The sequence below is a fragment of the Halichoerus grypus genome, chromosome 10 (genome assembly GCF_964656455.1).
Source record: "Halichoerus grypus chromosome 10, mHalGry1.hap1.1, whole genome shotgun sequence".
Classification (NCBI taxonomy): domain Eukaryota; kingdom Metazoa; phylum Chordata; class Mammalia; order Carnivora; family Phocidae; genus Halichoerus; species Halichoerus grypus.
The window spans coordinates 31,088,750-31,377,107 of NC_135721.1; the positions used below are offsets into that span (position 1 = coordinate 31,088,750).

General features: G+C 37.7%; 2 protein-coding genes, 1 long non-coding RNA gene, 2 other non-coding genes and 1 pseudogene across 10 annotated transcripts; 3 read left to right on the plus strand and 3 right to left on the minus strand.

Annotated features, from left to right (window-relative positions):
* Nucleotides 1–6,385: 6,385 nt before the first annotated feature.
* CDKL4 (cyclin dependent kinase like 4) lies at nucleotides 6,386–58,738 on the minus strand. Its single transcript, XM_036067872.2, has 10 exons — nucleotides 58,636–58,738; nucleotides 44,803–45,026; nucleotides 41,448–41,569; nucleotides 29,208–29,280; nucleotides 23,175–23,265; nucleotides 22,054–22,251; nucleotides 20,558–20,640; nucleotides 18,436–18,492; nucleotides 13,682–13,816; nucleotides 6,386–11,481 (listed from the first exon to the last, which is right to left on the minus strand). Exons 2-10 carry the CDS (start codon nucleotides 44,968–44,970, stop codon nucleotides 11,380–11,382), a joined length of 1,029 nt encoding a protein of 342 aa, XP_035923765.2. The 5' UTR covers nucleotides 44,971–45,026; nucleotides 58,636–58,738; the 3' UTR covers nucleotides 6,386–11,379.
* Nucleotides 58,739–62,281: 3,543 nt separating this feature from the next.
* Nucleotides 62,282–243,376, minus strand: MAP4K3 (mitogen-activated protein kinase kinase kinase kinase 3). Of its 6 annotated transcripts, none has more exons than XM_078056216.1 (35): nucleotides 242,936–243,375; nucleotides 179,187–179,244; nucleotides 152,108–152,198; nucleotides 139,293–139,357; nucleotides 133,363–133,418; nucleotides 132,719–132,766; nucleotides 128,601–128,643; nucleotides 127,006–127,078; nucleotides 124,424–124,555; nucleotides 124,144–124,206; nucleotides 123,977–124,058; nucleotides 123,775–123,885; nucleotides 121,039–121,117; nucleotides 117,877–117,935; nucleotides 116,532–116,594; nucleotides 107,101–107,159; nucleotides 105,045–105,077; nucleotides 101,033–101,071; nucleotides 100,742–100,795; nucleotides 98,670–98,712; nucleotides 96,668–96,827; nucleotides 95,705–95,817; nucleotides 92,230–92,271; nucleotides 90,148–90,232; nucleotides 88,694–88,773; nucleotides 83,827–83,887; nucleotides 83,626–83,743; nucleotides 79,192–79,250; nucleotides 78,081–78,184; nucleotides 74,065–74,236; nucleotides 70,831–70,899; nucleotides 70,651–70,743; nucleotides 67,563–67,633; nucleotides 64,591–64,646; nucleotides 62,282–63,715 (listed from the first exon to the last, which is right to left on the minus strand). In XM_078056216.1, exons 1-35 carry the CDS (start codon nucleotides 243,029–243,031, stop codon nucleotides 63,628–63,630), a joined length of 2,718 nt encoding a protein of 905 aa, XP_077912342.1. In that variant the 5' UTR covers nucleotides 243,032–243,375; the 3' UTR covers nucleotides 62,282–63,627. The 6 variants fall into 6 exon arrangements, 5 of the variants coding, with proteins under 5 accessions (XP_077912342.1, XP_077912344.1, XP_077912343.1 ...); XR_013441660.1 differs by having other exon boundaries at nucleotides 63,636–63,715; nucleotides 67,563–67,658; nucleotides 242,936–243,376; XM_078056218.1 differs by lacking the exon at nucleotides 116,532–116,594.
* LOC118525500 (small nucleolar RNA SNORD43) lies at nucleotides 220,884–220,951 on the plus strand. The gene has a single exon (XR_004912179.1). It is a non-coding gene; the product is annotated as a small nucleolar RNA SNORD43 (small nucleolar RNA).
* An 11,904-nt stretch (nucleotides 243,377–255,280) lies between the features above and the next one.
* On the plus strand, nucleotides 255,281–255,355 carry LOC118525501 (small nucleolar RNA SNORD59). The gene has a single exon (XR_004912180.1). It is a non-coding gene; the product is annotated as a small nucleolar RNA SNORD59 (small nucleolar RNA).
* A 20,111-nt stretch (nucleotides 255,356–275,466) lies between these two features.
* On the plus strand, nucleotides 275,467–277,602 carry LOC144379341 (uncharacterized). Its single transcript, XR_013442165.1, has 2 exons — nucleotides 275,467–275,654; nucleotides 276,895–277,602. It is a non-coding gene; the product is annotated as an uncharacterized LOC144379341 (long non-coding RNA).
* LOC144379309 (large ribosomal subunit protein uL1m pseudogene) lies at nucleotides 275,930–276,843 on the minus strand (annotated as a pseudogene).
* Nucleotides 277,603–288,358: the final 10,756 nt, after the last annotated feature.

Sequence of the window (288,358 nt, forward strand, 5' to 3'; positions counted from 1 at the left end):
TACAGAGGAGGAATATGCAGATGCCTTCCTTTCCAAATGTGATGAGATCTACCCAAAAGAGACAACACCTTGTTACAGTTTGGGGCTAGCCAGTTAGCTAAGGACACATGTTTCTGCATGGTTACTTTAGTTAGGACTGACCTAGCTAAATTACAAATATCTGGATGTAAGGATTTAGCAAAAATGGAAAATGCTGCAAAGCAAAGGACCCGGCTTCAGATAACTAGTGCTTATCACCTTTAAATGCAAAAATAAGTGAAAGGTTTGGTGGAAGTTTTCCGAAAATTTTAAAGCCGGCCCTGCCAATTCTGGGCTACCTCCCCGAACCTGAGATTTCTTACTTGTAAAATGTGGCTAACAATACCTATTTACTCACGTGTTTGGGAGAGTCTGTGAGAGAGTAGTATAAAGCATCCGATCCAGTGCCTACATCTGAGGAGGGCTTACTCTAATTTAGTTCCCTTGGACCAGTTAATCTACCAAGAGGTAGGTCTGATGGTCTAAAGGTCATCAGAAAAGAGGTGATGATACATAATGTCATACATGATATGTGTATAAGTCAGTGAAATTAAGGATTATTTGAAAAAGCCATGGGGCATTTGGGTGGCTCAGTCAGTTAAGCGTCTGCCTTTGGCTCAGGTCCTAATCCCAGGGTCCTGGGATCGAGCCCAGCATCAGACCACCTGCTCAGTGGGGAGTCTGCTTGTCCCTGTCCCCCTGCCCCTCCCCCACCCACCCTCTTGCTCGTGTTTGCACACACTCTCTCTCAAATAAATAAGATCTTTTTTTTAAAAAAAAGGAAAAGCCATAATTTGCCTCCATAATGCATCGATGATTTGTATTTCAAGTATGATAGCTGCTTTATATTTAGAATATTGATTTAAAATATTTCTTTCCTTGCTACTACACAAGGCTTGAGATTTCTATTATTACTTAATGCTTCTCTCTTGCTTTGATCCTATCAAATTTCCTAAAATATCCAACTGCTTTGGTCATTAGTGCTCCCTTGTGGGTTTAGAAATTCTGAAAATTAAGGGGTGCCTGGCTGGCTTAGTCAGTAGAGCACGTGACTCTTGATCTTGAGGTTGTGAGTTCCAGTCCCACATTGAGGGGTAGAGTGTACTAAAAAAAAAAAAAAAAAAAAACTCTTAAAAAACCCCCAAATTCTGACAATTAAAAAACCAAACAAAAAACACTTTGTAAATTTGTGCAAGACAGTGTCTAATGGTTAACAAGTTGAGATAAAAATACTGTAAAAAATGTTCTAGGATTTTATATATTGAGAGTCCTGGAAAATCTCCTAGCAATGTAACTAGATGGAGTCTTCTTGGGGATCTTGGCCAAAGATTTACTTTAATCCTTAGGGATTGTGCAATTTGAAAATTGAAGTTTCAGTTTCACTTGTACTTAATGGCTACCTTTCAGCCATATGTATTCTTCCTTGTCGATGTTTTTGATCAAAGGGCATGTTGTGCACTTATTGGGCAAAAATGATATTCTTCCTCTTCAGAGTGGCATCCAGCTTATCTATTTATGGTATGCTATAAGCTGTAGCAACAAGGACTTTAAAGTGTTTACAAAGGCAAAACAAAACAAAACAACAGCAATAACAAAACCAATACCATGCCCAGTGTTGAATAATGTAAACCCTCTAGTACCTCTTATATATTTTTGGTTTGCTGAAAAATTGACAGCTGGGCTCTTGCAAAGCAACTGCACCCTCAGGATTTTGCACTCACCACCATGGAGCTGGCAGGTTGGAGAAAGGAGATCTTAGAGTAGACCAGGAAGGTGGGAGGACGCAGGACTAGTCCCTTCCTTGTGAAGCAGACAGAGCATGATCCCTAGCTAGGCTCTTGCTCTGTCCTCACCTCTCTATTCAATCTGTAACAGACCTGCGAAAAGGACGGAAGGAGGACACAGGTACAGCACAAGAGAATAATGACAGTTGTTTGTCTATACCATTTCACAAACTCTCATAGCCAGAAGGATCCTTAAAAACATCGAGCTTGACTACTCCTTATTACTGACTGAGAGGCCAGAGAGACACAAGAGAACATGTTTAGCACAGTGCAGTTTGCAGTGGGGTTGGCTCTAGAACCCTGCCCCATGCTATTTCTCCTTGCCTGCACAGCTCTGGTGCATGCTTTTTGTAAGAAATGATGGCCGGGCTTGGCACTAGTACATTGTTGAAGCCCACAGTTTGCTGTCGGCCTATTTCTACCTCCATTTCTTACCCCCTGTGGTGGCCTCCACTCCAAGCCCTGAAGAGAGACCGGGGCTCTGATGCTGCCCTCCAGCCAGTCAATAGTGCCCCCCATGGCAGCCCACACGCCCATTTTCTCAGCATACTGATGACGAACAGCTCTTGGGAAAGCTATTCCTTTAAACAAATTCACATAAAAATCAGAACTGGGACTTTATCTCCCTAATCTCAGTGGGATTACTCTGGAACCCAGATGCATTTCTAAATGTTAAATATTTCAAGTAGAATGAGGAAGAGATTTTTATCTCTTCTAGGCCAGTCAGCCTCTGGGCAGAATTAGTCATGGTCTTGCTCTATTTCAAGTGTAAAGGCTCTAGATGCAGGGACAGGCAAACTGGGGAGTACCAGGGCAAGAGGGAAGAGGTCCTTTGTCCTGGTTGGAAGTACTAGGAGTTGTCTAGATGTTAACCCAACAGAACTTCCTGGAGTTTGGGGCGACAGTAGCCCCGAGTTACATTATAAAATCTGGATTTGGAAATGAAGAGGGGACTTCCAATGGATCTCTTGAAGCCAACTCATGGCTGAGAACCTGTGATTTAGAGGGAACATTTGATGGAATCAATTTTGGTGAGGGATTTTTCTTCTAAATGTGATCACATTAATGGAAGAACGAAGAGTATGGCATCTAAAGAGAAGTCAGTCTCTAAGACAAATGTGTGTGTGTGTGCGCGTGTGTATTTTTTTTTTTTTAAGTAAGCTCTACACCCAATGTGAGACTTGAAGTCATGACCCTTAGATCAAGAGTTGCATGCTCTACTGACTGAGCCAACCAGGTGTCCCTCTAAAACAAATACATTTTAGAGATTTATTTGAATTCAATCTAAGATTATTTTCAAATTTAGTTTATATAAGGTAGGGCTGGTATTTTACAGGGGTTCTTATATTCGTAAGATTAAATACAGTATGATTTTCTCTGACCTGAAAATTTCAGGTAGTAGAAAGGAGGATAATTATGAAAGAGGAAGGGAGGAATGGTAGAAAGGTGATCTTGAGATGGGGATGGTGGCAGGACAAGTGACAAATGCCAATTCTTCCCCTAGATGCATTCCTGACAGTTCCTCTCCTTTTCTTTTTTTCCTCTCACAGCAAGCATTTCTCCAAGATTAGGACTGACTTTTCTTCTCACTCACAGCACTGCCCCACTGCCTCACAAATACAAATTGTTCATAGGATTTCGGTTGCCAGAACACGCACATTAAGACTCGTGTCTCTAATATACGTCTCTTGCTTTTTTCTCTAGCTGAACTTCCAGTAGCTAATCATGCTGGACAAACACAATATTTTTTTTTTTTTGGACAAACACAATATTAAATTTGTTTTGTGTATTCCCATAACGAAAATGTTTTTTCATCAACATTTAGTTGTACCTCCCCAGCCAATTCTTCTATCTCTGATGATTCCAACCCCTCAGGAAATCTCTTGGAGTTATGGTCAGATTTTCTCATGATGCTGATGTTGGTGTCTTCTCTAAATTTTCTGGTGAGGTCTTAATTTGTGGCCAACTCCATCAGGCTGTTTCTTCTTGGAGGCTATATATTCCCTTGAGGGCTTATTTTCTTCTGTGTCTACCCAGAACTTGGTGAGTTGATAGTGTTTGCTAACAATAAGCAAACATTTTCAATAATATCAATAAATTCAACTGATACAGAGAAAAACTTGACATTCTTGTCTGCTGGAAGATAAGGGCCTTTTCTTGTTGGAAATGCAAAAGTCATTACATAGAAGATATGAGCAATTGAGGAGGATGAGGTCTCACACCTTTTTGGGAGGAAACATGGCAACCACTGTATTAAAAAAAAGTCTAGATGGTTGCCAGAGGGGAGCATGGTGGGGGATGGGCAAAATAGGTGAAAGGGATTAAGAAGTACAAATTTCTAGCTACAAAATAAATAAGTCATGGGGATGAAAAGTACAGCATAGGGAATATAGTCAATAATATTATAATGACTTTTATGGTGACAGCTGGTAATACACTTATTGTGATGAACATTTTGAACTGTATATAAATGTCGAATCACTCTGTTGTTGTACACCTGAGACTAATATAGTATTGTACGTCAACTATACTTCAATTAAAAAGTAATAAATAAATGAAATAGTCAAACTAAAAAATACTCTATGGATTTCCTTCAAAGGACCACATATTAATGTAAAAGTTAATATATTCCCAAAGTTCTAGAGGGTAATAAAATAATCAATCATTATATAGCTCTTTCTATTACAAAGCACATTAACATCATCATTTCATGTAATACTTTTAACAACCTCAGGTGTTAGGATTCTCATTTCAGGTAAGTGTTATTATTCTCACTGTAGAGTTGAAGACACTGATGATCAAAGGTCATGACCTGGAAGTGGCAAAGCCAAAATATGACTTGTGGTCGGATGTCTTTCTGGTTCAGAGAGAGGGAAAATGTGGAAAGACAGTGAAACCAGTCATCCTGAATACTCAAAGGTGCTAGAGACCTTTTTGAATGAGGAGAAGCTCTCTTCGTGCAATTAGATAAGCCTTTTCCCTAAGAGCACAGAAGATGATCACTAGCCGATGTCTGCTGAATGGGAGGGTACGTGAGGAGCACTGGTTAAAAACACCCACCAGGACCCAAACTGACTGATTCTTTTTTTGGGCAAAAGGTAGAAAACGAATAGTTTGGCATCTATCCAGTTATCTAACACAGACATGAATATTTTTTCCTTGCAGTTCCTCTTAGGCCACTTTAAGAGATCAAGTAAATTTCCACCAAGAATGTACTCATGTATTTGGTAAAATCCAATGTTTGGATCATTTCTTCATTACGGTGTTTTAGATTTCCTGCATAGGATAGTTACACATGTTTTATGAGGAGATGATGTCCTCTTTGGAAGGATAGTAGCCTTGACTAAAATAAATAGAATCCAAAGAAAGAGGCCAATGTGTGGTAGGGAAGAATGATTTTCAGATTTCCTCCAGTGTATAGTTCTATATAAAAGAACATCAGATCCCTGCCTAACTTTAAGTGTGATTATTGTTTGCGAACATGCTTCTCAACTTCAGTGGTATGCAACTGAGAAACATACTCTTTTCAGTTATCCACTGCTACAAAACAAATCATCCCAAAACGCAGTGGCTGAAAACAATTTATTCTCATAATTTTGTGGGTGGGCTGGGCACAGCTGGGCAGTTATGCTGGTCTCACTTATTTGGCTATATTCAGCTGGTGGCTGCACTGAGTTGGAACGTCCAAGAAGGCTTTACTGGCCCCTTGGTGTTCCTCCTGTGGCCTCTTTCTCTTCATAGGGTATCTTGTCACCTGGAGGTCTAGTCTAAGCTTCTTTACAGCATGGTGGCTGGCTTCCCCAGAGAGAGAAAGCAGAAGTCGCCAGGCCTTTCACGACCTAGGCCCCAAAACAGCACAGCGGGACATCTGCTGCATTCTCTTTGTCTAAGGAAGTCCCTGGTCACAAGGTGAGGAGAAGGGAGGGAGACTTCACCTCTTGATAAAAGGGATGGCAAAGTGTCATTGCAAAAGGCCTTGGGATGGGAGAAACCCTTGCAGTCAGCGTTGGAAAGAATCTACTATACTCTCTCAACACAGCACTATTAAAAATAATGAAAGCAGAAAGGTTAGTTCAAAAGAAAATTAAAAAAATGAAGCATCTTTAAATAATGACCTCATCATTATTTTACTAATTGTTTTTCTCTCTTTTGATCATTGGTCTAAGTTTGGTCTTTGAGACTCTTCAACTTTTTAAACCCACAACAGAAACTATTGTGACGATTTGGAATCGAAGTTGCAAGAAAATTTCATATTTTGTAGCTTATGTATTGGGAAGGGTCAGAGAAATATTTTGATGAATTGAAAGAAAAAAATCTTATAGCCTCAAAGTAAATGTTCTCAGGAATAAGCATCTATTGGGTTGGACTGGAAAAGATTTTCTTAGTTTTTCCATTTGTGAAAATTGCCAACCCAAGGCACAAGAAGGAAGAGTTGCTATACCAACTGTTCAAATAGTCCAACTGAGAGGAAATGAAATAACAAGTTCTGAAATTTATATGTGAATATGAGAGTTTTTCTCATTTAAATACAAAGTATTAGGCAATGGACTAATAGGTGAGTTGAACAGAAATAAGGAGACAGAAATATTTCTAACTTTTATTAAAATAAGCTAAAGAACATATTCAGGTTGAGTTATATATACAAATGTAAGGTCACCAAAGTATTTAAGCCCATATTTAGGTTTTCTAAACATCTTCAGCTAAATTTTTAAAATATTACGTATATTTAACATAATAACTAAAACTGCTTTGTAGTGAATTGTTTCTGCGGTATAAGTTGTCGTTATGCTAATTATTGTGTGCTAATTAATATTACAGCTACAATTTCATGCGGTTTGAAATAGACCTGCTTCTCTACTAATAGATTCTAAAATCTTCAATGTGACAGTATTGAGAGACATGGTCAGTGACTAGTGTTCACAACAGAAAAGAAAAATTGTAACTTTAATAAATACAAGTTGTTTATACTCCTGTTAAGTACTGATAACCAAATCTCAGCTTGAGTAGATTACAGGTTAAATATAAAGTAGACTGAAACTGAGTCTCTGCTGCTCAAATATAAAACTGGTATAATTCAGACATATTTGTAGAATTCCCTTAAGTTACCATTTACTGAAAGCATTAAAAGTTTTGCTGAAGTTAGAAATGTCCTCAGTGTTCTTTGCCTTAATGGATATCTTAAATTAGTATTTCACAGCATATGTGTCATTTCCCAGCTAATTAGAGTTATATATTAAAACATCAAAGAATGATTACATATTAATCTGCATTTTAAAAGCACACCTGTTTTATTTAATTAAAATTTAGTGATAATTAGCTTTAAAATCCACTCTAGTTTATAAAATTGAACCTCCATTAGACAGTTGTCTGCAAACTACTATTGACGTGATAGAACTAGCAGGGAGTGGTTGTGTGTATGTGTGTGTGTGAGTGTGAAAGCAAGCAAGCGAGGGAGAGATGAGAGATGGGGAGGGAGAAGGGGAGAGAGAGAGACAGAGAGAGAGAGATCTAGCTCCTCTCTAGAAAGCCTCTTCTAGTGGGAGAAATGTCCAGGACAGAAACGCCATGTGCTATGGAGAATCACAGAAGTCCACAGCTGAATGGGAGCCCTAGAAATCACCTAGCTTATCTCTTCCTTTATTTTTCAAATGAGAAAATGAAGGCACAGAACAGTTAAACGTTGTGACAAGGCTACACGGAGAATTACAAGCCAGTCAAGAACCTGGTGTCCTAACGCCCAGACCAAATGATAAGTCTATTATTCTTTAACCTACCACTGGTAAAGACTTTGTCTTCTACTAAAACAAGAATGAAGTTGATGAGTTCATGATTTTATTAGGAAACAAACATCCACACTCACACACACATACACACACACCCAGAACATTACTTTATTGTGTGTGGCATTTTATCTTTATGTCTTAATTGTATGCATCACAAATTTATATGTAATGCATACGTATGCATTATAAATCAGAATCTGTGATTCAGTTAATACTTATACTGACTCCCCAATTTTTTCAAGATTTTAAGGTTTGTGCAGTCGTACGATCATTCCTCTTCTGGTAGTATGTTTTAATTAACAAAAAAAAGTTTTTTGGTCTTTTTGTTGTTGTTTTGTTTTGTTTTTTCTTTTGAGAATTCTGTGCCATTCAAGTTGTTCCGAAACCAGGATTGGAAATCATTGGTAGTGACAAATGAATAAGAAAGTGCCATCTTTTTGAACAACTGTAATTCCAAGGCAAGTAAGCTAAAGAACCACAAAAAATCTTCAGAGTTGAGAATTTTTTCAAAATAACTTATTAATTTTCTTAGGTCTTGTAGTTTGGGAGATCTGCAGAGCAATGAAGAGCCGTGATATGGCTGACTTAGAAGGGGGATAGTCTATTCTCTGCTCACCTCTTTCTTTCCTGCCCGAGAGCTTTGTTTGCACCCCTTCCTCAATTATCTCCCTAATCCAAAGCATGCAAAAACCTCTTGAATACAATTTTTTAACAATTCAGTCTAGTTAAAATAATCCCCAAAAAGTGACCCCCTAAAAGGGCTTTGTGGTTGGGGGCAAGTTGGAACAAGTGCAGTCAAATATGACCAGGACTGAAAGGAGCCCAAAGGCAGAGTCCAAGCAAGTAGACTCCCAGGGCTGATAAAGGTCTAATGAAACGTCCTTTTCTATGATGTATTTCCTTCTTCCCTGAAGCAGCAGCAGGAGCACAAAGAACTAAAGTCCGCATTTTCAGTTCTCTGTAAAGTGCTCTGCAAACCAAATAAAACGAACTGCTTGGCTGCTTGGAGATTCTCAGGTACGATGTGGAAAGTCTGAGGAAACCAGGGTGCGAAGAGATCATGCCTGGGAGTGGAGAGAAGGGGAGCATTCAGGCGGTGCCGCTCACCACGATGGCTCAATACTTGGACAGCACCAGGAAAGAGCTATATACATAAATTAAAAAGCTTGAAAGCTGGCATGGGTGAGACAAGTCACAGGTGAGCCAGAAACCTCACAAGAATGTAAAGGAAATGCGTGGTTACAGAATTGTGTGGGCTTCTGTGAAGAGCCCGATGAGTTTTACAGAAGTCATTACTTAATTTGGGCACTACATGCTGAAGCGCAACTATCTTCCATGTGGCTGAGAAATGCAAGGGAGTATGTGCAGCACCGAAGTGAGAAACAGGCACTTAAAACAGAAAAGAGTTGTAGGTTGAGGTCTGTGCGCCTGCGTGATTCCGAGGCGGGTCGCCCAGGGAAAGGGCCAGTGTGCAAATGTTACTCGGATGATTGTTTTTCTTCATGGTAAAAGGACTGCAACAGAGCACTTTCCTAAGCATTAGATGCTTTCTCCTCTTTCCCCCTCCCCAGTGATCTCTAAATGATGGATTTGTCTATGGAAAAAAAAATTGAGAGAGAAAAACGCCAGTTTGCATTAATTCTTAAATGTAAGCAAAACTAAGAAATGACAGTCACCCTATCAACCGTTTGAAGCATGATTATAAGCAAAATGGGAACTGGAGTTGTGTGCTGTGTTCTGAATTTCCGAGTGTGTTTGTGTGTGTGTAATGTAATGTAGATATTTAGGAGAGCTGGAGCAGGATGAGTAGCTTGGCAATAAGGCTTACATGAGGGGCGCCTGGGTGGCTCAGTCGTTAAGCGTCTGCCTTCGGCTTGGGTCGTGATCCCAGGGTCCTGGGATCGAGCCCCACATTGGGCTCCATGCACCGCGGGGAAGCCTGCTTCTCCCTCTCCTACTCCCCCTGCTTGTGTTCCCTCTCTCGCTATGTCTCTCTCTGTCGAATAAATAAATAAAATCTTTAAAAAAAAAAAAAAAGGCTTACATGATAAAAACACTATGGAAGTTAAAAAGAAATCTTTCAGCAAAGTTGCTGTTTATCTTTTATTTCTCATTTTCCTTGCTCCTGTGGCATCATTTAATTAAAAACGCAAGAAACATACAAATCTGAAGAGGCACATTCTTGATGATAAGATGGCAAGAGGAAGACCAAAGAAGCTTAGAGTCACATTAAGCATGTTAAATGGCCAAATAAGCCCACTTAGAATGTCCTTCCAGTGAGCAAGAAACCCCTGTTGAGATGCCATAATTCCTAAGTAAAGAGATGCTCCTCCCGAATAACTGAACAAGATTCTCTAGCAGTTTCCACAGCCATGTTTATAAGTGCAATAAACTTTTAGAGGTGAACAGAAGATGTTAGTGTGTTTTCCTAAAAACAATTTATGCTTGGTGTATAGTGCCAGATACATGGCATTTCTTAGAATTATGTGTATTTGCAAAATTTGACAACGTTCAGGTAAGCATGCCAGACCCAGGAACAGAAAAGAGTTAATGAAATAATCTTAATATTTATTGAAACATCACTATTTTGTGCCTTTATGCCAGGCAGTGATAGACAACCCCATGCTATTATTTTACATGAGTTCCTTGCTAGCAAACGAAAAGCCCTTTAAACAGACTGCCTCATTCTTTGATGTCTAGGATAAAAGGCATCTATCATGATGTTTCAAAACTTATAAACATATATGTATATATGTGTACATATGTATGTATTTAGGTGTATCTGTCAAGTGTACTTGGGAAAATATCCCAATGTAAACGGGGCTTACCTACTGTGGTGTTTTGTTTGTTTGCTTCCTCTTTTTGGTAGGAGACACAAAGAAGTTGACTGAATGACAATCTTTCTGTTGTTGGAAGCACTTACAAACCTGATCTGCTCATGATACACAAGTTTAGGGCTGCACAAGTTCACACAGGCTATGGATTCAAAGGTTTGGAAGAATATCGACTGTGAACTAAATATTTAGGACACGCACCCAACAGGATACATCTAGGCACTGAGATGATCGAGCCAGGAAAAGAATAAGAAACCATGATGTTGCAAAGGACAGCATTAGAGTCAGCAGTCGGTTATCATAGGGCATTATGTCATGAGGATGGTAATTCCTTGTAGTTCCTTATTTGCTATGTAAATGTATGGAATTTTCTCTGACTTCCTCTAAAATTAGAATCGTCAATGTCTCATGAGACAAAGTAGAGTCTGCCCTGGAATCGAGGGATAAACCCACATGACATTTCAAGGTTCCCTTCCTACACCAATATAAAATTCAGCATTACTCAACAGACCTGGTTACAATAAGCGTGAATTAAAATGCAGAAACATAATGTCATTCCTTACACAAAAACAGCTAGGCAAGCTATTTGATAATGCTCTAAGACATTATGTGGTCAGGTAAACCAAAATGACATATGTAAATCTTTTCCAACAATCAACGTACAAGCCCACAAATTCTCACTATAAATTGCCTCAGGAGGGGCTGCTCTGATGAAATGGAAATGTCTCCTCCATATGTGCAGTTTCAGACTCTATAACATTTAAAGAAAATGTTCTAAAAGATAAAGTTGGCATGTAAAAAGCACGGGCAGAGGAATCAGTAATGATCAGAGCAAAACAATTCTAGAAGGCATCTTAATTTTCATATGGCTCATTTGCATTTGAAACACTGAGAATTCCTATCTCTTTTGTACAAAAATGTGTACATATTAAATTACTTTCCACTTGAAAGAACATTTTCCTAAATGTTTGGAAGATGATCAAATTTTAACTGGAGGACTTGTTTTCTTCCATCAGGTGTGGGGGAGATGTGGCTTCCTGGTATGAGAGGCAACAGTTGATTCTAATAGCAGAACAAGACAAAAATAAGAAAGTAAATGGAAAAGAATTCCTATTTGTACAATTTGATTTAAAGATGGCAAAACAAAAAGGATACATATGATACAAAGATGTCAAAAGACATCAATTTAAAATCAAATAGGGTTACCTTTCCAAAAATTGTGATATTCTGATACTTGAAAATTAGGTTCTATTACTTATTCTAGGATTCTCATGGATGTCGTTGATTTATTTCAGTATGTTTATCTCTGAGTATCTAGTCCGTGTTTAAAAGTCAGATGCCCCCCAGCTTTTAGACAATAATTTCAAGAGTCTACATTCTACCTATCTTAAATTTTTAATTTTAGGATATTAATTTTAGGATATTTGACAAAACAGTAAAGATTTAAAACCTCTTTACTATCAATTTTAAACAATGTTTAGTCTTAAGGAAATTGTTGGTTACTCACTCAGAGATCTAGAAGTTGGTATCCAGGGGGAAATTTGAACTCACAAAGTGAAACCACATTGAATGGAAAGATCTTTTTGAATTTTTAGTTTATTTTCTGATACGATAAAATGTTTAGGGAAGAGGCTCATGTTCAGAAAGAAAACCAGAACCTGAAAGACATCCCTGCCTTTCTCCTGGCCTTGCTCTCCAGAGACTTCACCTGGTGGCGGGAGATGCTTAGCCATGGTCTCAATGGTGGGGGCTCTAGTAAGGCTTCCTCCTGAAGTGGGACAGGATGCAGTTGATGAAGGACTGAGAACATGACCTGAGTTCTGTAAATGAGATTATCTAGGTCTATGCTGCTCTTTGTGCTTCTTTTCCTTTTGGAGAAATAAAGTCCCCGATCTGCATCAGCTGGGCTATGGGGTATGAAGGAATGAGGAACACAGCTGTGAACGGGAGACTCCCAGGGAGAGGAGCATTGGCACCTCCTCAAGGCGAGGCTGGTAAAAGCGCAGTCAGGAACCGAGGGCCAGGATGGGGTACTGCTGCTCTTCACCCTCCCAGGCCAAGCGGGGGGAATCTGTTGACATGTTTTTTTTAAGGAGACAGTGTTTTTACACACAATTCACCCTGTATTTCAAACTGCTGCCTCAGACTTATTTGAGCAAACCCTAATCTTTTGGTTAAGTAAAGTGCATTGGGCTTGACTTGCAAACGCAGAACTTAAAACAGTAAAAGATAAAATGGTCTATGTAGTAAAAATTTGAAAATCATCCTAACATGTCGTCTTGTTGGTTAGTTTGATCTTTCTCTCTCAACAAACTTTGATTTTAATTATTAAAATGGTGAAAAAAAAAACAACCACCACCTGCTTTCTTCCTTTATGGTAGACATGCTAATGAGAAGATAAATGACCAATAAGTAGATCAAAGGTGGAAGCTGAAGCAAACATAGAATGGGATGATTGTCCGTCTGGTAACTTGAAAGTTACATCTTTGTTTATTAATAAGCAATGTTCAGCTATTTATTTATTTGGATAATATTTACCGGGTACCTTCTATAGGTCAGACACTGTTTTAGGTGCTGGGGACACAAGATGAAAAATAAACCCCAAACCAAAACAAACCTACTTCCGTGGGGTTTATGTTTTAACCTCAAAGTTTTTCTGAAACCAAGTAAAGCAACAGTCACCTAAGAAACTGCAAAATCAAGGTTTGTCATATTCATCATATTATTCTACAATACGGGCACATTTTAGGATAGAATTTGGTTCTTAGGCGTTTGAGTTTCATCTCTTAGTATTTGCCAGAGCTTGTCCTTGGTTTTGAGGAAAAGCCTAGGGAAGGTAGGCTTAGGTGCCTGCCATTGGTAATAAGACGGGAAGAGTTGAGTTTCCTTTATGGTGTGTCTGGAGGCGAGAGAGGGTCCTGGGCTTTCCTTGGTAACGTTCAAACTCAGTCCTGCTGTAATCAGGGTTTTATTGTATGAAGTTGTTGTATTTTGGGTATATGAACTATCCAATCAGCATGGCAAAAAGTTGAGCAATACTTTGATTCAAGTATATTTGGAATAAGATTTTGCAACAGATTTGGATATTTTTATAGTTTTATGGCTTTATTACATCAATCACCAAAATTTATTAAGATAAACAAATACAACTAAACCAGTGCAAAGAAAGGTCTTGGTGTCTACCTAGTCTCACTTTGAAAAGTAGAAAAAGAAAAAAAAAAAGAATTATTTTTATAGCACTTTAACTTTTGAACAGAGGTACCTGCTGGCGTCTTCTGTTTCTTCCTTCAGTACGTGCTTTTCTTTTAATTTGGTCCTCGTGAAAAGAATCAAAGTAGGGGCTCTCCAGGAGTTGGGCACAGGTTAATCTGTCATCAGGATTCATCTTCAGACACTCCTTTGGAAGAAAAGAAAGTATTAAAAGGGGGGCCTGTTTTGTTACTGTGACCTGAAACTGAATAACTTGTTAGAGCAAATACGAGTTTAGAAAATCTTCAGGTTTGTATATTACCAAGTACTTGAAACTTGTTAATAACTAGAATTGCTTTTCTTTTGCCATTTCAAAGTCTTGAGGGTAGAACTGAACATTCAGTGTCCCTGGAAGGGGGCTACAACTAGAGCAGGTGTTTCTTTTTTTCCCCAAAGATTTCATTTATTTGTCAGAGAGAGATACAGAGCACAAGAGGGGGGAGGGGCAGGCAAAGGGAGAGGGAGAAGCAGACTCCCCGCTGAGCAGGGAGCCCAATGCGGGGATCATGACCTGAGCTGAAGGCAGACACTCAACTGACTGAGCCACCCAGGCATCCCATAGATCAGGTGTTTCTACCAATGACACCTCTTCATCACTTGTCAAAGCACATAGTTTGCGTGACACTTCAAGTGTGATCCCAAGCGTGATCCCAGGACCAGCTGCATCAGCATTACCTGGGAACTTGTTGTAAATGCAGTTCCTGATCAGTCAAAAGCACTGGGGGAGGGCTAGGGCTACTAGAGGCTACTAGAAGCCTCTAGCTTTGCCTCCAAGAGAAGGGAGGACTCTGGCAGCAGCGGGGCTGGTGGAGTCCCGTCACAAAGATTTTCTTCAAGAAGCCCTGATGCTCTTTGGCCAGAGAATGGGGCTTTTCCCATGAAGAAAGACAGATTATGATCCATAAGAAATTAGAAAAGCCTTAGAACACCCAGGCACAGGAGACCTGAAATTTCCTGCCTTACGGCCATGAAAGAAAAGTAAAACTTATCAACATAACAGACTTAGTTTGAGGCATTTGGGTGTCCAGATAATTATTTTGACTGAGGCTGCCCTGTCGTGTCCATTCCTCCCTAACCCCAGCTGACCCCAGGTCTCTGAGATCCCTGCAAATGCTGCCACCCCTATAGTCTCACCTGCTCTTCAGAGCCGTGTCTGATTGGACCTGGCTTTAAGAAACAACCCTCCTCGGCATAATCAGCATAATCAGATTCACCTGTCCCTCCAGAGCATCACCTGCTCCAAGCAGATCCCACCCCACCCTCATGTTAATGATCCGTACCATAATTAAGTCTAACTGCTATTGGGGGTCTGTCTCCTCAAAGCCTAACACTGTCAGGACTGTAACCAGCACAGAAAAACTGATATTCCAGGATTCTGAATATAAACTGTGGTGGTCTATTTCTTCATCACTTCGTTCTGGCTTTTGCCTCCATCATTCCACTTAAGTGACTCCTGTTGTTCATACCTATGACTTCCATCTTCACAAATCCAATAGGTAGACTGTGTTCTCATCTCCAGTGTCAGACGTGACTGACCACATCCTCCTCCTTGAAACGTCCCTTGGCTTCTTGATGCCTCCCTTCCCTTCTCCTTACCTCGTGACCACCCCTTCTCAAACCAGCCTGTGTTAGTTTACCTTCTCCACAAGGGGTGGGTGGAACTCCTCCAGGCTCAGTCCTAGGCTCTCCTTTCTCCTCTCTGATTCTAGCTAATTGCACTGATTCTTAAGTCTTCAATTATTAAGGTTTATCAGAGACTTCCACATGTATATTTCTGGTCCAGACCTCTCCTTTGAACTCCAGACCCACATATGCAGCGGCCTACTTAACAGCGGCCTATTTAACAGTTCTGATTTGTCTCAAGGGCACTGTTACGGATTGACTATGTTGAAATCCTAACCCCCAATACCTCATCATGTGATCTTATTTGGAAATAGGGTCTTTGCAAATGTAAATGGTTAAGATAAGGTCATACTGGAATAGGGTGGGCCCTAATCCAATGGGATGGTGTTCTTACAAGAGGGAAGACCCTACAAAGACAGACATCGAGAAAACACCAGAAGACAGAGACAGAAATTGGAGTTCTGTCATAAGCTCAAGAATGTCTGGGGCTAACAGAAGCTGGTAGAGTCCAGGAAGGATCCACCCTAAAAGCTTCAGAGAGAGCATGGCCCTGTCAACATCTTGATTTGAGTCTTCTAGTCGTCAGAATTGTGAGAATAAGTTTCTGTTGCTTGCGGCCACCCAGTGTGTGGCACTTTGTTACAACAGCTCTAGGAAACTGGCACAGATATCTCATGGTTGCCGCCCTCCTCTACTCACTCCCCAGATCTGAATCCTAACGAAGTCCTATCAGTTTTATTTCCAATCATATGTTGAATTCATTCACTTCCTTTAATGGGCTTTCAATCTATTGAAATCTGGTCTACTAAATACCTATGGGTTTTTAGTTTAAAGAACATTTTTAGATTCTAAGAATAAGCTGCTAATGCTGAGCTGTTCCTTGGGCCTGGGCTAGAACTATATCCTATTTTGTTAGTTCTAGGAGCAGTGAGATGAATTGGGTGGAGTTGAGGCTTCTGAGCTGTTGAGCCTGGATTAATACCTTTCTATACACCAAGAGGCCGATGAATTCTCAGAGGTGTTCCCTGATCAGAGTGTTCCCAACCCAGGAAAGGTTTTTATGATGAGGGACAAGAAATTGGAACTGCAAAGTACATGTCAGGATCCTTTTCTTGAAACTTCAGATTTCATAGAAAAGCCTTAAAAATATTTCCAAGAGCCTACAGACTTCTTCTTTGGCCAGATTAAACTAATACAGTGATAGGATGTTATGGCTATGAAAGCAACTGAGAAATACATAATACTGTGTCTGTTGTCTCAGTTAAAACCGAATGAGGAGAAACACACAAGCTCTGCCATAGGTTGGCTACTCCATGCCACCACTGACTTTGGCACCGTCATTGGCTGGCACTTCATGCATTTGAGCCGGTGCCTGCATAGATGATGGCCTAGTCCCATGGGATGACTACCTATTATAGTAGCTGGTTTTTATTTGTTATTAAAGATGTCTCAATTGCAATTAGTGAAAGCAAGCCTTCCTTCATCTAGCCTGGGGCAGAAGTCTAGGAGAAAGGGTGTAACCCACGGAACAGCACAATCCTTGATGCACTTAGAGAATCCTTGGGTCTCAGGTCAGACATTACAGGTATAAATCAAATGGTTGAGCGACAAAACTAGCTTCATCCAGAACTGGGCAGGCAAACAGGCCACTTCACCTTTGGAGCTGAGGACAGGGAGTTTGTCCTATACCTTAGAGTTTTTCTGCCCTGGAGTTGCCTTCCAGGAAGTTTTCTCTCTCGTTAGTTAGAGAAGTAACTAGCAGAAGGCTCGGCCTACACCTGAGAATGGGTTGGGTTTGCGGTGCTTGACAGATACCCTCCCCGCAGGAGGTCTTGCTAAATTGCAGGTGGGTCAGAACAACCTGTCCAGAACAAGGTTGGGAAATTGAAGTTCTAGGACAGGGCCTTCAGGGTGCTGGGCTAAGGCAGGTCAGAGCAGGGAGACAGAGAGAAGGCAGCGGAGGGCCAGTGAAGCACTGGTCAGTGCAGTCTGAGGGCACAGAGGTGTCAGGCTTTCAGGAGGACTCAGACCAAAGGAATCCAGCACCTTGGATAGCACCTTGACAGTGACCACCATTAGCACAATGGCAGGTCTACACAATTGACTCTAGGTCATCCAGGTGGCTCTGCCTTCTAGATCAGATGACTTCTGAGCTAGGCTGTGTACCATAGTCACCTAGAGGGATGTTTAAAGATACAAATTCCAAGGTCCTATACAGAGAGATTTTGCTTCTGTAACACTGAGGTTAGATACTGGAATGTATATTTTTAAAAAGCTCATTCTGATGAGTCGTCATTCTGATGAATAGTATGGAAACCACTGCTATAGATAGAACTTAATTGGTTGCTAAAGATAGATACCTTTACTGATATCTCCATCCATATTCCACTAAGAGCTTTCAGTATCCACAGTGGAGGTAAGAGTCACATCTTCTAGCATGGGTCAGTTGGTCAAGCATGAATGGCAGACTAGTCACAGGTGAATTTCTTCTGCTTTTTATTAGAATTTGTCCTTTGTCTGACTATTTCTTTTGGGCCTAGTGAAAGAGCTATATCTGGTGTCTGCATGTCTCTGAGTTTGCCTGGTCTACTAATTTAAAAAAAAAAAGATTTTAAATTTTATTTAACCCAATGTATCTAAAACATTATCAGTTCAACATGTAATTAATATCCTAGAACTTCTTAGTGAAATATTTAATATTCTTTTTTATAGTAATTTTCATAGAAATCTAGTACATCTTCATTCAAATTAGCCGTATTTCAAGTGTTCAACAGTAATAGGTAGCTAGTGACTACCATATTGGACAGTACAGTTCTACACCTTCAAACATTCATCCTCATAAATTTCCATAGTCTGAATATACTGACTTAACAGTCAAATTTCCTAATAAATGCAAAAGAAGTAATGGTGTTCATCACAGCAAATGCTAATTATACTCTTCTGTCTTTGACTAGTTTTAATGGATATGTTAGAAAGATTACTACTTCAACTACTAATGTTCTTTAACCATAATTATTTTACAGTTCCTTATTATGTTGAATGACTACTTGGCATTATTTGCCCTACTGTCAATCCCTCCCAGAGTTACCAGCTTCAATTATTACAATTTGCTGTCAATAATGGTTATAATTAATTCTTAAGTACCTGCATGAAATTCAAAGACATGGGATGAGCATCTGAGAACTTTTCTTCAAGAGTTTCCTAGAAAACAAAATAAAGAATTTCAATGTTACATAACAACAAAGTTATGTTTATTTTGAATATATTAGAAATAAGAACACTTTGGAGAAAGACCTCCCCTAGTAGGTTAGATAATTCCTTTTAAGGACTTTTTTTAAAGTCCTATTTTTATATAATTTTACACTATAGTATAAAGGTTTAAAAGACAAAAACTGGAATTATTTTCTTAATTTCACAATGTCTTACATGTCTTGCAATTGATGCTTGGTGAATGTGAGTTCCAAATATCCCTGAAATCCTACAACATTATTTTATTTTTCAAAGATTTTATTTACTTATTTAACAGAGAGAGCGCGCGCACACAAGCAGGGGGAGCTGCAGGCAGAGGCAGAGGGAGAAGCAGGCTCCCCGCTGAGCAGAGAGCCCAATGTGGGACTCGATCCCAGGACCCTGGGATCATGACCTAAGCCGAAGGCAGATGCTTAACTGACTGAGCCACCCAGGTGCCCCTACAACAGTACTTTAATATCTGTGCAGATGTACTTATGGGGATGCTTTGAGCATTAATGAAAATGTGTTGAACTACATGTGTATGAGCACTACAGAAAGCAAGAGAATGATAAACACAAAATTCAGAATAGTAGGGAAGGAAGAGAATGGGATCAAGGGAGGAGCATATAGGGAAGGGGAAGCTCCAAAGATAATGGTAATAGTCTCCTTTATGTTTTTTTAATTTTTTTTTAACTTTTCTTTCTTTTTTTTTAAGTAGGCTGTTCCCCCAGTGTGGAGCCCAACGCAGAGCCTGAACTCGCAACCCTGAGATCAAGACCTGAGCCGAGATCGAGTTAGACGCTCAACCAACTGAGCCACCCAGGTGCCTGGGTAATAGTCTCCTTTAACTAGGCACCAGGTACTTGTGAATTTGTATTTAAACTAAACTGTTACATAAATATTCTTTTGTAATTCAACCTCTAGCCTTGTTAATTCAATTTTAACCTTTTGTTATATTTGTTAAAGCCTTTAACAAATATAGGGGCGTCTGGGCAGTACAACTGGTTAAGCTGCTGACTCTTGGTTTCGGCTCAGGTCATGATCTCAGGGTCCTGGGATGGAGCCCCGGGTTGGGATCCATGCTCAGCATGGAAGTCTGCTAAAGTTTTTCTCTCCCTCTCTCTCTGCAACCCTCCCACTCACTCATTCGTGCCCTCTCTCACTCAAATAAATAAACCTTAAAAAAAAAAGCTTTAACAAACATAAAAGAAAGAAATTTATAATATATCAACGTATTACATGAAATACCGAATTTAAAATGAACAAGGTGTCTAGAAATAGTTGGGATTGTTCGAACCTCGGATTGTTCCCACAGCCATAAATCATGATGTGGCTTTACAGACTTCCCCATCCCTGCTCCACTCTCGTACCAACACACAGCCCGAATGTGGGCACACACCTCTTCTGACAGTCCTTTCATTCTATAGGCAGAATTTAGACCACCTGGAGCTTTAAAAATCATAGCCCACGCTTAGGTGACACAGACAGATCAATGTCTGTAGAGACTAAGATGGCAAGTAGTCATGGACACATTCCCAAAGAAAGGCAAAGACCACAGCAAGAGCATAGCAATGATCAGTGTGGTCTGGAGTTTTGATTTGGATACAATGAGGGTCATTTTGTAGAATGACTTTCCACATGAAAATATCCGCTGTGAAGAAATGGTTTTTATGGACTTGGGCTTTGTTTTACAAGCTGAAAAAATAGAGAAGACTACAGTAAGTACTGTTTAACAATAGATAATTATTTCAGGGGAAGGTGCCGAGCGTTTTGACTAAAAGGATCAAGGTATTTATGTAAGGAACTAAATATAGTTTCGCTTCAAATTTAACATTAAGTTAATCTTTGACTAGATAGGGCAAGTAGACTTTTAAAGCATTCTCTTGGTTAATTTATGCCGTTTTATATAACTTCTTTGATCTGTCTCAGTGTGCCAGAAGGAAAACAGGAGCCAAAAGTACAGATATTGTGAAAAATACCCTTTTAAAGAAAGTTGCAACACAAATAATAAAACATCCAAGATTGAGCAGTTTACCATGTCTTCTGGCTCAGGAATACTGATGCCATGGAAAAACTGGTTACTTTTGAAGATAGATTGATGTCTTGGGATTAGTTTTCCTGCAAAATACAAACCATGTACCTCATGACAAATTTAATAAAAATAAAAGTGTTTAAATGGTTAACTTCTGAGGTCCAGATACACAAGAAATACTGAGCCTGATCATTCCTTCCCGATTCGGGAGGAGCGAGTCGCTGCAAAAACAGGCCTCCTCAGGGCAGGGCAGGCCTCCCACGCAACTCGCTTTACCACAGGCGGCTCAGTCTGCCACTCAGCCCCCCCGCCAAACGCAGAGGTCAGAAAACCGTGCTCAGGGCTTTACACATGTGATCGCATAACTCTCTCACAGCAGTTGCTATTTTTAATGAGCAAAATGAGGCTCAGAAGTTCAATAACCTGTCTAAATTCGCATGGTGATTAAGAGACAGACGCAGGATTCACCCTCAGGTCTGTCTCATGTCTGCTGCATGTAAATTTCCACAGTCCTTCTGGGAAATCAATCAAACAATATATACTGAACGCGTGGCCTGTGGTGCTCCTCTACCCTACATTTTTCATGCTGTAGAATTCTCCGGAAGAATGCATTGGAACCAAACAGGGGCCTGCATCAGACCACACAGCAGTGCTTCCATCGCCCAGCAGCCGGGCTGCCGGGACAGGCCAGGGGCAGGAATTAATAAACACCCATCAGGTGTGTAGACATGTCGCTTTCCTTGTGTCCATGCTGCTTCGTGTGAAGCTGCAGCCGACCTTCTGGGTCATGTCCTCTTCCAACTGCCACGGATGCTGACACATGGTGGAAGCTTATGAGAGAGGCCCCCTGAGTCCCATTCCTGCTCTGCATGTAACTTGTAGGACTTCAGGCCAATCATGGAAGCTCCCTGAGCCTCAGTTTCCTCATTTGTAACATAGGCACAATTAAAAATGTTATACTGATCTTAATGGGTTTTTCTTAAGACTGGAAGAGATGATGTGTGCGAAAGTAACTTGTAAATTCTCAAGTGCTGTACGAAGGAGTAGAGTTGAGGAGTTGCAACGGAGACAGTATAGCCTACAAAACCTAAAATATTTATCATCGGGCCCTTTATAGAAAAGTCTGCTGACCCCTGCTCTAGAGTAAAGGGGGGAAACCCCTCCTTTGCAGTGGGCAGAAATGACATTTGATCAAATATCTCTTAGAGTCTGTTCTGTGCAGATGACTCATATCCTTGTTCCTATCTTAGCCTGACAGGGAAAGTAAGTGGATAGTTTATCCAAGGCTAATTGACTTGACTTGGAAAGGCACCTGAGAGCTCCTCACTGAGCAGAGTTACGGCTCCACATGGAGAAAATGGCTGGACTTTGGTGACAACCCAGCACAAGCAACAGAGTAGCACTTCGGAGAAGCAAGAAAGCTCTTGTTGTTCATTACAGTGATGTCCTATCGCTGTAACAATCGAGCAACTCTGGAAGCCATAAAATGCAACTCCTACCCAGTGTTCTGATGATCAGATAAAGCTGGTCCACATCTGATTTTCCAGGCCAGAGTGGCCGGCCCGTCAGAAGCTCTGCAGAAACGCAACCAGTGGCCCACACATCTACAGAAGAACCGTACTGCGTATCTCCCACAAGAAGTTCAGGAGCTCGGTACCATCGTGTCGCCACGTAATCGGTGTAGGCGGCTCCTGGAACTGCAAATGCGTCAGTCAGATCGGGGTGGGGGGGGTCACATTCCCGTGACACGTGACCTACTCCCGGGAGCAGGTCAGGCATTCGGGCAAGCTACAGTAACTCCGAGGCCCCAATACTCCTCACTGTTGTGGCAGCGAGGCACCAGCTGCCCAAGTACTTCCGCTGTGCGCTCGGACAGTCAATTCAACTCCCAGGGGTCCCTCGTCTTAGTTAACATCAGTCTCATCCCACACAGAGGGGGGCGGGAATGAGGATTTCTGTAGTGGAACCTCAAGTTGAAACCAACTTCCAGGTGCACTGTGAAGCTACCTGCGTCTGTCCTACCAGGAAACTGGTTGTGTGCACACCCACCTTGCAGTGAGTTGTTGCTAACGCCTGTTGTTGCCTGCCGCACAGTTCTAGATTCAGGGAGAAATCGTGATCTGTTCCCCTTTCCCTTTGGTTCCCCCTGTCTGGGATGACTTCCTTTTTCTTAGCACTGTCTCTGAAGCCTCTCCTTAATTTTCTGTTTACTCTTCCAGTCTTACCAACCCCATGGGATTTTCCCGACCTCTCTGGGGCACAGTAATGTCTCCCTCCAGGGAACCATCTGCACCCTCACTTTGGTACTTCCCTGCGAACCATCTCGTATTATTCTTTTGTTTCTTTTACTTCAGATTGTAAGTGCATGAAGAGCAGAAATGCATCTTATAACTCTTTTCCTCTACGAGGCAAAGCACATAAATATGACATCCAATAAATTGGAGTGGAGTGGAGCGGAGTTGCAGTGCACACTAAGGTACTGGCTAAAAGGTAAAACTGAACTTTTCCTCTTTGAATAATCACAATGTCTGTCACACTTAGCATCCGTTCAATATCTAAAGTAAGAGTTTATATCATTTCATAATCATCTGAATTGGATAAGTGAAAAATTGCTACTTACTCAGAATTCGTGCAAACCCAAAGTCACAGATCTTGATTATTCCTTGCTTAGTTATTAGAATATTTTCAGGTTTTACGTCTCTGTGAATACACTGTAAGATAATATTTGATTATTTCTCTGAGTCATCAAAATGACAAAGCATAATAAACATTAAATATTAGTTTAGATGATAAACATATCTTATGAGATAAAAACAAATATGCTCTTCCTTCATTTTTCTAAAAGAACTTTAATTGACAAATTTTCACTCATAAATCTTATCACACCAAAAGAAGAAAAATCAAAATGCTGCTATATAAGCAAAGAAATTGAAATTATAATTGTTGGATAAGAAAACTTTTTTTTCTTTTTGAGAAGGTCGTGTCATACAATTATTTCTTCCACATTTTACTGGTCTCTACTTAAACTGCAAGAGGTAAAGCCCTAGATGAGATTAGACTCGATGTATCTCTGAAAAGAACTGCCGCCCAAGAATCTCAATTCAGGTTGAATAAGTATTGCAGATTTGAGAAACTGGAAAAACATTTGAATGATAACAAAGAAAATTTGCTTAAAAATTGGCCTGTAACTAGAGTGACCATATTATTTATCGCCCAAATTGGGATGTATGAAAGGAGCACTATTAGTAATTACGCCAGGAAAACAGGACCAAACCACAACTGTCCTGGGTAAGCTGGGAGGTACGGTCACCTACTTCTCAAGAGACGCTGAGCCTTCAGCATTGGGACGAGGACCACTGCCACTCTTCCTCAGCACTAAGCTAACCTGGGAGGATTAGCAGGTCTCCTGGGATATGACCACACAGCGCTGTCTGCTGGGGTCTGTCCTGGGAGAGCAGGACACCCCTGTGAGGCGTTCTCCCCTCACAGAGGCTCCCCTTATTCCTCTGTAGGCAGAGACCTTACAACTTGCTGTATCACTGTAAAGACCCTGAACGGAGCACGTACTCCTTGCTGGACGTGCGAGGGCCACACTGGGGTAAGGAGGCAGGCAGGCTGCATGAGCCGCACTCCTTGTTCTTCCAGAAATGGCTGCTCCATGGTGTGGAGGCCCTCCAAGAATACAGCTCAGGCCCTATTCTTCAGCACTTTATCTTTCCAGTCCTTCCTCCCAGACAAGCCAACGGATAAAACTGATGCTGTTCTTCTGCAGCTCAGCCTTCCTCTAGAGCTCCGTCCTTTTCAAGTCCTTGCACGTGAATTATTTCATTCCTGCCACAATCTTGTGACTGCAGGTGGCCACTGACAGGGTCTCTGGATTGACTGTCAGAGTAATCCACTCCTTTTGCCTCATTCCTCTGCTGTGCTATCAGTCCTTGTATATATTCCTGCCACACTGACAATTCTGAAGTAATTTTTCTTTGCTTCTATGGTAGCTATCTGGGAAGATAAAAGGCTGAGTCCTAAATTCATTTTAGGTCACAAAAATGGCAGTGGTAACAGAAGCTTGTTCCTAGTTAGTCTCAATTATTGTCAACTCTCTCATAATTTGTATGACCAACAGAAGAAACTTCTAGGCCTCTTTAGAGTCCTAAGGCCTTTGATATTAATTTTTTTAAAAAAAGACATTGCTATAATATAAACCAACATAGTTTTGAGGTCCTACCGTTTAAGCAACACATTTATGAAACTTGGATTAACACTCTGAGTCCTAGTCACAATAGTTGGTGATTTACTAGGATTAGGTTATGTTCCTCAAAAGAGTCTGCATTAAATTCTAAAATTTCTGGACTACGTGTGGCATCATCAGGCAAATGGACTTACACTGACACTTGTCTTTTGGTCTACTTAAATATGATTTTTGGACCTAGTGCAAATCCATGCAAAATTTTTAGCAATTTATTTTCCAACCAAAAAAATACCAAGGCAAATGAAGTACTGATGTGTCCCAAAGAAACAGAAAACTTACTGGTGTAGATGCAGGTAAGAGAAGCTACTAATGAAGAGGAAGAGGATACTGAAGAAAGCAAAAGAGAGTAAAAATGCCTGGAACAGTAGGAAGTCAAGCACGGAGAACGGAAGCCGCTTAATCCTACAACATTCGCTTTCTCTGCTGCAAAGCCACACTCTGTGCACATTCGGCAGTGCCTCGAGCGGTCAGCTTGCTTTCCACCAAACACCAAGAAACCTGCAAGTCAGTGTGACACAAGCAGGGTTTTGTTTGTTTGTTTGTTTTTAAATAACTTGGGTTGCATACACAGCTTTTAGAAAATGTTCAAGTTGGGTTACTGTGGCTAATGTGTAATCTCATTTTTACTGGCTCACAAGTCAACAAGAAGAGGTAGCGGGACCCTCAACTTTAAGAAACTCCAGAACTTTCACAAATTGCTTCTTGTAATACCTGATCAAATAAGTTTTCTTTTTTTTTTTTTAAAGATTTTATTTTTAAAGTAATCTCTACACTTAGTGTGGGGCTTGAACTCACGACCCCAAAATCAGGAGTTGCACGCTCCACCAACTGAGCCAGCCAGGTGCCCCTAAATAATTGGTCTCTATTATCTGAGAAGGTTGTCCTCTTGAGGTTTAGAGATGGTTACTGATACAGCAGTGAGGAAAAGGACCTCCTTCTTCACAACCAGAACATTAGTATAAACAAGATGATGATGGATGTTGCAGCCTGATACACATATCTTGGAAGTCACTGTAGTTTTGTCATTTTGCAATGGACTTCTTTTTGTCTAATATATCAGGTATATAAAAATCCACGAGTTCATTATGATACTAAATGGGTCACTTTAGTTAACTCATTCTAGCAATATTAGAGGGTAAGAAAAAACAAAATGAATAGGTACTTTCTTAAATCCAGTGCTTGTCAAAATTTAATGTGCACATGAATCTCCTGGAGATCTTGTTAAAATGCAGATTCTGATTCAGTAGATCTAAGGTGGGCCTGAGATTCTGCATTTCTAATGAGCTCCAAGGTGATCCCTATTAATAAGGCCTTAATCCCTTATAACTTTAACCTTCCTTGTCTTGGTTAGGATCACCACTCTGGAGATAATACGGTAGTCATGGTCTCCATAGGTTGAAAGCTGTGAATTTTCAGCAACACCATTGGGTCAGATGGCCTTTTCTATTTGAGAGTATCATAGGGTTCCTTTAAAAATAAGGCGAGGATAAAGGTTTTAGATGTAGTATTGTAACAGCTTACATATGACCTAAATTTTTTCCTTTGCATGCATTTTAGTAATAGATAAAAAGATACACAAAGGCTTACCATAGCATAAGAAAATGAGATAACCAGAATTCAGAAGTAATTCCCATGTTGGAGGAGGGAAGTTTGAAAAATTATCCATTTTTAATAGAGGTCATGGATTATCAATTGGAGGTTTTAAAACTTAAGATACAGAACGTGTTGTTCTGAGCAGAGAAATGATGGCAGTTGCATTGAGCTATAATAATGTTTGGGTCTGCTGGGAATAGTAAGTCACAATCAGTAGGTAAGTTGATTGACTGATTCATTCATTCATTCATTCATTCATGCATGCATGCAGCTATTCAATAAATACTTATTGAGCAAGCACCTTTTATATAAAAAGATCAATGCTAGGTGTTGAAGAGATACAAAGATAAATCAGCCCAGACGTTGCATTCAAGTTTATAACCTAGTACACAGGAAAGTGTCTGACTATATAGAGATAAAGGACAAACACTTATGGTAAACAGAACTTCAAAAAATCATTTTAATTACCCATAAGACTCCTACAAGAACCTTAGGTAAACTTTAATACCTCTGATAGCATGGTAGAAAGTAACAGAGACATGGTTTTATTTATTTATTTTTTTAGTTTTTTTTAAAGATTTTATTTATTTATTTGACAGAGAGAGTGAGCACAAGCAGGGGGAGCAGCAGAGGGAGAGGGAGAAGCAGGCTCTCTGCTGAGCAGGGAGCCCAATGTGGGACTCGATCCCAGGTCCCCGGGATCATGACCTGAGCCAAAGGCAGACACTTAACTGACGAGCGACCTAGGTGCCCTGGGATGTGGTTTTAATTCAGCAACATCTTTAGTAAGTATTTGAAAGCATTTGCATCATGAAAACCAGGCTTATGTATCTTGTGAACAATATTTCTCTATATTTTTTATTTTTATTTTTTTTAAAGTAGGCTCCATACCCAGCATGGAGCCCAATGTGGGGCTTGAACTAACAACCCTGAGATCAAGACCTGAGCTGAGCTCAAGAGTCTGATGCTTAACCAACTGAGCCACCCAGGTGCCCCAACTCAATACTTTATTAATAGAAAATATAAGCTTTTGATTGATCCTACAAACTCTTCTTTGACTTTCTTAAAACTAAAGGAAGCTTCCTCTAAGTATTGAAATTTATTTCCATGATTTTGCATTCTTTTCCAGCAATCCTATACTATGACAGACATTATGCTGGCATCAAAATTTACCATGTGGTAGTCTGTATCCTTGCCTAGGCACTGCCTCTGTCTAGGCACCAACTCAAAAGGTCTAGAGTTATTTTTTAAAAACTATCATTATAAAATCGGAGGGGGAGATGAACCATGATAGATGATGGACTCTGAGAAACAGACTGAGGGTTCTGGAGGGGGGGGTGGGAGGATGGGTTAGCCTGATGATGGGTGTTAAGGAGGGCACGTTCTGCATGGAGCACTGGGTGTTATACACAAACAATGAATCATGGAACACTGCATCAAAAACTAATGATGTAATGTATGGTGATTATCATAACAATAAAAAATTTAAAAAAAAAGAAAACACACACACACAAAACAAAAAACTATCATTATAGCAAAAGTTCCCAGAAGCCAACTTAAAGAAGCTCCCACTGGCCCAAGATGGGATAATTTGAACATCAGAGAGAACTATCATTGCAAAGGACTGAAACACATCAAATATATAAGATCCGTGAGTTTGTAATGATGCCTACGTTCCCCTAAAACCTTCATTGTTCATTCTTGGAGGTTGCTAATATACCAACTTATCACTCTGAGTATTGACAAACAAGGGAAATAATCACACCTTTATCTTACTGTATTTTACAGTAGCCAGAGTCTGTGAGGGTAGGTTCTTCTTCATAGAATTCAAATTAATAAATGCAGAAGAAATAATAGAATTTGAAAATCACCATCTTTTAACCCTAATGAAATACTAGATCTAGGCAACTATCATCAATGAAGGCTAAAGCCATCAAGTAAAAAGGTTGACCAGGAAAATCATAGTGGAGAGGATCAAACTAAGCTCCCGAAGCCACTTATCTATTTCAAGATGATCAAAAGTGGGACAAGCTGACATAAGCCTCATGATGTTGATGCAAGAAGACATGTACAGCATTACATATGAAATATTCTTGCCTGAAAAACTGAACCTGAAATGATCGAGTTTCTAGACACAAATACCAATTTACCGGAAATACAGGTGAAAGAACAAGTTAAGTGACACACAGGAAGCAATCAGCCACAATGATTTCTAGAACACAGTAGTATTCAAAGTGTGTTTCTTGGACCAGCAGCTTCAGCATTAACTGGGCAAATGTTAGAAATGCAAATTCTTGGGGCCCTACCCCGGACCTATGGAATCAGAAACTCTGGGGGTGGGCCCAGAAAACTGTATCTTAATAAGACCTCCAGGGGGGTTGATGCACGCTCAAGTTTGAGAACTATGGGTCTAAAAAACTAATGCTAAAAAAATTTTTTTAAAGGGATACTGGAAGGGGGCCTCTTAAAGAATAAAAGACTCAAAAAACATAAAAACAAAATTAAATCAAGTGCCATGGGGAGTTACACCACTGCTATCCAGCAAACTTATTTAACCCAGTTTAAAAATGATCACAGGAATCACCAGTAGGATGGCAAAAGGAACACTGAGTTTACACAAGCTTTTAATTCATAAGGAATTAATAATTTGGAATGGAATTCAAATGGAAATTTGAAAAAAAAGCCATGGATTACGTTTCCCATATTCTGTGACTTTCTTCCTTTCCTTCCATCTTTAGTTCTTTAAGGCGATCCCTGAGCTATTTAGAAGAAAAGAAGAAATTGACAAATATGTTGGAAAATGTTACTTACGTTATGTTTATGACAGAAATTAAGAGCTTGAAGTGTTTGCCATAATACACTTTTGATCACTCCATCAGCAACTCTGGGGGAAAGAAAATTAAAAAGGAAATGAAAACTCCTAAGATGGGGGGGTCAGGAGAGGGAGCTGGGACCAGAAAGGGAGTGGGTAGGGCTTGCTGTGGCCAACAAACATGGTGAAAAGGGTGTGCTGGAGATAGTTTTTTGAATGTGTTCATGAAAATTGCTTTACTATGTAGTTTTCATTATAGATACATAATTTTCTTTTGTAATTTGAAAATTTTAGATCTGTAGAAATGGCATATGCTTATCACAAAAATCCAAGCAGTATCGCAAAGTAAAGGAATAGAAAGTGTTGACTCAAAACTTGCTACCCCAAACTACTTGCTGTAGTGTAAGTGGCTTTCTCTTCCGGCACCTCTGTTTCTTTCCCTCTCTCTGCCTCTCTCTGCATTTACTTTTTTTTCCTCTGCATTTACTTTTTAACTTTAGTTTTTTTTTTAGAGAGGGGGAGAGAGAGCAGGATTGGGGGAGGGGTAGAGGGAGAGGGAGAGTCTTAAGCAGCTCCGTGCCCAGCACAGAGCCCAATGTGGGGCTCAATCTCATGACCCTGAGATCATGATCTGAGCCGAAATCAAGAGCCGGATGTTTAACAGACTGAGCCACACAGGTGCCCCTTTAATTTTAAATAAATGCATTCATATGGCTCAAAATTTGAAGAGTATAAAAGTATATCCATGAAGAACTCTTTCTCATACCTGGCTAGTCATACATTTCATTCTCTGCAACTACTCCCCCCTCTTTCAGGAAGCTTGTATGCATAGAGGTACAAATACTAATGCTTTCACATCTATTTCGTGGTCTTATTATATGGATGTGTCATAATTTACTTACTTAGTTCCCATTGGTGAGCAATTAGGTTGACTCAATTTTATTCCTAGAAACAACATTTCAATGAATATCCGTAATCGTCCATCTTACCACAGTTGTGCAATTATCTTTTTAAGGCAAGTTCTAGAAGTGGAATTTCTAGGACCAATGGTAGGCACATGTTACATTTTGATCCTGCAGATACGACCTTCAGGTAGACCTAAAACCTGGTTTTGCAGGAAGAAAGGCATACTTGAAGACTGACTTCCAGCAGTTATGGTGGTAAACACACTCAAGTACATGCTGTAATTGTGTAACAGTTTCTTACACCTGGTGAGCAGGCAGGTACGCAGCCAGGGGAGGCCAGGAGGAACACATGTCCCATGAGAATGAGAGGCTGGGTGCTTTTTGTCCCTGTAGGATCCTGGAAATACTGGAAGGTATTTTCCATTGCAGAACTGGGGATCTGGGCAACTCACATCTTGTCTGGGAGTAGTCTACTTTGTGTAACCATCTCTATAAATTATAGCAATTACATTCCCTTTAACTTTCTGTTGATGTCTTTCCATGGCTCACATCACTGTCCCATGATGGCGACTTCAGTTGCATATTGCCCACCGAACATCTGTGCATTCAAGTCCCTATCTCCTCATTGTCTTGCCAACACCCAGTTTTGCCAATGTTATGTTTGCCAAAATGTGGTTAAACTAAAAAGATAGCTCATTTTGGTTTTCATTGGCATTTCATTAACTATTAGTGACTTTTGTTTTCACATGATTATTGGACATTACATGTCTTCTTTTCAGTATTTCCTGTTCATGGCCTTTATGTCTTTTTTGACTGGCCTGTTTACCCTTTTCAAAATTGATTCATGGGCGCCTGGGTGGCTCAGTTGGTTAAGCGACTGCCTTCGGCTTGGGTCCTGGGATCGAGCCCCGCATCAGGCTCCCTGCTCCGTGGGAAACCTGCTTCTCCCTCTCCCACTCCCCCTGCTTGTGTTCCCTTTCTTGCTGTCTCTCTCTCTGTCAAACAAATAAATAAAATCTTTAAAAAAAATAAAACAAAATTGATTCATGAAGACTCAATATATACTGGAGTCTGCATTTGTGCTGCAAATATTTTTACCCATGTGTTGTTTGTTTCTCAACCCTCTTTGTGGGGATGGGGTGGCTGTTTGCAGAGTTTCGAAAATCCGAGACACAAGATGTCTTTTGCTGTCTACTGTAAGACTTTTTTATTTAAAAAATTTAAAATGATCGAATGTTCCAAACATACCCATTACCTGGCCTTAATGTTTTATCATACTTGGAAATTTAAATCGTATGTTTAGATCACTTTTAAAAACTAAACTCATCCTGCAGCTGTTGTGGGTCTTACAGAGGGGTGGGACAGCCTCTGTATGACTCAGGCATCGAACCAGCTACAAGACCTCACCATGCAAAGCTGCGGTACATGCCGAGAAAGAGCAACAAGTGCGTGGAGGTATTTTTCTCAGGGCAGTTTTCTAACTTCAGGTGACAGTTATGACAGCACATTCTTGATATCCATGGTCTGGTGGCGGCCCTTTGGCTCCAACTCTTCTAATAAGTATTATTAATATTGTGAAAGCCCCTAATTCTCAATATTAAATCCCATTCTGCTGGAAGTGTCTAGAGCCATTTCTATTTCCTGCACTGAATTTTTTTTTTTAAGGTTGTTTTTCTTTTATTTATTTGACAGAGAGACAGCGAGAGAGGGAACACAAGCAGGGGGAGTGGGAGAGGGAGAAGCAGACTTCCCGCTGAGCAGGGAGCCCGACGCGGGGCTCGATCCCAGGACCCTGGGATCATGACCTGAGCTGAAGGCAGACTCTTAACCAACTGAGCCACACAGGTGCCCCCTACACTGAATTCTGATATAAGCTGATCTTTCTCCCCTCTTTGCCTAGAGCCACGCTGGAGACAACACTGCTTAAAGGTTTTTATAAGAGACAGGAAGAATAGTACAGCCATTTTGAGCCCTATGAGGCAGGGTTCAAATCCCATCTGCGCTGCTTCCAAGTTTTAGAAGCCCAGGCAAGTTATTTGTGCCTGCAGTTTTCCTCATGTGTAAAAATGGAACAATGCCACTTAAGTTTATTAGGAAGACTATCTCCTAAGAGTCTGGGCTTTCATATCTCCATAGGTTTAGAATGAGGGTCTGAGATCAGGTGAGGCCAGTGGATGGGCCAGTGACCGTGTAGAAAGAAGAGCCCCAAGAGAACAGCAAGAGGCCCCGAGGTGAGAAGGAACAGGGAGGGTAGAAGAAACAATTAGGAGGCCAGTGTGGCCAAAATGAGTGAAGAAGTTGGTGAGGCTGTTAGATCTCTAACCGCCAAGGGCCTTAGAGATCTGGGTAAGTAGCTTGGATTTTACTCTAAGCCTAGAGGAAAGTCATTGAAAGGACTCAAGAAGGCAAGTGGCGTAATATGGAGAGTGGATTTCTGTGGGCAGAATGGAGACAGGGAGGTTGATGAGGGGGGCAGATTTAATAATGCAGGTGAGATCTGGTGATGTTGGTCAGAGAGGTGGCGGTGGAGGGAATGGAAATGGACTTCAGGCCTTGCAAGGGCCTGCAAGAGAAACACGTAGACATGGAATGCTGGGCGGGGTCTAAGCACCGCAGGGACGGGGTATCAAGTCCTGGAATCGGGAAACAAGATAGGGGCGAGGGTTCAGAGACTGGTGGAACTGAGGTTTCTAGCGCTGATAACATGGATCCGGGCACGAATGAATGCCATAGCAAAGTCCCGAGCTCTTGCTGTGGAAGGGGAACGTTTGTTTCGTGGCATCTCATGGGAATGGGTCATGGCTCTGCTCGAAACAGAACAGCTCCGACTCCGAGAAGGCAGGTTCCATTGTAGGCAACACAGTGTATGTACAAAATACCAGCTACAAACACATACCACCGATCTTACAAAGAGAAGATAGTTATCAGAGAGAAGACAGATTCGCACAGGGCTCATTCCAGAAAGATAGAGGATTGCAACATGATTCAGCCACAGGCAGCATGTTTCAAAGTGCTTTGAGGTGAAATAAAACCTTCAGAAGAAGTCAGCTGACACTCGGTGTTTAAATATTATAGGCTGGGTGAGGGCAGAGACAAATACTGCAAGGCACAGTGAAGGCCTGAGAGCAAAAACTAGCCATCCTAGCTCAAGACTGAAGAAGGGTGTCTCGAGGTGGGAATGCCGACTCGACTGCTGGGGGACTGGCTCTCTCCGTCACTCAGAGGGGTCCTGCTGTGGACATCAGGACTCATCAGCTTTGCTTTAATTCCTTACATAACTTCACAGGGGGAAAACCTGAGTTCACTGTCAGTACCCGAGACTAAGTGAGTCCTCAGTCAACCCTTGCTATCCGAGACTACAAGCCCATCTCGACTCCGGTCTGCCATCCCCTTCACACCGCCACTTCGGTTAACCTCTTCCCCTTCTGTCTCCTCCCGTATTCCCACAGATACTTCACCCCGGCCCCACTGGTTTCCACCATTTCCTGAGCATGCCCGGCTTGTTTGCGCCTCCAGATCTTTGTGTTCATTGTTCATTCTCCTCCCCTCCCTGTGCTTTCCTTCCATTCAGGGACTTTGTCTTGTTCACTACCGTGGCTCTGGGGTCTCGATGGTACCTGGTATCTAGGAGGTACTTAACTAAGCTTGTTTCTCTGGCACTCTTGGAAATTTTATAAACTAGCACCCTGTCCTAAGTCCCTTTCTGCTTAAACCAGCTGGAGTGAATTCTGTTGTTGAACCCTGACCGGTTCAGAATACACTACCAGAAGCGGATGTGGGCCACAGACTAAGGCCTTGGGAATTGGGGACTGGCTATCTGATTTAATCGGGTCTAAAGGCAGGAGAACCTGATTACCATTAGTGACTGGACTAGCTGGTAGATGGGTACCGAGATGAAACAGTTGTTAAATCATCACCTGTGGTCATCTGGAATAAAATGCCTATTCAAGGCAAGCCTTTGCCTGACTGAGTGTGACAGAATAATACGGGAAACATAAATAATACAAGAAAAGTGGGGCGGGTTGGCTCTAACTTCATGAGAAATTTTTATAAAGGACAGAGATAGGGCTTTAATATCTTCATTCAAGGCAGTTAGGAAACCAGAAGTTTCAGTGCTTGCACTAAAAGAACCCGTTATTACTGTATCTTTAGGACTCACTTCATGGATCTATAGGAATAACATGAAATGACTGAAGAATCAAACACGGAGAATAATCCTGCAGGATGCTAAGTGACAACATAGATTTAACTTATGTGAGGTTAATTAATTTCTCAGTTATAATTAACTGAGAAAGAGCTACCTATACTTCAAGAATTGAAATGTGGCACTCAGGAGTATTCATATAATTAAGAGCACCCCAACTTCCCACCAAACATCCTGTCTCAGGCAAACTAGCCCCCAAACTCGTATGATGAGGCTGGTTTTGCCTTGACGAGAACCCTCTAATGTTCTCACTTGAGGTAGCTGTGTTGCATGGGGATGCCAATTCTTCTCAGACCTTGAGAGGTCCCTAAACCTTAACTAAAGTCAGAGTTCAACATATCCCATGGGGCCTATTACAAAGTCAAACAGAGGAAAAGGTTTACACAGCAAAAGAACTATAAGATATTGCTAATTTACAATGGGGAATGCCTGTGAGCATGGATTTCACTGATGTAGGACCAGAGGGAAGAATCAGAATTTTCAACTGGGCCGATTATAACAATATGGGCACACTTACTAGAGATTCCAGTTTCACCAGACGACCTGGAACAGCTAGGAATGAGTCTAGCTGATTGCTAAACTGGTTGATTGAAACCTGGCTAAAGGATTGCCTATGGCAATTGAAGTTGAACGCCAGAAATTCATTAGTAAAATGAGGAGGAGGAGATCCAAAGATCTGAGGCAATAGAGTGTTGGAGAGGATTTTTCATACGCAACACACTCATCTACCTCCCAACTGTGCCTCCTCAAAGTCTGTAATGGCAGCGCCAAGCTGTGCTCTTCCCCAAACGCGTAGTGGGTTTCCAGTTTTCTATTTTGGTCAAGAAGCAGCAGCATGCCAGCCCTTCTACTGGGCTCTTCCTACCACAGTGTTCACTCTGTGGACCAGTCAGCTGGCTCTTTCTCCATCTGCTAGTGTATCTGTCTCAACTATCCAGCTAGGAAATGGAGAAATAATCTCAAGGTTGGATCTGTGGACCTACCAGGACTACCGTGAGATGGATTTGAGTCAAGATTGCATTCACCACCAGACTTAATGCTTCCTGCTCCCCATCCCCTCCAAACTGACCGCAGGGGCTTTCAAGGTCATTGGTGCCTGGTTTTCCCTCAGAGACTTGTCCATTAATTCCTGAAAGATAGGGTATTTCTCTTTTTCTAGCACCTGACTGTCCTGGTAAATGGCTACAGACTACTTTGGGGGCAGGCTAAGAGGAAGAATTAAGAACAGATGTGTGATGTTATTGCAGGGCATTCCTCAAGGAAAGCCATCTTCCCTTTAGTCACAGGCCCTGGTTCTGTGAACTGGCTACTGTGGTGACTCAAGTTAAGCCTCTAGTCACCAGTTTTTATTGAAAAATAGAACCTTAGTGATCGTCCCATCTATTTTGGTTCGAGAGAAACTATGGTCAATTAAACCATTTTGATCATCACTATGGCTCTGTTGCCTGTTACCGCAATTCTGGAAATGAAGAACTACCACTTGGCCTCTTGTCCAGGGATCCCATGATCCCCACGGAAATCAGGAAGCCATTTCAAAGAAAGGATCTCCTCACTCCATTATCTGGGACATGACGCTTGTGCAACCCTCACCAATGTATTTCTTGGTACTCATGATTCACGGCCATCTTTCCAACAAACCACACCCTGTCTTATGGGAAATTTTCTATGAACAGTTAACTGAGAGAGAAATTCAAACCTTTTATATGTCAATTATACCTCAATAAAGCTAAAGTTAAAAAAAAAAAAAAAAGAAATTGAAGCCTGACTCGTGGATGTGCATAATGTGTTCCTATCAGCCAGAAGGGGAATGGACAGCTGTAGTTTTGTAAACCCGTTCGTAGTTTTCTAACACTATAACCATTATAACTGTTCCTTTGTATTTCAGATTCCTCATTAGACCTTAGGCTTCGTGAAGGCAGGATTATTCCATTATACATCATGCAACGGGAAGGAAAATCCTTCCTCTGGCAGGGAGGCAATTTCTATCCCATTACCAATTAACTTACCCATTGTATTTAGTGTAGAACACAGAAGGGTCTTAGAGAAAGGAGAATAGATCGTTTTAAGCTTAATCAGGTGATGCCAATTTCGGCTGCCTCACATACATGTAGTTTCTTTACTTGAGCAAATCCAACACAGTCTCAGTACTCAGTATTGATGCAGCTATTGATCTGACAAGTGCTTTTTTCTCTATCCAAAATGTAGAGGACACCAAAGGCTTCATCCAGCAGAGGAAGCAGTACACTTTCACCATCTTAGTGTGAAATCAGCTCTTCTTAATGATATAAGTTAGTCCTCGGGTCTCTTGATCATCAGCTCACCATCCCACAGCTCACCCACACGTCCCCTCTGTTGATTGCCTCATATCCACACACCAGTTAATTCTCCAAACTGAATTTACCCTAATAAACAATGGCTCAAATAGGGTTGGTATGTATGCGGTCTGGTTGTTTACCTCTGTTTGCTATTCGCTGGTTTTACATTCTCTTGGCTGTTATTTAAGTAGGTTTTAGGAAGGGAGTGAAGGTAGATGGGTGTTTTAAATTAATCACTGTTATGTGGAAGTACCCAGCATTTCATAAAAAGACTGGCGTGTTTTGCACTGTTCCTAGGTGCATTCCCCTATGTAGATCCAAGTCTCAGGGTGGACCCAAAGCCCGTGTATACACTGGCATTGCTAAATACACTGATAAGACTTAAAAGAGTGGAAAGTAGGTAGTTCAGCGATCCCTGTGGGGGCGCCTGGCTGGCTCAGTTGGAAGAGTGTGAGACTCGATCTCAGGGTCATGAGTTTGAGCCCCATGTTGGGTATAGGGATTACTTAAAAACAAAAAAAACAACAAAAAAAACAACAACTTAGACAGAGATATCCTTGTGGTTGCTAAATACATACTGAATGAGAGGTTGCCTGTATATGCTTTGCTCCTTCTTTCTGCACATTCCTCCAAGATTGTCCATCCGGCCAACTCCTCCCTTTGTAAAGTCTCAGCCTAAACCCGTCCTTCCCTGATTCTCCAGGAGGGGCAGATGTTGCAGTTGTACCAACATTAACCCAATCAGCATTGCCATTTGTAACTGCTACTCTGAATGTCTGTCTCTTCATTCGATTTTAAGCTTCTTGAAGGCAGGATTGTGCCACTATATCTTTGTACCCTCTGCACCAGCAGAAGTACTCAATAAAATACTCCTGAAGTGAATGAAAGAATGCTGTACACTGAGGAAGCTATTAAGATGAATTAGGTATGAATTCTGCACTCAAAATACTTACAATCCAGTAAGAGAGAGAATGCACATAAAAACACATAAGGCAGAAGTACCAAGTACCATAACAGGGATAAAAATCAAACTCTGTGGCTATGCAAAGGAGGGAAGCAATTCCACCCAGGTGGAGGAATCTCTGAGATGTTGAGAATATCTAGGATTTCCCATTTTATTTATTTTTAAAAGATTTTTATTTTTTTTAAAGAATTTGTTTGTTTATTTGACAGAGAGAGACACAGCGAGAGAGGGAACACAAGCAGGGGGAGTGGGAGAGGGAGAAGCAGGCTTCCCGCTGAGCAGGGAGCCCAACACGGGGCTCGATCCCAGGACCCTGGGATCATGACCTGAGCCGAAGGCAGATGCTTAACGACTGAGCCACCCAGGCGCCCCTAAAGATTTTATTTTTTATTTTTTTAAAGATTTTATTTATTTATTTGACAGAGATAGAGACAGCGAGAGAGGGAACACAAGCAGGGGGAGTGGGAGAGGGAGAAGCAGGCTTCCCCGCGGAGCAGGGAGCCCGATGCGGGGCTCGATCCCAGGACCCTGGGATTATGACCTGAGCCGAAGGCAGACGCTTAACGACTGAGCCACCCAGGCGCCCCTAAAGATTTTATTTTTAAGTAATCTCTACACCCAACACGGGGCTCGAACTTACAACCCCCAGGTCAAGAGTCACATGCTCTACCAACTAAGCCAGCCAGGTACCCCTAGGATTTCCCATTGTCAAGATGCTGATAGAGATAGGGAAAATGGAGTTAGAATATTCCAGGTTAAAGGAAGAGCATCAGTTAAGTTCCACAGGCAGGAAGGCTTATGGTACATAGAAGGAAGAGAAAGATGGTTAGTTCAGTTAAACAGGTATGTGTATTGTATGTTTTATTTTCAGGGCCTTGAACAATACATGAAGTTTACATTTCTAACTTTATGAAAATGTACATTAATTTATAAATTAACTTACAGGATGGCTGAACAATCTGTCCTCTAAACCAATACAAATCCTATTTAACTCATAATAAAGCTGAACTATGAATTAATTTATCATGTAAACTGGTTTTTAAATTTTTATTTTAAAAGTAAAATATGTGCATTTGCTGGGATATTGGGACAAATTCAAAATAAATTTCAATTACACTGAACATTCTACTTTCTAACTTCATTTTTTTCACATACCATTTCATGAACATGTCCCCAGGGCATGAATTATTCTACAGCTTCCTTTTTAATGGGTTGGATACACAGTGTTCCATCGTATGCATATAGCAAAGTGCATTGAGTCAAATCTTTACTATTGGAAAATTAGGTCAGTCCCAATTTTTTGTTGTTATTGTAAATAATGATGTGTTGAACATTGTTATGTATAACTTTTTGCACCTGATTATTATAAATTTCTCTAAATGGAATGTCTTGGTCAAAGGATTAAAACCACTTAAAGAATTTTCATACATACTGCTAAATTTCCATTCTAATTATATACTCTCTCCAGCTGTGAATGAGGGTGCCTGATTCCCAACTTTAACAATGCTAGGAATTTTGGTTTTTCAAAATTCTTTGCCAATTTGATAGGCAAGAAATGGTACCTTATCTTAAATTTTTGAATTTGTAAGTTAGGAACTTACATGCAATTCCTACATGAAAAAGCAAATCATAAAAAAGAGGAGGGAAATGACAAATACACCTTGGAGAATATGTTTATCCTCCCTATTAATCAGAAAAATTCAAAAAATGAGAGAGAGAGAGCATGAGAGGGGGGAGGGTTAGAGGGAGAAGCAGACTCCTTGCTGAGCAGGGAGCCCGATATGGGACTCGATCCCGGGACTCCAGGATCATGACCTGAGCCGAAGGCAGTGGCTTAACCAACTGAGCCACCCAGGCGCCCCTATATATATATTTTTAAAGATTTTATTTATTTATTTGACAGAGAGAGACACAGCGAGAGAGGGAACACAAGCAGAGGGAGAGGGAGAAGCAGGCTTCCCGCAGAGCAGGGAGCCCGATGTGGGGCTCGATTCCAGGACCCTGGGATCATGACCGGAGCCAAAGGCAGACACTTAACGACTGAGCCACCCAGGCGCCCCAAATGAATATATTTTCTAACTGGGTGTTAATCTTTCAAAACATTTGATTTGCAAAATCTGCAAATGAAATGATATTAATTCTTCATCTGGCAAACAAATTACCTAACTTGCCACTTCTTTTTTAGTTTTGTTTATGGTACTTTTTGTCAAAGGGAATCTCTAAAACTAATTGATTTAATATTTGGCAGTTAAAAAGTCCCTTTTCTTCTTTTAAAAAAATTTATTGATTTAGATAACTTGATTTTCAAGTTAAAAAAATCCCATTGGCATTCTGATTAGATTTTTGAGTAATAAATAAATAAATTGGAGCAGTATCTTTATAATAATGAATATTTCCACTCAGAAATATATGTTCATTTAAAAAAAAATCATTTATGTACCTCAGTTAAGGTTTGTAAGTTGTCTTTATGTAGAGTCTGAACAATTCTTTTTATCTTTATTTCTAAACTTCTTTGTTGTTGGTATTTGAATGAGATCCTCTCCACTAGATTTTCTAGAGTGCTGACTGATACAAGAGCTGTTAATTTTTGTGTGTGGAGTTTGGAGGGCTGTAGTCATTATACTGAATTCCACTGGTTATAATGACTCTTTAGGCAATTCTCTTAGATTTTGTAGAATACTATCATCCAGATAAAGATGATTTAATCTTGCTTCCAAAGTTATATATTCTATTTGTTTACATTGGCTAGAGCTCTCAGAACAATGTTACATTATAGTGGTGACAACTGACTTCCTTGTTTCTCATTTTAACAGTGGTTCCTCTAGCATGGAGTATAAAGTTAGCTGTTGATTTGAAGAGGGTGTGTGTGTGTGTGTGTGTGTGTGTGTGTGTGGTGTGTGTGTGGTGTGTGTGTGTGTGGTGTGTGTGTGTGTGTGTGTGTGTGTGTGCGCTACAGAGGTATCTTAATCCTAGTTTGCTAAGGTGTTTTTTTTTTTTAATAACCAGGAAAGGACGTTGAATTTATCAACTGCCTTTCCAAATTTTATCAACCACATGTATTTTTTTTTCTCCTTTAACCTGTTAGTGAATTTTATGAATTCTAATACTGAACCATGGTTCATTCCTTGAATTCAGAGGGCATACCTTATTTTATTGCCCTCCGCTTTATTGTGCTTTGCTTTACATTTCACAGACATTGTGTTTTTTACAAATTGGAAGTTTGTGGAAACCCCATGTGGAGCAAGTCTACTCGCGCCATTTTTCCAATAGCATTTGCTCACCTGAGTTTCTGTGTTTGGTAATTCTCATATTTCAAACTTTTTCATTATTATAATATTTCATGCTGATCTGCAATCAGCGATTACGACTTGCTGAAAGTTCAGGTGATAGCATTTTTAGAGCAATATGATATTTTAAAATTAAGGTATGTACAATTGTTTTTTAGACATAATGCTGTCGTACACTTAATAGACTACAATATAGTGTAAACATACCTTTTACATGCACTAGGAAACCAAAAAATTCATTTGACTCACTTTATTGCAATATTTGCTTTATTGCAGTGATCTGGAACTAAATCTGCAATATCTCCAAGGTTTGCCTGTACATAAGTTAGCCTCGAAATGCACTGTGATTTATATTTGCAGTTGATTTGTCTTCCTAAATATTTTTACTCTACGTTAATATTTATTTCCCTCTGAGCACATCCTAACTAAGATGGGAGAAGGGTAGCCAGCAGATGCATCTTGGCAGAAAGAGGAGTGTGTTTCAGATCTGAAATTTGCCACAGTTAATCCCACATATAATGAAACTGAATGGCCATACAGAGCCTCAGTTTCCAGATTACTTACCCTTTGGGGTTTCTTTCCAGCTCGTTTAAAAGTGTGTGATCACAGTATTCAAAAACTAAATGCATTTTCCTTTTTCTCCTGAACACCTCAATGAGGTTCACAAGGTTTGGGTGTTTTAATTGCTGCAAAGGAATTGAAATCAAAGTTCGGTTATTTGTTTCTCCTGATAGTTTCTCCCCAGATCCCTCACAATTTAAACAACAGAAGGCCTTGTTTATTATTCTCTGTGTATCTCTTGTGGATAATTTTATTAAGGTTACTCACAAGAGAAACTACTTTAAGGTTGAAGAAAAAAAGAAGACATTTTTCTTCTTCTTCTAAAGTACCTGTAACAGATGGTAATTAAACTGCCTGAATCTCTCCAGAGATAGCAAATAAAGTACACAACATAAAATATTGGACACTGATACCATAAATACTTTACGGATTTTGTGAAAATTCTAAATATCCAAGTCATAAAGGAACCTGGATAAAAGACAGAGGAGATGGAATTATTGAGTAAAAGGTTATAAAAATTATCAATCCCCATTTAGCTTGCATATTGCCATGGATTTAATATAAATGTCAGCCAGATTTATTATTTATTTTTAAAAGATTTTATTTATTTATTTCACAGAGAGAGGGAACACAAGCAGGGGAAGTGAGAGAGGGAGAAGCAGGCTTCCCACGGAGCAGGGAGCCCGATGCGGGACTCAATCCCAGGACCCCGGGCTCACGACCTGAGCCGAAGGCAGACACTTAACGACTGAGCCACCCAGGCGCCCCAATGTCAGCTAGATTTAAACGCAGTCTGAATTTTAGTGTTGGCTCTCAGAAATACTAGAGCCCAACTTTCAAATCTGATTAAACTTCCTATTGTAGGAGTCCCCACAGTGTGTTTTTAATTTATCATGTTTTCAGCTCTGTTCTTTGATTCTATTGTTTTCTCTTATGCTTAGATGTTTTATGTGTTAAATTCTATCTCAAGCTGAAGCATTTCACAAGGCAGCCTCTGTTTAATGTTGTAAACCAGAGGAAAAATTCTAATTAAGTAAGATAACCCATCATAGAGTAACTATATAATTTATCATCCCATCAGGGTAAGGAATATAAGACAAGACTGTCCCAGGAAAACAGGCAGATACGGTTTCCCTGCCTATAACTGACCATATAATTAAGCATGCAAACCAGGATGCTTTTGAAAGAGGGTGCTAACCAGACTGGACTCCGGGACAAAAGCTATAAACCAGGATATCTGATCACTCCCACTTACATATAACTCATCTTCCCTGTTTTCCCAGTATATTAGATACATCACTTTTCAAACCCTATGCCACTTACTCAGAAAGATACCTATATAGAGGGAACACAGGATTTTGTATATAGCAGGAGCTGCAGAAATATTTTGCAGGCCCAATAGCGATAGCATCCTCTACTTCAGTATCTGTAAGCATGGTTTGAGGGGGAAAAAAAATCACCCTGCAACTATGTGCTCAACAGTTTGGGAAAAAGGACTCTATTACATATTAAAAATATGTCTAAATATGTCTAAAGCACAAAATCAATTTGCCATTGCCTGAAAGAGCAGAGAGGCAGAGTGGAGGAAACAGGCCACACAGGTAAGCCAGCTTTGTGCGACGCTGAAAGCCATGCAATGGAAGGGAAACAGTGGCTTTACCAGGAGAGTAAGGGATTCATAGAAGCTAACCTGGTCGAATCTGTCTTTGGGTAGATAAGCAATTTATATCCCCTTTGCAAAGGAAATTAACTTAGCTCAGAAAAACAGTGACTTGTATAAGTAACATAGGCAATAAGGAGGACAAATATCAAATCACATTTAAGTAACAGGAGGATGTGAGGAAGGTAAGGTAAGTTTATCGTGGAAGGAATCTGCTCCCGGTGCGCGGAGGGCAACACATCGAAGCTGGCAAGAAGTACATTATGAGAACCATCCCCAGACACCAAGCTGAGGTGGGATCTGGCTACTTCTTACCTGAAAGTCCATTCCTAAAATTTGGGCATTGTGACCCAGGAGGTACTACCTGAGCGTTAACCTTCCTTGCAGACATGAGGAGGAGGGAGGTGGTGGATAAAAAGCATTACTTTTATTAGACAACAACTCGCAGTTCCGACACACCCTGCAAGCTTAGCTCTGTGACAAAGCCGCTGGCTAACCAGCGCCTCCTGCCGGCTGTGAGGTAACAGTGAACCGGTTTTTGCGATGGATGTAATCTTGAAAACTCCGTGTGTATTAACTTATATTTTAAACTATTAATAGTTTGAGGAAACCTGCTGTAAATAATACTTGAAAGGACAGATAATATGATAATTATTATATTCCTCTAAAACTGATTTCTGGGGTTTTCCTAAAAAAAGATGACCCGTGTCAAAAGTAAACGTCAAAAAAAAAAAAAAAAAAAAAAGTAAACGTCAGCTGTGTGTTCTTGAGGAAATCACACTTTTATTACTCAAAGTGTGGTCTACCAAGCACCGTCTGTACCATCGGGGAGTTTACTGGAAGTGCTGCATCTCAGACTGACCACCGAGCTTTGACTCAGAATTTTGTGTTTTAGCAAAGTCATCTGGGGAATTCCCACATTAATTCTGCACATTAATGTTTGAGAAGTGCTGTCCCGTGCCTCAGTTTCCTCTCTGATAAGATAAGGATGCTGGATGGGAAGCATCCCTAAGTTCTTTTATGGTTCTAAAACCAGAAGAGTTCTAGGATAGGAAAACACTTACATTGAAGACTTATGAATCTTACATGTCAAATCCTTTCAGAGTAAAAACAACTTTAGGGACGTCTGGCTGGCTCAGTCTGTAGAGCATGTGATTTGATCTCTGGGTCCTGAGTTCAAGCCCCACGTTGGGCATAGAGTTTATTTAAAAAAAAAAAAAAAAAAGCTAACAAAATCTTTGTGGAAAATGTGTATACATAGCTGGGGCAGATACTCAATATGCCTAAGAACCAGTGGAGAGCAGGAAGGACTACCCCATATCGATGCCTACAGGGGCATGGGTCCAGTCCTGTGGGCTCCTGTGCCAGGAGATGTTCTTTTAGTTGCTGGTTTGTGGGGAGAAGGATTTGGGAGGGGTGTAAGGCAGAGCAAGGCCAAGGCGGGGGAGGGGGTGGGTAAACACTGGGCCGAAGGACTTAGGACAGTGGATATTTACCAACCAGAATGGAAGTACTTCAATATCAGAACTGCCAAAAGTCCAAAGTAATAATCAATTTATTTTCCATAGTTGCTGATACCAAGAAATTAAGTCCAATGAGAAAAAAAAATCACTTTAAAATTCATTCAAATTGTAATGTTGGCATACATATTTCATCCAATACCATGATGTTATAGATATACAGAGAAAGTGAACCTACCTTCAACATACGTATTTCTCTTAGTGCTATTTTCTTAACAACTGGTTCATCTTCAGATTCCACAAATTTTTTAATAGCTACCACTTGTCCAGAGGTTTTGTTTCTGCATTTGAATACAACCCCATAGGACCCTTCTCCAATCTTAGCTAATTTTTCATACTTTTCCATTATAGTTGAAAGGACTTAAATTACTGTATTGATTGACTTGCAGCACAATGTTACACCTGGAAAATAAGATGACTCAGCTTAATCAAGTGATCTAGGACAATGTTCTCACAGTCTCGTACATAAAACCGATTTACTCAGGATGCCAAAGATTTATTTCCACCAATTAATTTTAAATACACTTAAAAATATTTGAACATTATTTTGGTAATTCAGTTGTCTTAATGTGGTTCTTCCAGCTACTGCAAAGATTTTTATATTTCTTATAATGGATCTGCCTTTACCTCAGTTGAATTAAAGAATTTGTGGAAAGGAACATTATCTAGTCTATTTTCATTATCCTCAAGTAAATGATGAAAATATGGTGCTATAAAATCCAGCTGAAGGAACATTTCATACTCTTGCGTTCAGTGTTTATCTTTTCCCTCCTCACCCCTTGGACTAGGGGAACTAGGAAGAAGTGAGAACAAGACACGTAAAAAGTGCTATACTTCCACCTGGTGGAGAGAAGAAAGAGTAGATGTGGACTGTGGAACAAAGCTGCCATTACAAACAGTGACATCTTTCTGTCGCATCATTTATTGCTCTTAGCTTTTGTATGTATGAAGGAACAGATCCTTAAATTCTTAGCTCCCAAAGAAAATAAAAAGCACAAAAAAGAAGACAGGTCTCTCTAATTTTTCATGAATGCTTTCTTTTATCTTCATTTCCATGGAAATATTTAATTTTTCTGTCCTGCCTCACCCACTTGTGAATTTCATAGTGATTGGGATTACATATTAAATAACAAATAAGGCCAACATTATTAAATAAATCAGTCTAGGAATTAAAAATATAAAAATTCGAATAAGTCTCAAAAATCCCACCCCACTTTATCCAGCAGAATCTTAATATAATCTAATAGTGATAATAGTTAGCACTTAAGTAACATTGTCCTATGAAAATTACATCTTATGTGTACAACCATTTTATGAAGTGCTATTTTTATCCAATTATGTGGATGATAAAACCGAGACAAAATGAAGCTAGTATGGAGTTAGAACCCAGGCAGTCAGGTTCCAGAGATCACAATTTGAATCACTACGCGATACTGCCTCTCAGTTAATTCAAAAGAATGCAAATCCAGGCCTTAGTAATAATAAAATGTCAAGTGAAAGAGTTGACCACTTTATAAATTTCTCATGTTTCAAATGAGTACCCTTCTTTTCTTTTCTTTTTTTTTTTTTTTTTACTTCACTAACATCTTTTCCATCCACAGATTGTCTCAATGGAGAAAGAAATCATCTACACTTTCTTGCCACCATAGAAATACACAACTGGGAAAAGTGTTTACCTGGGTAAATGACTATTACTAAACTATTCTACAATGCTATATTTTTGGAGATTCTATTCTCTTATGAAAGGGAGAAAATGGAAGCAAAAACACTTTAAAAACATGGAAAATTCATCACAGATCATGTTCTGAAAACTCTGTTATACTGAATTGTTACATAGATATTATTATCTTAAATGTGTTTAGATACAAACATGCATACATTTGTTCTTTAGCCTAGTTATAGGTGATACGGAAGAAAACAGTAGATACTAGGAGTTTGCTTTAGAAAGTTATTGGTATAAATCTTTGTGGATTTATGAATTTAACCTGCTTGATAAGCCCTATGGTTACTGGAATAAACTACAAATATGCCAAAAAGCTTAATTATGGTATTTAAGTCAGTATTATTTTATTTCCCTCTAGGTAGATGATTTGATCTATTGATCTATGATTTTTTTTTCCCCAAATGGTTTAATAGTGATTGAGTTCTCAGACTAATATTTAGACCTCTCAGTCACATCAACCAAACTTCTGAATATGATAAAATAAAGCACCAGAAAATAGTACTTTATCTGGTAACCTCTCAATAGTATCTGTTTTCTAAAGCCTTTACATGTTCATGGAAGATGAGTCTGAGCATGCAGGCAGGAGTTAGACCAAGGCAGAAATTCCTCAAAGGGATTTATGGCTCTAATTCCAGCTTACTAGGAATTCTTACTCTACCAGAGTAAGAAGCAGTAATTCCTAATATCTTACCTGAGGTACAGACCAACTATCTGTTTGATGACTATCTCTACACAAATAGAATCATCTCGAAATCAGTTTGTTTTAAATTAAATGCCTTCTTTCCTATCCTCTACCCCTACCCAAAGTTCTCAAACCTGCTCCACATTATACCTAAATGGCTTGTGAAGACGTATATGGTGGAGAACTTTGAGATAGCTGAGGATAATGGTGGCTATCTAAATCAAATCTCCTCACATAGCTTTCTCGAAGCTGTAGAAATCAACCAGAACAATAAAACCACATAAATGTAATGCTTCCAAAATAACAGGAAGACAGAGGAATTTACAAACTTACGTAGAAAAGTAAACTCCAAATTCTGGAAGAGATATCTCTTAAGGTCCCACTATAAGCCTTTGCAGAGAGCAAATACAGGAATGGGGTGGGATCTGGAAAAACTGAAGAGAGAAGAGGAAACGAAGAGCCTAAGATAGACTTAAAATCATCCCCCCTCCATCCCCTGAAGAGAAAATACATCACAAGTGCAAAAATATTAAGTGTGTCCTGGTAGATCAGAGTATTTGCCCCAGGGAAGGGACATAAAAGTCATGGATACTGAGGGGGTATCAGTCAGTGTGACACTACTCTTGGGCAAGAGGGAAGGGAGAGGCTTATCAATCTCTGTCAGAGACTGGATAGTGAAGCAAGAAAAGAAAAGAAAAGAAGCAAGAAGGATAAACTTGTGCCCCTGCAAGACAAAAGAGAACCCCAAAACTGAAGGACATGAAAATCTCTTCACCACTAATTAAAAAAAAAAAAAAGTGCTACTCATTAAAGAAACTGAACTTTGGTACAGTGACAGAAAAGAACTCTCTTGAGCTAGGATTACTGTCAATTATTACAAGACAAAACCTGCCCAGGAAATAAAATAGAGAAAAGCAGTCTCCACACAAACCTATTATTGGAAGAAAATAGAAATGAGAATTGGACATTTTCGCTGATGAAAATCATGCCAAAAAAACCAAAACCAAAAACAAAAAAACCCTAACAGTGAAGCAGAAGAAAACTAACACAACACTCCAAACTAATTTAAATATCTTCTAACATTCATCTGGAGATATGAAAAGCACTTTTTAAAAAAGATTTTATTTATTTGAGAGAGAGAGATAGGAAGAGAAAGCATAAGTGGGGTGGGGAGCAGGGGGAGAGGAAGCAGGCTCCCTGGGGCTCAATCACAGGACCCCAGGATTATGACCTGAGCTGAAGGCAGAGCTTAACTGACTGAGCCACCCAGGTACCCCATGAAAAGCCACTTTGAATCAGAAATTCAAATAAGACTAGAAGTGAAAAGGAAGAAGGAAGGAAGGAAGGGAGGGAGGGAGGGAGGGAGGGAGGGAGGGAGGGAGGGAAGGAAGGAAGGAAGGAAGGAAGGAAGGAAGGAAGGAAGGAAGGAAGGAAGGAAGAAAGACAGTTGATTGAACTCAGGAAAGAAACAAAAGAAAAAGACAAAATCATTTCACAGATAAAGGCTAAAAAAACACAAGATGCCAATGAAAATTTAATAAGTAGAATTTTAAAAAGGCAGAACAACAATTAAGAGAATAAAAATGAGAAAAAAAGTAGGAGAGTTTAGAGAGAAAGTGGTTGAAATGGAAGACAGGCAAAGAAGACCCAACATGTTCAGAGACCCAACTAGAGTCTCTGAAGAAAACAAAACAGTGGAACAGAACCAATAGTTTAAACTATAAACTATGAAATTTTTCTGGCAACAAAATAAGATCGGAGTATACATATTGAAAAGGCCCATCAGTAGTTGGGAAAACTGAATCAGATCAACTCAAAGATGTATTTGAATAAAACTATCAAAGAAAATACTCTCATAGCCTGCAGGCATAAAGACTAAACTGAAGTGTAGGAGAATGAGAGTGACATCAAATTTGTCAAGAGAACACACCATGCAACATAAAAATATAGCAGCCTTTTGAAGAAATTCAAGAGAAGAAAGTGAAAGCCAGGATTTTACACTCAACCAAGATGTCCTTCAAGTAGCAAGGTTATAGACGGATACAGTTTGAAATATGCAGGACCTCCAGGAATACTGTATTCATGAACCTTCTCAAAGAATCTACAAGGCGATAACTTTCACCCAACCAAGAGCTGACTGAGAAAACTTCAGGAGATTTACAGTAAGCATTTAATATATTTAATTGAAGACTATAGCAAAGGTGAGGAGAAGGGTGGAAGAATAACATAAACGTTAGAAGTGCTGACAGTGAAGAAAATAATGCAATTAAAAATATGTTTAAGAAATGGAAAGGGAAAGAAGAAAGCAGAATAAACTCATTGATAACTGAAAAGATGGAAGAGTAAAATATACCATTAAGAACAGACAAACCAGAGAATAGAAGGTTAAATAAGAAAGCAGGGACTAGGAGCATTAAGAAAATATCCAAAGAAATGTAAGAAATAAAAATCAAACACAATACATAAAGAAAGAAACACAGATTAACATTGTACACATAGGGCGCCTGGGTGGCTCAGATGGTTAAGCGTCTGTTTTCGGCCCAGGCCATGATTCCAGGGTCCTGGGATCGAGTACCGCATTGGGCTCCCTGCTCCTTGGGAGCCTGCTTCTCCCTCTGCCTCTCTCTCGTTCTGTCTCTCATGAATAAATAAAAATGAAAAAAAAAAACCTTTAAAAAAATTGTACACATAAAAATTATAATATAAAATATGACAGAGAAAAGACTAATATCAGTGGTATCAATAAACAAGAGTGAGCTTAACTCATGTATTAAATGAAAAAGATTTTCAATTTGGCTCACAAAGCAAGATCTAAGTATAAGCTCTATGCAAGAGACACATCTAAAGTGACTCAGAAAGGTTAAAAATAAAAAGACAGGGCGCCTGGGTGGCTCAGTTGGTTAAGCAACTGCCTTCGGCTCAGGTCATGATCCTGGAGTCCCAGGATGGAGTCCTGCATTGGGCTCCCTGCTCAGCGGGGAGCCTGCTTCTCCCTCTCTCTCTGCCCCTCCCCCTGCTCATGCTTTCTCTCCCATTCTCTCTCTCAAATAAATAAATAAAATCTTTAAGAAAAAAAAAGACAAGCAAAGCTATTCAGGACAAATGAAAACATTAAGAAAGGAAATTTATGATCCTGCTATCTGATGAAGTAGAATTAAAACTACAAAAAGCATTAAATACAACAAAAGGGGGGTATTTTTAATGCTAAAGCCACAATTCACAGTGAAGATATAAAAGCCCCCCAAAAACATTGCAATTACTGTTATAAAGCAGAAACTTTAGGACATGCAAGAAGACATGTACAGAAACACATTAATAATGAAACTTTAACCCATCATTCTCAGGAAAAGGCAAGACAAATGAACAAAAGATATGTAACTATGTAGAAGACCTAAACAATGTAACCAATAAGGTAGACCTTTAGGAGAGAGATACATTGACTTTTGTACTCTGATAATTTAAAATATACCTTCTTCTCAAGCACACATGGAATATTTATAAAAAGTGACTATATATTAGGTTACAAAGAAAACATTAGAAAGTTTCATAAACTAGAAATATTATAAAAACATTCTGATCACAAACTATCAAACTAGAAATTAGAACAATTTAAATATATATATTTAATACATATATAATATAAAGACTTTCTACCTAGAAACTAAAAAAGCCTTCAATTAAATACCTGTTGGGTAAAGGGGGAAATACAAACTGAAATAATGGAATTAAAAAATAATAATAATGAAAATACTACATATCAAATCAATGAGATACATTCAGAGCAAGGGTTCTCAACTGGGGGTGATTTTGGTCCCCAGGGGAATTTTTCAATGTCTGGAGATATTTTTGATTGTTATGAGTATGCAGAGGCCAGGGATGCTGCTAAGTACCCCTCAATGCACAGGACAGAACCCCACAATACAGAATTTTCTACCCAAAATGTTCATAATGCCATGGTTGAGATACCCTGATATATAGAAATCAGGAGAAAAAAAAATCCAGAGATCAAAAATATATAGAAGAAAAAAGAATAAAAATAACAAAATTAAACTCAACAATCTAAAAAGAGAATTACAAAATAAACCAAAACAAAGCACAAGAAACAATAAAATTGAAGCAGAAATGAATAGAGGATACAAAAATAATAGGTCTTATTAATAAACCCATATCCTAGCTCCTTAAAAATTTTAAAACAAATCTATAACTAGCTTAATCAAGAAAAAAGGGAGAAAGAATAAATATACAAAATAAGGAATGACAAGAAGTAATATCAAAAGAGAACCTTTTTTTTTTAATCATGAGGCTACTTTGCAGGCATCTATAAAGATGAATCTGAAAACTTAGATGAAATGGATAATTTTCTAGAAAAACAGAGTTTACAAAAACTTACCTAATTAGAGATTGAGAATTTAAAGTAGTTTCTGTATAATAGTTTGTTTTTTGTGTTTGTTTTTTTTAATTCCATGAAAAAGCACCAGGGGTCAGACTTTGACTACTGTGGGGTAAAGAAGTTGGTGAATCCTCCTCCTAAAACATAAGACTAGGCAAAATTTTCAAAAAAAAAACTAAAACCAAAACCAAAACCAACCTGTAACAATTTGGGGGCTCTGGAAATCAACCAAAGGCAAAAAACAAATTGAGAAGTATTTATTCATGATAAGTTAGAATTTCACTAAGGACAATGGGAGTCTGTGGCTTCTTACCAGAGTCTGCTGCCATTCGTCCTCTACCCCCGTCCCCTAGCTCAGCAGGTGCGGCAGTTCTACCACTGTGAACTGGCCATGAACCAGAAACCTTACTCCAAGAGAAAATGTGCTTAACATGGCTCAAACCTGCGACAGGCTGAAAACCTGTGACAATACTGTCAGTAAAATTCTTACAAATTCAGTAGGAAACAAATGGGGGAAACCCCCACAGCTTTGAAAGCTTAAGGATGTGGTTCCAGTAGGGGTGAGCTGCAGACTAGCCAAAAATTTATGGGAAGATCATGGAAATGAAAGACCAGTAGAAGGGTTAGGTTGGCTTTACATATCTCTGGCTAACTGAGAAACTATGAGGAATGCACAGGGAAGGTAAGGGAAGGCCCTGAGGGAAGTTAAAGTTGAGGCAGATTTGAGGACTGACTGAACTATGAATGCACTCTCCAACATACACACTGATCCTCTGATCCACTTAAGAGGGTGAAAGACTATGGCTAGAGTTGTTTAAGTCCCACTGCTGCCCAAATTATTGGTGACCACTAAACTATGCAGACAATGGTGAGTCCTAGAGAGCCAGGCTAAAAAAATAAAAAACTGAACACAGATATCAACAGTCACACACTTGGAAGGAGACAGATGCTGGAATACAGGCAGGTTGCAAAAACAAAAACAAAACGAACCCACAAATAAAGCCCTAGGAAGAAAACTGGAATCCAGCATAGATATATTATCTAAAGTGTCCACTTTTCAATTAAAAAAAATCATGAGACATGCTAAGTAAAAGGAAAGTGTGCCTGATATTCAGGAAAAAAAAAGGGGGGGCAATAAAAATGGATTCTGAATGGATCCAGCTATTTTATTAGCTGACAAAGATTTTAAAGCAACAATTATAAATATGTTCAAATAATTAAAGCAATATAATTTATAGAATTAAAGAAAAATAAGACAATGACTTAATAGGAAATCTCAACAGCAAAATGAAAAGTAAAAAAAAAAAAAAACTGAATGGAAATTTTAAAGTTGAAAAGTACAACTGAAATGAAAAATTCACTAGGTGGGCTCAACATCAGATTTGAGATGGCAGAAGAATCAATGAATCTGAAGACAGATTAATAGAAAAAGACTAGTATGCAAGAGAGGGAAAAAAAAAACTGAGGATGAACGAGCCTCAGAGGCCTGTGGTACAAAATCAATAGTACCAACATAAATGTAATGACATTCCCAGAAAGAGAAGTGAGAAAAAGGGGAAGAAGAAAATATTGAAAGAAATAACAGCCAAAAATGTTCCAAGTTTAATGGAAAACATTGATCAACAGATTCAAGAGCTAAATAAATCCCAAGTAGGATAAATACTAGGAGATCCAGTTCTAGATACATTATAGCCAAACTGTCAAAAACCAAAGATAAAGAGAATATCTTGAAAACAGTAAGAGAGATCCATTCACGTACAAGGGAACAATATGCTTAATGACTGACTCCTCATCAGAGAAAGCAAAAAAAAATCAATAAAACAAAAAGTTGGTTCTTGGGATGCCTGGGTGGCTCAGTTGGTTAAGCATCTACCTTTAGCTCAGGTCACGATCCCAGGATCCTGGGATCAAGTCCCATATTGGGCTCCTTGCTCAGCAGGGAGCCTGCTTCTCCCTCTGCCTGCCACTCTCCCTGCTTGTGCTCTCTCTCTGACAAATAAAGAAAGAAAAATATTAAAAAAAAAAAAGTTGGTTCTTCAAAAAGTTCAACAAAATTGATGAACCTTTAGATTAAGAAAAAAGAGAAAAGTTATTCAAATCACAATCACCTATAGAAATTAAAAATGGTTAACAGAATAATACAAATAGTTTTATGCAGCCAAATTAGACAACGTGGTTGAACAAATGCTTTAAAAGACAAAATATCAAAACCGACTCAAGAAAAATAAAATCTGACTATGCCCATAACAAATGAAGAAACTGAATAATAAAAAATATGCCCACAAAGAAAAGGGTCAGATGGCCTCATAAGTGAATTCTACCAAACATTCAAAAAAGAATTAATACCAATTTTTCACAAACTAGTCCTAAAAATAGAAGAGGAGGAAACTTTCATTTCCTAACTCAATCCATAAGGTCAATATTACCTTGATATGCAGTCAGACTAAGAAATTACCAGAAAACTACAGATCATTATTCTCATGAATATAGACACAAGAATCCCCAACAAAATAATTGGCAAACCAAATCCAGACACATATAAAAAGGATCATATACCATGATTATGTGGAACTTATTTGAAGAATGCAAGGTTGGTTTAATATCTGAAAATCAATAATGTGTAAGAGCATCATAACAGAATAAAAGACAAAAACCACATGACCATCTCAATAGACATAAAAAAAGCATTTGACAAAAGCCAACACTCATTCATGATAAAAATCTCAACAAACCAGGAATAGAAGGGAACTTCCTCAAGGGCATCTGTGAAAAATGTACAGTTAACCTGATTAAGGGTGAGAGACAATGCTTTCCCCCTAATACTGGGAAAACAACTTTGCTTTTACCACTTCTATTTAACATTGTATTGGAAGTTCTTGTCACTGCAACAAAGCAAGAAAAAGAAATTAAAGTTATGTAGATTGGAAATGGAAAGCAATGCTGTCATTTTCTGGAAATGTGATGACACTGTATGTAAAAAATCCTAAACAATCTATAAAAAAAACAACTTGAACTAATGAACAAGTTTGCAGTGTAGTAGGATACATGATCAATATACAATAATAAATTGTGTTTCTATGCACTAGCAACAATTTGAAGAGGAAATGGAAACAATTCCACTCATAACATCAAAAGAATAAAATATTTAGAAATGAATTTAACAAGTGAAGTGTAAGACCTGTATACTGAAAATTAAAAATATTGCTCATGAAATCAAAGAAGATAAAAATAAAAGGAGAGAAATATCATGGTCATGGATTGGAAAACTCAATAAGATGTCAGTTCTCCATAAATTCACTGACAGATTAAATTCAATCCCTATAAAAATCCCAATAGACTTTTTTGGGGGTAGAAATTGACAAGATGAACCTAAGATTTATATATAAATGCACAGTACCCAGGACAGCCAAAGCAACCTGGAATAAAAACAAACTGGGAAGACTTATAATACCTGACTTCAAATTTTACCATAAAGTTATAATAAATCAAAAGAATATGGCATTGGCATAAAGATAGACATATATATCAGTGAAAGAATAGAGAGTCAAGAAATAATCCTTTTTATTTATAGCCAATTGATTTCGACAAAGATGCCATGGCAATTCAATGAAGATAGACTATTGTTTGCAACAAATGATGCTAAGACAATTGGTATCCACATGTAACAAAATAAAAATAAAAACAAAAGAACTTAGATACCTAAATAATATACCAAAATTAACTCAAAATGGATCACAGACCAAAATATAAGAGCCACAACTACTACTGACTTCTAGTAAAAATATAGAAAAAAATCTTTCTGACCTTAAGTTAGGCAAAGATTTCTAAGGTATGGCACTGAAAGCATGATACATAAAAGAAAAAATTGATAAAATGGAATTCATCAAAATTACAATCTTTTGCTCTTCAAAAAAACTGCTTCATTAAGAAAATGAAAAAAACAAACCACAGACTGAAGAAAATATTAGATAAAGGATTTGTATACACAATACATAAGGCACTCTTAAAATTCAACAGGCAGCCGGATAACCCAAGTTAAAAATGGACAAAAGATTTTTTTCAAGTAAACTCTACCCCCAACATGGGGCTCAAACTCACAACCCCAAGATCAAGAGTCTCATGCTCTACCAACTGAGTCACCCCAAAAATGAACAAAAGGTTTGAAGAGACATTTCACCAAAGAAGATATATAAATGTCTAATAAGCGCATGAAAGGATGTTATTAATCATTAGGAAATGTACATTAAAACCAAAATAAGATACTACTATCCACACACCAGAATGGGTAGAATCCAAAAGACTGACAATATCAAGGATTGATAAGGATGTATAGAAATTGGAACTCTTACACATCAATGGTGGGAATGTTAAACGGCACAGCTCCATTGGAAACAGTTTGGTAATATCTTAAAAGTTAACCATAAATTTAACATAAAAGTTAAACATAAACAGCAATTCCACTCTTTGGTATCTACCCAGGAAAAATAAAAATATACGCCTACACAAAGACATGCATGCAAGTGTTCATAGTACCATTATTCATAAGAGCTTCAATAGAAAACAAACTAAATGTCCATTAACCAATGAATGAAAATCCATGCAATGAAATACTTATTCAGCATTAAAAGGAAAGTACTGGTACATGCTATTATGTGATAAGCATAAAAAAACACAACTGAAAACATATGCTATGTGGAAGAAGCCAGACAACTCTCCCCCACACATATTGTATGATTCCATTTACATGAAATTTCTAGAAGAGGTAAATGCACCACTGAGAAGGACCCAGCATCTCCTCTGTGGTACTGTTGCCCGAAATGCAAAACCTGAATCGAATCATGAGAAAAAAGTAGACAAAACTTTGGCATCCTACAAATAACTGGCCTGTGTTATTTAAAAAAATGGTAAGGTCATAAAAGACAAAGGTCAAGTACTGTTCCAGAAGGAAGGAGACTAAAAAGATAGGAAAATGAAATATAATGTGTGATCCTAAATTGAATCTTAGAATGGGATAACTGTAAAGAGTAACACTGGGATAACTGGTGAAATATAACTATTGACTGTGGATTAGGTACTAAATTTCCTGATTTTGGTAATCTGTACTGTGGTTATGTAAGAAAATGTCCTTGTTCTTAGGAAATACACACTGAACTACTTAAGGGTAAAAGCACATGATGTCTACAACTTACTCTCAAAAGGTACAGAAAAATTAACATACATGTATTTATACATGGAGAGACAGAAAGGAAATGATAAAATAAATGGAGCACAATTAATGAAGGTAGATGTATGGGGGTTCATTGTACTTTTCTTGCAAGTTTGAAATTATTATATCAAATCAAATCAAGCTATTTAAAAAACCTACATATGGGGCGACTGAAGGGTCTTAACTCACTTTTCTTCTGCATATCTATTTCCGTTACACCAAAAACATCTTTCTCAAACATCAGCATAGTCATATATTGTCCTTCCTCAAAAATGTCTATGGCCTCTGATGCCACAGAATAAAGTTCAGATTACAGGAGGATACTTATAGTCCTTTACACTCTGGTCCCAATGTACCTTTCCCATATTGCTTCTCAAATTCTTCCCCAAACACTTTCAGATCTGTCTCTGCTTATGCCACTGCTGGAAGTTCTGACCCCGGAATCCTCATCTTTTGCAGTTCAACTCAAATGTCTTTTCTTTTATCCTTCCCCAATCCCTAAAGGCAAGCTCTTTCTCTGCACACATCCTATGTTCACAATTTCTCCCGCTCCTTTTTTACACTTTATTCATTACACCTAACTTGCCTTCTTAGCCCATTGGCTGGCACACGGCAGGTGCTCAACCTCTTGAAGTCCTGTCATACTTTTATTCTCTAACCTTTCTGCTAAATATCTAAAATAATTTTCTTCTTTAAGCAAAGGAAATAATCACATTTTGATTGTTAATACAGTATCTGGGCAGGAAATCAAGATCAAGCAGTGATATAGCCACCGACAGGGAACAGATGAAACCTGTTGAAAATATTTTTCATAGTCATTAGTGACTTCAACTGAACTTACATATCTCTTGGCTAAGGGGCCTCCTGACTTCAAAGTTTACCAAATACTTGACTGTTAAATTAATCAAGTTCTGTGTATAAAGGCAAAAACAGATACAGACTTGGGCCCATTGGTAAATATAGAAAGATATTTGAGTAGATAAGATACTTGAGTGGATCATTAAATTCTTTGAAAGTTTCCTGTTTAATTTCCTTAGTCTGAAGGAAATGATGCACATAGAAACAGAGGAAACACTGGGAGGCAGATTATTTTCCATGATTGTATCACAAAGCAGGTCCTGAGGGCTCAAGTAAGCGTATGGAATGCACTGGGGGAAGCAAAACAAAATTAAGAAAGGGAGAGTAATGGGGTGAAAAAAATATTTATTAATCTCCTAATCTTAAATTTATAGGAAACTGGTGTAAACAGCAGTGTTAAGGAGGGAAGCAAGGAGACTTTTTCAAGACCAGGCCAGCCCAGTTAAATTCTGCAGGCTTAAAGTCACAATGTGCTATGTTGTTTATTGTTTCCAATGCACCCAAACTTGTAGTATTCATATTTAATAGAACTGGTCAGGAAGATGGGCTGCAAACGCATTCTGCATCTGTCTTACGAACATAGCACTGAATTACAGAACTTCGAAAGTACACACACCTGTTAATAAACGTCTTGGTGATAGTACAATCAGGTTAATTAAAAGCATCTCCAGGAAACCAGAAGACCATATAATTTGTATAACCCAAGAAACTAATTTTGTTTAAAACATCACATTTCATATGTTCACGTATCTGGAAGCTTGGCATAGTCCACTTTACCTCCAGGCCTCTAAAGCCGTCTCGACCCTTCAAAGGCAGGCCAGCTTCTTGGCCACACCTGGGTCTCCCAGAGCGCAGGTGCGCCCCGCTGCCCCCTCTGCCCCACCGGCCGCCCTCCCGCAGCAGCTCGCCTCCCCAGGGCCGCACCTCCCTCTAGCCCCCAGGGAGCCGCAGCGGGTGGGGCGTGCGGCCGGCGCGAGCACCCTGTCACCTCTAGCCCTCGCCCCCACCCAGCCTGTCCCTCGGGAGGCTACCGGAGGGGAAGGCAGCCCCGCTCCCCCGCCCTCAGCAACTCTCCCTTTTCTGGGAGCGTGCATGCAGACCCCGGTCCTCTCTCCCTCAGGCCCCCCGCCCGCCGCCAGCACCCACACTTACGGCGCGGACCCGTGGCGCCCGCCACGCCGCCTCGCGCAGCCCGGAGCGGCGCCGGCCCGGCGGAGGTCGCTGTGCGCGGGCCGCCACCCGCCCAGCAACTGCGGAGCGCAGCGCCGCGGCGTCTCCGGGGCAACCGGACGCTCAGGGCGCGCGGGCCCGGCGGCTTCCGGGGAGCTCCTCCGGCGCCCGCCGCTCGGGAAGCCCGGGCCCCGCCGCCTCGTCTGAGGGGGCAGCCTCCGGGCAGAGCCATAACGTCGGGGGTGCAGACGCGGCGGCCGTTTCTGCTCCAGAGCCCTGAAGATGCCCTGAGCAAGGCGCTCAGGAAACATTTAAACTACTTTTCCGCGAACGCCGTGATTGTAGGAAGTCCTGTTCCTTTCCAAGGCCTCAAGCGCACTTAAAATGAAGCCCGTGTAAACGGTGAAATGAGGCCGCTTCCCTGCCTGGGCCGAGACCTTCAGTTTGTCAGATCCTCTCTTATTAGTCATTACTTTTCAGTCTTGCTTTACTGTCCAAAGAGCTTTTTAGCAAACTCGTGGAGGCCTTCCCGTGACAGGCGGCTCTCAGCTGTGGGGCGCGCTGCTGCCGTGTTCACAATCCAGCAGGCACTGTGGTAGGATCTGGAGCGGGTTCAGAATGAGGCAGATTTGCCACCCAGGGGGAAGCAAGTCAAGCAAATAATGCGATGAATGCCATATCGAAGTAAATGCATTAACGCTGCACAAGATCATTTTTACGAAAGCTTACCCTTCTTGTTCCCAAATACGAACTTAAAAATACTACGTTAATAAGCACATACATACTTGTTTAGCATCAATAAAATGCTCCCATCATGCCGGATTTAGGGTGGTCATACTTCCCCTTCTTCCTTCAGGTGACTGTACTCTTTTCTTCATCTTCAGTTTTCCATTTGCTTCATTTGCTTCGAAAATAAAACCAGAGACAACCTTTTATCTCCTTTCTCTTTCAAGACCAAGCATTCTCCCAATAAACCCAAATCTACATAAACTCACATCGACTCATTTCTGCCCTTATCATGCTACGGAAAATATTCTCCGTAAGGATACAAGTGATCACCTATGCACAGCTGCCTGTTTTCATGGGCGTGTGTCTGATCGCTGCAGTTCTTAAGTGGAGCTTCTAGCTCCTTTTCTCATTAGGAAGCTCCACAGTCAGGCTCAACCTTGTTTTCTAGCTTTGTGCCTGTTGCTGTGCTCCAGGTTCTCTAAACCAAGCTCAGCTGCATTTATCGTCACTACTCCAGGAACCTGCAATCAGAGTCCTTGAAGCTTAGTCTAGCCTACAGCTCACCACCCTTTTGTACTGGACTTGATAAACCCTTCATCTAACAATCTGGTTTATATGTAACTTTCCACACAAAGGCTTTCTTTTCCCCAAAGTATAATTAGGCGCAGCCTTTTGTACCTTTAAAAAAAATTTTTTTTTTCATCCAAGTGGGCTCCTTGAATACTAGAAATGATGCCTTTTCCATCCTTTTTTCCAGCGCCAGTGAGGTGCCTGGATACACTCTAAGTGATGTGTAAGTTGATTAAATAACGGAGTTATCTCACAAAAGTAAAAAAAAAAAAAAAAAGTCTTTGCAATGAGTTTTGACTAGACTTACTTAATAAGCTTTAACTGTAATTTTATGCAAATCCTTTTATTCTAATACAAAACACTTTGAATAAAGAAAATTCAAAATTCTTCTTGGTAAAGCCAAAAAATTAAGATAGGAAGTTGATTTCTCTTGTTGCAGAGACTGTGAAAATCAGAACTTGAAATCCAGCTCCTGGAGAAAATCCATCTAATTTCTGGGGGAAAAATGCTTCATATATTTTAGAGGGCAGTGGATATACTGTTTGTATTCTGTGTAATACATACTTTAGTATAGTAGTTAAGGGTATACACTTTGAACCAAGTGGCCTGGATTCAAATCTTAGCTCCACCACTTCTCAGTTATATTCTTTGGCAAGTTATTTAAGCTTTCCGTGCCTCAGTTTCTTCATTTGTAAAACAGCATTAACAATACCTACCCACTAGGCTGTTTTGGGGCTTCCATGGGACAATCTGTGTAAAGCATGTAGAATCACACCTAGCACAGATACATGTACTGGGGACTTACTATATTCCCTCAAGTAATACTCTTAGTGCTTATCCATTATTTTGTATATAGACACATTTTCATCTTTTGTTTCTAGTAATGGTGAAAACTATTAAACCCGTTCTTTCCCAATCTCTCCTGAAATCAGTGTAAGCTGAATGACAGCCAACAGGCCCAGAAACTGATCTCATTCTTCTCAATACTACTAAGAAACTAGCTAATAAGATAGATAGCTTGAACTTAAATGAAGATGAAATATATTCTCTCCAACATTTAGGTGAGTGGCTCTTTTCCTTTTGAATGAATAAAGATCCTTAATCAAAAGTTACTAGAGCTACGAAATTTGCATTTTTAACAGTCATCAAAGATTATTCTGATGCATGTGATCCTTGGACCACCCTCAGAAAACTGATTTAAATTCAGGTCAACCAATGTTTCCCACATAGAGACTGCACATCTGAATAATCTGCATGACTTTATAAAAATAATAGGTTATTGGGCTTAGCCCCCAAAGATTGATTTCAGGGGTCTATGTTTTTAAAAAGCCCACGAGTAACAGACAAACCAGTTGTGTATTTTCTGGAAATAATTCCAAGTGTTTGACAGTTAAATATGATTGTTAAATTTTTTGAGATGTGACCGTTTATATAACTTATAGGACTTGGAAATTAGAAAAAACAGTGGCCCAGAAAAAGGATCAACAACCTGGTCAATAAATGCCAAGAACAGAATCTTGATTTCTTGAAAATCTTTTCCATGAGTCTCTGTTTTTCAACAAGTCGACAATAATGTTATACTGGCAAAGATGTGTTTTTAAAAGTCATTATTCAGTCATTAATGCTAAGATCAGTGACAATGTATTTATTTGGGAAAAGTGATACATATACACAACTGCTAGGACTATTAACACCTATATGATTTAGAAGTCATGTTTTTAGGTAAGGAAACTGTTCTAGAGTCAATAGATTACCTAAAGTCACAGAGAAGGGTAGTGCACTAGCAAAGGTAGAAATGGTGCCTCATGATCCACCATCCAGTTCTTCCCACCTAACTGTCCCCTTCTTTAGTCTCTAGAACTGCATTCCCCAACACTCTCCCGTTCCTTTCTGTAACCCAGGAGTCGGCAAACTTGCTCTATACAGGGTCAGATGGTAAATATTTAAGGCTCTGTAAGCCATACGGCTTTCTTGCAACCACTGTAGCGCAAACACAGCCAAAGACAATACATAAATGAGTATGTGGTGTGGTGTTCCAATAAAGCTTTATTTACAAAACGGGTGGTGAGCAGGATTAGGCTGTTTGCCGACACCGGCTCCATTAAGACTATGAATGTTTAATTGGTTTTCCTGATCAGAAAGTTGAATATTCTATAAAAGATACCCCTTTATGAAACTGAGATGACAGATCAAACAAAAATATGATCTGAGGGACCAGAATGGGTATGTAGGATTCAATGCAGAGTAATTAAAAAATTGTTTTTCTCCTTAATATATTTTAGTCTTACTCTATACAGATTAAGCCAGATGACAAGCTACTATACAACCGCATGTTAAAAAACATGTTTATTTTACACTATGTACAATCAGGAACATATTTAAAAGTATTATCAATTAAAATAAATGAAGACCATAAATCACAATTTAGTTTGTTCCTAGTGTATATACCCACATTAAAATATAAAGAACATATACCAAAAAAGAGCCAAGGTGTGCATTTTGCTAAAACTTGGTATATACATATTCCATTGGAAAAAAGCAATCAAAAATGACTTTAAACCAAAACTAAGTTCCTGTGATGTGTAGTAACCATTATATTGTTTATATGAGGTAGTAACTAAATTATTTTGGCCGTGTGTTAATACTCTAAGTCAAAAGAAATATGAAAATGATCATAAAATAAGGCCAACCAAAATAAAGATTTCACTAGAAATTTGAACCACTCCACTCTATGGAATGTTATAGTTCTTCAATGTGATTCTATGAAATGTTTAGTGTGGACTCTTTAATGATGCTAATTTATTCCTTGTGCATACTGTAATTCAGACAACTGCAGTGTTATGTTACATCACGGTACCGCTATTCTGTGATTCAAAATTTTTTCAAAGGTATGTTTTTAAGCACAGACAAACAATCTTAGAGGATTCTGCTTAATTATAAAAAGACCAGTTACTACAACAGGTGGTTAATTGGTTTGTTTCACATAGAAAACAATCCAAATACATTTAAAAAACATGTTGTGGAGCCAAATGCATATTGACAATGTCACAGCTTACCTTTGTGACTTAATACATCACATATCAATACTTTGTGCAAATATAAACACCAGTGTACTTGCATTAAAATTAAAAACAAGATTATAAAATGATTATAGCCTCCATTACAATTTTGAAAGTTACAAGATTTGTATTCATATTACTAAATTACATATAATAAAAATACAATAGTGTTAAATGTATGGGTTCATCGCCAGCATCCCATTTTGTAATATAGCCACACCCAGGAATATACCAAGAATTCTTAAAATATTAACCCCAATTGCATTTTCATCAACATTTACATCTGTACAGATAAGACACTTACTTGTACATCTCATAAAAGTACATTATCTACATAAATTCTTAGTGTATGTCTTCAGCAATATGAAGTTTCACAGAAAAATACCCCTGTATGTACAAAGATTACATAACAATGAGTTAAGCACTTGTGTGGTTCAATATGCTAAATATATCCCTACCACTTAAAACAAAAATCCTCCCCATCTCATCTCATGCCACAATAAATTACAAGTGACTGAAGCCGGGCACCGCAGCTCCGGACGGCTGCAAGCATTTGTCCCTGTTGCAGCAGTCGTGTTCGTTCTTTCTCACACTAACTGTTGAAGCACAGCCGTCCTCAGTAACTGTTCTCATGGCCCGCCAGGATGTATAAGTTGCTATTTGCTGTGGGGTTATCAGTTGGCCTACTTTCCAAAACCACGACCCTAAAGGTGATAAACAAACAAAGTTATTCTTGAAAACTAATGTTAGCAGAAACATTTTCCATTGCTTCTTCATTTTCTGCCTCTATAAATGCTGTTTATTTGATTTGTGGGCAGAAAATGATTTGCAAATCACTATGATTAAAGAACCAGTTCCAGCTCCAGCTCCAGGAAGTTACTTTCGCTGCCCACCACTCTCTAAGCCAGTGTTGTTCGAAGAGTCAGAGGGAGGGAAAACCCAACCCGTATTTGGAATAATTTGGGGGAACTTAATTCTCATAAAGTATAAAACAACCTGTCGTTCAAGAATCAGAAAGTGTGGGCGCCTGGGTGGCTCAGTCGTTAAGCGTCTGCCTTCGGCTCAGGTCATGATCCCAGGATCCTGGGATCGAGCCCCGCATCGGGCTCCCTGCTCGACGGGAAGCCTGCTTCTCCCTCCCCCACTCCCCCTGCTTGTGTTCCCTCTCTCGCTGTGTCTCTCTCTGTCAAATAAATAAATAAAATCTTAAAAAAAAAAAAAAAAAAGAATCAGAAAATCTATCAGAATAGAACCCAAAAATTCTATTTGGCACTAAAACCAAAAAATTTTATTTGTTAGTATATGGTATTTCCTCTTTCTTGTGCTGTAAATCATCCTTTAGACAGCACGTTTAATGCAAAATTAGTACTGATAGATCTATATATTCCTGTTACTTGGAAGATCAGGCGCATTCTCAAAGGCTTTATAACTTCCTGACTTGTGAATTCTTTAGTGTGAAAAATACAATATTGAATATATTACTGTAGAAATTTCAATTCCCTTGAAAAAGAAATCAGTTTCATGCTGGATTTATAAAACGCATTAAGTACTATGTATTTAATACAACCCCTTCCCATACCTGTCAGATCCAAGCAGTCGGAAAATTCTTGTGTTATCTGAAATTTCTTGTGTTACCTGTTCAATTAAAATATAAACTTAATTTCTGGAATTAAAGGCACAAAATTTTATATGGGCATTTAATTTATAACTCTATAGAAAGGAAATGTAATTCCTAAGATGAAAATAGATCCCTGCATGACTGTTAGTTTAAGTCAGCACATAGATACATCAGTTTGTTAGTCTAGGAAAAACGTGCCTAATTTTGAATTAATCATAAAATAGGAGAGTAGGAAAACTATTTACTTACTAAATTACAGACCTCAAGGGAAAAACTGAAAAGCAAGCACGCAGTCCATTTACTTATCAGAACCCTGTCAGTCACGTTAATGCTAACAGCAGGGCCACGGCGGCAGCAAGCCACTTAGATCTGGTCCTTTTACTTCAAGGCTGCACTGTGGTATGATGGGACAAACTCAGGACTGGAATTTGAATCCCGGTTCTCCCACTTAGCAGCTATGACACTGGGCAAGGTAGTAGTTTGCTGAGAATGGTTTTGCCTTCTGTAAAACAGGAGGGAAAAGCTCTACCCTGCAGCAGTGCTGTGCAGTGTTCTCAGAAGCAGTAGCTAAGGCAGTGCTCAACAGATGGTTTTTCTTTCCCATAGCTCTCCCAGTCTCCTGAAATAGTATTTTCTGATGGCAGATATCCTTTAAGAAGTCCTCAGTGTGACCCATTACCAGTTGGGGAATTAAAGATTACGTCTACGGGAGAAAGAAAAACCCACTATTTGTTGCTTACTGAATGCAAAACATTCCAAATTATAATGGCAGTAACTTCTCCCCACAATTTTGTAGGCTGAAAAAACAATTTGATTTCCAAACTACATGTATTCCGTTAGTACCTCTACAATTAGTTATTCTGGAAACACCAGCGATTCTCAACCTCTTTCAGAACCCAGCACACCTGAAGGATACAACATGCTCACTACAGTAACAGTGGCTCATCATGACTGATCTTCAATGTGTTTTGGGGTTTGCCTACTGGAAGGACGTAACATTTTTGGAGGAGCAGTATTAAGTAAGGGCTGCCGGCACAATTTGAAAAAGCCCCTCAGGGATGGCTGGGTGGCTCAGTGGGTTAAGCGTCTGCCTTCGGCTCAGGTCATGATCTCAGGGTCCTGGGATCCCGTCCCGCATCGGGCTCCCTGCTGCCTGCTTCTTCCTCTCTCTCTGCCCCTTCACCTGCTTGTGTGCTCTTTCTGTCTCTCTCAGATAAATAAGTAAATAAAATCTTAAAAAAAGAAAAAGAAAAAGCCCCTCAGGTGATTTTTTGGACAATCTTCTTTTTCTTAAACTGCTCTCTGGTATCTGGCCTATAGTGTCTGTCTTTCTCTGCCTAGTGTTTACTAGTTGTTGACTGTTCTTATCTTCCTGCTCAATTCCCCCGGGGTGATTTTAAAACATCTTCTGGAGAAGCCCTCTTGTGGGAATAACTACTAGAAACATATTAGCTACGAAGTTTCTTTTCTTTTCTTTAAATATTTTTAAGTAGTCTCTACAACCAAACTGGAGCTTGAACTTACAAGCCCGTGGCCCAAGGTCGCATGCATGCTCTACTGACTGAGCCACAAGGTGCCCCCTGACTTTTCCTGAAAACTCACTATAAGCCAAGCATTACGCCAAGCACATCATATGCTTCCTTTCATTTAATCTTAATAACCCAATGAAGTAAGTACTATTTTGTTATCCTCAATTCAAAATGAGAAGTATAGGCAAAGAGAAGTTCAGTGATATGCCACAGCTACGGTTACAGAACAGCAGGGCAGAGACTTGAACCCGGCGTTTCAACTCGAACTCATGCTCATGGTTGCTCTGCTAAAATGTCCACTTGGTTAGAAGAAATACTCTGAGCTTAGAATGACAGTTTGGGACACAAATGAGCTACTTTCTTGCTTGAGGCACCTAAGGTTCTCCTTTTCCTCTAATGCTAAAATGAAAGTTACACTACTGAGATTGGTTTGGGAGTTCTGGGGGAATTTCTGATGATTTCACTTGCCTATGATATTCTTGGGGGCAAGTACCACATCTTGCTCACATTTGTAACCCCAGTGCCTTCCAGCAGAACTGGAAATGCTGAGCAGAACTGAGTATGTCCTAGGACTTGGGAGTTAAATTGTTCCTGGAATTAAATTAAGGTAGGAAGAAACAGGGGCGGGGCGCCTGGGTGGCTCAGTCGGATAAGCGCCTGATTTTTGATTTCAGCTCAGGTCATGATCTCATGGTCATGAGGTGGAGCTCGGTGTTGGGTTCTGCGCTCAGCTCAGAGTCTGCTTGGGATTCTCTCTCCCTTTGCCCCTCCCCTGCTCATGTTCTCTTTCTCCTTCTCTCTAAAATAAATGAATGAATGAATGAATGAATGAATGAATAAATAAAATCTTAAAAGAAACAAACCAATCAGAACATACAACTGGCATGTCTCTACCAAACCATCTATTAAAAAGGGGGGGAAGGCGAAGAATCTTACAAATGTCAAGTGAATCAGGGTAAGAGAGACAGGAGGCAAGGTGGCTAAAAAGGAATGTGCAATCCTTTACTTATAAACCCACTCTGGTCATTATTTCTGAAATACAAAGTAGAAAGGTGCCTCAAGACAGAGAGAGCCAGCATCCACACTGTTGTTCCAAGTGATGGTCTGGGAGAGTTAAAAGGAAATCACTTTTAGCAGTATTAGGAACTTCTTGTTCTGAGCCTAAGAGTTATCTGGCTGCACATAAAATACGCACTGAAGTTGTCTGAGTGAATGGAGAAAGAGGCGCTGTGGAGTATGTGCTATTAATTTAATTACCAGGCTGAATATAGTAATTAATAAAGTGAGCATATCAAGTATTCCTTGTATCATTTAAGAATTTTCCAAAGTTAAAGAAAATTGTTTGAATAGAATTTGATAGTTTCATGACTATTTAATGGACACAATTTTTAAAAGATTACTTACCTCATTAGATCTAAAACTTCTACCTTGCATTCCGTGTTTCCAGAAAGCTAGCACACTGTCTTGTAGGCAAACTAGCAGGCAAGAACAGCTCAGTTACTGTTAATAGTACAAAAGTTCAACTGATAAGCATCAATTTTGTCCCTCTATCTTGCATAGCAATACTTCATTTAATAACTAATGTCAGCTATTCCATATTTACATGGCATCTTTACTTTTGAAATTAAAAATATACATATACCAGATAGAACTTATTCAACTTTTTGGCAAGAAAAAAAATTCTTTGAAAATATTGTTTTGTTTATTGACATTTTTGTTTTGATAAAATGACAATATTTGAGATAAGGTATTTTAAACATATAGAAAAATATGAGAATAGCACAGAAACGTATGTATTTACCATCGAATCCTAACATTTTGACACATTTGCCTTTTGTTTTAAGTAAAACCAAATATAGCTGGCATCCATATACAACCCCCTGTAATCCCCTTCCAGCCCCTCCTGCCTCCCTGACATAACCACTATTATAAATTTGGTGCTTGTCATTCTCATGCCTGTTTTTACTATTACTACACAATATCAAACTTTATATTGAATGTTTCCAACTTTCATACATGTGATCTAATGAACATAAAATTGTTTCTAGTTTTTCATTACTACCATCTATAATAAACATTCTGTGCCTCTTTTTGAATATATGTGCAAATTTTCTAATTCTAGAAACAGAATTACTGGGACACAGGCATATGTACTTTCTAAAAATATTAGTGTTGTTTTTAATATTTACATATTTAAATACATATTTTTGTGTGGATTCAGTGAGGAAAATATCTAATTTTCTTTCCTGAGGATAACCCATTGTACCAGCATCATTTGCTGAACGTCTCCCATTTTCCACCGACATATTATGCTATAAATTTCCATTTACATGTGGGCCCATTTCTGAGTCTTCTATTCTAATGCCACTGTTCTATTTATTTATCCCTGTGTTGATCCCACACTGTCTTAATCACTATGGCTTTGTCAAAGTTTCAATATGGAGCAGGGCAAGTATTCGTCAAAATTTATTTTACTGTTCTTGGCCTTTGGTTCTTCCATATAAATTTTCAGATCAGCTTATCAAGTGGCACAAAACATCTTATTAGGATTTTTATTGTAAATGTACCAAATGTGTGGTTTAACTTATAAAGAACTGAAACCTTTCTCATATTCAGTCTTTCTATCCATGGACATGGTATAGTTCTTCATTTGTTCAAATCTTCATTTATGTTTTTAAACAATAATTTGGAATATCCCTGATAATGGTTTTAAACATGTTTTGATTACATTTATTTCCACATATTTTATTGCCATTGTCAATGAGATCTTTTTTCCTATCAAAAATTTCATAATTACGGGCACATTGAAAAGCTATTCATTTGTGTTAGTCACATCCAGGAACTGAATTCTCCTACTGGCTCATTAGTTTACTCAGAGAGCTATACATTCTATATAGATAATCATACCATCAGCAAAAAAGGATCTTTTACTTTTTTCTTTCTAATCCTCATAGTTTCCTTTTCTTGTCCAGTGAGATAATGTTGAAATGTGATGACAGCAGGTATTCTTATCTTGTTCTTGACTTCAATGGGAGAGTTTGACCATTGAAATATGAGTATTTTTAAATAAGCTTTGCTAGATGAAGAACATTTCCTTCTATTCCTAAGAAGCTGCTTTTTTTTCTTAAATCATGAATGACTTGTATTCATTTTGTGTATTTACTGAAAAATTACATGACCTTTTGCTTTTAAAATTTAATGTGCTGTATTACATAAACAAATTTTCTGATGCTGAATGAACCATCCTTACTTTCCTGAGATAAAGTCTATTATTTGATGATGTGGAATTGTATTTGTTAGTACTTTAAACTGTTTAGATTTTTTCAAAATTTATTTTCATGAGACTGGATAATTTTGTTTTCTGTACTAATCTTGCTTGATTTTAGTAGCAGTGTTAAACAGTGATTTGTTCAGCATTCCTTCTTTGTCAATAATCTGAAATAGTTTGTATAGGATAGGGATCATCTCTCTTTTTGAAGGGTGGATAAAATCTCCTAGAAAGCCATCGGGCCTTAGGTGGGGAGAGTCTTGGTTACTATGCTCCTCAGGCAAGGACCCTGGTTCTGGCTCCCATCTACTGTGGGATACACTTTTAGTCTTCTTTATCACCAGGAGCCCAGCACCTCTGTTGGCTTCAGGCCTGCATACTGCTTAGAGTTTCTGTTCTTTATCTTATTTTTGGCCCTGGCTATGTGTTTTTAAGCATGGATTCCATTTTAACATCTTGAAGAGATTTCCCTCATTATTATCATCAGCATTTGCCTGCTGGCAGAGAGACATTCTAGTTGGAGGAGAGAGTAAAAACAGAACTAGGAATAAGACAAATGAACTATCTATCTGCCCTTGGCCCTACCCTCGACCAACATATATATGTGCAAATATCTTTCACTGATAATGAAGACCAAAAAAATTGTGTCTAGTTAAATACTGAATTAGCTCTCATTCATTTTCCAAGCACCATCTATGATCATTCTTACCTAATTTTTCTGGAATCTAATCATTTTAGAATACTGAGTCTATAAGAAATCCTTTTTCAGAAAACACTCTAGTCAAGCAAAATGTGAGAATGACAAGGAGATTCCATGATCTCCTTATGGAGATGCTTAAAATGCTCTGATCAGCAGATACAATAGCAAAAATACAACAGAGTACCCTAAGGCCTAAATTTTAAATACTTATAGGGAAACTCTACAGGAGTTTGGAGGAAATGGGAATTCATAACTGTGTTATGAAAAATAATATTTAATTATTTCTTTTGAAATGTCAAGCCTCTAAGGAGGGTAACATTATTTATAGATTATATCAGTTATTAAACTATTTCAGAGAATGTATAAAAGTGAAGACTGATACTGACCTCATATTCATTATATCCTGTATTTAAAAAAAATGTGTCCTTAGTAAATATGTTTCTGTAATTTCAGATAATTATCAGGTAAGTTATTTTAAGCAGCTCTTATTGCAATCAAACAAGAAATACAAAACTTTCACTTACCTATTGATTCAATCTGGAAATCAAAGGTGAGTTCAGATGATAATTTTCTGCTAGATTTTAATCTTCCTTGAAGATTTACTATTTTTATACAACCTAAAGAAGGTGGGGAAAAGTCACTCAGAAACTAAGATTAAAAAAATGTGTTAAAATAAAATAAGATGTTCATAAATAAAAACTTACAGTCCAAGCATACAAGAATGGTATCTCTCTCCAGTTGGGTTACATGAGTAACGCTTGTCTGTGGGCTATCTGTAACACAAACAAACTCAATAAACTTACACAAAAAAAGTAATATTGAAAGCACAGAGATGTAAAAACAAGAATTCTGAACATCATTGAATTTGAAATGGATTTAAATTTTTAGTTATACATATGTAGTGGTTGAACCAGGCTGCTTGGGTCTAAACTAACGCAGTGCTAAACGAAGTGAGTGCTCGGTGGAGCGCGAACTCTGGTCCTTACTACTGGTGATGTCACTGTTTCCATTTATATGTGAAATAAGGAGTCTAACCTTCTATATTACGGTTATGAATGATTTTTGCTTTTATGCTCAGAAGGCCAGGGACTAGGCTTTGTACATCATTATATGGTAGTGCCTAGCACCACATGAAATAAGTATTTATTAGGTGAATGAATCAGAGAGTCAAACAAATTATTTCAAGTACAAATGAATTAAAAGAAATACTGAAATATTTTGAGAAGTATGAAGTATTACCAAAATGCAAAGACGCATAATTTTTATTATAATGATTTATCAAAGTTCTTACAAACTGAGAATGTTTAAATGATGATCTGCCATAAAGTGAAAAGTAGGATACCCCAAACTTTGTATGAACATCAAAACTGAAATTGCTGAGCTATAGGCCTTTGTTTCTGGCCTTATATTTCCTGCAGAATGAGTCTGATAATGTATAGTCTACTGTTTTCTACTTCCCATAGTATTTAGTCATAGGCCATCCAAGCACTGCCATATTTCAGACCTTCAAACGTATTTTAGATTTGGTACTTCTGTAACCAACCAGGGTTGAAAGAACATGGGGGCGCCTGGGTGGCTCAGTCGTTAAGCGTCTGCCTTCGGCTCAGGTCATGATCCCATGGTCCTGGGATCGAGCCCCGCATCAGGCTCCCTGCTCCACGGGAAGCCTGCTTCTCCCTCTCCCACTCCCCCTACTTGTGTTCCCTCTCTCACTGTGTCTCTCTGTCAAATAAAGAAAAATCTTAAAAAAAAAAAAAAAAAGAAAGAAAGAAAGAAAAAGAACACAGAATAGGTCTCCTGTAAATCAGATCTTCGTAGCTCATACACATGAGTGAAAGTTAACAATCTGAACATATCTATACAATCTACTTCAGTTCAGGAAGCCAGTCTAGCATTACTAGAGAGAAAGTCAGTAAAGTAAGCTTTTACCAACTGCTTGTATCAATTAGTCACCACTGGAATCATCTAGAGATCTTTAAAAAATACTGATGCCTAGCTGCCACCTCTAGGTTTTCTTATTTAATTGGCGGTGTGTATGACTTGAGGTATTAGGAATTTTAAAAGCCTCCGAAGGTAGATTCTAAACTGCAGCAGAGTTTAGGAAACCACTGGCTTAGAATTTCATGATTCTAAAGTCTAACTATACTTTCTCTCTCAATTTTTATCTCATCATCTCAAAACCAGAGATGAGTTATACTTACCATATTTAACCTCTAATAAAGGGATTTCCTTACAGTAAGAGAATGAAGTAAAAAGTTCCAAAGAAGGAAGGTACCCACAGCTGTATAAAATTTTTTTGCGCAGAGATTAAGCTCTTCATTTAACAATTGGTAGAAAAATATTTAAAATTAAAATGCTTGGGAGAAATAAGGCGTTAAATGAAATTCACTAACAATAAAGTACCAGTCACCCAACAATGCCTTCCTGTTAAATAGGGAGGAAGAGATCAGGAAAGCAGAAGTGCACCCGCTGTCTGAAAGGGAAGATGGGTGTCTAAGGGAGAATGCAGTACAAGTTGGGGGAGCCAGAGAAGCCACATATGTTGCCAGGGGCCAACCATGTTTTCCTTCAACAATGCATCCTTAAGGGAAAGCTGTTTCAAGTGTCCTGGGCTTCAGTAAGTCATGTAATTGTCTCTAGGTTTTTGTGAATATGTTTGTGATTTTTTTCACTGCCAAAAACACCTCAACTCTTAATTTCTTTCCTTCTGTGAACACTCAGGCTTCCAACAAACTCCTGACTAATCAGTATTTATTGCCAAACTGGCTTCTTAGTATTTCCCTAAGAACCCAAAGACTCTGACAGAGGGCCTCTGCAAGACCTTTAAAAATTGCCTTTTAGGGGCGCCTGGGTGGCTCAGTTGGTTAAGCGATTGACTCTTGGTTTTGGCTCAGGCCATGATCTCAGGGTCATGAGACTGAGCCCTGCATCGGGCTCTGCACTGTGCATGGAGCCCAGTTAAGATTCTCTCCCTCTCTCTCCCCACCATCCCTCTACCCCTACCCCCGCTCTCTAAATAAGTAAAAAGTGCCTTCTAAAATGGCCACTGTCTATTTTACAGCAAAACACTGTACAATGTTATTTTTTAAGGGAAAAAGAGCAAAAAGAGCTCCATAATAAACACAGTGCTTTAAAAATAAGAAAAAAAGATTGTTCAGGTCACTTTTTTAAAGTGTAAAAGTTCAACCAGATTTATTTACCACGAAACAAGTTTTACTAAATTTGTACTGACTGCAACAACAAAATTGAAGGTTTCAAACTATAATCAAATTTCCGTAAAAAACTCATTAATTGGAAATATTTCCTAAGATACTAGCTATGAAGGAAAGATCTGCTATGTAACTGGACAACACAGATCAAAATTTAAGGAAACAATTTATATAAAGGAATTATTTTCAAATACCCTCTAATATTTCAGAAGGAGCTGTTTAGTTATAATTTATATCCTAATTACAAATCATTAAACATTTATTAAAGTTATTGCATAGTACCTGTGTATCAATTCAGGAATACAATGGAAAATAAACTATACTCAATGCAGTTTTTCCTTTTATGTAAGTCAACTTTTCTAGGCCTGACGTATGTGTATATGTGTAGTTCTCAAAGTGTGGCTGCCTATCAACATCATCAGTGCCGCCTGGGAACATACAGAAACAAAAATTCGCAGGCCCCGCTCCAGATCTACTGAATGAAGAACTCTGGCAGTGGGCGCCAACAAGCCTCTGGGTGATTCATACTCAGGCTGGGGAATGCATGATGTTTTAAATGTCTCAAACAAATTCACTATTTTAAAGCAAGCCATCTTCTCTTTTTCCAGTTTCATAAATTATTCTAGATTGGATTTTTATGCACTGTTTTTGCCTAATGAGAGATATGGTAAACTTATTATTTATAAAATCAAATGTATTGGCCTTAATAATTCAATAAAAATCACAAACCTGATTCTGTAAACCACGAAGAGGTAGAGTTTGGATTGACTGTCTCAAATCGGACCACCTGGTTGAAGTCTCTCCCTCTACTGACACCAACACAGACTAAAGGGTACTCCTGCTCCGGGACTACCAGCATCTCAAACATTCTAAGTGGACATGGTATAGGGAAATCTATGTGCTAGAGAGAGAGACGAAAATACATTAAACACAGGAAACCAAAAGCCAAATAATTTCATGAGAACACAATTAAGAATTTTTAGTTTTATGAAAATATAGAAAATAACTGTCTACTAAAAAGACTGCTTCTTGTCACAGAAACTTTGGATATGCAGAAAAATACAAATTATAAAGTATTTGATTTTAGGTTTAGCACCGTAAAATTCTTTATAAAGTTAAAGATCATGTAATTTTAGGACATTAGGGCTGGAAGGGAACTTACAAATCACCTGTTCAACCCTCTCTTTTCAGAGGTGGAAACAGAGACCCAGAAATTTAGTGACTGGCTCAGGGTCCCCCAGCCCTTTGTGGCAGAGTCTCCTGCCACCCAATTTGATGCGCTTCAGTTATCCTCCCTGTCTTCTTATCCAACCGAGCAAACATGGATAAGACCACTGAAATGCTAATTAGCAAGAAACACTCCTCTTGTAAGTGGACAGAAAAAAACCACAAATAAGAGAAATTTAGCCTTATAGCTCAAGTGACTATTCATGAACTCACAGTTATGATGTAACCAATTTTAATTTTATATAACTTCAAAATTATTTTTATATTGCTACAAAGAGACTAAATAGATTCATACTTTGTAAGTTTAGAAAAATAGACGGAGAACATTAACATCATCAGTAATCAGGAAATTAAACTACGAGAGACTATATATATCCACCTGAAGGACTAAAATGAAATGATTGACAATAACAAGTGTTACCAGGAGAGGAGCAGACAAATGCTCACAAAGTGATGGGAACATGACCTATACAGTATGGCCACCCTGGTTAACTACATCATCTGTTCCTGCTGAAGATATGCATCCCTTTGGGCCCTGCAATGATGCTCTGGCTATACGTTCCAGAGAGTATGAATATGCACGTGCATAGGAGGCATATGCAAAATGTTCACAGAAGTATTGTTCAAATAACAAAACTGGAAGTAACCCAAATGCCCATCAACAGCAGACAGATAAAACGATAGACCATTCGGCATATTCACACAATGGGAAATTACAGAGCAATGAAAATGAATGAACTATAGCTATATCCAACAACGACACAAATATGATGCTGCACAAAAGTCAGACATGAATGAATACATACTTTGATTCCACTTACATACTGTTGAAAAATCAGGTAAAATTAATTCTAATGTTGAGGGGTACGTTTATACAGTAAAAATGGAAAGCAAGGGAGCTGACTTGGCAGGGGGTACCATGGGAATTTCTGAGGTGTTAGCAATATTCTTCACAATAAAAGGTTGTTTTCATAAAAATATCGGTCTTATACATACTTTAGTAAGTTCACTGTTAATATATTTATATTTTTGTTGCTCTTACAAATGGGCTGTATTTTCATTTTATTTCCCAAAAGGTTAGCATTACTAGTATTTAACAAAGCTACTGAATTTATTTTTTAATCTGGCAACTGGTAAATTCTAAAGAAAATAAAGTCTGGAGAAAACAAACAGGTGAAATGGGGCTACCATAACTACTATTCTTACAGTGTTAGAAAACCCGATGTGGTCCTTGTGGCTAGAAGGTGAAGCTGTCCGTGCACCTGCTGTTCCTATCCAAATCCCTTCTTCCCTGGGACTGCCAGAGCGCCTCCACCCCATGGGTACAGACACTCCTCATCAACACTCTCCAAACCCCCTCTCTAGAAGCTTTCCCATTACCTGGGGAATAGGCTTTGACTACAATTGGTCAGATTTTTAATATGGCAAAATATTTAAAATAATTCTCTTTGAAATGTGATAAGAGCAATAAAGCAGAAAACAATGCCTCTGCTTAATTATTTTGTCAGCAAATAAGAAAACCAAGAGATTCTGAATAATTCTATTTAGCTTCTAATAATGTTTTTTAAGTCATTAACAGAAGAGGACTGCTGTCTAAGAGCTCTAAATCCAGTTGCTATTGGTATTGGTCTTTGAGGCCAGTGACTATATCTTACTCATTTTTGTCTAACTAGTTAAAAAGCACTGTGCCTGGTTTTTGTAATAAGTACATAATTGTTTGCTGGCAAGGTCTTCAATTTCTAACTTTTATTTATGATGAAAATGTAGTCTAATAAAGCAAAAACTCTGTCAGAAATGTCATTAAGAGGAAGGAAGACTATAGAAAGGATAAAAATGTTTTTGAACACATCTTATAAGACTGTAGAATAGAAACACCATAAATACTAATCACAATAAAGTCAAATACAGAAACAAAATATCCACAATATCTTGAAGTAGAGAGACAGGGGAAGGAGAGTTGGGTTAAGATTCAGGGTAAGAGCCTACAGAGAGCTCAGGGAGTTTAAGGAAAGTGGGAAGGCACGAAGTCTTGAGGGAGATTGTATTCTAAGTGCAGTATCTTAGAACACTGGCAACAGGCCTCATTAATTAGTCAGGGCCAGGCTCCCCGGGACTAGAGAAGTCGTGGAAAAGAGAAGATGTGGATGGATAATTTTTACGCTTCCCATGTCTCCAAAGTATATATTTTCTCCTGCATGTTCTTCACACCTAAAATTCCTTTAATAGAGAAAAGGGTCTTTCGTTATGTTAGGATAAGTGGTATAACATATCAGGTAACACAACAAATTCATTCATCCTAAGGTTTAATCAGACTGTATCTCTGAACACTGATATAATGAAACTATTTTTCATTCTGATAGGGGTTAGGAATGAAAGGAATAGAGAGGATGTATCTAAAATGGACTAAAGGGGGAAAGGTAGGAAGAAGACAGGGAAGGGCAGGGCTGCAGAAAAATCAAACCACGTACACTTTAGCACTCCCTCTAGAAGGCGTGCTTTTGTCAAATAGGCAAGAACAAAGAGGAGCTAAGAACAAAACAGTTTTTGCCATAAATGGGCTGTATTCAGAAGTTCTGCTTTAGACCATTTATAAGGCTATTTTTCCCCTTCAACTTTTGGTTTAAACAACTTTTGTTTCAGTGATTTGTGGCAATAGCACCTCAATGGGTTCAAAATTCTTGAAGCTATTTTTCTATTTCTTTAGCCCTACTTAATGTTGAGGTTAATAAATGGTGATATGAAATTAAAAATAGATTCCTTAGTCACTTATAGAAATTTAAGTAACAGGAATCCAATGCTTTAAATACCCTAATGCTGGATTATAAAACTTAGGAAGAATCCACTCCAATTATATTCTGACCCCAAGTTCTAGGGAGATCTCAAATGTTCAGGAAATAAGGCTACTTAATTTATATAAAATAGCAAAGAAAACAGCTTTAAAAATTCATTTGGTATCTCCCTGGTGTGAGTGAACCACTTTATTAGTTTTTCCTCCAATTTTAAGTTACAGCTGAGTAATATTAACTATTTTAAAGAATATTCATTAAAGATGCTAGAGAAATGTAGGCACAAAAAACCATCCATGGGAAGGCCTGGGCAAATTAACACCTAGGCATATAACCCAAAAGAAGTTGTAAGTTCCCTCTCTCTATGGTTATTCCTAGTCCTCTTAGGCCAAATGCCAACCTGTGGGTTGTTTCTCTGCTGTGACGGAGCAGGTCAACCTTCTTAACACCTCCTGTTCGGGACATGAGACTGTATGTGAGAGGCTATTTCTCGCTCCTACTGCCATTTCCTTGAACTATTTCTCTAGTCTCTTTTAAAACTTTTATCTGGCCAACTGACTTCCTTACAATCAGGCAGATTTTCACTACCCTGCCACATAATCCAAAATCATGAAATTAACTTGAGAAGAAATGGGAAAAAAGAAAAAAAAATTTTTTTTTTTGAAAGAACAGGAAAATAGACTTAATGAAGCTTTTATACTAAGAATGACTTAGATTGCTTTTCATGCTTACCTTAATTAACATAAATTTCTGCATTGGTTCAACCCATTCTAATAAAACAATGCTAGTCTGAAGTGCCCCACATAGGTACTTATGGCCTGTGTAAGGATTTCGCACTGTCAAGGCAAAAAAGTATACGTAAGTTATCTTATAATACAAAGTCCTAACAATAGTAGTTGCATGCTCTGAACACAAACAAAAGCTGGCTGCCAGTTCAGTTTCTTAATTAGACTGCAGGGTGAAAACACTTTCAGTAAGAGCTGGAAACTCTGCCATCACGTGCAGGATTTTTGTCTTATGCACAAATGAAACTGGTGGTTGTTATGGGGTCTGGCGGTGGAAAGAAGGATTTTAGGCCTCATGGTAGCAGGGAGATTAGGTGAGGCAGCAAGATCCCAAAGGAAGGGTCCTAAGTAGATCTGGGAGAAGTTGCCAAATGGACAGACTATAGCACATTTAGGGACAGGTGACTAAGGGTGCGTTTGGTAGTAATGTTCAGAGGCAGTGATGCTTTGGTTCTAGCAACATGAAGACATTATTAATCAAATCTCAAAATACAGGTTTACAAGTAATAAAGCCTCAGAGGTTTTAAAGGGAAGGAAAGGAAACTCTTTTTTGCTTTTGCTATATGCAAATAAAACAGCTGGTTGTGATGGGGGTGGAAGAGGAATTTAGGATCGTGGTGTGTGAACAGGGAGACTATAACTTTCACTTCACAGGCATAAGGTTTCACATATTAAAGGCATGAAAATATATGCTGAATGAGTAAATGCAGTCTCATAAGCCACTACTGAGCAGCATGTGAATGAAAAGGAACAGGCCCCCTGGAGAACAGGGTATGATAAAGTGCTGTAATAAAAAGTCATCCTACTTTCTCCATTTATCCAGTCAATAAATTATCTGCAAAACAACTGTTATGTGCAAGGTACTATATTAGGTTTAGTTTACATGGAGACTGAATGGCCAAGACATTTGTTTTACTTAAGGGGGAAAAATAAACTATTACTGGCAGAATGCCCTGGAGAAGTACTGTTTTATACTAAATTTAAAAATGAGCCTCATAGAGTTTTCTTATCTACTCTGCAAAGCAGGAGAGCTATGTGTTATGGAACGGTTTACTTACCAACACAACATTTCTGACACCACTTGGTTTCAGGGATTTTTGCTGATACAGCAAATTTCCTAAATGTAAATGAAAATGAATATATAATACATGTAGGTGAAGTTAGTATATGATAATGGTATCATTACAGATCAGTGGAGAAAGGATGAGTTGTTAAACCTACTAGGTCATCTATTAAAAATAAGAATACATTTGATCCGCTTCTCATCCCTCCTCCAATCAATTCCAAATAGATTAAGGATTTATCAAAGTATGGAAAAACAAGACTATAAAATATTTAGAATAGACTTTGGGATTTCTTTTAAAAATGCAAAAAGAACAAATTATACAGGAAAATATTAATAAACTTTGACACTTTTTCACGGATGGATCCCTAGCACCTTAAACTACAGGTGGTAATTTGCTGAATTTGTTGAATATATTATTAATAACTTTGGTTTACCAAAAGATACCACTAAGAAAGTAAAAAGATAAGCCATAAAACTGAGGAAAGATATTTTTAGCACATATAACAAATTTAAGCTATGTAAAATGTTGTCTTACCACTAAAACAATTTTTAAGAACTTTTTTTAGACATTTTTATTTCTCTACTCAGGAAGAATGGGATATAGATTTTCTGGCAAAGGTCCTTTAGGGATTCTGCAAACATCTGATTCAAACTTAATATGTAAAAATCCATTTAAAATTATTTTTTAAAATTAAAATTTAAAAAATACACATAAACTCAAATGTCTTTTATAATGAAAGTTGATAAAACAGACTGTTAGTGCAAGGTTGTGCAAACGTCAAATTATACTTCTCCATTTCTGTACACATATTTAACCTTCTTTTACATGTATAAACGTGCCACAGATTAGATGTCATTGCTCTGCACGTCTTAAAAAAAAAAAAAGAGTTGTGTCTTGCTGGTAATAAAACAGTAAAGCCTGCATGTGATGCTCAATACCATTCCAAACAAGCTCAGAATAACCTTTTTTTTAAAAATTATTTATTTATTTGAGGGAGAGTGGGAGAGAGAGAGAACATGAGCAGGGGGGAGGAGCAGAAGGAGAGGCAGACTCCCTGCTGAGCAGGGGGTCTGATGCGGGACTCGATCCCAGGACCCTGGGATCACGACCTGAGCTGAAGGCAGATGATTAACCGACTGAGCCACCCAGGCGCCCAAGCTCAGAATAATCTTGATGGATGTTCCTGTCACTGTACAATTGGAAACTGAGTAATAACAAAACATATAATGCTGAGGTATTATAATTTTAGCTTTTAATATGTTTTATATGCTGATGTTTGTATTTGTAAAAATCTTTAATAACTATTGCTAACATTTACTAGTAAGACCATACTGTTTGCCATGAATTTCACATGTTCTATGTCAGTCCCTCTGATAATGCCATGAGATAGGTCATAGCACAGAAATCTGAGGGTTAGATTTAATAATTTCCTTAAGGTCATACAGTTAGCAATTCTAGGAAGAAAGAATTCTAATCTAGTGTCTTAGTCTAACTGTAGTGTTCATAGTGATTCAACTTTGAAAAAAAAATCTACTTCTCTTTTATGATTCTGGATCAGTTTCACTAAAAAGTATTCTGAGCTTGCAAGAGAAGCTGTTAAAATTTGTTACCACTTGTAAGTACATTATCTGTATGAATTAGAATTTTGTTAATATTATGGTACCTAAACAATGACATAGAAATTCGCCAGATATTGAGGCACTAAATGACAATGATGATCTAGAATACCGTGATTTCAAACTTTGGGTTAAAGCACCTATTGTTTCCCTCACCTACGTTCATACTGGGAAGAGTTTTACGTTCCAATTCATGCATTACATTAATATTTATAAAAATACCCCTTTCATATACAGTGAAATTTCATACAGCTTAAAACAAAACAAAAATTCCCCACACCTTTAAATTAAGTAAACCGCTTGAACCAAAGTGCTTTTTAGAGTTTAAGAAAACCTGAATCAATTTCCACTGCAACAAACTTAATGTTCCTGGTCCACACTTGTGAACTTGTCCCCTGGGTCCCAAGGTTACTTAGGGGTCAATCTACTGAATCTGACAAAACCCAGTAGGATTAACTGACTGCAAGGTTCTGAAAGATTGTAAAGAATACTACCCAGTCAATATGAGATGAACCACTAAGTACAGCTGAGGGTTAACAATAATGAAACTACTCAAAACAGTTGTGAGCAGCACACTGAAATGTTATGAAAGTTTAGAACTTCCTACAGTGATCTATATAGATTTACCTTACTTTTAGTTATGATTTTACAATAAGTAAGTAAAATTTATCTGCCAGCACCCAGTTAACTAGAATCTTAAGTGAACCAAAATTCTCAATGTAATTAATGTAAGATATTTTAGGGTACATTACAAACACAGTTCAATTTACCATGCCTAACAATGACGACAACAGATCTACTTATTAAGAGCCTACTAGGTGGCAGAAACAATGGTGGATACTATACATACATAATTTATCATTTTAAAAACAACTTTACAAGATAGGTATATTGGTTCCATTTTTTAGATGAGAGGTTGTGTAATTTATTCAAGGTTCCAAACCTAGTAAGTGAACAAAGCAGGATTTAAATTCAAGTTTACCTAGATTCCAAAGCTTATGCTTTACTAAAGAAGTTTTACAGTTCAATACAATGAGTACCTAGATTTATAATGAGAACCATGGGACATTACAAGATGCTCAAAGGAAGTTTCATTTGTGCTCACTTTACAGTAGAACTGGTACTAATACACATACAAAATCTTATCATGCAAAAAAGGTTCTCAGATTTCCTGCCAGTAAATAAGAGAATTAAGAGTAGATTTTATAATAACTGACTTCTTGATAACAAAACTGAAGAAAGTGGGAAGGACCCAATGGTGAGTGCTACTAACACTGAAGACTGACTATAACAAAGTTACGTGAAATAACAGCCCAGAGGTAAAGTACTCTTAGGGGTAACATCTTCCTCTATAGAAATTCCTTAAAGGAAGAGGTAATACGTTATTCAATTTTGTCTCATGTATATACTAGGAAACTTTCTGCGCATCTGGTATATTCAGTAAAATTTGAAGAATTGAACACAGCTACAAATAAGCTCAAATGAGCTACAAATGTCTCTATTCTGACAAAATGATATAAAAATAAGTGAATACATTAAAATTTATGTGCTTTACATTCCTTGGAGGGCTCTTGTACCTTACATATATTTTTATTTTTTTTAGAGATTTTATTTATTTGACAGAGAGAGAGAGCATAAGCAGGGGGAGAGGCAAAGGAAGAGGGAGAAGCAAGCTTCCCATGAGCAGGGAGCCTGACGTGGGCCTCAATCCCAGGACCCTACAATCATGACCTGAGCCGAAGGCAGACGCTTAACCGACTGAGCCATCCAGGCGCCCCCCCTTACATATATTTTTAAAGCTTGGTGGTCAAATTTCCATGGCCAGAGGAATTTAGGATTAACAAGTTAGACAGCTAGATGGAGATGTGCTATATAAGAAGACAGAAAATCAACAGCACCAAGTGGCAGCTGGGAGAAAAAGAAGGACAGATAAACTCTATGTGAAGAAAGAAACTCCCTGACCCCATTCTTGGGGCTGGTAATAGCTAACTCCAATTGTAGATATTATAATGTAGGTATAATAAATCAACCTCATAGTTGCAACTCTGAATCATCATGAAAAGGTCCAGTTAAACTCAATGTAATCTATCTTAAGAAGATAAAAAAGCATGTAGTATAATTTTTAAATGATTTTCATCAAAAAGGTTAATTTTTGAAGTCTTGCACAATGGGGCAAATTTTAGCTCTACTGTGAACTCAGCAACTGAGAACAACAGCTTTTCAAGGTACTTGAAAGCTAAGGTTGTACATTAGTTGCTCTACAACTGATAGTAAAGGAGGAATGGCTATAGTACAATGTCGTCATAAAATACAATTTATACTAGACACAGAAGACCTTTTGGTCGACAAATGAGGTGCAATATAATAATAACCAAAGGAAGAGAGAGTATAATGAAAAACTCCTCAAAGTAGAAAAACAAAACCCCTCAATTCCTAAGTAATTATCTTCTAATGTAAAAACCTTGATTTAATAAATCATTTTGATTTTCTAAGTTTAGAAACTACCTTGAAAAAAATTCACTTTATTCAAATTAACACAAATATGTGGGAAGCACTATATGTGATGAAAAATTACTAGCAAATCATAGAAAAAAATTAGTTTTAACCTTGTAGAAAATACGAATCAGTTTTAAAATTCCAGAGGCACCTTCAGTTCTTGTGAAAATATATTACCTCTCACAATTTTTTCATTACATATGATTTCTACTAACCCAAACTGAGTGTTTTTTTCAATTTCTGCAGTATAACTATTATTTAGAATTAACTAACATATTACCTCTAAGGATGAAACGTAAGTAAATGTAGTTACCTCGGTAGTATCCTGTCAGGGAGTCTGTGTGCTGGGATGGCCACAGGTAACTTCTGCATTTGTCTTGCATAATCAAAAAGCCCTGGTAAATTATGGGAATAAAGCTGAGAAGCTTTACCTGTAAAGAAAAATAACCATGATATAAAAGCTAATAACATAAATAGGAACAATTTTAAGATATGTAAAAACTAAAAGACTTACCAGATATTGATAGTAAGCAATTGTTCATTACATATAACCATGTGCACCTTCGGGGGAACAGCTGGTTTAAAAAAAAAAAGTGCAAAGTTTACAAAAGGTAACAGATAAAATAGTAACATAAATATGTACATAATTACCATGCAAGCTGTCTTATCAGCTAGTTCTTAAAAAAGAAACTTATTTTTAATAGAAATTCATTTTAGAAGACATTTAAAACAAGATGATACATATACACATACATTTCTATGGGAGAAAAATAAGTAAATTAGCAATGTAATTTCATTACCTAAGTCTCAACACGATATGATTAGTTTAAGTCCCCCTTATGGTTAAGAACTATAATAATCCCAAACTGCAAGGGGACAAAGGCCATTTTCAAACAATTTCTATTCCTTTATTTTGGTTCTGGGGTTAAATAATTAACTTTTCTGTGTACTTCTCCAAATACATTTGTATCTAGGCATATGAACATGCATGGCTTCTGGAGCAGAAGAGACAGAAAAAAGGATCATGGTTCAGTGGAACACAGGGTATACAAACACTAGGTATGGAGGAAAAAAAGGCTGAGGGAATATGATGAAAATGTACAAATAATTAAAAATATAGATATGGAATTCATTTCTGAAATACAGTCCATAAGAACGGAGAGGCACCTCTGGAAGTTTGAAAGTGGTTAGTATTTAGGGCAAAGAAAAGGGAATCCATGGAACATGGTCCATATACTTCGAAGGAAAAACATAACTGCTCTCATAAATACATTTTATTATGAAGCCCAGTGGTTCTCAAAGTGGTCCCTCCATCCACATCAGCATTATTAGCATCACGGGGGCATTTGTTAGAAATGCAAATTCTTGGATTTCACCCCAGACTTACTGAAGTAGAAGTTCTGAAAGGGGGCCCAGCAGTTTAGGTTTTAAGCAGCCCTCCAGGTGATTCTGATGCATACTGAAGTCTGAGAGCCACTGATGAATGTAATTAAGCATTCTCATTTAACAAGCCCAAGTGCTGGGTTTGCTCTGGCAGCTCCTACTCAGTTACTCCAAACTAGACTGGAATGTGGGCCGGAACAGAGAGAATGAAGGGACGAATGAAACTACCAAGGCCTCTAAGGGCTTTACTTTATTAAAGCACAAAGTCACAATGATGGCCCTGAATAACTAAAGGAGAAAAGGTAATAACAAAAGGGAAAGAAACTAAGTAAAACCTACTTTACAGAAAACCTGATTGTTTATTTGCAAAATATACTCCCATGAAGGATCTAATTTCTCCAAACAAATAAAACATGGCGATAATAGTTTTAAAAAGATTGAAATAGAGTTGACATACAATATTAATTTCAGGTGCACAGAATAGTGATTTAACAATTCTATACCTTATCCAACACTCACCACGGTTTAAGTGTAGTCACCATCTGTCTCCATACAATGTTATTACAATATTATTGACTATGTTCTCGATGCTGTATTTTTGCCACAGTTTTTAACTTTGAAAAATGTGCCTATAGCTGTGTCTCAGACCGAAAGGACATAAACATTTCCTATTTTATGCTCGTCATAAAAAAATTCACAACAGAATTGGGAATTCATTGGCTATACTGAGAAAATTAGGCAGAAAGAGGGGCAATGACTTATTATAAGCCATATAGCAGTATATTATCAAAGTAGCAAAAAACTGATTTTTATTTAATACTCTTGAGCTGGGTTTATCTTCATAAAAAAACTTAAAAAGTATTTCTCTAGTATTAAATCTATGGCTTATTGTGAGATGATATATTTGTAAATGTGAGTTAGCTTGTTTAATACAAGCATACACAAAGTATCTGGGCAAGACACGAACTCCTCGCATAATAAATTATCAACACAGGGACAATGAAAAAACATTTAAGCAAAGTTTTATTAAGTGGATTTCACATTGGATTTTTGTTTTTAACCACATTTAATAAAACCCTAAAGCTTTTCTAGATTTCTAATGTCTATTTCCTTTAGCAAAGTAGGCTCTGGGTGAAATAATCCATTTAATGAAAGTAGACAGTAGTTAAGAGTAGGTTCTGCAGTTTGCATAGACTCAGAAAGCTGCCTTCTCAGTGACTGTGCTTGGATAATGTGATCTCTGCGAGTCAGTGCTCTTATCTGTAAACTGGAGCACCTATACCTAACAGAGTTGCTGTGGCGATTAGACAAGAAAAGGGCGTGGAAGACTGGCACACGCGGAGCACGCAGTGAATGTTAGCTATAAATAATAAAAGCAGATAAAAAATTTAAAATCAGGACCCTGTTTGGTGTCATTTCCTCTCCTTCCAGCATCTTCCCCTATCTAGCAGACTCATGCTACCTGGTCTCTTTCCCCTAGAGGACAGAGAAAATCCACCTAATAATTTCATAGCAAGATGAAAAAAACTCAGGATCTCACATATTCTCATTCCCTACTCTCAAAGGCTTTCTCTTCGAGGGAAAAGGTTTCATTTTGTAGGACATGTGTAGCTCAGAATATATTAATCAAATGGTGTAGTTTCCAATGCTGAAGCATCTCAGGAGGGGACTTCCTGAAGACTGGGACCGGGTAAGGTTGGTGGGCACCTTCACTTAACAGTCCCTTGAATTAGGTGGATAAATGCTTACCCCACCAATGCATGAAGTTGGTCTTGTTCTTATAATTAATATTTTTACCTGTAAGGTGATTTTTATTTTTTTTTAAAGATTTTATTTATTTATTTGACAGAGAGAGAGAGAGGGAAAGCACAAGCAGGGGGCGCGGCAGGCAGAGTGACAGGGAGGAGCAAGCTCCCCGCTGAGGAAGGAGCCTGACACAGAGTTTGATCCCAGGACCCTGGGATCATGACCTGAGCTGAAGGCAGCCGCTTAACCAACTGAGCTACTCAGGCGCCTCTCAGGTGATTTTTAGATATCTCATTATATCTAAAAAAAATATCACTACCTTTGAGTTATTTACTGATTATTATATGTAACAAGACCCTTTTCATTTTTCTCTAGTTTCTAGTATTTTTCAGCCATGTCACTATATACCACTTCCAGATTGAAAGATTTAAAGTATATCATACAGTTTAGGATCTTGTTGGAAAATCTAATTAAAAAATGCTACAATGAGGGGCGCCTGGGTGGCTCAGGTGGTTAAACATCTGCCCTTGGCTCAGGTCATGATCCCGGGGTCCGGCATCGAGCCCCACATTGGGCTCCTGGCTCAGCGGGGAGCCTGCTTCTCCCTCTCCCTCTGCCTCTCTCCCTGCTCATGCCCTCTTTATCTCTGTCAAATGAATAAATTAAAAAAAAAAAAAAAACTTTAAAAAAATGCTGCAATGAGAAAAGATGGAAATGTTTGGTTATGAAGAAAATACCATTAGTTACAGATTTTTTTCTCTTCATTGTATTTGTAATCAATTTATATTGATAATGGACAGTTATACATCCCACAGGCACCCAAAACTCAATGTGACCAAACTGCATGCAGTATCATGCCCTTCAAATTTACTTCCCCTTCTGTATACGATACCCTGACAGGTGGTACTGTCATTCACTCTAGCTGGAGACCTGGAGTCAACCTAGACTTTTCCTGAGCCTCCATGTTGAAGAGGTCATTTAATATGGCCAATTCTAGCTCTTTAATCTTTCTCTAGGTCTGGTGTTTCTCTACAGGAGCCATACAAGTGGGAAAGGCAGTGTGGTGAAGTAGTTAAGGACACGGACTCTGGAGCCAGCTGGCTGGGTTCATATCCCACCCAGTTCAGCTACTTAATAGTTGTGGGATCTCTGAAAAGTTACTAATCCTTTCTGTGCCTCAGATTTCTCATCGGAAATGCAATCCATGATGGTATCTGTCTTTGAGAGCTGTTGTGAAGATTAAGTAAGTTAATTATGTAAAGCATTTAAAAATAGTGTCTGGCAGGGGGGCTTGGGTGCCTCAGTCCGTTGGGCGTCTGACTCTTGATTTCAGCTCAGGCCATGATCTCATGGGTCATGGGACTGAGCCCCGCTAATAGGGGAGTCTGCTTGAGATTCTTTCCCTCTGCCCCTCCTCTCTCTCTTTCTCTCTGGAATAAATAAATCTTTAAAAAAAGTTTAAAAACAGTATTTGGCACACAGTAAGTTTTATATAGGTATTAGCTTCTAACACCATCATTATCATTTCCCAGGTTGTTTAGCATTGCTGGCCCCTGGGTACTAAAGCCAAAAGCTTCCCCCAGTCACTGGGACAATAACAAATGGTCCCCATATAATTCCAAACCCCACTTTTTCCTTTCTGTCCTCTCCACTTCTGCCCTGACTCAACACTTCTTCACCCTTTGACCAACATCTCTCCTGCCATCTCTCACTGCACTGCAAACAGGTAGTTCTAAAACCTGGACCTGGTCATCAGCATGGTACACGAAGCTTGGGGTTTTGGCAGTTGCCTTCCCCACCCACCTCCATTTACTGTTACTATTCTGCACTCGTTCTGTACTCCAGTCAGAATGTCTGTTCGTGATTCCCCATCCTTGCCATGCCGATTCACAACTCCGTGCCCTCATATTCACCCTCTGTCTGTCTGGGAAGCTTCTACTCATTGCCATGAATGGTGTCTTTTCACCTGCCACAGGAGGTGCTAGTGACCTGCAGTCTGTGGCCTCGACCTCGTGCTCGCTCCTAGCGCGACTGCTGAGTGTTGCAGGAACTGCTATGTCTCCTTCTCTGTTAGATCACGAGGTCCTGCAGGGCAAGAACTGGTCCTGCGAATGTGTCCTCAGGACCGACAAATACAACATGCTCTATGATGCTCTTAACGGATAAAAGAGGCAGAAAATCCTAGAACTGAAACATTTCTTGTCTAGTATCTATATATAACTTTAAAAAACGGAAAATACAAAATAACACACCTGTTCCATTGATGTTTCATGAAGTTCATTAAGATTCAAAGTATAAATCCCTTCTTCAGCACCAAATATCAAGTACTGATCTGAAATGACAAAAGTAATTCCCCGGTTTTGATATGTAAAATACTATCAAAAAGAATTTATACAGAAATTAGGTAAATATGTATTAACATGAAGAATTATTGTGATTGATAAGCAGTAAATATATTTTAATACAAATTAAGTGGCTAAACACTCTACCTTAATGAACTGAGCTATATGTAAATGCCAGCCTCAAAGTAGAGAGGAAAACTTTTATGTAAAAGAGGTTTTGAAGTCTGGAATGATAGGGTTCCTCACTCATCAGAAGGTGCTGAGGACTGGCAGAGAATCTGTAGCTTCTTTTCTAAAATTCCTTTAAGAGAGGATCATGTACAATTGATGTATAAAATATAAATAAAGAAGAACTGATACAGATTTAAAATATTTTTGCAGATGGGCTACCATTATAAGCAGCAACATCAAAACACCAGGATCTAAAAAAACCCCCAAAAAACAAAAAAACAAAACAAAACAAAAAACCCCAGGATCTGGCTACTGCCTATTCAGAAAGTTAACTAAAACTTGGATACCTGCTAGGGTTCTCAATATCTGCTAGAAGATGGTAGTTTAGCCACGGTCCTGTCTGATCTGCTTTTGATAATAAAAAACAACAGGTAAAGAACTTCTCCAGACTGAACTGAAGTATGCTGAGAACAACTTAGAATGCCGAGAGCATTCCTAGACTGCCCAGTATTTAGGATTAGTGCTGGCAGATTAAAGGCATAAGCTTTGTGGTCTGACAATACGACTGAGCTGGGTTCCAAGTGCAGCTCTACCCCTGACTGGTGATGAAACAATGAACCTCTCTGAATGTCATTCTCCCTACTTGTGAAATACAAGTTCCTCCACCTCGGATTTTTAAAAGATTTAGTAAGAAGATGTGAGGGCACGTATTCATGTAGATCTCACATATACAGATACTAAGATACACAGTGAGAGAATGCTGGTGGTCTTTAGTCAGTGACTAACGACAACGATTCTTATTATGATCCCCTTTAAGGCGGAGAGGTCCTTTTAAGTGTTCACTACACCCTGGACCCTTGGCAGTTAAACTCCTTTAAAACAACAGCTGTGCCTAAAGCACAAAGATACTGAATGTGCAGCTACAGAAAAAAAACTTTTCTGGGGGAGATTAGGGTGGCAGAGAGTATAAGGTTTCACTCTATTGATAGGGGGACCATACAGTGAAATTTTAGTGTTACAGGTCACCTCTAACACTGCTAATAACACAGAGAAACATATTTACCTTAAATAATTTTTTAAAATTATAACAAAAAATTTTTCAGAAAGGTTTTCAGAACATGAAGAAAACTGAATGCTTTCATTGCCTCAAGTTAAAAAACAATTAGATAACAGATAAAAACAAATAGTACTACCTCTTGTATCTGGGTTTATCCATGATGTTGCACAGTGAATTTTTAAGGGACATCCATTAAAAACCTTCGAAAAACATGCACCCATCTGGAAAAACAAAGAATAACCAAATAATACAATATTCCCTGATAAGAAGGAAATCATAACCTCTATAAAGGTGAAAAGTTTATTTCATGACCTAAAATGTTTAATGTTAATCATTAAATTTAATATTACAACATGAAAAAGGCATAGTTGATTACAAATTCATATTATGTACTTCAAAACCTGGTCTGTACCCATTTAAAAAAAAAAAAAAAGCAATGTGCTTATTCTCCCTGGATGGTCAATAAAAAGCTTTATTTCTTTATGTTAATATTTATCAAGCCCATTTACAAGTCTTTCATATAATAAATACCTTATAAGGAAATACAGTATCATTCATTTGAACGTTTTTTTTGATCTTCGAAGAGTAAAATGTTAATTTTGAAACTGTTGTTCAGATTAGAATAAATACAAGAAAGCTTATTCATTTAATCACTTTTTCTACTAACAACTTGGGGGGAAAAGAATACAAAAATATTTGATGAGAAGAGCAGTGCATCATTTTATAGCTGGAATATTTTCTTCACAAATATGGAGACAATAGCCAGGGACAGAGTGCATTACTATAGTTGATTATAAGGGATTAAAAATATTAACATAAAAAAATAAAATCATAAACCTTAAGATTTCCTTTTTCGTCAAAGAAACCTACCAACCAACATTTTTAAGATTTTAGTACCAAAAAACAACAACAACCTGGCAATACCATCAGGTGGTAGGAGACCAATAAAAAATGTTTTTATGGTGTAGGGCAGAAATTGTATCATTTAACTAATTCCGATAATTATTCTTCAAGATCACTGCCAAAGTTTTGTATGTGGAGGTGCTACCTAATCCCTAAAAATCCAAATGACAGAATGAGGTGCCGAACAATCAAACCAACCCCAACCATAAGCTAGCCTGGACAGCTGATCTTACCAGGCTTCGCACTGCAGCCAAACAGGAAATCGTGTCCGGCTGTTTAAGTGTCTCTGCTGGACTTGGGAGCCCTTTACTCTCAAAACTTTCATTTTGTAAGACAAGGTATATTTAGATCTTTATACTAATTACAAAGTGGAGTAAGAAACTAAAAGGGCTAAAAAGAAGAGTCAAGAGGTTACAGACTAGAAATGCAGCGGATACCTTCTAAATTAGCGTCAAACTACGTTTTAGGTTACAGGTTTGCAGTAGTGAAAATGCAGTTCTATCTATACTGATGCAACTCAATTACACTGAGCTAATATAATTTTATAATATAATAATATAATTTTAATCCTAAGGTAGCATGGTCTAATAAAAAAACAAAAAAACCAGGACAGAGTGAAAAAAACCAGAACACAGGAGTGTTATCTAGGAACTGGGTGGAGTTCTGTGATCTTGCAAAGATTCTGGGGTCTCAGTTTTACTCATGGTCAAAACAGAGTTTGGGCCAGATGGTCCTTTAATGCTCCTTCTAGTTCTAAACTTCTGTTTTTGATAATTGAAAACGCTAGGAAAAAAATGTGTCATATCTACATTTTGTACTTCTATTGTATCCATGTGCCTTTTCCACATTTCTTCAAAAATATCTACAAAGAAGATATTAACAAATTTTGGAATAAAGGAGTTTTAAAATGTATAATTTACCATAATTTTATTTTGTAAAGCTACTTTTCAGATGTAACAATATTTAAATTAGTAATCTTATTTTTATTAATAAAGGAGATTCTTTTCTTTTTTTTTTTTTAAGATTTTATTTATTTATTTGACAGAGAGAGACAAACTGAGAGAAGGAACACGAGCGGGGGAATGCGAGAGGGAGAAGCAGGCTTCCCACTGAGCAGGGAGCCCGATGTAGGGCTCGATCCCAGGACCCCGGGATCATGACCTATGCCAAAGGCAGACACTTAACAACTGAGCCACCCAGGCGCCCCGAGGAGATTCTTTCAAACAGGTAAAAAATCTAACCAAAGATACACAGTCAAGCAATTATCTTTCATTGTATTTAGCTTGAGAACAACCTATTTGATATTTATACTTACATGCACTTTAGGTGTTGGGGGTAGACCATTACTAATAGGCTTCTAGAAAAAGAATACATGCATGAATACATTTCTTTTGTTGCTATTTGGTATAACAATACTGTATTTCAAACACATGTATCAAAATAAAATACATGAATACTTTCTTTTTGTAAAACAAAACAATACAGATAAGGCTGAAGTTCCCTATAACCCTTCTATAGTACACTTATTCCTGGTACCTGCCCCCCAAAAAAACTGGTTTAGTGTATACCCTTCTAAGCCTTTTTTCTAGACAACTGTATGTACTCATGTATTTGTGTATATTTCCATACCTCTTTTGTGTGTGTGTATATATATATGTGTATGTGTGTGTGTGTGTATATATATATGATTCCCTACAGAAAACACTGTGTGTGTGTGTGTGTGTTTTATAACATAAATAGTTATGCACTGTTTTATCAACCTCTTCTTTGCCTTAACGTTGGGTCTTAGATCTTTCTATCAGTACACATAGATCTGGTTCATTTGTTTAACTGCAGCACAGTATGAATATAACATACTTTTACTTAGCTATTCCCTAATTATTACTGGATATTTAAGTTATTTTCCATTTTTCACTATAACAACAATACAGAAATGATCACCGTTGCATATACCTTACTATGCAATGTGTGAATGATATTTTTAGGGTACGCTGTGAGAAGAGAAACTCCTGGAACAAAAGGGCTGAACCTTTTACATTCTGGCAGATACTGACTGCCAAACTGTCTTTCCGAGTGCTCATTTCATATCATACCCATCAGCAATGTAGGAGAGCCCTGGTTCCTTCTGGTCTCACAGACACTTAATATTATCAAGCTGATGAGTAAAAAATGTTTTCTCCTTAATTTGCATGGCTCTGATTGTTAGGAAGATTGAGAATATTTAAAAAACAGTTTATTGGCTATTTGTATATTCTCTTCTGTGAAGTGTCTTTTCTCATTTTTTTTACTGAGTTATTTTTTTCTTACGTATTTGTTGGAGTTCTTTATATAATCTAGATTTGAATACTTTTTTTAAAGATTTTATTTATTTGTCAGAGAGAGAGCGAGCGAGCGCACAAGCAGGGGGAGCGGCAGGCAGAGGGAGAAGCAGGCTCCCCGCTGAGCAAGGAGCCCAGTGCGGGGCTCGATCCCAGGACCCTGGGACCATGACCTGAGCTGAAGGCAGACACTTAACCGACTGAGCCAACCAAGCGCCCTAGATTTGAATACTTTATCTACTAAATATATTACAAATGTCTTATCCTAGTCTGTAGATTGTCCTAACCTTGTTTACAATGTCAATTGAAGTTTTACATTTTGATGAATTCAAATATATCAATCACTGGACAAAGTATACTGATAATTATCAGGAAAGTAAAAATTGCATAATCATTCACCTCCAAGATGCTCAAGAATACCAGATATTTCTCCAAGGGGCTACATGCCTGGAGTATATGATTTGTCCTCTGGAGAAGGAATCTCTTGGAGAGAGATGATTATTTTTTTAAATGTAGTCCTTCCTAATTCAAGATTAAAAAAAAAAAAAAGAAGTGCCCGAGTTTAAGACTTTATTCATTTATTTGTCAGAGAGAAAAAGAGAGAGAGCACAAGCCAGGGGAGTGGCAGGGGGAGAGGGAGAAGCAGGTTCCCCGCTGAGCAAGGAGCCGGAAGCAGGATTCAATCCCAGAACCCCGGGAGCATGACCTAAGCCGATGGCAGACACTTAATCAACTGAGCCACCCAGTCGTCCCGAGATGATACTTTTTAAACATATATTTTATGAAAGTCTAGACTTCTCTGGAGGTTAATCGTAATATTTTAAGGAATGACATCCTAATTTTTTCTCAATCTAAGTCAAAATTATCTAAATGATGTGACAAAAATTAACTAAAAAGCTATTAATTGATTTCGTATACATGATACAAATGAAATATTCTATGTAGTACTACTTCTGTAACTACTAGACACTTTTGAAATAAAGACCATTTGAAATTTTACTTTGTAGATATGTGTATGAAGATGTATAGCCTATTACGGCCACTAATTTCTGATAATGTTTTTCCATTTTGCAAATAATTCGTGTACTTAGTTTTATATTGATGTCCTTAAATTATGTTAGATCATCTACTTTGGCAAAACATTTTTAATTAGGGAGCTCTGAATGTTGTAACTGTCAGATTTACATTAAGTATTGACAGAACTGGCTATAAATAATTTCAAGCTGCCGAAACTGTAGTCATGTTTCAATATGTCACGGATACTGTTTATCCTATGATACAATCATGGACATATTTCAGAATTACTGAGACTGTTAGGTTTCACTACTACAGAACAGTAGTTCCTTATCCTAATGAAGGTAACAGAGTGAATTAAAAATGCACACATAAAAAATGTATACATCTCTCAAAGGTTCTTATGCCGCACTATAGTCATTAGGCTGTATTTCTGTACTACTACATTAACAGGGCTGCTAAAATTTAAACTGACGAAAACAAAAAGGCCTTCCTCAGTTGGACAGACTTCATAAAAACTTATTCTTGAAGGGCATTTTACACTTTTATAACAACGTCCTACCTAAATTTCACAAATTATGATGGATAATCTCAGTTAAGTGTTTTAACTGAAAATAAAAAATGGTATGTCATATTATGTCATGAAATCTTAAAAAAAAAGTTGATATAGTACAAAAGCCTCTAGCAATGTGCTTACTACATAAAATCATAGCTAAATGCACATAAACATTTTAAATGTACTATAAATATCTATAAAAATAAATATTAGTATACACAAAAACTTTAAAAAAATACCATCTCAACTCATGATCTCATCTGCTGAATTGGGGATTTTAAGGATTTTTTGTTATTTTAAGTTCTATGATGACAGACAAATGTCTTCTGATGATGAAGAGCAAATTCTTTACAAATGTTAAAATATTTTAGTTCCCTGATAAATAATATTTATTTATCTGTAACAGGAATAGCTGTTAAAGTTAACTTCATCTTTCCTGAAGTGATAGTTTTACATCTACTAAAAAGTAATTTTTCCTTGTTATTTATTTTCTTTGAGTAAGAGTAGTAATACCATGAATTATGTAATCTACAGTTAAAAATGTGTCCTGAGTAAATTCTAGCTTTCCTTATCTGTCCATGTCCTTCTTTCCATAACTTCTTGAGACTGAAAAAGGAACTTTTTAAGAATCAATCTCATCACAATAAGAATAATAATAGTTACCTGTATACAGAAGGTCACATTTTATAATACACCTTTATAACCAACTGGCCATCATTCAAGTTTGCCACAGCAAAGTTACTTTTTTAAAGATTTAAGCAATCTATTATCATTATAATTAATATATTAAATACCATATTGTAAAATATATCATTGCTACAGTTTCATTAATTATAATAACAAAACTAACCTAACAATGAGAAAGAAAAATACAAGTAGAGGTTATAAATATAAATACCTACTGGTACATCCTTCTTTTCTTTCCTTGAAGGGTTTGTGCCTCTGTGTTCATTCTGTTGTTGATACAATGAACCATCTCGTTCACCATTTAACTGGAAGGAACTCACTCCATTTCCTTCAGTGAGATGTTTAAATATATTTAAAAAGGATTAATTTTCATGAAAACTTTCATTCAGAAAATTATCAAGTAGGAAAGAAAAATCCGATCTCTCAGATGGTTTCTGCCTTCACTTGGGATCACCCAATCAGAAATATTTAGTACTCAAGAAAGAAGTCTGATACACATGTTCTGCTACTTATATCTCTATTTTCATATAGACAAATTTAAAATCAGGTTATGTCTAACTAAGCACATGTATTTGTGTAAAAGACAAAGAAATACTGAATATATAACTACTTTCAGGAAAGGGGTAATTTACACTATGTTATCCAGGAAACTTTAGTTGTTCTTTTTTAAATTGCTTCTTATGCATAATATGCAAGAATATAGTATTAAAACAGCATCTTCTAGTATTAATTTGGAGGCAAATACCTAGTAATGGAGACAATCACTTTTCTAAAAATGATAAAATGAAGAACTTAGAGTACCCTCCTCTTTTTCTAAAACACAAGTAGCCTATAACCAAAACACACTGTCCTTGTTTGTTCAGAGTTCAGTTTCTTCTGCTGCCACGCTAAGATAAATGATGAACTGAGCATTCACAATTCTCCAAGAGGGAAGAAGTTAGATATGAAATGAGAAACAAGGACATTTGAATCCCAGAATGGGTCACAGGTAATCCTGTCATATAAACACTTCAAACCATGTGGCAAAAAGCAGAAAACATCTCTGTGGTCATTGTCTTCCTTCTCTCCTCTCTCAAAGGAATTTCAAATACGCTCTTAAAAGAAAGATACCCTCCATTTTTTTCACACAGTACTAAACCCTGGTAACATGCTTATCTCACCCTCCCTTCCCCCATTACCTAAAGCAATCGGCTTTTGTGGAGGTAATCTGGGCGGTGGTGGTCTAGGTGGAACTTGGGATGGTTTTGCTGGGCTCTCTGACATGGGACATCTCTTGATGGTTCCTTGATTATCATCATCAGTAGAATGAGTTTCCTGTGGTATGAATATGGACTTAGGCTGAAATAATACAGAAAAGGAGACCAAGGATTAAACATGAAATTATTCATGTTTCATTCAAAAGGAAAAATATTAAACATTTTCCCTGAAGTAAATACCATTATATATCAGAGGCTTTCGAACTGTGTTTACTAGCTAAGCTCCAAGGTTGTTCAACTATCTGATTCAGATTATCTTACATACATCCTTAAAATGTGCAATAACGTGTTTTCTCAGGAAAAAAAAAAAAAAAGGCCTCTTAATTCCTTCACAAGCCTTCCTACCTAGACTTGCTAAATAAAAATATTCTGGTTCTTCTGATCTCCAATTTAAATGAGTCTCTCTTTATTTTAAATATTCAGGCTAATCAGATTTCAGTTCTTTATAAGGCTAAACTGTCTCTTTTAGATGACTCAATGTCTTTTATGTTAATGCTTAATCTCTCAGACTGGGGCAGGACAAGATACCAATTAAAATTTTTATCATACTGGAGAATATTAACACAGCAATATGGAATGGCTAAGAAACTTTCTGTGCAGACAATGAAAAAACGTCCAGTCAGCTGACAGTTTGGCGAATTTATAAATTTTTTTTTTTTTTTTTTTTTAAAGATTTTATTTATTTATTTGAGAGAGAGAGAATGAGAGACAGAGAGCATGAGAGGGAGGAGGGTCAGAGGGAGAAGCAGACTCCCTGCCGAGCAGGGAGCCCGATGCGGGACTCGATCCCAAGACTCCAGGATCATGACCTGAGCCGAAGGCAGTCGCTTAACCAACTGAGCCACCCAGGCGCCCCGAATTTATAAATTCTTATAAATGTGTCCCTTATTAGGAAATTGCTCAGCACTTACCTTTTTGAAATTCTAATGTAAAACTAAACAAGCAAGTACAGTATTATTTACCTGCGTGAATCATGATTTTTTCAAAAGTATAAAATGAAAACAAAATATAGTAATACATTAGATGCCAAGACTGGTCAGACTCCAATTGTCATTTATAATCCCTGATTTCAAACCTTAGAACAGCTCATTTTATAAAGAGTTCAATTTTATAATTAAAATTTACTCTGCATATAAACTTATAAATTTTTATTACCTATATTAACTCATTTTATCTTTAAAAAAACCCTTCAGTTGGAATAATTTTAGTATTTTATAATGCTTTTTTTTTTTAATTTTTTTTAGATTTTATTTATTTGAGAGAGAGAGACAGAGATAGTGAGAGAGAGAGCACAAGTGGGGAGGAGAGGGAGAAGCAGGCTCCCCACAGAGCAGGGAGCCCGATGTGGGACTCGATCCCAGGACCCTGGGATCATGACCTGAGCCGAAGGCAGCTGCTTAACCGACTGAGCCACCCAGGTGCCCCTATGATGCTTTTAACAAAAGGATTTTTTGCTAAAAAATTTTTGAAAATTACTGTCCTATTTTGTATTTTTAATGTAAAAGTACCTTCTATGATAGTTAATATCTATGATGATAAATCCCTATCCATTAACCATTCTCAAGAAATCAATTACTAGTTGATCATGTATTTTGAAGGAAAAAAAATCTTACAAAAAATGTGAGATATCTAACCAGGTGAAATAATACTAACCCATTAACTTAATCATTTTCATGCACAAATTTCTAGAACTTATTTAGCATAAATACTAAGTGACAAGTTGGATAATTAAAAAAAGACAAACAAAAATAATCACAGTCATCTATATCATGGTTAGTCACTTGTTCATGGTTTTTTTTTTTTTTTTGGGTGGATCCCAAGTGAAAATAAGCTACAGAGAAACTATTAATACAGTACTAAAGTGGCAGAACAATCACACACACACACACCCACGTAATTCAAGTTGAAAAACAAACCTGCTTACCTTTGGTGGCAAAGGAGGTGGAACTTTCGCTTTCATGGTTGAACTATAAAAACATGAGCGTTTAGAATCAGAATTGAATTATTACTAAAATATAATTAATTTTTCAAAAATATGGAACAAAACTTGCATAAACAAGTTCCCTTTTCTGAGATTATGAGTGTTTTCCAAAATATTCTGTGAAATGTTCAAGTTATACTGAATGAAGTTTTATTCAGAAGTAATTAAGGAGATACGCTTTCTTGGTTTCAAATTAAAACAGGAAAAGAGAATTACAGTTCCAGTTTATATCAATTGGAAAGTAATTATTATAAAAACATAAGCAGCAATTAGTTTAGGGAAAAAGAGCAAAATGATATAGTATAAAAATATATTACAATGTAAGCTTCATTTTTACTACTGTTAGATATGAAATATCTCTGATGAAGCTCATCAAAAGCTACATATATTTGCTGGAAAATTTTAGGTAGAATTTATTTGATTGAAGCTAAAATTCATTACAACTCAGGACTGGCATTTTAGATGTATAAAAAAATGAAAAGATGATCGAGCATTAACTCTCAGATGAGGAAAGGGAGGCCCAGAGAGGCTAAGTGACCTGATTCAAGGTCACAGAGTAGTGAGGTACAAAGGAAAACCTATGCCTCCACGCCTCCAGCTGCTAGTCAGGTGTCACTCTCCCATGAAATTGCACCTTTCTTCAAACGGGGAAAAAAAATCTAAAAAACTAAGTATCAATGCTTACATAAGTGAAAATATTCCCTCTTGAAAAATAGATTTATATCCAATGTAGGTGTTTATTTAAAACATAGCAGATGAAATTTAATCAACCAAGTACAAGCCTCTTTGTTTGTAGTTGTAGTAATAATTATAGCATCTACCAATTACGAATTTATGACATTTCAAAATTCTTTGTCATGAGCCAGTGCTATGAACTGAATTTTGTCCACCAAAATTCCTATGTTTAAGCCCTAACCCCTAATGTGATTGTATTTGGACACAGGGCTTCTAGGAGGTAATTAAGGTTAAAGAAGGTCCTAAAGGTGGGGTCCTGATCCTACAGGACCTTATAAGAAGAGGAAAGGAGGTTGCTCCTTCCTTCTCTCTCTGTGTATACACTGAGAAAAGACCACTTGAGCAAGAAGGCAGCTGTCTACAACCCACAAATAGGGCCCCCACCAAGAACTGAATAGACAGTTATTTTATCTTAGACACCTGAGACTCCAGAGTGTGACAAATTGCTGTTATTCAAGTCACGCAGTCCATGGTATTTTCTTATGGCAGGCCGAGCTAAGACAGACTTGTTTGGTACCAAGAAGTGGGGTACTGCTATAACAAATACCCAAATATGTGGAAGCAGCTTTGGATCTGAGTAACAGGTAGAGGTTGGAAGAGTTCTAAGGTACATGCTAGAAGTATGGACACTAAGAGTGATCTTGGTGAGCAGCCAGAAAGAGGAGAGCTACAGGAGAGTTTCCATCTTCTTAGAGAATACATAATCCCCAACAGAATGTTGGTAGAATGTGGACGTTAAGGCCATCCTGCTGAGGTCTTAGATGGAAATGATGAACATACTATTGGAAACGGGAGGAAAGGGGATCCTTGTTACAGAGAGGCAGACAACTTGGCTGAATTGTGCTCATATTCTAGTGTTTAGTGGAAGGTTAACCGAGGTTGTAAGAGTGAGGTCCTCATCGGATAGGAAAAGGGGAAGAGATTTCTGCCTCTGCATGCATGGATTGAGGAAAGCCCACATGAGAACATGGTGAAAAGGCAGCCATCTGGCAGGCCTGAAAGAGACCTCTCACTAGGAACTAAACTGGCCTGCAGCTCGAGCCTGAACTTCCCAGCCTCCAGAACTGTGAGATCAATTTTTAAACCACCAGGCTATGGTGTTTTGTTAATGCTGCTTGAGCTAACACAACTAGAATAGGGAAAGAGAAAGAAACTGTGGTATAACCCATAATACTATGTTACTAATGATATTAAAATTACTGGCAATATTAAGCTGTCAGATTTATGAAATCAAGTCAAATGACACATTTTCTTTTATCAAAAACAGAAAAAGAACTTACTGTTTAGATTCATCATCATCCCCTTCATCGTCTTCTAAATGTGCCACATGCCCTCTAAGGACAAAGGATAATTCCACTGTCACTAAATGGACTTTACCAAAACGGCTTAAGAGTAAATTTTAGAAAATGCAGGAAAGGCCACTGCAAGACAGAATTTTATTTGCAGATTTGCAGGATTCAGAATTAAACAACAACAAAACAATCTTAGGCTACATGACAGAGAAGGGAGCAAACAGACTTTACTCATCTATGATATAAAGCATTTTAGGCTTAATTAAAAATCAAAATTACCGCTGATGTAATTCTTCTTCAACAGACTTCAGAAGACTCCTTAAAAGAAAACAAAAACAAAAACAAAAAATAATGTGAATAAATAAGCAAAGGAATACCAAGTACATTTTCATCACTTTAACCTTACCCACAAATTTTAAAATTACTCTTTACTATTTACTAACATCTGCTACAATGATCTCTATACCACAGAACATCAAGTTATATTTAATAATATATCTGTATTTTCTGTTGCTAATGTCTTTATACATGTATTTGAAATGAACAAAATAAATCCTAATGTTTAGTGAAAAATACCAATTCAAACAGAGGACAACCCACCATGAAATGTCACAATAGGACTGACAAAACCATAATTGCAGGGTCATAGCCAGGGGTTTCCAGGATTCAAATTTTACCTGGAACATTTTACCTGACACCTGAAATTATATTTTCTTTTTCTTAAAATAAGGAAGGTGACACACTTTAAAAAAACATGCTCTCAGGCAATCCTACAAAATGAAACTCAACATGTTGGATCTCTGCAAAAGCATGCATGCATGTGATGTGAATACATGAATGTAGCAGCACTTTGCTTTCACAGAAGACACTCACTTACCTGACGTATCTGTTCTCCAGTGGTGTACTGGCAAACACATTTACACTTTTGGGAGACTAAGCCTGTATCAGACCAGGTGCGAGGATTTTATCATTAGGAGCAATTTATGAAACTTTGATATTCAGGAATGTAAGAGAGCACTCGTGGCATTCCTGAAGTTCCCTTACTTCTTTTCACTGCAAGTTCATGCAGCGTATCTCCTATGTTACACTCTTCAAGCATAAAAACTCCGTAGCTTTCTTAAAGCCAATGGGATAGGGAGAAATATGGTTACTAATAGATTACTGAGGTAAAAGTGAGTCAACGGAAATTTACTCTCCTCCAAAGTTCTAAGGCAGTACCTTCTAATCATTTTCCCCCTCTGATATATATATTGGAAAAAACTGCCCTTAGAATTATCAAAACATAAAACCAGAGAAACTGAAAGGTACGGTTTAGCTGGTATATGCAATTAATAGAATAGATTTTGGTCTTCAAATATTTTAATTAGCTTACTGACAACTTACTGACAACCTAAGTATTAAAAAATGACAAAGCTCTAACTCAAGTGTAAATGACATGGGAAAGCCATAAACTAACTGCAAATCCTATTTTGTAGATAAAAAAATTGAGGTACTTCAGTCAAATCTATCATCTAACTCACAAAGCTCTTCAAGGGCTAGCTCAAGGAAGGCAGGACTTCTGACTAGAAGCCGGATAGCCAGGTTATGAAGCAAAGACAGCCTGAATCTGAAACCTGCCTCTGTCCCTGTAAGCTGTGTGGCCTTCAATAAGTTACTTTGCAATGCTTCAGTTGCCATGTCTATAAAACAGGAATTATAACAGTACCTACATCAAAGTGTTTATCCAACGATACACTGAATATGGGTAAAGTGCTTAGAACAGTAATTTAGAATATAGTAAGTACTCAATTAGTATTTTCTTTATTATGATTGACTGAGCAACATTTCTTTAAACTAGCAATTCTCAGTGTGGTCTAGGGATCTCTGAGGTCCCTTGGTCTCCTGTAGGAGGTCTGCAAGAACAAAACTATTTTCATATTTAATACACATACTACAAAAAAGCATTTACCTTTTGCACTCTTGTTCTTTCATCGAGAATGAAACTCTGGAGTTTTCCAGAGATTACAAAATGCATGATAACACAACAGATTAGTAGCCGATATGAGAATGCAGCTGTCTTCTATTAAGCCAGATATTAAAGAGATTTGCAAAAAATATAAAACAATGCCACTTTTCTTACTATTACTTTGTTTCAGGAAAACAGCTGTTTTTCATAAATAAATGTTATTAGTGGGCCTCAACAAAAAGTCTGTTGAATTACACTGACATATATAAAGACTATTATCACAATTATTTGCTGCTTCTAAGTTTCATGAAAGGAATCAAGTGCTGTTACAAGGAAGGTATCATAAAGAGGTGGCATTTAAATTGGTCCTTAGTGATGAGTAATTTTTTTTAATACACACACAAAAAATGTTATTTTTAACATGTAATGAATATATTACTATTTTAAATAAGTAAATATTTTGAAAAGTTCTTAGTGTAAATTTCCAATACTATAAATATTGACAATTATAACCCATATAAACAAAAGCTTACTAGAGTCCTCAATAATTTTTAAGATTGTAAAGGGTCCTGAGACCAAAAATTGAAGAAGCACTGCTTTAAACTATTTTACTATTTTACTAAGTTAAACACAGTATCTCTGAGGTGTACAGTGGGCTTTTATATCATTTTGGAAGATATGAAAAACACTTTTTCTTACACACATGACAACAGTTTTGGGGGGGCACCTCTTTTTTCAGTAGAGAATATTCAAATTTGAAAATAAGAGGGAAATTCAAAATGTACTTTATTTTCAATTACCATATTTAATTGGATTTACATGGCATTCCACTTTTTAAAAAAGAATCTTCCTGAGAGTGTTAGATTCTCCAAGAATAAGAGAGAAAGGCTTAATAAGAACACAGAAAAGCAGCTAGCCTATGGCGAGGGACTCACGTAAATTTTTATTTATTTACTTGTAAATCTCCTACTATGTTACAGATATTTTGTTAATAAAGTTATAGAATTCACAAAGTTTTAATGAAAAGTAGGATATATGATTTGCTTTTCAGGCTTTATAAAAGAGAAAATGAAACATGGCTAAATTTGCTAAGAGGTTCATTTACAGTAAATATTGTATCTTGAGAGCCCTAGAGAAATATGTGACACTGATTTAATCACCAAGATTGGGTGCTCTACAATAAACAGTGTCACTATTCACTAGTCCATGTGGATTCTTCTGTTATGGAAATTTCAGAAAGTGACCAACAAAATAAAACAAAAATGATGCCCACAAATACTGAATTACTAAGTCAATCTAAAATAATTTGGAAATCTGGATGAAAAGTTAAAAATGGAACAATATGCAACTATAGATTTAACTGGTGAAGTGAAGAAACTGATACAGGGAAGTAAAAACCACAGCCAAAATATTTAGCATATTCAAATTAGCTAAGAAATTCAGGCTGCTGGTTACTAAAATCTGAAATTGCCTAAATGGCTCAAAACAATCTTTTAAGTATTGTCCTGATTATATCTGAAGACAAAACAAAAAAACTTCTTATGTCTTTAAAAGCAAAGAGCAGTTTTATTCATTCATATTCACTTGCTCTTACATCAACGATTACCTCCTGAGTAAATACTACAGGTAAGGGCAATTAGTAAGTATTTATTAAACCCCAACTGTCCTAAATGCTTTGCAATGATTACTACCTTTCACCCTTAGCACCCTACAAGGCAGGGACTAATTATAATCCCCATTTTACCAGAGAAAATTGAGGTAAATTTCTCAAGGTCACATAGCTTACAGGAAGAGGGCATTCTGATTCCAGAGCTGGCATTTACTATTACTACACTCAATTGTGCCAGGAACTGTGTAATTCAGTTACTCTTTTCACCATTATTTCAGTCTTCAGAAGAGACTTTATCTTTAGAATTTTTGCTCTACATTAAAGACAAAATTAGAAATAATTGTTTTCTTTTAAAAACAGTATTTTGTTGGTTTTAAATGATCAGAAAAGTTGATCCCAATAATAACAGCATTCAAAAGAAAAGAAAACCCAGTAAGTCAAAATACATATCATTCTGTTAAAACAAAACAAAACAAAACAAAACAAAACAAAACAACCAAACTATCTTAGTTCCTGTTTGGTCTGGAATAGGTAGAAACCCATAAATGGAAATCTGTCTGCCTGATCACCTATGGAGAAAGCAGGAAATCCTGTGAGTTTTAAAACACTGCCTAGTCACAAGAATAAAGCAGACATATCAGTACAGTAAGAGAAGTGCTACATCCATGCTCATGTCACATGTATGTATATACCTGTACATGAAACACAGCCAAAGGTCAAACTTTTGGCCAACCTACCTTGCCAGTGATTCGTTATATAGAATACAGTTCCTTAAGCAGGGATCCAATTAATCAAAAAATGAAGGTTGGGCAAATTATTAACATTTTACCTAGCCAAAGTAACTATATACTATGAAAATGCCTAACAATCAGAAATTAGACAATGGGAACTAAGGAATCTGGAAAAGCATTTAGTGATGGGCTACATATTTTTTTGCATTTTTGCCTGTATATCACTCAAAAATATATTTAAAATGAACCAAAAAAGGATAAATGAAATATTTCTCCAAATTATCCACTGTCTCTTAAAATACACCAAAATTTGCTAACAAGGTCCTTAAAACCAGTGACCTTAAATTTAGACAAAACAACACAAAAAGCACTTCAGAATTTTTATTTGCTAACCACTATGAGACAAACTCTTTGCTGTCCATCAACAAATCAGGACAGATTACAAATAGCACACAGTTACTCTTTAGATAAAATTTCATTTTTCTACTAGGGAAATTTTATGCTTATTTTCCATTTTAGGAAACCTAAATCAGGTTAATTAAAAAAAAACAAAAAACCTCATCGTATTTAACTGAAGTTCAGCTTAAATCAAAACTAACGCATTTCTCTAGGTTGTCATTCAAAATCTTTTCTCTGTGTTGAGAAAAGATAGTGTATTAAACATTTAGTCTATAAAAAAGGAGAGAGACATGATTTTGCATTATCTTTAAATCCGAGCTACTCGTCTTTAGTCACCATTTCTCAACTGCTTAAAGTATGGATGTATGTATACTTCTCAACGCTCTAATGTAAGTGAGATCATATGTTGAAATTTTAAGTTGTTCTGATTACTAAGATAATATCTACATTGCTGGGAGATTTTGGCAACTTAAAAAGTATTTCCTTACAAATTAGATTTTAAAATGATAATCTATTCATGAACTCAGGAAATGAGAACCTACTGGGAACAGCAGAGTCCTGTCTCCTTACCCTGCTGACTCAGGACTGCGAGCAACTTAAATTGTTAGACCCTGTAAAAGCTGCCTTTTCACCCCAGTGGTGCCCCACCCAGACAGTGCCTAGCGTAGGGGAGGCCTTTAATAATTGTTGGATTTCCTTCTTGCATGAACTGATAATTCTTAAGACACTAGACATATTTTAACTACTCTCTACTTTCTGAAAAGCTCTTAACAACTAAAAAGTCAGGGTAGAGATTTCTAAACAGTGTGAATATTCCCGGCTATTTTAAGAGCCAACACACCTGGGACATGTACCAAAGCAAGTTTTATAAGGAATAAATAGGTCAACTTTAAAAATAAAAGAAGGGTGCCTGGGTGGCTCATTTGGTTAAGCGTCTGCCTTCAGCTCAGGTCATAATCCCAGGGTCCTGGGATCGAGTCCGCATCGGGCTCCCTGCTCAGTGGAGAGCCTGCCACTCCCCCTGCTTATGCTCTGTCTCTCTCTCTCTGACAAATAAATAAATAAAATCTTAAAAATAAATAAATAAATAAATAGGGCGCCTGGGTGGCTCAGTTGGTTAAGCCACTGCCTTCGGCTCAGGTCATGATCCTGGAGTCCCGGGATCGAGTCCCGCATCGGGCTCCCTGCTCGGCAGGGAGTCTGTTTCTCCCTCTGACCCTCCCCCCTCTCATGCTCTATCTCATTCTCTCTCTCAAATAAATAAATAAAATCTTTAAAAAATAAATAAATAAAAATTAAAAAAAAATAAAAGAAAAAAATCCTGAAACATATATTATCTTCAGTTGGAATGTACATTTTTTCTAATAAGTAAGGTTAGAAAAAGTAGCTTGATATAAAAAATTTAAGGTGATTGTCCCCATTATGACAATTACTGACTAAATGATTAGCAAAGTAGTGATGAAGAAAAGTTAAAAGCATATTATAAAACATATCTACCAGACTAATACAATTTACTTCTGGAAATATTAAAATATATTTTACATATTAAATATTATATATAATAAAATACACAATAAATATAAATACATAATACAGTGAGTATACTAAAATATAAAGTAACTTAATTATTCTTGAATTTAAATTTAAAAAGAACTTTACTTACTTGTTTGCACCCAAAAAGTAACTACTTTGGTGTCCTTGTGCATATTCTAGCTGTAGATCCTAATAGTATAAAATAACATATTTAGCAAAAGAGTAGTATATTACAAATCGTGATACACAAATATATATATTTTAAAAGAGAAACCCCAGACTGCAAATAAATCTGTATTGCTATATGTTCTTTAACAAAAAAAGGCATAGTAGGACTTCCAACAATAAAAGATGTCAGAAGTTTGTAGTTGTGGTTTACGTATTTATTTAAGTTCAGTATTTTTCTGGAACTTGTTTGAGTAATATGTGCAAGTTTCATTTATGGTTATTGCTTTTGTAATTAAAATTTATAAAAATCAGTTTTTAGAAAGAAAAACGCTCAAATAAGATACTTGATACCAAGCTATAATGAAGCAAAAATGATTACAGAAGAGAACAAGCAACAAAAATCTTGACCTTGTATATAAGATCTGCAATAATTATGTATATATACACATTCACATATTTCTACTATTGCTTCATGCAGATAATAATTTTTTAAAGATATAGAATAGGGTGCTCTTTTTAAGTAAATTATATAGATGAACATGCACAAGGTTGTAAATTACACTTAAAGGATTTTTAATAATTTTTTAAAGAGCTGAGTAGCAAAACTTCAAAAGAGTATTACTAAGGTAGTTCCTTAACTAAACATTTCCACTGAACGCTACAGGTTGTAAAGAGTAGAACTGAAATTTAAAGGGACTAACAATATATATCCTCAACTCAAATGTCTTCTTGAGGAAAAAAAAAAGTTTTCTAACAACCATAGAAAGTACAAAGTAAAGCTTTTCTTCCTCCCCTTCTTAAGTAACTGTATTCCAAGCATGGTTTTAACAATAAAGGGGGAATATTTAACATTTTAAATGAATTTTATTTTCATTAGAATATAGCGTACTTAAAGTGTTTTCTAATTATACAAGATATTGCCAAATGCACAATCAGGATTTAGTGCAAAAGATACCTCCTTTGAGTAGCCTTCCAAGACTGTGCAGGAAAAGGTGCAACCTTTTCCATGTCTCTACAGCATTTAATACACAGTTCTCCTCTAGCACTTAGACTACCTTTTAATTAATTAATTTACCAGTCTATAAAAATAGGAGCCAGGCTGTGAGCTCCTCAAACCAAGGGAAAATGTTAAACCCATCTTTCTTCCCTACAGCCCAGCTAGTACTTTTTAAATAAGGAATAAATAGGTCACTAACTAGGCCCTTAAAATAAATGCTTGTTCAAATGCCAATAGTTTATTTTCCTGTAAAGAGACAACTAACACTTCAGCCTCATTAAGATACACGAATTCTAGATCACAAAAATACTAAGCCTTGGAATATGAGGATTCTAAGCAATACATTGCAGTTAAGTGAAAAGCACTTTAACATTTAAGTATTCGAGCACCTGTCAAAAAGATAACTGATGAAATACAGAATCAAAATCCTGGTTCAGACAAGACTCAGTTTTTGTCTTCTTCAATATTTCTGTGCTTTCATGCATAATAAATATTCTTACCAGTGACAAAAAAGATAATACATCATAAACAAATAAGATTAGTCAACTCTCACACTGGTATCACATGAAATTCTAATGAAAAAGGATACCTGTTCTAATTCATAATAATATATCTTAATAGGATGACAGCACTATTATCATAAGACTGCCACACAATTATGCTGCACAATTTAAGTGGTCATGGCTTTGTACAGGAACCTTTAAACTTTGGCATTCAGTAAAGAGAAGGACTAAGCTCAATGAATGCACTTCTAAATTCAAGTTTGTTTTCTTCAGCTGTAGGTAACTACACCACCTCTACCATACCAGCAATCTCTTTAGCCAATAGCATCTCTTAAGTCCTTAATCAAATTTCGGCTTCTAAAATGTACATTTGTGTGGAGTGGCCATGGTTTCTGTTATATAAACACAGATTTGGCTATTGTAGGAATGGTCAGCTTATGATACATGACAACTACCAGTTTGATACAATGATTTTTAAAAAAATCAACTGAGATTAGCAGCTACTTAGGAAGGTAAGAGAGGAATCTAAAGTAACTAGTGTAGTATTTTAATAGAAAATTGAACATAGGTTCATATGCAGAATAACGTTCAGGCCAGGAAGAAGTTGTAGATATATCCAAGTCAGATGATTAAATGTGTCATGTCTCAAGCCCTACCAGGAAAGCTAAAATTAAAAGGGGCTCATTCTTTATTAATTCCTTCTCCATAAATCAAGTTATGTTTTTAGCAACCATGGAACAAAAACAATGTGCTAGGAATGTCATCGAGTACAATAATTATACTAAGTCCTTTTAGTAAGTATTGAATCTCATTTAACTCAACTATTATTTACTTAAAACCTATTATATGCCAGGAATTCAGACAGTAAATCATTCAAGGAAAAGGAGAAGAAATAAAAAGGCAAGGAAGAAAAGTAAAACTTGGGCAAAGTTAGTAGTTATTTATATATCTTCAGAACAGTCTAAGAAAGATTGATCTAAAATGCTTGTTAAAGAAGTACTTGGAAGCTATTCTGTAATAGAAAAATGCTACCAAAATGATGCTTGGAAAAGCACTCAAGATAACCCTAGATGATGGTAAAACACAGCAATCCTTCGTAAGCTAAGTAAGAATACATTTGAACATGCCCGCAGAGACATAGAAAAAATTAGTAGCACAAATGAGACATCAACTTATTAATGAATGACAATGTTTAACTACACAGTAAAGTCAAATAAGAAACAAGGACTGAAAACACACAATAGCCTTCTTGTATAGATTCAACCTGAACACTCAAGCAAAAATTGAAGGTGGTCACTCCAGCCCAATGAAAATATCTTTTTGGGTCAGAAAATCCTAACTTCAGTTTTAATGAATGCGGAAGCACAGAACAGCAGAAAAGGAAAATATATCATCAAGAAAATCTTATTACTTTTTTTTTTTTTTAAATAAACCCCTTGGGAGGTTGCAAAGTCTACACCTGATGAAAAAACAGCAGGAAGTTAATAGAACTGATATAGCAGGCTACAGAAACATAGAAGAAAAAATACTCTGGCAATACATTTTAACCAACAGAAAAGAGAACAGCACAAGAGGAGAGTTTTTACCTCATCAAAAAATGAGAAAATTATAATATGAATAAAGTCATCTTAAGATACCTTTTAATATGGTAGATAATTTATAAAGTAAAAAATAACTGAATCGTGGACAAATCAAAAAAGATTTTATTTCTTAAAAAAAGTCAGAGAAGCCCGTGAGGTCAGAACACTAACAGATGAACACTAAGCAGTATTCATGACTCTTACATGGCAAACTTGGAAAATAAGATCAGCAGGGTAGGTTTGCCATTCCAGAAAATGTCCTATCATGGTGCAGCTATGTAATGAATTCTCCTTAGAACTGTCTTATGTATTAGGTAAGAAGAGTAACCACACCACATAAACTTAATGATAAGTAATAGTTTAACAAACTTGAAATAAACAAAGTCGGCATTTACTGTTTCTTTTTCAGAATAAATTTATTTTTAGACTTTATTCAATTTTGACCTAATTAAGGGGTAATCTTAAAGTACTTTTGTTATGTTTACTGATAATGATCAATTGGGTGTATCTTTCTGATGTTTTTAGTTATAATTTAAATATGTATTCTTACTTTTTCAGGCATACTGTAAGTTTCTTTAGAGCAAAGATTATGTTACTATGTTCCTCCACAGCAATTAACATAGTGTTTTGCGTATAATTAACTTTAATATATTTTTCATTGGTATATGGGCTAAAATAGCCAGTAAAATTAGGCAAATTATAAAAAAATTGGCCATCAGTTAAACAGATGTATAATCTTTTAATCTGGAGACAGCTTCTTTTACATCAGATAAACCCATTCTATGGTTATGGGCCAAACTCTTACTATTTTTTATTTTTTAAAGATTTTATTTATTTATTTGACAGAGAGAGGCACAGCAAGAGAAGGAACACAAGCAGGGGGAGTGGGAGAGGGAGAAGCAGGCTTCCCGGGGAGCAGGGTGCCCGATGTGGGGCTCGATCCCAGGACCCTGGGATCATGACCCGAGCCAAAGGCAGACGCTTAATGACTAAGCCACCCAGGCGCCCCTCTTACTATTTTTTAAATAATACATTTTACTGAATCAACATATCCAAAGCATTATTATTCCACCATGTAATAAATATAAAAATGATTAAGGATATGTTTACATTTTTTTTTTTTTAATTGGAAGTATAGTTGACACATCTTATATTAGTTTCAGGCGTACAACATAGTGATTCAAAACCTCTATACATTATGCTGTGCTCCCCACAACTGTAGCTCCCATCTGTCACCATACAATGTTATTACAACACCACTATATTCCCTATGTTGCACTTTTATCCCTGTGACTAACTCATTCCATAACTGGAAACCTGTACCTCCCAACTCCCCTTCACCCATTTTGCCCATCTCCCACCCCTCTCTCTTTTGGCAACCACCAGCTTGTTCTCTATATTTATGGGTCTGTTTCTGTTTTTTTTTTTTTTTTTTTGGCTTGTCTGTTCATTTGCTTTGGTTTTTAGATTCCACATGGAAGTGAAATCATATGGTATTGTCTTCCCCTGATTTATTTCACTTAGCATACCTTCTAGGTCCATCCATGGTTTTGCAAATGGAAAGATCTCATCCTTTTTTTAACTGCTGAGTAATTAATATTCCTGTGTGTGTGTGTGTGTGTGTCTACCACATCTTCTTTAGCCCTTCATCTACCTATGAACACTTAAGTTTCAATGTCTTGGCTATTATAAATAATGCTGCAATAAACAGAGGGGTCCATATATCTTTTAGAATTAGTGTTTTAATTTTCTTTGGGTAAATACCCAGTAGTGTAATTACTGGATCATATTGGTATCTCTATTTTTAATTTTTCTCAGGAACCTCCATACTGTTTTCCATAGTGGCTGCACTAATTTACACCCCCACTTAGCAAGTGCACAAGGGCTCCTTTGTCCCATATCCTTGCCAACACTTTTATTTCTTGACTTTTTGATTCTAGCCATTCTGGCAGGTCTTGAGGTGATATCTCATTGTGGTTTTGATTTGCATTTACCTAATGATAAGTGATGCTGAACATCTTTCCACATGTCTGTTGGCTACCTGCTATCTTTGGAAAAATGTCTATTCAGGTCCTCTGCTAATTTTTTAACTGGATAGTTTTTTTTTTGGTGTTGTGAAGGGTTTTTTTTTTAGATATTTTGGATATTAACCCCTTACTGGATATATCATTTGCAAATATCTCCCATTCGATAGGTTACCTTTTCGTTTTGCTGATGGTTTCCTTCTGTGCAAAAGCCTTTTATTTTGGTGTAGTCCCAATAATTTATTTTTGCTTTTGTTTCCCTTGCCTTAGGAGACATATCTAGAAAACTGTTGCTAAGGCAACAGAAGAGATTACTCCCTATGTTTTCTTCTAGAAGCAAAATTCTTACTATTTAATTATTGTATCATAGTGAGGTTTTTTAACTTTGGCATCTTCTCAAAATTTGCAGACTTTTTTTTACTAACAATTTTAGAAATCAAGTTCTGTTCTCCTGGTCTCATACATTATGATTATCTAATTAAAAAAAAAATCTCTGGGGGCGCCTGGGTGGCTCAGACAGTTAAGCGTCTGCCTTTGGCTCAGGTCATGATCCCAGGGTCCTGGGATTGAGTCCCGTGTCGGGCTCCCCGCTTGACAGTGAGTCTGCTTCTCCCTCCCCCTCTGCCTGCCGCTCCCCCTGCTTGTGCTCGTGCTCTCTCTCTGTCAAATAAATAAATAAAATCTTTAAAAAAAAATCTCTGTACTGTAATAATGAAAATTGAGATGTAACAGTCTCAATTCATTTACAAGATTATAAAATGAATACCCTTAGCACTTAAAACAATAAGAAATCACTGATGATATGGGACTTTTAAGCAGCAAAGTCTTTAAAGTGGTAAATGTTTTGGGGTGCCTGGGTGGCTCAGTTGGTTAAATGTCCAGACTCTTGGTTTCAGTTCAGATCATGATCTCAAGGTCATGATCTCGAGCCCCACCCCCCCCACGGGCTGCACTCAGTGTGGAGTCTGCTTGAGATTCTCTCCCTCTCCCTCCCCTTCTGCCTCTTCCCTTGCACACCCTTGCACATGCATGTGCAGACTAATAAATAAATTAAAAATAAATAAATAAAATCTTTAAAAAAACAAAAGGGGTAAATGTTTCTTCTGGGTCCCAAAAGATTTACAGTTGTCATCTTGGTGCCAAGTGCCTACTAAGATGACAGCCAGACACTTTGGGTTCATCAGGTTTCTAGTGGCAACAAGTATTTGCAACAGTTGGAAATCCTGCTCACAGTGAAGTTTTAGGACTGATGAAATTAGACAATTGAAATAGCTATGGACACTTCACACCCATTAGGATAGCTGTTGTTACACACACACACACACAGACACCCCCGAAAATAACAAGTGTTGACGAGGATGTGGAGAAATTGGAGCCTTTGTGCGCTGCTGGTGGGAATTGTAAAATGACACAGCTGCTATGGAAAGTGGCATGGCATTTCCCTCAGAAATTAAATGTAGAATTACCACATGATGCAGCAATTCTCCTTTTTATATGCCCCAAAGAGCTAAAAGTAGAATCTCGATAGATATTGCACACCCATGTTCATAGCAGCACTATTCACAACAGTCAAAAGGTGGAAGCAATCCAACTGTCCACTGATAGATGAATTAACCAACAAAATGTGGTACAGACGCGCACACATACATACACACACACAGAAACATCATTCAGCCTTAAAAAGGCAATTCTGACACATGCTACAACATGGATGAATCTTTAAAGATGTGACATGATGCTAAGTGAAGGGAGCCAGTCACAAAAGGACAAATGTTGTACGATTCCACTTATATAAAGTCTGTCAAAAAGACAGAAAATAGAATGGTGGTTGCCAGGCGCTGGAAGGAAGGTGGGAAGGGAGTTATTGTTTAATGGGTAATGAGCTGCAGTGTGGGAAGATGGATAGTGGTGATGGTTGCACAACAATATGAATGAACTTAATGCTGCTGGACCATACACTTAAAAATGGTTCCAATGGTAATTTCTGTGTTATATGTATATTTTACCACAATAAAAAAATAACTATGGAACATATATATGTTGAGTAAAAAGAGAGATCATGAGTGCAGGGTCAGTATTCATGGGAAAAAACCTGATGACATGGGGTAGAGGTAACATGGACAATGGTTTAGGTTTGAATTCCTGAGCCAGGCTGCCCCAATCAAACCCCACCTCGGCCATTATTTAGCTGGGTGGTAAGACCAATTTCAACTTCTTTATACCTTAAATCCCCTCATCTGTAAAACAAGGATTTTAAGTTAATACATTTGAAGTGTTTAGAATGCCTTGTGTTTAAAAACTCGTAGATAAATGTTAGCTTTTATTATCATCAGAAGTGAACTTTTAAAGGTTGATTTTATAAACTGTAGAATCTGACAAATATGTCGTTCATCCCTCTTCTGCCAGAACTATCTAACAAGTTAACTATCCCTAAAGCCCTCCGTCCTAAGAAACTCCTGGTGACTTGCGGATAGGGGCAGTTCTAGGGAACAGAGCCAAGGTAACTTATTCAGATTACTAGGTTAGTTCCAGAAACAAGGGGCACAGAAAAGAATAACTGTAATTCTAAAGACTATGTTTCTGGGTTTGTTGTTGTTGTCTTTTCTAGACAATATTAATAAGTCAATTTAAACTTTTGTTTCTGTGGTTTTTTATTTCCACAACAAATTTCACTAACTGTCATTCTAGCCTACATATGTGTAATTCTGAAAAAATCTTTAATCCGAAAATCACTGACTGTTTTCTTCAGACATTTCATCTTTCTTGCCCCTTTGGACAGTTAATTCTCAATCCTTACACTTTCTGGTCCTCTCTGGACCATCTGATGCATCCTTCTTTCTTTTGTAACAGTCCATGTACTGACTCTTCCAGCTTTTCAACTGCTTCTTCCCCCTCTCCCAGGTTGGTTCTACCTTTGACTGCAAAACACAGGGATCACCCCTCGTGGTAACCAGTTTTCTGCATTCCTTCCTCCTTCAGCCCTAATTAGCGAACACACACAATCTCATGGTTTCATCTATCCTTTCTTCTTTGATGACTTCAATCTTCCTCTTCTGAGCTAATTCCGTAATTCCAGTAGTAGTATGACCATTTGATAATTTCAGCTCTTTATCTGCCTTCTCTCAAAACTGTGGTCCATGCCAATGATCATTCCCATAGCAATTCCCACGAAACACTGGAGACATCCGCCCTTGTCTTCCTGAAGAATCTACAATGGTTCCTACACTACAATGAAATCAGTCTTAGTCCCTTCCAGAAGCCAGATAAAGCCACATTAACCCAAAAGCTTTTCTCCTCTGATTTCCATAGCACCTATTTCATATATTAGCATCTTGTCATTAACAGTCACCACCTGTTGGCAATCCACTATATATTTTGCTGTATGGCTGAAAGTTTCTATGTCCGAGTATTTTTTGCCCATCAAGACAGCAACTTCCTCCAAGAGGAATTAGGCGTAAATAGTCTCTTCCATGTTCTACAAATATTACAGGGCATAGATTTAAAGAATTTATATAATGACTTCAACCAACCAGAATTGAAAGAAGTATGTTATTAAGGCAGAGAGAAAGGAAAGAGCAGGAAAATTCCAATGAAAAGGCAAAAAAGTACAATCTAGGAGTAAATCTGGAAGCAACCTGGAGTCCTGGCTAGCTACAGAGAAAAAACCATTTTATAGCAACTATTAAAAGTACTATTTATTTAATATTTACCAGGGTTAATTTTCCTCTTTTTTTACCTAATGGTAACACAGCCTTAATATCTATAACTTCAGGGAGGTTTTAAAATCCAAATTTCGGCCTGAGAAAACTGGATATTACCTAATGCTACAGTTAAAATTTCATCTGAGACTCATTTCATTATTAGGGATAAGTTATTTCTTAAAATTATATATGCATACATTTATATGTAATATATAAAAGTAGTTTAATATATATGAATGTATATGTATATGTATATATATATGGTTTCTAGTTCATTAAAATAAGTCACATTAAAACTGAACATTTTTATAGGAAAATGTAATTTAAAAATACATTTGAGAAAATTAAGTACTTTTCATAAAAAATTATAATAAAAAATTAAAAATTTCTTGAGTAGATATATCTATTTAACTTGTTTTAGAAAAAAATGGCTACAATCAATATATAGAGGCTTGCTAAATGGCAGGAACTTATAAAACAATGCTTAAACTGGTTCATTAAAATTGGACAAAATATTTGATCAAAAAAAACCCAAAAACAATTAAGACTAAACAATGCTGACAAAGAAAATCAGAAGATGAGAAATACCAGATTAGATCTTGCAGTGTAGTATATTTCTTCTGAACTGTCCAAAAAACCATCACTGTCGGGCTGTTTAGCAGAGACCAAGAAACCCAAGTTATTTACACTTAGACTCAAAGCCACAAATTCACAAAGGGAAACTGTCACAAGTGAGGTAAGTCCTGCTAACATAATTTTATTAAGGCAAATGCCAAGTCAAATCGTATTAAGGAGCTTCTAAAATAGCAATAATGCAACAACTTTGCTCTGTGATGCAGTTATTAAATTAGCACAGAATTTAAATACATGCAATGCCAGCTTAAAATGAGCACAAACTCCAACTGCCTTAACAAAATACTATTAGCATTTATAAACATCATGACTAGACTACTTTTTGTTCTTAACCTTCTCCATCCTCTATGTAAATGTTGGGCTTAAGTATTTTAATATAATCATTTTAAGAATTTTTATTTAACACTCCTTTCCTCCATACTGGTATACTGAATTAGAATAACTCCATAATTTAAAGGCTAAAGATTCACTTTGTATGTATGCCTTTAGTCAAGTGGGATAAAATAAGCATTAAATTTAAGAAGAAAGTTCCCATTTCAATCCTTAGTCCTTATTAACAGTTACTTTCTTCTCATTACTGAATAGAAAAGAAAAAAGTGAAACATATAATCTGGAGCTGCAGGAAACTAATTTCATTAAGATTAATTTTGTTTTTTAAGTCTTATTTTTTTATTCTTCCATAGAATATTATCATCTCAAATACTTGCAAAACATGTTGCTTCTAAAAATATATTATCATATATCTGGAAAGGCATATATAAAACATTAAAAAGAATCATGAAAAGAACATTCATATAGTTATTAGCAAAGCCTTAAATGAATGACAGATTTGATCTAGTATGTATGCCTAGTCTCTCCTGAGTTTTAGTCCAAACAGATTTGACTCTATCCTGATGTTTAGAAAACTGGCTTACACTCTTAAAAGGCTGCCCATAAATTCAGTGAGATGTGCTTTTATTGGTCCAACATTCTAATTTAAAATGGTGGCATTTGTCCCAATAAATGCATATACAAAAAGCCCCTCAAAAGCTGAGAAACAAAAATGGAGACAAAAAAAAAAAGGCCAGCATTAAAAACATGTAATCAGAGAATGGTAAAACTAGTTTCTCCTAATTTTGAGAATATTCAATCTCAGCAACACAGATTTATTTTTTTTATAAATTTCAGAATTACTTACCTTTTTATTTCCCCAAATGCTTTTGAAAATATCAATAACTAGATTTTTTGTCAGTACCAATATCACAAAGACTAATTAAAATATTTATATTCAGTGTTAACATTCCAAGACTACACTACTTACAAGTTCATGATGTGGTTCTGTTTCCTTCCTTAAGGGTGGATCAAATTTTACTTGGCCAACTAAAAAAAGAAGTAAAGCCATGATCTGTTTCTATGTTCTTAATGATGTAATAATTTTAAGTTACTCTATGACAAAACATTTAATTTTATCATCTACCATGATTTTATCATCTACCATCTACCATACAGTGATTACAACCCAAAGATGTAGATGAAAAATCTGTTGGCTGAAAAAAGACCAAAAAAGTCTAGGTAGGATATTAAAGCTTAATCTGTTAATCCTAGACCTCTTCCATAGTAAAAAAAAAAAAAAAAAGATGATTAGCAAAATTACAGTCAGGATCTAACTTGCTACTTCACTGTGACCCAGCATTAACTAGAGGTAATCTTAACTCAGGATTTAGGAGGGTAAACAGCAAATGAGGCAGAGTATGTTTGGAAGCCGGCCTTTAAGATGGCCTCTAATGATTCCTGCCCTCCTGGTGTTTATAAATGTGTGTAGTCCCTTCCCACATCACCACGGTTGGTCTATGTGACCAAATGAATATGGCAGAGTGATGGCCTATCACTTCCAAGATAAGGCTTCTTCAATAGTGGATTCCTCATACCTGTCCACACATGATCATACATCAAGGACCATAAGGTAACTTCAAGTAAGGTATTAAAATTAATATATATATTTCACCTTGATAGAGGCCTAGTGAACAGCTCTCACCTAGATTTGTCATCAACTAGGAAAATTAAATCTGTAATAAAGTTACATAAGGATAGTTTGTGCATCTATCTGCCTTGTGTTATTGTCACATGTGAAGAGGCCTGTTTCCCCCCGCATGTATTTCTTAAAGCAAGTTTTTGCTTATCATATTTAACTGAAGGCAGAAAGGATTCCCTAAAGGGAAAGAATAACACCTTCTCTGCAAATGTGTCCATTTTCACATGTATGTTGCCTACACACCATTTAGTTTAATAAGAGAAAACCTTGGCTGCATGGAGAGATACCATGTAACTGTGAACATAAAACATTGTCAACAGGAACAAATATACACAATTATTAAACTAATTTTTCCAAAGCCTGTCTTTATTGTCAACAGCATTATTAACTATTCTATCACATCTCACATAAAATCATAAAATATTCTAAGAAAGCAGATATTAGAACTTGTGTAAGTTTTAAAAGCCTCAAATATCAAACTCGTAAATTATTAAAAGTTGTGATTGCTACCTCAACACAATAGAAGGATATGACACCGTTCTTACTGGCAGATGGGGGAAAAGGAAAGAGGTCCATCATACTTTACCTGCTCCCACCAAATGGAGGGCATATCAGAATCTCAGAAAAACTGGGATACAGCATCTAGTTTCATATAGCATATATAGGCATACGCAGTTAGAAGCTGAGAATCACTAATATAAATTTGTAAAGAATGATTCAGAAAGAACTGCACTTTGCAATAAAGAGCCTGATAATATAATTTTTTTAAAGAACTGGGTAACAAGAGAAAAGTACTTTAAATTAGATTTCCAATAGTACTGAACATAAAAAGTTTTCTAAATCAACAACAAAGATATCGCTGATCACCATTTGTATTATTAAAGAAATGATAGAAACATCTTGTAATTGTTTTTTGTATATTAAAAAATAGGAAATGTTTATATATAGGTTATATAAACTATGTAAGTATAGTTTTATATATATACTAAGGTTGTCATTTTCAGAAAAATATGTTTGGAGGAAAATTAGCAAATTTAAATCATCTGGCTTCAGATGGAGCTTTAAAAGGTTATCTTATATATGGTCACACAACCAACTGCTGGCAAACAAAGTACCAAATCCCAGTCCTGGGCTTTTCGTACAATGCACGGTGCTTTCTTTCAAGAGTTTCTTTCTTTTAAGTGCACTTTCAATTAGCCCAGCACAAAGCTTTTCTAAGAACTTAATACACAGTGTATGGTCCAGCCAAAGTTTCAAAGGAAAATCTCAAAGAACCTGCAGTGTAAAATCCACAAGGTGTGATGAGGTGGTTTCTGAAACAGAGCAGTGTTGGTGAAAGACCACTGGGCTGGAAGTTGAGAGATCCAAGGCTTGTTATTAACATGCTGTATGACTTTATCCCACAGGCAAATCTCTGCATCTCTGCATTTCTTTTATTTTTTTTTCTATTAAATGGTGACAGTGTCTGCCACTACTTATTTAGCTTTTCAGACAAAGAGATGGTTTCATCTTAATTAAAGTATGAAATGTACTGTTATTATCATTACTAACCTAGCCAAAAATTGGGGAGAGTTTCTTTACAGTAGTTATCTTACCATGTTACCTAATTTCACTAAAGTCATTTTGGATATCAGGTCCCTCAGGATAATCTTTAACCCACAGAAAACTGTTACCAGAAGCCTCACTGCACTGAATTAGCGTTCTAAGTCATAGAGAATTAATGCTTCCAAGAAGAAAAAAGTTTAGGCACTACTACTGCAGATTCCTGCTGGCAGAGTTTATCACTGATGAGTTGACAGTACCAGATTCCATATGAATGAATGGTCTGTCTCAGTGGGCCCATAACGCAGCTGTCCATGAGAAATACCTGGAGGGTTCTTTTAAAAGACAGATTCCTGGGCTGACCCAAATCCCCAGTGAATCAGGATCTATGGAAAAGTGGGGCTGGAAACCCACTTTTAAAGGTGCTCAGGTCACTCAGATGCTAAGCCAGTTTGCAGATCTCTACACCTCTCCTTGCCATTCAAAGTGTGGCCCTGACACCATAAACATCTACGTAACTTGGGAGATTGTGAGAAGTGAAGAACCTCAAGTCCCGCCGCGGGTCCACTGAATTGGAAACTGCACTTTAACAACCTCTCTAGGTGAGTTATACACACCTACGAGTTTAGGAAGCACTGCCTCAATTACTTCTGTCCTGCCTGGTTGAGGAATTTTATTCCTCCTCCCAAACAATGACAACATAAATACATCCCCTCTCTTGCCACAGAAAATTCCCCGGGAATAAGGTAAAGAAAATTCTTACTGCCTTAATTAAACTCTACCTTTAAAAAGATTTACTAAGAAAGACTATTTGGAAGAAAATGAAAACAAAAATAATTTTAACTAAATTACAACTTGAAATCTTATTTCTCATTGTTAAATTATGAAGTGTGTCTAGTATATACTTACAGTTTATCTCCGAGCGTGTCTTTTCTTCTCTTACATTTCTACTTGTTGAGTGAATTCTATGTGGTACAGCAACAAGGGGCTAGGAAAGACCAAAATCAACGATATGTGGCATTTGATGAATCAAGTCACAGTCTGGTCCACAAAATTACTCAAATGTGAAAGAGATACTCTATTTTATACAAAAATGGCACAAAATATAATGAATCTGTGAATATTTTTTTCAAAAAGAGGCAACTACAAACTGGGAGCTTCTAAGATTATGGATATATTTTATCCACAGCAGGTTCCCAATAAATGTTCTCTGAGTTGAATATATATAAATATATAAAACTGAGTGTTTCAATAATTCAACAGCTGTTCAAAAGCTGCAGCTTTCCTTGTTTCACAAGAGAATATTTTAATTAAAAAAATCGCAAGTTCTTTTATCAAAAAGAATGAGATAAATAAAATAAAATGACGCTAAAGGTATTCATGATTTGTGGGCCTTTTACTTAGTAAACATAATTTTCCCCCCTTTATGTATTTTCTTGTAGGACTAGTGCTCTATTTTCTTTCCTTTCACTGTATTAAACTCACTCTGTGTAACGCCACACTCAGAAACATTCGGGGGTGGGGAAGAGGAGGAGTGGTGATGCGTTCTTACTGCTACATCACGGACATTCCTTCAACCATCCGGGGAGTACAAGGGGCCCTATCTGTAAAGCCTCTGCAGCTCCATTCCATACACTCTAAGGTCTCACCTTAAGAGGTGATGCCAGCATCTATTTCATGTACCAAATAGGTTTTTTTCTGTGTGTGAAACGCTTCCCTTGAAGTCATTACCTTTGAAGGAGATACACTCTTAGGCATGGGTCTCGTGGAAAATGTAATTCATAAACACTGGAGCTCAAATGATCAGATTTGAAAGGCAGATCAAGAACAGGACCCAAGTTAACTATTCTTAGTACAGGCACATCTCAGGAAATAAAGCCATATGAATCTACAAGACCCCAATTACTGAAATACTGACAGTAGTAAAATAGTAGCATAAGTCATTTCAAAAATGAAGTATTTAAACTTCACACGTACACAGTGATTTGTAGTTTACAAAGTGCTTTCATACACCTGAGCTCATTTTGTCCTCAAAATAAATTTATGAACCTAGTACTATTCTTGATTTTATAGATAAGAACACTGAGACTCAAAATTAGGGTGCTCAGCTAATTAGATGCAGAGCTGGGGAACCCTGTACTTCTGATCACAATATATAGTAGCAAAAATAGGTATCATGTCAGGTTAGTCACAGAGACTGCTATCATCAGTGAACATGAATAAAACCTATGATTGCCTATGAGAACAGTTTTACTTTCCCAGCTTAAATGGTATAACTATAAAATTATTAAATCTTAGAATGCTGCACATAGTAAATGGGTTAACATGTAGGAGAAGAAACTTATATCAAGTAAATAATCTGTGGAAGTTTTTTTTGTAATCAAATGAAACACATTCATTCTCACTGGTTCTAATATTTTAAGTAACAGTGCACTAGGTAAACATTTGTTTTACTATTTTTTCACTTCCTTATACATTTAAAACTGACAGTAAGAGAATTTTTAATGTTTTGACAAAAATTTTTTAAAGTCACAGAACAACTGTGGTTTTCCCCGCTGATGATTAAGATCACTTTGCAGGGTGTCCCAGCTTACAGGGGCATTTCTACAGTCCTGCGCCACCATGCAAATTCAGGACTGCCTGTACGGTGAATGACGGGAGAAGAGTTTATAAAACCTAAGTTTTTAAAAAGCAAAATTAAGCAAAACAACAAAAATAATTTTTCCCTATTATAAGGTCAATAATACTTCACGTTCCTTAAGTTGTTTTCAAACTCTTTTACAGACCTTGAACAAAAAGGCAGATAGCTGATTTAATTACAGCTGTGTAATGATGGCAAGCTAGAACAATGGTGAATTAATAGAAAGGTTCTCTCTGACTTAAGAGGATATGCAACCATCTTTCTGACCACTGAGAGCTATCATTCCCTCAATATCATCAATAAAATTTATACCACTTTAAGTGCCTTACATAAAGCCAGTCAGGGTCAACGCTATCCACGTCAGTTACAGACCCAATAACAAAATTCTGCCATGTCACATTTACTAAGCTTATGTTAGGTGCCACAATTACTAGCTTAGCTAGGAATGTTAAATATGCCAACAGAAGGGAGGCTTCCTTTGATATCAATGCTTCCATCATATTAATTATTCTCTAACAACTACGCTGGCTCATTTTTAAACATTTCCATAGTGGATAATTAGGGTTTTAGTCACTAACAAAAGCAATCCTATACTTTCTACTAAACACTAATAATTCATGAGGTACTGTACAAGGATTTTTTTAAAGAGGAAAACCGAACAGAAATTTTGAGTATATTCTAACATCTGGTTTAAGTGCTTCCCATTTGTGTTCTCTCTTTTATAGTGGACGATCTATTTGGCAACTTCATCTCAAGTGACTACTCTGAAAGAACTACAGTAATTTCACTGAGTGGATTAGATGATTGTGTCTTTGCCATTTTAAGAGGCCAGTAAGAAAAATCCTGCACATGACTTCCCTAAGAGAGACCAAGTCAAAGAGTTAATTATTCCCTTAAGAGATTTTTATTTAAACTAGACCCAGAACTTCAAAAAACTGATTCTGAGATGCACATACCTATATACATATGTGTTAAATATACTAGCTGGTAAAAACAATTCCTACCTCAGGATCATCATCATCAAAATCATGGTAAGTGGAATGATCTGGATTATTCACTTTATCCAACAGTTCAATTGCCAAAGACCGTGTCAAAGGTTGTGTGACAAACGGGTGCTATATAAACAATACAGAACACTCATTAGAAACCTGATTGGATGGCATTTTATTTTTTGAAAAAAGACATATTTCAGGGCAAAAATAATACCTGTAGTAACTTCTCAGCAGTAGGTCTTTTTTTTGGATTTTTGGTAAGTGCCATTTTCACAAAATGATGAAAACTATTTGACCTAAGAAATTTTGAAAATTAGATTTTTAAATTTTAATTCTTTTTTTTACTCATGATTATAAAGTAAATAACAGAAAAATACTTACCACTTCATTTTATCCTTTAGTTTAGGAGGCTGAAAATTACTTTTTGTCATTAGAAACAATGCTCTGAAAAATCAACAACAAATCATTACACAGCATTTTAAAGATTTCATATTTTAATATATAATATAAATAACTCTGTTACTATTAAGTAATTCTATTACTACTAATAAGGTAGAGCAAGACTAAGAATATTATTTGTTCATGATGTAATAAATACTGGGCAGGGGGAAGGGATTACCCTTAATTTAAGCATAGAGTTCTCCAATTATGACACACTGACCTCATTGGGTGTAAGTCAAACATAGGCGGCTGAAGCTCAGCGAGTTCTATGGCAGTGATTCCTACTGCCCAGAGATCACAGAGCTGATTGTATCCCCCTTTCCTCTCAACGGCTGCAACTTCTGGAGCCATCCTGAAAGAAATATTCCAGGAAAAAAACAAAAACAAAACAAAAAAACAACTTCTATTTATTGTATTTTCTTTCATATTCCCACCAGAGGCACTTGGAACTATATCTAAGTTGAGGCCTATCTAGGCCCTGATATCTGAAAAATATGTAGTATTTCAAAGATCTCTTCCAAGATCTTGACTTTGTAAGATTCTCCATCCCAAGACCCTACTGGTGACTCCTTGGCTCCTTTGCCATACTTACTATAAAGGTTTATAGAACTTTGTAATTATAATATAGCAACATATCCCACAGTTGTCCATACTCCATCATTTCCTCTGTACAATTCTGCAGAATTTTACAGAGAAATAACATCTTGCAACAAATGATCTATAATTTTTAGCTCTACCTGCTTATACCAATAAACTGCAATCTGGCCTCTGTTTTCATGTGACCAAAACTATTTATTGGGGCATCAATAATCTTCATTTAGTATTTAACTCATATTTACTATAAAGTTAATTGGCAGTTTTTCAGTTTTATTATAATGGTGGAAGTTATAAAAATGAGTGTTTGCTTTTTAAAACTGTTTTGACCCAAACTTAGGTTTTTTTTTTTTTTAACTTTCCTATATAGTCTTATTCTAATTATTCTCTATGAATTTGTATTTGACTGATTTAAATGATTATACTAATTTTCAAATATAAAAATTTTAAATCCTAAACAACAGTTTTAAAAATAACCAACCCTTACATATCAAAAGAATGATTTAAATAAGTAGCTTTACAAATTCACACTTGTCTTCCTAGTATGATTTCAGGCAAGTCAAGTAAGTCAGTCAAGTTAAACACACACAACACACCAACCCTCTAACTTTCAAGATGCTTGTTCTTAAAATATTTCTAATCTTAAAATACTCCTTAAAAATATTCAAATTATTCTAAGAAAAGTAATTTTAAAGTTTGTCAGTTATTACTTTACTGATGGCTAGATTCCAGCTTGCTGGTGGAAATGCACTAGCAGAGAATCAAAGTGCATAAAGCTGATATGCCTGGCTTGCCATGTTAGGTGATGTTTTTCCATTTCTCTATAAAAAGATGAGTGAAAGTATCCAGCTAGTGTACTTCTACTTCTGCCAGTTAGGCTGTATGCTTACCACTGTCAACTGAGTTCATCTCTGAGCCCGTTTATTCATTATGTTACATATCTTACTTTATAATACTATAAATAATATTTAAATGTTATGAAAAAACTGATCTTGTTATGAAGTTAAAAGAGTTATGAAAATTAAAGTGAATTCTTCCAAAAACCTTGTTAAAGACAAGTTTCTAAAGACAAAACCAAAAAACCTGGCAAATTAGGTAAGAATATGACAACTGTAAAAGACCAGGAAGGCTATAGACTGTATAATTCCATTTGTATGACATTCAGGGAAAACGCAAAACCGTAGAGACAGAAATCAGACTGGGTGTTGACAGAGGGTAGGGATGAGGGAACAGAATTTACTAAAAGGGGACAAAAGAACACTTCCTTGGGTGCTGGAAACCCATCTTTTATATTGATTATGGTGGTATTTCTCACTACCACAGCATACAAGTTTCTCAACCTTGGGAGAACTGCACACCTAATAAGGCTAAATTTATACGTCATACGTCTGACTTTAAAAAAAAGTTCACATGCTTTGTACGTCCAAGTTCTCACTGCACTTTACAGAAACACAACCCCGAAATATAGCTGAGGCATTGTGGGTATAGTTTATATTATTAAGACAGAACTCTAATTAGTGAGCCAGTCAAAGAAAAGGTCTTGGTCCTAAGGCAAAGAAAAGAAAAAAGTACACTCATATGCCTTAAATTAAAATAAAATGTTTAAGGTACACATGTATTAATTTTGAGTTTGCCATTGAACAGACATTTTTTATTAACTGAGTAACTGCCAACCTAGTCACTTTGGACAAGAGATTCCATTCTGTTCTACATCCCTAGAGTTCATGTAGGAAAGACATGGTACTAGAAAGACAGATGAAGTATGAGAATGTTCCCAAAATTTACTTTGCCTAATTCACAATTTCACATGCTCCCAAGATAGTTCCTACTTTCTTATAAGAGGAGTAACATTAGCTTTTAATCTCTGAAGCTGAGCTGGAGATCAGTTATCGACAAACATTTACTAAGTATGTGTAAAAACCATGCTGGACCCCAGAGAATCAATGAGAGTTCCTTTATATCGAGGTTCTCAAAAGCCATTATCCACCTTTTACAGCCTTTTTCACTTAATGAAAATAAACATGATAAAATATTCTTTGGCTGTGTAATCCATCCACAAGTGTACATCCTAAATTGCTTAAGCTACTGATTATCTTCTTAATCTGTTTTAGTCCTAAAAATTTTGACCAGTCTCTTTTTTTCAATAAATGCTATATTCAGTAATGATAGAAAAACAAAAAGTTAAATTGTCAATTAAAATACAATTACCAATATGGTGTACCAATGAAAGACTTCCGTTTGGCAATTGTAGCTGTAATCTGTGCAGATACTCCAAAATCAGCTATTAAAAAAATAAGAAACATTTAGAAAAGAAAGCTGAGGGAAAGTAAAATTTACAGTAACATGAGAAGAAACTTTTAATAATTCTTTTCATTAAACCAATTTCACACAAATGAGATATTCTTAAACATCACATTAAAATTTTTAACTTTTATGGGTTAGCACTAAAATATCACAAAGTAGTCAGTATGTATCACAGCCAAATAGATTCCTATATATCCCTGCATGAATCAAATGACAACAAAAGTCAAGATCAAATGATTTTGGTGAGAAAGAGACAGCTGAGAAAATTTAAGCTGCCAGACTTAATAATATTATAATTTCAAATTCCCAGGACTTGAAATTCAAGGAATATCACTGGAAGGGACCATAAGTTATAATATATTCCATTCACTTCCTGCCACACTCATGATGACTGACGTCAAACAAACTAATAATCTACTGGCCAGTCTACCCTAGCTTGAAAAGACATCCAAACAGAATATTCTACAAAATCTCACCTCAGCAATACATTCTAATACCAACACCAATCACTACCAGAAAATCTGTTTTTACGTAGGATTTGTTGCTATTCTTTACGTATGTTGAGTTCTAAATATTTTCTAGTTTTTAATGGTCATTTCTAAGTCCTTATCAACCAAGATATATATAGGATGTCTGCCAGGAAGGGACACAGTATTAACACAAAATATTAAACTGCTGACAGAAACTGTTAGCCATCAATAGTTAGATAAATGCTTTTTTCATCTTTAGAGGTGGTTTGGAAAAATTTTATTACATGTTAATTTTCAGATACATACTTTTAAATCCGATTAGTCGTAGTGTAGGCTATAGTTCAAAATAAGTTTTATTTGTGCTTTTACAAATGTTTTTTGAATTCTGATTTATCTTATAGTAATATGTAATTCAAAATAACTTTATTTATTAAAAACTTCACTTAACACCTAACAGCCATGATTTTATTTATAAAAACTACTATACTATATATGTTTCCAGTCTTAAACTTTCAAACTTATTGAGGGTTTAAATTCTATTTCAGTCATAACCAAAAGTTACAAAATAAAAGGTACAGTTTGAAAGAAAGCAACATCCAGCATCGATATTACATTCTTATATAAGTAATACTGTATTTTATTTTAAAAGCTAATGTAAAGGATGTAGGATTGCTGGTATAATTGATTTTTTGGCTTTTGTTTGTTTACCTTGTTTTTTGGTTATAAGGTAATTTTGTACAGATTATTCTTCCTAAAAGTCACATCCCTCAGGTTACAGGTAAAAGAATCTCTAAAGAATTATTATTTTATTGTATCTTTACAACAACTCTGTCATATGTGAAGGGCAGACTTTATCCCCATTTAAGAGAAGAGGAACCAGATACAGAGAGGTTATATATGCCCCACAATGAGATTTTCACCTAAAAATACAGAAATGCTGAGGGAAAACCTAGCCCTAACAGAGGAAAATATAAACTTACTATGTTCTGGAATAAATTTGCACAAATGACAAAATTTTAATTTACTTACCCAATTTTACATGACCATTATCCGTTAACAGAATGTTAGCTCCCTTCAAAGTGAGAACATTTTAAAGTAAGAAATATTTTTTTCAGACGGCACATATAATAGATCAAATATACATGCTTAAAATAATCACAAATGGCAGCCTTAGACCTAGAAATACTTAAAATTTAAAGTATCCCCAATCAAAGTGTTACATCATTATATTCACAGGAAAACTTATCAAGCACATTTTAGGCAATTTGACTATTCTTATAAAATATCCACCCTGCAAAAGGCTGCTATTAACACAATATGAATGTTATTATAAAAATGATGTATTATTTTTCATCTAAATGTTATTTTCTTACTGATCAAACACTGTGACTGCACTAAAATGTGACCTTATATTGGCATTTTCAATTCCTTGTATTACATTTTAAACTTGTTATTTCCTGTTCAAAAAACCCGCAAATTTCCCTTTCTAGGAATTGATCATTGATGAAAACGGTGCTGGTGTGTAAGACTGAACCTTGCTGCTTAGTACATGGGGCTGTCTATCTTAACACGTCTGCCCGCAGTTTAGGCCCGTTCAGAACATAAACAACTAGCCATGGGCCAACCAAATTAAAATGTCACCTGTTTGCATGACTGAGAGATAACAGAAAATATAGATTGGTTTCTACCCTGGTTTCTGGCACAGCCCTCTGGAAACCCTGGTAATTTTGTAAGTGACAAGAGCACTACGAGCACCTTTTGTTCTAATATATGATCTCAGACCCTGGTTCTTAACACAGCGCTCTTGAAACACTTGTAATTTTGGGGGTGACAAGAGTATCTTCTGTTCTAATGAAGCAACTCTGGGTGGGCTCCTGCACAGCTCCTGGATGAGGGATGGTCACCGGAAAGACCAAGCCATGATTGGAAGCTTGGAATTTTCGGCCCTGCCCCACATTCTCTTGAGAAGGGAGAAGAGCTGAAAATGGAGTTAATGACTGATCATGCCTAAAGAGGAAGCCTCCATAAAATCTCAGTAGTATGGGGTGTGGAGAGCTTCCAGACGGGTAGAGTTTCCAGGAGAAGGTCGTGTCTGGAGAAGGCAAGGAAGCTCCACACCCCTTCCCACATACCTTGCCCTATGCATCTCTCCCATCTGGATGTTCATCTCTCTTATCAAATCCTTTAATAAACTGGTAAATGTAAATAATTCCCTGAGTTCCCCCAAGGAAGGGGGTTCAATTAATTAATTCTGATCTATACAGCCAGTTGCTCAGAAGCACAGCTGATAACCTGGGCTTGGAACCTATTAACTGGGGTGTATGTGTGTGTGTGGTGGGGGAAGGGACAGTCCTGTGGGACTGAGCCTGTATCTGTGGGATCTGATGATATCTCCAGGAAACAGTCTCAGAATTGAGTTAAATGGCAGGACACCCAGTTGGTGTCACAGAGAACTGCTTGTTGTGGGGGAAACTCCACACATTTGGTGACCACAAGTGTCAGAAGTGAAGTGTTCTGTGTGAGTAAGTAAAGGAGACTCAGGAAAGAAGCACACAGTAGGGAAGAACTGGGCTTTTCCCTACACAGAGAGGAAAAAACTCAGTTTTTTCCCATTACAAAAATGACCCAGTAACATTTTAGCCACCCCTACTTCCTGACCTGAGCCCAAAGTAACCACTTCAATAAGCTCAAAGCTTTTGGAAGAGGTAGAAATACTGTCTCCCAAGATGTATAGACTTTTTAAATTTTATTTTTTGCCTTTTCTATAACTTTTAAATGAGCAAGCAAAAGTAAGCAGGCTCTTTAATCAAAGGTGTCATCAATCATGTAATTATACGCTTAAAGGAAAAATACTAGGAAACCCCTTTCCACTCAAAAAAGAGGAAGCCATAATATAAGACTGCACCCCCTGATATTACTGCAGCACTATGGAATAATGGGAGAAACGAGAAAAAGGAGGGACAAGGGACTACAGCAGGGATTTTTTTTTTTTTTAGGAGGGAGGAGGGGGGAGGAGCAGAGAGAGAGAATCTTAAGCAGGCTCCATGCTCAGAGCGGAGCCTGATATGGGGCTCAATCTCACAACCCTGAGATCATGACCTGAGCCAAAATCAGGAGTTAGACGCTTAATTAACTGACTGATACAGCAAGGATTTTAACTTGATCTAGGCCCCAGCTATCCAGATGTCTGCCATAATGCTCCGTTTGGTCTTTCCCCAGCTCCAGGTTAATTTTCCTAAATTATAGTTTATATCACATCACGTGCATCTATGGCCTTTAATGCTTCCTTCCTTCCATTCCTCTCTCCCTGAGCAACCAAGTGCTATTTTAAGCTTTAGGGTTATAGTAATAAATATAGTAATAAATAAGAATAAGCTCCAGCTCTCATGAAGTTTACATTGAATAGGAGAGAAAGAAAATCTAAAAATGAATACACACACACACACACACATGAATGAATGGACACAACAAATTATTCAAAGTCAGTGAGAGATAAGTACTTTAAAGACAGTGATATCTGAGCAGAGATCTGGATGAAGTGAGGGTGCAGAGCCATGCCAAAATCTGGGAGAAAAACATGCCAGGAAGAGGGCACAGCAAATACAAAGCCCTTGGTGCCAGAATGAGTTCTACATATTCCAAAAACATCAAGTTTAGTGTGGCTGGAACAGAATGAGTAAAATGGAGAGGAGTGTGACGTGAGGTCAGAGAGAAAAGCAGGGGTCAGATCACGGATAACCTTATAGGCCATGGTAAGGAAACACCTGGATTTTACACTGAGTATGGTAGGAAGCCAAGGTGGTTCATAAACAGAAGAGTGATAAGCTCTGATTTAAAAAGATCACTCTGGTTGCAAGGTGGAGAAGTGACGACAGAAACACTCAAATAGAAACACTCAAGAACAGAGCAGTTAGAAGGCTGCTACAGAAGTGCAGGTGAGATGGAATAAACTGGTGGCTTAGACCAGGGTAGAAATAATGGTGATGGGCAGAATCTCCCCAGTTAGGGTCAAACTCTGAAGTTTGGCACACAACTCTTTGTGTAATGGAGCTAAGCCCATTTCCTGTTACTCTCATACCTTCTCTTCTCTTCAGTAATACGGTGCAGCTTCTATCCTCCCTAAAATGCTGCCACACTTTCTGATGTCTGTATCTTTGCTTACGTTGTTCCCTCTGCTTGGAAGGCACTCCACCATCTACTTCTGACAAAAATCTATCAGTCTTTCCAGATCATCAAAGTGCTGATGACACAGAACCTTTCTTGATTTACTTATGTTATGATCTCTTCTCCCTTTCAACTCCAAAGCTCTTTGCTTATGTCTTTTAAGTGGCTCACAAAAAATAAAGTAAATGATCTCAGCAGGTGATCCGACATTCCACTGAAATTTCATGCAAAATATGAAGGCATGTACATAAGGACATTTTCTGAGAAGAGAGTCCATGGCTTTCATCAGAGACTCAAAGGATACCCCCCAAAAAAGTTAATAACCTTTATGCTAAAGAAAACTATTTCAGAAAACAAAAGGGAGAAAAGAAGTAGGAAAAAAGATGAATGAGGAAGAAGGTAAAAGAAAAATAAATGAAAGGAGAAAATAACTAAGTTGGGGAGATGGCAGAATGTTTAGAAATAACTTCAGGAGTCCTGCCATAGCACCTAGTTTACCACAGGGCTAACCCCGGCACACCCAGCGAACCTGCTCTCCTCTGCCAGTTAAATCAAAGACCATCAGAAAATGTTACAGTTGAACTTGTCCATTTTGAGAAATTATTAATGGTAGTTCCTTAAGATTGTCAAAGTTTACTATAATATTCAAAAGCATGAAATGTTCTAAAAACCCCAACTTAATGGAAGCTGATGACCTAATTTGCTTTTTACAAATAAATAACTACAGATAAACGAATATGGGGTATTACAACACTAATCCACAAATGTATCCTTTAAAAGGGTAAATTTTATGGTATGTGAATTGTATCTCAATAAAGCTACTTTAAAAAAGTAATAAAACTCTTAAAAGTACCACTCAATTTTACTATAGTAACATATTTCAGTTAAGAAATTCATCAAATAGATTAAGACAATTGCTCAACAGTTTGAGCCAAGTATTTAAAAATGAAGAGAGGCCATTAGGTTAAACATATGATGTATACCTTTATATCTCTGTGCATTTTTCCTTTACTGTGAAGATAGTATAATCCCTGGAGTTTCAAAAAACAAAAAACAAACAGAAATTAGTAAGACTTTACTACAGAGCATATTTTGGGATGTAAAGTGATTAACTAAATAATAGTTTCTGTTTTTTATTTACTCATTACAGAAAGTCTAGTGGTAATCATTATTTTACTGAAACAGCCTAAAAGACAAAAGAATCAAGAAAATGAAAAAGGCAAAGCTCAGCAGAAACCACTAACTTTTAAAGACAAATACTTTTCACTAAACTCTGCAAATAGTCTGAAATAACGTTTAAAAAGTATAAACGCAATTAGTATTAGAATGAGTTTCAAATTCCTATAAGGGTGCTTAATTTTCAAGCCTTTCTTTGGTATTAAGAGGAATATAAAAATATAAAATAACAAATCCATAGCACTTAAAATTTAGGAGGTCATATTATCACACTGAGGCTTTATAGTGTTTATTTGCAAATATAATTTGAGTTTACTACACAATTAAAAATGTGTTAAAATCCAAGAGTTTATCAAACTAGAATGCTCAATCCTTACTTAACAGATAATGCACAATAATTAAACACTGAATCTAATAAAGAATGGTATTTTTTAATTAGCACTGGATTTACCTGTAGTGTTTCTCTGCTAACATATGCAATTTGCAGTTCTGATAGAGGTCCCGTTACTATAAGAGAAGAAAATTAATATTAATGAAATTAGTCAAAGCACATTTTTCAGTAAATGACAAATTTTTACTAGTTCCACTAAGCAATAGCCTTGATATAACTAAACAACTGTACTAAAACGTAAGCTCCATGAGGGCAGGATTTTTTAAATCTGATTTTCTCACAGTTGCATCCCCAGTGTTTAGAACAGTGCCTGGCATGGGAAAGCTGCTAAATAAATGTTTGTGGAATGAGTACCAAGACTGAAATAGTCTCTGAAATTAATTATATTTTCATTTTTGCAACTCGCTGATCAGTACTACCTTTTAAATGTTAAAAGAAATGAATCATGGCCAACAGGCTTAGCTAGTTTTTATCAAAGCTTTTCTAAATTGATATGTAATGCATGTATTAAGGACTTTTTTTTTAAAGAGGGGTGGGCAGAGGGGTGCCTGGGTGGCTCAGTTAAGCATCTGCCTTCATCTCAGGTCATGATCCCAGGGTCCTGGGACCGAGCCCCACGTCAGGCTCTCTGCTCAGCAGGGAGTCTGCTTCTCACTCTCCCTCTGTGCTCTCTCGTGCTCACTTTCTCTCAAATAAATAAGTAAATAAATCTTTTTAAAAGGGGGGGGCAGAGGGAGAGGGAGAGAGAGAATCTTAAACAGGCTCCACACCCAGCGTGGAGCCTGAAACAGGGGTTGATCTCACAACCCTGAGATCATGACCTGTGCCAAAATCAAAAGTCAGACAGTTAACCCACCGAGACACCCAGGCACCCCACATTACAGCTAGTTTTAAGTCACTATTTCTTCCCTAAAATTATTAGCTTTATAGCTATAAAATTAATTATGTTCACTATAAAAATCCAATCAATAGACAAGTTTGGAAAGTGAAGGCCTCTTCCTTACCCAAACTATTACTCAATAATAGGCAATATCAATAATTTGGCCTATAGCCAACCAGATAATTTTATGTAAAGACACATTTTAAATGTATGTATAGATCTCACAGAAGAATACGAATGGAATCATATTACATACACAATTCTAAAACCTACCTTTTTTACTTACCATGGACAACTTTCTATATCAATACATGTAATTCAATCATAATATTTTTCTGTGTGCATCTATCCACTACTGAGACATTTACGTAGTTTTCTCTTTTTCCCTACAAAATCACTTTAAAGTCTCTCTACATTAGGTGGGAGAGACTATTCTAAAAATTGAATTAAATTCCAATGATGGAATCTTTTGCTAGATAGTAACCTCTTTGTAAAAATGTTTACTCTGGGGTATTTGTGGTATTTTACAATTGTGGAAGAGAGAAATCTATTTCATTTAGATTTTGTTAAGGACAAGTCTGGGTTTGAACGTCTGAAGATAAGCCATATAACCAATTCTTGTGGTCTGTAAGCGCCTCTTATTCAGTAAAATGGGACTCCCTTTATATTTGTTTCCACAGTATGGCAAACACCCTGAAAACAATACCTAGAAATGACAGAAAAGAATATTCTAAATAATCTTTTAAGTGCCTAGCTAAGTTAAAAAGTAAGAGACTTGCCCAGGAGCCAAAAACAAAAGGGGAAATGAAAATCAAAATGGTAAAAATGTGAAATATTCTAAGAGAAAGGTCAATCTTGGTAAGCTGGGGCTTTAGTTTTATCCCCTACATGGGGAATAGAACAGAAGAAAAGGCCATTCATCTGTAGAGGAACAGTTAAAACAAATATGCCCATAAAACCAGAACCTTCAAAGGGCTACATCCTCATCTTAAAAGGATAGACAAGGACAAGGAGAAGACTAAGGATTTTGTATCATGGCCTGGGGTCTGGATAGGGGAAAATATCTTCTAGATTCTGTCACACAGGCCTCTTCTTCACTCAGGTTTAGGGTTCAAATATATTGGATACACCGAGGTCTTAGGATCACAGAAAGAAGATTAAAAACAACACCACCACCACCACCACCACCACCACCACCACTATGGAAGGACCCACTCTCAAAAGCCATATGGAATTCCTGCTGAACCTGATCTCAGAATTCAAAATTATTAAATAAGTGGAAAGCAATTCACCATAAATGACATAATAGAATGTGGAAAACTGTTAAAGAACAATATTAAACAGAAAGAAAATGTTCAATGGAAAACGGGGAAAAAAGCATTATATTGGAACAATGAAAGGTTCCAATGTCAGTTCTTCAAAGAAAAAAATAAACAAAAGGAGAGAAGAAACTCATGAAAAAATATAAATTCAAAATGTATCCGCACACACATACCTGTGGTAATTTAAAACATGTCTACAAGTGTTGGAACTTAATTCCCTTCCCGAGTATGGGCTGGACAGAAATGACTTGCTTCTAAAGAACAAAACATGGGGGAAGAGACAGTATACACCTTGTGCAACTACATCATAAAAGGCTTTGGGGCTTCCTCCTTGCTCTCTGAGACTGCATGCTCTGGGGAAGCCAGCTGCCATATCGTGTAGACACTCAAGCTGTCCTACGGCCAGATCCACATAGTAAAAAACGGAGACCCGCCAAGAGCCATCAAGGACCTGAAGCTTTCTGCCAACAGCCATGTTAAGTGAATCAAGATGAAAGTGAATTCTCGAGCCCTACTCAAGCCCGCAGAGGACTGCAGTTCCAGCCAAATAGCTAGACTGCAACTTTATGAGAGAACTTGAGCTAGAATTGCCCAACTAAGCCATTCTTGAATTCTTGACCCTCAGAAACTGGGACGTAATATTTACTGTTTTAAGCTGCTAAATTTTGGGATTATTTGTTATATAGCAATAGACAACTAATACAGTTCCCTTTTGTAAGATTTAAAATTTTAAAAAATCATATGGAGTGATGGAATTAAGAACAGTAAAACAAAATATAAAAATTGGTTTAATGATACTTTAGAAAGCAGAAATAAAAAAAGAAAGAAGTAACGGTAAAAAGCAGGCTTTGCAAATTTTGCATGACAGATCAAAATATACTGTGCATACACATATAAAAAAGCAAAATCCCACAAGCATTAGGGTTATTAGAAAAGAAGAACTTCTCTTTCACTAGGTGAGGTAACCCAAGTTAGTACACTAGTCCCACAGAATGACAATGTGATAAAAGAGAGAAGAGAAAGAGAAACAGAAAGAAACGGAGGTATCTATCTTATGAGGCTGTGCAAGTAGAGAGCCCTACAGACTAGCCAAAGAGGAGTATACACATCGCCATGAGGAGGTCTCTTGGTGGCAATCAAGATGCAGTCAAGAGTGAATAGGGAGGGCACCTGGGTGGCTCAGTTGGTTAAGCAACTGCCTTCGGCTCAGGTTGTGATCCCAGGGTCCTGGGATCGAGTCCCACATCAGGCTCCCGCTGCTCAGCGGGGAGCCTGCTTCTCCCTCTCCCTCTGCCTGCCACTACCTCCTGCTTGTGCACTCTCCCTCTCTGTCAAATAAATAAGTAAAATCTTAAAAAAAAAAAAAAAAAAAAGTGAATAGGGACTGGGGTTTTGTATAAGCATGTAAATCCCTTGCATGTATATTTGAGAATATCCAGGGTGTTGCAAATTATCATTTCTTCCATTGACCAAGTTGCTGATCAGTATAAATAAATCAGTATTAACAAATTCATATTACTTTGTTATTTCCAACATTTGGTTGAAATGGAATGACAACAATCATGGCAAAACTATTTCTGTAACTAAACTGGCCTTCTTGCTTCTTCATGAAGAAAGCAGAACCAGACACTTAAGAGCAAGCATATATATCTGATGGAATTACTTAACAATCTGAGAAAGACTGAAAAGTATGCTTAAAAAACTAAAGATGTAAAAGAAGGAGTGAAAAATTACAAGAGAATAAGACACAAATATAAAATGAAGGGAGACTTGAAATAGAACCAAACACTTTCTAGAAATGAGAAAAACAGTCACCAAAAATTAAAACCTAATGGATGTACTAACCACAGCTGTAAAATCAGTGAACTATAAGATGGTTATGTGTATCCTCAGTGCTCTACTGAGGGATTAAAAAGTGCAAAGTATACAGTTGAGTTTAAGAGACACAGAGAAGATCTAATGTATATCTAACTGATATTCTAAAAGGAGAGATCAAAGAGACTGGGGTAGAAAAGATTTTAAGAGATAATAATTGATAACTATCCAGGCTTGATGAATAAATTAAATCCTCTCTGGTAAGCACTTTAAGTCCTCAGCAAGAAAAGTAAATGTAAATCCATGTTTAGATACTAAAAACACCAGAAATTAAGAGAAAAAAATGTTAAAATCGATTAGAAAGGAAGATTACCTGAAAAGGATTAACACATAGTTAGAGCGACAGAAGATACCAACAGCTATAGAAGCTAGAAGACAGTGGTCTAATACATTCAAAATGCTGACAGAAAATATCTGCCTATACTACACTTAAACTATGACTGAAGAATGAGGGTCAAAGACTGAGAGTGCACCCCTAGAAGACCCAGCTGAAAGAACTTCAGGACAAAGGAAATTAAATGAATAAATACGAGAAAAAAATAGTAGATAAATTAGTCCAAATTAAGACAAAAAAAGGGAAATAGCCTTTTGAATTTTGAATAGCTTTCAGAAATACTGTGTATGTCCTGCAATGCAAAATAATGCCAAATATTTCTCAACTTTCACTGAATCTTGGAAATCAAAATGTCATTAATAAAAAATTCTCAAATATAAAGAACAGCCATACTTAATAAAAAAATATTCTCAGAAAAGAAATAACTTTTCATAAAGCAGAAATGTTCTCATGTTCTTCCACCTGGCTTTCAAGGCTCTCTGTATCCGACCCTACCCCCCATATATAGACCCTACACCAATGAGAGTGATCTCATATGTCACACCTTCATGTCACTGTATTGCTGTTTCATCTCCTAGGATGTACTTCTACCTCTTCTTTCTACCCAGAGTTTATGTATCTTTTAAAGAACAATTAAAAACCCATTTTCTTCATTAAACCTTCAAAAACAATTCCAGAAAATCTATCATTTCCTTTTTCCCACTCCAACTGTAGTTAGTAGTACTTTAAAATACTACTATGTCAATCTTTATGGTAAGTAAAATCTACACCAAGAAGATACAGTAAAATGAAGTGAATGGAGAGAGTAAAATTCCTATCCGAATAGTCTTTTAACATCTGCTTTATTACAATCAGCCGCCAAAATTACTTAAGAGGCCCTAATGGGAAAATCTGAGCCCAAATCCCCTATCAAGAAACATGAAAAAAATTTCCAAAATATTTTCTCGTAAAATTGACATGACTTATTTTATTTTACATTAATCAAAAAGCACAGCTCCAGTAAAAGAATAAACCCACTCTGCAGTTTGTGACAATAACCCATTAAACAGAACCAGAATGGGACAGAGAGAGAAAGAAAAGACTGTAAACACTGTTATTATACTTTACAAATCTTTCTTACATACTCCACTGAAATCTCAATAAAAAAGCTTTAATAATTTTTAATTCCCCAGAATCTAGTATTTAAAAAAGTAAACAATTTAATTGATGCTTCTTGAATACACGAGAGCAAAATCAATTCTTTGTATTAATACTACTCATGTATTAACTGGATATTCTTCTGGCTTAGTGTTAACCCTCAAAGCCTTTACATGTTTCTTACAAATCTGAGTTTGAAATTTTGAACTAACTATATATAATATGTCTTCTTTAGAATTAGCAAATAGTTCAACTGCATATAATTTTGCAACTTATAATGCAAATACTCCTTTCATCCATATAGATCTTAAATTCTTTTATATATCTAAATAACAACAATAAAACATACTTTCCTCAAAACAACATTAATGCTTTAATATAGTAAATAACTATATTTTAAGAAATTCTATTTAATGTGTATAAAACATAACTTTTGTCTTACCATGATAAATATCCTGTAAAGAACCACCTCCACAAAACTCCATGCAAATCCAAAGTTTATCTCGCCTGTAAGGAGAAAATAGCATGTATCACATTGTAACAAGTATCTTTTAAGGTTGTATCCTATGACCTTGAAAAACCACATAAATGCAAAGTGCTAAGAAAAAAGCTAGTTAATCTCTATGAGTAAAAGAATTACTTAGTATGTTATAACTCAACCCAAGGTTTTAATCCTTAAAAATACACCATTTGTAGGATAGAAAAATGTCATCAGCCACATCCAAATGAGAGGAAATTTCTCTTTCCTTAAAAGCTTCCCCTCCCTTATAGTTTACCCATCTACCCCAAGATAGTATTACAAAAGTTAAATGTTAATTAAAATGTTCATACCAAAAACTATGCAGAAAATTCATTACAGAATATGTCTCAAAGCATATCACTTTAATAGTGCTGTCATCAACAAAATAGACAAAATGTATATTTTACCCTCACATCTAGATTCAACAAAGGTCTTTCCAAAATAATCTGTTAAAATTTATCACTGTGTTTAGATAGCATTTCTCTCTCACACTCACTTAAGATACCATAATCACAGTCACAGGAGAAATGATTAGCAAAGATTTAATAGCTTATTCCTTGTTCAATCTTCACTATTTCATCTCAAAATGTACCAGGAAATATACTATTCTTAAGGGACAGAGATGGAATAAAAGTCTTTGAACTCAGCAAGTTCAACTGAATGCAGAAGATTCTGCCTTAAGATGTCGGTCTTTTTCACCACTGCATTCACAGTACCTAGAAGAGCCAGCAAATGAATATTTCATAAATGAATGAATGCAACAGTGACTGAAAGAATAAACATATGGATTAGATCAAGAGTCAGCAAACCAGAGCCAGTGGGCCAAATCTAGCCTGCTGCCTGATTTGTACTGACCAGGAACTAAGAATGGTTTTTATATTTTGAAATGGTTGGGGGGCAAAAATCAAAAGAAGAATATTGGGGAGGGTATGTGATATGGTGAGCGCTGTGAATTGTGCAAGACTGTTGAATCACAGATCTGCACCTCAGAAGCAAATAATACATTATATGTTTAAAAAAAAAAAAAAAAAGAAGAAGAAGAAGAAGATAGCAGGAGGGGAAGAATGAAGGGGGGGGGGACATCGGAGGGGGAGACGAACCATGAGAGACGATGGACTCTGAAAAACAAACTGAGGGTTCTAGAGGGGAGGGGGGTGGGAGGATGGGTTAGCCTGGTGATGGGTATTAAAGAGGGCACGTTCTGCATGGAGCACTGGGTGTTATACGCAAACAATGAATCATGGAACACTACATCAAAAACTAATGATGTAATGTATGGTGATTAACATAATAAAAAAAATTTTAAAAAAAGAGTATTTCTTGACACATAACAATTACATGGAATTTAAATTTTAGTGTCCACATAAAGTTTTATTGAAACACAGTCACACGTATTTCTGGCTACTTTTGTACCAAAGCAGCACAGTTGAGTAATTATGACAGAGAGAAACAGACAAAGCCTAAAATATTTACCATACAGTCTTTTACAACAAAGACCCCTGGATTAGATTATAATTTGATTAAATACATAATCCAGGCATGTATAAAGTTCTATGAGAACCAAAAGGTAAGAACACCTAGGAACGTCAAGGGAAATCACTAGGGAGGAGGTATCATTTGAGTTGGGTCTTGAAGTTAAAGTAGGAATTCATCAGAGACAGGAAAGGGATCTGAGCAGAGAATGAACATTTGAGAGAAGATGCCACACATGAGAGACTGTGGGTGGTTTTAGTGTGAGTGGAACACAGACTCGCTGAAGAGACAATGGCAGGAAAGGGAGCGAGAGCAGGTTGGTTTGTACACTCCTCAGTTTAGTTACCTTCATCTGGATGGTCTCTACTTTGTCAATGTCTTTTAAAACATGGCATCCAGAATCAAGTATTATTCCAAGTGTTGCATAAACAGTGCAGCTGTTATCAGGAGTAAATCACACATGGTGCTGGTGGTGAGATGAACCAGACCTAAGAGGTGAGCTGACCTGGGCGAGTGTGATGGGACAATGCAGCATGTAACAAGAGAACACAAGTATCCAAGCATGAAGGTCAGCAAACTTAGGGTACAGAATGAAAAAACACCGTGATTCTAGAGACAAAGCTGAATATCATGAAGACCAGAAGAAATCTGAAGTCACTCTAGTATCTAAAATTCACAGGTGGTCCACATACCAATGAAACGAGGCATGACGGTATGGTGCAGTATGAGTTAGCTGCCCAGTGGCCTGGTTTTAATAACTCTTAAAATGGATGCCGAGTGCTGGCAAGATGTGTGGCCTTATCCAAAAGGATGAAGGCATTTATGACTGGTGATTGCTACACAGGGAGAAGTCTAACTACCTCAGAGAATCTAACAATTATCTCCTTTATTTGAACACTTATATTTCTACTCACTTGGCTAAAGGCTATCTTCAGGTTCTTAGCAACTGCTCTAAAAACTGCTGGTTTGCAAGGCTGAAGTTTAACTAAAACCTCTGGATCTTTTTTGTGTAAAAAGTAGTCAGATGATTTTCTCCAGTTCCACATTTACCTGGTTCATTAAAAATATGCAGAGAACTTCATCCTGATTTGTTAAATCTCATTCTTTAAAAAAAAGAGTCTTGATCCACAGATTTACTTCTGATGTACACCTTACTAGCTCTCCCACTGTTTTACTTAAAATACTTGAGCACAGACAGCGTGACACACATTTCCAATTGGAAACACCCCTCTGTGCTGGTGCCCACAGGCCCCCGAAGTGGCTGACTGGCAAGACCCTAAGCGGGAGTCTACCTTCCAGAGGCAGCTACAAGGGCTTTGCTTTTAAGCTACTTTGATCTGTGAGTGATTGTACTAATGAGCTTAAGGAATGTTAGAAATATCTTTTTCATTAATGACATAAATGCTACTCTGTATAGATGGCTTACAATTACCATTTGGCACCTCTCTGCCTTTGTTTAAACTGAGGTGTAAGACTGGCAAGTCCACCAACCAGTAAACTTTGGAATGCTGCTTCGGCTCCAATTTGATATGTGTATGTGCAAGATACCCCAGCCTGTTCTCTCTGGGTCAGCTGAATCCTTCCTCTAAGAACAGTGATTCTCAAAATGTGGTCTGGGGGTCCCTGAGGGGAAAGCCTTTCAGGGGGTCTTTCAGGGGGCCAGCAAGGTCAAACCATTTTCAATATAACACTAAAAAGTTATTTTCCCTTTGTACTCTCATGAGAATCCAGAGGAATTTTCCAGAAACTAGACAAAGTGATGATGATGTCATCCCTCTGACAGCTACTGCATATGTGCTTATGTATTCCTGGTCCAAAATTTTCTGAAGTTTTAATTTCTAATATAGTGAATAGCAATAGATATAACCCACATAAACAAAAGCTCTGTGTGGTACTCAATAATTTTTAAGAGTGTAAAATAAAAGAGGTTCTAATACCAAAATGTTTGGGAACCACTGCTCTAACATATTTTCACGTCTGCCCCAAATGACTCTTTCATGTAAAATACCTGTCGCGGGTGCTTCAGGAACAGGTACTGGGGACTTCTTACACATCTTATAAAAACTGGGGGGATGGCTGTTTTGGGGTCTGCTCAGGATAAAATGAAATAACATGTAAATTGCTTAGTAAAGGACCCAGAATATAAACCCAATAAATGTATGCTGTTTTCTATTCCTTCTGTTATAATTCATCTTGTAGTATATTTATGTAAGTCACCTAAGTTGCTCCTGGAACTGAACCAAGGTATAAATAAATAAAACTGGCGCTTTCTTTTTAAGGAAAAAAAAAAAGAAGAGAGATGGGACTGACCGACATGACTTCTTACTAAAGTCATGCTAATCACCACTTCTTTCTTTTAAGTGCTCACTAATTATCTGAATAATAATTTATCCTAGTGGGGGCTGATGACTGACATCAAGTGTAACAGTCTACTTTGTAGAAATCACCTTTTCCTTTCCTTTGCAAATTGGTCATTGCTGATCACTAATATTTTGGTACCTCTCCTATTTGTCAAAAGACACTCAGTGATAGTGGGTACCAATCCCATCTGCTAACTTTTCAGTATAAGAAGATATAATTTATATAAGTCTAAAAGCTTAGATTCATTTAAAGTGTCTAGCTGTTCTATAATTATCTCCTCACCTATCTCATGATTCAATTCCTTCTTAATGTTTTTTTTTTACCCTTTCCAATTTTTTTTTAAAGATTTTATTTATTTATTCATAAGAGACAGAGAGGGAGAGGCAGACGGAGAAGCAGGCTCCCCGCTGAGCAGGGAGCCCGATGCAGGACTCAATCCCAGGACCCTGGGGGATCATGACCCAAGCCGAAGGCAGACGCTTAATCATCTGAGCCACCCAGGCGCCCTACCCTTTCCAATTTGAAAACAATTCTCCTCGGTAGAGAAAATGGACACAGGAAATGAGTTCTCTGCTTTCTTACATATTTCAATATTACATCATCCTCCACTTGATGCTGTCCTATCCCCTTTCCTATCCTGCTTTAAAACATAATTTTCTAGTCATTCTATGAAAAATGACTCTCTAAACTTACAAAGGAAAAAAAATCAGGATTTGAAAAAATATATACTATATACATACTTTACTTTTTAAGATGCCTAAAATACTTTGTATTTATAACATTCTATTTAGTTAAGTCTGGAATTATCAAAAAAGGTTGAATATTCAGAGTCTAACAGAAAAAGGATTTCCATCTATTCCATGAATGTCCATCTTTTGATGACAAATCTGCATCTGCTAGGGCGCCTGGGTGGCTCAGTCATTAAGCGTCTGCCTTCAGCTCAGGTCATGATCCCAGGGTCCTGGGATCGAGCCCTGCATCGGGCTCCCTGCTCCGCAAAAAGCCTGCTTCTCCCTCTCCCACTCCCCCTTGCTTGTTGTGTTCCTGCTCTCGCTGTCTCTCTGTCAAATAAATAAATAAAATCTTAAAAAAAAAAAAATCTGCATCTGCTTTTGGTCATTCACCAAGCCATCTGCCTAAAAGGAAAAGGACCTAAGTCAATCGGCCATTTTATGCAGGCCAATACATTCTAAAATCTTTGTCCCTAGATACATGAATTGAAACAACCACTGAGGTAAATATTCGGGGTATCACTATAGGTATCAAATCTCCTTAGAATTCTTCTCTTATTCTGTAAAGTTGTCTTTTTTTTTTTTTTTTTTAAAGATTCTATTTATTATTTGACAGAGAGAGAGACAACACAAACAGGGGGAGCGGGAAAGGGAGAAGCAGGCTTCCTGCCGAGCAGGGAGCCTGATGCGGGGCTTGATCCCAGTACCCCGAGATCATGACCTGAGCCAAAGGCAGTTGCTTAACCAACTGAGCCACCCAGGCACCCCCAAGTTGTCTATCTTATAAGGAATAGAAAAATAAATAAGGGGGGGGAGTTCACTACTTTAATCTTCTAGTTCAATGTTTACTAGAGCATATAGGAACTAACATTCTAATATTAATTCTATTTCACTGAACTGACAATATTATAATTTCTAAAACATACTTTTTAATCTTCCCATACTTTGTAACACATCAGACTTAAAACCAATTAAACAATATAGAATTATTTATATATTTTGCCCAAACATAACATAATTTAAAAAGTAAAATAAAATGTGAGCAAGGTCACCAAGAATCCGCAGCTCTAGAACGTCTGCTAGAGACTGGCATATACCAAATCATTTTCCCCGAAATGGGACGGCTAGCCATGGCCCCACACTGTAGTGCCCTGATCCCGTACTTAACTGTGGGTTACCTTGCTGAACAAAAGCATCTGCCAATAGCTACTCCACCATATTCAGCAAAATAATTCAATTCCTAACCAGAACTATCAATGTGAAAAATAAAAAGTTTAATAACTGCTAGCTGTTTTAATATAGGATAACTTATTTAATGTGAACTGAATTTAAAATGTTTTGGTGCATTTTTTAATTTTTTAATATTTTATTTATTTATCTAGAGTGAGAGAGAGTGTGTGTGTGCACGTGAGCAGGGGGAGAGAGAGAGAGAGAATCTCAAGCAGATTCCCCGCTGAGCATGGAGCCCAACACACGGCTTGATCTCATGACCCCCGAGATCATGACCTGAGCCAAAATCAAGAGTCGGACGCTCAAATAACCCACCAGGTGCCCTTGGTTCATTTTTAAACAGACATGCAAAAACTACTACATTTCAAAGGTTATAGGTAATTCATCTATCTGCTTCCCCTTTAACAATGAGGGATAGTTCTGTATTCAGGGATACAAGGTGACCTACTTATCTGTAATTATACCTAACATCCCCCAGTTCTACCTACGAATTTTCAAAGAATGGGTGACTGGACAGCAAACCTATGTGAAGTATACTTCCCATAAAAAAAAAAAATCAATGTACAGTTAAACCAGTTTTAGAAATGTCACATACTGTAGTCTTCTCTTGGAAATTAACAATGCCACTGATATATTAAAGGCTCTAAGAAATCCTGCAGTGAGGCAGGGGGAGCTGACAGAAGGAAAGAAGGAAAAAGTGGGGTGGGGAGACAGAAGAGAAGAAAGAAAGAAAGAATGGGGATGGAGAAAGCTGGTAAGTGGAGAAAGGGGAGGAGGAAGAAAGAGATAAAAAAAAACAAAGGAGCAGAGAGGAAAGGGGAGAAGAAATAAAACTTCTTTAATTTTGTTTAGTTCACTACTTCCCCAAATTATTTATTCCATAGACCCATTTGTTTCAAATCACATATGAGCATCCCTCAGAACTAATATTCTGTAGGAAACACCCTAGCAATACTGGTATAAGAAGGTATTCTCATAGAGAGTTCCACCAAATTTTTTGCTTAAAGCAGTGGTTCTCAACTGGGGGTGATTTTGCCCCTCAAGGAATATTTGTTGAAGACATTTTGGGTTGTCACAATTGGGGAGATGCTACTGGCATCTAGTAGAGGCCAGGGACATTGCTAACTATCATATACACGTTTGAAGGAACTGCTATTACTACTACTCCTACTGCACTTGAAGGAAACAAATGATGTTTATGGCCAAACATCATGTATAACCAAAAAACTTAAAAACAAAATAGGAACACTGGTGGAAAACTGGTGAAATCAATATGAAGTATCTTAGTTTGGCTAATGGTATTGTACCAAAGTTGATTTCTTAGTTTTGACAAATATATCATGGTTATGTAAAACGTCAGCTTTAGGGGAACAATGAGAAGAACTCTTTGTACCATCTTTACAACTTTTATGTAAATCGAACACAGTCCAAAATTAAAAGCTTCCGTTTTTAAAAAAAAGAGGGTAGCTAGTTATAAATTAAAGTGAACTTAACTATAATCTTTATTTCCACAGTGTAAGCATTCAAAAAAGCATTTCCAATTATTCGGATCCTGTGGTTTCTTTCTCTCTCCAACCTCACCTGTAGCTCTAAAAAAAAATTTCTCCCAGTTTCTATGTAACTCAAGAGACAACCATGTACTGTAATAAAATGAATTTACTCTCGGTCTCAATCCCCTACACACTGGGTCCATCTTCCACAGAACATATCACTCTGTCTTAAAACCTTTAGCAAGTATGCTCAATACCTACACATCCTAATTAAAGGATAAAAGGTTCCTTTTGGCCACATCTCCACGGCCTTACCTACTGCGACGATACCCTTTCCCTTTAAGCTCTAATATGAAACTATTAGTTGTCTCCCAAGTACCTCATGATTTTTTTCACGCAGGCATTTCTGTTGCCAGAAATTAAGCTTTTCTACACACATACACATGCTACTAATACTTTAACACCCAATATTTAGGAATCATATTATTCATAGAGTTTTCTGATTCCCTTACTTTGACAAAATTGTTATTTTCTACCATCTTCACCACTTTGGATCTTTCATGGAAATTATTATGGCACCTAGCATGTTATGTTGCAATTATTTGCTCATGTGTATTTCTTCTATTAGATTATGAACTCCTTAAAGGCAAGGGCTGTGTTTTATCTGTCTTTACATCTCCAAAAACCAATACAGCACTCTATACATCCTGAGAAATGTAAAAACACTTTGTGAATAATGGTGGTGATTTACAAATGATGAGATAAATTATGCTCATCCAAATTAGTACTCTTGATTTCAAAGGTTTAAAATGTCTGATCCAGGGGCGCCTGTGTGGCTCAGATGGTTGAGCGTCTGCCTTCGGCTCAGGTCATGTTCTCCAGGTCCTGGGATCAAGCCCCGTGTGGGGCTCCCAGCTCAGGGGGGAGTCTGCTTCTCCCTCTCCCCCTGCCTGTATGCTCTCTGTCTCAAATGAATAAATAAAATCTTTTAAAAAATAATAATAAAATATCTGATCCAAATGAAATTTTTTACTGTACGGTTCTGATCTATTGGCTTATCTTTTGAGGGGCATTTGTTGTTTTTCAACTGCAGGTTTAAAAGTCAAATTGGAGAGAACTGTCTCAATTTTCTTGATTTGTTCTGAAAGGGTATGTTGGGCTAGGAATGCTTAGAAGGAACCTAAAGTTAAGAGTCATTATTCACTTAAAAGAAGCAATAGTTAAGTTCTACTGGGAATAAAGGATAGGTCTATGATGATTTAAACTGTTGTTTTATAAATACACACAAATCTACAGAAAAAATATACACCAAACCAGGACTATTTACTTTTGTTAACTTCAGAGAGAAGTTTTATCTATCCAGTCCTTGTTGTACAGTTTAGGTACTTAGGCATTTAAAAGACAGAAGCTTTTAATGATATTGAAGAGAGGAATAGGGAATTCCTTATTAAGAATAACACTAGTGGGGACGCCTGGGTAGGCTCAGTTGGTTAAGCATCTGCCTTCAGCTCAGGTCATGATCCCGGAGTCCTGGGATCAAGTCCCACATCGGGCTCCTTGCTCAGCAGAGAGCCTGCCTCTCCTTCTGCCTGTTGCTCCCCCCCTGCTCGTGTGCTCTCTGACAAATAAATAAAATCTTAAAAATGAAAAAAAAAAAAAAAAGAATAACACTAGGTATTCTGTTTTTCAGGAGCTCAGTTTCAGTATTTCTTCAGGAAATGAGCATAGCTACCCTATTATAAAAGAGGCTTCTGAGCTTAATTATATGCTGGTCATCTATTCAGTAAATTCATAGGATAAGTCTGATTTCCTGAAGGGGAAATTTATTAATAGTAAAACCACATTAGCTCAATTTCCTCATTTTTTTGGTCTAAATTTGTTATAATAGGCTATGACAGCAATAAAAAGAAAGTTGCTAAGAACAGTATATATTTTAGGGGGTTTGTATCAAGTTCAAAAAAACAAGCTCATTGTCTTTTGTAAAATCATTTGGTAATGAGAAGGAATCCAAGAAACTATGTTCCCTTTGAGATGAAATATGGCCTTCCCAGGCTGAGTAATATGGCATACCAAAAAGATAGCCAACCAGGGATCTTTAGAGCTTGGTTTAAATCCTGGTTTAAAACCAGACCCTGGTTTAGATCCATCCATTTCTGGATGACCTTTAAAGAAGTCATTGACCCAGGACCCCATTTTCTCATCAGTAAAAAGAGTGGGCCTAGTGACAAGACCCCTTAATTCCTTCCAGCTCTAATACCTTGCAAGTCCAATCATTAGTATTCCACACTCTAAATTTGGCTGAGTCTGGACTTTAATTAGGAAAGAAGGGAAGAATCACTATAGAAAAAAAAGAACTAGAGAAAGAGGATTAACTGCTGTTCTGTGTTATACTATTGTTTGCTTTCCTATCATTTTCATCAGCTATGCCAGTTACAGAATAAAATCATCTATTTAAACCAGCATTTCCTATGTTAGATCATACAACTCCAAACTAACACAGATAGCTCTATCGAAAAAAATGACTCTAATTTTGTCTCTTTTACTTTGGTTTCTGGGCAATTTTGCTCTGCATATTCTTGTATTTGGATTAAAAATACCCTTTAAAAAATTCATCTAGCTACACACAAAACATGAATTTGTGCACCTTCTCTATGTACATTATGCTCCAATAAAAAGTTTACTTTAAAAAGGATAGTCAGAATATAGTCAGAATATACATTTCCTGAAATCTAAAAGTAAATACAATTTTTGTTCAGCATAACCTAACTGGCACTCTCGTAGCATGTCTAGAAGTAAAAGTTAATGGGTGTGTCACTAAAGAGTTGCACTATTTTGCCCCAAGCCAAAACCAAGAGTTATCAATAAAAATGGATACAAACTCAAGAGGAATTCACATTTTGGTGGGTAACAAGAACAAATTTTTTGCTGCCTAACCTGTGTAGGAAGACTTGTCTCTAAGTAACCCAGACAGTCAAATGTCCAGTTTTAGTTTAGTGTTAGGGTTTTTTTTGGGGGGTGGGGGGAGTTGGCAGTTTATTTCCAGCTCTTTGGCAAGGAAGAGAAAGACTAAGTCAAAAGCCATGTGATCCATGAGCACAATATGACCGAAAGAACTAGTACTCTGTCAATAACTCGAAATTAGACTGTAAACTAAATACTTGATATTAAACTCTCTCAAGCATCTTATTTATAAAATGGAAATAGTATCTACCAGAGTAATATTAGTAACAGCGTTGTTGAAAACATCAAATGAGACACTAACATGATAACACTTAAAAAGAGTTAAGAAGCAGTAACAGTAATAGCAAAAGTAGTAGTAATAGGGGTTAGTGTTTATGGAGTATTATATTTTAACCACTGTTCTTAACACTTTACATGTATTTACCCATTATCCTCATAGTTATCATGTCATGTATCTATTATTATCCCCATTTTATGGATGAGGAAATGGAGGCTCAGAGTGGTTAAGTAATTTGCTATAAGTCATTCAAAATATAAATGATGGAGTCATGACTCAACCAACCCAAACAATCTGACTCCAGTACTCAAAAGCTCTTAACTATCGAATACGCTACTGTCTCAAAGGCAAAAAGACCAAGGTTGCCATATAAATGGATGGGGCTTTCCCAGAATAACAGATTAAGCTTTGAATGGTCCCATAGCTCCAGAAGACTCAGACCATGCTTGAGAAATACTCTTAGATCAAAGACCTTTTTGCCCTTGGGGAAGAAAAACATTTTGTGATGCTTCTCAATTGAGTATAAGTAGGTCATTTTGTTAGGACCAACAACAGTAAAATTGTTTTGAAGTGATGATTTTAACATATTGGCACAATCAATTATTTTTGTCACAAACTTAACTGATTTTAACAGACTGCTTTCGGGGTGCCTGGGTGGGTGACTCAGTCTGTTGAGCACCCAGCTTTTGGTTGAGGCTCAGGTCATGATCTCGCGGTCAGGGGATCGAGTCCCGTGTTAGGATCTGCTCAGCACAGTCTGCTTCAAATCCTCTCTCCCTATCTCTCCCATTCACTCTCTCTCTCAAATACATAAAATCTTTATAAATAAAAAAAGAAAGAGAGACTGTTTCTTTGACCTGATATAGTAATTGCCTGTGCTGGATCTGTCCATAAAATAAAAATTGATGCAGAAACTGTGTTAGGTTACTGTTTGAACCACTCACCATTAAAGTGGTTTTAAATTGGCTGTTACAGAACCCATTCAAAATGTATTAACAGTCATTGACCTGGCAGTAGTACCTGTCCCTATATTAACTGAAGTCTCCATTAAACCCACTCTTCAATCTTAATGAAGGTGGGGCAATCAAAACTGTTCAAGAGTGGTTAGAATCTAGAAGAGCTGGTCTGGTTGGCTTTTTGCAAGCTGGAAAGAAGAGAGGGCAGAATTGCCCTGTCTTCTTCCATATGCTGTGCCTACATCAGAAGGGAGAAGTTTTTTGTTTTTGTTTTTTTTTGTACCTGGATCATAGGACAATGGAAGCTGCAATAAGCTACTTCCTTATATCTCTTACAGTATATCAGAATAAAATTTTAAGAGTTTTTTTAATACATAAGAAAACAGTTGGGGCGCCTGGGTGGCTCAGTTGGTTAAGTGACTGCCTTCAGCTCAGGTCATGATCCCGGAGTCCCAGGGTCAAGTCCCATATCAGGCTCCCTGCTCAGCGGGCAGTCTGCTTCTCCCTCTGACCCTCTCCCCTCTCGTGCTCTCTCATTCTCTCTCTCTCAAATGAATAAGTAAAATCTTAAAAAAAAAAAAAAAAAAACATTCGCCAATCCTCCTTTTGGGAGGAACCTTAAAAACAACTAGGTCACAGCATTCAGCTCATAACTGCACAAAGAAGTGAACGGAAAAACAGGATTTGACCTCGAGGTCATCCCCTATGGACTATGAGCTGGGGAACCCGGCATGGTCCTGCCAAACCAAAGAGGCCGCAAATTCATGGTCTAAGTTTACTTTACGACCTGGGAAAGAAGTCAGTGAAATAATTACAGTTCCTTGTCCTTTGGACAAGATGAAGGGAAGGGATGATGCAGTACCCTGAGGCTAGAAGCACAAAAGAAGGAAAAAGTCTCTACTAAAACCCTAGCAGTCAGAGGTGCTCCTGACTTTCTAAATCCACCCAAGTCCAGAAATAAGGGGCAACAGAATGGCATGTTTAGATCTCTAGTCCACCATAGGAAGACTAACCATAAAAGTCAATTTTTACTCGCCAGCCTCCTCAATGAAACCACATCCAGAATTCCCAAGAGGACAAGAGACAAATCACAGACTACAATACTGGCACAAAATTAACATAAATAGGTCGGAAATAAAAATTTCATTCACATGAAAATATTCTGTATCTTCAAACCATGAAGAAAATTACAAGATACGCGATTAGAGCTCATTTTATTTTGTTAAATGTATCAGGTGACGGGAAACAAACAATGTACCTGAGATAGCTTCCAAAATAAGCAACAATATTTGGGTGTTTACAGTCTTTCATCATAATAATTTCTTGCTGTACAACTGCAAAATCTTCTCCTAGAATAAAAAACAAGCATGTTGAGTAGTTAGTAGTAAGTTTCAAAATGTCAACTTGTTTCAAAACATAATAAATCATGTTACATAATAAATAATGTTTCCCAAATATGATGATGTTATATTTAATTACAGTCTCAGTCTTGACAGAAAGTACAGTGATTAAAAGTGTGAACTCTGGTCCCAGACTATCTAGATTCAAATACTAACTCTGTCCCTTACTAAGCTGTGTGAGTTTGAGCAACTTACTTGGCCTTTCTGTGCCAATTTCTTCCTCTGCAAAATGGGGATAAAAATAATAATAACTTGTCTCATAGGGCTGTTGGAAAAGTTAAATGGGCTAATATATGTAAAATGCTTAGAACAGCGCCTGGTACAGAATAAGGGCTATGTAAGCATCTGCTATTATTAATATTATGCCTTGGACATAATCATCATATAATTCACTAGAAAACATACATGGCTTTGTTCCTTTATTAACAAATAACACTTAATACAATTTGAGCACAAGGAAGTAATTCTTTTTTAAGTTAGGGCAGGAACCCTTATCCACCAGGAGTGTCAAATACACCTCCACAGGCTCCAGAGCGGAGAGGCCTACACGCCAGCAGTGCTGGATTACCAGATGGCCCACATACACAGGCTTCTCCTGGATTCAAGGGCCTTGTTCACCAGCTGTACTGGGATGCAGAATGGGATTCTATTTACCGTCGGACTATTAGTAAGTAGGCTCTCTCCTTCTACTCCCTTCTTGCCCAAATTCTTCAAAATAAGATCTGGCAATCCTATAGCAGTGTCACACGCTCTGGCTCCTGAAAGAATACTTGTGATAGAGAGAAAGAGAACTGCAGTGAATGCAAATGTGGTGAACCAGAGACTGTGCAGGAAGAACAAATGGAAGTACTTACATTCAAATGAAAGTAGTTGTGCATTTCTAATTCAGCTTCTTATTGGTGGCAAAGTAAGAAACAGGTTTCCCAAGTTACAGCTCAAATCGTATCAGGTCATTATGTCATCAAGCCCTGGCATTTCTTGCCTTGGCATTTTCCTACTATAAATGTAACTGAGACTTAAAGTAGCCTAGCCATGAACCACCTGAACCCAATGTCAAAACCTACCCTATTGCCCCAGTTACAACGGAAGAAGTAACAGAGAAAAGAGTATGTCAGGTTCTTAATTTCTGCAATGAAGTGAGTCAAAGATTTCCAAAGGAAAAACAGGAAATTTTTATGCTTCCAAAATTTCAGAAGAAAATCACTGAATTAGGATCCTCTTCTGAGTTTACTTCATACCATTAAGAATTCCTGATTTTCATTATATTAAGAAAAATCCAATTAGAAATAATAAATTTTAAAAATCTAATTAGAAATAATAAAACCAAATAAGACTAATACCAATTTTCAGGGATATACTAAATACTTGGAAAGTTCTAAATTTTGCTTTTTCACCTCACTCTCCACTGTACTTTCCCCAAACCAGTGAAGGGATTACATGAGATCAAAGTTGATCTAGTCAGAATGAACCCTAGGACTTTAGTTTGATGGTTAGAGGACAGCAGCTCTCTTTCTGGGGGTAGTCATTGCACATCTTCAAAGGGAGCCAGTTTTAGAATAAAGTTGATCCGTAGAAAGCACTGAGGAGAAACAGGAAAACAGCGGAAGGAGAAAGGCTTACTTGAGCCTCTGTAGCAAGCCTCATCTGCCTCTGTAAGCTTCCAATATACCTGCACATGATCAGTAAGTTCCCTGAACTGTTTAAACTACCTTGAGTTGTGGTTTCTGTTACTCACAAATGTAAGCATTGCATCTTCTACTGTGATCTTTGTATGTATCATAGCCCTTACGACACTGCATCAACGTCTGAATGTCTACGTTCTCACTAGAATATTATATCCTCTAGGACAGGATTATGCCTTAATCATCTATGTATCCCTAGCGACTAATATGTGATCCATAAAACTGTTGCCTGAATGAATCTATGATATGACATAATTCCTCTATGTTGACTCTAAATCAAGAATGTCTCTTTTTGGTTTAATTTCAACCACTTATTATGATATTTTATACAATTAATTGCTTATTACTCCTTTGTTTTACAAAAACCTGTGAATGGTTTTAAGTCTTCAACTACATCTTTCCCAGAAAATGGTGTTAATCCAAAGTGCCTCCTTTTTCCTATGAAGTCATTTTCTAGTGATTATGAGAATGGCCAAGTGAAATTCAACATTTTTGTGGGGAAAAAGAATTCAAAGAAAAAAATCCACCAATTCAATTTTTAAAGGTAACTGAAAAAGCCAGATTTGGGCAGGAAAAAAGAAGAGTCTCTATACAGCAATAATCCAAAAGAGTCTAACAGATTTAAAGTACTTTCTTCAAAGCTCCAGAGAAATACAATCCAAAGAATAAACAGGTACTCCTACCCCAAATCCTAGCATACTTAATTGGATACTGGTAGACCAGGATGGTTAGAATAGATAATCTCTAAAAATTCTTTCCAACTCTGAGAGTCTAGGATTTTTGATAAAATTTTTAGACATTAAAGTGAAGAATACATCTTCCAAAAAAAGGCAGGCAGGCAGGCAGGGAGGCAGGAAGGAAGGAAGAAGGGATGGAGGGAAGGAAGACAGAAGAAAGGAAGAAACCCTAATTGAGAAAAACAGGCAAGCCTACGAGCAGAGCAGATCATGAACAAACCAAGTAAACAGGCAGAAAAATACAAAGACTTGAGAAGTTCTCAGAATAAACATAACACATATTAAGTGTTCAATAAATGTTAACTATTTGCAGCAGGCTGAATAATGGCCCCAAAGGTAGAAAGGTCCTAATCCCTAAAACCTGTGAGATCACCTTATATATGGCAAGAAGGTTTTTGCAAATATGATAAAATTAAGGATCTTGAGATGGGGAAATTATCCTGAATTATCTAAATGTAATCACAAGTGCCCTTGTAAGAGGGATTCAGAGGGAGACTTGAGTTTAAGATAAGAAGCATGATGCTATGCTTTGAAGATGGAGGAAGAAGCCAAGAATTAAGGAATGCAGGCAATGGAGCTCTAGAAGCTGGAAAAGGCAAGGAAACACATTCCCCCTTAGAGTCTCCAGAGAGAATGCAGCCCTGTAGACGCGTGGATACTGACCCAGTGAAACTCACTTTGGATTTCAGAATTCCAGAACTCTAAGAGAATAAATTTGTGCTTTTCAAGCCACCAAGTTGGTGATAATCTGTTACAGTAGCCAAAGGAAACTAATACACTGTTACTATCAACATTATTATTATTGTGACAGAGCTGGCTAGCCATTCACAAACAATCTGTGTTCTCCCTTCCATTGCATAGAAGTTATTGGTGGGAGGCAATCATCTAGTCAAAGACAATATTTCCCTCAGGGTGAAACTAAGGTGCCCAAGAGACTAGTTCTTGCCAATGCAAAGTGAACAAAAGTCATGTGTCCTTGTCCCACTATTTATTTCCCTATCAGCAAACTACATTGACACTGTGAGGCCCCAGGAAATGCAAGAAGTCCGGGTCCCTGAGTCACTAAAAGGAAGAAAGTCATCCAACACATTGAACATCTGCACTGCACTATTACATAAACTTGAAATAAAACTTGATTATGTTAAGCCACTCATATGTTCTAGTAATAACTAAACTAAACTTAATAGAGAGAGAAGAGAACCAGATTATAGGCATTTGTCTCTATTTTGTATATAATGCTTTCCTGTAAACAGCTATATTTAGTCCTATGTGTGAGAACAAAAGAGGAGACTTGAATGTCATGGTGGGTCCTTCCCTGAAAACTATGATAGAACACAGAATCCCTAATACCTCCTTGCCTTTTAGATACAAACTGACAATCACTGTATTTCCAACATTTCACAAAATTCTTGACTTTTCCTTCAACAAAATAATACATAAGTAGAATGCATATGTAACTGACTGCCATTTTGGTATGTCTAATTATTTTCACTGGTGTAAACTGGGGACATTTATAAAGCCTACTCTTCTTACATTAACATAAGCATTTTGAATTAATAAACTATCCACTTACTTTTTAATAAAATTATAACTAAAAATTTAATAAAATAATTATACAAGTACTGTTGTTTGGATAAATATGGTGAAGCTGTCAAAACAGAACTAATGGTGGGAGGCAGAGCTGTCATTTTGCTCTGCGTAACAGCTTATGCATCTAATTCCAAGTCATTGTATGAAGGCAGATGACATGTCTCTCTTCACACTAAAGAAGTAGAGGTTATTTGAAAACCACACCAGGAAAATTTAAGGATTATCTGTGTTGAGTGGTGAACCAACAGACCAGTATTCAGAGAACCAAGTCTATTTGTAAACTGTGTATCCTATTTCCTTTCTGTCCCCTGTGAAGTAAACACAAATTTACAAGTCATCCTCAAATTCCCTTTGTTTTTTTACTTTGTTTCCTATTTCCTGTTTTGTTTCTTTGCTTTCTTATTTTCCTTTTGTCATCTTTATGTCTCTCTTCTAAATGTTTAACATCTTCATAACCCTAATAAGCTGACATGGTTTGACAAATGTCCTTATAATGAAATAATTCTTTGCATTATCAACAGTAATTTAGCACAGCAACTAACAACAGAGCAAGTCAGAATTAAAAATGCTTTTAATTATCATTTCTTAAGATTTTAAAAGCAAGTTTTCTCAACTTGTTATACCTTCCAGCTTATAACTCTGTGAAGAGTGAAGAGTGTACATTTGTGTATATATGTTATTTGTGAAAATATTTAATGCTTTAACTTGGATAAAGGTGAAAAGTTACTCTTTGTATAGTCTCTCAGTCTCTCCTGAGAATATATTCAACAACCACAATACACTGAGAGGCAAATGTGATATAAAAAGAATGTGCTAGAGACTGGAGGTAGAGTTCCAGAAATGAACAAGACTTTCCTTGACTTTAAGAAACTTGGGGGGGAGGGGGGCATAAAATTTGTATATATTAACTATAATAGCTTAGAGTCAAACCTTAAGTAATTCCCTTATTTCTAGAACATCAAATCTGTACTTGGCTACTGGACTCACCATATCTAGCAATTCACCATATCTAGCACAGTGGCATGATAAAGGATATGTACTTTGGAATCAAAATATTGATCTATGAAACCTGATTTCACAAATTTCTAGTTGTATGATCTTGGGCAAATTCATTCATATTCTTTTTCTGAATTCAGGTTCCTCATAAAAAGGAGATAATAGTGCCTCCCCCTCTTAAGGTTATTTGTAAGGATCAGATGAAAGAATACTTAAATACTTAGAACAAGGCTTCACACATGTTCATTACTATTATCTGCTGTTATTACCACCCAGTAGGACTTGTTATTTGTAATTCTACATTATTTCTCCTACTATTCTCCCTCTTCACTCTACTTCAGCCACACAGTCCTCTTTGCTTTTCCCTGAGTACCATAAACTAGCTCCTGTCTCTCAGCCTTTACACTTTCTATTCAGACTACCTAAAGCACTCTTTTCCTGCCAGATGGCTTGCTTCCTCACTTCTTTCAGGGCTCTACTCAACTGTTGCCTTCAAGGTGAGACCTTCTCTAATGTCCCTATGTAAAATAGCAACCCACAATCACAACTCCACAAACACCCTTACTGCTCTGTTTTTCTCTATAGCATTTACCATATCTAATATACTGTATGTCTACTTATTCACTGTGTCTCCTAACACATGATAGGGACATTGAATATTAATGAGTCAATTAATTATTCTATAAGTTCTAAGCAGCTGAAATCGACAAGAGGAAAAAAAATAAGGTGGATAAATAGTAAAAATACAAAATTCTCATTATTTGTAGTATATATGATTATGTTCCTGGAAAGCAAGCAAACCAAAATCAACTGAAAAAACAACCAGAAACAATTTTTAAAAAATCCTTAACAAATTAGAATATATCAAATTAAATTATATATCTAAGGATAAGCTTTAAAATTTGTAGGCCATAAAGTATTTTGGGAGATAAAAGATAAAAAAAATGGAAAGACACTTTACTTTTTTTTTTTAAAGAGAGAGACCGTATGTGCACGTGAAGGGGGTGGGGAGAGGGAGAGAATCTCAAGTGCAGGGCTCAATCTCATGACCTTGAGATCATGATCTGAGCTGAAATCAAGAGTCGGACACTTAACTGACTGAGTCACCTTGGCGCCCCAACAATTCACTTTTGAATAGAAGAACTTACTATGGTAAAGACTGCAACTATCTCATGAATTAATGCCTGAATTAATGTAATACCAATCAAAATACCAACTGAATCTTTTTCTGAACATTAAAAAATTAAAATTATATTCATCAGAAAAAATAAACATGGGAGAACCATTTTGTAATTGGTATTTTAAATTGGTACTTTAAAACAAGTAGCTCTCATTTAAGAATTGATATACCCAGAAGAATTCTCACCTATTTTAATTCTTTATCTACCCTGGATCACTCTAAATGCCGTCTGCCACAGAGATAAGGAAAAGAAATAAAAAGCATCCAAAGTGGAAAGGAATAAGTAAAATTATGTTTGCAGTTGACATAATCTTGTAAGTTAAAAAAAAAAACAACCCTAAAGATTCCATAAGACAACCGTAAGCACTAAAAAATTAATTCAGCAAAGTTGTGGGATATAAAAACAACATACAAAAATTAGTTGTGTTTACATACCTGAGCAATGAATAATCCAAAAAGAAAATTATGGAAAATCTCAATTATAATCTCATCAAAAAGAATAAAATACTTAGAAATAAACTTAACCAAGGAAGTGAAAGACTTGTACACTAACAACTACCAAATATTGCAGAAAGAAATTAAAGAAGACATAAATAGAAAAATATCCCATATTCATAGACTGGAAGGCTTTATATTGTTAAAGTGTCCTTACTACCCAAGGTAATCTATAGATTCAATGCAATCCTTATAGAAATCCCAGTGGCATTTTTTGCAGAAATAGAAAAAAACGACCCTAAAAGTCATATGAAACCACAAAGGATCCTGAATATCCAAAACAATCTTGAGAAAAAAGAACCAAGCTGGAGACCTACTACAAAGTTACAGTACCTACAACAGAATGGTACCGGCATAAACACAACATACAGACCAATGGGACACAACAGAGAGCCCAGAAACAAACCCACACATATATGGTCAACTGACTTTGAACAAGGGCACCAAGACTACAGAATAGGGATAGCACAGTCTTTCCAAAAAATGGTGCTGGAAAAACTGGATATCCACATGCTGAAAAATGAAACTGGACCCTTATCTTACACCATACACAAAAATCAACTCAAAATGGATTAAAGACTTAAACTCAAAACCTGAAACTGTAAAACTTCTAAAAGAAAACACTGGGGGAAAACTTCATTACGTTGGTCTTGGCAATGATTTCTTGGATATGACACACAAAGAACAAGCAACAAAGGCAAAAAGAGACAAGTGGGACTACATCAAACTAAAAGGCTGCTGGCACAACCAGGAAAACAATCAACAGAGTGAAAAGGCAACCTACAGAATGGGAGAAAATATTTGTAAACCATGTATCTGATGTTAATATCCATAATATATAAGGAACGCCTACTTCTCAAAAGCAAAACATCTCAAAACAAAACACCCTGATTAAAAAAATGGGCAAAGGACTTGAATAGACATTTCTCCAAAGAATACATACAAATAGCCCACATACACATGAAAAATGTTCAACATCACTAATCATCAGGTAAATGCAAATCAAAACCGAAATGCGGTATCAACTAACACTTGTTAGGATAGCGAAAGAAAGGAAGGAAGGAAGGAAGGTAGGTAGGTAGGTAGGGGGAGGGAGGGAGGGGAGAAAAGAAAAAAAAAATGTTGGTGAGAGTGTAGAGGTATTTGAGTACTTGGAAACTGTTGCTAGGAATGTAAAATGAAACAGCTGCTATGGAAAATGGAGTAGAGGTTCTTCAAAAAAAAAAAAATAGAGCTACCATACGATCCAGCAATACAACTTCTGGATATTTGCCCAAAGGAACTGAAATAGGATCTCAAAGAGGTATTTGCACTCCCGTGTTCACTTCAGCATTATTCACAATAGTCAAGAGGTAGAAACAACCTAAAAGTCCACTGATGAACAAACAGATAAAGAAAATGTGGTGATATATACAGTGGAATATTGTTCAACCATTAAAGAGAAGAAAATCATGTCATGTGCAAAAACATGGGTGCCCCTTGAGGATGTTATGCTAAGTGAAATAAGCAGTCACAGGATGATTACGGCAAGATTCCACTTATGTGAGGTATCGAAAGTAGTCAACAATCACAGAAACAAAAAGTAGAATGGTGGTTGCCAGGAGCTGGGAGAGAAATGAGGAGTTACTGTTCAATAGGTATAGAGTTTTAATCGTGCTAGATGAAAAAGTTCTAAAGATCTGTCGTACAGCATTGTGTTTATAGTTAACAATACTGTACTATAAACTTAAAAATTTGTTAAGAAGGGTAAATGTTTTTTACCACACCCATGTATGCACACATGTGCACACACAATGTCCTATGGCCAGAGAGAAAAATTTAAGCTTAGACTATGGGAAACAAGTAAGATTTCCCATGCCCATCTTATGGGTACTTCATTCACAAACCTTCCTGCTTCCATTCTATTTTAAGCACAGAGAAGTAGGAATGTCCATCTATGCTATATGTAAAAGTATTTCATAGCTAATTTTAATTTCCCTTTGATATCTGCTACCTTTAAAAATACATAATTTATAAAACTGCATTTCATATTATAGAAACAATAAATGGAATTAACAGTATTTCAGTAATCCGTGGCTCACTTCCCAGAGCTGTTATTTTCTTAAACAAGCTGTCAACCACTGTCTCAAACTACCAGAGTACCAAGAAGTACCAAAATCCAATTACTATCTTAAACTACCAAAGGACCATGAAATCCAGCGGCTGATTTTAAAAAGATAAGAAACTGACTTTAAGTAATTACAAAATAAAATTATAAAATAGTTTTTTGTAAAACCACAGAACTAGTAACCAATGTTTAGTTTTGGGAGGAATACTCAAATCACAATTAGTACCACGCAGAAGTATAAAGGAAGTATTTAATAATCCTATGGACTTCTTGATATTCCAATATAAATGAAAAAATTAATTATGATAGCAGTATTAGTATTCTTAAGGATTGCACATAAGAAAATGACTCTTTAACTATATCATCTGATGAAAATACCTTACAGTCTATTTGTTTGGCCATCTTTTCCTAAGTGTTCATGATTAACAATGCTTAGGATAAGTATCACTCAGATTTGCATAAATTGTTACAAATCAACTTTGACCTTGGGTTCAATAGGATCAAAAAGAAATTTCTTTGCTGAAACTAAACGGTAAAATATCAAAATATCCTGATCCACATACCAAGAGTTTCCAACAGATGATTAGGTTTAGTTTTTGGTTTCAAGAAAACAAGATTTCCACTCTTTAAAAAAACCAAACCAAACCAAACAAATCCTAACAGTGTTTTTCAACCTTGTTTTCCTAATGGCCTCTCCCAATAAAATTTTAATGCCACAGATACTGTGTGTGTGCGTGTGTGTGTATCTGTGCCAAATACATAAAAAGAGTAAGATTTTTTTTTCACACCCAAAGAACCAAATTCTACTCCCTTTTCATTTAAAAAAAAATATTTGAGAGAACATCCCCGATGTGAACAGACGGTCTCCAGGCAGTGAGGTTAGAGTGGCTTAACCTGAAATTTCCTGACTAACCTGCTAGGTCTCTTTTTCTCTTACCTGGATCCAGCTCTTCTTTTGAGAGCCTGGTTTATCAATGTAGCCCTGATGGAAGATTCAAAATAAAGCAGGTACCCATAACTCAGAAGTGAATTCTCAGTACCAGTCCTCTGGATTATATCCCTCCCACTTTATTAAAAATTATACCAGCATACCTAGAGTTTCTTTATGTAAAGTAGGTCTGTAGTAGGCTCGAAAAACATTCTGGAGTAAGAACAGAAAAAGGAAACATAAATCATGGTATAGTTTTTAAACTAAAACTAAAGAATATAATGGGCAATAATTTCTCTACCTTTATCATGTTTACCAACAAGAAACTCAATCCTATTGTTAGGGATAGTTCTAAAACTTCAAGATGCTTCAAGCTCTCTGACGGTCTGGTTTTCTCTCACAGGCTTGATTTAAAAATACAATTTTCTAGTGGCTCCTGGTCCTGAGGCTATTTAGGCATAAACCACAGCTGAATAAAAGAAAATATCAGTCCCTAAAATCAAAACAGTAGAGCAAAACTATTCTCCCCATAACCTCAATTTAGATGTACACTGTTCTTCTCCCTTTCCCCTAGCAACCTACCAGTCATGTTTCAGTCCTATTCTTCCCCCCTAAAATCTCATGCAGTCAGCCCTGCCTTCCATGCCACTCAACTGTGGATGCTGTAAGCGTAATAAGTCTTCTTACCCCCAGGGTCTCTCTTCTCAATTTGTACACTGACTGTGCTACTAACCTGTGAAAAAAAAAAAAAATTCCCCAGTCCACAGGGTAAAGTCTAAATCTTTGGGCTACTACTTACAGTTCTCCATAAACTATCATCAATCTGCTTTTCACATCTTATTTCCCACTATACCCAGACAGAGCATATCACTCTAGTCTTATTTCCCAAACAGGTCTAGTACTTGGCCAACACCACCTTTGCTTTCACACTATCCTCATATGAAATACCCTCCATTCTCCTATAGCTAGCAAAATCCTAGCCAGCCTTGGAGGCTCAGCTGAACTGTTCCTTTCCTAATTATATCAAGTGAAATGAACCTCACAAACTCTATGGAACCCACCAAATGAATCAGGATATATGAGCTACTCAGTCCTCTTAGTGTCCTCTCATAGAGCATCTTGCCTAGACACTCCTATCTAGAGCATTTCACAGAGTAAACAGTCAAAGCCTGATATTTATTGACCTGGGAATGGATTAAGTTTTTCTAGTCACAGCTACCCCCATTCCTTACTGCCCCAGAATTCATATACACACACTCTTGGCTCAACGAGTGACTCCTTGTAGTTTGGATGCTACATAAACACTCTAGTTAATTTTCACATTGGGTAACAAGCTCCTTGAAGACAGGAACCCTGTCTTTGTATCTTCTATTCTAACTAAACTGAATGCTAAATAAAGATTCATGCAGTTAAATCCACTGAACAGACACACAGGATTGGAAATGAGGAGGAAATGGCAGATATAGTAAATAAAACGTCTTTTTTTTTTTTTTTTTTGAGCATTACCTTCAATGTGTAAATACCTAAGCAGTCCAGTATGGTCAGCCTCAAGCCCACAACGTGCCAGAATATATTCAAGAGTCGCTAAGCAATCCATGATTAATCTTTGAGAAGTAATTATCATAAATGATGTAACAATGATTCTCTTCATGATGGCCATAAACACAGCCAGGCATGGAGTAAACAACTGGCAGTAAGGGACCTACTACAGCGCTCCAGGGAGGAGGGAAAAGGAGCCAGATCAATCATTCCCCTGGTGTCTTCCACTCTATGATGAAAATAAAGGGGAGAAAGCACCTCTCTTACCTCTCGGGAAAGAAAAAACTCATGTCAAAAGGAGACAGGAAAGAAAATTTATAAGACGCAACTTCAGAGAGCCATGAAAAACTAGTGGAGTGAGGGTCTTCCCAGTGCTGTTCACACTTTCAAAATTTTGCTCTACAATTTACTAAATGTTGCTCTCATGGAAACAAAACAGAATACCCTATTCTTCTTACTATGAATTTCCCTGCTCATCAATCTCTCTACTTTTCATTGTGTTGGAAAAGGAATGAGTTTCCCCATTTAGAAGAGTTGCTACCTAATTAATCAGTGTTATCTGCATTTACATTCTACTTTAAAAACTAGTGCCGCAAGCAATACCACAAATGAGTAATTAGAAGTAACTGTAATTAAATCCTATTTTTTAGTGTGAAAAACTAAAGAATGGGCCAAGAATCAGAGGAGTCAGATCCACAAATAAGATGTGTAAGTTTGGGCAAATTATAAATGCGGTGCCTCCTTTTTCAAAGCAGGAAATGTGAGAGTCAGGCTTAAGAGACTGTTCAAATAGTACTTCCCTGTCACATCTTTTCTATGACAAAAATTTTCAAAGTTGTGAAACATCTGACAACCAATGAGAAAGAAGACCTAAAAAGTTCCTTATGGCTCTAAAATTGACTTTAAAACACACAAAGAAGAAAAAGACACCCAAGAGACCCACAACACAATGCAGGTAGTTGTAACACTTTCTAAGAACTGGATAGCAAGCTCTGCCATGAGCCCTCATCCTGATTCATTTTTAGTTTTCTTTTAAAATAAGTCTCCAAGAGTTGGTAGTGCGCTAGCCCAACCAGCTTAAGGACCACAGGAACAAACCTGTAGTCTGATACTCAGATTTACTGATGCACTGCAATGAAGAAGAATGCACACCAGAGGAATACTGAGCCATCTCACAAAACAAAGGAAAAGATAACAGTTATTGTAAAATTTGGGGAGGAATGGAGTTTGGGTGAAATTTACATGTAGTAGTGCTGTGACAGGCTTAGAGCAAAGCAGAGCTGTATGTAAAGGGGTCTACTTCAGGACTGGACTGCAAAGTGAACCCAACGTCCTCTCCTTAGCAACTACCAAGTTAAGATATATGCTGGTGTTGTATCCAGAAACCCCTTACCTGAAGCTGTGCATCTCAGCTATAAATCAAGATTGCTTCTCTATATCAAAATGACTTAAGATTCTCCAGATAAGAGTGGGATGTTTTGCTCTTGATATAATTACACATAGCCATGTTTCTGCTGGTCTATGATTTTCAGAATAGTTTCTCAGGATATTAGCAAGCCACAGTCACTCAAAGACAGGGTTTATTACAACACTTTCCAACTGCACCATTCTTGGGAGAAATATTAAGGCTTTATCTGTGTGGATTTTCCAAGTGGAAAAGCTAAGTCATATGTAACTAACAATTTTGGGGAGTTACCAAACTATTTTCCAAAGTGGTTACACCATTTTACATTACCACCAGCAATGTGTGAGGGTTTCAATCACTCCATGATCCTACCAACACTTGTTACTGTCTTTTTTTAATTACAGCCATCCTCATGGGTATGAAGCGGTGTCTCAATGTTTTGTATTTTCCTAATAACTAATGCTGCTGAGCATCTTTTGAGCATGTACCTACTGGCCATCTGCATTCCTTTTTGAGGAAGTGTCTATTCAAATCCTCTGCCTGTTTTTCAATTGGGTTGCTTCTTTTTGGGGGGGGGGTTGTCTCTTTTTTAAATTGAGCTGAAAGAGTTCTTTATATATTCTAGATATAGTCCCTTATCAGAAATATAATTTATGAACATTTGCTCTCATTCTGTACATTATCTTTTCACTTTGTTAATTACCAGTCATTTTCTAGGACAAAAGTTCTTAATTTTGATATACTCTAACTTATTTAGTTTTTCTAACCCAAGGTTGCAAAAATTCATTCCTATGTTTTCATTTAAAAGTTTTATAGTTTTAGCTTTTACACTTAGATGTCTGATCCATTTTGCATTAATCTCTGTGTATGGTGTGAGGCAGGAGTCCAACTTCATTCTCAGCATCACTTATTTAAAAAAAAAAATTCTTTTTCCCATTGACTTGTCTTGGAGACATTCTCACAAATCATGACCATAAATGCAAGGATTAAATTCTGAATGCTCAGGGGCGCCTGGGTGGCTCAGCTGGTTAAGCGACTGCCTTAGGCTCAGGTCATGATCCGGGAGTCCCAGGATCGAGTCCCGCATCAGGCTCCCTGCTCAGCGAGGAGCCTGCTTCTCCCTCTGACCCTCCCCCCTCTCATGTACTCCCTCTCTCTCTCATTCTTGCTCTCTCAAATACATAAATCTTTAAAAAAAATAAATTCTGAATGCTCAATTCTATTCCACTGATCTATAGGTCCATCCTTATGCTAACTGAGACCACACTGTCTTGATTACTGCAGCTTTGTAATAACTTCTAAAATGGAACAGTGTAAGTAAGCCCTTCAACTTTGTTCTTTTTTTAAGACGACTTCAGCAATTCTGGGTCCCTTGCACTTCCGTATGAATTTTAGGGTCAGTTTGTCAATTTCTGCCAAAAAACGAGTTGGGATTTTGATAGAAATTGTGTTGAATCTGTGTATCAATTTTAGACGTACTGCCATCTTAACAGTCTATCTATAACTATCTATAGTTTCTATCTATAACTATGGAATGTATTTCCATTTAGATCTTCCTTCACCAGTGTTTTGTAGTTTTCAATGAGCAAGTCTTGTGTTTCTTTTGTTAAATTTATATCTAAGTATTTTAATCTTAGTTTTTAAGCATGTAATTTGATGCTATTGTAATTAGATTTACAATTTCATGTTCAGAATGTCATTGCCTGTGTATAGAAATAAAATTATTTTTGAATATTGATCTTGTAACATGCAACCTTAGTGAATCTGTTATCAGTTTTAATAATATTTTAGTGGATTCCTTAGGATTTTCTAGATACAAGATCATATCACCTGCAAATAGGGATAATTTTACATTTTCCTTTCCAATCTCGATGCCTTTTCTTTTTCTTGCCTAACTGTCCTAGGAAGATCTACAATGATGAACAGATATGGTGAAAATGTACTTCCTTGTCTTGTCCCTGATATTGGAGGAAAGGCATCTTTGTCTTTCATCATTAAGTGTGGGTGTTTTATACATGCACTTTATCAGGTCGAGGAAGTTCCTATTTCTAGTCTGTTTCATTTTTTTTTTTAATCATGAAAGGGTTTTGGACTTTGTCAATTGCCTTTTCTGCACTGTTGAGATGATTTTTCTTCTTATTTTATTAATATGGTATATTACAGTAATTGATTTTCAGATGTTAAACCAATTTTGCATTCCTGGGATAAATCCCATTTGGTCATGGTATACAATCTTTTCTATACATTGCTAGATGTGGTCTGCTATGATTTTGTTGAGGTCTATAGTTTTCTTGTGAAATCTTTGTTTGGTTTCATATCAGGGCAATACTGACCTCATTGAATGAGTAGGCAAGTGTTCCTTCCCTTTTTAGGGGTGGAAGGGAGTTGAGAAGGACTGATATTCTTATTTAAACATTTGGTAGAATTCACCAGTGAAGCCATCTGTTCCTGGGTTTTTCTCTGTGAAAAGTTTTCTGATTACTAATTTAATTTCAATTTGTTATGGTCTATTCAAAATTTCTATTTCTCCTTGAATCAGTTTTGATGATGTGTCTTTTTAAGAATTTATCCATTTCACCTATGTATCTGACTTGTTGGCATTCAGGTGTTTATAGTATTTTCATAATCCTTTATATTTCTATAAGATCAGCAGTAATGTCCCTCTTTCATTCCTGATTTTAGTAATTTTAGTCTTCTCTCCTTTTTTCTTGGTTGGACTAACTAAAGAGTTGTCAATTTTGTTGGTCTTTTTAAAGAACTAATTTTTCAGTTACACTGATTTTCTCCATCATTCTATATTTTATTTATCTCCAATCTAATCTTTATCATTTCTTTCCTTTTGTTTCCCTTTGGTTTAATTTGCTTTTTAATTTTTTTTTGTTTACATTTCTTAAGGTAGAAATTAGCTTATTAATTTGAAACTTTCTTTTTTGATATAGGTACTGACAGCTATAAATTCCCCTCTAAACACTGCTTTGGCTACATACCATAAGTTTTTATATACTGTATTTTCATTTTTATTCCTCTTGAAGTACTTTCTAATTTCCCTGAGTCATTTCTTCTGAGTCATTAGTTAACTAAGAGAGTGTTGCTTAGTTTCCAAATATTTGTGAATTTCCCAAATTTCCTTGTGTCACTAATTTCTAACCTTAATACTACTCTTGAAGAATGTACTTTGTATGATTTTAATTCTTTTAAATTTATTGAGACATGTTTTATGACCTAGCATACGGTTTATTCTGGAGAATACTGTATGTGTGCTTGAGAAGAATATGTGTTCTGTACTATTGGGTGGAGTGTTCTATAGATGTCTATCAGGTCTAATTGCTTTACAGTATTTCTATTTCCTTGTGAATCTTCTGCCTAGTTGTGCTATTAATTACTAAAAGTGGGCTTTAAGGGTACCTGGGTGGCTCAGTTGTTAAGCGTCTGCCTTCGGCTCAGGTCATGAATCCCGGGGTCCTGGGATCAAGCCCTGCATCAGGCTCCCTGCTTGGCAGGAGGCCTGCTTCTCCCTCTCCCACTCCCACTCCCCCTGCTTGTGTTCCCTCTCGCTATGTCTCTCTCTGTCAAATGAATAAATAAAATCTTTAAAAAAACGAATAAATAAATAAAAGTGGGCTTTAAAGTTTCCAATTAAAAAAAAAAGTTTCCAATTTTTATTGTTTGTCTATTTCTCCCTCCAATTGTGAGTTTTGTTCCATATATTCTGGGGCTTTGTTGTTAAGGGCTTTGTTGTTAAGTGCAAGTATTGTTTTCTACTGTTTTTCATAATATATAGAATTTACATTGTGAGCTAATTTTGTTTCCTTTTTATTATACCCTTTTATCAACCTCTCCCTATTTCCCCACCCCCATTCCCAGGCAACCACTCTTCCACTCTGTGTTTCTATGAGTTTGACCTTTTTTTGTTTTTTAAGATTCCACATGTAGGGCGCCTGGGTGGCTCAGTCGTTGGGCATCTGCCTTCGGCTCAGGTAGTGATCCCAGGGTCCTGGGATTGAGCCCCGTATCAGGCTCCCTGCTCCGCATGCTTCTCCCTCTCCCACTCCCCCTGCTTGTGTTCCCTCTCTCACTGTGTCTCTCTCTGTCAAATAAATTTTAAAAATCTTAAAAAAAAAAAAAAAAAGATTCTACATGTAATTGATACCATGCAGTATTTATGTTTTTCTGTCTAACTTATTTCACTTAGTATAATGCCATCAAGGTCCATCCATATTGCTGCAATGGCAGCATTTCCTTCCTTCTGGTGGCAGAATAACATTCCATTGTGTATGTATAGACTACATCTTCTTTGTCCATTCATTATCAACAGACATGTAGGTTGTTTCCAAATGTTGGAACAGCCCCGTCACTATAACTAGTCAGTTTCTTCTTCTGTTTCCTACAGTGGATCCTAAAACAACAATAAAAAGTCACTTCCATTATTCTTCAGATATCCTACCTACCTGCCTCTACTTCACTCTCAGCTAAGGATGAAGCTTCCTCCCTCTGAGAAAATGGAGGCCCCATTAGGAGATCTTTCACTACCCTCTCCTCAACCTTAAAGCTATTTTGTATTTGTGCCCACTCCTGGCCCTTTACAAAGATGTGATCCCAAAAGAGGTACTCTCTTCCTTTGCAAAAGAGGTACCGTCTGATCCTATCTCTTCCAGGCCCTCTCAGAACCTTGCTTCATCATTTATATTCTCTTCGATACCTTTATCTCTACCACCACTCCTTTGCTTTCAGCCTACACACATGCTCAAACTTACTTCAAGGTAAAAACTTTCCCTTAACCTTCTCCCCTGTTAAACCTGTCTCTCTATTGCTTTTCACAGCCAAAGTTCTTCAAAGAGTAGTCTCAGCTTGGTTTCCTTTCCATGACTTCCAACCATTCCTCAACCTACTACAATCTATTTTTCACCCCAGGACTCTGCTGAAATTACTCTTGCAAAGGTCCACGTCATTCTTAGGCCCAAATCCAAGGCCTCCTATCAGTTCTGAAGCAGCATTTAATACTAGCAACCCCTTCTTTCTTTTTGAAAACTCTCCAACTACAACTACTATCTGAACAATGATTTTCAAATCCATGCCTCCTGCCAGGTCTTGGAGCCAGGTCAGCTCTCTCCTGAGCTCCAGACCGCTAGATCAAATTGACAACTGTACATATCTACACAATCTCTAAACACTTCATAATCAACATGTCTCACATGAATAGAAATATATTCTCTCTCTCTTCATCCTACCTCCTAAATAACTCTCAATTCCTGCCCCACTATAACTATCTTGGTGCAAATCCTCATAGTAACACTCAAATTGCCTCTTGGGGTAGACTGCTATTTTTGCCTCCAATAGCCATTCTTTCCTCCTTAGACATAGAGCTGCCAGGCTAGAGACCACATGTCCCACCCTCTCATGAATTTGTGTGACCATGTAAGCAAGTTCCCAGCACAGGAAAATGAGAACTGGTGGGTGACTTCCAACTTCACTTGTTAAAAGAAAAGTTGCTTGCCTTAAAATAACTCTGTCTCTCTTCCTACCAGCTAAAGACAGACACACCAATGATTTAGCTTCAGAACAGCAGATGAATGTGTGCACTATCAGGTGATGGCATAAAATGGAAGGAACACACATCCCTGAATGAGCTCATGGAATAGCAACCTGGGCTCACCTCACAACTGTTACATGAGAGAGAAATAACTGTCTATCTTACTTAGGTCACTTTATTTTGGAGCTTCTTTGTACAGCAGTTAACTTCAACCCTAACACCCTTCTCCATATAACTCTTAACTGGTCTCCCTATTTCCAGTATTAACTTACATTTCAGTACATTTGCCATATTATTGCCAGTTATCTTTAAAACATAGGATAAGTATTAGTCTTCTCCCTAATAACCTATGACTCACAGCTCCAGACGTTTTGGCATAGCACAGAAGGTGTTGTGGTACACAATCTGGCCTTAATATCTTTCTAGCTTCCACCCTTTATGACCCACTCCCATCCCTGACGACACCCCCATTTCCCTACACAGATACTTTAAGCTCCAGCATCATTTGACTTCAACTTTCTCCAGTGTTAGAGAAAAACAAAACATAACCCAAAAGCTCTGCAAAATGAGAGAAGAGGTAAAGAAAATTACTTGAAAGTCTGATGAAGCAACCAAAAAAATGTGCGAGTAGACAAAGCATACTTTACACACACTGTCATTAAAATGATAAAACTCAGGGTTTCTTCTTTGTAGGAAGCATTTGAAGATGCACTGCCCATTCCATGGGCTGAAACATCAAAGCACCAACATCCATGAGAAAAAATAAGTGGCTATTTTAATTATATGGATAATACAGATTTTTGAGGTGAAATCCATATAACAAAGTGTACAACTCAGTGGCATTTAGTACATTCATGATGCTGTGCCCCCATCACCTCTATCTAATTCTAGAACACTTTTTATCATCCCTGAAGGAGACCCTATACCCTCAAGCAGTTACTTCCTATTCCCTCCCTCTTCCCCAGCAACCACAAATCTGCTTTGTCTCTATGGTTTTACTTAGTCTGTATATTTCATATAAATGGAATCATACAACATGAGACCTATTAAGTCTGACTTCTTTAATTTTAGCATATTTCTGAGGTGCCTCCTTGCAGCATTTATCAGTATGGAGGACATAAATTTTACAAGCAGTGTTATTTGTAAATGCAACATACTGGAATCAACCTAAATGCTCACACATAGGACATTGACTGAATTAACTATGGTACATATATATGATGGAGTACTATGGAGAATGAGAAAGATCTCTAGCAACTAGTGTGGAGTGATTTCCCAGACATGCTGCTAAGTGAAAAGAACAAAATTCAAAGAGGTATCTATAGTATGCTACCTTTTGTGAAAGAAAAAAAGAAAATAAGAAAATATTCATGTATCTCATTTGGGTAAAAAACAATAACAACAAAACAACACAACAGAAAAACATGGAAAGGAAAACCTGAGACCAAAGACAGTGGTTAGAATAGGGTAAAAAGGATAGAAGTAGAATACTTCCCTAAATATACTGTTTTGTATAGTTCTGCCTTTTAGAATCATGTCAAAGTTTCGCATACTTTAAAAACACTCTAAAAGAAAAGAAATAAAATCAAAGATGAGGGAGGCATCCCCCAAACGAATACAAACAAAAACAAATGAACTGGCTATATGCCATGGGTTGAACTGTGTCCCCCAAAAAGGTATGATGAAGTCTTAACCTCTAGTACTTGTGAATGTGACCCTACTTGGAAATAGGGTCTTTGCAGTAATCAAGTCAAGATGAGGCTTTTAGGGTGATCTCTATGACTGGTGTCCTTATATAAGGGGGAAATTTGGACACAGGAAGCACACTGTGTGATGATGAAGGCTGAGACTGGAGCTTTCTACAAGCCAAGGAATGCCAAGCATTGCAGGCCATCACCAGAAGCTGGAGGAGAAGCATGGAACATATTCTCCCTCAAGCTCTCAGAAAGAACCAACGCTACTGACACCTTGATTTCCAACTTTCCACCTCCCAGAACTATGAAAGAATAAATTTCTATTGCTTTAAGCCACCTAATTTGTGGTATTTTGTTATGGTTGTCCTAGGAAACTAATACACCATAGAGATATTAAATGAATAACATAAACACTTCTGAGAGGGTAAGGAAGGTGGGGAACCAGACATTAGAACAGTGTATGTTCTAAAGATAAACAGAACTCTACGGGCGCCTGGGTGGTTCAGTCGGTTAAGCGGCTGCCTTCGGCTCAGGTCATGATCCCAGGGTCCTGGGATCGAGTGCCGCATCGGGCTCCCTGCTCTGCAGGGAGCCTGCTTCTCCCTCTCCCTCTGCCTACTTGTGTTCTCTCTCTATCTCTCTGTCAAATAAATAAATAAAATCTTTAAAATAAAAAAATAAAAAAAATAAAGATAAACAGAACTCTAAACAATGATCTCTAGCTAGTATCTGATTTCTCACAGAGGCATGGACTAACAATTCTGAAATTACTTTTGTGTTCAAGGATAAAGCAAAGAAATATTCAATATACTGTGGCTAATGGAAACTAAGCTCCTCCCTATTGGAGGAGAGAGTTACAAATATGAAAAGGAGAGAATGAACCCTGTGGTGTTAGACTAGTATTGGTTTTAGACAGTCAGATGGGTAGAGGGGCAGTGGAGGCATGGGTAAATGTGTATTTATGTGTGTATACACAGGATGTCTATCCCATAAGGCAGCCTAGTAATAAGGATGCTTCAGCAGCAATAACTACACCTAGAATCCAAAACAAAGGCTCAAGAACTCTCTTAGATTAAAGGAAACTCAAGAGACCGGCAACTGAATGCAACACATGATCTTGGATTTTCTTTTGCCTTTAAAAGATATTATTGGGGTGGGACGCCTGGGTGGCTCAGTCAGTTAAGCATCTGCCTTTGGCTCAGGTCATGATCTCAGGGTCGGGCTCCTTGCTCAGTGGGGAGCCTGTTCTTCCCTCTGCCTGCCGCTCCCCCGCTTGTGCTTTGTTTCTCTCTCTGACAGATAAATTAAATTAAAAAAAAAATCTTAAAAAAAAATTTTTTTTGAAAAAGGATATTATTGGGGCAACTGACAAAATCTGAATAAGGGTTAAACAATAGCATCGTACCAGCATTAATTTCCTGACTTTGACCATTGTACTGTTATGTAAGACAATGACATTTCATTGTTAAATACACACTAAAGTACTCAGGGGAAGATGGTTTCTTTTAGTGTAGGAAAGAATAAAGTAAAAAATAATAAATCGAGTACTGAGAAATCTGGGTGAAATACTGAAATTCTTTGTACTATTCTTTCAACTTTTTTCTAAAGTCTACAATTACCTTAAAAAATGTAAGAACTTAAAATTTAATTAAAAATTAAAAATAAATGAACATGGGTTCTATAGTAGAGAGGCAAACTTTCAAAGAGCATTGCTGGAGAACCAGGAATTATTCTAAGCATTCCATGAAGCATCTGTAAGGCAATACACATAATAGCATAGGCTCTAGAAAAAACATAAACCTGGCTTTGAATTTGCTCCACTGTTACACAGCCCTAAGGCAAATGGAGCTTTTCTCCATTTTCTCCATAAAGTAGGGTGGGTAGCCTACAAAAGGCTAGAACATTACCTTGTTCCACAAAGTATAAGAATTCTAGCAACTGAACTCATAAGTGTTTTTATTTTACACAAAAACTAGGTTTTGTGGCTGATAAATTACTCACTGCACCGACCACCAGTGTGGACCACTTCTGTGAGGACTTGGGGACACCCTGGGGAGCTGTGCCCATTCACATGCATTCTTATTTATCCTTTGCAATGCTTGTTCCCTGGTTCAGTGGTAGGCAAGCAAATTAAGCTGATCTCAGTAGTATATCCTTGCCAGTCTCTGAACTCCAACCAGCCCTTTGTGGTCTACATAATCATGTGTGTCCCCGTATGTATATGTACATATGGATGTCTGTATATAAGCATACAAGAAAATCTGGAGAAAATCTCCAAAAGTTGACAGTGTTCATATAGCTGGTAGAATGATGATGTTTAGTTTCCTCTATTTAATTGTATTTTTCTTACTTTTATTATAATGATCAAACATAATCTTTGCAATTTAAGTTTAAAAATGTTATAAACTAAAAATTACACTGTACGTTAACTGGAATTCAAATAGAAACTTAAAAAAAGTTATAGTCTGTTGGTTAATTAAAGGATGATTTAGACAACCAAATATAAATTAAATTCACATGGGGGTACCTGGATGGCTCAGTCAGTGGAGCATGCAACTCTTGATCTTGGGGTCATGAGTTTGAGCCCCACATTGGATGTAGAGATTACTTAAAATAAAATAAAATCTTAAAAAAAATAGTAATAAAATAAAACCACATGAGTAAGATTGGAAGTCCCAGTGACATGTGGACTAAATTCACATTTAAACAAAGAATTTTGTCCTCATGTCTGAATAAGTTTTTGTTTACCTTCAGGTTCAAATTAGATATCGATTGTTAAAAAAAAAAAAAAGGAACAAAATTTGGATGCAAATTCTTCATTACATTACACTTATGTATTTCAGATTTGGTTTTTTCAAAAAGTTGTAGACTGGCCATCAGAATTCTAATTTAGAAAAATCATGAAGCAGTCTCCTTCCACCACATCCAAATCAAATCTAAATCTTATCAATCTTCTGAGGCTAACTACCAATTCACAGAAGAAGAACATATTAAATAATACCACAGGGAGGCAATTAGCAAAATCCAAACTGATGGAATAATTCTACACAACAAATAACCAAGTTTCTTCAACAAAAAACTTCAAGGAAAAAGAACAGATTTAAAAAAAGAGAGAGAGAGAGAAGATAAAGAAAAGGAACCTACAAATATAAAAGAAATTTGAGACACATCAACTAACTGCAGCATATGGAACTTATTTGTTGTTGGAAGCTACATTAATACTGTTGAGATATAGCAACGGCATGTGCTTATATATTTTTATCACTTTGCTAAGCCATATTTGAAAATCATGTAATTCATCCAGATCGAGTGTACAATTCAACAGGTTTTTTTTTAGTAATTTACCAAGTTGTGCAACCATGACTGTCAACCAGTTATAGAATATTACCCCAATAAGATCCCTCATGTCCATTAATTGTTAATCACCACACCCCCACACACACCAGTCCACTAATGCACTTCCTGACTCTACAGATTTGCCTCTTCTGAACATTTCACATAAACAGAATCATACAATATGTAGTCTCTTGTGTCTGGCTCCTTTCACACAGTGCGTTTGTAGGTTTATTTATGTCCCTGCCTCCATCAGCATTTTGTTTCTTTCCATTGCTGAATAACATTCCATTGTATGAACATATTTTGTCTTTTCCTTTACCAGCTGATAGGCAGTTGTTTCCAACTTCAGACTATCGTGAATAACGCTACTACAAACGTGTGTGACAGCTGTGTATGCAGAGGCACAAGATGGAACTGCTGGGTCGTTATGGTAAATTAATGCTTAACTTTTTAAGACAATGCCAAACTGTTTTTCCAAAGTAGATGTACCATTTTACGTAAGAATTCCTGTTTGTGGTTATACTTTGATTTCTTATCCTTTATGCATACATGCTGCAAGATTAAGGGCTGACACTCTATGATATTTGGGATCTGATTCAAAACTATGAGTGGTAGAAGGAGGGCAGTGGGTATAGATCAAACAAGGTTGGTCACATTTTGAAAACTGTAATACACTAGTAGTACAACTACTTACTGCAGCAGGTACTATAGTACTTTGTTCCAGGCACTATTTTAAGTCCTTTAAATATATTAGCTCATTTAATCCCTACAATAACCTTAAGAGGAAGCTACTATTATTACTTCCATTTTAGAGATCAGGAAACAGAGAACCAGAAAGCTTAAGCAATGTGGTCAAGCCAGGACTACAATCAAAGTAGCAAAACTTTAGATCTGTACTCATTACCACCAGGCCATATACTTCAAGCTTACCAACAAGTGATATGTAACATTAAAGCAAAGAAATTAAATGCTAAAATTCAGGTGGCTTCGATGAAGATTTAAGCAGGGAATCCAATGTTAACTAAATTTAAGGATATATCTAATAGCATATATATAATAATAACCCTTGCTATCTCTGGATGGTAGAATATGATTTTTCTTCTTTTTATTTAATTGTATTTTCTACTTTTAAAATAATCAATACATGCATAACAGTGTTCAAGATTAACATCATAACAATACAAACGCTGCATTAATCAGAAAACAAATGACTTGATGAACAATAAGATTTTTCAAGTTCCTAATTTTTTAAAGGAAATATTAAGAGGTACTGAACAACTACTATGCATCAGACACAAAGTTCAGTGCTATGGACACAAACTTGATGAAAGCCTAGAAACAAAGAAAGGCAATTGCAGAATGACAATACAGCTGTGGTAAGTGCTATAAGGGAGCTATTCCTGCAGAGGAGTCCTTACTCAGACCAGGGGTAGGGAAGACCTGAAGGAGAAGGCACTAAACGGACTTGAAGGAATGATGTATGTATAAACTACTTCTAATCAGAGACAATTTCATCAAATAACATAGCCACTTCTTAAAGATTACAAATGAAGGCCCTACTTCAAATGCCAGATCTTCCTTTTTTTTTTTTTTTTACCTCAGATTTCACCAACTTCACAAATGGCCAAGAGACACATGAAAAAATGGTCAACATCACTCGGAATCAGGGAAATACAAAGCAAAACCACAATGAAATACCACCTCACACCAATCAGAATGGCTGAAATTAACAAGTCAGGAAACGACAGATGTTGGCGGGGATGCGGAGAAAGGGGAACCCTCCTACACTGTTGGTGGAAATGCAAGCTGGTGCAGCCACTCTGGAAAACAGTATGGAGGTTCCTCAAAAAGCTGAAAATGGAGCTACCCTACGACCCAGCAATTGCACGAGGGATTTAACCCAAGGATACAAATGTAGTGATCTGAAGGGGCACCTGCACCCCAATGTTTATAGCAGCAATGTCCATTATAGCCAAACTATGGAAAGAGCCCAGATGTCCATCAACATATGAATGGATAAAGAAGATGTGGTATATATATACAATGGAATATTACTCAGCCATCAAAAAATTGAAATCTTGCCATTTGCAATGACGTGGATAGAACTAGAGGGTATTTTGCTAAGCAAAGTAAGTCAATCGGAGAAAGACAATTATCATATGATCTCATTCATGTGGAATTTAAGAAACAAAACAGAAGACCATAGGGGAAGAGAGGAAAAAATAAAACAAGACAAAATCAGAGAGGGAGACAAACTATAAGAGACTCTTAATCACAGGAAACAAACAGGGTTGCTGGAGGTAGCGGTAACTGGGTGCTGGACATTAAGGAGGGCAGGTGATGTAATGAGCACTGGGTATTATAAGACTGATGAATCACTGACCTCTACCTCTGAAACTAATAATACATTATATGTTAATTAATTGAATTTAAATTAAAAAAAACAAATCTTCCCTTTTTTACCTCAGATTTCACCAACTTCAAATATCCCCTAAAACATAAGAAATTCAAAGAAAAAATCTGTCTTATATGTGAAAGTGTTAGACTATACAAAATCTGTAAATATGTATAACTGAGAAAGTATTTTTTTATTCATTATATTTGAGTGTGATTTGATCACAGTCCATCAACATATCCTTAAATTTCATCTTAATGGCACTTGTAAAAAGTCTACTGATGATCTAAATCAGGGGCAGGCAAACTACAGCTGCAGGTGGTCTGGTTTGCTAAGAATGGTTTTTTAGCTAAGAATTTTTTTTTTTTCATTTTAGAGGGAGAAAGGAGAGAGATGGGGAGCAAAGAGGGAAAACTGAATGCAGAGACCACACGTGGTCCACAAAGCCTAAAATATTTTACTGTCTGGACTTTTCAGAAAAAACTGCCCACCTTTAAAAACAAAAACAAAAACAAAACTACAGGAATGGGTTTCTGCTCAAACCAAGGATAAAACCTGTTTTACCAAATTCGTCTATCATCAGTTTGGAGTGGAAGAAGCCATCAGAAAGCCACTACCATCACTGTGGAACTCAGCCTACACACTAGCACAAATGCTTGCTTGTGGCGGAAAAGAGAAAGAGAGAAAGGACTTTTAAGAAAGAATAAACAAGATTATGGTAGTTACTCAGAAAGACATGGGTTTTGCAAGGGGTGGGGGATTTCAGAGAGAAAATACAGGTGAAGCAAAAAAAATACAGAGTCATCCTAGGGGCTCTACAATAAGCTGCTCAAGTTGGAAGGTAACTACTATTACAGTATTAATGACCCATAAAATGTGAGGGCTAGGTCTACTGAGAAAACTGAGGCTCAGAAAAGTTACTTGCCCAAGTTCACACAGCAAGAGTGTAGAACACAAAGAACTGGGCTCCAAGCACCCCAATCTCAGTTTAGCTCTTTCCCCTGCATCACACTGCCCTCTGACCACAGGACAGGGTTAACCTGGAAAAACACCACTAGTGACTGGTGACAAGTTAGCTCAACTGAGTTCAGAAGGAACAAAGTCTCTTCGCAAGTTCACCTCCCTCCCCCAATTACAAGTTATTTTTCAAGGAAGAACTGAGCCAGGTGTCTACAGGTCTTAAAGAGGAGGAAAGAATAGACCCCAGTTCTATTTTCCAGAAGATGTTCGGAACAATCAGAGAATGCTGACCAAACATCATTAAAATCAGCTTTAAAGTTAACCAGTGCTTATGGCAATAAGAAACATCAAATTTCAATTTACCTGGTTCCAATTTTATTACTTTAATTGCTGCCAATTCACCAGTGTTAACATTCCGTGCCTAAAAGAGAAGAAAAGACAACTGTGAAAAAGAGCTTTCATAAAAAACTTTATGAAATATAATTTTAGTTTACTGTTTATTTTCAGTTATACAGAAATATTTTTTAAAGCAAGAATTGCAGAAGGGGTTTCTATTTACAAAATAAATAGTATATTCTTCAAAATGAATGTCAACATTAATTCAACTGTAAATTTAATAATGGCAATAATAAGTTAACACACACAGACTTCTGTATGTGCCAGGCACTGTTCTAAATGTTTTATAGTAATTTATTTCTCCCACAACAATCTTATGAGGTAGGTACAACTATTATATCCATGTTGCAGATGAGGAAACTGAAACACAGAGAAGTGAAAAAACGTGCCAAGGCCATACTGCTAGTAAGCCATAGCAGCAAGATTCCAATCCAAAAAGCCTGACTGAATTCAGAGTCTGAGCTTTTAAGCATTACACTCTACTGTCATTCATTCAAAGGTGAATTAAAATTTTGAACTGATTAACTAGTCTTAAACTGTTAAACTTAAAAATCTTAGAATATGGGGTGCCTGGGTGGCTCAGTCAGTTAAGCATCTGCCTTCAGCTCAGGTCATGATCCCAGGGTCCTGGGATGGAGTCTGCAGGTCATGCTCCCTGCTCAGTGGAGAGTCTACTTCTCTCTCCCTTCCTCTGCCCCTCCCCCCCAAACAGATAAATAAAATATTTTTTAAAAATCTATCCACAGGGGTGCCTGAGTGGCTCAGTCGTTAAGCGTCTGCCTTCAGCTCAGGTCATGATCCCAGGGTTCTGGGATCGAGCCCCGCATCGGGCTCCCTGCTCTGCGGGAGGCCTGCTTCTCCCTCTCCCACTCCCCCTGCTTGTGTTCCCTCTCTCACTATCTCTCTCTCTGTCAAATAAATAAATAAAATCTTTAAAAAAAAAAAATCTATCCATAATATTAGATTGCTGGTATTTACAACTGTAATTATGTATAAATAAGCAGAAGCTGTCTTTTCAATTTGTTTGAAAATGGCAGTAACTGTCAACTTAAAATGTTTTACAACTGGATCAGAACTTTCAAAATACTTCAAACTGTTATAATTGTTACATAATACTTAAACGGCTAACTGAAACTTGATTTTCATATCAAGCAATAAAGATCAATATATATAATTCCCTGATCACAGAAAGATACAGTCCTGTGAGCAGAATTACTCTTAGTTGCAACAGTCTCTTTTTTTTTTTTTAAGATTTTATTTTTAAGTAATCTCTATACCCAACATGGGGCTTGAACTCACAACCCCAAGATCAAGAGTTGCACACTCCACTGACTGGGCCAGCCAGGCATCCCACAATACTCTTATTAATGGTGAAGATCAATGAATCACCCACAAGGAATGGTAACAGCATTAACAGTAGAATCCTTCTAAGAATACTGGAGCATTAAAAATGTCAGATAACAATCTAGGAAGGTAGATATGGGACACAGCCACTGCTGCAATATAAAATTTAACCTTTTAACTCAAAGAAGAACAAAGATATGAAAAGTTCTCCACCATATCAAGGAGCCTGGCTGGCTCAGTCAGAATAGCATGCGACTCTTAAATCTTGGGGTCATGAGTTTCAGCCCCGCATTGGGTGTAGAGATTACTTAAATAAATAAATATTTTTTAAAAAAGATCTCCCCATACAAATTAAGAAAAAAATTTAAATTAAATTGGCAGGGAAAATTCATTCCTTCTGAAAAAATCCCCATAACCAATGAACGCGTATCATGGCAAACTTATTATTGGCAGTACAAAACCGATCTCAACAGTTATTTCAAACTAAACCTAATTTCCGTTAAATGAGATACACATTTCAAATATAGTGCCAGATAAGTGTTCATTCCCTTCCCTAGGATGAGAAGAGACTGTGTGTGTGTGTAACACACACACACACACACACACACAATGAAAGAGAAATAAAATCAGAACATCATTCTGGAAGCATTTTGTAAAGGGGGGGGGGGACAGAGTGTACCTGTAAAATATTCAGGTATATCACATAAACATGACTCATAAATCTACTCAAACACTATCACAACTACTTGCCTCTCCTCACACTTCATGAACTTTCCCTGTTAGGCTCCTCCTAGATACAATGTCTTCTAATCCTCATCTTTCTTAGTACTTCAAATAAAATAAGACGCTACTCTCCCCAATTCTCAATTCTCCACTTAAAAATCTTGCCATGGTTTTGTTTTCTGTTTACTGAAAAGAAATTCGGAGTATGGCTGATTTCCACTATAGAAGAGCAGAGATAATATGAACTCCTAGAAAGCCAGGATGATTTTTTGATTTTTTATAGCTGAAATTTGGTTCCTAATTGACCACAAGAGGGCACTACTGACAACACAAGTTACACAAAGTGTCCAAAATGGCTACTGTACACAATGTACTATTCTTCTAAAAATAGATTTACTAATAATTAACACCAGCACTTTTTTAACAGAAAAACTGTGACAGTAAGTGACTTATCAGTAGCACTTTTCAGACTAAAGTCAATATTTACTATAGGCTTTACTTACAAATAGGATTTTTCCAAAAATTTAAATCAGTCTAGAATTTTCTTGAGGGTAACAAGAGTTTTTAAACTTATGATTCTTTAGAAGGAACAAAAAAACAAAACAGCCAAAATTATTACTGCTTTTTTACCTACTGAAATATTTTCCAGTACGTAACTTAGGTAATTCACAAAAAGGGAAGAAAAATAACAACAAAAACTGAGCTTTTCTGCATCAAAATCCAGATGTTTGTTAATGAAAAGTCTTACACGCTTTTTTAAAAAAGATTTTACTTTTTATTTATTCAGAGAGAGAGTGGGAAGGGGCAGGAGGGAGAGGGAGAGAGGGAACTTCCAAGCTCCCTGCTGAGTGTGGGGTCTGACACAGGGCTCAATCTCCTAACCCTGAGAGATCATAAGCTGAGCCGAAATCAAGAGTTGGATGCTTAACTAACTGAGCCACCCCAGGAGCCCCTAATGAAAAGTCTTTAAAGCATTATGATTCACCAAGAATCTTGGTATTCTGGCTAAATCATATTTTGCTGTCTCTAAATTTAAAATGGTCAAGATTACTCACTGAGATAAATATAAAAATTAATAGTATCTCCTATGCTCTGCAACTACTATTCTTTTAAGATTTTATTTATTTATTTGAGAAGGGACGCCTGGGTGGCTTAGTCAGTTAAGCGTCTGCCTTCAGCTCAGGTCATGATCTCAGGGTCCTGGGATCGAGCCCCACATTGGGCTCCATGGTCAGCGGGGAGTCTGCTTCTCTCTCTCCCACTCCCCCTGCTTGTGTTCCTGCTCTCGCTGTCTCTCTCTGTCAAATAAATAAATAAAATCTTTAAAAAAAAAAAAGATTTTATTTATTTATTTGAGAGAGAGAGGTGAGGGACAGACGGAGAAGCTGACTCCCCGATGAGCACGGAGCCCAATGCAGGGCTCAATCCCAGGACTCCAGGATCACAACCTAAGCCGAAGACAGACGCTTAACCGACTTAGCCACCCAGGCGCCCCTGCAACTATTAGTCTTTTAGCAATCACCTAGAGCAATTTATTAGGAAGAAAATGAGACCAAGGTAAACAATGTAAAATATCACCATGTATAAAGTTAAAAAAAATTTAAGATTTATTTGAGAGAGAGAGAGAGAGAGAGAGCACGAGCACATACGCAGCGGAGAAGGCACAGAGGGAGAGAAAGAGCACGCAGCCCAACACCGGGCTCGATCACAAGACCCTGAGATCATGACCTGAGCTGAAACCAAGAGTCAGATGCTTAACCAACTGCGTCATCCAGGCGCCCCTAAAGTTAGAAATTTTTAATTCAGTATCAATAATATAAAATTCTCAGACTTGCTCAGGGCAGAAAACTAAGAATAAATATTCTAAGCACCTAGACTTAGGCGTCTTATGCCACCTCACTGGTTTGACCACCGTTCTTCACTTGTTCTGAAAATGATATTCAGATCATGTCGTTTTTAAGTTGAAAACTCTTCAGCAATATACATCATTGCAAAGACAAAATTCAAATTCCTTGTCAGAGAATTTAAATTTTTCACTAAATATAGCACTTAATCATAATAGCTTTTATTGAAATATAATTCACATACCATAAATTCACCCTTTCAATGCATACAATTCAATGGTTTTAGTATACTCACAGCTAAGTAACCATCACTACTATCTAACTTTGGAACATTTCATCACCCCAAAAAGAAAGCCCAGAGCACTCAGTTAGCAGTCACTCCCTACTCCTCCCCCTCCCAGTCCCTGAGAACTATTGGTCTACTTTCTACCTCTATGGATTTGACTATTCTGGATATTTCATATAAATAGGATCATACAAAATGTGGTTCTTTGTGACTGGCTTCTTTAACCAAGCAGAACATTTTCGGGTTCATCCATGTTGTAGCATGTATCAGTACTTGACTCCTTTCGCTACTGAATGATACTCGATTGTATGGAAATACCATATTTTGTTTATCCATTTATCTATCAGCTGAAGATATTTAGGTTGTTTCCACTTTTTAGGTATTATGAATAACGCTTCTATGAACATTAGTGTACACATTTTTTTTTTTGAAGATTTTATTTATTTGAGAGACAAGAGAGCATGTGCACGAGCACGAGGGGGGAATAGGGGGCAGGGAGAGGGAGAAGCAGGCAGCCCGATGTACCAATGTGGGGCTCAATCCCAAGACCCTGGGATCATGACCTGAGCCAAAGGCAGACACTTAACCGACTGAGCCACCCAGGCACACTTAGTGTACACATTTTTGTTTTTAATTCTCTTGGGTACAGACAGACCTAAGAGTAGAACTGCTGAATCACATGGTAACTCTACGTTTGGCTTTTTGAAGAACTGACAAATTTTTCTCCAAAGTGGCTGCACCATTTTATATTATCACCAGCAATATGTGAGGGTTCCAATTTTTCTGCATCCTTTCCAATGTTTGTTGTTATGGTTTTTATTTTAGCTGTCTTAGTGGATGTGAAGTGTTATCTCTCACTGTGGTCTGACTTGCACTTCATCAGTGACTAATGATGTTGAGCATCTTTTCATATGCTTATTGGCCATTTGAATATTTTCTTTGGAAAAATGTCATATTCACCTCTTTGCCCATTTTTGTGTTGTCTTTTTACCGCTGACTTAGAAGAATTCTTTATAGATCCTGATATGTCTCTTATCAGTTACATGATTTGCAAATATTTAATCCCATCCTATGGACTGTCTTCATTTTCTTGATGGTATTCTTTGAAGCACAAAAGATTTTAATTTTAATCAAGTCCAATTTGTCTATCTTGTGTTGCTTTGCTTTTGGTAATAATGCTAAGAAACCAATGCCTAACCCAAGGTCACAAAGATTTTTTCCCTATGTTTTCTTCTAAGCGTTCTATAATTTTAGCTCTTCCATTTAGGTCTATGATCCATTTTGAGTGAATTTTTATATGGTGTCCAGTAGGACTCCAATTTCATTCTTTTGCACGTGGATATCTAGTTGAGAAATATAGCATTTCAACAATAAAACTTTTCACTACCTTGCCCCAGTCTTTCCAGTCATTTCCTAATTTGCACTTTATGCTGCAGCCAAAATAAACAACTTGCCATTTCCCAAAGCTATCCACACGTTTGCTCTTTGGATCATACTGCCTAGACAAATGCTTGCCCCAACTCCTTCCTGGGCCCAACTCCCAGATAATCCTTTAAAGCACAGCATAGGCTATTATCACTTCCCACAAGCCTTTTCCCTATTGCTACTCTGGCTTAGGCATCCCACACCCATACATTCCCAAAGATCCTGGGTAACCTTTCCCAAATGGGAGTGGGCCTGGCTAAGAAAGTCCTGCAGATCTAGAATTGGTCTCAGTTTAGAGAAGCTCTTGCAAACTATTATGATTCAAAGCTGTCCCAGAAGTCAGTTGGGTTCAGTCAGCCTTTTAGAAGCCATTTGTATTAGAACTGATTTGGGAAAGAATTTTTCTGAGTTGATTTCATGCTGACTACCGCGTTATCTCCAACTATCAGAAAAGTATTCCTTGAGTGTGAGAGTGGGAGTAAACAACATCATCAAGAAGCAATCATTAAGAGGCAAAAAGTGTCTCTCTGTCAAATAAATAAAATCTTAAAAAAAAAAAAGAGGCAAAAAGTGTGCTACTCTACGATATAAAGTGAGTTAGAGGCAGTCACTACCAAAAATAATCGATTATGTACCAGACACTGTACTCAAAGCTTACTACTTAGAAGGGTCTGTCCAACATTAATATGAAGAAAGGGTCAGAAAGGGAGTGAAGATATACAAAGTTTAGTCCTGGCTCTGCCAGTAACTAGCAGTGGGATCTGAGCACGTAATTTCCCTTCTGTCTTCTTCCCAACTCCTTCCCTCCAATTTAAAAACAAGAAAGTGAAAAAGACTATTTCTAATGTTCCTTCTAATTCTAAAAGTCAGTGTTTATATCAAATAATGTAAGTCTAAATTAACAGATTCCAAATACTAAACCAGCTGGCCAGTTATATAAGAATATTAGGAGTTTAAAAAGAAAACAGTAACGAAAAAAACCACCCTTGATTTTCAACCAACAGATTTAAGACAGGAACCATGGATCTGTATTTAAAGCTACTGATGTGTTTCTGATGTTCAGCCAGGTTTGGGGACCTGGTGTAAGGCACTGCGCCATTTGAGTTTTATAAAATATAAATACCAACTTCTAAGTCTGAAAAGAGTGTTACAGGGATGGCTTTATGAAGGAGATTACCATTTAAGCAGATGTTTGCAAGATGGGCTGGATTACAACAAACATGGAAGAGCAATGGGAAAGAGAGCATAGAAAGAAAAGCATGAGCAAAGGCACAGGGACAGAAAACACAGGCTATTTTGAGTGTATAAGGCGGGCCAAGCCTCAGGGTGCCTCCCATATAAATACTCCCTTTCAGAGGGAAATGGCTAACCCACAGCCCCTGCTGAAGGAATAGTTTTGATTGCTTTTCTACAGTTACTTGAACTGGGTGTGAGCCTACCACAGGGCAACTAAATATACAGGAAGACTGATAGAGTGACCTCTGTCCCCGGTTTGCTTAGGACACTCCTAGCTTATGCCTACTGTCCTAGCGGAATTCTTAATAGTGCCCACTTTCATTCTCAAAATTAAATTTCTATTTAATTTGGATGATAAAGTATAAAGTCACTCTACCAGTAAACCCTGAGCTGACATGAAAAAAAGATACAGGTCAGATTCTCTAAAATAGGGGTCAGCAAACATGTCCGTTTTTTTAAATTCCAGTATAGCTAACATATAGTGTTACATTAGTTTCAGGTGTATAATATAGTGATTCAACAATTCCATACATCACCCAGGGCTCATCATGATAAGTATACGCTTAATTCCCTTCACCCATCCCTGCCCCACACCTCCCCTCTGGTAACCATCCCTTTGTTTTCTATAGTTAGGAGTCTGGTTTTTTATTTGATACAGATCTGTTTTTGTAAGTAAAGTTTTACTGGAGCACAGCCATGTTCATTTGTTTAGGTGCTGTCTACGGCTGCTTTCACAATACAGTGGTTGAGTAGTTAAGATGGAGACCATATGAAATACCTGTAAGTATTTACTATTTGGCTCTTTAGAGGAAAAACTGGCTGACCCCCACTCTAAAAAAGCATTGTCCAGTAGAACTTTCTGCACTGAAGGAAATGCTTTCCATCTGCACGGTACAACAGAGTTGCCCCATGCCACGTGTAGCTATCAATCGGCTGAAATACGGCTAGTACAACTGAAGAAATGAATTTTATTTGTGTATGCAATAAAATATTTAAATTGGGGAGTTGTAATTTTTTGATATAACTACATTTAAAATTTATTAGTTTTAGGTATACAACATAATTTGATATATGTATATACTGCAAAATGATTACCACAATAAGTTTAGTTAACATCTATGACCACACATGCTTAAAAATTCTTTTTCCTTGTGATGAGAACTTTTAAGATCTATTCTCTCAGCATCTTTCAAATATACAATATAGTATTGATATAATTGTAGTCACCATGCTGTACATTACATCCCCAGGATTTATTTAGCCTTTAACTGGAAAAAACCAACTTTAAAAAATATAGTTCTGGTAGTTTTAACACATGGATAGATTTGTATAACCACCATCACCAGCCAGAAGCAGAAAAGTTCCATTACTGCAAAAGCTCCCTTGGAAGTTATATTCTCGCCTTACCCTAACCCCTTGCAACCACTGACTGGATCTTTGCCACTATAGTTTTGTCTTTTCAAGAATTTCATATAAATTAAATCATTCATATGTAACTTTCTGAGACTGTCTTTTTTCACCAAGTGGCTGCCTTTACCATTAGTTTGTTCCTTCTCATTGTTGAATTGTATTCCATTGTATGGATATACTACTGCTTATCCACTACCAGTGGAAGGACATACTAGCTGCTTTTAGTTTTTGGCAAATATGAATCAAGCTGCTATGAACATCTGAGTACAGGTTACAAAAATACCCAGGAGTGAAGATCAATGGAACAGAATAGAGAGCCCAGAAATGGACCCTCAACTCTATGGTCAACTAATCTTCAACAAAGCAGGAAAGAATGTCCAATGGAAAAAAGACAGTCTCTTCAACAAATGGTGTTGGGAAAATTGGACAGCCACATTCAGAAGAATGAAACTGGACCATTTCCTTACACCACACACAAAAATAGACTCAAAATGGATGAAAGACCTAAATGTGAGACAGAAATCCATCAAAATCCTTGAGGAGAACACAGGCAGCAACCTCTTCGACCCTAGCCGCAGCAACTTCTTCCTAGAAACATCGCCAAAGGCAAAGGAAGAAAGGGCAAAAATGAACTATTGGGATTTCATCAAGATAAAAAGCTTTTGCACAGCAAAGGAAACAGTCAACAAAACCAAAAGACAACTGACAGAATGGGAGAAGATATTTGCAAATGCCGTTATCAGATAAAGAGCTAGTATCCAAAATCTATAAAGAACTTAACCAACTCAACACCCAAAGAACAAATAATCCAATCAAGAAATGGGCAGAAGACATAAACAGACATTTCTGCAAAGAAGACATCCAAATGGCCAAAAGACACATGAAAAAGTGCTCAACATCACTCGGAATCAGGGAAATTCAAATCAAAATCTCAATGAAATACCACCTCACACCAGTCAGAATGGCTAAAATTAACAAGTCAGGAAACGACAGATGTTGGCAAGGATGCAGAGAAAGGGGAACCCTCCTACACTGTTGGTGGGAACGCAAGCTGGCGCAGCCACTCTGGAAAACAGTATGGAGGTTCTTCAAAAAGCTGAAAATAGAGCTACTCTACGACCCAGCAATTGCACTACTGGGTATTTACCCCAAAGACACAAATGTAGTGATCCAGAGGGACACCTGAACCCCAATGTTTATAGCAACAATGTCCACAACAGCCAAACTATGGAAAGAGCCTAAATGTCCATCAACAGATGAATGATAAAGAAGATGTGGTGTATATATACAATGGAATATTATGCAGCCATCAAAAAACGAAAACTTACCATTTGCAATAATGTGGATGGAACTAGAGGGTATTATGCTAAGGGAAATAAGTCAATCAGAGGAAGACAAGTATCATATGATCTCACTGATACGAGGAATTGTTTCTCTAACAAGGCAGAGGATCATAGGGGAAGGGAGGGAAAAATAAAACAAGACGAAACCAGAGAGGGAGACAAACCATAAGAGACTCTTAATCTCAGGAAACAAACTGAGGGCTGCTGGAGTAGATGGGGGGTGGGAGGGATAGGGTGGCTGGGTGATGGACATTGGGGAGGGTATGTGCTATGGTGAGCCTGTGAATTGTGTAAGACTGATGAATCACAGACCTGTACTCCTCAAACAAGGAATACATTATATGTTAATAAAAAAGAAAATACCCAGGAGTGAAACTGGGTCTTATGATAGGTGTATGTCTAACTTTGTAAAAAAACTATCATTCTTTCTACAGTATCTATACCACTGCTCATGTCCAGCAGCATGTATGACAGTCCCAGTTGTTCTGCATCCTTGCCAGTAATTGGTATTGTACTTTCAATTCTGGCCGTTCTAACAAGTGTGTAATAGTATCTCGTGGTGGTTTTAGTTTGCATTTCCCTAAATGGCTAATGATGTCGAACACCTATTCATATGCTCATTTGCTATACTTTGGTGAAATGTGTTCTAGTCTTTTTTCTATGTTTTAATTGGGATGTTTATTTTCTTACTGTTGTTTTGAGAGTTCTTTATATATTCCAGATATAAGTTCTTTATCAGGTTTATAATTTGCAAATATATTTTTTCCCAGTCTATAGCTTGTCTTTTCATTCTCTTAATAGTGCCATTCCCAGAGTGTTATGGACTGAATTGTGTGCACTCATTCATAAAATTCATTTAACGCCCCCAGTACCTCAGAATGTAACTGTATTTGGAGACAGGCTTTTTAAAGAAGTAATTAAGGTTAAATGAAGCCATATGGGGGGGGGCGGACTCTAATCCAGTAGGGCTAGTGTTCTTATAAGAAAAGGAAGGGATCCACAGATGTGCACACACAGAGAAAAGGCCATGTGAGAACACAGCAAGAAGGCAGCCACCTGCAATCCATGGAGAGAGCTTCAGGAAAACCAACTCTACCTAAACACCTTGATCTTGAATTTCCAGCCTCCAGAACTGTGAGAAAATAAAATTTCAATTGTTTAAGCCACCCAGTCTGTGGTATTTTGTTATAGCAGTCCTAGCAAACTAATTTACAGAGCAAAAGTTTATACTTTTTTTTTTTTTTTTTAAAGATTTTATTTATTTATTTGAGACAGAATGAGAGAGAGAGAGCACATGAGAGGGGGGAGGGTCAGAGGGGGAAGCAGGCTCCCTGCTGAGCAGGGAGCCCGATGCGGGACTCGATCCAGGGACTCCAGGATCATGACCTGAGCCGAAGGCAGTCGCTTAACCAACTGAGCCACCCAGGCGCCCAAAAGTTTATACTTTTGATAAAGCCCCATTTATCAACTGTTTTCTTTTATGGATTATGCTTTGGTGTCCTGTCCAAAGCCTTTTTGCTTAATTCCAAATCAAAGATTTTTCTCCTATGTTTTCTTCTAAAAAAAACAAGTTTTACATTTATTTTTATGATATATTTTGATTTAATTTTTGTTTAAGGTGGGGCACTTAGGTTGAGATTTTTGTTTTTTGTTTTTGCATGAACATGTCCAACTGTTCTAATAACTGTTTCTTGAAAAGACTATCCTTCTTGCATTGAGCTGCCTTTCACTTCTGTCAGAATCAGCTGGCTGTACCTGTGTGGGTCTACTTCTGGATACTATATGGGTCCACTGATCTTATGTCTATCTCTTACTATTGCTACACACAACCTTGATAACTGTAGCTTTACAGAAAGTCTTAAAAATCAATTACTGTGATTCCTCCAACTTTTTCTTTTTCGACGTTGCTTTAGCTATTCTAGGTCTTTAGCCTTTCCTTATAAATTTTAGAATCAACCTGTCCATATATTTTTTTAAATCCTGCTGGGATTCTGTTTGGAATTGCATTAAATCTATATATCAATCTGGGGAGAACGAACATCTTTACTATGTAGAGTGTTCCAATCCATGAACACTAATTTCTATTTAGGTTTTCTCTGGTACCTTTCATCAGTGTTTTATAGTTAACAGCACACAAGACCAACACATTATTTTAATAGCCACGTATACCTAGTGACAACTGTATTAGGCATTGAAGCTTTAAAAAGTTTGAACTTAGAAATACTGAGAAACAGTACCACCATGCAATATAACCCAGTGTGAAAACTAGGCCATAAAATTGTGCCAGTGTCTTAGCAAGCAAGACCTTTGGAAAAGTGAAGATTTGAAGAAATAGAAAAGATATAATGAGGAGACAAAGAGCAGAGAACAGAACAAATGCACAGAAAAAATTATAAGAGCTCATGAGAAAGGAAGAGATCTCCAAAGCTGCCTTGAGTTCCTGACAACATTCTAGTTCCATATAACATATATCTTTACAATAGCCTCTTTTTTCTTGAATTACCTTAAATGGCTTTGTTTCCTGAAACCAGATGATTAAAGATGTAAATTTCTAGGACTATATGATGCTCATTTCTTTTTAAGATTTTATTTATTTGAGGGGCGGCGCCTGGGTGGCTCAGTCGGTTAAGTGTCTGCCTTCGGCTCAGGTCATGATCCCAGGGTCCTGGGATCAAGCCCTGCATCGGGCTCCTAGCTCCTGGGGGAACCTGCTTCTCTCTCTTCATTTGTCTGCGGCTCCCCCTGCTTGTGCTCACTCCATCTCTGTCAAATAAATAAATAAAATCTTTAAAAATTTTTTTTATTTATTTGAGAGGAAAAGAAGAGAGCATGAGCAGAGGGAGGGGTAGAAAGCGAGGGAGAAGCAGACTCCCTGCTGAGTGCGGAGTCCAATGTAGGTCTCGATCCCAAGACCCTGAAATCATGACCTGAGCAAAAGTCTGACGCTCAGCCGACTGAGCAAACCAGGTGCCCCGTATGATGCTCATTTCAAAAAGGAAAAAAACAGATTGAGATTATCATGCTAACTTTTTTTTTAATGCACTTAGCTAATGATTGAATATAGTGGAAAATAATCTGTGAAAAAAGACAACGTATCAATAAATTATATTTCAAAGTTTAATTTAGGATTCAAAATGGGCTTGTTCAGGAACACCTGGTGGCTCAGTCAGTTAAGCGTCTGCCTTTGGCTCGGGTCATGATCCCCAGGGTCCTGGGATCGAGTCCCGCATTGGGCTCTCTGCTCAGTGGGGAGCCTGCTTCTCCCTCTCCCTCTGCCTGCCGCTCTGCCTACTTGTGCTCTCCCTCTCTGTCAAGTAAACAAAATCTAAAAAAAAAAAAGGGCTTGTTCTGTATCACTAACACTTTTAAAGGGCAGACTATAAATGTCAATTTAACTAATAACGTAGTTAAAACTTAACAGTGGCATTGAGTTTGGGAAAACACAAGGGTTCAGGTGACCAAATTCCAACTTCCCACTACAGAAGCAACAGCAACAGTATCTCTAGCCCAGTGGTGCTCAAACTCCAGTGTATATAAAAATTACCTGAGGTTTTACTTTTGGAAATATGTTAGATGAAATATGAGAATCCTCCCATTACAAATACCTAGATATGGCAGATAAGATACAGTAGATCTTCTTTTAAATGCACTGCTGAACTCACAAGAAATCCACAGGCAGCAAAAACAAGGAGAAAACAATAATTAATCAAAACTATCTGTTGAATGTGTTTATTTAATGAAATGAGAGTGGTAAGCAAGAACTAAAGTCATGATCTTAGCTTAAACTTGGAATCTAGAAAGAAACTTGAATTTTGATTTTTATTAGATGTGATAAAAGGTGTAATTGAGACTACTGCATAAAACCAGCAATGCCCTTGAAAAGCCATACCCCTCAGTGAACGGACAGGCCTGTATGGGGGGATGTCTGTCCACTGACAAAGGCAGCAAATAAAAAAACTGTGTAAGTCAGGCCTTCATTGGAATGGGGTCCGCTGAAAATTATTGCAAGCCTGTTCTCAGTTAAGTATAAATACCCATTTCTTGCAAGGACGAGAAGCCTCAAGCCAATAAATGAATTTAAGCTGTTTCTGGGTTGGTGGTAATGAAAAACACCTGTTAGAAAGAGAAGCAAATTCTCTGTGTGAAGTCAAACACACCTTCAACCCATGTGATCCCAGGAGATCCCTAAATATCACTATTAGCCAAATATGAGATTAAAACAAAATTATCAAACCAAAAGGAAACAAACTACCACAGCAGCAAAAGCTATAAAAAAAACCAGATTACATCTGCAAGAAGTTAAAATTCTGAAATTAACAGATAGAGAATACATAAAATTACAATTAAGTATGCTTTAAAAGTTTACAGAAATAAGAGAAAATATTAAATATATAGGCCAGAGGGGCGCCTGGGTGGCTCGGTCGTTAAGCGTCTGCCTTCAGCTCAGGTCATGATCCCAGGGTTCTGGGATCGAGCCCCACATCGGGCTCCCTGCTCCACGGGAAGCCTGCTTCTCCCTCTCCCACTCCCCCTGCTTGTGTTCCCTCTCTCGCTGTGTCTCTGTCAAATAAATAAAATCTTAAAAAAAAAAAATATATATATATGCCATAAATAAGAGACCAAAAAATGACTTGGGAGACAGGGGAAAAAAAGAACTGAACAGAATTTCTGGGGAAAAAAAATACATAATCCTTGAAATTAAAAACCTAATTGGAGGAGATACAGAGAATTAGTAAACTAAACAACAGATCTGAATCAATAAAGAAAAAGAAACAAAACATGAAAAAGATTAAGAGACATCTTAAAATCATTCTCAAATTATCTCATCTCATGAAAGAGATTAACATACACGTAACTACAATTTCAGAAGTGAAGAATAGAAAAAAAATGGAGAAACAGCAATATTTCAAGGGACACTGAAAATCTTCCAGAATGAATAGAAGACCTCGTATTCAGGAGACACTAAAAGTCCCAAGAAGGATCAATAAAAAAGAAATCCACATCCAGACACATCATATGAAACTGCAAAACGCCAAAGGCAAAGAGGGGATCTTTAAAACCAGACAGAGGAGAGGAGTCAGATTACCTGTGAAGGAACAAACAATTAGACTTTTCAGAGAAATAATAAAGGTCAGAATAATAGTGTGCCGAGAGTAATTAAGTCACTTTAGAACTGCATTCCTAGGTAAAAACATCATTCAAAAAATAGGACAAAAAAACAACAAAAAAACCCCACATTCTTTGACAAACAAAAACAGAGTTTAACCACCAAAAGGCATGGAATATATTCTTCTAAAGGTATAGTTCAAGATTAAAAAAAAAAAAGACTCAAAGCCTAAAGGCAAAAAGGAGGAAAAATAAAATAATTTGGCAATCTTGGGTCAATCTAAACAAACCCTGATGACTGCAGAGAGCAATAATAATAATAATGTCTAATTTATGAAACTTTTTAAAAGTTAGAACTCAAATACTGAACAACTGGCATGTAAACAGAAAGGTGTGATTGACATTAAAGTGCTCTAAGGGGAACACCTGAGTGGCTCAGTAGGTTAAGAGTCCCACTACTGGTCTCAGCTCAGGTCTTGATCTCAGGGTTGTGAGTTTAAGCTCCACACTAGGCTCCATGCAGAGCGTGGAGCCTAGTTTATTTTTTTAATCTAATTTATCTTTGCAATCAAAGAGAAAATCATTTTGAAATAAGATATTATTTTAGAGAAAACAAAGGACAACCAGGGAGACAAGATACAAAGAGTGTCATTGCAGGAATCCCAGCCACACACCAGGATAAACTAACCATTTTCTGGGGGCTTGGGGCGGGGCGGGGGTGGGGGGCGCGGGGGGTGGGGCAAAGAACTGAAAAGAAGAAAGTCTTCTGTTAGCTGGGGTGAGAATGTTGTCTTCTTTTTGTAATTCCTTATTTAGCTGGCTGACTCCTTGAGACCATGCTCTCCTTGTCCCCATCAATACACATAAAACCCTCCCTTTACAACCAAGAGAGAAAGACGTTTTCCTCCCTAGGGAAGCCAGCTGCTCTGCCATTCTGCTGGTTCCAGTGTCTCATTTCATAGTTCTCCTGAGGCGCTACAGAACTTGAGAGACTCGAGTACAATTTACACAGTGTCGGATGGATAAGGGACCTGGTTTCCCTGGCCCCAGGACTCAGTGATGAATGAGACTCTTGCTGAGGCCCATCCACTTTAAACTTTTCTGAAAAGGCTTTGGAAATTATGAGCGTGGAGCCTAGTTTAAAAAAGAATAAAATCTTAAAAAAAAAAGTGCTCGAACTTGTATTGTTTAGGAAGAGTATAGAGTTAGTGTAATGTGAGGTCTTAGATTAGATATATGTGTTAAATTATTAAGAGTAACTTCTAGAATAACGTAAATAGTATATAGCAATGATGTAATTAGGGAGGATCCTAGCCCTTTGTGGTAGAAAGGAAGTGTCTGGGAATGTGTGAAGGCATTCTGCTTGCACTAATAACTGGGGATGATAATGGCATCTGGTAGGTAGGAGTCAAGGATTTTAAATGTCCTGCTGTGCCTATAAAGTGCCCCACAGTGACAGTCCTGGCCAAAATGCCAACAGCCCTACAACGGTATGAAATAATATATACACCTACCAAAAATAGAATTTAAATAATTCAACATGGAAATTAAGCAATTAAAATCACCTATAAATGTGCTTTAAGTCATAAATTCTTGGGCTCCACAAGTAACAGACTCTGAATCAACAGGTCTGAGGTGAGACCCAGGAACTTAAGTCTTTAATAACCACCCAAGCAACTGTGATGCAACAGTCCATCAACCACACTTTGAGAAACATTACAGCCTAATGAGGGTGAAGTGGCAGATGAAGGGGGTTTTAGAGACTCCCATTACAGGGAGAGGCTCTGGAGTAAGAGCCGCCCATTGCTGAGGAGAAATCTAGCAACAGGGAGTAGGTGGTGGCAGAAGTTCACATGCACATACCATTAGGAGTCCCCAAATTAGGAACTGCAGATCAAAAAGAAAAAAAATTTTTCTAAAATTAATAACAATATAACTAGACCAGTGCTTTCTCATTACATAAAATGCTTTTTCTTTTAATTATTAGAAATGAAGTTATAACAGAATGGATCAGGACACCATCAATAAAACAATTCAATCCACAATTTACAAATAAACCACCTATAAAACAGATGGTGGGAAGATCTGTCTCAGAAGTCCCAGCATATTCTGACCTACACTCTTTGAGTAAATGCCCTTTATTCACCAATTCCTAACATCTGGGATGTGACCGCCTCACGGTAACAGAATAGTACTTCTGAAAGATATTAAATATATTCTGGGAAAAAAGAGTTCCTTGTACTGAAAATAATATTTACTACATTTGTGTCCTAGAGATTAACAATGCACAACAACAACAGTACATCAAAAGATTCTGAAGATTCTACAGTAAGGAAATCCATTTGCTTTTGTCTCCAAATTTCCCACCATGATTTGATTAAAAGGAACTCCCAATTCTTCACCATTTTCATTAGAAAATTTAAGATTTAGAAAATGATGTTCACTTAAGTAAATGCTTTTTATTCCCTGCTGTATCTTTGGCACCTAGGACAGTGTCTCAAACACAACAGGCACTCAAAAAAATGTTTGCTGAATGAGTAATTAAAATCAGCTGCATGCTGGTAAATGTTTAAAAATCAGCTTGGGGGAAAAGGGGAGAGCAAGCCTTGATTGGTGGTATTTCAGCATTGTAAACACTCCCACCATGGCTACCAACTTGAAATCTCTGAACAGAGAGTTGGAAAGAGATGCTCATAATCTCACTAGGACAAAAAGTCTCCAGGACATCAATGATTAAAATGCTAAATGTAGCTTATTTTATGCAAATGCAGAGTAACACCTCACAACCCAGTACCCCTGAGGAATGAAGACTGTTTTCCAGATAATGGGATAAATGTTAAGTGGAAAGTGTACCTTTTTTTTCCCAATCAAAGAAATACTGTATATTAAGTGTACGGTACAAAATTTAGCATTTTCTGTTAACTCAGTATTGTCAATTACCTATAAGCTGTCATAAAGTTATGCTCTTAAAGGTTACAGAGGTATGTAAAGCTAACTGTCCTTTACTAAATCATGGGTTCTTAACCTGGGGCCCAAGGATGGGCTTCAAGGAACCCAAGAATCCCCTGACGCTGAACGCAAACTGATAACATGTTTATGTATTTTTCTGGGGAAAAAATTATATAGCTTCCATCAGGCATCTCAAAAGTGTCCATAACCCAAAGATTAAGAACCACTTCTCCAAGAAAGGAACTGAGAATACAAAAACAACCATAAAACAAGTAACAAAATGGCATGAGGAACTACCCGTCAATAATTACTTTGAATGTAAACAGACTAAATGCTCCAATCAAGAGTGTATAAAAAAGCAAGACCCATCTATATGCTTCCTACAAGAGACTCATTTCAGACCTAAAGACACATACACAATGAAAATGAAGGGATGGAAAGGCACATTTATCATGCAAATGGCAGTGACAAGAAAGGGCAGCAATACTTACATCAGACAAAACAGACTTTAAAACAAAGAGTAAAACTGTAACAAGACAAAGGACACCATATAATCATAAAGGGAACAATCCAACAGGAAGATATAATTGTAAATATTTATGAACCCAACATGGGAGTACCAAATACATAAAGCAGCTAACAACAAACATAAAGGAAGTAATCAATAGTAATACAATAGTGGTAGGGGACTTCAACACCCCACCTACATCAATGAATAGATCATCCAAACAGAAAATCAACAAGGAAACAGTGGCTTTGAATGATATATTGGACCAGATGGAGCTAACAGATATATTCAGAACATTCCATCCTAAAACAGCAGGATACATTCTTTTCAAGTGCACATGGAACATTCTCCAGAACAGATCACATATTAGGCTACAAAACAAGTCTCAATAAATTAAAAAAGACTGTAGTCATACCATGCATCTTTTCTGACCACAACACAATGAAATTAGAAATCAACCACAAAAAAAAAAAAAAAAAAAATCTGGAAAGAACACAAATACACAGAGATTAAATAAACATGCTACTAAACGATGAATTAGTCAACCAAGAAATCAAAGAGGAAATAAAAAAAATACATGGAGGCAAATAAAAATGAAAACACAACGGTCCAAAATCTTTGGGATATAGCAAAAGCTGTCCTAAGAGGGAAGTTTATAGCAATATAGGCCTACCTCAAGAAGCAAGGAAAATCTCAAATAAACAACCTAACCGTATACCTAAAGAAACTAGAAAAAGAACAAACAAAATCAAAAACCAAGGAAAAAAAGGAAATAATCAAGATTAGAGCAGAAATAAAAGAAACTAAAAAAAACAGCAACAACAAAAACAATAGAACAGATCAATGAAATCAGTAGCTGGTTCCTTGAAAAGAGCAACAAAATTGATGAACCTTTACCCAGACTCATAAAAAAGAAGAAAAAGAGACAGAGAGAGAGAGAAAAAAAAACTCAACAAAATCAGAAAAGAAAAAGGAAAAATGGGGCACCTGGGTGGCTCAGTTGGTTAAGGGTCCTGGGATTGAGCCCCACATCGGGCTCTCTGCTCAGCAGGGAGCCTGCTTCTCCCTCTCCCTCCATCTACCGCTGGGCCTACTTGTGCGCTCTCTCTGTCAAATAAATAAAATCTTAAAAAAAAAAAAAAAGGAAAAGGAAAAACAACAACCAACACCATAGAGATACACAGGCTTAAAGAGAATATTATGAAAAATTATATGCCAACAAATGGGACAATCTAGAAGAAATGGATAAATTTCTAGAAACATAACCTCCCAAAACTGAATCAGAAAGAAAAAGGAGGGGCGCCTGGGTGGCTCAGTCGGTTAAGCAGCTGCCTTCAGCTCAGGTCATGATCCTGGGGTCCTGGGATCAAGCCCCATGTCTGGCTCCCTGCTCAGCGGAGAGCCTGCTTCTCCCTCTCCCTCTGCCTGCCACTCTGCCTACTTGTGCTTTCTCTCTATCTGTCGAATAAATAAATAAAATCTTTAAAAATAAAAATCTAAAAAAAAGAAAGAAAAAGGAAATTTGAACAGACTGATTACCAGCAATTAAACTGAACAGTAATCAAAAACTTCCCAACAAACAAAAGTCCAGGACCAGATGACGTCACAGGTGAATTCCACCAAAATTTAAGTAGTTAATGCCTATTCTTCTCCAACTATTCCAAAAAAAATAGGAGAGGAAGGAAAGCTTCCAAATTCATTCTGTGAAGCCAGCATTACCCTGATACCAAACCAGATAAAGACACAACAAAAAAAAAAGAACCACAGCCCAGTATTTCTGATGAACACAGATATAAAAATCGTCAACAAAATATTAGCAAACTGAGGGCGCCTGGGTGGCTCAATTGGTTAAGTGACTGCCTTCGGCTCAGGTCATGATCCTGGAGTCCTGGGATCAAGTCCCACATCGAGCTCCCAGCTCAGCAGGGAGTCTGCTTCTCCCTCTGACCCTCTCCCCTCTCATGCTGTTTCTCTCTTTCTCGCTCTCTAATAAAAAAAAAAAATTAGCAAACTGAATCCAACAATATTTTAAAAATATCATTCACCAAAGATCAAATGGGATTTACTCCTGGGATGCAAAGGTGGTCCAATATTCACAAATCAACCAACATGATACATAAGATCAACAAAAGATAAAAACCGTATGATCATTTCAATAGATGAAGAAAAAGCATTTGATAAAATACAACATCCAGCCATGATAAAAACCCTCAACGAAGTAGGTTTGGAGGGAACATACCTCAACATAACAAATGCTATATATGAAAAACCTACAGCTAATTTCATACTCAATGGTCAAAATCTGAGAGCTTTTCCCCTAAGATCAGGAACAAGACAAGGATGTCCACTCTCTATACTTTTATTCAACATAGTACTGGAAGTTATAGGTAATCAGACAAGAAATAAAAGGCATCTAGATTGGTAAGGAAGAAGTAAAACTTTCACTATCTGCAGATGACATGATACTATATATATATAGAAAACCCTAAGGACTCCACCAAAAAACTACTAGAACTGACAAATGAAGTAAGGCCACATGATACAAAATCAATGTACAGAAATCCACTGCATTTCTATACACCAACAATGAAGTAGCAGAAAGAGAAATTAAGAAAACAGTCCCATTTACAATTGCACCAAAAATATTAAAATACCTAGGAATAAACTTAACCAAGGAGGTAAATGACCTGTACTGTGAAAACTACAAAACACTGATGAAAGAAATTGAAGATGACCACAAACAAATGGAAAGACAGTCTATGCTCATGGACTGGAAAAACAAATATTGTTAAAATGTCCATACTACCCAAAGCAATCTACAGATTTAATGTAATCCCTATCAAAATACCAACGACATTTTTCACAGAAGAACAAAAAAATCCTAAAATTTGTATGGAACCACAAAAGACCCTGAATAGTCAAAGCAAAAGCAATCTTGAAAAAGAAGAACAAGACTGGAGGTATCACAATCCCAGATTTCAAAATATGCTACAAAATAATCAAAACAGTATGACACTGGCACAAAAATAGACACATAGATCAATGACACAGAACAGAGAGCCCAGAAGTAAACCCACAATTATATGGTCAATTAATCTTTGACAAAGGAGGGAAGAATATGCAACGGGAAAAAGACCATTTCTTCAACAAACAGTGTTGGGAAAACTGAACAGCTATATGCAAAAGAATGAAACTGGATGACTTTCTTACACCACACAGAAAAATAAACTCAAAATAGATTAAAGACCTAAATGTAAGACCTGAAACCATAAAAATCCTCAAAGAGAGCACAGGCAGTAATTTCTCTGACATTGGCTGTAGCAACAGTTTTGTAGATACATCTCCTGAGGCAAGGGAAACAAAAGCAAAAATAAACTATTGGGACTATATCAAAATAAAAAGCTTCTGCACAGAGAAGTAAACAACAAAACTAAAAGACAACTTACTGAAAGGGAGAAAATATTTGCAAATGACATATCCAATAAAGGTTAGTATCCAAAATATATAAAGAACTTATACAACACCAGAATCAGTGACAGGAGAGGGACATACATATGCTTTTTTTATGACACAGAATTCCAAACTTAAATATATTTATAAGACAAACAGACTAACTTAGCTTCATCAAATCAATGAATGTTATTTCCATAAAGCACTCCTGGCGATATTAGAGACATACTACATAAAATTTTTTTACCATTATTCCTCCTTTCACTAAAAATTCACCTATTATTACAGGAGAATCCCCAATATAAATACCACGTGTTTCACATTTCTCCTCTGTTCCTAAAACCTTTCAAAGGCATCTCATTTGCTTCTGTGACTGCAGGGCTTCTCCTTCAATTACATTACCGTAATCTCAGCGGATAAACTGGAGGAGCCAGTGGAAGGTGGGACAACCTCTAAGGCCATACTGTACTAAAGCAGGCCTGAAATGATGATCACTGAAACTGAAGTAATTTAATGGGAATGGGCAAAAAATGATTAAAATTCTACCTCACCTCACATTTTCTAGTTTGTGGTGTCCAGACCCAAATGACAAGAGCCACCTTATATTTGCTTAAGCAATTGTTTTCAAGAATAAGCAGCTACGTTTTCTACTGCACTTCCAAACCAGAGTTGTCTAGAACAGTCTCCACTTTAAAGAAGGGCCACAATGGAGCTGGGCCATTCCTCTCCAATGAAGCTGGACCTGAGCTCAGCCAGCCTGCCAAGTATCAAGAGAGCATATCCTCAAGTAAGTTATGAAACAGCCTGGCCAGATGGACAGGAAAAAGAAATGTAAGAGCAGATTATGGAAAAAAGAAGACCAGTTCACAGAATAAAACAGGGGAAAATGTGGTCATGAGGCCAAAGACAAGACTAAACAGACAGGCATGGCAGTGGCTAGATATACAGATCACGGACAATAACTGGAACTGATCTCCCTGGTGCTGCTGAACATGATTTTCAGGTACTGCATTTTGATAGGATAATTTGTGGTTTCCCATGATAATCTTACATAGGTCTTTAAGGGCTGAAGTAAAGAAACTGGACAATGAGTTCCTACCACCCTTGGTCTCTGTTATATCCTCCTCTCAAAGTCAGTCTCGCCTGGAAAGGAACCTTCCTGTGAGTCAGATGGACTGTGAATCCATTAAACAGCTGAAGTAATCACTCTCTAATTATTCTCCCAGAATAGGAAACTCACAATGTAGAACAAATATCTATGAATTCACAACTCTAGTCTTTTTAAAAATCTGTTTTTTTAAATTAGAAAAGTGAACATTTCACAAGATCTCCCCTTTTATTTTTGTTTGTTTGTCCCCTAATCCCAAGGATAACCTAGAATAATCCCTCTAGAAACCCTTATTCCATTAAAATTAACTGGTAAGCAGGCAAGATGATACACATAGGCATGCAAACATGAATACATACAAAGGCAATAAAGACAGTGGTTATGTATATGTTCTAGGAGTTTGAGTCCTATCTCATCATTTATTATGAATACACACACAATACATTCGTTAGCCTGTATGACGATGAGCAAATTCTTCAACCTCCATGTGCCAGTTTCCTCATCTGTAAAATGGAGATAATAAATGAGGTAAACTAAATAATGAGGTAGTTGTGAGGCTTAGTCAGTACTTGTAAAGTGCTTAGAACAGAACAGTCAAATACTAAGTATCCACTATCAACTAGTATTCTATTATTAATCAAACCCACATATAACTTAATGAAATTTCATTTTAAATTTGCAGAAGGGCAGGTAATGTTTATTCTCTTTGTTACAATGTTCTGTTTCCTAAATATGATCAGAAAGACAAATATTTTCATAACCAGAAAAAAATCTTATTTAAAAATTTAAACAATTTCAATGAGTATCTAAGATTAAAGACACGGTATGGGATTTTTGTACTTTTCCACTGTCTTACCTCAGTGAAGTGATTCTCAAAATTTAGATAAACCAGGAAAATACTGAGAAATCTACATGAATCTGCTTAAAATGAACTATACTAGGTATATTCCAAAAAAATAGTAATTCCAATTTCTGTAAAAAAGCATTTAAAATCAAGCAGGAGCTTCAGAGTTAAGTGTATATACAGGGAGATGACGTTTAGGCAAACCAGCTAATCATTATATAAACTAAAAAAATCATCTTTAAAAATGATCTGTTTTAGAAATGCGAATTTACATGAAGCTGTTATCCAACAGTAGAGACTGCTATAGTTAATCATACCAGTTAATTCCAAACTTGGTCTGATTATGTTGACATGGTATATCCTACTACAACATTTAAGGACTGAGCTGAAAGGGTAGTAAAGCAAGTAAGTATGTTATCTCAAATTGTGCATGATACAAACACACTATCATAATAATTATCCAATACTATCTCAGGTATAAGAACAGACTTCTTGTAAATCTGAGCAAATGAAATAGCTCCAAAAGCATGATTTTTTAAGAAAAGGTTTATTTGGCATTTGTAAAGTTCACTCCAAGGAGCCAGCAACAATGAAAGGGCTGAGAATGAAGAAACCTAAAGTCATAACCTGATGTACTATGATCATTTCCATTCTGATTGGCTAGTGTGAGCGACAAAAGGTTAGATGCTATACACTAATGCTGAAGAGCAGAGGCAAAGAAGGCAATAAAGTGGCTTCTCATGTTGGCAAGCAACTTAGAGAGGACAGAGTAGCAAAGAGAAAAGGTAAGTGGCAGTGACAATGACGATAATCACAGGAAGTAAGTTAGAGGGTAGTATGGTCAAAGCCTTGCTGCGTAAGCGCAGAGTATCAGATCCTAAAAAGTCTATGTTCACAACCTAAAAGAGCAAAGGGCATGCCATCCCATTGCACAAATTGTGAATTTTGCCTAGAAAATATGCAAAGAGCATTCTAAAATACATTTGGAAGTGAAAATGTATGATTAACCAAGGAAATTTTTTCAAAGATTAATGAAAAGGATATACTGCTATATCAAGTACCAAACATGAAAAAGTCACAATAATTAGAAAACTATGTTTTTGGCATATGAATAGACAAATATCAATGGAATAAAAGAGTCCAAATTTAGGGGCGCCTGGGTGGCTCAGTCATTAAGCGTCTGCCTTCGGCTCAAGTCATGATCCTGGGGCCCTGGGATTGAGCCCTGCATTGCGCTCCCTGCTCCGCAGGAAGCCTGCTTCTCCTTCTCCCACTCCCCCTGCTTGTGCTCCTGCTCTCGCTATCTCTGTCAAATAAATAAATAAAATCTTAAAAAAAAAAAGAGTCCGAATTTAGAATATGATAAATATAGAAATTCAAATCAGTGGTGAAAAGACCCTTTTAGAAGTATCTATTCAGGTGGGGCAAAAAAACTGGACTCCTATCTCTTGCTATACACAAAAATAAATTCAGGTGTTTTAAGACTTAAATATAAAAAGTGTAATTATTGAAATACTAGAAAAAAGCGCATTCTGATAATCATGGAGTGAGGGCCTCTCAAAACTAACATGAACCTAGAAATCACAGAAAAAATGCCAACTTATCTGACCACATACAAATTACACATTCTACATAGCAAAATAAATAGAAAATGGGCAAAGGATGATACAAAATAGCAATTTGCAGAAGAAATATAAATGATAAATACTACTAAAAAATTATCAAGCTCAGTAAAAATCAAAGAATGTTAAGTTAAAATAATAAAATACATTTGGCGTATCAATTTGGCAAAATTCAAATAAATTAATGACTTGAATAAACGACATGAATGAAAGGAGAAAATAGGAGTAAAATGGACATCCGCACATATTCATAGAGAAAGGTACTGGAAGAATAATTTTTTTTTAAAGATTTATTTATTTATTTGACAGAGAGAGAGAGAGAGAGCCCAAGCAGGGGAAGCAGCAGGCAGAGGGAGAGGGAGAAGCAGGCTTCCCACGGAGCAGGGAGCCGGATGCAGGGCTCGATCCCAGGACCCTGGGATCCTGACCTGAGCCGACGGCAGAAGCTTAACTGTCTGAGCCACCCAGGAGCCACTGGAAGAATAATTTTTAAAGGAATGATTTTTACTATCACCATTTTAAAGCACATATCCTTTGACCTAGTAATTTCACTTCTAACACTCTATTCCACAAGTACTCTAAAAAATGTACAAATATGTGTATATAAATATTTGCTGCAGCAATATTTATAAAATTAAAAACAACCTAAAAACCCATTACTAGGAAAATAATCAAATAAAATTATGGTAAATTCATACTATGAAATGCCATAGGAAGTAGAACCTTAGATTTCTAAAACAGGGTCCTGAATTAGAAGAACAAGGTGCATAATGATATAAAGTTAAAAATAACAAAATGACATATATGAATATGTAGCGCACACACACATACAGAATTCTGCACAAAGAATTAACATATGTATAGAAAAGCTCTAGAAACATATATATACAAGGAACCAGTGGTCAGATATAAGTAACAGGAAGGGGGAGATGGAAGGAAGGGACTCTCACTTACTTTAGCATCTTTTTTTTTTTTAAAGTAGGCTCCACACCAAGCGTGAAGCCCAATGCAGGGCTTGAACTCATGACCCGGAGATCAAGACCGAAGCCACGATCAAGAGTTGGACCCTCAACCAACTGAGCCACCCAGGCGCCCCTCCCAGTTTTTTTTTTTTTTTTAAAGGCATGCACTGTTAGAAACAAAAAAGAAAAGCAAAAGTGTTAAAAAGTCGTTATAACTTTTTAAAGCACTACAATAATCCATATACAACATAAAAAAACTATACACAAGAAACTGAGGATGTGATTCATCTATGATTTAGGCTAAAAAATTCAAAGTGTTGGCAGATTCTCAATCTCTGAAGGCTTTAAGCAGTGTCACCATATCATGCACAGAGTCAAATAAAAGCACAGATTTCAGTTTTATGGTTTCCCATGAAAACAAAAGAACGTCCCTAAGACTTCTCATTGAAAGGCACAGATTTATATGAGGAATGCAACTTTGCTAAACCATATGTATTTTCCAGGTAGCATCCTGGCATTTCAAAGTAAGCATATTTAAGGATTAAATATTGGGGCACCTGGGGGGCTCTGTCGATTAAGCATCTGCCTTTGGCTTAGGTCATGATCCTGGGGTCCTGGGATCAAGCCCTGTGTCAGGCTCCGTGCTCAATGGAGAGCCTGCTTCTCCCACTCCCTCTACCCCTCCCCTACCCTCATGCTCTCTCTCGCTTGCTCACTCTCTCTCAAATAAAATTTTTTATAAATTTTATAAATATTTTTTAAACATTTTATTTATTTATTTGAGAGAGAGCGAGGGAGAGAGAGCACAAGCAGTGGGGAGGGGCAGAGGCAGAGAGAGAAGCAGGCTCCCCACTGAGCAAGGAGCCCTATGCGGAGCTCCATCCCAGGACCCCAAGGTCATGACCTGAGCCAAAGGCAGACGCTTAACCCACTGAGCCACCTAGGCGCGCCTCGAATAAATATATAAAACTTTTAAAAATAAATAAAGATTAACTATTATAAGACAAACAACAATTCATGAGACTGACAGGATTATGTTACTTTGTCAGAGCCCTCATTTCAGATCATGATCTATCTCTTCAACAGTTTTGCAACACTAATACCAGGCTCTTTCAGTCATCCTTGCCAACTTCCACTCTAGCAACAATTCCTAGTGTGAAGCAGATGAAAACCAGCAATCTCTCTTATGTATGTTAATATCATAAGGGCTCAAAAAGTATAATCAATCTTTGATGATTACAAATATCCTATAACCTTCAAAAAAATGTATTTACTAATTACCTAGAACAAGCTAGGCTATCTTGAATAAAATATTAACTCATAATCAATAGTATATTTTTAGTACCCTAACATAGCAAAATATTAATTTTACGTAATTTTACAGCTTTCCTACCTGGAAATGTTTTATTCCTGATTCAACATATGAACCAAAATGATAATGCTGATGATACCACACGAGCAGTAAACACAAAAGAACTGCCTCTTCCCAAGCACTTACTATGTGAAAGGCATTCTGCCAGAAGCTTTATGTGTAAAGCTTATTTACTCCACAATGACCCTACAAGGTAGGCCATTATTATTACATCTATTTTACAGAATACATAACTGGCACTCCAAGAAATTAACAAATTTAAACCCAGACTGTCTTGATTCCAAGTTACCTATAATCAGGAATGTTATTCAAAAACAATTCTTTGGAAGTGAATATTCATTATGCAGACACCATATACACTTTCAATTGCCATGTACAAAATTAAAAGATTTAATTGTGAATTTCACTTGTGCCTAGATTTCATTTTTGAGGAAAACATTAGAGAATGCTTACAAAGTCACCAATTGCTTCACTTAACAAATACTGAGTGCAAGGAGCTGTGCAAGATGTTCTTTATAATGAGCTCTTGGGGGAAGACGGTCAAATGTAGAAGAAAAACAAATACAGGGCTGGAAACTTAATACTGCGCTGTACGAAAAACTGTAAGATCTTTAGGCAAAAGGAAGTCAGGGAAGGATTCTCTGATGCCCAATTGTGATCTGATATTACACATAGAATATATGCTTTTTGATCAAGATTTGTGCCTCTGAAGTACAAACACATACAAAAATACTAAAGATTTCTATTTCCTCTTAATAATCTGAAGCAAAAATAAAAGGAATGATTCCACTGTCATAGCAATTAGAATCTATCAGTTGAGTTAGCAGTAAGAGCAAATACTAGTAGTTCAGACACTCATGAAATTAAACAACTTTCTACCATTCTAATATCCAGTCAAAAAAAAAAAAAAAAATCGATGCCATTGTTTCCATTCAAGAAATAACACCAACTCATAACGAAGCACTAATATCATAATGTGCAATTAACTCATCTCATCCGCAAGGGTCTCAACGTGTAAAAAATTCCACAGAGATTAAGAGTAGAAACTTGATAGCCTGCTGTTGACAAATGTAAAACAAGTATATAAAAGAGATTTAACCAAACAACACACACACACATTTTTAACTCACAGTGGCTTTAATAAGGCAAGTAGCTTTTTCCATATCTGACAATACTGGCTTTTGTTCACTTTGTCAATCAATACATACAGTCAGCCATCAGATTTTCATTAACTATGTTATATCTAAAAAAGGAAAATGTAATGCCTCTGAAACTATCCTCTTATACAAAAGAGAAATTATATAATTCAACTTGGCTAGACTACACAATCAGCTTCTTTTCTCACTATTAAGTGCCATCAGATTTTACTGTGAATTAACTCTTTTTACTAAAATCTACTGTGGCGGGGCGCCTGGGTGGCTCAGTCGTTAAGAGTCTGCCTTCCGCTCAGGTTGTGATCCCAGGGTCCTGGGATCGGGCCCTGCATGGGGCTCCCTGCTCAGCAGGAAGCCTGCTTCTCCCTCTCCCACTCCCCCTTGCTTGTGTTCCTGCTCTCACTGTCTCTCTGTCAAATAAATAAATAAAATCTTTAAAAAAAATAAAATAAGGGTGCCTGGGTAGCTCAGTTGGTTAAGCAACTGCCTTCAGCTTGGGTCATGATCCCGGAATCCTGGGATCGAGTCCCACATTGGGCTCCTGGCTCAGCGGGGAGCCTGCTTCTCCCTCTGGCCCTCTCCCCTCTCATGCTGTTTCTCTCTCTTTCAAATAAATAAATAAAATCTTAAAAAAAAAAAAAAGTTTTAAAAAAAATAAAATAAAATCTATGATGGCATTCTATACTTACTCCAATTTTCAATTTTCTTACTTTTCTCACACCCATCAAAGAATCAGAAACCCAAGCACACTATTATAAAGTAAAACACTTGATCAAATAATTCCTTCCCCATTTATCTTAAAAAAGATAAGAGAAAAAAGGACTGAGATCTCAATTACTCTTCAAAATATTTCCTTATATGCTCTATGTAAAACCCGAAAAATTTAGTATCCATAAGACTAGAGCCTTTGGGGCGCCTGGGTGGCTCAGATGGTTAAGCGTCTGCCTTCGGCTCAGGTCATGATCCCAGGGTCCTGGGATCGAGCCCCGCATCGGGCTCCCTGCTTGGCGGGGAGCCTGCTTCTCCCTCTCCCTCTACTGTTCCCCCTGCTTGTGCTCTCTCACTCTATCAAATAAATAAATAAAATCTTTAAAAAAAAAAAAAAGATTAGAGCCTTTTAAAAAGTTCAGAATGATGGATATTATGTTTACTGTGTAGAATATATGTATACTTACTATTAAAATATCAGAAAAGCAAGGAAGGGAAATATAAATATTTTTATACTGACAGCCCCCCTGGATAAAATAAAAGACAATTCAGTTTATGTTTCTGAACTCCGGGAATATTATTTCACTCAAGACAACATGCTTTAGCTTCAAACCCCAAATTTTTAAAAGATCAGAGTAAAGCACTTTTCATAAAACAATTTCAGCAAAAATACTATCCCCAAACAGTGCCCTCTCTTCACTTCTTATAAGAAACCATTCCTACTTTTTGAGGGAAGTAGATCTTTATTTCTAAAATATGAAAAGACCAGAAAACTCTTCAAGTAGGGCCTACACTAATGCAAAGTCTTGGTCAGCCACAGTATAAACCTGCCAAGAAACAAACTAGTGAAGTCTTACAGATTCCTTATACTTAATATTTGTATAAAGAAAAAAAATAACTTGATTATACCCAATGAAGCTTCTATGAGATATATTATAAAAATACTATTGTACTATAAAAAATATTACTAAATTATTCAAAAACACATGTACCAACTCAGTTATTTGACTTAACTAAATTACATCACATACCAGTAAATGTTTGGACTTTGTATCACCCTTAATACATTCACCAAATAAAAACCTTCAAATTTCAAATCAAATATATTATTCTTTTTCAACTTGCTAGGGTTCATTATACTACATATCTATACCAGGAAAAATGTATAGTGTAATAAGGACTCTCAACCAAGATTTTAGCATCCCCCTCAACCCCCACAAAAAAAGCAAGCTATTTAACACAGATCACCTCTTTCAAATGGGCTTTAAAACAATATTTAAAATTCTGAACACAAATCTAAGAGAAGTCAGTAAGATGGTAGGCTATAAAATGAACATACAGAAATCAATAGCCAATATGTATATATGTAAACAACAACAGAAGATTTAAAGGAAGAAAAGGCCTCATTTCCAATAGCACCAAAACCGTAAAGTATTTGTATACTTTCATTTGACCAGAAATGTGCAAGCTTATGAAGAAAACTTTAAAAACCTTTAAAAATGAAAGTAGAGGGGTGCCTGAATGGCTCAGTCAGTTAAGCGTGTGCCTTCAGCTCAGGTCAGGATCCCAGGGATTGAGCCCCACATCGGGCTCCCTGCTCAGCGGGGAGTCTGCTTCTCCCTCTCCCTTTGCCACTCCCTCTGCTTGTGCTCTCTCAAATAAATAAAATCTTTAAAAAATAATAAAATAAAAAGAATCATTCTTTAAAAAATGAAAGTAGAATTGAATGAAGAAAAAGCTATAATCATATTCTTGGAGATGGAGTAAACATCACAAATGTGTCAACTCTTAAGGTAATTTATAATTTACATAAATCCAATAAAAATGCCAACTTGTTTTTCCTCCAGGAACTAGACAGGCTGATTCTAAACAATAAACAAGCAATAATTACCATGAAAACTGAAAACGAACAATGAGACAACAGCTCTAACAGATACTAAAGTTTCTTATAAAGCCTCAAAAGGTAAAACAGAGTGTAAGTGGCAAATAGAGAAACCAATGGGACAAAACAGAAAGTACAGAAATAGACCCATATAAAGAATTTCTAAAAACAGAGAAGACAATCTGATAGAAAAGTAGACAAACTACATGAAAAAAGAAATACAAATGGTCCTTAAATATACAGATAAGATGCTTAACCAAACTCATGAGAACAGAAATGCAAACCAAAAAATACACCGAGATAGTATTTCTTATCCGATGGGCAAAATCTGATGGAAATCCAACTACTCTCTAGTCAAGCTGTAGGGAAATGGATGCTCCAAGGACATTTATACATTGCTGGTGGAAAAATGTACATTTATATGAAGGAAATATAAAAATACCTTTCAAAATTATAGATGCCTTTACTCTTTCACTTAGCCAACACATTTTCTAGGACCCTAATAAACAAGACACCACAAACATAAAAAATAACACATAAATAAGGTTATTGACTATGAAATTGTAATAGCCAAAGACTGAACACATTCAAGTAACTGGCAACAGAGAATGGGTTGAATAAACTATGGCATCTACACACAACTGAATACTACCCAATTTAAAAAAAAAAAAAGGAAAATCTTTATGTACAGATATGGAGAGAGAGCTCCAAGGTATAAACCTGAAAAAGAAAACAAGGTGAAGAACAGTAGTATGTTATCTTTTGACTAAAAGGAGGAGGAAATAAAAATAAGTATTTAAATTAGCTATTTGCAAAAAGTCTGGAAGAATAAACAGAAATTAGTAAAAATAAGGACATGTAATGGGCTAGAGAGGAGGAGTAGATGAGGATAGGCAGGACCAAGACTCCTCAGAGTACACTTTTTAAAAATAGTATTTTGATTTTTGAACCATGTAAGCACATACATTTCCTATTCAAAAAAATAAGTTAAAAACAATTAAATTTGAAATAGATGAAAAGAAGGTGACCTGGCTGATATTTGGTCAAAAAAATTTACTGGACCATGGTTTAAGTCCCCTGAGTGATATTTAAAAGAATAACTGTGGGGTACCTGGGTGGCTCAGTCGTTAAGCGTCTGCCTCTGGCTCAGGTCATGATCCCAGAGTCCTGGGATCGAGCCCCGCATCGGGCTCCCTGCTCGGCGGGAAGCCTGCTTTTCCCTCTCCCCCTCCCCCTGCTTGGTTCCCTCTCTCGCTGTCTCTCTCTCTGTCAAAATAAATAAATAAAAATCTTAAAATAAATAAATAAATAAGAATAACTGAAATTACAACAATACTAATCACTGTGGGAAACATCAACATCACAAATATAATCATACTTGTCTGTATGTTCACACCAAATTTCAAACGAATCTATTAAAACTAGAGAACAGTCTTAACTTTGAAAACTCCTGTTGCATTGTGTAGCAAAAAAGCATACTATTCACCTGTTCAAGTTTATAGTTGCACTCTATAGGTCAACAGAAGTCAGCAAGAGGAGTAAACACTTGTGACAGGCAGTAAATACTGACAAGGTAAAGGTTTTAGTAACAGCCAGCTCCGTGCAGGTCAGGCTGGGATTATGCTAAAACAGCAGCTTTAGACCCAATCAAGGAATGAAAGCATAAAAGGAAAGGCCACTTTCCGTACCTGCCACATTCTCTTCTAATACAACAAAAAAGGACACAGGAATCATCTTGCTTCCATCTTTGGGTGGCTGAAAGTTTTGCTTAGGACCAGAAGGAGGAAATAAAAGTTTACATTCAGCACCTCACTGACAAGTGAAAGTGGATCATTTTTAGAGGGGCGCCTGGGTGGCTCAGTCATTAAGCGTCTGCCTTCGGCTCAGGTCATGGTCCCAGGGTCCTGGGATCGAGCCCTGCATCAGGCTCCCTGCTCGGCGGGAAGCCTGCTTCTCCCTCCCCCCAACTCCCCCTGCTTGTGTTCCTTCTCTCACTGTGTCTCTCTCTGTCAAATAAATAAATAAATAAAATCTTTAAAATAAATAAATAAATAAAAACTGTTTTAGGAACTTCATTAATTAAATGAAAGCTAAGACAAAAAAGCTATATTCTAGTAAAGCCTGCCCTAGCTCCCTAGGAGCGGGTCAGATAAGCCTGGCAGTGACTCCTGGAGAATCAAAATCTAAGTCGTAGCCACACCACTCAGAGAAATCTGAATACTTACACAGGAACTGTGCCAAGAAGTTAAGGGCTCCTGTTACAAGCATACGTTGTAGTGTTTATTACAAGAGACTGCTCTCTAAGGAGGCTCTTTGTTCTCATATCTAAGATCTAGCTCGGTAAATAATATTTATATGGGGAAGGGTTTAATCTGATTTTTAAAAAAGGTATTTTATATTTCTGGGAACACTTAAAGGCATGCTCATAAGAAGAAAAACAAGCAGGTGAATTTAAAAACAAGAACCCAATCCCAGGGGCACCTGGGTGGCTCAGTCATGTCTGCCTTCAGCTCAGGTCATGATTCCAGGGTCCTGGGATCGAGCCCCGCATTGGGCTCCCTGCTTGGCGGGAAGCCTGCTTCTAACCTCTCCCTCTGCTGCTCCTCCTGTTTGTGCTCTCTCTCTCTCTCAAATAAATAAAATCTTAAAAAAAAAACAAAAAAACAAACCAATCCTGTGGCAAAATAAGCAGATCCTTTACTCAGACTTCTCCTATAAGCTCAAGACCCACAACTAGACAATCCCATTTGCCCCGCAATATACCTCAACCTAACACTTTAACCCTTCCCTGCCATTCCCCACCTCTCCATTCACAGAATTATAAATGTCCTTTTATTTCTGTTTCCACTCCTCATGCCCTGGAGTTCTGGCCACCATCACCTCTTCTCTGCAACACTAACAACAGTCTCCAGCCTAGACCCTGACTTGACTTTACAATCCCTGCATCTAAGACTTCACTTTTATTAGCATAAATTGCTCATAACATTCCCTTATGAGTTTTTAAATATTTGCTATATTAGTAGGCATGCCCTCTCTTTGTTCCTAATAATAATTAATAAAAACTATTTACACCTTCTTTTTTTATGTCTTATGTGATCTTGTTAGAAACTTATCTTTCTCACATTATCTTTTCAAATATAAAGCTTTAGGTTTTATTAATCAGATTTTAAAATTTTTTCCTTCCGGGGCGCCTGGTGGCTCAGTCGTTAAGCGTCTGCCTTCGGCTCAGGTCATGATCCCACGGTCCCGGGATCGAGCCCCACATCGGGCTCCCTGCTCCACAGGAGGCCTGCTTCTCCCTCTCCCACTCCCCCTGCTTGTGTTCCCTCTCTCACTGTCTCTGTCAAATAAATAAATAAAATAAAATCTTTAAAAATAAAAATTTTTTCTTCCTATTTAATTCCTGTCCCTCCTTTTTATGTACATTTCTTCCAGTGCCTATGAGTTTACTCTGCCCTTTTTCTGATTCTTTGGGGTGAATGCTTAATCTTTTTATTTTTTGTTCTTTCTTGTTTTCTGAGAATCACAACTGTATAAATCAGACTGTATTAATACAGTCCTGGGTAATTTTCAGGGTTTGTAAACTATACATCAGCAAAGCTGGAAAAACTATTTAAAAGTATATTTTGGGAAGAAATCATAAGAGATAACCGCAGTGACCTTGAGTTTGGCAAATTATTTCTTAAACACAACAAAAATACCATGAATAGGAGTCATGAGTGAATAAACAAACTGTGTTATACCCCTACAAAGGAACAATACTCAGCAATAAAAAGTAAAAAACTACTGATACATGCAACATCAAGGACAAATCTCACAATAATTAAAAGAAGCCAAACAGAAGAATACATACCTTATGATTCTATGCATATAAAATTCTAGAAAATGCACAGTAATTAGGACAGTAATTTAGAATCTAAACTGACAAAAAGCAAATCAGTGGTTCCCTGGAGACTAGTTAGGGACAAAAAAGATTATTTGGGGGCATGAAGAAACTTTTGAGGATTACGCATATATTTATTATTTTGACTGAGGTGATGGCTTCACAGGTATATACATATGTAAAAATTTAAATCATACAATTTAAATGTGCAGTTTACTGTATGTCAATTATACCTCCATAAAGTAATTTTTAAAAAGAAAAAGGAAAACTTCAAGGTCACTTTTCCCCCCCACATTGCAACTTTTCTTGGCATTCTCAGGCAGAATCTGTATTCATACCACATCAGAGAACTTAAAATATACTTCTAAAGTAAAATCACAGTTGTTATGCTTATTTGTATGTCTGTCTCCCTGTTAAGACTGTGAGTTCCCAGAATGTCTTATTCATATTTTTATACCCAAGACATAGCAGACTAGTGCTTTTGCACATTAAGTGTTCCATACATGTACAATTAATTGAATGTATGTTTAATTTTTAAAAACCAAATGCAGAGTCTTGAGTAAATGAAATTTGGCTTGAAAATAGGTACTGGATGGAAATATGAAAGGGAATCAAAGATGAGCAATACTGCAAAGCCTCAATGAAGATTCACTTGAAACTGGATTCAATGCTTCAGTATAAACACTGAGCCAATCTGTGGATTTATCCAGAAAAATTTAGTGTGAAGAGCAGAAATCAGAAGAAAAAGTAGATACTGCAATAAACTCAGAGGTAAAAACTAAAGAAGACAGAGCAATTTAACACTATGGACAGAGACAGACTAAGAATAATTATCCAGATTCCACCACGCAATTGGTGGTTATGTTAGAGTCTATATAAATGCCTGTTTACCAAGTACTATAATAAATGTAAAGACAAACCTCTAATTCACAGGCACTAAGGATAAAGACAGTGTGGTTAAGGGAAGGAATAGCTTTAAGAGGGTCGACAGTGCATAAGCAGATAGTTTCCAAGTGCTAGTTCCAACAATGCACTGAAAATAGCAGAGAGGCATTTCTACTGCTAACGGTACTTTGAAAACCTCCCCATGCACTGAAACACAAAATGCTGCATAGGTTTATGTCCAACATTCTTTATGTTTTTCTGATTATATCAGAGAGATAACTTTGGCAAATCTCTTTGGTTTCAATTACACCTAGGTCTGGGTGGGAGGACAGTAATTTAGAATAGTGGAAGAAGGCCTACTAATCTGTCTTTTAACAATAAGGCTGATTTCTAGTTCAGGAACAGGCCAATTGCATTATTTAAGTAAAAGAGTCAGAACAATCCCAGATGGATGGGCATGATACACCACAAATAGCCAGAACCAAGAATTCTGAGTTCCCTCTATTCATGCAACAACCTGTGCCCAACTTTAATAATTTAGAGTAATATAATCACAACAAAGCAACTGGTAATATTGAAAAATATCTTAGAATTTTTTTAAAGCTTTGTTATCTACATAAATTTTGGTTCTGTGCCCATACATTACAATAACAAATTCTACTGAAACCATTATAGTCATTAAACTCTAACAGCCAAGAATCTTATTACATGATTTTAGAACAAACACACAAGTGTATGAAGAAAAACAGAATTTATCTTCAAGAGACAAACATTAATTTACTTATAATAAAAATGATATATATTTTTCTTTTTCTTAAGTAGGCTCCATGCCCAGCATGGAGCCCAATGCAGGGCTTGAACTCACCACCCTGAGATCAAGACCTGAGCTGACGGGTGCCTGGGTGGCTCTGTCATGTCAGTTAAGCATCTGCCTTAGGCCCAGGTCATGACCACAGGGTTCCTGGATCAAGCCCTGCGTCAGGCTTCCAGCTCAGCAAGGAGTCTGCTTCTCTTTTTCCCTCTGCCTCTCCCCCAGCTATGTTCTTCTTCTTTTTCAAATAAAGTCTTAAAAAAAAAAAGGACCTAAGCCAAGATCAAGAGTGAGACACATAACTGACTGAGCCACCCAGGCGCCCCTAAAAATATGGTATTTAAAGGATTATCTTTTAAAAGGTCTTTGGTTGGGGAGTGCCTGGGTAGCTCAGTCAGTTAAGCATCTGCCTTCAGCTCAGGTCATGATCCCAGGGTCCTGGGATCCAGCCCTGCATCGCATAGCCTCGCGTTCCCTGCTCAGCAGGGAGTCTGTTTCTCCCTCTCCTCCTGCCCCTCCCCCTGCTCATGATCTCTCTCCCCCTCTCTCTCAAATGAATAAAGTCTTTAAAAAAAAAAAAGGTCTTTGGTTGAAGATCATAACTTAGTACTTTTAATAATATGAAATATAAAAACATTTTTCTAACTTTTGAAAAGCTTTCTAACTTCTCAAAAGTGAAACTTTCTTACCTAGCAATTAAACCAAAATATAGGAAATAGCCATTTGAAATACATGAAGGCTGGAGTGCCTGGGTGACTTAGTCATCTGAGCATCCGACTCTTGATTTCCGCTCAGGTCGTGATTTCAGGGTCATGAGATTGAGCCCCCTGCCAGGCTCCGTGCTCAGTGGGGAATCTGCTTCTTTCCCTCTCTCTCCCTTTGTCTCCCTGCCTTGCGCAAGCAACACCTGCTCTCTCTCTAAATCTTAAAAAAAAAATACATAAGGGCTATGTGGTATAATGACATTAAAGGAACATATATATCATAGTTATTGTTACTAATGTTCTAGCATTGCTCTTTTATATTATTTTTTCATTCAAATGAAATATATCCACACCATATAATGTACATAGGCATTAAGTAAACCTTTTAGAAATAATTAAATGTGTTTAAAAGAACCAAAAATTTTTGTCATTATACCGTTTTACTTAAAGTTGTAGATAAATGGACACAACCCAATGTCATCTTAAATACAGGACGATAATTAAACAGTAATTTTTTAAAAGTAAGGTATACTCTATATAATTTCATGCCTTTGAGAGTGAATTTCCTGAGTACTAGAAAATGGACATTCACATCCAAGAAGGAAGTCTTCACGACCTCTATTTTTAGTTAAAGCTGTTATTTGAGATCTAATTTAAAAGCCAAGTACAGACAGACAGCCAGTAAATCTGACTCCCTTACTGCTGGCATAATACAGATGTTTTGCCTGCATTTTTCCTATTTAAAAATGATACCACACAGTTACAGTGCACAATCCAGATTGAATACACCAAATTACATTCCCTCTCTTAACTCCATTTCACTATGTAAAAGAGAATGGTGCATGATTTCAGTGTCTTTTTTGGTTATTAAGTACTTATTGGGAGCCAATTACATGCCAGGTGTGGTACTAGGTGTTGGAACACAAAGCTATTATTAGCTTACACTTCATGTCTTTGTTACATGGTAAAACTACAATATTAGAATTCTGAAAGTCCATTCTCCTGGAAGACCAGGTGAGACTGGTGAGACTGTGACAAAGTAGACAGAACTAGGGAACTTTGATCTAGCAGGGGCTTCATCATTCATCCAGTGTGATAGAGATACTGTTCTACACATGAGCACAGAAGTCTTCCAGAGTTGAAAAAGTAATTCTATGGGTAAGAAGAAGTGGGATTATTAGCACTGAAAAAATGTGAAGTCTGCAGAAAGGTAAATGGAATGTCTTCAGATTCCAAGGATATCTGCTACCACATTTACATGGTGGCTAAAAGGAGTAGGTTTAAATGACTGACAAGTAATCCCTTATGGCACTCTAGAGAGTTCTCAAAGTCCTTTCACACTATTTCATTTTAATTTTAATTTTCCTGAAATTATAATTTTACATGGAAAGGAACTAGTAAGGGTAAACCAGGCTTTTAGCAGTAGGCTAGCCCTGCATTTCCCAAACTGCATTCTGTGGAACTGGGATATTATAGTCATTAGGTAAAAGAATAAATAAATAAATTTGTTAAGTTCATGATCAACTAATTTAGGAAAATAAATCAAAGTTAAAAAGTACATCTACTACAGGACTTCTCAGAGTCTTCACTATGCTATTATATAATGCAAATCTCCAAATGGAGGAAGGGAATAGTATCAGTTCCCAAACTCGTTTGATCACAGAATCCTTTAATCTTTTAATTAAGTATCATTTTAAGCATCTAATGTTCCAGAAAACAAACTCTGCGCTAATGTACCAAACAAAATAAGAAGAATCAAGTCAGAGGAGAACATACTTCCAGAGGCAAAATCTACTAATAGCCAGCAGGTCAGAGACCTCGAAAAAAGACCACAAAATAGCTCCTGAGAAGGCCAAAATGTCCACCATACCTGGCTGCAAAGTCAATGCCATCTTCCCTTGGATATAGACACTGAACAACTAAATGTAGCAATTAATGGCTTCCTCCAAAATATTTACTGAGCAACTACACTGTTCCAGGCACTATGCTAGAAGCTAGAGATATAACAATGAATAGTATGGAGAAGCTCCGTGATCCTATAAAGCTTAGATTCCAGGGGCGCCTAGGTGGCTCAGTTGTTAAGCGTCTGCCTTTGGCTCAGGTCATGATCCCAGGGTCCTGGGATCGAGCACCGCATGGGGCTCCCTGCTCAGCGGGAAGCCTGCTTCTCCCTCTCCCACTCCCCCTGCTTGAGTTCCCTCTCTTGCTGTGTCTGTCAGATAAATAAATAAAATTAAAAAAAAAAAAAAAGCTTACATTCCAGTTGGAGGACACAAAAACAAGAAAATACCAGATTGACTGGTGCTATGCAAGAGGGAAAACAAAAATGTGGATGATGTGGTAGAGGAAATATGATTGAGTTGGGTTGGTATTACAAAAAAAGCATAAAATAAATGAATGAATACAGGCTCAAACTTAGGTAACAATAAAGAACAGGAACAAACTGGGGCACCTGGCTGGCTCAGTCGGTAGAGCATGCAACTCTTGATCCCGGGGTTGTGAGTTCAAGCCCCATGTTGGGCGCAGAGCTTACGTAAAGAAAAAAAAAACAGGAACAAATACTATCGCAGTTACAGTAAACACGAAGTACTTAGTACGTGCAGGGTACTATACTAAGATTTAAATGCTTTATTATTTAAACCTCACAACAACCTTTTGAGATAAGTAGTATTAATCATTCCCCCATTAAAAATGAAACTGAGGTATAAGAGAAGTTAAATTTAAAGGTGCTCAAGGTCACAAAGCTAAAAACCAGGAGAGCTTAAATTCAAATGCAGCAATCTAGGTCAAGACGATAAATTCCTATTTGGCCATCAGACTGAGCAGTATCTACTTGGCAGATACCAAACTGCCACTGCAACAATTTTAAAGATTTTTTCCACCTTCTCAATGTCTATTACATATAACTAATTTCTGCTACCTGCCTGAAGCCACCAGCAGAGAGACCCAACAAATGATTATATGTGTTTTCTTCCCCTTAGGAAAAGCAGAAACTGAATCCTGACATACAGATTTACCTAGGTTATAAAGAAATTCATCAAAGAGCACACTGTGGGAGTAAAAGACCCAGGCTAAATTCCTTGGATGAGAAGAAGAAAACTATAGCCCTGAGTGGTTAAGTAACCAAACCACAGTCACTTATCCAAGTAACAAGGGAGCCAGGAGCAGAACCAACCTTAATGTGTCTCCATCATTATTCTCACGCCTTGACAATGGGGACCAGATCAGCACAGAGGATGGACTGAACTGGGTACAGAATCAGTGGGGAGACTCTATTATATTGGTGTTGATAAGAATACCAACACCAAAACAACGTATCTGATACCAAATATTATGTAAGTGGTAATTCATTAAATAATGGTAATTTATTTATCCAAAATCAAGACCTAAATTCATAAAGAATCATGACTACTGTCGCCAACAGATTTTGGAAGAACTAAGAAGTTCAAGAGGCTATGTGCAATCCCATAAGCCAAGTGCAATGGCCTCTAACTTGGGTATGGTTCACAATCAGATTTTCTTTTCTGTCAAATGACAGCCTGTACTTGGTAAAGTCCCAAGTCCTCCAGGATGTGAGGTGCTTTTTTAGAGTTATGGTTCTCAAACAGTTCCAAATGTATGGCCATCATTTAAGAATCATGTGGCCCAACTGAAGATGCATCAAAATTAATGATTAAAGTTACATTTTCTACACTAACTGATCTGACTTTGCTTAGGCAACAGGAGAAATTTAACATGCTCCACACTAAAGAAATGGGACTTATTGGCACACACAAAAAAGAGCTTTTTCTTTTGCACTTATTGGTAGACAAGCAATAAATACAACCTAGTTTCAACTCAATTATGACTTAGTTGAAACAGGTTTATGAGACTAAATGCCCTTAAAACCAAGTGGGAAAAAAAGAGATAGTAAAGAAGAGAAGGGAAAACGGAATTATAGTGAAAACAAGGCAATTGTGTGCATTATTTCAATGAGAATTAAACCACATTCTGATAGTTTCTAATGGTTTTAATGTATCTCCAATCTTTACAAGTTAATAATGTTAGGCAGAAACAGTCACCTATGGTTTGCAGTAATAGCAGTGAACAGAAAAACAGAATTATACAGAGATAATGAACTCACTGACGGGGGGACAGAGACTCTGTGCTGATTGTAAAAAAAGAAAAAATATATATAAATAAATTATAAATCAACATTTGGAAGAGTAAATTCCATCTATCACTATCTTGTCTCTGATTTTAAGACTCACATTTAAATCAGACTGGTTGTATAACTTATTGAATTGTATACTTTAAATGGGTGAATTGTATGGTATGTGAATTATCTCTCAATAAAGCTGTTAAAATTTAAGTCAGATGCTGGGGAGAAGGGGACGGCAGTGTTTGAAAACAATGCTCCAGAATAACTAAGCTTTTCTATATAAGCTGACCAATGAAACCAAGTGCTAAACAGGCGCTGGTGAAACAGAATAGATGAGATGTTTCTGGCATGTTAATAAAGAAATCCCTTCAACTGATTTGGTTCTTGATCAGCAGCCAGCTAAACGCCTTTGCTAACTGCAATCCTGACCCACTCCTCTCCCCTCTGTGCAAGAGACATATGTGAAGAGGGTGAGAACCACATGCTTCTACCAGAAGGAAAAAATAATCTTCTGGCAATTGTGGTGGGGTGGTTTGGGGGGGAAAAGCTGTTAATTCCAGAACATTTTCAAAAGCATCAACTACTTTCCTCACAAGCACCATCTCCTCAAAAACCAGAAGAAAACAAACTACCTTATCTCTTAAGTATAAGATCCATTTCTCCATAGTGGCCTTTTTAAGGAAATGTACTCTTTTCTAACCACTGTCCCTTCTCTTGTTCAGGGGGAGACTTGGGATTTTTCTGATTATCACTGAATCACTTCTGCCCCTCCCTGGCAAAAAATAATACTTTTTTAAAAATTAGAAACAAACATGACAGATGTATAGCTCCATGTTCACACACCTACTTTTGGCAGTGTAGCCAAATGCAGGGACCCCACAGGCAGACTGCTGCTCTGCCATTTACAAGCTGAGGACTCTTGGACTACAGAGCTCTTCGTGCCCCTCTCTTCTCATCTGTAAAAAAGGGACAATTACAGTTCCTACATTACACCACGGATTAATTTACTACCAATTTTGGTCTTACCAACACTTTGCACATGGTATATAGTAATAATAATTATCATTATTATTATTTCAAAGAGTGAACTGGCAACTTAAAAAGTATGAGAACAGTTTGGTTTGCAAACTTACAGAGTTATGACAATTCTTTAAAAGCTATACAGATATACTGAGAATGAACAAACGTAAATGGATGGCGAATGGCAGGAGCCAGGTTTCTCACCAATGGAGACGGAGGCTACAGATAAGCAGTGGGGGAAGGCTAGAATGAACCATGTGGCAGTAGATTAGATTTGGAGACAGCAGTATGAACTCATGTTCAGCTTAAAATAGATACTGTTAGATACAGAAATAATTATATGTATGTATGTATGTATACATGGGTTAGTTACATATATATTTATATTTAGCTAGGTTAGTGATACAGTAATTTAGTAATAATTTCCTGGCTCTATCCACTGAGAGGGCCTAGAAGTAATAACACACCAGTAACCCCCCTAAGTGTGGGGCTGAGTTTGGTGATTTGCTTTCAGAGAGCACAACATGGAAAGGTGGGAAAAAATAACTTTATATAAAGTGTAGAAACCTAGAAAATATTACCACCACCAGGTTACCATCACTAGCGATAAGTCATGTTAGTTAGCATGGATACTTTATCCTCCCCAAAATTCATAACCCAGTCTAACCATGAGAAAAACACCAGACAAATCTAAATTGAGAAACACACTACAAAATACCTGATCAGCGCTCCTCAAAACTGCTAAGGTCATCAAAAACAAAGAAAAAGTCTGTGAAACTGTCAGAGACCAGAAAATTCTGCTTAAAAAGATGATGACTAAATGTAATATGCTATCCTGCAGGGATCCTGGGGCAGAAAAGGGACATTAGGGAAAAACTAATGAAATCCAAATAAGCTGTGGAGTTTGGCTAATAGTGACATGCTAGCTGGTTCATTAGTTGTGACACATGTACCACGGTAGGTAAGAGGTTAACAAAAGGGGGAAAACTGGGTGAGGAGTACACAGAAACTCTCTAGTACCTTTGTGATTTTTTTTTATAAATCTAAAATTACTCTAAAATAAAGTTTATCTTCAAAAAATCTTAACTAAAGAGGGGCATCTGGGTAGTTCAGTCGGTTAAGCGTCTGCCTTCAGCTCAGGTTATGAACTCAGGGTCCTGCTCAGTGGGGAGTCTGCTTCTCCCTCTCCCTCTGCCCCTCCCTGCCTGTGCACATGCGTGCGTGCTTGCTTTCTCTCTCTCTCTCTCAGGTAAATAAATAAAATCTTTAAAAAATAAATAAACAAATGATCTTAACTAAAGAATTAAACAGTTTAAATATTTTTTTAATGTTATGAGTTTAAAAAGGTGACTTTAAATCTTGGCTGATAAAGAAAAAGGTATTTGTCTCCCAAAACAGCTGATCATATCTGGTAAAGAAATAATTTCTGCAAACAATGTTGCTAAAAAAAAAATTATATCCCATAAGCTTAGTTTCCAGACTTTTCTAAGAACCACGAAATAAGTTAAATTATATTTTTAAAATACTGTCTAAACTCTTGTAAAACAGTCTAATTAAATTTCACACGTTTTATATGATCACTTCTTATAAAAGTTGTTACAGAAATATTCTTTAAATTTTAATTCAAATATTGCATGATAACATGATAGAAACAGCTGAAGAAATCTCAACACAAACAATTTAAACCTAATGTAAAAACAGCAACTCTGCCCAGTAATTAACAGAAACCTTCAATTTTGGTTTTTGAAGAAAAAAAAATTTGTAGAACCTCATGTAACCACAGTTTACTGAAGGACAAAAAAAAAAAAAACAACTCAACATTCCAAATCAAAACCTCTTCCTCCAGTAGTGTTAGACAATCAACATCACAGCACTAACCAGAAACAGGAGACCCCAAAAGAAAAATGTCAACACAATGACTGAAATAAAAATGACAATGACTGACATTACTGTTCAAGCTGAATGACATTCAAAAAACTTAACATAACTGTGTGTGGCAGGTTTCTACAAAAGGCTTTATAGTCTCTACTTGATGCTCTTCGAAGGTTTGGGGTTTAAGTTTTTATTGAAGGAAGGAAGGGTGGTGGAGTATGGGGTGAGCAAGGAATAGAGAAGGGAAAGATGAACAGGTTTTAATAATGACACTGTCCATCCGGTTTATCACTCAGCACCTTCAATGCTTTCTTATTTTCGTCAACTTCGTCACTTCCTAAAAATGACATAGAGGGAGAGGAGTACATAGGGACAGTGAGAGATCGTAAGTCATCTATTCCTGAGAAACTATAAGGATAACAGGAATCTAAAAATGGATTTTAAGGATGTACAGATGTTGAAAGAAAACTCATAACAACAACAGTGGGTAATCTTTACCTGTATTTACTCCATTATTTTTACCTGTTTCAACTAAAAAATATTCAGTAACTTGTAATACCAAACCTTTTCCTGAAGACTGTAACTTCCACAAACATGTATACTTACATCACAGGTCTTTTGTATCATATTTCATTCATTCATTTAATATGCCTCAAAAGAAAGCTTGAAACCATGAATTTTGAATTCCTTGGATATTAAAAGTGAAAAGAAAGTTAGATAAGAGCTTTTCTTCCTTTGAAAACTAAGGACAAAAGATGTCCCTTACCTATGCTCCCATCACTGAATAATTCCTGTTTTCAAGTGCGCTCTTTAACTATAACTCCCTATCAGTCCCTTCAAATCTACTAGCCTACCACTTCAGGAGTAGAGAGGTGAGGGGGATGGGACAACACCTTTCTACTTAATTATATCTCAATCAACTCGTCCAAAATCTAACTCCACATCTCTCTTCACTCAACTTCTTCTAGGGCATCTATGTCCAAAACTTACCCTGTTGTTAATTGAAGTCACATCATTACCATTCACTCTTGGATGGGGACAAGACATTCCAGGTAATATGAAATATCAGACTGAAGATTAATTGTCCACCCTACATCACACCCGCCTATCCACCATGGGACTAAGTGGTCCCTGCCATGAAGTAGCTCCTTATCCACACTTCAGTTCAATCATCTTCAGTGGTTCCTTTATTTCTATCATATTTAATTTGTACCCTGGAGAGTTTCTCAAGGCATATTTTGGTCTCAACTACTTCTCTGTAGCAAACAGTGACTACAAAGCATAGGTTCTGGAGTTAAGACTGCCTGAATTCAAATCCCAGTTTTACCACTTACTAGATGTATGACTTTGGGCCTATTCTTGACCTTTCTTTTTGTGCCTCAGTATCCATATCTATAAAATGGAAATAACAACAATGTCTACCTCATGCTTCTGAATCACCTGCAATCAGATTCTTTGCCAACCATTCCAACCTCTCAAGAAAATGACTCTACAGACAGCACGTATATCCTCCTAACTAGACTCACTGGTCTCCCAGTACTTACCTCCCCTAGTTCTCTGCTGTATTTGACTCCAAATTACCACTTTCTATTAATCTCAAACTACCTGTGTTTGAATATGAACAGTTAGAGGGAAGAGCATGTAAAGACACCAAGAAAAAAACAGTCATTTATGAGCCAAGGAGAGAATCCTCATAAGAAACTAACCCTGCCGACACCTTGGTATCAGACTGCTAGCCTCCAAGAACTTTGAGAAAATAAATTTCCATTGGCTAGGCCACCCAGTCAGTGATTCTTTGTTAGAAAGCTCTAACAAACTAATATAAGAACCCAGAAACAGATTTATACAAATACAGTCATCAAGTGATCTCTGACAAAGGAGCAAGGACAATAATGGAAAAAGGATGGTTTTTTTCAACAAATGGTACTGAATCAACTGGACAACCATATGTGGAAGGAAGGAAGGAAGGTAGAAAGGAAGGAAGGAAGGAAGGATCGACCTAAAGAAAGAAAGAAAGAAAGAATCTAGACATAGACCTTATACTTCTCCCAAAATTAACTCAAATGGATCAAGACCTACATGTAAAATGCAAAACTATAAAAGTTCTAGAATATAACTGAAAATCTAGGTGACTTTGGTTTGGATTTGGAAGTGAGTTTTTAGATATAACACCAAAGGCATGATCAACAACAACAAAAAATCTGATAAGCTGGACTTTGCTAAATTAAAAAACTTCTGTTCTGCTAAAGACACTATAAAGAGAATGAAAAGACAAGCCATAGATTGGGAGAAAATATTTGCAAAACACATAGCTAATAAAGGACCTATATCCAAAATATACAAAGAACTTTTTTTTTTTTTTAAGATTTTATTTATGTATTTGTCAGAGACAGAGTGAGAGGGCACGCACAAGCAGGGGGAGCGGCAGACAGAAGGAGAAGCAGGCTCTCCACTGAGCAAGGAGCCCAATGTAGGACTCGATCCCAGGACCCTGGGATCATGACCTGAGCCGAAGGCAGATGCTTAACTGACTGAGCCACCCAGACATCCCTAAAATATACAAAGAACTCTTAAAACTCAACAATAAGACAACCAATCCAATTTTGAAAAGACAAAAGATCTGAACAGACGCCTCATTAAAAAAGATATACAGATGGAAAATAAGCCTATGACAAGATGCTCAACATCAGAGGTCACTAGGGAACTGTAAATTAAAACAACAATGATACAACACACCCATTAGAATGGCCAAAACCCAAAACACTGACAACATCAAACGCTAGCAAGGATGTGGAGCAGCAGGAACAGGATTTGCTGCTGCTGGGAATGCAAAAATGGTGCAGGCACTCTGGAAGATAGTTGGGCAGTTTCTTACAAAGCTAAGCAGTCTTACCACACAATCCAGCAATTGCACTCCCTGATATTTACCCAAATGAGTTGAAAACTTATGTCCACACAAAAACCTGCACAAAGATGTTTATAGCAGCTTCATTCATAGCTGCTAAAACCTGGAAGCAACCAAGATGTCAATCAATAGGTGAATGGATATGTAAACTATGGTACAATCATACAGAGGGATATTATTCAGTGATAAAAAAAACAAATGAGCTATATCAAGCCACAAAAAGACTTGAAGGAACCTTAAATGCATATTGCTAAGTGAAAGAAGGCAGTGTGAAAAGTCTACATAGTGGGGCATCTGGGTGACTCTGTCGGTTAAGCATCTGCCTTCGGATCAGGTCATGGTCTTGGGGCCCTGGGATGGAGCCCAGTGTCAGGCTCCTTGCTCAGCAGGGAGCCTGCTTTTCCTTCTCCCTCTGCTCTTCACTTGTGCTCTCTCTCACTCTATCTCTGTCTCTCAAATAAATGAATAAAATTAAAAAAAAAAAAAGTCTACATACCTATGACCTAATTATATGGCATTCTGGAAAAGGTAAAACTATAGAGACAGTTAAAAGATCAGTGGTTGCCAGGGGTGGGCTGGGGGGGTAGAGGCAGAGGTAGACTCAGGTAATTTTCAAAGCAGTGAAAATACTCTATAAAATACCATGATGGATATATGTCTAATACATTTGCCCAAGCCCATAGCATATACAATACCAAGAGTGAGCCCTAGTGTAAACTTAAGGCCATAAATGTAATAGACTTTAGTTAATAATAACGGATCAATACTATTTTGTTAATTTTAACAAATGTATTGCACTAATGCAAGATATTAATAGGGGTATACAGGAACTCTGTACTTTTTTTTAGAGAGGGAGGAGGGGCAGAGGGAGAGAGAGAATACCAAGCAGGCTCCACACCCAGCATGGAGCCCAATGCAGGGCCCGATCTCACAGCCCTGAGATCATGACCTGAGCTGAAACCAACAATGGGATGCTTAAGTGACTGAGCCACTCAGGCACCCCAGGAACTCTGTACTTTTTGCTCAATTTTTCTGTAAACCTAAAAACAGCTGAGTCCACAAAAAATAGAAGTAAAACCCTGGGTACCATAAGTGAAGGGAAATGGAAAAGCAGGGTTGAGGCTTCCACCAACAGGGGCACAAAGATAAAAATAGAAGGGATGGGGAAGGGGAGAAATTGGCCTTTGCAAACTAAATGTTTGAGATTTTAAAATTATTTAAGGATAGGTGAACAGATCTTGGTACAACTCAAAACAATATACTGGAACAGAGACCCCTGGATAAAACTAGGGCCCTGGAAAGGACTGTGCCCTCAGTAAAGTAAAAATAAAAACAAACAAAAAAAGTGACCCACAAGCACAGGAGGAGGATAACAACAAAGTCTGTCTCTGCTTGGGCTCTGAATAGGAAGAAAGAAAAAAGTCCCTTAAGAATTAAAAACCAAGAGCCCAGCTGCTCATTTGGGTTTGGGGTTCAAATGTGCATTATCCATAAGGTGTGGGGAATTCCAAACAGAGAAATTAACATGAAGATCAGTCTCAGACCAAAGAGACTCATGAGGTTCCTGGAAGAAGCAAACTCAAAACTGTTTTTGGAAAGACACCCTCACAATTTGAGCTACAAAAAATTCTTACAGAAAAAACTTGATGAATTCAGAATTAAAATAAAAATCTACCATGAGTCAGCAAACACAACAACAAACAGCAAGATTAAAAATCCTCAAAATCTGAGAAGAGAGAATGGTAATTTGAAAGAGTATGTTAAGTATGTTAAAATAATCAAAGGTAGAAAAAGGAATCAAAACTCTAAGAACAAGAAACCATGTAAAATAAATACACAGACCTGAAAAATAATAAAAGAGCTTCTAAAAATAGAACTATTAAAATTTAAAAAACAAAAGGGGCGCAGGGGTGACTCAGTTGGTTAAGCATCCAACTCCTGATCTCAACTCAGGTTTTGATCTTAAGCTCTTGAGTTCAGGCCCCACGTTGGGCTCCAAAACAAAACAAAAAACTGAAGTGTGCTCCACCCCACACACCAAATTGTACGTTGAAGTCCTAACCTCCAAAGTGATGGTGTTTGGACATGGGGCTTTGGCATATAGTTAGGTTTAGATGAGGCCATGAGGGTGGGGACCCTCATGCTGAGATTAGTGCCCAGAGAGCTTCTGTCATTCTCTGCCTTGTCAGCATAGTGAGAAGGTGGCCATCTGTAAATTAGGAATTTCTCACCAGAAACCAACTGTGCTGGCACATCCTGGTCTTAAGACTTCCAGTCTCCAGAACTATAAGAAAATAAATTTTGTTGCTTAAGCCACCCAGTCTATGATATTTTGTTTTGACAGCCTGAACTAAGACAGAATCCAAATGACCAAATCTGAAAGAGTTTGAACATCAAAATAAATTACAGTGATGAATTAGAACCCAATGAAAAAAATAAAAATCCATAAGTCCAAAAATAAAGTAAAAGCTCTTCATCACAATAGAATGTCAACTAATAAATGCAGAAGAAATTAATGGAATTAGAAAAGCATTATTTCACACCATAACAGTATTAACTCAAGTATGACTCATCAATGGACATTAAAATTAATGGTGCAAGTTAGATGAGGAAGGAGATACTATACAGTCTTAAAATCTCCCCACAAATTATTTATTAACTACAAAAGGAAAAAATAACTTTATACTGAAGAAACCTGGCAGATCCATGTAACCAAGTGATCAAAACTAATATTAATAATGGAACAAGTGAGCATCACATGCCTCCTGATATTGAGAGGACATATCACTTACATACATTTCTGCCAAAAATGCATAACCTGAATTTGAACAAAAGAAACACCAGATATACCAAAAATGAAGGACAGTCAACAAAATAAATGATGTGTACTCCTAAAAAGTGCCAGTGTCTAGAAAGACAAAGAAAGGCTGAAAAACTATTCCAGATTAAAAGGAGACTGAAAAGTCTTAGAAACTAAAAGTGATGTATGATCTTGGATTGGTTTCTGGACTAGGAGGAAAATGCTATTGTGGATATCATTAGGACCATTGGTAGAAATCTAAATAAGACCTATAAATCAGATTAACAGTATTGTATTAATATTAAAATTTTCTGATTTTGATAACTGTACTGTGGTTTTATTTAAGTGAATATATTTATTTTGAGAAATATACATTGAATGTTTATGGGTAAAGGAGCATGATGTCTGCAACCTACTCCCAAATGGTTCAGATTAAAAAAATAATATGTACAGAGAGAGAGAGAAAATGTGATAAAGCATATGTGGCAAAGTGTTAACCACTGGTAAATGTGGGTAAGGGTGTAAAAGAGTTCTTCGTATTATTCTTACAATTTTCCTATGAGTTCAAATTATTTCCCCCCCAAAAAAGGATTTTTTAAAAGCAACAAGAGATTATACACAGACACAAATTAAGATACTAAATATATAAACCATAATACAAGACACAGAATAAAGAGTTGGAAAAATCATGACATTATGGGACATGGTGAAATAAATAAATATCCTATCTCTCTCCTATTGTATGCTTTTTTAAAAAGTCAATCAGAGAGGAAAAAATAGATTAGCTACAAGAAACAATTGGTAACAGACTTCTTTTTTTTTATCATTTTATTTTATGACAACAGACCTCTTAGCAACAGATAACCAGAAGACAACCAGAGTACCTTCAAAGTTCTGAGAGAGGGGCGCCTGGTAGCTCAGTCATTAAGTGTCTGCCTTCAGCTCAGGTCATGATCTGAGGGTCCTGGAATCGAGCCCCACATTGGGCTCCCTGCTCCACGGGAAGCCTGCTTCTCCCTCTCCCACTCCCCCATGCTTGTTTTCCCTCTCTCTCTGTGTCTCTCTGTCAAATAAATAAATAAACAAAGTTCTGAGAGAAAGTAACTGTCAACTTGAGAGTTCTATACCACGCGAAATTATGATTTGAAAGTAAAGACACAATAATGACATTTTCGAGAGGAAAAAAAAAAGATTGAGTTCACCTTGCATAGTCCCTCACTTGAAAGAGAAAGAAACAGAGAAAGAAGATAAAAAAAGAAAGACAGAAAGAAAAAAAGAACCCTTCCAAATAATGCTCACTAGGAGAAATACTGATCCCAGAATGCAGGAGTACAATGCCTAGACACAATGGTAAGCAATGAAATTGAAAACACATATGGGTAAATGTAAAGGAGAACTATCTGTATAAAATAATGTTAATAAACACTAATCAAGGAGATATAAAACAATGTAAACCAAAATAAGAGACAACACTAAAAGGAAGGAGACAATTGAATTAGGCATTCTAAAGTCCATGTACTTACCAGAAAGAAAACAGATTTTTTTAATTATTCTTTTTCTTTTAAGATTTTATTTTTTTATTTATTTGACAGAGACACAGCGAAAGAGGGAACACAAGCAGGGGGAGTGGGAGAGGGAGAAGCATGGTCCTTGCTGAGCAAGGAGCAGGGTGTGGAACTTGATCCCAGGAGCCTGGAATCATGACCTGAGCTGAAGGCAGACACTTAGCCAACTGAGCCACTCAGGCAACCCGAAAACGGAGATATTGATTAACCTTATTATGCATGTTCAAATTTTAAGGTAACCACCAAAAGTGTAAAAATAAAATGTATAACTTTTAACTCAATAGAGGAGAAAGAGGGGGAAATATAAGAAAATGCACTGAATACCATCCAAAGAGTGACTTAAGCAGGTTAGAAAGAGAAGATTGGCCCTAATGAATTTGGAAAATTTTATACTATAAATCAAATGAGTTCATATTCTTCAGTTGGCATTCATTTGTCTGTATCTTAGGTATCTGAAACATTATCCATCACATTTCCTAATATGGACCCTTTCTTTGTCAGAATGGCTGTCTGTAACCTCTGCCCACTTTGGTCCCACAGCAGTATTTTTTTTTTTTTTTTGAGATTTCATTTATTTGTTTGTTTATTTGAGAGAGAGAGAGAGTGTGAGCTCATGCAGGGGGAAGGACAGGGGAAAGAGAATCTTAAGCAGACTCCACGCTGAGTGTGGAGCCTGATGCGGGTCTCAATCCCACAACCCTGAGACCATGACCCAAGCTGAAATCAACCAGCTGAGCCACCCAGGCGCCCCCCCCACAGCAGTATCTTTACCCATATTTTGTAAATATAAAATTCTCTTTTGGAATTGTTTCCTCCACAGTTCTTTACAAATGCAAACCCGATATTTCATTAAGTCCTAGGTCAAGATATGCTCTTCCAGGAAGTCTTTACCAGACTAACCCCAGCTGATCTTACCCTTAAATTGAATTTCTATAGAATTTATAATATGTCATTGTTTTTTTAATTGTTAAAATCCTGCCTTAGAAATGTTCCTTAAATGTTCCATTTAGGCATATTTTGTTTCTTCAATCTGAGCATAAACTCCTCAAAATCAGAAAGAAATTTTTTAAGATCTCCTAAACAATCTGGCACAGTGTTGATTATTCACTTAAGGATGAAGCAAATTTTAAGTTATTTTTCTTCAATAAGTTCAAAAAATATGAAATCTGCAAAATATGCACACATAAACACATATCTCATATATAAAAATATCTCAGGTTTTTAAAGACTTTGTTTTCATCTTTAGATAAGAAAGCTAAAGTGAACAGATTTTAAAGTCATTTCCCATTTTCTTTTCTTTTCATGTTTGCCAATTTTAAAAGGAGTCCACATGCTCAGAGCTAAAATGTACAAAGTCAAGTGAAAGGAAGTCAGACATCACTAATATGGAGAAGATTTTAATAAAAACTGAAAATGTGCCCCACATTTTGATTACTGCACCATCTTGAAGAAGTATTACATAATAACTATCTTTTACTACAATATTAGAAGAAAAGGCTAAGGATAAAATTTAGAAGTTGAAAGAAAAACAAAACATTGATAAGATAAAGAAGATCTAAATAAATGGAGAGAAATAATATATTCATATATCAGAAGACTCAATGCTGTTAAGATCTCAAATTTCCACAAATTGAGCTGCAAATCCTACGTAATCCCAGTAAAACCCAGCAGGCTATCTACATGATAAAATGTCACAAAATTATGCACAAAGACAAAAAAAAAGAGAGAGAGAGAGCATGAAAAAGTGGTGAAATCTAAGGTCTAGTTAACTGCACTGTGGCAATCAAGCTCCTGGTTTTGATAATGCACTACAGTCATATATAAAGATGTCACTATTGGGGGAAGCTGGATGTTTGGTATATAGGAGACCTCTTTGCACGCTTTTTGCAACTTCCTATGAGTTTACAATTATTTCAAAATAAAAAGTTAAAACATTCAAAATCCCAGCAGACGTTTTTATATAATCTGAAAAGTGATTCTAAAACTCATATGGAGGGTGCCTGGGTGGCTCAGTTGGTTAAGTGACTGCCTTCGGCTCAGGTCACGATCCCAGAGTCCCGGGATCGAGTCCTGCATTGGGCTCCCTGCTCAACAGGGAGTCTGCTTCTCCCCTGGACCTGCCCCGCTCTTGTGCTCTCTCTCTCAAATAAATAAAAATCTTTAAAAAAAATAAAACTAAAATTCATATAAAAAAAACAAAGGACTTAAAATAAATGGAACAATTTTGAAAAAATAGAACAGAGTTGGAAGACTCACTACCTGAATCCAAGACTTATCCATAAAGCAAGACAGTGATGCATTGGTAGAAGTACAGCCACACGGCTCAACAGAACAAAACAGAGTCCAGAATATCCCCATACATGTATCGTCAAAGGTGCTAAGGCAATTCATTTGTAATTCATTTACATGAAGTTCTAAAAGAGCTTTTACAGTGACAAATCAGAACAGTGATTGCTATGGGGGAGAGGGGTGTGAGACTGACTGGGAAGGGGCATGAGGGAACTCTCTGAGGTTAAGGAAATGGTCTATCTTAATAAGGGTGTGGGTTACACAGTTTTATGTATGTCAAAACTCTTCTAACTGAAACAAGATCTATACATTTCACTGTAAGTAAACTGTAATTTTATCTCAGAAATATATAACAGCATACAAGCTTTTATTTGTCTATAAAAAAACAGAAAAAAATACATCAAAATACTCAGTACTTACCTCTTGGGAATTAGATCATTATTTTTTAATTATTAATTGTTATTATTTAAAAACATGCATGTACACATAATATATATGTCATAATAAGAACAAAACAAGAAGATTTTAAAAATGTATGTCACGATAGGGGAGCCTGGGTGGTGCATTCAGTTTAGCATCCGACTCTTGGTCGGATGGAGAAAGAGGGGGAAATATAAGAAAATGTACTGAATACCATCCAAATAGTCTGTTTGAGACACTCTCTTCCTCTCCCTCTGCCCCTCCCTGCTGTGTGCTCTCTCTAAAAAATAAATACATCTTTTAAAAAATGTATGCCACAATAAAAATATCTAGCCCATATTCTACTGTTCCACTCACTAATTCTTACATCAATTACCCTCCAGATCTGTAGCACTGTTCGACAGGAAGACATCTTTGCAGATCTTCTAGTAATCCGTCAGTAAGAGCTAGGAGAAAGGTACTGACCCTTATCAATTTCCATTAGTCCTAAAGACACTGCTAAAGAATCGTTACACTCCATAGAAAATGGAAAAGTCACTATTAGTGTTTCTTTAGAGAAATTACTGCAAGAAAATAATGAAACGAAATCTCACAGGTATCTCTTTATTCTCTAATATCCTAACTTCCACCATAGCTCCTCCCTCTCAACTTTACTGTCTTTGTAACTGACATCATTCTCCCACTACTAATTTATTTGAACCAATATTTTATGTGCTCCTCAGTCTGGCTTAAAATTTTGAAGTCCTTTTCAAATCATCTTTCTCCATCCTCATATTTCTTCACAAAGCCCCATCAAATGTTTCTCCAAGATGCTTCTCATCAATTCCTTCCTTTCCATTCTCTACTACTTTTCACTTTGTTTGCTCCATCATCACTTACCTCACCCTTCGCTTACTCCACATACTCTAGCACAATTCTATGAATCCTTGAGAGCCCCTAGAATTCTTTCTTGAGGGTTTGAAAGGTCAAAATGATTTTCATAACAATATGAAAACATTATTTGCCCCCTTTTACTGTGTTGACATTTGCACAACAGAGCAAAAGCAATGGTGATAAAACTGCTGGTGACTTGGCACCAATCAAAGAAGTGGCACACAATGTACCACCAATCACTGTATTCTTCACTGCCGTGCACTCAAAAGGAAAAAAAAAAAAAAAGCCAGTTTCACTGAAGAATGTCCTTCCTGAAGCATAAACATAATATTAATTTTATTAACTCCTAACCCTTAATACAAGTCATTTTGATATTCTATTTGATGAAATACATAAAACACTTCCATTGCATACCAAAGCACAATGGTTGGCTCAGAGAACAGCATGTGTGATTTTGAGTTGCAAACTGAACTAGCCACTTTTTCCACAGAACACCATTTTTATTTGAAAGAACTGGGAAACTGGTTATTCATGCTGACATTTTATTGAAAATGAACTAATGATGGGGCACCTGAGTGGCTCAGTCAGTTAAGAGTCTGCCTTCGGCTCAGGTCATGATCCCAGGGTCCTAGGATCAAGTCCCGCGTGGGGGTCCTTGCTCAGCCGGGACCCTGCTTCTCCCTCTACCTGCCGCTCCCCCTGCTTGTGCTCATGGGCACGTGCGCTCTCTCTCTCTCCCCCTGACAAATAAATAAAATCTTAAAAAAGAAGTAGAATTGAGAATCTGTCTTCTATTTAACCAAGTATTAAACTTCTCAGGTGTTACTGCTAATAGAGTCAATAGCAATAGATATAACTAGCATACACAATCTTGGAGTTCTCAATGGCATAAAGGGCCTCTGAAACCAAAAATTTGAGAATCACAGATTCTACTTAGCAGGTTATTTCCATCTTTCCTCTCTGATCCATTCTCATCATGACTGTCAGAATAATCCTGAGCACTTTCAGCATTACTCCTTGTACAGAAACCTTTAAAGCTCCCAACATCCTACCACTTCATATCTAAATGACTTTATCTAGCTTCCAAGTTTATAAACTGGCCCTACCTTATCTAGCAAATCTTGTTTCTCCATGCTCCCCAACACAAGCCTTCTGTGTTCTCCCAAGCCTTTATCCACCCCTGTAGTTACACATACCTGGGAATACCAACATCCCCATTCCCTTCTCTGCCTACTTTCTCTCTCTTTCTGTCCCCTCCCAGCTACCTAAACTTAACTCATTCTTAAGGGCCAGGGGGGCAAAAAGGACAATTCCTTGAATTTTAGGCTTACAAGTCTGTACTTTAGTCTACAGGCCATGTAGGAAGATTCTTTCACCAGGAGAGGGGGGATGACCATCTCAACCTTCTAACAAGACTTTAATCAAACAAAATAAATATGTTATTTGAACATGACTAAAATTCATAGTCAAATCTAAAATTCTTCCACAGCGTTTAAGGACTAAGGTAAAAAACACATTGTTACACTAGGAATCCAAACCTATAATCTCAGGTCAAGGCAGCCTGGAATTCTGAAATATGGCATCTTCCAGAACAAAAAAGACTAAAAAACAAAGCTAAAGCAGAAAACAAACATGTTCTCATCTCTTGAATATAGGGCCTTTTGGTACTGAACAAAATCCTTTCCTAAAAGCCCAATTCTGTTAGAAACAAAACACAAAAAAACAAAATAAAACCAGTATGTAACAGCTACATATATTCACTAGTCACTAAAGGTCTTTAGTTTAAAATGACAATATCTTCATATGCACAAAACAGGTATGACCATCACTTAATATGCAAAAGATACATTAAGCCTACCGATTTAGTTTAGGCCTAATAATAATCCACAGCGCTTAATTCATTCTGTACCCACTACTGCCAGAACTCTGGGTCAAGCCCAATACATCATCTTTTCTGTAAAACCTGCTATGATTTCTCCCAACCAGAAAACAATGATCTCCTTTCTCTAAACTCATGTTGCATATGGTTTGTCCCCTTCAAGTCAGTTCATTCATTCATTCCACAAATATGAACCGAGAATCTAATATGTGCCAGGTACTCTTCTAGGCTCTAGAACACAGCAGTGAACAAAACAAAACCACCAGCTTCCTGGATTTACACTATAGTGGGAAGAGAAAGGTAATACACAACTAAATATAAGGTGACAGATGTCATAATAAAAATGAAAATTAGGTAAAGAGCAGAGGTAAACTTTCTATAAAGCTAACAGAACTCAAAGTTCAGCCTCCCCCACTCACACGGGCCCATGAGTGCTTCAGAATTACTGGGACATGCAGAATGCCACAGAAGGTGACCAGTGGCAGCCAGTGTGCTAACAGTGAGCATCTCATGAGTGCATTTCTGAGTAAACGCCTAAAGAAACCTCAGAAGAAAAGGACCTGACTCTAAGGTTACAGCATCTTGTTGGGACATCTTTTCTCATTCTAAATAAATATTAACTTTCATACCAAATTTTTTACTCTAATTTATTTGTTTACTTAATGAGGACCCCCCAAACCTATCAAAATCTGGATCCATCCCTGCTAAAGATGGAAAGTGAGAGTAGGGTGCTGTTTCCTATAGGGTGGTAAGGAACAAACATATTTAAAGGTGACACTTGAGCTGGGACCCAAGGGAAAAGAAGAAGCAAACCATACAGCTATTGGGGGAGGGCAGAACACCAAGTACAAAAACCCTGAGGCAGGAGCATGAGAAGCAAGGTATGTTAAGACAGTAGCAGGAGAAATATATAATAATAAGTGATACCAGAGCAATTAATGATTACAGAGTATTGTGTGTCAGGCACAGTCCTAAATACTATTCTAAGCATTTCTTCTTTACAGCTGAGTAAACTAAGGCACAGAGAAAAGGATTAAAGTAATTGGCTAATGGTGGTGAAACCAGGCAGTCTGACTCCAGAGCCCAACTCTTAAACCACTTTGCTAAGCTACAGAGAGGTCGGTTGTCCAGATTATGGAGTGTCTAGACAATCTCTCAGCCAGTAGAGTGTTAATATGCTAGAAAAGAAAATATCAACAAGGTTTTGATCTAACTATGATAACTAAAAGTAGGTACACATTTTATGTCCCTATAAATACCAAGCACCAAGTCTTGTCATTTTTGCTCCTCCACTCATAGTCCCTAACACATTTCCTTTCATATTATAGCTCTTCAATGTAGGATGGTTATTCAATGTACTCTCAAGAGAGAACTAGCAACTATCACTCTCCATGCAAAATAACGTATTAGATGTTCTTTCACAAGAAATACATATATATATCAAATCTTGGAGGTAAGCACTTCCTTTAGGGGATCAGATCCATATCAAAGTCAGATAACCTGTTCTATTGTTTTTTGAAAGCTCTCAAGAGAAATGATCCCACAGTCTGTTCCACTGTCTCTTTCCATCCCGAATAAATACTGACGCTGGAAAATTCTACCTTAATTTACCTTAAATACTTAAACAAGCTTTCTGAAGTTTAGGACCATTTCCTCAGGTCCCTCTAGACTTTGTCCTCCATGAAAGTAAAAAATAAGCATAATCCCAGACAATCATGCTTTATTTTCCTTCAGCTATTCTTTTCTAAATGCTTAAGGTATTCATGTTCCTCAACAGAAGTCAGGTTTCAGAACTCAATATTCCAGTCTTATACACACCGACTATAATGAAGAATTAGTCTTTGATGATACTAATCAGAACACCTTGAAAGATACAGAACTACAAATAAGCCAACACAATTCACTAAATGCTTGAACAAATTAATTTCCTGATTTCACTGCCCAATCTTCCATTTTTTTCCTGTCAGCTTTCATAGAGACTCTGTTTACATAAACTACCATGTGAATGGCTCTGGAGCTTAGCAACATTGCAGCCTCTGCTTCATGGGGAATGGCTTCCAAACACACACAGATAAAATCAGTATCAACATTTCCAAAGCATGTTCTCTACAAGACACTAATTCTAAGGACAAGCACTATGTATTACAAAGAAAAAGAATCCCACGGTCAAGTAGTTAGGAGTTTGCTGGATTAAGCAACACTTAACAGGTTTCTTTACCGTATGACTTCTCAATCTTCAGTATACTCCTAGTAATGCTTTCCCTGGAGCATCCCCCACCACATTTTGAAATGCCTACGAAGCCCTGTCCAAAATAAAAGATGATTCCAAGGCCCCAAGTCTTAGCAAACTATCAACAACTGGAGCTTTGGACAAAAGTGGGATACAAGGAAAGGCCCATGTGGAAGTAGATGTAGTCTGTGAAGAGGTCAGGTAGACAATGGGCTTATAGAGCTCAGGAGGAAGCACAAGCTGGAGACATCTGGGAGTAGTTCACAGGGATCAAGCTGAAGTCATGAGACTAGACAAGATACTTCCTTAGATACACAGTAATAAGACTGGTCTTTGAAACATCCTTGCCTTAGTCCATCTCCAGTTTTAGTATCTTCTGCTTCTCTCTAGCAATAAACCTAAAAAAACATCAAGACATGGGGTAGGAGTAAGGCAAATCTAACTGAAAAACTGCCTGTTAAATACCAGCACAATGAGTGTGAAAATCCTATTAATGTTGATAGATGTTGATTATGTGATCTGGTATAGAACTACCGAATTTCTCCAAGAGAACTCTTTGAAATGACAAACCTAGAGATGATTCTTTTTTTTTGTAAATGTAATGAATGCTATAAGGCCATCTCCACAGAAAAACACACACACACAATATTAAACCTATTAATTTCAGAGGGCTTCACGGGCCTCCTGAGGCCCAACCACTGAGCTGTCTAGTTGTCAACTCCTAGGTCCCTAGGTAATCCCGGCTACAAACTTCATCTCACAGGTGAAGGCCATAGAGTTACAGGACATTTAAAAGTATGACTTTTTTAAAAACTGTATTTTCCATGTACTTTAAGATAGTGCAGAGAAAATGTATACTCGTATTTTTTGGCCTTGAAAACATGAAAACTTACTGGTTGAGTAAAACTCAAGTCATTTATCTAACACCATAAACAGAAGGCCATACAATGATAATAACACCTTCACAACAAAACAGCTGAGAGGCCACATAGCTAATAAATTCCAGATCTTCCATATTCTACTTCAGTGCTTTTTAACTAAACCATGTCACCTTAAATAAACATATTATTACACTGGGTAGGATACAGTTTTTAAAATAAAAATCCCTTGAAACACCCACCTTCTAAGAGTGACTATAAATAATTAGGTCTCTAACTTACTTACTTAATCTGATCATTCCATTTTTAGCACCTAAACACAAATTAAGGAGCAAATTATACATACTGGCTTTTGAAAACAAACCCTCTAATGCACTCCTCTCTAATCAACACAATTTGTATAAATAAGAAAAATCTAAAACAGCAGAACAAATACAAAAAAACCGTTATCTTTATACTCATGATTACAGACAAAAATACAAACAGCTTAAGCTTTGGGTTATTTAGCAAGCAGGGGGTATGATGCCAAAACCACATGGAGTTTCTCGGCTTTGGGCCCCTGGTATGGGAAGAGGCTGGCAGGCGGGGATCAGCATCTATTATCTGATGTCCATTTGGCAGACTCTACAAAAACAATGAGGCCTGGCTGCACAGCAGGAGTTAGGTATTCCAACTACTGCTTAAAGATCCACTCTAACACAGAGTATGACTACAACTCACATGCTGAACTAAAGGTGTGCCTTAATTTCTCCCCTGGAAATTCAGTCACACATTATATGCCCATATCCTATCTTTATAGAAGCAGTAGTGCTATTGTTAAGAATGCAGTCTCTGGGCGCCTGGGTGGCTCAGTCAGTTAAGCCTCTGACTTCAGCATCAGGTCATGATCTCAGAGCCCTGGGACTGAGTCCACATGGGGCTCCCCTCTCAGCAGGGAGTCTGCTTATCCCTCTTCCTCTCCACCTCCCCCTGCTCGTGGTCTCTCTCAAACAAATAAAATAAAATTAAAAAGAATGCAGTCTCTAAAGGGTAAGGTTCAAATTGTGGCTTTGCCACTTACCAACTGTGGCAAGTTACTACAACTTCCTTGTGCCTCAATTTCCTCAAATGCAAAATGGAGTTAATAATAGCTCCTATTTCATAGAGTCGCTGTAAGGAATAAGTAAATGAATACATGGAAAAATCTCAGAGCAGTGCCTAGCAAATAATAAGCACTCCATAAATGTTAGTTCTCATTATTATTACTTTAAACAGATGACAAGAGTAATCAACTTATACCTGTATAGCACTTAGATGTACTTAGGAAATTACAGGCCTTAATTTTTTTTACTTTTTAATCATGTGGCTTAACTACCAGCTGTTTTTCCTAAATATAGTAAATACACAGCCAATTATTTTTGTAAAGAACTCGGAAAGAACTTACTATACACACTGCCACCTAGGATTTACACACTAGTAAAGTTTTAACTTTTCAACTGAATATAACTAGACTCCCCTAACACTTCTAATCTCCTTGGGTCCATTCACTTCAACTTTCATAATCACCACCAATTCCAAAACACAGCAATGGTTATTCTTACTTGGACTACAGCAATGGCTGCCTAACTGTTCTTTCCCCTCCAATCTACACTGCAGTACAGGTAGATCTTTTAAATCTAATTTTACTCCTCTACATAAAACCCTACAATGGCTCCCCATTGTCCTAAAGAAAAACCTGTCCTCCTCAAAGACCTAAAAGGCCTGTATGATCCAGGGCCATTCTCTTTCTCTGGCTGCTCAAGCCACTGAGGTCTTTCAAATCCTTACCCCTGTTCTTTGGGGCCTCACAGCCTTCACAGATTATGCTCCCTCTATCTGGCATAATCTTCTCTCCCCACTGCCTCTGACTCCCAAAAGGAGATCAGGTCCTCCTGTTACATGCTCTCATAACCCTAATCCTAATCCTCTTTTCTCCTGGGCAGCACAAAATAAAATTGCAATAAAATAACCTAAGTGGTTGTTTAGTGTTCCTCTTGCACTCCCAAAAATATAAACTCCAAGTAAGACTTAGGAATATGTCTACCTTTTTTCCTGCTACAACCCAAGTGCTTAGATGTCCAGTACCTTATACTAATAGGTGTACACAAAACACCCGTGTTATCTTATGGGAAAACCTGAGGAGACAAATGATGACAGACAGCAAATCATCCACAAAACAAGACTAATGCAGAATCCTGGCTGCACTGTGAGTCACCATCCGTGTTACACTCAAGTAAAAGCAAAAACCTACTGCTTAAACATGGGCAAAAAGTTTAGTTAGAACGAAACTTTCCAAAGTAAAATTAAGTTTCTCTGTGCATCCTCAGATGTTATGTGAAACAGGAGGAGTTCCACTTCAGTCACCAGTAAGAAGATACACAACTAAATCAAGACTGCTGCCACATTTGGCACTATCCGCTTCTTGGCAGTCTCTGCGAGGCCAAGAGTCGAGCTGGCCAGGGAAGAGTGATTTATCTCCCACATTTAGAAGGGGTCCCTCTACAACAGGAATGCTGTACTACTAATGGACTTTGAATTCTAACCTCATCAAACCAGTACCTTTACTGAGTATTCTCAATTCACTTAAAAAAAAAAAAAAAAGGCTGAATTTTATGTGTCACTGACAAAAGCAAGTTTAATGAGGCATCATAGTCCAATTCGATTAGGAGAAAACAAAGTTGCCTTTTCCTCCAAAACAGGAAAAAAAAAATTACACTAACTAGATTTCTTTTCCAAACGAAAGTCATTATTCGGAAAATTAAAAGAAGATGGTACGCGGATGCTGAGAGGCGAAAGGTTGGGGGGCTGTGGGTGGAGGCTGCCCAGTGTAGTACCTACCGCCGGGCCCGGTGGGCAGCAGTGCCAAACCTACAGCGGGCCGTCCCAGGTCCGTCTGACGGACACAGGTTTGACATACGCCAAACCCCCGCCGTCTGGTTCGTCGCACTGACCCTGCCCAATGCAACAAACAGCCAGACCCTCTCCGCGCGTCCAGCCCTTCCCGGGCACCGCGCGTGCAAGGGGCGCGCTCAGGTAAGGGCTCCGAGGTCTCGGGGTTACCCGTTTGGCCCTTTGTTCGTTCCAAGGCAGCGGAGCCCCGGGCGCCCGCTCCTCCTCCTCCTCCTCCCCCACAGCTCCCGGGCGCCCGCGTCTCCCGCGGAGGGGCAGCGCGGACGCGGGCGCCCAGACGGCGGCGGCGCCCCCCGCCCTCCCCGCGGCGGGTCCCGACCCCCGCGGCCTCGGCGGCGCGCGGCCCCTCGCCCTCACCTTGTAGACGTCGCCGTAGGTGCCGCTGCCGATGCGCTGAATCAGCTCGAAGTCCTCCTGCGGATTCCGGCGGGACAGATCGAAGCCGGGGTTCATGGCGGGCCCCGGGTGCCCCCCGCCTCCCTCCCGGGCAGGGGAGGGGGGGCGCTCAGGGGGCCACACGGAGAGTGGGAGCCGCGGCCGGCCCCCTGCTCCCCCGGCGGTCACAATCACCCGGCTCCACGCTGCGGCCGCCGCCGCCGCCGCTCCTCTCACGCCGCCGCCGCCGCCGCCGCCCGGGCTAACCGTCCCCGCCCCCGCAGCCCGCCGGCCGCCGCCGCGCCGAACCCGGGTCACACCCACAAGGAGAGGAGAACGCTCGCAGCCCCTCGCTCGGGGTGCAACTCCAACATGGCTTCCGCCTTCGCCGCTCCTCCCCCTCCCCTTACTCCGGCTCCTCCACCCTCCTCCCCCTTTTCCCGGCTCCGGCCCGACTGCGCAGCCGCGATCCCGGAGGGAGCGCTCTTCGGCCCCGCGCGCGTGCGGCCCCGTGCGCGCTCCGGCTCTGCGCGCCTGCCGGGCGTGGGCGGGCGGTCCCGCAGCACCGGACCCCGAACTCGCGCCGCGTTCCCGGGCCGCCGACCCGCGCTTGACAGCGGCCAAGCCTTGCTGGGAAGGCGTGACTGCCCCGGGGGCCAGAGGGGGGGGGGTCCAGGGGGTCTGGGGGTGAGGGGAGAAGGTAGCTCGTATTCGCTTCTGATTCCCCGAACGGCAAAGTTTGACGTTGCTGTATCACGTCCCAACCCTAAGCAGGTAGTATAGTTTTAATTTGCAAGACAGCCAGTGGCCCCAACTTATTTTTAGAAGCACCTACACATAGGACACAGCCGAGTACCAGAGACTTTTCTGGGACTGCGGGGAAGGGGTGGCCCTGAGGAAAGCCCCTGAGAAAAGTGAGCCGTGCTAGCTTTGATACCGGACACTCGTGGCCCTTGGAGCTGGCCTGCCGGGGTGCAAAAGAGGGCAGGCCTGGAGGGCTACCAGGAGGCGTGTGGAGTGGGTAGGGCGTGGGAAGCTCTGGGGGGAAAAACGCTGAGCAGCGCCCACTAGCCCGAGTGGAGGGCGTGGGAAGCAGGCAGAGTCTAGAACTGAAGCAGTGATTGACCTCCAGAGACGCGGGAATATCAAAGACCCGGGCGGGGACAGTGCAAGCTGTGGAGCAACCTTGCAAAGGAGAGGTGGTGGAGGGTGGAGCGTGAACAAGATCCATCCTGCACCTGAGACGCAAACACATGATGTGGCGGAAGCTCTTTAGTTTACCTACCCAAAGCCCCACCCTGCGTGAGACCCAGATTGTGAGCATTACGTCCAATCTATGTGGACACCAGCTCAACTGTTAATACCTGTCCAAGAAAGCATGTGGAGGGTTAATTTTCTGTTCTCAATAAACTGCCCACTAGGCATTTCCAAAAGCTTTAATCAAGTAGGTGATGTCCACTTGGACGATAGCACCTTGAGTTTTGCTTCAGAAATGCCTTCCTAATATCCACAGGCACCACACCTTCTGACCACTAGTGCTCCCTAATGCCTGGTGGATCCTGAGAAACTAGGTCTTATCAAACTTAAGGATAAAATAAGTATAATCAAATAATAGTCAAGCTACTTATAGTTAACTGCTTTATACATTTTTATCTTTTCAATCCTTTTGCCTACAGAAAGATTGCATATTTATTAAGTTCTCAAAGAAGTTGTTTTTCTGAGTATCTATTGACTAGAAGATGTTGGAAAATGACCATCTCTTCACCTATACAAGTAGCCTCCCAATTGTCTAATTTTTAATTAAAGCATCAGTAATATGTGCATATCACGTAAATTACTGCCATGTGAGTGCTTATCACTGGATTTCTTCTAGGTAGATCTCACCTTAAGGCTCTGGTATCTTGAGAATTAAACTCCTGAATATAAATGTTATTCCATTCCTGCTTTTGCCTGTTTAGGGCACTTACTGGGGACCCAGACTGCAGGCCTTACTTGCCCACATTTGGAGAATTGTTTGGCCTCTTTAAACCAAACATGAGAATAATTAGTCCAGGATTCAGATAGCAGACCTAATAAACTATCCCAAATAGGAATTAGTTCTGCTCTTTCTCTGCCTTTTTAATTCTGGAAAGCCAAATTCTCAGCACTGTTTTGTTTGCTAGGATTATCATCTGTGCAGATAACTTTACATTTGCATCACTAATAGACTTCTTTCAAAGGGAAAAGACATTTCAGTAGGGCTCAAATGGTCTTTAAGGTTTTCTTTGTTCGATTTTGGCAGGACCAAGCTATTCCTTTTGAAAAAGGATTGATTTTCATGTAAGGGCCTGATTTGCCATATGGGTTACAGCATAAATAAAAGGGCTTTTGCAATTAACTGCTCACAAAGAATAAAATATTTTGTTCTTTGTAATATATACATGCAGATGCCAAATCCGATGTCTTTGTTTCTCCTCTTCCAATGCTCCTCAACTTTGCTAGAAGTAACACTAATGATCACACTTCTTTGAATCCGAGAAATAGCTTCCCTCTTCTATGATTAGAAGCATCCTTAGAAGTCATCTAATCTTTTCAGTTCAAGAACTGCTTCTACAGCATCTCTCCTGAATTTATTGCTACTTGAATACCTTCAGGAAAAGGTATTTTCTTCCAAAAGCACTGCTTCCAAAAGCAACCCACCGCATTATGAGATAGTGCTAGTGAGTGATCGTAATAACAATAATAAAAACAATAGTAATATCTAACATCACCAAGTGCCTACAAGGTGCCAGGAACTGAGCCAAGTACTTTCCATGTGTTACCTCATTTAATTCTCATAACTTGATGACATAGGTATTATTATCATAATTTTTTGAAGTACAGGCAGATTAAGCTGGCTCAAAGTAAAAGAAAGCTGAAATTTGAACAGAGGTAAGACACAAAGGCCAGATACTTCTTTTTTTAAGATTTTTTAATTTATTTATTAGAGAGAGCGAGCGAGAGAGCACAAGGGGGGAGGGGCAGAGGGAGATGCAGGGAGCCTGCTGCAGAGCTCAGTCCCAGGACCCTGAGATCATGACCTGAGCCCAAGCCATCCGCTTAACTGACTGAGCCACCCAGGTGCCCCAGAAGGCCAGACTCTTAACCCCTAATCTATACTCTGCTTTATAGTATACTTTTTAAATTTTCTCTGGGTGGCTCAGTCGGTTAAGCATCTGCCTCCAGCTCAGGTCACGATCCCAGGGTCCTGGGATCCAGCGCCACATTGGGCTCCCTGCTCAGTGGGGAGTCTGCTTCTCCTCTGCCCCTCCTCCCTGCTTGTGTGCTCTCTTTCCCTCTCTATCTCAAATAAATAAATAAAATCTTTTAAAAAAATAAAATTTCTCTTATGCTAAGCCAAAATCTGCCTCCTTGCCACGCATTTAGAGTCAACGATTGTTAGATTCTAACGGTATAGAATACAGAGAAGAAAACCACAGTGTCTGCCATCAGGGAGTTTACAGTCTCACAAAACTGTGAGAAGCACAGAAAAGGGGCAGGAAAGCAGACAGGAAGATACAGGGAGGATGCTAAAGCTAAATCTTAAAGAATGTGTTGGAATTAGCCAGACAAATGAAGGGGAGGTTGTGTACTCCAGGCTGGCCACGTAGCCCTAGCCCTTTAAAGCACTCACCCATGTAAGCATCACACTGTAGGGAGCAGGTAAAGGCTAAGATGGACAGTATATCCAGACCACCCTTCTCTTAGCCCATTCTTCATGGGTCTGTGGCTTAGGGTTTCTTTAGTCTCTGTACCAGCTCTCAGTTTTAGCCTCAGGACTTCTTGTCTAACCACCCATTGGATCCACTTCTTTGGCTTACTGACTTCATAATCACCACTCACATTTCAGTATGCCAACAGCTCTGGGAAAGGAATACTGAGCAAGCCTTAGCTCAAAAAAGACCCTACACCCAGGCCATCCACCAGAGGAAGAGAATCAGACCCAGACATATGTGAAACAATGACAGAGAGTTCCAGGATGTTACACAGCCTAGCCTAGCACAGCTCTGAGCCCAGGCTACATGGATTCATATCTCGTCTCTCTGTCCCCTACTGAACGACCTTAGGAAGTTATTTCAAAATGGGGCTCTTATGGAGTCAAAACTAAAATACGTGTTAAGGGGTGCCTGGGTAGCTCAGGTGGTTAAGCATCCAACTCTTGGTTTCAGCTCAGGTCATGATCTCATGGGTTGTGGGATCAAGCCCTTTTGTCAGGCTCTGCCCTCAGCAGGAAGTCGGCTTGAGAATCTCTCCCTCTGCCCCTCCCCCTCTCCTGTTCTCTTTCCCTCTCTCTCAAATAAATAAATCTTTAAAAATAAATAAATAAAATACATGTTAAAGTCAGCAGCGCCTAGACCACAACAAGCCCACAAAGTATTAATTACTATTATTTTGAGTATATTTTAGATTTTTTTTTAACTTATTTTGGTGTAACTATTTTTTTAGTGTTATATTGGTTTTAGGTGTACAATATAGTGATTCAACCATTCCATACATCGCTCGATGCTCATCACAAGTATACTCCTTACCCCATCACCTATTTAACCCAATCTCCCACCCCCCTATTTTAGAATGTTTTAAAGGGTGACAGTCATGGGGATGGGAATAGAGATATTATTTAGGAAACAAATGCAATAACATATATAAGAGAACCTGATTTAAGGCCAGGGATGCTGAGGACAGAGAAAAGAGAAAGAACACAAAGATCATTAGAAGGTGGAATTGAAGGTTTGGTGGGGTGAGGAAGAAGGCAAACAATGGGCAACATATAGGCTTAGACAACAGGAAGGTCCCAAGAGGGTGATAGCATTTGCCATAGTAAGAAGTGTTAGGGTTATTTGGGGGAAGGTCTTAGCGTTGGGTCAAAGTAAATGATTCTGTTTCATATCTGTTAAGGTTGAGATGCTCAACTAGAAATGTAAAATTAGTGACAAAAAATAGAGTTGAAACTTAGAAAAGATGTCAGGGCTAATTTTTAAATTTTGAGGGTCATAATTTAGGAATATTTATTATCTATTATGTGCCAAACACTATATTAGGTTCTAACAGTGCAACAGGGCATGGTCCCTGAATTCAAGTTGGGCTACAGACAAATTCTCAGATAATTCCCTTACAAGGAGATGAGTACTGAGGTGCAGGAAAGTAGAGCCAGAGGAGATACTAGGTGCTGCTTAGGCTAATAACTTGGCTCTTTTTCAAGCCAATATATATATATTTTAAAATTTTTTAAAGATGTTTTATTTATTTATTTGAGAGAGAGAGAGCAAGAGTGAGAGAGAGCATGAGCAGGGGAGAGGGAGAAGCAGGCTCCCAGCCAAGGAGGGAGCCCGATTCGGGACTCGATCCCAGGATTCTGGGATCACAACCCAAGCCGAAGGCAGACACCCAACCGACTGAGCCACCCAGGCGCCCCAAGCCAATATATATTTTTAAATTTTCTTTTAATATATATTTTTTAATCGTGTATTCAACATTTATTTACAGGTAAGGTGGAGCTCTGCATGGGGAGTAGGTGGAGATGGATGTCCTCAGGTGTCAGCTTTCAGCTTTCCACACTGATATTATGTGCAATTCAGTTCTGCTCCCAGACTTGCATATGTCCCAGCACAGTATTTCTCAATGGAGGTTTTATTAGCATTTTGGGTAGGACAATTCTTCCTTGTGTGGGACTGTCCTCTGTTTCAACACTGCTCCCAGCCACACTGACATCAACCACAAAAATAGCCACACATATTTCCAAATGTCTAGGGTTGGGCTGGGGTGGGGGATGGGAGTGACTGCATTGAGAATGTTTGCCTATCATGTCCTTGAGAGAACTGTCACCCACACCAAACTATTTATCATAGTAGTCCTTTCTATCTCATATAGAATATTCCCTGAGACAAGTTCTGATATGTAAAATATCATCCCTCTTATTTCCAATGCTTGGCACCCGAGTGGGGGTTCACGGCCCTCTGTAGATGTGCAACCAAGAATCCACCTGCTCTTTTTCACATAGTTTCTGGGGTCACATAGGAGGGGACCAAATTCAGTCTTCGCAGGTTATGGAAGTCTTCACAGAGGAAGGATCCTCTAGGCTGAGACTTAAAAAACAAGTAGAGAATTAGCCAAGCAAGAAGGTATACTCCAGACAAAGGGTACAGTGGTTACATTCAAAGAAACGGAAGTAGTTCCGTTTAAGGAGAATAACAGATGAGGCTAGTGTGGTAAGCAGGGACCAGTCCATTAAGGGGCATGTAAATTGTATTAAATAATTTGTATTTCTTCTTGAGAACAAAAGGGTGCTATTGGTAGATTTTCAGCACAGAAGTAGCATGATCTCATTTGTTCCTTAGAAATGCTCCACCAGCTGCAGATGGAGAATGAATTGGAGTCAGGTGGCAGGACTGGAGATGAGTTGGGAGAATAGTTCGGAGGCCATTGTAGCAGTCCAGGTAGGAGAAAATGATGGTCTGAGTTAACATATGGCCTCAGCATCAACATTCAGTCATGTATTTGAATTGTGGGTTGAGATGAATTTTCATAGGGAAAATAAATGGAATAGGCAGAAAATGGGTTCCTAGAAACCCCCCAGCATTTAGACCATGAACAAAGGCAGAGAATCTAGCGAAGGAGACTAGGAAGGTGGGATCCAATATGATATGTGGAGATGGAATGGTATGGGAGCCACAGGAGTGCACTACTTAGGACTCCCTTCAAGGAAGCATGTGCTGTAAGGAGTGTGAATCACTGACAGCCTCTAGCCTCCATGCCTTTGGGATCCATCACAGCATTCATGCAGAGGTCTCAGTCTCCCCAGAAGCTTCCAACCAATGACTGAGCACAGCCAGCCATTCCTGCCCAATGCAATTTGCTCTAATGGGCAATCTTTGCTCTGGGGCACCCCACTGGCATCCCTGAGCTAGTCTCAGAGCTTCCCTGCAAACTGAGGCTCTTCCTACCCAGTCCTTCTTCCTTCTTGCTCTCCTTTCACAAGTATTAAGTCAAGCATTGCCGTCTGAGAGTCTTCCTTCCTACTCTTTCCCCCTTTCCTCTTTATCCTTCACAGGTGCATCTTGCACTTCGAATTCGATTTTGCCATCTGCTGAACTAGTACAATTGATATCAATGCAGCAAAGGAGGGAATTTTAAGAGAGTGATCAAGCTGTGTTAAATGCCAGAGAGAGACTAAGGAGGAGGGAGACAGAAAATTTCATCAGATCTGTCATTATGGAGGTCAGTGCTAATCTAACCATTGAAGTTCATAGTCCCTCTTCTGCTATTGTGTCTCCTCTTAGTTATATTCTCCCAGATCCTCTTCAACATCTCATTCAGACTATGAACTCATTTAATTTGTTAATATCTTTTTAAACTCTGGCACTAAGAAGTGAGTTCAGTATTCCAAATGCAGCCTGGTCAATGTTGACTATAGGGAGATTATAGCTACCTGTTATTTGAATACTCTATTATAGCCTAAACTTTGATTCAGTTTTTTTATAGCCACAAAAAACTCAGGGCCACTGTACTGCTCAACATCAGGGAATGCCATTCAGATTATATAATTCTCAAGTCCAACCTGGCCCCTGGGTCCTGATTTTAAAGATCTCCAAAAACCCATATTTGCTCCCCTCTGAATCAGATCATCAGAGGTGCTCGTGAACCCTCATTGTCATAAAATGCCAGAGAAAGAAACCTGGTCTCATGCATCCTACTGTAAAGTTCCTGCCTTGCCAACAGTTTATCAGACCAGATATCATCTTCTCATCACCAAGCCATATATAACAACACCATGAACAAAACAGGGCACAGAGTACCTCTACCCAATATTGCTTCCAGGTGAGATCTTGCAAAGACAAACAAGTCAGACAAAAGCCTAGAACCTTGTTTAGATAGACGAGAACTTCCAATCTTCTTGAGAAGCCAGGATTTCAAAGGGGTGCTCTTTGGCTAGCACTGTAGGTAACTGATATCTTTTTAGACTTAGCTAATCCTGGAGGGCTGCAGGCTGTGTGAAAAATAGACAACAAAGTATCAAAGGATTACAAGGACGTACAGGTGGAATACAGGCTGGGTAAGAGACTAAGAGATGCTGAGATAATCTTATTGATGAAACACCTGATTATATTCATCTTTTATCACATGATACATTAGAGCGTAGTGTTTGCCTGGTTCCCTTTTATATAATATCTAGGCTACAGTTCCCCTTAGATATCCCCAGTTAAACGGTGTTGCCTGTACCTTCATTCCCAAATACAGTGAGGCCACTGTTGGACCAGATCTAGTTGGTCCAGAACAAATGTGGTTACATACACTCTGTTTCCAGAGTAGATTACTGCCCAGAGTATTATCCTGCTGGTCTTTTTAAAAAGAAGCTTTATTCAATATATGTTAAGAAAGAAAAAAAGAAGAAGAAGAATGTAGCAGGAGGGGAAGAATGAAGGGGGGGAAATCGGAGGGGGAGAAGAACAATGAGAGACGATGGACTCTGAAAAACAAACTGGGGGTTCTAGAGGGGAGGGGGTTGGGAGGATGGGTTAGCCTGGTGATGGGTATTGAGGAGGGCACGTTCTGCATGGAGCACTGGGTGTTATGCACAAACAATGAATCATGGAACACTATATCTAAAACTAATGATGTAATGTATGGGGATTAACATAACAATAAAAAAAAATTAAATAAAAAAAAAATAAAAAAAAAAAAACAATAAAGATCATGAGACAGTAAAAAAAAAAAAAAAAAAAAAAAAAAAAAGAAGCTTTATTCTAGTTACTCTTACTCCCTTAGGAGGACTCCAACCCCTACCCCCAACAAAACCTGTAGTAAAGCAATCTGCTTAAAGATCTGAAAGTTCATCACTTTGGGGAAAAAAAAAATCCTCTAATTTGGTTTAACCTGGACTGAAGGTTTGTTTTCTTGATCAAAACAAACAAAAAATAGAAATAAAATCTCTGTTAAATAATTCAAATAACATGCCAGGAGTTTTCTATTATTCCTTACTCCCTGCTCATAGTTCAAGGTGATGTATAGATAACCCAAATCTCAAACTGACCCAGATCACTGCTCCAGGGGATGGATCCATTTGCTGGGTCTGGGCTCATAGCAAACCCCATTTGGATCAAGGTATGTCTCTTCTCAGCATTAGAGTCAAAACTTCTGCCTGGAATCTGATCATCTGGATTGTTTAAAGATACTTTAAAATATATATATGTATTTAAATCAGGACTCATCTGGTAGTATGAAGTTTCCCAGCTAACAATCTGATACCATCAGAATAGTTTAAACATGAGTTGATGGAATAACAAAAAGAAGGAAACTCATGAACATTTCCCTGCTGCTTTATGTTTTATTTACACATGGTTAAGCCACTATATGAAATGTGTGAATAGACTTTTTCAAGCGTAAATGTGGCACCGCATACAGGCAGTCTTTTTCTGTGTTAACCTCAAAACAGTTATCTGGGCACCAATATCTGAAAATATTTATATAAACTTTTCTTTATTTTTTAAATTTAAGTTCAATTAATTAACATAGAATTTACTATTAGTTTCAGAGGTAGACTTCAGTGATTCATTGTCTAATATGATCCACCCAGTCCTTATTACATCTCGTGCCCTCCTTAATGTCCATCACCCAGTTATCTCATCCCCCTACCCCCCCATATGAACTTTAAATGCCAAAAAGTATAACATTCTTAAGTTGCTGATGCCAATATTTAGGGTTTACCTCTCACTTAGGGAGAGCACTCTCCAGTCATTCCAAATAAATCCAAAACACCATGTCTGCAAATCTGAATGCGGTCTGTTTTCTGCTATGTGGTGCAAGTCTTTTAATTAGGCTCTCTGGCCCCATTCTCTTCCGCTTCTTATAATACTACACCTGGGCAATAAACATGTCTCTTAAAATGCCAACAGTAGAAATATGGAAGTCCTGAGGGAAAGCTAAATTTGGAATGAATGTGAGTTCACTTTGAAGCATGTTGGGTTTGAGGAGATGGAAGGGCCTTAAGGAGGGGACATCACAAGGACAGTCACAGATTTAGGAAGTGCAAAAGGGAATTACATCATGATGTGTAAATGAGTCATAGAAATAGAGATGGTAGAATCATGGGATCTCCAAGAGAAAAGGCTGAGAGTGTAGAGCAGTGGTGAGCAACCTGTTTTTCTTTCTTCCTCTTCCTTTTTTTTTTTTTAAAGACCATTTAGGGGCACCTGGGTGGCTCAGTGGGTTAAGCATTGGACTCTTGATTTTGGCTCAGGTCATGATCTCGGGGTCATGAGATCAAGCCCTGCAACGGGCCTGCTTGAGATTCTCTCTCTCTCCCTCTGCACACCCCTTCTAAAAAAAAAAAAGAAAGAAAGAAAGAATAACTTAAAAGAAGGAGAAAATGTTTATGAACCTTATTTTTAAAACATTCAAAATGAAAATAGTGTTACTGACTTCAATAACAAGAACTTATGTTCTGGGGTGATTATTAAGATATGAATATCTGTTCTTCTCTCAGGCAGTGTTTTCTAGCCTGTCCTAGCTTGCTATATTTATGATGTGGAGTTTAAGGTAAGGGGACTGTAGACAGGAGTGGAGAAGAGAGAAGAGAAGGGGGCTAAGTTAGCCAGAAAGGAGCTAAGTCAACCTTTAAAGTGTTAGAAGAAAGGGAGAAGGGAGATGACCAAAAGCCCAATAAACTGGGTTCTAGAGAAAGAGTTTGGAAGTTATATGTGAGACTAGAGGAAATAGAATGGAACTCAAGGGGGGCTCTGTAACCATAAATGGGGTCCTCTGATGTTCTTTGAGAGGAATAAATGTAAATAAAGGTCGGAATACCTTTTTAAAATTACTGTGATCCTGAGCAGAATCTGAGGTGTGTGGGAACCTCAGAACTTATTAGGGTTGCAAGAAGAATGCGAATGAGAAATTTGGCAATGGTTCTGAACTGCTAAAATGTTATCTGCTCATCCTAAGAAGTCATGACACAGAAACAGCTCTCAAATCTTTTATAACTTAATTTACATTGCTTTTTAGAGCTTCTGTATGTTTTCACATTTGTATCTTATGTTACCTTTGGAATGATTCCTTAAATTATTATCATCCATAATTTACAGATGGGGAAATTGAAGCTTAGAGAAGTGAAAGCCAGAAACAGATCAGAATTAATGATTAGTTCCAGTCAATTGAACATCTACTGAGCCTTGCTTACTGAGATTCAGGTTGTGCTATATATTGGGGACATAAAAATGATGAAAATGTGCATGCCATCCTCAGCCATTATACCATTCTTTCTTTACTCTTTCCAGTTCTCTCAGAGAGGATTGATATCTCCTCTAAGCCTGGGCCAGGCTGGTTCATAACAAGATCCAACTCGGAGCATCACTGACACAAACAGCAAGTTTACAGGAAGAATCGATTCCAGGGCACTCTGACAGTTTCATGCATGTGATGTAGTAATCAGAATTGCAAGACAAGGAAGAGATGGGAACTCTTATACGCTATTGAGTGGAGATTAAATTGGTACAATTACATTGGAAGGCAATTTGGCAAAATCTACGAAAACAAAAGATGTCCTTATCTTACAATCTAACAATTCCACTTCGCTATATATATCCAAGAAACTCTCCCTTAAATGCATAAGGATACATGTAAATGATTATTCAGTGAAGCATCATGTATAACAGGAAAATAATTGGAAACAACCTAAATGTTCATCAACCTGAGAGTGGTTAAGTAAATTGTTGTATGATCACACAGCAGAATACTATATAGTTAAAATACATGAACTAGAACTGGAGCTATAATATGCATCAATCTAAAAAAAATAGACTAGTGAACATAAGAACGTAGAAGAGATACATAAAGCATGCTATCGTTTATATTAACTTTAGACCCATGAAACAATAGTACATATTTCTATGTGTGATAAACATTTTAAAATATTCACAGTAATAGTAACTCCTAAATTCAGGATAGTTGTTACCTCTGCTGAAGAAGAAGGATAATGACAAGAGTATGCAGAATACTTTAGCCAAATATGGCAAATATGGCAAAAAGTAAATATTTGACAAAATCTGGTTGGAAAGGCGAGTTCATATTATTTTCTATACCCTGTATGCTTGAAATATTTCATTTAAAAGTGTATAGGGGCCTTCAACCCTGGAATTCTGGGATTTTTTTTTCTTTGTGCAGAAATTTCTTTTTTTTTCTTTTTCTCATGTTGAAATTCCATCCATTTTTTGATATTTAATTCAAGTCTCACTACCTTATTGAGAATTTCTGTGACAATCTTGTCAGTCTATACTATGCTTTATAAAGTTCTATAGGTCTATAAAATTCTCTTGTATTCTATGATGATTTTATCAAAATGACTTTCATTCTTCTGAGTATGCTTAAGCCACATATTAGATACTGAGAAAGAGTAGAAAAAGAATAAAATTCTCTTGTACACTATGTTTGTGTGACCAGAATTCTTTCATGTTGTTGTTTAAATATATATTGCCTTGCATTAATATTTGGCTTTATTGTACACAAACCTTGTTTCTCCAATTATATTGTAAGAGCCTTAAGAGCAGGGACAATGTCTTGAACTTTTAAAATTCTTCCCCAGTGCCCAGTGGAGCCTAATCAAATACTTAGTAATGAAAAGTGATACATAAACCAATAATTATTACCCTTCCTACAAAACCTTTCTATAGAAAATTGAAAATACTAGTTGGAGCTACATTTGCTTTTATTTTCCCAGAGAGAGAATAGTAATGAGCTGTGAAATGACCAAAACTCAGGCAGCAGAAGGAAAAAAAAGAAATAACGGGTTTGTATATTACACATTCTGGATAATCAGCTCTTGAATGATTAAGTGTGGAAAATCTCTTATGACTAAAAGCAGATTTTAAAAATTTGTTTTATGACTATGGACTTGTTTTATAGATCATTTCCAGTGTTCAGATGATCCCAGGCCAAACTTACAAATTATTTTGGAAAAACATTTCCTCTTCCGATATGCTACATAGCCACACAAAAAACACCTTGTTATCATTCTGCCTTCATTCCAATATTTATTGGGCTACACATGGGAATGGTGGTCCAGGGAAACTAAAACACAAAAGGTGTTCCACCTGTGGAATCAAAAAAGGGTTTTGGAGAAAAACAAATTACTTTGAGTCTAATTTACCCTTAGTACCTCTTGTAAAAAGTGTTTGGTACTTGAGGCAACCAGGTTGCTTGAAACCTCTGAGTAAAAGGTTGGTCTACATTAGTCCAGGATTAAAGCTAAAGAGCATAGGGAATGGTGAGAGGTCTGGACTACATTGTCTCTCCTCAGAACCAAAAGTTGGGTATTGAGGCATGAGATAAATTGAAGAATCAGTACAGCTACTTTTAGTAAAAGCAGCAGCTGCTAGGTCAAAACTACTACCACGTTGTGTCTGAGGAGTTTCCTATGAAACTTAGTACTATTTTATTAAACCAAGCCACTATTTTGTGGTTCTTTGGCCTAAGTACTCTAACACTAAATATAGTTCTCTAAATTAAAACTTACCTACATCTGTATATACGACTGCATTTTTAACGCCACAGTATACCTCAGGGAATTATGTTTCTTCTTACCCTCCTCTATCTCTATGTCATTTGTATCGGAGTGAAGACAACTAAAGGCACAAAAATATCTTGCAGTTTGGTAAGAGATCATATATTCCCTCATTTTCACTTATTTGTAAATGTTAATGTTGAAGCAAAACCCTGAAGCAAAGTGGCCAGACTATTCCTATAGTAATGAGGAGCCTTATCATTGGTTTCGCAATTTTACCTTTCCCTAAATAAAGTGAAGTAAGAAAAATGCTATTATATAGATAATATATATATTTAATAGACTGGGTTTTCAAAGTTCCCTAAAGGATAAGTGTTTGTAACTTAGAATTAATTTCCCATGGAAATACTGTGATTATGGTTAGATTTAAAACCTAATATATTGGTAGGTGTGAGAGGATAGTTGATTAAGAAATTGTATCTCGTTTTCTTGTCTATAAACTTACCATAGGAAAACGAGAAGTCTTTTTCCCTCCTCCAATCTAGAGGGAGGGTTAAGATGGTGATTTTCTAAAGTCTCAGGGAGGCAGAAAACACAACTATCTGGCAGGGGAAGGGTTCCAAAAAAAAAAAAAAAGGGGAAATGGCTTGGCTTCAGGAGAATTTGGATCTGTTGAACCCAGAAGGAGTGAGAACCATACAAGAGTCAGTTTCCATAAATGGTAAGGATCTATGTCTACTCCCAGATAACAGGTCAGAATGGTATGCACCTCTGATGAGGATGTCAGCAAGGATATCTTGTCTCAGAAGTAGTAAATTAATTAATTTATGCTAAGCTGAAATAAGTCAAGGGTACATATTATGAACTCTAGGGTTACTATTAAGAGAACAGTAAAATTATGTATAAAATTATGTATAGTAATGCATAAATAGAAGAGAGATAGCATAGTAATTTTTAAAATTAATGAAATCAAAGGAAGGCAAGAACGAAGATAAAAAGGACCAAGTAACCAGTAAGATAAATAGAAAACAAACAGTAAGATGTTAGCTATGAATCCAAATATATCATTAATTACCATAAATATAAATGGCATAATTTTCCATTAAAAACCAAAGATTTCCATACTGATTTTAAATATATGGGGCGCCTGGGTGACTCAGTCAGTTAAGCATCTGACTCTTGATTTTTGGCTCAGGTCATGATGTCAGGGTTGTGAGATGAGGCTCTGTGCTCAGCGGGGAGTCTGCTTGAGATTCTGTCACTCTCCTTCTGCCTGCCCCACCCCTGCTCACGCATGCACATGTGTGTGTATGCACTCTATCTCTCTCTCTAAAATAAATATAAATCTTTTTAAAAAATAAATATATATTTAATAATGTAATACTATAATAAATATATATGTGGTTTTTCAAAAGATATAAAAGTTACAATCTAAAATAATACCACAGAAGTCCCTGAGGGCTGAGAGTGTGCCATGCCCCTTCAGACTAGCTGCTTCCATTAGATTTCCATGGTCATCGTCCCAATTTGAAGCTGTAGCGCCTCTGGATGAGGTTAGTGCTGGGCTATGGACTTTTCACAGAGAGAGGTCAGGGACAGGGTCAGTATTATGGCCATGTGTATATCTTCCCAAGTTCTCTTACAGTCCCTGCTGGGACTCCCCGACTTATTTTGGTTGGTTCCTACTGCTACTTCTTTTACAAAATAGACTTTGTAGAACTGATTAGATCACCTTGTTTATTTAATGTGAGTTTGTGCCTTTTTCATCTCAATCTTCCGAAACAGGTATATTGGAGAAAAAAGCAGTCTAATAAAATCCTAGACAGAGGAAAAGTAAACAAACAAACAAACAAATAAATAAAATAACACCACAGAAAAGTTAAAGGTAAAAGAAAGAAAGACATTTTATGCAAACACTAACCCAAAGTAAACTGATATAGCTATACAACAATATAAAAAGTAGACTTTAAGGAAAGAAGCATTATTAAAAATAAAATGCGATATTTCACAATAATAAAAATATTAACCTATCAGGAAGATGTAACAATTCTAATTTTGTATACAACTAACAACAAACTACAAAATCTATAAAACAAAGGAACTGCAGAAACTGCAAAGAATAATAGATAAATCTATAATCACAGCAGGAGGCCTTAATATATCTGTCAGTGTCTGAAAGAATAAGGAGACAAAAATTAATAAAGGTACACAACATTTAAACAACATGATTAACAAAGTTGACACAATTGACGCACATGGAATATTTCATGCAACAACTGCAGAATTCACTTTTGTCTCATGTGAGCAGTGAACATTTACTAAAAGTGACAATAACTTGGCCATAAAGCAAGCTTCACCATATAGCAAAACATTGAAATTATACAGAGTATGTTCTTTGAGCAGAGGGGAATTAAGCTAACAGTCAACAATTTTTTAAAAAGTACAAATTTCCCAAACACATAGAAATTAGGCAGTATACTTCTAAATAATCCATCAATCAAAGAAAAAACAACAATGGAAGTGAAAAAAACATTTTGAACTAAATAAAAATAAAAATATGACATATCAATATTTTAAGATGCAGCTAAAACTGTGTTTGGTGGGAAAATTGTAATCTTAAGTGCTGAAATTTACAACTTTAAACAAGAATAACTTAAGTATCCATCTCAAGAACTTAGAGAAAAAAACAATTAAACCTTAAGAAAGTATAAAAAAGGTAATGATAAAGAGAAAAAAATTAATGGAAAAAATATACAGTAGAGAAGAGTCACTGAAAAAAATAAACTGGTAAATTCATAGCAAGACAGATCACATATATAAAACAAAAACAAAAGCAAAAAGGGTACATATTACTTCTATCAGGCTTGGAAAGGGGCACATCACTATGCGTCCTACAGACATTACAAAGTTGAAGTGAAAATATTTTAGACAACTTAATGTCAATAAATTTGAAAATTTAGATGAGATGGGAAATTCCTAGGACAACCCAGCTTATAATAAGTGACACCAAAGAAATAGAAAATAGACCTATATCAACCAAAGAAACAAAACAGTGATTAAAAATCTTCATGCAATAGATCTCTGGATTCTGATGATTTCACCAGTGTGTTCTTCCAAATATTTAAGGAAGAAGTAACACCAATTGTGTATAAACTCTTTCAGAGAACAGAAAAAGGAAATGCCAACATATTTTATGAAGTCAATAAAATGTTAATCCCCAAACCTCAGAAGGTCATTACAAGAAAGGAAAATTACAGACCAATCTCTCTGTTATCAAAGATGAAAAAACTTCTGGGGAACTTGGGTGGCTCAATTGGTTAAGCGTCCGACTCTTGATTTTGGCTCAGGTCATGATGTCGGGGTCATGAGATTGAGCCCCGTGTTAGGTTCCATGCTCAGCAGGGGGTCTGCTTGAGATTCCCTCTCCCTCTTCCTCTGCCCCTCCCTCCACTCTCTCTCTAAAATAAACAAATAAATGTTTAAAAAAAGATGAAAAAAATTCTAAATTAAATATCAGCAAAACAAATCCAGTAATATATTAAACATAAAATGTGTGTTTATTTCAAGCATTCAAGGCTGGTTTAACACTAAAATCTCATTATATACCCAACTAATAGTATAAATGAAAAAAAAAAATATATATATGTACATTCATCCTTGTAGATACAGAAAAGGAATTTGATAAAATTCAACATTCATTCATGGTTTAAAACTCTTAGCAAACTAGGAATTTCCTCTTTTTGGTAGTCTTTTATTTTGAAATAATTTTAGACTTCTAGAAAAGTTGCAAAAAAGAGAAAGAACTCCTGTATCACCCTCACCAAGATTTGTAATTATTTACATTTTATCACATTTATTAATGCCACTCTGTCTATATCACTTTTCTGAACCATTAGGAGTAAGACATATCTCTTTATCACTAAAATACTTCAGTGTGTACTTTTTAAGGATAATCCGCTTGTATAACACAGTAAAATTACCTAAACTGGGATATATTATCTAATCTAATCTACAGACCTTACTAAATCTCACCAATTTTCCTAATACTATTTTTTGTAATAAAAAAAAAAGTGTTTTTCTGGTCCAGGATCCAATCCAGGAACACATAGTACATTAGTTATCATGTCACTTTAGTCTTTTAAACCAAAATACTTCATTATCTTTACTTTTTATTTTACGACCCTGACATTTTGAAGAGTAAAAGCTTGTTATTAAGTAGAATGTACCTCTACTGGGTTCAATTAATGTTTCCTCATGAATAGCTTCAGATACTGCATTTTTGGCAGGAATACCAAAGAAGTGGTATTATACCTGTGACAGTGTATTACATCAGGATGCCCATGGTGTTGGTTTGTCCCACTACTGGTAATATCGACTTTAATCACCCAGTTAAGGTGATGTCTGTCAGGTTCCTCGATTGTAAAATTACATTTTCTTCTTTATAACTAAAGTATTTTACGTGGAGATATTTTGAGACTACGTAAATATCTTGTTTTTCATTAAATTGCACCCACTAATTTTTAACATCTTTTGATGATTCTTTCCTGAATTAATAATTACTCTGATTACAAAGTAATGATTTTCCAATCCAATCATTCCTTATATATTTATTGGTTAGAATTCCAAAAGTGGATCAGAGACTTGAACAGGTACTTCAAAAAAGAGAATACCCAAGTGGCCAATAAACATAGCATAAGTACAAGTTAAAAATTGGAAGATGTGATACAACTAGAACTCTCTTCGATGCTGCTGGCGAGAATGTAAATTGGTAAAGCACTTTGGAAAACTGGCAGTTTCTAAGAAAGCTAAATATGTGCATGACCTATAAGCCAGCAATTTCAGTCCTATTTGCAGTGGCCAAAGTTTGGAAGCAACCAAAGTGTCCACCCATAATAGAATAGATATATAAATGATGTATATCTGTGCAATCCAATGATACACAGAATGAGAATGGATGAACTGCTGCTACACATGCATGAAGCTTATAAACATGTCGAGTGAAAGAAACAGTACACAAAAGGGTGCATTTGTTTAAGGTTCAAAAACAGAAGAGATTAGGTTACTGTGATAGAAGTCAGGACTGTGGTTATCTGACAGGAGGTTGTAATTGATTGGGAGCATAAGGGGGCTTCTAGAGTGCTAGTAGTCCTCCTTGATCTTCATACTGGTCACATGGGTGTGTTTACTTTGTGAAAATTCATTGAGATCCCGTCCTCATGATTTGTACCATTTTATTTATTTATGATATTTTCAGTAGGAGGTTATTTAAAAAGTTACACTCACATGAATACTTGTGTAACAGTCATAACACAGAGCACAATTTACAACCAAGTAAACTCTATTTGTTTGAATTTGCCCAATCTGAGACTATCTTATAAATGGAAATCCAAACATACAAAACAGGAAAATACTTGTAGCACAAAAGCACTTTTCACTTTACAGAGCAAAACATCAAATGCATGAAAGGAACAGGATAACACCCATAGCAGATCCATTTCTCAATTTTGTAAATTTATCCTAAGGAAAAAAATAACTCAACACACAAAGCTTGCTGTGAAAATGTTCATTTTAAACATTATGTCTGCCAACAAAACACTAAAATCAACTCAAATATCCAACCACTGGATCAAGAGTTAATAAATTATGATATGCCAGTACAAGAAAATAACATACATTAAAAATGATGTATAGAAGACTTTATAGAAATACTAAACATTTCTGCAGGTACAATGTTAGGTAGCAAAATTCTAATGTAAGATGATATGCATACCATGATGCTAACTACATATAAGTGAACCAATAGGTAAAATGAAAATATAAAAACCTTGTGTTGGAGTCATAGATTTATGAATTTTTTTTGAGGGTTAAACTTCCGTCCATTCCGTATGAATATTCTCTCTCTCTCTTTTTGAAGATCTAATTGGCTTTATTAAATGATTCATGAATGGGACAGCATCCCATCTAGCAAGTAGAAGGGCCCTCTTTTCCATGAATATTTTTTATTATTATTCGGTCAGTTAGAGTTCTTTTGTTGCAAGCAATAGAAACTAACTTAAATTTTAAAAAAGAGATTTATGGAGCCATAGAGGAATAACTTACAGAATCAAAGGAATAACTAAATGCTCAAGAGGAAAGAAGAGCCAGGAAGTTTGTAGAGATCTTAGAAACTAAATTCTCTAACCAATTCTCTGGTATTCTGCCTCCTGATGACTTGTTTTAAATGCCTTCTGTTCCTGTGTGCCTCTACTCAAGATTCAAATTATTGGGAGAGAAAATCTGATTGTCCCGAGTCAAGTATCCACCTTGACCTTTGATTGGCAACCACCTCAGAACAACCTGGAGTTGGGGAAAGGCAATTTCCTAAGAAGGGGGCGGGTAGTATTGTTACCAGGTGAACAGGGAGCCCAAAGATGCTGGGTGGAGAACGCAACCTGTCCATGAAATCTTAATCATCTTTTCAATAAATCAGAATATTACTACCTTCTTCTTATAGTAAATGAAAATATGCTTATTGTAGAAAATTCGCACAATTTAGAAAAGTATATAGTAAAAGAGTAATGAAAAACAAGCATCCTTTATCCCACTATCCATAACCTTGTGTTTATTATCCATTGCTGCATAACAAATTAACCTCAAAACTAGGGTGCCTAGAGACAGAAGGTAGATTAGTGGTTGCCTAGGGCTGGAAGGACTGGGGATGATAGCTAAAGAGGACAGGATTTCTTTCTTTTTTTTCAGGGTTTTTTTTTTTTATCATGTTCTAAAATTGGATTGTGGTAATGGTTGCACAATTCTGAATATACTAAAACCACTGAACTTTTAATGGGCGAATGTTAAGGTATGTGAATTATATCTTAATAAAGCTGTATTTAAAAAATAGTAGGTAACCAACTATCCCAGTTTGCCCAGACCTTTCTGGTTTTAGCATTGACAATCTCATATCCCAAGGAAGAAACCCTTCAGTCCTGGTAAAACCTGGACAGCTGATCATCCTATACAAAATGGAACAGCTTAAATCAATAAACATTTGTTATCTCCTAGTTTCTCTGGATCAAGAATCCAGGAGGAGGGGCGCCTGGGTGGCTCAGTCGTTAAGCGTCTGCATTCGGCTCAGGTCATGATCCCAGGGCCCTGGGATCGAGCCCAGCATCGGGCTCCCTGCTCTGCGGCAAGCCTGCTTCACCCTCTCCCGCTGCCCCTGCTTGTGTTCCCTCTCACACTGTCTCTCTCTCTCTCTCTCTGTCAAAAAAAAAAAAAAAAAAGAATCCAGGAGGAGCTTAACTGGGAGATTCAGCGTCTCTTAGAAGGTTGCAGTCAAGATGTCAGTAGGGCTGAGGTCATCTGAGGGCTTGACTTGGGCCGGAGGATTTGCTTCCAAGCTTACTTGTGTGGTTTTGCCATACGACCTCAATGTCTTGCCATGTGGGTCTCTCCACAGAGCGCCCTCATGACATAGCAAATGGCTTTCCCCAAAAGCGTATGATCTGAGAGAAAGAGCCAGAGACCAACATGGATGCTGTAGAGTCTTTTATAACCTAATCTTGAAAGTTGTGTGTCATCACTTCTGTCGTCTTTGATTAGTCACACAGATCAAGTCTTGAACAGTGTGAGAGGGAACTACACAGGGGTGTGACTACTAGGAAGCAATAGTCACTGGGCTGTCCCGGAGGTTGGCTCCCATAAGCTGTAACACCAACTCTAACCCTATCGGCATTTTACTAACATTTTGCTGATTTTTTAAATTAAAACAGACCTGTTACGGAAGAACATATGGACAATGTAAGAGTACAATAGAAAAACCTGTTATAATGAATACTTTGTGTATAAATTTTACTTCTATCTCTGATTAGATAGGATAGATCTCTAGATGTGCAATTATTAGAGCACATGGTTTAAGTATCTTAAGACTTCTTACATATTGCCAAAATGCTTTTTGGATATTTGCATTGTGTCAGAGTGCCCATTTGCCATACCCTTGCTAGCCTTAAGTATTTTTGTTAGTAACTCTGCCAATTTCTATGTGAAAAATTGTATCTCCTTGTTTCAGAGTGCCTTTTTAACAGTAAGGTTAAACATTTTTCCATGTTCAGTGGCCATTGCTAATAAGTAAGCATGTAACAGGCCATAAATCCTTTCCAGATACATTCATGCATTCATTTAATATTTGTTGAGTGCCTACTGTAAGAACCCGGAAGTGTCCCGGCTCCCAGGAGGCTCAGAGATTGGAGAAGGAAGCATTTCGATACATTCTAATTTGAGGAAATATTTAAAAAGCACAGAGTCAAGGGGCGCCTGGGTGGCTCAGTCGTTAAGCGTCTGCCTTCGGCTCATGTCATGATGCCAGGGTCCTGGGATCGAGCCCCACATCGGGATCCCTGCTCTGCGGGAAGCCTGCTTCTCCCTCTCCCACTCCCCCTGCTTGTGTTCCCTCTCTCGCTGTGTCTCTCTCTGTCAAATAAATAAATAAAATCTTAAAAAAAAAAAAAAAGCATAGAGTCAAGAAACCACTGGTGTGCTGAGGAAGACTGCAAGTACTTTTCTCTTGTTGGAGCATCAAGTACAGAGGTAGAGGATAAGGGAGTGAGTAGAGAATCAGACCAGACTACGGAGCTCAAATCGGATCTTGTTGGCTTTCTCAGCCCTATTAAGGTTAGACCTTATCCCTGAGGGTAAGGGGAAGGCAGGAAAGAGTTTTTTGGTTTTTGTTTTCTTGTTTTTTAGGTAATCTCTATGTCCAACGTGGGGCTCGAACACATGACCCCTAGATCAAGTGTCGCATGCTCTACTGACTGAGGCAGTCAGACACCCCAGAGAAAAGTTGTAAACATGGGAGTGAGATAATCAGATTTGTGTTTTTGGAATCTCCCTTTGGGTAAAGTGTGGAGGAAAAAAACAGAGAAGGGTAATAATGGAAGTAGGATGGATGGCCAGATAGGAAACAGTTATAGTCCAGGAAAGACATGGAGATGGTCTGATCCTGGGGACCAGTGGGAAGGATACTGAGAAATACTTGAGGTTTAAATAGCATCCCTTGTCCCAGTCTAGGTTTCTGAGAAAATTAAGTAATAAACGATTGGCAGATAGACTCCCAAACATGCCATTTTTGGCTGAAAAAACTATGGTGAAGGTTTTAGCTGAGTGTGAAAGCCAAATGAGATGCTAAGTAAACCCCCGGATCAGGGCAGGCCTCTCTGAGGTAAATGTGGTGTGCCACGTGGATGCCTCTTCAGAAATAAGGGACGTATTCCCCTGGCTTCTGGGAGTGCTGTGAGAACCCTCAGCCAGCAGCCCTCTTTTGGGATGGCCTTGGCTATAGAGAACCACTAGCCCAAAGTCATGTTCCCTTCTTGGGGTGGCTGGCATCCAATGACAGAGTGGGGAATATCAAGTCTTGGTCCCCTAGCCCCAGTTTGAGACAACTTTGAGAGGTCATTTCAGCTTTGGAGCCAGCCCCCTCAAGGTCATCTGAAGCCTTTACTGATACTGAATCTCAGCTCAGCTTCTCCCTTTGTTCAATCTTGCCTCCCTAGCCTCCCCTCTCTTTCCCTTCCTGTTCCTCTTCTTCTCGTCCTAAACCTTATCATGCCCTTTCTCTTCTTTTTCTTCCCTTCCCTTCCCTTCCCTTCCTTTCCCTTCCCTTCCCTTCCCTCCACAAGTATTGATCCTGAGAGTACTGCCTAATAAACCTCCTATACGCTAATACCTATCTCAGCGTCTGCTTCCCAGGGAGTCCGAACTGGGACGTCCTCTGGGGAATGCTGCACCTGGATAATTATTAGAATGTGTCTCCCTGTAGGGGAGCCTGTCAGGCTCAGTTGGAAAAGCCTGCAACTCTTAATGTTGGGGTTGCGAGTTTGAGCCTCACGTTGGGTGTAGAGATTATGAAAAAAAAAAACAACTTAAAAAAGGAATGTGTTTCCTTGTAGCTAGCAGCCAAGAGAATGAAGAGTGGCTCAGAACATGCCCAATTTGTCCTTTCCAAATTTACAAATCATGGGTCCCTCCACCTTCCTTGAGACGGAGCAGTTAAATGCATGGAGAGATGCCAGCCATTATACCATCTATGTTTTTTCAACAAAGTAGGAAACATTAGGACACTATTGAGTGACATTAAAGATAGAATCTTTAGGAATTAATGTAGTAGATACAGGTGAGGAAAAATAGGGCCAGTTAAGAATTACTCCTAGGTTTCGTATTTGGGTAACTGACAGATGGTATTACCATTTACTGAGATAAAAGAAAAAAACAAGTTTGGAGGAAAATAGGAATTCAGTTTGAGGTGTCTTTAGAAAGTCCAAGTAGAGTCATTCATTAGGCAATTAAAGATATAAATCTGGAGTTCAGGAGCATGACCTAAAGTAGCAATAAAGTGTGTGTACTCAGCAGCATATGCCTAATGATGAGGATCCCACAGAGAAATAATTTAGGGAACAGAAATAAATTAAAAAAAAAAAAACCCTGACAACCTCTAATTAGTATTTTCAGAGATTTGAGAAATTATTACCTGCCTAAAACAAGAGTAAGGATGCTATAATATGAATATTCAGAAATATGAGGAAATGTTGGGAATGAAAAGTATGATTGGCAAAATTAAAAATTCACTGGAAAGATTAGATGATAAAATATCTCAGAAAGTAGAATATGAGTAGAAGGTGAGAGACATAAAGGGTGATTGATTCCAAAAGATCCAATAGTCAGTATTTTTATGTAGCCATCATCCTGGTTCCCTTTTATTTATTATCCGTCCTTGGATGTTTCTGGATCAGCTTTTAGCAGGAAGTTCATATGATGAAAGGCCAGGGTTTTGTGTCCGACCGAAGGAAAGGATCCAGCAGAGGGGAAGAGATGGAAGCGGGGAGGTAAATGATGGGGTGCTCTCCCTGAGAAGACTAAACGGGGTAGCTGCAAAAATGTGGTGCAGAAACTCACCTTAATTGAAAGGACACTCTTTCTTTGTGCAAGATGGAGAAAATGCGTGCAGGGGCAGATTGCTCTAACAGAATACCATAGACTGGGTGGATGATGAACAACAGAAATTTATTTCTTACAGTTCTGAAAGCTGGGAAATCCCAGATCAAGGCAGGGTACATTCAGTGTCTCCTGGCAGCCTGCTTCCTGGCTGTTTCTCGCAGCCTGATTGGGGGAGGTGGGGAGCTCTCCGGGCCGTCTGTTGTAAGGGCGCTGATTCCAGCCACGGTGGCTCTACCCTCATGACCTCATCACCTCCCAAAGACCCCCCCTTAAATACCATCATATTGAGGATTAGGTTTCAGCATACGAATTTTGGGGAGCGGGGACACATATAATCAGTCTATATGGGTGAGGTGATTGGAAATGAAAGGAGTCCTTTCCTGATGGTTTGTATTTTCTCTCTAAAGTCCGAGCACGGTCATCTGTTGAGGCTAACTGCGCAAGCGTGCAGCCTGGGGTGGGGTGTGGGTAGGAAACTCTGCGGAGCATGGAGATTTTTGTTTTTTTAATAGACTAAATGAAGGATGAAAAACACCAAAGCTGCATAAGGAAACAAGAAATGATTGCCAGGCTACTCTGAGGGCCCACGGGAGTGGTAGGCCAATAAGCAGTGGATGATTGAAAGTAGACTTTGACAATAAGAGCAGAAGTGAGGAATCTCTATTAAAAGGAGAGACAAACTCTTCTTATAACAAAAAGGCTTCTAGGTTCTTCTGAGAGGAGATGTCAGAATGAAAAATAGAAAAACATCCTCCTCTGAGTCATAGGCTTCGTTTTCATCAGCTCCCGGGTCCTGCTTATTTTCCTTTGATGTTTACAAAGGACCATGTGATTATAAAGGGGAAAGGTGAAGGGTATAATAAACCAAGGATGCCGGAGGAGGAAGGGACTGGAGAGCTGAAAGGACGAAAGGACGGGAGGAACAGCACGCCCCAGCTGAGGGCAAACAGCCAGGGAAAGGGTTTCCTCCAGCCCTCTGCGTGGGGCAGCCCCCTGCACAGCAATGCCCTGCAGGGATCAGACACGGTTGTCTTCACTGCTCTACGCTCAGCATCTAGAACAGAGCCCGGCGCCTCGGAGGTGCGAAGTAGACATTTGGTGAATGAATGAAGTCCACAGTGCAGTTACTGGCTTTTTCAGTGGCTCAGCGCACCGAAGTTTCCTTTTTTTTTTCCCCTTCCCTCCTTTACAAAAAGTTTTCAGACAGCCTTTGGGCCTGCTGGGGCCTTTTCAAAAGACAAATAGTCCTACCGCTGCTCCAAAGGACCCACCGCCCACCTTCCATTCAGAACTGCCTCTCTCTGTTCTTGTTGGAACGAGGCACAGCTTGCTTTTGCAAGAAACTTGCATAGGAAATGGTGCAATCTGGGCTGTCTTTCAGCCTTTTCAACCTCATTTCCTAAATTAAAGAAAGAAATGTAAGGAATCTTAGGAATATGAAACTTCTCCGGAATAATCTTTATTGAGCTGTACTTGGAGCCAGCTGAAATCCTGAAGGGCTGTCAAGGCAGCCAAGAAGAAAAGAAAATGAGAAATATCTTTAACAGTCTCAGCCAAACTCTGAAAAAGATATCTAGAGCAGGGGCTATTTTTTTCTTCCCAGAATGGTTTGCCTTTCCCCCAGTTTGAGGATTGTTTTTAGATTATTTTGGGGGCTAAGAGGAGAAAGGAGGAGGGAACCCAGTGTTTAGGAAGTAGCATGATGCGGTTAGTCGTACCCCGTACGCTTTGGAATTTACACAGCTGTTTTATACATGCTGACTTCCTCTCCTTTTCCGATGCCACTGACTGGTAAGTGAGGAATTTATTCATGGCGTTCTCTTTAGGAGGTTGTTCATAGCACTCGGGTTCCCCCGCCCAATTCAGCGTGTCTTTGTGGTCTATGGATCATCTCTCCAGAGCTTCATCCATGGGGTGAAGGGCCATTTTGTCTGCCCTACAATTATGCAAAAAGAGTGCAAGAAAAACTGCCAGATGGGCAGGGAACACTTGACTGCACTAAAAAATTTCCAGCAACGGTATCCCCAGCTTGCCCTTTTGCTGTGAGCAGTGCCCAAAGTCCAAAAGCATTTCCCCTGAACTCTCCACCTCCCCACTGCCAGACAGGTTTGGCTGGTTAGCAGAGGCACGGAGAAGGTGGGAGGAGTCAGCCCATGGAGTGGCGATTTGCTTGACCCTCATTCGCACTCCATTCTGTGATATCTGTTCCAAAAATGAGCTGGATGCGAGAAAGGAACTGAAACTGATTTGCCCGTGGTTCGTCCTTGTGAATGTTGACACTGGAGTGAAGCTCAGAATTGCTGTACCCGGGCCTGGCCCCGGGGCACCCTGGGCTGACTCACTGCTTCACCAGGAATGCAGCTAGTCTGGAATGCAGTGCAGGGTCCCCCCCACCCCCTCCCATGCCTGACACGGAGCAGGACTTTAGAAAGGGGAAGGTCTTTTCCTAAACAGAGTGAAGACCTACATTCATAAAGCTATAAGGACTCTTTAAAAAAAAAATCACACACTACAGATAAATAAAACATTTTTCTTCCTACCCTTCCTCCCACCTCCATTTCAGGTTCCTGCATTGGGCAAACACTGAGCTCAATTTGGAATGCATCTTTTCAGATATTTATATATCTGCATTATTTACCTGTATATTATATATTTATATACATGTGTGTGTATGTATACACAAACACACAGAGATTTAGAGAGAGAGGGAGAGCGGATTTTGCACATCGTATAGTGTGGATTGTTCCTCAGTGTTTTTTTTAATTTAGCCATCTCTCTTGGAGATTTTTCTGTGTCTGTGTGTTCTAATTCTTTTTAACAACTGCATACCCTTATGTAACTCAGATGCATCGCTGTTTATTTAACTGTCCCTCTTTTGATGATCATTTAGGTTGCTCTACGTTTTTAATACATCAGCGAACAACCTTGTCCCTGCTTTCGTTTTGCCCATTTGCAAGTATTATTTCTGAGGGGTGGATACCAAAGTGTGAGATTGCTGAGTCAAAATACAGATGCATCTAAAGTTGGAGGGACCACTGCCCAATTTGTTCTCCAAAAAACCTTGACGAGTTTATATTCCCAGCAATGGTCTAAGCACGTCTTTCCCAGAAAGCTTGCCAACACTGGATATGGATCTTTTTGTTTATTGCTAGTCAAATGTGTGAAAAATGGTATCCCCTTGTTTTTATTTGCATTCCTCACCCCACCCCGAAACTGATGAAACTGAGCATTTTTTTTCAAATGTTTGCCATATGTTTCCTCTTTTGTGAATTGCTTGTCATATATTTTGTCCATTTTTCTATTCTGTTTATCTTTTTCTTGAGGACATAGAAGAGCAAGTCCTTTGCTATATATGTTACAATGTACTCACCCAGTCTACAACTGGAATTTTAATTTAATTTACAGATTCCTTTGTTGAACAAATTTAAAGTGTTAGTAAAGTAAAATTTATTTAGCTTTTCAATCCTTTTTTTTATGGCTTTTGCATTTTGCATTTTGTTTCAGGAGATCTTTCCTACCCCCAAGTTCATAAACATGGTCTTCTACATATTTTCTTTTAATGGTTTGATAATATTTTTGTTTTCCTACCTAAATCCATCTAGAATTTATTTTAATAAATCATGTGATGTAAAAAAGTAAATTTTTTTTCTAATAGCCAACTGTTTCAACATCATTTATTGAAGAGTCCATTCTTTCCCTCATTATTTTGAAATATTACCCTTATAACATACTAAATTCTCTTATACTTGAGCTTGTCTCTGGGCTCTCTACTCTGTTCCATTGAGCTATTGATCAATTCTTGTTCTATTGGAAATACATTGAATTTATGAATAATTTGGGGACAATTGTTATCTTGACAACATTAAGTCCTCCTATTCAGGTCTTTGTCTAAGTTTTACATCTTTTCTTGTAGTTCTTTTTTTTTTTAATAATAAGTTTCTTTTTTTTAAAAGATTTTATTTATTTGACAGAGAGAGCACAAGCAGAGGGAGAGAGAGGGAGAAGCAGGCTCCCTGCTGAGCAAGGAGCCCAATGTGGGACTCGATCCCAGGACCCTGGGATCATGACCCGGGCCGAAGGCAGCTGCTTAACCAACTGAGCCACCCAGGCGTCCCTCTTTTTTATTTTTATTTTTTTAAAGATTTTATTTATTTATTTTTGAGATAGAGAGATTTCAAGCAGGCAGAGGCAGGCAGAGGGAGAGGGAGAAACAGGCCCTCTGCTGATGTGGGCTCGATCCCAGGACCCCGGGATCATGACCTGAGCTGAAGGCAGACGCTTAACTGACTGAGCCACTCAGGCGCCCCTTTTTATTGTAGTTCTTATACATATCTGCAAGATATGGTGTTATTGGTGACTACTTTCTAATTTTGTTGCTATTGTAAATGGAATCTGTTTTTTCTTCATATCACACTTTCTATTTTTAAAATGATCAGTTTGTTGACTTTTTTTTTGCATTTGACTCTGCATCATTAGTTTTTGAAAGTTTTTCAGTTGATTTTTTTGGATTTTCTAGGTAGCTTCTCATGTTATCTGCAAATAGAAATAGCTATGCCTCTCTGTTTTTGTTTTGTCAGGAAGCTTTCAGGTAAGAGTAATGGAAACATAATTCAAACCAACTTGATCAAAAAAGGAAACTCCTGGGCTCACTTAACTGATAAGAAGCCAATATGACTGGATCCAGGATATCAAACACTGTCATTAGATCTTGGTCTTGCTTTCTCCATCTCTCCAGGATACTTCTCTCTGTCTTGGCTCCATTTCTAGGCAGGATCTCCAGAAGCTCCAGGCTTACATCCTAATCTCTCAGCAATACCCAGAGGGAGCCTGCTTCCTTTTAAGTGTTGCTACCCACAAAAATTTAAGGATTGGTTCTAATTCATTGATTTGCTCACATGCTCATCTCTGAGCCAATCATCTTAGTTAGGGGGTTACAATACACATATAGGCAAGGAGTGAGTCTGGTTCTCCCAGGAAAACTGGAGTGTTGTCATTAGGAAAAAAGAAAACAGATGCCGGAGAGCCAAGAAACAAGAGCCGTACACTCCACCATATTTAAACCTCTTTCAATATTTTCAATATTTCAATATATAAACCTCCAATTTCTTTTCTTTGTCTTATAATCTTCCCTTCCCTTTTTTGTCTGGAATGAACTCTTCTCACTGTTGTTGCTTCTATTTTGGGCGCTCTTTCTTAGCTCTAATTTCTTCCCTCCCACCTTCCTTCCTTGCTTCCCTTCCTTCCTTCCTCTGTCCCTCCGAACTCAACCTTCCCTATTTAGTAGTTCTGTGGTTATTTCCATCTCGTTTCTGGGACCCTCAGGCCAGACTTTGGTCTTATCGTATAGTATTGTACATCCAATCTCTTCTCCAGGATCGCATTCTGGCCATGAGACTGTGTCATTCTCCCACCCCCCTAGATACCTAGGTTTGTACAAGCCTGTAGCCCTAGGCAGCTGCTGACTCTTGATCCCAGCCCTTGATTGCAGATGGGTCTTCTGCCTCACATGGAGATGTTTAGCCTCCAATGCCCTGAATGAATCCAGCTCCTGAATACCTCTGTTTGCTTTTGGCGGAATCCAGCCACTCACCATATTGTTTCTGTTCCATTTCTGGGCTGCAGAGGTGTTTTAAGTGTGAACATGCCTAACATTTCTCCCATTTTATATTCCATCTGTTATCACTATCATTTTGGACTGGAGTGGTCCTCCAAGCACCATCGTGGCTATAAGTCCACGCCCGTTTGTTCTCAGCTGTCTGTGGTTTAGCTTCCTCTCCTGCTTTTCTTTTGGAAACCACGCTCTCTGAGGTCACCACTGTCATTTCCCAATCACCAAATTGAACAGCTTTTCTCTTTGGTCCTCATTTTCCTTCACCCCTCGGCAGCATCCAACAATGTGGACTGCTCTTCCTTTATCCCTCTCTCCCTTTGGCTGATACGATGCTCCACTGTCCTGGTTCACTCCCACTTCTGACTCTTCCTTTATTTATATATATATATATTTTAAAGATTTTATTTATTTATTTGACAGAGAGAGACACAGCGAGAGAGGGAACACAGGCAGGGGGAGTGGGAGAGGGAGAAGCAGGCCTCCCGCGGAGCAGGGAGCCCGATGTGGGGCTCGATCCCAGGACCCTGGGATCATGACCCGAGCCGAAGGCAGACGCTTAACGACTGAGCCACCCAGCCACCCCTATTTATATATATTCTTAAACTACCTTCACTTCCTTCTCTCATTTTGTAACTGTAGGTGTCCCACAAGGCCATGACCTTTGCACTCTGGTTTTACCCTCTTTTTTTAAATCATTCTCATGTCTTTGGTAATCTCTAAAATGATTCCGTATCTTCACCCTAGGATATTTTCCCCCCTGAGTTCTATAGGTATAAATTTGTTGTGGTACATCCATTTGATGTCCTGCTGTCCCATCAAATTTCCTTCCCTTTTTGGATGAAGAGGCACAAACTTCCAGTTATGGAATAAATAAGTCACAGAGATGAAATGTACAGCATAGGGAATATAGTCAATAATATTATAATAGCATTGTATGGTGACAGATGGTGACTACACTCAACATGGTGAGTACTGAGTATCGTATAGAATTGTGGAATCACTATGTTGTACACCTGAACCTAATATAACATTGTATGTTAATTACACTTCAATAAAAAGAATTCTAAAATTAAAAAGAAATTTCTTCCCCTTTTGAACCTTCCAGATTCCATCACAGATACTACCTTTCTCTTAGTTTCTAAGGCTCAAACTCAAATTCACTCTTGATTCCTCCTACTTTCTCCAGAGCCAGTTAATTTTACCTTCTATTGATCCTTTTTCCTTAAATTTTCTTTTTGCCATTGCCCTGCTCATGTGTCTGCTGTGATCCCTTATCATTCATCTTTTAGGCAATTTCAGTGTTTTCCCAATGAAGCATTATAGTTAAATATAGCCATGTTTTGATGAGTTTGTGTCAAAATTTATTATTCTAGACACCCCACACAAAAAAGACTTAACATAAATATTCATAGCTTTATTCCTTCTCCCACCCCAAAGGAGGAAGAATCCTCTGTTGAATGGACAAAACATCAAGATTGATGTGTTGTGCTGATCTGAGTAATGGGTTCAGTCTAGAAAGGCTAAAAGGTTATATTAGAAAGAGCAAGACACTATCAAAAGAAAATTCATTCAAACTGGAACTGGAAGGATGAGTAGGAAGTATTTAGGCAACCAGGGAAGAGAGGCTTGTATGCCACACAGAGGGGGCGGAAACACAGCAAAACAGAAAGGTGAAACAACATGATGCCTCTGTGTGTGTGTGTGTGTGTGTGTGTGTGCACGCGATCTACAAGAGTCACTGTGAGGGAGGGACAGGGGAGATCTGAAGCTGGACAGGAAAGCTTTTTACCCCAAGTTAAGGACTATCACTTGGGGTGTCATGGAAGCATTAGAAGTGGGGATGAGGTCACCTGTGTGGCCAGGTTTCTAGTTTGGATGGCATCTTTCATCAAGCAGGACTGGAAAGAGGGGGGGAATGGGTATCTGGTGGGGGTTCTGATGAGACTGTGAATGCTGCTTGTGAAGGGCGGAACTGCTGAATGGGGAGTCTCTGTGGGGGAAGGAGTGCGGGGCAGCCGTCAGAAACGGGGCTTCTGGGATAGTCAGAATATGTTTGCCTGGTGGGGAGGCAGCACCAAGGTTTGGACCAAAGGAGCTGGCACCATGCTGGGAAGATGACTGTGTGGTTATGATATCTAAAAGGGGTTTCATAAATGAAAAAGAGAGCAAGAGTCAAGTTGACAGCTTAGCCCCTCATTTCACTGCCGCCCCCCATTTGTGATACTCTGTTAGCCTTTCAGGGCTCATCTGGAATGCTAGCTTCTGTCTGAAGCTTTTCCTCCAGCCACCCCTGGCAGTTATCTCTTTCTTTTTAGGACCTCTATAACTTGTACTTTACAAGTATTTTATCGCTTTGTATTTCCCCTTATGGGTAAAATCTCTCAAGACTGGCTTACTTATCTTTGCCCTTCCTCCATCGCCCAGACTCTGCTCTGTACGCTCTCTGTACTGAAGAAAGGAGAATTGAACTGAATCTCCACTTCCACAGAAAAGTACATCCTACGGGGTTTAATAAATATGAACCTTATATCATAAAATATTTCAAGGAATTTGAATATTTCAAAGCTCCATCCATCCAAAGCCCGAATAATTCATGTAAATATTTGACGGTAAGAACAAAAACTTATCTAATAATTCAAGACACTGGTTTTTTTTTTCAGACACAGAGAACATTTTATTTTCTTACTTTTGAAAGTGTTATAAGATTTTCCAGCATTAGAATTCATTTTCAAGTACAATGATGAAGAAATAACAAGACACTAAATCATACAGTTTCAAAATTTTCTGTTGCTTCTTAAGCCACTGAAAATTTCACAGTGCAACACTTGTAGGCAGCTTCATTGTTACTTTCTTTGGTTTCTACTCCTTTGGGCAACAATGGCTTCATCTTTAGTCACAAACTTCCAGGGAAAGGACCGACCGCAAAGGGTCCCAAATTCAGCAGTCTGTGCCTACATTGATAGGAGATCAACTGCTAGCAGATTGACAACTATCTGTCACTTGCCAGATCTACTATTGCTATTTTGGTCTTGAAAATGTTCTCCCTTTCTTCACCTACCTTAATTTCATATCCAGTTTTAAATAATGCAAGAACTTTGGGGACGTCACAGGCAATGGAATTCCAAGTAAGCATTGGAAATCTTTTTTTTTTTTTTCATTTCCTTCTTTAATGGATTAAGCTTGGGCATTATTTCTGGAACAGCTACATAAAAGTCTGATTGAATTTCATCATCCCAAATCTTCTGAATCTTACTAGTTCCTCCTCAAACAGCAGCTCCCTTTTCTTCTATTTTAATCTCTGATGCATTCCCTGTAAATACAGCGATTTTGTTGATTTCTGAAACACATGAGTATGGAGAACTAAGAACACTGGCCAATGGCTCCCCATTTTTCTTCTTCCCCAGTGCCATGTCAGGTGTCAAATCAAGATAAACACTTTGCTTTGGATTGGTAAAGTCTGGAATTTGAAATGTGTTAAGTAAGCAATTAGCTGTCTCACCTCATATAGTTGCCTTGGATATAAGCTGTTGTTATTGTTGTTGTTTTTTAAAGATTTTATTTATTTGAGAGAGTGAGAAAGCGAGAGAGAGCATTAGCAGGGGGAGTGGCAGGCAGAAGGAGAGGGAGAAGCAGACTCCCCCTTGAGCAGAGAGCCAGACACGGGGCTCCATCTCAGGACCCTGGGATCGTGACCTGAGCCAAAGGCAGATGCTTAACTGACTGAGCCACCCAGGCGCCCCTGAATGTAAGCATTTTAAGTAGACCTTATCTTCAGGCTCACCTTCCATAAAGGTTCATCTTTTTTCTCATCTGATGCTTTTTCTCACACCTTTTCTGTTTACTTTGCAGGATTTGTATAGCAACAAAATGTCCGTTGGGCACTTGAACATGGATAAGGATAAACAGGGGTCTGATAAGCCATCTTGGAAAGACTATGCCTTTGATGATATACGGAGGCTCTATCATCTTATGGCTACCACCATGTTGACCGTTCCAGATTGCGTTCAATATACTGTTCTTTGTTCTGGTCCATAAACAGAGATCTTGTGCTTGGTGGAAAGCTCAGCTCAAGAAGTGCTGAGATGCAGATTAAATTAATTACACCAGAATTATATTTGAAAATTGAAAAGAAGCATTTTCTAAAAGGCAAATTCCAAATATATGCCTTTTCAAAGGAAGTGTCATTTGGAAAGAAACTGAATCACACCATGAAATCTGTGGCATTTCTTTTGGTTTCCACTCTCTTCTATACTAGTGGTAGGCTCATGTGATATGTAGAAATGTGCTTAATCAAATTTAGCTTGACTTCTCAAGTTAAGAAAATGTATATGCAGTATTTCTGAGATAAGAAGAGGCACATTCTTTTTTTAGCACACATACTTCCTATGCTGCTGCTTTTGCCTTATTCCCTTATTTGAAAATTTGGCTTTGCTTATAAAATCTACAAATTTCTCTTTGTTTAGAACAGGGCTAGAATAGCCTGGGATCCTGTGGAACTGAATGGTATTTTAGAGTGCTGATTCTCATTTTCTCTTCAATAAAGATCGCAACATGTTACTTGTTTGTATCTTATAGCACACACACTGGGGATTACCCACCTGGGAAAGGGATTCTGGTGCAAGCCTTCTGTTTGCTGAGCTATGTGTTGTTGAGCAAGTCACTTAATCTCTGAGGTAAAATGAGGGCCTGTTGCCTAAAACTCCATGATTCTGTAGTTTAAGTATAATCAACTCGAAAGTTTGATGATTTCTTTGAAAATTAAAAAAAAGTGCTAGTGACCATAAATGCATACCGCTGAGCCCTGAGTTTATTTTTGAAATAATGTAAGACAGGGAGAGAGGTTTGGGAGGTCCCTTCCTTTATATAAATTTTATAATGGGATATGTTTGTCTAAGGTAGCACATGCCAAGAGTTCCGGGTCTATAGATGCTACCAGAATTAGAGACGTAGAGATAAGGATAATGAATTTTTTTTTTAATTTGAAAAAAAAGTAAAACAGAAACAATTTTCTAATTTTATTGCAAATAACTTGTAAGACTGAATATGATTACACTGTCACACACTTCTACATTGAATAAACACTATGCAAAAGGATCAGCTACAATGCAGTAATTTACCAAGATTAAGAAGAGTCCAGTTTTTAAGAGCTCATTTTAAGGGTTGTTGATTTTTAAATCAATTTGCTTATTGTTTCATAGTTTATCTTATGTTTTGAGAAGCTTTCTCTCAGGAAAAGAAATTTTATGCAGGAAATATATATGATCATCTTTGTGATGTGTTAAAATTGAAAGAAAATTAAACTTTACTAAGAAAAATCATACTACATGCAGAAATAGACAAAGAACCACAGACTAGATGTAGATTAGATATAATATATAAACATGATTTTTTATAATGGCTTTTAAAATTCAACCTTAAGATACAGATTTTTTTTTTACTAGGAAAGGAGAGCAATGTATTTGTGTTGGAATTTAATCATATGTGTTTATTCATATGTGTACATCTACATATGAATGCCAGTGTATATATAATTATATGCTAAATATTATGCATACACAGTATACACACATGTGTAACTGTTGGCATTCTTGTCTATTCTGAAGAAAGAAAATGCTGCTATATTTAAAAATGTCTAGCATTCAGTTAATTCTGAAAAAATCACATTGTTTCTTGGCTTTTTTTGTTACTTCCTGTTGGCCTAGTGGCAATGACTCATTATAATGTAATACATATGGTTTCCAGTATCACATAATGAATATAAATGGATATATAAGAAATCTGAAACACTATTCTTGTTTAAAAAATGTAAACATTGAACAGAAGCTTATTCATCAGAGAATTTGATGTCACTAAATAGTAAGTGCTTTGATTTCAGTAATACTAAGACTCCGATAGAATTGATCTTCAGTGAAGAAAAGTGACTGAATTTTACTTTTTAGTAATTATTTTATAGCTTATACGTAAAAACAAACAAACAAAGAAACCTTTTAAACCGGTTCATTGTCTCTTTCTGCAAATAGGTCACTTCTATTATAGGTGCTGAAATACGTTTTCTTAATATTAGGCTTATGTGATACAGGTACTCATTTCAAAGTTGGAAAAATAAAGTCCCTGACAATTAACTTGAGAGGGGAAAAGAGTAAACAGAAATACAAATACAAAAGAACAAATATTTTTGAGTTAACAGCCCCCTAAGGAGAATGGCAGAATTAGATTAACAAACATTTCAATTGAAGAAGGTCTTAAAGTTTAATCTACTAATTTAATGATAATTAATGGAAATTAGTGGAATTCAAGAGTGAAGAAATTTCTACAATTATAGCTTGAAAGAATGAATTGAATTTTGTTGGAGAAGCTGCTATTTTTGAAATGAAGAGTTAACAATCAAGCGGTAAATTAGGAAACTAACAATTACATGGTAAAGAGAATCCAATATATGTAAATTACCCTCACTGTAGGTAGAAAAGTTGTTTGATTTTATTTCCCTAAGCCACCTCAAGAACCACCTACCAATAAAGTAAGTTACATCTTTGGGCTCAATTTTCATTATCTGATAATATTCCTGGGGCAAGTAATCATCTCCATTTGGGATTGGAAACATTTGCATTAGAAATCAATCTACTTCTTCTTTTTTTTTTTTTTTTTAAGATTTATTTATTTATTTATTTGACAGAGAGAGAGAGAGCGAGAGAGGGAACACAAGCAGGGGGAGTGGGAGAGGGAGAAGCAGGCTTCCCGCAGAGCAGGGAGCCCGATGTGGGGCTCGATCCCAGAATTCTGGGATCATGACCTGAGCCGAAGGCAGATGCTTAACGACTGAGCCACCCAGGCGCCCTGAAATCAATCTACTTATAAATGATGTATTTGCTTTCACATGATTTTCATCTTGTTCGGTTGAAATGTGTTGTTTTTTCAACAAGCTGATGTTCCAATAATATTAGAGATATAAAAAAAATACAATTCTGGAGTTCTGACTGGACTTGGCCAAGTTTCAAAACTGTAAATGCTAAACCACAAAGGGCCTACATTCATGGTTCTCCTCCCCCAAAGGGTGAAGGGGCTCTGAGGTTTATAAATAGATTGACTTCACAAGTATTCCAGAGATTCTTTTGCTTTTGCTTGGCTCATTTCCTTCTTGATAAGATTCTATTTCCTTTCTCTTCCTCTTCACTCTGTTACTTAGCATAGTTTCAAAGTATGGTGTAGCCCTCTTGAACCACTGCTTTCAGCAAATGACTCATCATGAGATAACTGAAGATTTGGGGGCATATGTGTTACTTTTGTTCCTGTTAATTCTTTGCTTTCCACCTCACTATAGATATAATAAACTTCCATAGTTGGCACCCGAATTTTTTTTTTTTTTTTTTGCTACTGTTCTGGCATTGAAACATCAGCCGGTCTCATTTTCTTTGAACCAAGATTAAGCCACAATGCAGTCTTGAAACAATAATGGATTTACTTATTGTTCTTGACCCTTGGTTTAGTAATGAGGAGTCTTGGAAGAAAATGAACTTCTTTTACTCTTTTAAGAATGGTACAATATACTGAATGTTTGTGTCCCCCAAATTCATATGTTGAAACTTAATTCCCAATGTGGTAGTATTTGGAGGGTAGGGCTTTTGGGAGGTGATTATGGTCATGACAATGGAGCCATCCTGACTGGAATTAGTGCTCTTATAAAAGGAACCCCAGAGAGCTCTGTTGGCTCTTCCCCCATGTGAGGACACAGCCAGAAAATTGCCATCTGTGAACCAGGAAGTGGGCTCTCACCAAACACCAAATCTGCTAGTGTCTTGATCTTGGACTTCCCAACCTCCAGAGCTGTAAGAAATTTCTGTTGTTTATAATCACCTAGTCTATGGTATGTTATAGCCTCTTGAATAGACTGAGACATATGGTGACCTTGTCTGGGGAAAAGAAGGGAATCAGGGCAATATGGACCCCTTCTTTTCCCCACTACCCATCCCTTCCCCTCACCTGGCAGAGAGGGAGCTTTGCTGCTTGGATGCCCTACACAAATGGGTACCTGCACCAGTTGATTCCACATCTTGCTCCCTCATCCCAGCCCCTTTACACCCTAAATCTAGCATTTGTTCTGTTCCCCAAAAGTTCTGTTTAATTCCATCTATTTTAAATGTGGGCTAGGAGTTGTAATGAAGGGTAACTTGACTGTGGACCTTGATGGATTTAGAATCTTTTCCTAATATTAGTCAGGCCTCACTGACCACCTTCATTTTTCTTCATTTTTGTTCTTATATGGGATTGGCATCTTACTGATTGTATCTCTCCCCACTTCCAACTTGGTTCCTGTTGTGCCGTTTCGGATTCAATAGGTCAAGCTGGGGCCTGAGATTCTGCATTTCCAACAAGCTCCCAGGTGAAGCCAATGCTGTAGATCCTCAGACCACACTCAGCAAGGGTCTTGAGAAATAATGAATCAAATATTGTACCAGTTTCTTCCCCATTCTTCATAGAACATCTGACATTGAAATAGCACTTAATATGGGCCTGATAGCATTTTAAGTGCTTTGCATGTGTCAACTCATTTGATCCTCACAATGCTCTGTGAGATGGGCACTATTATTAGCCCCACTTCACAGCTGGGGAAATCAAGGCACAAAGTTATTAAATTGTAAAAAGCACATAGCAAGTAGTAGAGCCCGGATTCAAACAGTCTGGCTTCAGAGCCCATGTGTTAAGCTCCATTCCTATTTCAACAGTTTACAAACTCATCACGTTCATCTGGACATACTTCAAGTTTTCAATATTTCCCCCTTAAAGTGTGGAACCCAGCTTGAAAATAGTGTTCCAATGATGTGATTGACCAAAAAGATGTGATTGTTCCAGATCATCATGACATCGATTCACCATTATATTAGCCACACTGCCAATTTTGTGCCCGATGTAAATTTGATTCGAGCCAGTACTCAAGGATTGGCTGTAGGATCCCAAGGCAGCTGTGGTTTTGGCTGTTTTCTGTTTTCATTTATTTATTTTTTTGTCAAGGAGAGGGAGCAAGGATCAGCTGAGGTTAATAGCTCTAGCTGATCATTGAGGCAGCAAGAGAAACAGCTCCAAGACAAATACATTGTTCATTGTGTAGCCCGAGGGGAGAGATCTGGCTGGAAGGGCTGAGCCGGGCAGAGGTGAGAGGTGAAATAGGATATATACTGTGTGGGTGAGAAGGTTGGTGGCTGGTCAGGGCAGGAGGCAAAGTGGAGAGGCTGAGGAAGCAAACTGGAGTCTTATAAATGAGCCAAGTTTGGATCAAGGAAGACAAAGATTCATTCATTCATTCATTCATTCAATATTAATTGACAACGTACTACGTTCCAGACACCATGCTACATGCTGGTGATACAGTGATGAATAAGACAGACCTGGTCCCTGCCCTCAGGGGATTCTAATTCTTTTGGGGAGACTGACAAGATAAAACCAAACCAAAGCAGACAAGAAAGCAGACAAATAAATCAGTGCAGGTTGTAATGAATGTCCTAAAAGAAAACAAGGGTCAGAGATGGTGAAACCAAGGGGCACCCTAGCTTTAGGTAGGGTGGCCAGAGAAGGCCTTTAGCTGAGGCCTAAAATCAGAGAGGTTAAGCATGGGGAGAGGGCATTCTAGGGAAGAACCAGCTGTGCCAAGAGCCCAAGGATGGGAACGGAAGAGAGGCTGGCAGGATTTTGGGGACCCACAGTCATTCATTGGGAATGGGTACAAATTGATGTAAGGATTAACGCTGAGAATAACCAATATGAAACAAAATTAATTGGCTTTGACAGCCTGGTCAGTTCTCATCTGGAGTATCATGTTGAATTCTTGACATATCAGAGTATCAAGGCTCACGAGTGATTGGCTGCCATAGCCTCTGAAATTGGGGAAAATTTTTGGCAAGTCCCAGCATCTTTTATTTGGCCTTTTTTTTTTTTTTTGGATTTAAAGGCCCATCTCTGAGTTGCAAGGGTCTCACTGAGGTCCTAACAATCCTTACAGAGAAATCTTTACCTAAGTTATTGTGATAAAGGGCAAGGGCAGAAACAAAGCACAGGGCAGGGTTAGTATGGAGAAGTCAAGGGACACTGACCATCAAACTCTTCTCTGATCTCTCCAATCTCGCTGACCTATTGCAAAGGAGAGGAGGTTGGTCTGGATGCCTCTTTGGGTGAACTGCTAGTAGTTCTAGTGATGAACGCATTTTCTAAGGCTCCTCAATGACCTTTTAGGTGACTTTTGGAGAGTTTTCTAGAGAGGAAAAGGTAGTTCAATAATCTATAGTTTCCAGAATCTGTCCTTTTCTACCCTTTTGAGAATCAGAGCATTTGTCATCCCCCAGGCCCTCCCCAGTTGTCACTTGGATTACTGTACTGGTGTCTTATAACTGGTCCCCTGACTCTTCTCTCACACCTACAGTCTGTCATCCACAGAGCTTTCAGAAAGATTCAACTGAAATTCGCATAGTATCTTGTCTCTATCCTTGGCTTAAAGTGGTTCCTCATTATCGTTAATAAAAATCTAAACTGCTTTTGTTGACATTCGATACCTTTAGTGATCTGACCTTTGCCTAAATTGCCACTCTCATCTCCTGCCATATCTCTCTACTCTGAATTGTGGCCATACCACGCTACTTGCTCTTTACTGAAATAACCATGTTCTCGTATCACATCTCTGCTTTCTCATATGAGGTTCCTACTTGCTTCTTCGAAACTAATTCCTATTTATCTTTTAGAATTGAGTTTAAACTTCACCTCCTTTAGGAAGTCTTCCTTGACATCCCTAGTCAGGATGAAGTGCTTTATCTGAGTTTGTAACACATTGTACATGCCTCTGTTACAATACTTAGTGTCTGTTTTTCTGTCTTCCCTACAAAAACCTTAAGCCTTTTGAGGGCAGGGACTGCATCGTTTAGTGCTTAACTGTGCCCTACACATAACAGCTTCAGAAAGGGTTATGGAGTGGCTGCATTTGCATGTGCCACTTTCCGGATTTATTGTAGTTTTCCATGATTTCTCACAGATTACAAAGACCTCATGTTAATTTCTACATCACATATATTCTCCATCTCTACCTCCCCTTTTGGGGAGTAGGGGGAAACGATTTGCTTAAGCTTAGGTCTAGAGACCTATTTCTACCTCATTTATCAGTCTCACAGAAATCTCTAATGCAAATTTTTTATTACCTATGGTTTAAACCAAGGGCTCATATTTTGCTATGATTTAGGATACCAAATTATAGACGTTTAGACCTAGAAAGGATCTTAGAAGATCAAATCCAATATTTCACTTTAAAGACAAGGACATGAAGCTTCAGGGAGAGGTAAAGTGACCACTCTAAAATCACCCTACTAGCTGTAGTTGATGGCAGAGTTAGCCCTAGGGGTTAGGTCTCCATCCTCCCAGCCGTGGGTCCTTTTCCCTACATATGGCCGCTCTTCAAATCTTTATCCTCTTTTGGTGTCAGAGACCCATTGTGAATTTGACCTTGGTTTATTCACCAAGCTGAGGTTTTAATTTTGCCTCTGGAACTAGTCATTTGGTTACTAGCAAATGAATTAATATTATGCTTTTTCATTTGGAGGCCTGCTAAACTCTGAACATCTTTCCTAAAAATCCTCAGGGGACTTAAGAAAAAAAGAAGCATAAATAAGTGTTGGATAGATTGTTAGTCTTTTGTTGGTCTCTCAGGAGCCCTTCATTCTATCACAGATTGGTTCACAGCAGAGTAGCTAATAAGCACTAGCACCTCCTTTATAATGCCAAGACATTCACGTTGTCTTTTTTAAGAATGCTCTAGAAAGGAAGTGGGAAAGTTACACAAAAATATTATTTCCCATAGAAGCAAATAAGTTCCTTTACTAGAATTTAAAAATTATATGTGCAGTTTGCTCATTTTTTACTTTAAAATTTTTGACTATTTATTAGATTTGGTTAGTAACATTGTACACTACTATTATAAAGATTTAGCAATCCTTCATTTTAACATAGAATATTTCCTTTCTTTTAAAGATTTACTTATTTATTTTAGAGAAAGAGAGAGAAAGCGTGCGTGTGTGTACACGCAGGGAAGGCACAGAGGGAAGGAGAGTCTTAAGCAGACTCCAGGCTGGGCGTGAAGCCTGTTGTGAGGCTCAGTCCCACGACCCTGAGATCATGACCTGAGCTGAAACCAAGAGTGGACGCTTAACCAACTGCGCCACCCAGACACCCCGAGAATATTTTAAACATACAGAAAGTACAGAGAATAATATAACAAAAAAAAGTCATATATCTACTACCCAGCTCAGTCATATAATAAAATGTTGCCTATTTGCTCTGGATCTCTCTTTTCCTCGTTCTCTCCCTCCCTTATTCTTGTTTTCCTCTCCTTCTCCCGACCAAATTAAAATCTTACACATATAGTTAAAGTCCCTGTAATCAACCTGCCCCATTCTTCTCCTGCTATTGACAGAGTTTACACCAATCCTGAATTTTGAGGGTTTTTTTTTTTATAAAAGATTTTATTTATTTATTTAACAGAAAGAGACACAGCGAGAGAGGGAACACAAGCAGGGGGAGTGGGAGAGGGAGAAGCAGGCTTCTGGCCGAGCAGGGAGCCCGATTCGGGGCTCGATCCCAGGACCCTGGGATTATGACCTGAGCTGAAGGCAGACGCTTAATGACTGAGCCACCCAAGCACCCCAAGTTTTTTTTTTTTTAAGATTTATTTATTTATTTTAGATATATATAGAGAGACAGAGTGTGGGAGTGGGGGGGAGAGGCAGAGGGAGAGGGAGAGGGAGAATCTCAAGCAGACTCTTCGCTGAGCACAGAGCTTGATGAGGGGCTTGATTCCCAGGAGCCTCAGATCATGACCTGAGCTGAGATCAAGAGCCAGATGCTTAACCGATGGAGCCACCCAGGTGTCCTTTGAAGTTTTTTTTGTTTGTTTTGTTTTGTTTTTGAGTAGACTCCATGCCCAACGTGGGGCTTGAACTCATGACCCTGAAATCATGAGTCACATGCTCTACTGACTGAGCCAGCCAGGCGCCCCTGACTTTTGAGTTTTAATTTTTGTGTTTTTTTATACTTATACTATAAATGTATCTGTAAACTATAATGGTTTTTGCCTGTTTTCCATCTTTATAAAATGATATATTCTACACTTCTCGAGTCTTCACTCAACATGTATTAATACACATCTTCCAGTTCATTTAAACTGTTATACGGTATTTTCATTGTATAAAAGGGCCACAATTTACCCATTCTCTTACTGATGCATCTTTAGATGGTTTCCATATTTTTCTCTTATAAACGGTGTGGGAATAAACATGCTTTTACCTGTCTCCTGTACCTACGTGTGGTGTCACTAGGTTGTGTCATAAGTATTGAGATGAATTTTCATTTGATAGGAAAACAGTCTGATTAGTTACTTAAAAGAAAAAAAAATGGAGTTAAGATAAGTGCTGGGAGAAACAGAATGTCAGGAATAGGAAATAAAATAGTATGGAATGGTAGGTGACTGAGATAGAATCCTATGCTTTTTTTTTTTAAGTAATTCATCTTTTGACAAAAAAGTAGCTTGAACATATAAGTAAATGGAACAACCTCCAAAAGCCACAGATTTTCATCTACATTTAATACATTGTCTTTTTCTTTTTAAGATTATTTATTTATTTATTTGAGAGACACAGAGAGAAAGCATGAGCAGGGGGAGAGGAGCAGAGGGAGAGGGAGAAGCAGACTTCCCACTGAGCAAGGAGCTGACGTGGGGCTCGATCCCAGGACCCTGAGATCATGACCTGAGCAGAAGGCAGACGCTTAACCGACTGAACCACCCAGGCATCCTACACGGTCTTTTTTTTAAAGTAATTTCTACACCCAATGTGGGGCTCGAACTCACAACCTGGAGATCAAGAGTTGCATGCTCCCCTGATTGAGCCAGCCGGGTAAAACACTACCTTTTCTGTCATTGCTTCCATGAAGTTTCTTAGAATTTTCCTTTTTTTTCTGTGAAAATTGACTACTTCCTCCTTTGGGCCTCTATTCTATCTACCTCTATTATGTGATGTATTGTGTGTTATATTAGCTATGGTTTGTTTACATGTCTCTCTTAATAGGCTGAGTATTGTTCGAGGGTGGAGTTCATGTCTTCTTCGTGTCCCCAAGGTGTGGTGCACAAAAGGTAGTGAACACAGTCCAAGGAATGAATGAAAAGTCCAAATCATGGAAGATCTTTTAGACTTAGCATTGGTTTCTATTGATAGGATACTTCAGTGAAAACTTGCAATAGGGAAAGGTTTTATCTTTTTGGCTTCAGTTGGAGCTTCAATCAGAAGTTTCATATAAACCTTAATAAAAATGACTAATAAAGCAGAGAAATCACTTAAAATTTGACTGTAGACGCTTGCAGTGTATGATTTGTAGGCGTCAGTATACGGTTAATTTTAGGAAAACTTCAGTTTTACAAATTACCAAGAAATCACCTGCAAAATGCTTTCTATTCTCATTTAGGGATTTAATTCTTTATCAACAGTTAAGATTTTCAGGGGCGCCTGGGTGGCTTAGTTGTTAAGCGTCTGCCTTCGGCTTAGGTCATGATCCCAGTGTCCTGGGATTGAGCCCCGCATCAGGCTCCCTGCTTGGCGGGAAGCCTGCTTCTCCCTCTCCCACTCCCCCTGCCTGTGGTCCCTCTCTCTCTCTGTGTCTGTCTCTCTGTCAAATAAATAAATAAAAAAATCTTAAAAAAAAAAAAAGATTTTCAAAACCCTTTATTCCTATAATCTGGGATACTGGGGTTTTGTCTTATTAGGACTGCTAATGATTAAAAGAAATATTTCTTCTAAAGTGTTTAGCCCACTGTTTGGCAAACAGTAACAATAAATATTAGCTTCACTATTATTGGCTGATTCCATATTTAGATTCCTCTCATTTATTTTTTTTTTTTTATTTTTATTTTTTTTTTTTTTAAAGATTTTTATTTATTTGACAGAGAGAGCACAAGCAGACGGAGAGAGAGGGAGAAGCAGGTTCCCTGCTGAGCAAGGAGCCCGATGTGGGACTCGATCCCAGGACCCTGGGATCATGACCTGGGCTGAAGGCAGCCGCTTAACCGACTGAGCCACCCAGGCGTCCCAAGATTCCTCTCATTTATACCATGTGCTTCTTGGTATGTATTTGTTTGTCTATCCATACATTTGGAATAGTGCATTGATTAGTAAAGCTGTCAGAAAAAAGAAGGCATCTCAAAATTCAGACCTTAAAATTAAGCACATAATGGGAAATTCTTGAATATTTTGTCAATCAGGTATGAAAAACATAAGGGGATAATATATTATAAATA

Coding starts and splice junctions, on each gene's coding strand:
- CDKL4 (XM_036067872.2), bottom strand. CDS start 44,970: ATGGAAAAGTATGAAAAATTAGCTAAGATTGGAGAAGGGTCCTATGGG. Junction 18,493..20,557: donor TTCCTGAGCCAGAAGACATG/GTAAACTGCTCA, acceptor TTTGTTTTCTAG/GAAACTCTTGAAGAAAAGTT. Junction 11,482..13,681: donor GAAACAGAAGACGCCAGCAG/GTACCTCTGTTC, acceptor TTCTGCTATTAG/AATCAACTGTTGCCTCTCAT.
- MAP4K3 (XM_078056216.1), bottom strand. CDS start 243,031: ATGAACCCCGGCTTCGATCTGTCCCGCCGGAATCCGCAGGAGGACTTC. Junction 132,767..133,362: donor TTAGCAGAGAAACACTACAG/GTAAATCCAGTG, acceptor TTGAAACTCCAG/GGATTATACTATCTTCACAG. Junction 123,886..123,976: donor CTGCTGAGAAGTTACTACAG/GTATTATTTTTG, acceptor TTGTTTATATAG/CACCCGTTTGTCACACAACC.